At 40.2% G+C, this 243,793-nt stretch overlaps 4 protein-coding genes across 24 annotated transcripts in view; 2 read left to right on the plus strand and 2 right to left on the minus strand.

The window, feature by feature from the left end:
- Nucleotides 1-942, minus strand: part of ERC2 (ELKS/RAB6-interacting/CAST family member 2) — a 1,130,613-nt gene extending 1,129,671 nt beyond the window's left edge. For all 7 annotated transcript variants that reach the window (XR_007514402.1, XM_049862256.1, XM_049862252.1 and 4 more), the window contains exon 1: nucleotides 727-942. The gene's annotated coding sequence lies outside the window, so the exon portion shown is untranslated. The remainder of the gene's footprint in view (nucleotides 1-726) is intronic.
- Nucleotides 943-108,856: 107,914 nt separating this feature from the next.
- On the plus strand, nucleotides 108,857-167,825 carry CCDC66 (coiled-coil domain containing 66). 8 transcript variants are annotated; one of them, XM_049862245.1, is made up of 20 exons: nucleotides 108,904-108,945; nucleotides 111,398-111,462; nucleotides 112,230-112,255; nucleotides 119,891-120,035; nucleotides 120,120-120,332; nucleotides 130,797-130,962; nucleotides 131,138-131,241; nucleotides 133,069-133,193; nucleotides 133,461-133,562; nucleotides 149,118-149,249; nucleotides 149,861-150,111; nucleotides 150,296-150,380; nucleotides 151,250-151,411; nucleotides 154,101-154,245; nucleotides 159,217-159,357; nucleotides 162,520-163,010; nucleotides 163,492-163,526; nucleotides 165,103-165,365; nucleotides 165,659-165,786; nucleotides 167,027-167,825. In XM_049862245.1, exons 1-20 carry the CDS (start codon nucleotides 108,935-108,937, stop codon nucleotides 167,111-167,113), a joined length of 2,877 nt encoding a protein of 958 aa, XP_049718202.1. In that variant the 5' UTR covers nucleotides 108,904-108,934; the 3' UTR covers nucleotides 167,114-167,825. The 8 variants fall into 8 exon arrangements, with proteins under 8 accessions (XP_049718200.1, XP_049718203.1, XP_049718202.1 ...); XM_049862243.1 differs by having other exon boundaries at nucleotides 108,857-108,945; nucleotides 119,891-120,332; XM_049862246.1 differs by lacking the exon at nucleotides 108,904-108,945 and adding an exon at nucleotides 108,879-108,895 and having other exon boundaries at nucleotides 119,891-120,332.
- An 89-nt stretch (nucleotides 167,826-167,914) lies between these two features.
- Nucleotides 167,915-243,360, minus strand: TASOR (transcription activation suppressor). 8 transcript variants are annotated; one of them, XM_049862237.1, is made up of 24 exons: nucleotides 242,770-243,360; nucleotides 232,991-233,136; nucleotides 231,449-231,541; nucleotides 230,689-230,761; nucleotides 230,146-230,237; nucleotides 229,162-229,323; nucleotides 227,181-227,305; nucleotides 225,594-225,625; nucleotides 224,759-224,864; nucleotides 204,049-204,152; nucleotides 203,867-203,970; nucleotides 190,441-190,513; nucleotides 190,288-190,359; nucleotides 188,335-189,036; nucleotides 183,089-183,510; nucleotides 181,763-181,907; nucleotides 180,493-180,552; nucleotides 176,132-176,940; nucleotides 173,306-173,428; nucleotides 172,347-172,506; nucleotides 171,784-171,892; nucleotides 170,171-170,349; nucleotides 169,807-169,971; nucleotides 167,915-168,929 (listed from the first exon to the last, which is right to left on the minus strand). In XM_049862237.1, exons 1-24 carry the CDS (start codon nucleotides 243,095-243,097, stop codon nucleotides 168,442-168,444), a joined length of 4,872 nt encoding a protein of 1,623 aa, XP_049718194.1. In that variant the 5' UTR covers nucleotides 243,098-243,360; the 3' UTR covers nucleotides 167,915-168,441. The 8 variants fall into 8 exon arrangements, with proteins under 8 accessions (XP_049718194.1, XP_049718192.1, XP_049718196.1 ...); XM_049862235.1 differs by having other exon boundaries at nucleotides 176,132-177,063; XM_049862241.1 differs by having other exon boundaries at nucleotides 168,838-169,207.
- On the plus strand, nucleotides 222,979-224,058 carry LOC126063836 (glyceraldehyde-3-phosphate dehydrogenase-like). The gene has a single exon (XM_049862267.1). It carries the CDS (start codon nucleotides 223,045-223,047, stop codon nucleotides 224,044-224,046), a length of 1,002 nt encoding a protein of 333 aa, XP_049718224.1. The 5' UTR covers nucleotides 222,979-223,044; the 3' UTR covers nucleotides 224,047-224,058.
- Nucleotides 243,361-243,793: the final 433 nt, after the last annotated feature.

Raw genomic sequence — 243,793 nt, forward strand, 5'->3', positions numbered from 1 at the left:
AGAATAAATGAAACAGGCACAACCCTCCTAAGTACCCTTTCCCTGTATACTTCGGAGATGGGAAGCGAATGGGAAAGAATGTCGCGCAGTTTAATATCACATCGTATTCGTTTTCATACACGACCGTCCCTGACCCTTCCCCAAGAAATTCAGCTGCATTTTCCCTGACATGGATTTTTTTTTTTTCACACGCTCCCCTCAGAGCCCAGCAGCCCCTCAGAGCCCACCCGAGCTGCCAGGCACCCCACCCCCTGGGCTTGGGCTCCACCTTTCTCTACTTTGTTGGGCTCGGGGCTCCCCGCGACCCCCGCCCCCGCGGACACCCCACTCCTCGAGGAAAGAGGGGGACGCCAGGCGAAAGAGGGAGCGCTGGAGAGAAGAAAGGCGATGGCAAGGCGGGTGGCTGCCGGAGAAGGACTGCGGGAGGTGGCCGGGCCCCGGGGCGAGCGAGGAGCGAGCCAGCGGCGCCCGCGCGCCGGGGGAAGCCGTGCACTTGTTCCAATCCGGGGGTTTATAAAAAAATCTCGGCAAATCCGCCTTTAGGCCTCCCTGTCCCTTCCCTCGCCCGAGAAAGTCCCTGTGGAGGCGGGAGGTCCACCCTCTGCTCCCCCCCGATAACGCATTGCAGCTCCCCACGAGCGAGCGGACCGGCACGCGGGATGCCCGGCACAGGCGCCCCGAGGGAGCCGGGCGCCCCGCGGCCCCGGCCCGGCGTCGGCGTCTCACCTTTCCGCTGCTCGCCCCCGGGCCGTCCCACATGGATTTTTACACCCTCACGTCGCCTTGGCCCCGGGCGGCCGGAGGAGCCGGAGCCGGCGCCGGAGCCCGAGCGAGCCGGAGCCCGAGCGAGCCGGAGCGGGCGGAGGAGCAGCGGGCCAAGGAGGCGGCGAGCAGGCAGAGGCAGGGAGGGCCGCTCCGATGGCCGGCCGGGCGCGGGCCGGGCGGGGCCGGCGGCCGAGGGGGCGGCGCCCGCCGCAGTCCCGAGACGCGCGCTCGCGCCCTGCTGCCAGGCGCTGCGCTCCGCCGCCCCCCGCCCGGCCGCCCGCCCGCGCGCCCTCCGCGGCCCTGACTCACATTCCCAGCATTCCCGAGGAGCTGCTGGGGGGACTGGGGCCCGGGCCGGGCGCCTCCGCGGGGGGCAGCAGAGAGCGCCGGCCCGGGCGGGGTGGGGGCGCCGGGGGTTTCCGTAGCGCCTCCTCCCTGAAGGCCGCACCGCGGTGCACCTCACCCCCAACCCTTCTCCCAGATGCCCCTTCCCAGGTACCCCTCCCTCAAAAGCTGTCAGGTAACACTGGGGACTTGTCAGTTGGCTTCGGTGACAGGGGCTGGGATGGCACCTAGCAGAAGTGGGGGCAACTATCTTTCAAGTCAAGCCTTAGAGTGGGGATGGTATTTCCATACATGGCATCCCCCCCGTTAGCTTAACCTTCCTTAGGACTGTAAAGGGATTTCAAGACTGCATAGGGCTTTTACTTTCTTGCTCCTCAAAGGAAGGGGGAGAATGGAAGATGAAGGGAGTGAGAAAATGATCATATTGCTGCCGTCATTCATTGAATGCCTTTTCTGTGCCTTGCAACGTGAGCACACTGTCCCATTTAAGGTACGAAGATGGTGACTGAATCCATTGATCTCCCACGCAGTCACACACACACAGTCACACACCGCTCAAGGTAACTGCAAAAGGATTTGGGCAAGTTTTTCCTTGGAAAAAGCTTGCAACTTAACAAGTTTTCTTTTTCTTTTTTAAGCCCCAACCGCTGCCATTTACATGAGGGGGGTTAGGGAGGGGGCGGCTGGGAAATGTCATGGGTGTCTCTAGACTTGGCCTCTCTCACTCTGAACAGGCAATCTACAGAACAGAGTAGTGATTTTCTTCCTGGCCTGATGAGTCTGTTTCCAGCAATCTCAGTGGCCAGATTTAAATGTCTCCTGCTGAACAAGGGAAGCAAATGAGTCCATGGGCTGTATGGGTGAGCTGTTGTTGTTCTGTTAGGTGCAGCCAAGTTGGCTCTGACCCGTAGCAACCCTATGTACAACAGAACAAAACACCACCAGGTCCTGTGCCATTCTCACAATCCTTATACTTCAGCCCATTGTTGCAGCCACTATGTCAGTCCATCTCATTGAGGGTCTTCCTCTTTTTCACTGACCCTCTACTTTACCAACATGATGTCCTTCTCCAGGGACTGGATCCTCTTGATAACATGTCCAAAGTACGTTAGATGAAGTCTCACCATCCCCACTTCTAAGAGGCATTCTGACTACTTCTTCCAGGGCAGATTTGTTCATTCTTCTGGCAGTCCACGGTATGTTCAATATTCTTCAACAACATCATAATTCAAAGGCATCAGTTCTTCTTTGGTCTTCCTTATTTGTGTCCAGCTTCCACATGCATATGAGGTGACTGAAAAATACCATAGCTTGGGTCAGCTGCACCTTAATCTTTGTTTTTTAACACCTTAAAGGCCTTTTGCAACAGATTTGCCCAATGCAATATGTCGATTGTTTCATTTCTTGACTGCTGCTTCCATGGCCGTTGATTGTGGACCCAAGTAAAATGAAATCCTGATTGTTGTTAGTTGCCATCAAGTCTATCCTGACTCATGGCAACCCCAGGTGTGCAGGGTAGAACTGCTCCATGGGTTCTCAAGGCTGGGACCTTTTGGAAGCAGACTGCCAGGCCTATCTTCCAAGGTGCCTCTGGGGGGGGTTGAACCACCAACCTTTCAGCTAGTAGCCAAGCACTTCACCACTTGCACCACTCATAGTCTCCTTTATAGGTGAGCAAAGGTATGGATTAGCAGTGACTAGCAGATGGCTCTTCTTTCCTTTCCTGGTGAGAATTTAAAGATTAAAAGATCCCTACTCAGGGAAGTCAACTCTAAAAGACTGCGATGCCTTCCTGTTCCAGACCAGATACCCAGTTCTTTATGCCTTCCTGTTAAACATCTGTTATTTAAGCTTTTTCACAAACTCATGACCCCTGAGGCCTCTTGCCCTTATCCTCTCCTTTCACTCAGTCACCAAGAAATCAGCTCTCCTTCTCCTGACCAAGGTCCCTGGGCGGCTCAAGAGGTTTACCATCGACTGGTAATTGAAAGGTCAGCAATTCGAACTCACTCAGTGGTACCATGGAAGAAAGGACTGCCAATCTACTACCATAAGAGTGCAGCCCAAAAAGCCCCTGTGGAGCACAGTTTTATTTTGTAACATACGGTGTCACCATGAGTCAGAATGGACTTGACGGCAACGGGTTTGGTTTTTTATTTGCTCCTGACCAGAATGCCCCAGGAGCAAGCCAAGCTCCATCTCTTATATTTAATTTCTCCTGTGCATCCTTGACAACCTCAGCTGAGAAGGCTTGTTGAGGGTCCTTTGAGAATTGCTAAAATCCCATATCTTTTGAAATATGACCACCAATTATTGAGCAACACCTATGTGCAAACGCTTATATTTTCTCAACTAATTCTCACAAAAACTCTGTAAGACGCTTACCCACCTTTCAGAAAAGTCAGGTAGCATATCCATGGTGACCTAGCTAAGAATCTTTTTAAATCTATGGTCAGTGTTCACTATTCTCGGCTATTTCTTCTCCTCTCCTTTGATCTATGGGCTTTAAACAGGAATCCTTGGACTTCAGGGTGACAGTTTCTCCTATATATGCCCATGTATATTTTTCCCCAGTCAAGAGGATCCATGCTTTTCAACAGGTTTCTTTCAAATTGGACCAGAAAAGTTTAAGGATGATCACCTTTAATAGAAAGTGACTTTATATGCTACAGCAAGGACTGGAAGACTGGAAGTTTAGGGATCTTAAGCAAGTTATTTTTACCCTCTCTGGGACTTAGTTTTCTCATCTGAGAAATTAAAAAGCTGAACTAAAGGGTCTTAAGATCCCTTCCAAAACCAACATTCTCTAATTTAATGTTATACCAATTGCCGTCAAGTCGATTTGACTCATAGCAGCTCCATGTGTTGGAGTAAAACTGTGCTCCATAGGGTTTTCCAGGCTGTGACCTTTTGGAAGCAGATCGCCAGGCCTGTCTTCTAAGGCACATCTGAATGGGTTTGAACCACCAACCTTTCAGATAGTAGCCAAGTGCTGAACTGTTTATGCCACCCAGGGGCTCCTAACTTAATGTTACAACATATGTAATAGATACACGGACACACTGCTCAAAATGCTAAGAAGTAGCCATTGCAGAATCTCACCCCTCAAGACAGAGACTTGTAAAATGTGACATGGATTGATGCCATTATCAACTCAAAGGACTCCCCGAGTTTTTGGTTTTTTTAACAAATAATTTTAATATTAGAGGGAAGAAAGGCTATCTATCCTACCAGGTATGCAGCTCCACATTTTGTTGTGTTTTGTCACATCTTTTTTCATCATTGCCATCCCTTCCCAACAAGCCAGAGAGAGCACACTTTCATGGCAGTTACTTTTTCTTACACATTCATTCATTCTTTGTTTCAATAGATATTTATTGAGCATCTACTCTGTTGTAGGCTCTATGGGTTCAAAGCCCCTGCCCTCAAGGACTGTACAGGGCAGTGAGGGAGACAGACTTGATGACAGGTCATTACCATACCTCCTTTGAAGGGACAAAGTGCTGGGAACTGTAAGAACATGTGGAAAGGACAAACTTTTCCCTGGGATTCAGCCAAGGCTTCCCAGGGAAGCGTCATCAAAGCTAAGACCTGGAGCACAATGGAATACTGCACAACAATAAAGCACTATGGACCACAGTGGATGGAATATTAAGCAACAGTCAAGAATAATGATGAATTCGCAAAACATCTCATGACGTGGGTGAATCTGGAGGGCATTATGCTGAATGAAGTAAGTCAATCACAAAAAGATATTGTATGAGACCACTTTTATAAAGTAACAACAAAAGGTTTACACAAAGAAAAGAAGAAAAAAAAAGACTCTTTGATGGTTACCAGATGGGAGGTGGGGGGAGGGAAAATTATCAAAGAGATAGTAGACATGAGTTAAAATTCGTGAAAAGAAAGGCAATACACAATATAAGAGAAGTCAGCACAACATGGCCAAGGCAAGAGAGGACACTGAGAGGAGTGCAGGAATCAAGGACAACTGTGGTAACTACTGGAAACCCTGGTGGCATAGTGGTTAAGAGCTACAGCTGCTAACCAAAAGATCAGCAGTTCAAATCCACCGGGCACTCCTTGCAAACTCTATGGGGCAGTTCTATAATGTCCTATAGCATCGCTATGAGTTGGAATTGACTCAGTGGCAATGGGTTTGTTTGTTTGTTTGTTTTTAATGCTAACTACTATAGCATTGACAGAAACCCTGGTGGCACAGTGGTTAACAGCTACAGCTGCTAACCAAAAGTTCAGCAATACAAATCCACGAGGCTCTCCTTGGAGACTCTGTGGGGCAGTTCTGCTCTGTCCTACAGGGTCACTATGAATTGGAACCCACTCAGCATCAATGGGTTTTGGTTTGGTATAGCATAGACAATCCTGCAACAATAGAATCAACAAACAATAATCTACCAATTGATACATAGGTAGACAGATATGCCAAGACAAGAAGGAGGAGGTAAAGAAACACACCCACCAGCAGATACAGGTTCGGAGGTAGAAATTTCTAAATACATGACCGTAGGTATTCCTCATATATTAATACAGGCAATAGAGCACACAAGTGGCACAGTCGAGGAAACTTCTTAAACATAACTAAACACCTCACAAGATGAAGTTCCCAGGCTCGAAGGCAAAGGACCATAGACTCAGGGGCCATTTACATCAACTGGCATGACATAGTTCTTAAAGTCTGTGATGAGTAGTGTCTGGGGTCTTAAAAGCTTGCAAGCAGCCATCTAAGGTATAACTATCGCTCTCTTCTAGTCTGGAGCAAAGGAGAGGGAAAAATGCTAAAGACTCAAGGGAGCAACTAGTCCAAAGAACTAACGGACCACATGAACCACAGTCGACACACCCTAGAGACCAGAAAAACTAGATGGTGCCTGGCCACCACTACAGACCACTCTGACTAGGATTACAATAGACAGTCCCGGACAGTGAGTGAGAAAAATGTAGAACAAATGAGCAAATTCACAAAAAAAGACCAGGCTTATTGGTCTAACAGAGACTGGAGGAACCCTAAGACTATGGCTCCTGATACCCTTCTAACTTAGACTTGAAGCCACTCCCAAAGTTCACCTTTCAGCCAAAGATTAGGCAGGCCTATAAGACAAACAATAGCTCATATGAAGAGTGTGCTTCTTAGATCAATCAAGTATAAGAGATCAAATGAGCAACATCTGCCCAGGAACAAAGATGAAAAGGCAGAAGGGGATAGGAAAACTGTGAAACGATTTGTGTATACATTTTTCAATGAGAAACTAACTTGCTCTATAAACTTTCACCTAAATCACAATTGAAGAAAAAAAAAAAGCTAATACCTGGAGGACGAGCAGGAATTGGCCAGGCAACGAGGGTTATAGCCGACTTAGGAGTAGATTTGTCTGCCATGGTCAACTTTCCTGGCCTGCCCTGTGCTAGGCCAGGAGTTACAGCCCACATGCTCCATGAACCCAGCCATAGCAGATCAGACCAGTGGTAGCAACCTGAACCTGTGTGGGCCACCAAGCTGTCTCCCTAGTGTTTGAAACTGAGCTGCAAGGATGAGTCAGTCAGGTTGTATTGAATGGTGAGCATGGGGGCCCAGATCAGAACCATGGTACCAAAGTCATCAGGAAATGCGATTGCAGACCCTTACCAAGGAAGCTGGTCTGCAGAGGTAATGGTAGTGCAGATGTGTATACAGATGTGGCGAATCCTAAAGGCCTGAAAGACTTAGATGCCTCCTCAACATCACCAATGTGGGCATCCAGTCGGCACCTCAAACTACTTTGTTGGTCCTAAACAGGTCTCTGGATTTTTATGCCCTAAACCTGCATCTCTCCCAAGGTCACTCATCAGGTTACTGCCATCACCATTCATCCAGTTGCTCAGGCCCAAACCTACGAACATTGCTGAGGCCTCCTTTTGCTTGTACCAAGCATCCACACCATCAGTATGCACTGTCAGCTGTAACTAGTGCTGAGTTGAGCTATATCGGAGCCTGGGGCAAAAAGAAAATGTGCACCCCATATACATTTTTCAAGTCAAGTAAAAAAAAAAAATTAATCTCTATAATTAAAGACACCACTATATATAAAGCCTTATGTTGCCTGATCAGTTTGCCCACCAGTGTCAATCCTCATAAGCCTTCCCAGTGCGGGGACATGATGGCCAAGTTGCCCTAGAATGGAGGGCTCATTGGAAACACTGTTTATCATTGCATAATAATGCGAGGTTGTACAACAAAAAGCAACGACAACCTGTCTTTATATATCTATATGTCTTCATATAGATAGATAGTTTGTTCTTTATGGATATTTTTGCATTAATTTTGATTTTTTAAATATTGTTATAATAGCCAAAAGGTGAAAACAACTCAAGTTCCCATCAATAAATGAATGGATAAACAAAATGTGGTACATACACACAATGGAGTATTATTCCACCATAAAGAGAAATGAAGTTCTGATATATGCTACCATATGGACGACCCTTGAAAACATACTGTCTTAGTCATCTAGTGCTGCTGTAACAGAAACACTACAAGTGGATGGCTTTAACAAAGAGAAGTTTATTTTCTCACAGTTGTTGTTGTTGTTGTTAGGTGCCATCGAGTTGGTTCTGACTCATAGCGACACTATGAGCAACAGAAAAAACACTGCCCAGTCCTGCGTCATCCTTACAATCGTTGTTGTGCTTGAGCTCATTGTTGCGGCCACTGTCAATCCACCTCATTGAGGGTCTTCCTCTTTTCTGCTGACCCTGTACTTTGCCAAGCATGATGTCCTTCTCCAGGGACTGATCCCTCCTGACAACATGTCCAAAGTATGTCAGATGCAGTTTCGCCATCCTTGCTTTTAAGGAGCATTCTGGTTGTACTTATTCCAAGACAGATTTGCTCGTTCTTTTGGCAGCCGATGTTATATTCAATATTCTTTGCCAACACCACAATTCAAGGGTGTCAATTCTTCTTCGGTCTTCCTTATTCATTACCCAGCTTTCACACACATACGATGCGATTGAAAATACCATGGCTTGGGTCAGGTGCACCTTAGTCTTCAAGGTGACATCTCTGCTTTTTGACACTTTAAAAGAGGTCTTTCACAGCAGATTTGCCCAACGCAATGTGTCATTTGATTTCTTGACTGCTGCTTCCATGGCTGTTGATTACATATCCAAGTAAAATGAAATCCTTGACAACTTCAATCTTTTCTCTGTTTATCATGATGTTGCTCATTGGTCCAGTTGTGAGGATTTTTGTTTTCTTGTTGAGGTGTAATCCATACTGAAGGCTATGGTCTTTGATCTTCATTAGTAAGTGCTTCAAGTCCTCTTCACTTTCAGCAAGCAAGGTTGTGTCATCTGTGTAACACAGGTTGTTAATGAGTCTTCCTCCAATTCTGATGCCCCATTCGTCTTCATACAGTCCAGCTTCTATTTGTTCAGCATACAGATTAAATAGGTATGGTGAAAGGATACAACCCTGGTGCTCGCCTTTCCTGACTTTAAACCAACCAGTATCCCCTTGTTCTGTCTGAACGACTGCCTCTTGATCTATGTAAACGTTCCTTATGAGCACAATTAAGTGTTCTGGTATCCCAATTCTTTTCAATGTTATCCATAATTTGTTATGATCCACACAGCTGAATGCCTTTGCATAGTCAATAAAACACAGGTAAACATCCTTCTGGTATTCTCTGCTTTCAGCCAGGATCCATCTGACATCAGCAATGATATCCCTGGTTACACATCCTCTTCTGAAACTGGTCTGAATTTCTGGCAGTTCCCTGTCGATATACTGCTGCAGCCACTTTTGAACGATCTTCAGCAAAATTTTGTTTGCGTGTGATGTTAGTGATATTGTTGTATAATTTCCACATTCGGTTGGATCACCTTTCTTGGGAATAGGCATAAATATGGATCTCTTCCAGTTTTTTTTTTTTTTTTCCCCAGTCAGTTGGCCAGGAAGCTTTCTTCCATATTTTTTAGCATAGACGATTGAGCACCTCCAGGGCTGCATCCACTTGTTAAAACATCTCAGTTGATATTCCGTCAATTCCTGGAGCCTTGATTTTCTGCCAATGCCTTCAGAGCAGCTTGGACTTCTTCCTTCAGTATCATCGGTTCCTGATCATACGCTACCTCTTGAAATGGTTGAACATCAACTAATTCTTTTGGGTATAATGACTCTATATTCCTTCCATCTTCTTTTGATGCTTCCTGTGTCGTTCAATATTTTCCCCATAGAATTCTTCACTATTGCAACTCGAGACTTAAATTTCTTCATCAGTTCTTTCAGCTTGAGAAATGCCGAGCACGTTCTTCCCTTTTGGTTTTCTATCTCCAGCTCTTTGCACATGTCATTATAATACTTTACTTTGTCTTCTTGAGCTGCCCTTTGAAATCTTCTATTCAGTTCTTTTACTTCATCATTTCTTCCTTTTGCTTTAGCTGCTCAATGTTCATGGGCAAGTGTCAGAATCTCCTCTGACATCCATCTTGGTCTTTTCTTTGTTTCCTGTCCTCTTCACCTCTTGCTTTCTTCATGTATGATGTCCTTGATGTCATTCCACAACTCGTCTGGTCTTCAGTCACTAGTGTTCAATGCATCAAATCTATTCTTGAAATGGTCTCTAAATTCAGGTGGGATATACTCAATGTTGTATTTTGCCTCTCGTGGACTTGCTCTGATTTTCTTCAGTTTCAGCTTGAACTTGCATATGAGCAATTGATGATCTGTTCCACTGTCGGCCCCTGGCCTTGTTCTGACTAATGATATTGAGCTTTTCCATCATCTCTTTCCACAGATGTAGTCAATTTGATTCTTGTGTGTTCCATCTGGTGAGGTCCATGTGTATCGTCACCATTTATGTTGTTGAAAAAAGGCATTTGCAATGAAGAAGTCGTTGGTCTTGCAAAATTCTATCATCCGATCTCCGGCATTGTTTCCATCACCAAGGCCGTATTTTCCAACTACCGATCCTTCTTCTTTGTTTCCAACTTTCGCATTCCAATCTCCAGTAACTATCAATGCATCCTGATTGCACATTCGATCAATTTCAGACTGAAGCAGCTGATAAAAATCTTCAATATCTTCAACTTTGGCCTTAGTGGTTGGTGTGTAAATTTGAGTAATAGTTGTATTAACTAGTCTTCCTTGTAGGCGTATGGATATTATCCTATCACTGACAGCGTTGTACTTCAGGACAGATCTCGAAATGTTCTTTTTGACGATGAATGCAACACCATTCCTCTTCAAACAACCGTTAATAATCGAAACCTGAAATGTATGAAGTATGAATCTAGGAAAATTGTCGAAAATGAAATGGAACACATGAACATCGATATCCTAGGCATTCGTGAGCTGAAATAGACTGGTACTGGCCATTTTGAATCAGACAATCATATAGTCTACTATGCTGGGAATGACAACTTTCTCACAGTAAAGTAGGCTAAAAGTCCAAATTCAGGATGTCAGCTCCAGAGGAAGGCTTTCTCTGTCAGCCTTCTCATCAGTCTTCCCCCAGAGACTAGGAGCTTCTCTGCATGAGGACGCCGGGTCCAAAGAACGCGCTCTTCTCCTGGCACAGCTTTCTTGGTGGTATGAAGTTCACCGTCTCTTTGCTTACTTCTGTCTTTTATATCTGAAGAGATTGTCTCAAGACACAATCCAATTTTTTAGATTGACTCCTGCCTCACTAACACAACTGCCACCCAACCTCCCTCATTAACATCATGAGGCAGGGTTAGGAAAATCACACAATACCACGAATTATGACCCAGCCAAACCGATACACACATTTTTGGGGGGAACATAATTCAACCCATGACACATAGTAAGTGAAGTAAGTTTGACATAAAAGGACAAATGCTGTATGATTCCACATGTATGAAATATCTAGAATAGGCAAATGCATAGAAAGGAAAGTTTATTGGTGGTTACAAGGGCTGGAGGGGAGCAGGGAGTCATTGCTTGAGAGGGGCTGATTTTCAGTTTGGGGTGATGAAGAACTTTCAGAAATGTATGGCGATGATGGTTGCACAACACGGTGAATGTAATTAAGTGTCACTGAATTGTACACTTAAAAATAGTTACAGTGGAAATTTTTCTGTTATATATATATTACTACATTACTTCCTAATTGCACTAAATGTTATTTGTCTTAAATGCTGACTTTTTGTTGCTGCTGTGCAATGGGTTTCTCTCTCTATATGGCCTTTCTGGCCCTGGGTTTGAAGTTCTGCAAGATGATTTGCTAGGCTGCAATCTTGCAAAGGGATTGAACAGTTTACTATACAAACAAGGTACCTGTGGTCTACCAATTGATCAGTTTGCAGATGGTGGGAGGATAGGCTTATAAAAGGGCCAATCCCCCAGAGGTTGAGAGGGACCTTAGTACCATCAAGATGAAGAGCTGAGAGCAAAGCACGTCTTTGGACCTGGGGTCTCTGCACTGAGAGCCTCCTAAACCCCGGAGAGAGAGAGAGCTGCAACACTGGAGACGGCAGGAGACGGAACAAGATGGCACAAGATGGTGCAAGTGGCGAGAACCAGGAGACCAGCGCCAGACAGCTGCAGTAAGCTTCCTGGCCCACAGAGCAAGGCAGCTGTGGTGGGCTCGCCGACTCACAGAGTGAAAGAGCTGAGCCCCTTCTGGCAGGAGGCTTGCTGGTGGAGTGGGTACCTCCAGACACTTAACGGCAGGGCCAAAAAAAGCTGTAACGCTTGCCCAAGCAAGGTCCACTGGCAGAGTCCCTGCCTAAGCTGCTGTCAGTGGCAGAGGCTCCAGTACAGTCTGTCTTGGTTGGAAGCTGTCCTAATTGATGAACTGTATCCTGTCTCCCGAGTTGCTCCTGTTACTTTCAAGTTGATCCTGAGTTGTAACCTATTACTTCCCCAATAAACCACTTAACTGTAAGTACAGTTTGGGAGCTCTGTGAGACGTTGCAGCAAATTATGGAAACCAAAGAGCGGAGGGAGAGTGCTGAGGGGAAGGGGAGTAGTCAGTGTTAGAGATGATGGAGTGGTACAGCAGTTTGGAGAAGTCGGACATTTGGGACCTCTTTAACCTCCGCCTGGCAGAAACCACCTTTACGCTGAGTCTTATTAAAGAAACCATTTGTTTAGGTGCCCTCTTAAATTCTGTGCCTGAAACAAGTGCCTCTTACCTTATCCTGATCCCAACCCTGGCTCTACCTTCAGGATATACTCCAACTCCAACTGCTTCTCACCATCTCTGCTGCTACTACTAGCCAAGGCCCTGCCACATCTCCCCTCAGCCACCTCAGCTGACTTCTCATTCTTTTCCCAGTCTCCACCCTCACCACCTACTTTTTCCTCTCCACACTCACAAAAGAAGGGATCTTTTTGGAAAGAAAATCCGATCATGGCACCCCCAGGTTCAGAACCCTTGTTGGCTTATCATCACATCTGGAAAAAATCCAAAGACTACTAGGACTTTCAAAGCCCTGCAAAGCCCAGTTCCTGGCTCCTCTCTGCCCTTCTTTCCTGTTCCTCCAGCTTCACGCAGCTCCAGCCACACTGACCTCCTAACAATCTCTCAAGCATCCCAAGCACACACCTGCCTCAAGGCCTTTGCACATGCTGTTCCCTCTACCTGGAACATTCTTCCTCCAGATATGCATGTGTCTCACTCCCTCAGGGCTCACATATCACATCTTCAGAATGGCCTTCCCTGGTCAGCAGTAAAAAATAGCAGCCTCCCTCACTCTCTAGCCCAATACCTTGCTTCATTTTCCATCATAACACTCATCTTTTCTGACATTATATCTTTTTTTTTTTTTTTCTGTCTCTCCTACTAGGAGGTAGGCCTCATAAGGGCAAGGTCTTTGTTTTGCCTACTACTATATTGCCAGCACCTAGAACAGTGCCTGGTACAATAGAGTAGGCATGCAGTAAATAATTGTTGAATGAAATAACAGATAATCCTCTTTTTGTTTGATCATCTTTGAAAGCAAGTTGCTGTCTCTTGAAAACAAAGAATCAAGAATAAAGTTTGCGAGGTATTGCACTCCAGGCTAAGACACCAGCCAGGACAAAGGTAAAGACAAGGCAGAGACATGTGCTGGGACCAGCAAGCAATTAATTCAGATTGGGGCACTGAACAAGGTGGGTGGGGAGTGAGAGACAAGGCTGGAAAGCTAATCAGAAGCCAAATCTCAGCCAAAGTAAGGAGTTTGGCCTTGATCCCTAGTGCAAAAGGGAGCCACACAAGGGTTGTATGCAGAAACATGATATGAGAATTAACTTTTAGCAAATTCCCTTTGGCTATAGCCTAAAGAATGGTTTGGGGAGACAATAGAGGGACAGGGGTTGGTCAGGAAACTGGTGCAGTAGTTCAAGCCAAATATGGCAGTTGCTTGGAGCAGGATAGGGACAGTGAGACTGGAGCGGAGCTGAGAGTTTCAATAATACAGTAATAGCAAAGAAAACCAAATACTGTATAGCTCATACTATGTGCCAAGCCCTGTTCTAAGCAATGTGTGTGCATTAACTCGTTCCTTACAACCATCCTCTTATGGATTGAATCGTGTCCCTCCAAAATGTGTGTCAGCTTGGCTAGGCCATGACTCCCAGTACTGTGTGATTGTCCGCCATTTTGTCATCTGATGTGATTTTCCCATGTTATAAATCCTGCCTCTATGATGTTAATGAGGCAGGATTAGAGGCAGTTATGTTAATGAGGCAGAACTCTATCTACAAAATCAAGTTATGTCTTAAGGCATTTTCTTTTGAGATACAAAAGAGAAAAGCAAGCGGAGAATGATGGGGACCTCTTACCACCAAGAAGCACTGGGAGCATAGCTTGCCCTTTGGATCTGGGTCCTGCACTGAGAAGCTCCTTGTCCAGGGGAAGATTGATGAAAAGGACCTTCCCCCAGAATCGACAAGAGAAAGCCTTCCCTTGGAGCTGGCACCCTGAATTCGAACTTCTAGCCTCCTAGACTATGAGAGAATAAATTTCTGTTTGCTAAAGCCATCTACTTGTGGTATTTCTGTTACAGCAGCACTAGATAACTAAGATACACTGTAAAATATCATTATGATGCCTATTTTACAGATGAAGACACTGAGGCACAGATAAGGTAACTTACTAAAGCCACACATAGCTAGGAAATAGTAGAACTGAGATTCAAACCCAGGCAGTCTGGCTCCAGAATCCGTATTCAAGAGATATGAACAAGGTAACATCAAATGGCCTTGGTGATTGATTGGATGTGGTACAAGAGTGGGGAGCCAGGGATGCTCCCAGGAGTCTGGTTTGGTGTGACTAGCAGGTCATTTACTAAGACTGGAAGTAAAGGTGAGAGTGGGCGGAGGAGGTGAAGGTTTATGGAAAATTCAATGAGTTCAGTTTGCGCTTTTTTAATTAGAGGTGTCGGGGATTTCAAGATGGAGATTCCCAGAAGGTGGTTGTCTCAATGTGTTTTGAGATCAGATGAGAGATAGAGGGTGAAGACAGTACATGGGAGTCATCAGTTTTGGTAATTAGAGTCACGGGCAGGCTGAGTAACTCAGAAGAGCCATTCCAGTGTCCATAGGAAGAATCTAATTAAATTAGAAATAATATCTCTAAACAACTCATAATTATTCGTCCTTCTTAGCTCAGGAGAAACAGCATTGGGCTGCGGTAAAGGAAAAAGGCTCAGTTAAATGACCCACCACCACCATTGATTGGATCAGAAATAATGTGAGGACCTAGGAAGCCAATTTATTGGCTCAGCTAAGCCAATCAGATTCTCTTCCCCAGGAATGTTTTAAAATTTCTCTAGGCCCTACACTGGGCCCCTGGGTGTTCCACATGGTTAATGAGCTTGGCTGCTAATGAAAAGGTAGAGGTTTGAGTCCACTGAGAGGTTCCTGGGTAGAAAGCCCTGACCTGACCTAGTTCCCAAAAATCAGCCCTTGAAAACCCTGTGGAGCACAGTTCTGCTCTGACACACATGGGGTCTCCATGAGTCAGAGTCAGCTCCACAGCAGCTGGTTGTCAGTAGGCTCGAAACATCACAGCAAACATCAAAACACAGCGTGATTGAAATGTAGTCTTTTTTTTTTTTCTTGTGAAGACTTTTGAAAGTTTTTTTCTTGAACTTTTCTCAAATTACCTAAGAATAATTCATTTTATTCACGCTGGGCTGTGATTTGTCCACAGTCATTGCAGATGGAAATTTTCAAACATGGAGGCACTCATCTCAGGTCCGGAATGGCAGAATCAACATGAATTCCCAAGAAGCAAAAAGATCCGGATATAAACGATTTGTTCCCAGGAAGACTGTAAAACAGAACAGGCTGGCGCCACTCACCTAGGGGTAAAACTCACTCCCTGCCCCTAGCCAAACAGCTGTCCTTTACATTTCAAAGCTGAAGCTGAAGCTGAATCAATCATTAACCCCCATCTTTCCTTTGTTCTCTGTGTATAAAAACCTCTAACTCAATAGAGACACCGGAGTGCTTTGTATTTTTACTTAGTGCTGCCCAGCTTGAGCTGTATTATTCCTCAATAAAACTTCTTTTCTTTCACTCTTAACAGAGTAAAAGATTTTATTCTTTGACATCATTCAGGACACTCAATAATCATCCCAAAGTGAAAAGAAAATATAATCTAGAATTGTTTTCAAAAGGAAGGAAACGTTTGTAAATATAAAAAAAGGTTGGCCATAAACTCATGCTGTGTAGACATTAAAACTATACATTTATTAATTTCCAGCGTAAGGTGTTCTTTTTAATCTAGGTCATTCAAGTCTTGCAGGGGCCTGAAAAAATGCTGAATAAATGTCTGCATCATGTAAAATTACATCAGTTTTTTTGGTTTCTTTGTTTCCAGTAACTTTCCATTTCCTAGTTCTGGCCACCTGAGAAGTCTGGCTTCCCCTGCTGTCCTTGGGTTCTGTGGGAGGCCCCTGTGTCTTTCCAGCATATACATGTTTGTTTTTTTCATGAATGGCTTGAGTGATTTTCCTTTCCTTGCCGTCACAAGTGCTCCCCAAATTGGAAAGCCTGCTTCCTTACATTTAAACAACACCCCTTCGCTCCAGTTCACTGGAACCCAGGGGCTGAATCTGGTCCACTACCCACGCTCCCTAAAGAAAACAAACTTGAGGGGAACCTTATAAATAGATGTTGTCATGATGTTGTTGTTGTTATGTGCCATCGAGTCAATTCTGACTCATAGCAACCCTAGATGACAGAATAAAACTGCCCCCATAGGATTTCCTAGGCTGTAATCTTTACCGAGGAAACCCTGGTGGCATAGTGGTTAAGTGCTACAGCTATTAACCAAGAGGTTGGCAGTTTGAATCCGCCAGCTGCTCCTTGGAAACTCTACAGGGCAGTTCTACTCTGTCCTATAGGGTCACTGTGAGTCGGGATCAACTCAACGGCAGTGGGTTTGGTTTTGGTTTGGTTAATCTTTACCGAAGCATATCGCCAGGTCTTTTCTCCTGAGAAGCTGCTAGGTGGGTTTAAACTGCCAACATTTCGGCTAGCAGCTGAGCGCTTAACCATTGTACCATCAGGGCTACTCAGCTGCTATTATAGTCATTGAGGATTCCTCACTCGGCTCCTGGAAAGATGAGGACCGATGGCCTGCTAGCCCTGAGCCTGGGCTGTGTCTATTCCTACATGGTATTTCGCATGAGCTGCTTGCCCTTCTCTTAGGCCTCTTCCTCCTTCCTCATTCCCTAGCATGGCTATTTAAAGGTAGTTCATTGACATGTTTTAAATTATGGTAAAAGCTGTAAAATTAGGTGGGCTTTTTAACATATCCGTTTTTCCAAGAACAACTTCAAAGTGGAAAAGGCCCTTTGGAGGCCCCAAGGGGAAGAAGAACCACAGAAAAAAAAATGCAGGCTTTAAAACCTCCCAAATGCTGTAGGCTCACGTGTTCTTATTAGCCTCACTCAAAGCCTGGCTCCTTTAGATCCGGACTTTCTGCTGCCAAAGCAGTTCTTTTCAAACACCACCATGTTTTCCTCCTAAAAAGCTTAAGGCTTTATGGAGAGGGAAGCTATTCTAGAAGCTCATGAAGTATCCTTGAATTCTGTCTGCATTTGCACCCACCCATGTGCATGCTGAAAGGGCCCAGCAAAATGTTTACACAAGCTAACAATGGGATTCGGTACCTGAGAGAAAAATAACAAAATTGGGTTTTTTTGAAATGTGAAAGATGTTTGAGATACATAAGATATATCCGTGCTATTTAATATCGGCACTGCAAATACCAATCTTTTTTGTTTTCCTTCCTAGTGGCAAAGGTTCTGCATTTAATAGTTGCGTGTCCTTGGGCAAGTTACTTACTTTAAACTTCAGTTTCTTTATCTATAAAAAATGGGAGTAACTCACAGGTCCTTTCCAACACGCTTGTGTTGCAGATAAGATAGATCCACCTAGGAAAAGTGCTTGGACCGAGGCCTGGCACATGGCATGGTGCCTTCTGTGCCCATAATGATGATCTTGTTAAAGAAAAGGGTAAAATTTACACGTGAGCAGTCTAGGGAGTTTTTAAAATAGCCTGTGAATTCCACGCTAAATGGCCAGAACCAGGGTCAGGCAAATGAGAAACTTAACCTTGGGCACAAAATTTAAAAAGGCACCAAAACGTCAGTAATCAGGATATTGTTGGGTTAAATGCCAACAAGTAGGCTCCAACTCACAATGACCTTATATATAAGACAACGTAATGTTGCCTGATCCTGTACCATCTTCATAATCACTGGTATAATTTTTTTTTTTTTTTTTGTGGCTATTGTATCAATCCATCTCACTCAGGGTGCCCCTCATTTTTGTTGATCCTCTACTTTACCAAACCTGATATCTTATTCTAAGGATTGGTCTTTCTAGATTACATGTCCAAAGTAAGTGAGCTGAAATCTCACCAGCCTCATTTCTAAGGAACATTCTGGTCGTATTTCTTCTAAGACTAATTTCTTCGTTCTACTGCCAGTCCACAGTATATTCAAGATAAATATTTTAATATAGTATTTCTTTTAAAAATCAGCCAATGGGCTGGCAACTGGTTTTTGCAAATAGTTTTATTAGCACTCCTGAGGAGAAAAGAAGAAAGTCAAGACAAAAAGGGATCTGGAGCTTCAATTAAATGAATTTCTGACCAAAAAAATCCTTAAATACTGGACTTTTAAGTAGCAGCAAACTTCCTGACCCTGGTATTCCTGTGCTGTTGAGAATGCCTGTGTTCATCTACTGTCTTCACAGCCTGGTGCCACTCAAGGCAGGAGAAAAACACCTGCCCAAAGAGTGGGTTCTCAGTGTGAGACAAAAGGTCGCAGGCCCTTTAGGTGAAGGGAAAGACAACACTCAATACATGGAAGGTCAGCTCAATTGGACTGGACCAAAAGCAGAGAAGTTTCCGGGATAAAATGAATGATTCAAAGGTCAGCGGAGCAAGGCGGGGGTCTGGGGAACTTGGTTTGAGGGGACTTCTAAGTCAATTGGCAAAATAATTCTATTATGAAATCATTCTGCATCCCACTTTGAAATGTGGCATCTGGGGTCTTAAATGCTACAAGCGGCCATCTAAGATGCATCAATTGGTCTCAACCCACCTGGAGCAAAGGAAAATGAAGAACACCAAGGCCACACGACAACTAAGAGCCCAAGAGACAGAAAGGGCCACATGAACCAGAGACCTACATCATCCTGAGACCAGAAGAACTAGTTGGTGCCCGGCCACAATCGATGACTGCCCTGACAGGGAGCACAGCAGTGGACCCCTGAGGGAGCAGGAGATCAGTGGGATACAGACCCCAAATTCTCATAAAAAGACCAAACTTAATGGTCTGACTGAGACTAGAGGAATCCCGGCGGCCATGGTCCCCAGACCTTCTGTTGGCACAGGACAGGAACCATCCCCGAAGACAACTCATCAGACATGAAAGGGACTGGTCAGCGGGTGGGAGAGAGACGCTGATGAAGAGTGAGCTAATTATATCAGGTGGACACTTGAGATTGTGTTGGCAACTCTTGTCTGGAGGGGGGATGGGAGGATAGAGAGAGAGAGAAGCCGGCAAAATTGTCACGAAAGGAGAGACTGAAAGGGCTGACTCAAGAAGGGGAGAGCAAGTGGGAGTAGGGAGTGAGATGTATGCAAACTTATATGTGACAGACTGATTGCATTTGTAAACGTTCACTTGAAGCTTAATAAAAGTTAATAAAAAAAAAAAAAAAAGGTCGCAGGCCACCCAGAAATGTTTCTTGTTTCCCACATTTAACCAAGGACCCAAGGTCTACAAAACACCTGCTTTAGTCTACATATTTGAAGAGTAAATGAGATAAATGTTTAAATAAACACTCTGAGCACTAGACAAATAGGAGCCATTTTTTAGTAATAGGAGAATGGTTAATGCTATTTGAAGAGTGGAACCTGCAGTTGTACTGTAAAGATAGAAGCGATGGGCCCATTAATCAGCCTGCTTCAGGACAGGGCCAAAGTTAGATAAAGGAAGAACAAGGCATGGACCCAGAAAACAGGGAGAGGGTGTTGGTTTTCCTTCCAAGCCTTAGGTACATATCCTCCCACCTACAAGACTGGCTCAGATTGCTGAATGTTTCAGCACTGGGCAATTCTTACAGCCAATACAAAGCTTCAGGACTTGTCCTGCCAAAAATTCATCCATTTCTCCAAACAGGCTTTGGATCAGCTCTGAGAAAGGGTTCTTCTCTAAACAAAAGCCTTCACTGCACAATTAAATGAAAGGGAAACTCATTTGCTTGGAGGAGAAAAATGAAAGAAAACAAGTTATTTGAAATGATAAAAATACATACCAAATCGGCAACAGCTTTAGAAAGATTGCTCCCGGGTTTGATTAATGAGATACATTATCAGCTGAACAAACAAAGAGCTTAAAGGTTTAGGACATTTCTTACTTAACCTTTAATGAAAATCTTAATTTTTTCCTCCCAGCCTATAGAAATAATTTTAGGAGCAGAAAAAGTGAAAATCTGCCCTCAGAGATAAATGACTACTTTTAACGGCTTGGTGTACATTCCCTTGGGTTTTACAATGCACAGTTTAACAATAACTGGATCCAACTATATATACCATTAGAAGTCCCTGGGTGGTGCAAATAGTTAAAGCACTGGGCTTTGAAACAAGGGGTTGGAGGTTCAAGTCCACCCAGAGGAACCTTGGAAGAAAGACCTGGTGATCTACTTTCAAAAAATCAGCCACTGGTAACGCCCTATGGAGCAGTTCTACTCTGACACACGTGGGGTCACCATAACTCAGAGTAGACTCAATGGCAAGTGGCTTTTTATATATTCTATAGGGTCTCTACGAGTAGGAATCGACCCTATGGCAGTGGATTTGGTTTTTGGTTTTTTTGTGTGGGTGGCTATAAGGAGCCCTGGTAATACAATGGTTAAGCACTTAGCTGCTAACCTGACAGGTTGATGGTTTGATCTTCTTCCAAGGAAATCCTATGGGGCAGTTCTAGTCTGTCACATGGGGGCATTATGAGTTAGAATCACCTAGAAGACACCTAACAACCACAACATTGTGGCTATGGTTTTTTTCTTCCTACGTCCCTTACCTACTCTTCCTAGCTTTAGACTTTGCCCTTCTGGCTTCAGAAGTTACCGAATCACCTTTTCTCCTTGACCACAGTGATTGGCCCAAGAGGTAGACACATGATCATAGCTAGACCAATCAGATTCCTTTCCTGGGGTTTTCAACTAGAGCTCCGTTCTCCTCCACTCAAGGAGCTGTAAGAATGTAATAACAGAGTTGGTGCATCCACGGTTTCAATATCATGGAAAAGCTCCAAATAGTGAGAAGGACAGACAAGGGGTAGAGAAATCATCTTGGCCATGTCAACACTCAGGTCCCTGGTTCCATCACTGAGGACCCTGAAGTTCCTGGCGTTCCCAAAGCTCTTCTATACATCTTTTTCTTCCATTCTCTGTGCTATCCCAGCATCCTTCCAGTTCTTATGATGGTGCTAGACCCAGAGTTAAGTTCCACTTCTCACTGAAGCCATTGCCCTCGGTTATCTGCCGCTTGCAACCAAGAGAGTCTTAATATGCATACTCTTCCGCAATTTGATTATTTTCCATTTAAACTGTGTATTTTATGTACAGTTTCCATGTCAATGCACACCTCTTCTGTCCTTTTCAATGACTGAATAACAGTCCATAGTACAGATGAATGTTTGTGACCTTTTTCTAAGGCCAGGGACACAAGAAGGTAAAAGTGATAAACACAGAAAATTATATTCATCTTTGAAAAGCGTTGGCCACATCCAGAGTGATGATGATTCTTATGTAAATGAGAGGCCAGCACTGATGAAGCTTAAGTGACACTCATTCCCCAGCAACCCGTACAGTACTCATCACGCCTACCTTTTAAAGAGCAATTTGTGGCAGTGGACATCACCTCTGCTAGATGACTGAAGGCTATGCCTTACGCATCCCAGTTTCCCTCCCACACCTAGCATGGCAACCTTTAACTCACGCACTCATTCAAGCAATCTTTAAACCTCCGTTACAACAGTGAGTGAAGCTGAGAAAAGCCTCTGTTTGCTCTAGTTGAAGGCCTAAAATCTTAAGTTCCGTTAACAGCACATTTGAATCCATCTAAAAATCTGATCCCCAGTGTTTCCAGCAGGTAGTTCCCAAAACACAGAGCAAATGTAATAAAGGGTTAGACTTAGGCTCCTTAGTCTCACAGTAATGGGGTCAGAGCCAATCCCTGCACTTACAAGTTGTGTGGTCTTGAGCAATTTACTTAACCCCTTTGAGCCTGTTCTCATCAGAAAAAAGTGAGGGAGGAGAGGAATTAGTAGTACTTGCTTCTTAGACACCTTGTGAGATTAAATAAGAAAGTTCCAGGCCTGTAACAAATGCTCGGTAAATGGAGGCTAGCATCATTTTCAGGATAGCCGGTCAATTCAGTTGTCAGGCTTGAGGCTCTTTTCACTTCCAAAGTTTCTCAACTGCCAGTGTGACTTTCAAAAACTGTTCTTTCTAAAGTTTCAGGCACACACATTAAAAGCTGGGTGCTAGCCAGAAAACATTTGGAAGCAAAGCAGTCCTAAAAATAAGACAGGGATGCATGACTTTTTAAATGTGGAGTTTCTCTTTAAGAGCTAAATTATGCCATGAGTAAAGATCAGATTTCCTTCTTTCCATGACCTTGTTCCAAAGTGAAGCTTATTGGAGCATGATGCATGTCAGATGTTGTTTGGAATGGCACATGCCCTTCTCAGGACATGTCGAACATACGGTGCACGTCAAGGTTCTTCTCTAGCAGGTGTTACAGGGCCAAAGATGGAAATTGGGCCCTATGTTTGCTTACAACATCCACAGCCCTCAGACCCACCCTGGATTGTGTTGTGCAAAGTACAAACTGGTACAAAAAGGACAGTTTCCTAGAACCTTAAGGCAAATCATTTTTGCAGTTGAATCCAGAAGACTTTCTCCCTGGTGGTTTTGAGGCCTTGGGAACTCAAGCAAATTATTCATAGAAAATTCACAAAAGGAAATTATACAACCTGGATTGGGATCCAGCTTGACACCTGCTGAGAAATGGGGTCCTTCTTGCCATTTCCACTTCTTAATAGCCTCTCCTCCCACCACTTTACCCAGTGAACTTCCATTTATCCTTCAGCCTCTATTCAGATGCCTTTTCCTCCAGAAGCCCTCCCTGAGCCCTCTGTTGGGTGACTGTGCTGTTAATCTCATTGCCCACTGCACTTCATGGCTCTTATCACAACTACCGTGAAATAATTGTGCGATTCATGGACTCAGTGCTGCCATACCCACTAACCTCTACGCTCCACCTCCAGCAGGACTGGAGTGGCTTCTATTATATCGATGCCAATGTCAGTACCATTGTAGTGATATAATTAAAATCTGTTGAAAATTTGATTTAAAAAATCTATTTTATTTAATGTAGTTCTACTATCAGCTTTGGAAACTCAAAAAGTAGCTAATTTTCTAAGGAACTTTCCTTAATGAATGTCAGAAGAATGCCTTTATCCTGTGTAACAACAACAACAAAAAGAAAAACTATACCTATTTGATGTCACATCATCTACTTTTTATGAAATTAATTGGTTATCAGTTTGAGGAGAGAAAGTGATAATTATAATAATTAGCACTAATTGAATGTGTAACTGACTAGATCCAAAAAGGAGTTGAAAAAAGACATACCTTTTCTCCTGCACAGTTACAGATGAAAGCAAGTTTCCTGACAAAAGCCAGGGCTTGGGGGTCGTTGCGGTTGCTGTTCCCCTTCTCTGAGCACCTGCAACATTAGGCTTCAGTTTCAGCACACGTTGAGCTGGTAGAAATTCCTAAGACAGCTAGCCTCTGTATGGCTCCTTCCCTCAGTGGAGGACTCACCTACACACAGGGCAGTCCATTCCATTACTGAATGGTTGGGACAGTTAGGAAGTTTCTTTCTATATCCATACCAAAACTTGTCTGACTCTATTTCCAACCATCTAAATCATCCCACTCCTTGACAGATTCACCAAGGTTAACAATTTGAGTTCTGGGGTCAGACAGACTCACACTTGAGCCTTACTGGCTGTGTGATTTGAGGAAAATTGCTTCACCCATCTCAGCCTCAGTTTCCTAACCTGGACCTTTGATCTTAACCTGTGGCCAAGATTAAAAGACATAATGCATGTCAAGCACTTAGCCCACTGCCTGGCTCATGAAAAGAGGCAGATGTGACTTTTCCTTATTCTTCCTTCTGTATGGCAAGCACTCAAATTTCAGAAGACAATGACCCATTTAGCCTTTTCTAGGCTAAGGCTCCCTAGTCTCTACAGCCAGTTTCTTCTACAAGACCCCTTGTGACCTCTAGCTGGTCTCTGGCACCACGGGATTCCCAAAAGTGAATCAATTTTTGCAGGAGGCAATAATTCCAACTTATAGAGCTCCTGTGAGGGTGAAATAAGGTAACACAGGAAAAGCACGTAGGTCCACGTGGGCACATAGGACACATGCCTCTGTGATGGTGATGTCTACTCTCAGCAATTACATTTCTGCAAGCAACAACTTTCAACAGCATTAGAGGCCCCATCATACTAGTGAAAATCTTTCAAAATTACATTTTATTATTCTTATTTTCTAGTGATAAAAACAGCATATGTCTAATATAGGAAATTTTCAAAGTCTGGAAAAGCAGAAAGAAGAAAAATCTTTCATAATCCTACTACCCAGAGATAAGCTCACCATTAGCATTTAGTGCATCTCCTTTTATTTTTAATTTACAGTTAAGTCAACCTCACAACTTCCATTTCCAGCTTTTTGGTCATAACAATGTCACATGACTGTCCATAACTTCAACGGAGGCTGGGAAAAGTAGTTTCTTTTATCTGGGTACTTTGTTGTCCTGAATAAAATTCATGTTTTATTAATAAGGACTACAGATATTGAGTGGGCAATTGACTGTGTCCGCTCCACTCCTATTGGATATTTGATTTGTTAACAATTTTTCTCTGTTATAAACAACCTTTTGATAAAAATCTTACAGGAAAATCTTTGTACCGATCCATGATTATTTCTTTAACACATCTTCCTAAAAAAAAAATAAAGAAAATTTCAGGGCTTAAGGATATATGTATTTTAAAGCTATTGCTATATATTATGCAATTGATTTTTTAACCAAGTTCAGGATGCTACATTCATTGTTCCTAAATTTTACCTACTAGGCTTTAGTAGCCTAGTGCTCTGGCATTTCAGTGTGAATTCTGGTCCCCCTCTCAGATTTATTCTATTTAAGTTATTAACAAAAGGACTTGGCAAAGGGTTCTGTGACATTTCATAATTGGTCTTCTTCCAGTTTAACCCCGAACCATCAAACTACCCTTCCTGGGTATCATTGTTTAAAGAACCATGATTTCATTTCTTATTCATTCAACAAATATTTTCAGAGTGCTTATCATAGACTAAGTTCTGAGCTCCACAACATGTAGACAAAATAGGTAAGACCCCACTCCTGCCCTCAAGGGAAAGAGGACTAAAACTGCTCCCATTCAGCTCACGTTTTGCAACCTTGCACCTACAGATGCCAACAAGATTGTCAAATGCTTTATCCCCATCAGGATACATTCTGTCTACAATATTCCTTTGACCTTCTGGTCTACCAATCTAATCAAAAAGGGAAATAAGGTCAGTTTGGTTTCATTTGGCCATACCATCACACATAGAAACTTAATAGTATATGCCTTGCCTTGCCACTTAGATTGTAGACAGCCACATACGGCATTTTATACTTCCCCCTTCACCCCTAGCTAAGCACTATGCTGAATAAATACTTGTTGAATCAATGAATGTGTGAATAAATTAATATTTACTAATTTTGAAACCAAATTGAGGCTTGTCACCACATTTTAAAATTAATACACCTCTAATTTTCTTCACTCTGTGTGTGTGTGTATGTATGTGTGTATCCAAAACCAAACCCGTTGCCATCGAGTCAATTCCAACTCATAGCAACTCTATAGGGCAGAGTAGAACTGCCCCATAGAGTTTCCAAGGAGCGCCTGGTGGATTCGAACTGCTGACTTTTGGTAAGCAGTGGTAGCACTTAACCACTACGCCACCAGGGTTTCCATATGTGTGTACATGTTTGTGTAAATATAAAAATATTTTGCCATCTCAAAATAAGTAATAGACACTTTCATGACAAAAACACTCAGCAGACCAGGACTAGAAGGGAAATGCCTCCACGTGATACAGCGTATTCATGAAAAACCTAAACCTAACATCATATTCAATTGTGAAAGAGTGAAAGCTGTCCCCTAAGATCAGGAATAAGACAAGGATTCCCACTTCACCAATGATATTCAACATTATACTGGAAGTTCTAGCCAGAGAAATTAGGCAAGAAAAAGAAATAAAAGGCATCCAAATTAGAAAAGAAAAAGTAAAACTATCTCTCTTCACAGATGACACGATCCTACGCATAAAAAGTACTGTAAGAACCCACAAGAAAACTGCTAGAGCTAATAAATTCTGCAAAGTTACACAGTACAAGATCAATACATAAAAATCGGCTGTGTTATACACCAGCAATGAACGATCTGAAAAGGAAATTAAGAAAACAATTTCATTTAGAATAGCATCTAAAATAATACAATACTTAGCAATAAATTTAACCAGGAAGATGAGAGACGTGTACAATGAAAACTATAAAATATTGCTGAAAGAAAGTAAAGAAGACCTAAATAAATGGAAAGATATCCCATGTTTATGGATTGGAATACTTTATCTCATTAAGATGTCAATACTACCCAAAGCAGTCTACAGATTCAAGGCCATCCCTATCAAAATTCCAACAGCCTTTTTTCAGAAATGGAAAAGCCAATCCTCAAATTCATATGGAATTTCAAGGGGCCCAAAAACCCAAAACAATTTTGAAAAAGAACAAAGTAGGAGAACTCAAACTTTCGTATTTAAAAATACACTATAAAGCTATAGTAATCAAAACACCTTTCTAATATAAGGATAAACATATAGATCAATGGAATAGAATTTAGAGTCCAGAAACAAACCCATACATCTATGGCCAATTGATTTTCAAGAAGGGCACCATGTACTTTCAGTGGGGAAAGATTAGTCTCTTCAACAGATGCAAAAGATTGAACTTGGACCAATACCTCACACCAAATATGAAAATCAGCTCAAAATGGATCAATGACTTAAATATAAGGACTAAAATCATAAAAATCTTAGAAGAAACCACAGAGGTAAAGCTTCGAGATCCTGTTTTGGACAGCAGATTCTTAGGCACGACACCAAAAGTACAAGCAACAAAAGAAAAAATATATAAATTGGACTTCATCAAAATTTAAAACTATTGTTCATCAAAGCACTTTATCAAGAAAGTAAAAAGACAACCTACAAAATGGGAGAAAATATTTGGGAACCATATACCTGACAAGAGCTTAATATTCAGCATATACAAGGAACTCCTACAATTCAATAACAAAAAGATAAACAACTCAACTGAAAAACCAGCAACGATCTAAGATGCATCAATTGGTCTCAACCCACCTGGAGCAAAGGGGAATGAAGAACACCAAAGACACAAGGTAATTACGAGCCCAAGAGACAAAAAGGGCCACATAAACCACAGACTATATCAGTCTGAGATGGGAAGAACTAGTTGGTGCCCAGCTACCACTGATGACTGCCCTGATAGGGAACAAAAACAAAGAATCCCTGATGGAGCAGAACAGTGGGACACAGACTTCAAATTCTCATAAAAAGACCAGACTTAATGGTCTGACTGAGACTAGAAGGAGCCCAGAAGTCATGGTCCCTGAATCTTCTGTTAGCCCAAGACTGGAACCATTCCCAAAGCCAATTCTCCAGACAGGGATTGGACTGGACTATAAGACAGAAAATGATACTGGTGAGGAGTGAGTTTCTTGAGACTGTGGGCAGCTCCTGTCTGGAGGGGAGATGAGAAGGCAGAGGGGGTCAGAAGCTGGCTGAATGGACATGGGGAATACAGGGTGGAGAGGACGAGGGTGCTGTCTCATTAGGGGGAGAGCAATTAGGAGTATATAGCAATTGGGTTTTTTTAGCAAGGTGTATATAAGTTTTTGTATGAGAGACTGACTTGATGTGTAAACTTGAACTTAAACCACAATAAAAAAAAAATACATAATAATGGTGAACTCAAAAAAGAAGAAGAAGAAGAAGAAAAACAGGCAATGGACTTGAACAGACATTTCTCCAAAGATGTTATACAAATGGTCAATGTTGTTGTTGTTAGATGCTGTCAAGTTGGTTCTGGCTCATAGTGACCCTAGGTACAATAGAATGAAACACTGCCTGGTCCTGTGCCATCCTCACAATCTTTGAAAAGATGCCCAACGTCATTTGTCATTAGGGAAATGTAAATCAAAGCCACAATGAGATACCACTTCTCACCCACTAGGATGGCTATTATCAGAAAATAACAAATGTTGGCCAGGACGTGGAGAAATTAGAATGTTCATCCATTGCTGATGAGAATATAAAATAGTGCAGCTGCTTTGGAAAACAGTTTGGAAGTTCCTCAAAAAGTTAAACAGAGAACTACCATACGGCCCAGCAATTCTACTCTTAGGTATATACTCAGAAGACTTGACAGCAGAGATTCAAACAGATACTTGAACACCAATATTCACTGCAGCATTGGTCACCATGGTCAGAAAGTAGAAGCCAAACATCTATCAACAGATAGACAAACAAAATGTGTTATATGTGTACCATGGAATATTACTTTGCCATAAAGAGAAATGAAGTTCTGATACAAGCTATGACATAGATGAACCTTGAAAACGTTATGCTGAGTGGAATCCCAGACATAAAAGTACAAATATTGTATGACCCCACTTATATGAGATATCAAAAAGAGGCAAATGCATAGAGACATAAATTTATTAGCGGATACCAGGGCCTGGTGGAGGAGGTATGGGCAGTTATTTTTTAAGGGGTTCTCAGTTTCTGTTTGAGGTGATGGAAAACTTTCAGAAATGTATAGTGGTGAGTGATGGTTGTGCAACGTGGGGAGTGTAATTAATGTCACTGAACTGTACATTTAAAAATGATTGTTCTTGTTGTTATTAGGTGCCATTGAGTGGATTTCGACGTCTAGAGACCCCATGAGACAGAGTAGAACTGCCCCATATCGTTTTCCAGGCTGTAATCTTTCGGAAGCAGATTGCCTGGTCTTTTTCCCACAGAGTCACTAGTTGGGTTCAAACTGCCAACTTTTTCAGTCAGTGGGAGTGTGCTTAACCATTTTGCCACCAGGGCTCCTTTAAAAATAATTAAAATGGCTAATTTTTTGGTTATGTATATTTATCCACCAGGAGCTCCTCAGAAACTCTATGAGGCAGTTCTACTTTGTCCTACAGGGTCGCTATGAGTCGGAATCAACTGAACGGCATTGGTTTTTTCTGGGTATATTTAATCACAATAATTTTTTTTTAATAGTAGCAGGTTTATAAGAGTCTGGAGGGTTACTCCACTGTAGTTATTTTTTGTAACTCTCCTGTTAATTCTCAAAGCCATTACAAATCAAAATATTTAAATAAAGTAAATTTAATTCTAAACTAAGCCTATAGATGCACTTCATTTTTAATACAAGAGATGGCAAAGAGTCAAATGTTCTGTTTTGCCACAGTCCAAAACCTTTCTTCTTTGGGTAAGGAAATACTTACACCATAAGGAGTAATTCATTAATTGCTTCTAATTAGAATAAACGCCCAATTCGCCCTGGGTCTCTGGGAACATAACTAACACTTGCCTCACCTTGCAATGTCTGCAGATGAAGCGTGGGTGAAGGTGTAAAAGCGGTGGGTATCGCCTCAGCACCATCTCCTGCTCTAACCTCACAGATGAAATCAGGCATCCACAAATATGGGTGGCCCAGAGCTCTTTCCAATAGCAAAGTGTGTGAGAGCATTTGGGAGGCTCAGATATTGAGTCATTCTTGAAACAGATTTGAGGGCGGAGGGTTGCTTAATGATTACAACACCATGGCTTTGAAGATCAAGATACTCCGAGTTCCACCTAGGCTTCACCTCTTCCTCAGCTGGGTAACCTGACAGCACATTTAACCACCCTGTAGAACTGGAGCAATTCTGTCTTTGGTGTGGTTGTTATGAGGAGCCCATGATCTAATGCATGGAAGGCTCTTAACAGTGCCTGACACAAAGCAAATACTCCAAGAGAATGTTCATGACACAGATATCTAAGGCCACCCTCACAGACAGTGGGGTACCTACATGTTCTAGAAGCACCCCCACCAGATGAATCTAACATGCAGCCAGAGAACACCTGGCTCAGTTTTGATCCAAACACTGCTGAAAGATAAGAAAACAACACCTGCTACCCTTGATTGAATTCTTGTGGCACATCAATTACATGTTGCAGAAGAAAGAGGAACAAATTTTACCAAAGGAAATTTCAGCAGGGATTTTGGAGGGGTTGCTGGGAAGGAGAGGAACAAGACTCCACTAGTCTTGGGCAAAGACTGAAATGGATGCGGGCAGCTTGGAGTCTGTTTCAGATACTGGTGATGGTTCCCCAATCAATACCCCATGAAGTCATGTCTGAGTCCTGTGCAGAGAGAGCCTGTTGGCAGGAAGTGATGGAGCTGCCTCCATTGGGTAAAGGTTCATGAGACAAGGGGGCAGAAGCAGGGCTGATTCAGGGTTCTGATGGCAAGGGACAACACTAGCAATAACAGTAACAGCAGCCACCTTTAATATACACACTTGTGCCAAGCATTTTACACGCATCAACAATAACAAATAACTGATTTTCAGTGAGTGTTTACGATCTATCAGACACTAATTTAAGTGCTTTATAGGCTTAATCTCATTTAACCTTCACAGTCAGTCTCTGAAAAGTCTACCACTATAGCCATATTATAAGAGAAAATGGGAAGAAAATTGTAGAACAAAACTCAAAATCTTAAAAAAAAAAAAAAAAGGCCAGACTTATTGGGCAGAGAGAGACCTGGGGAACCCCTGAGACTATTGCCCTGAGATACACTTTAAACTGAAACTACTCCCAGAGGTCACCTTCAACCAAAAAACAGGTTGGCTCATAAAATAAACAACATCACCTGTGAGTACTGTGCTCCTTTTACTAAGGGAAAAAAAAGTAATCATCTATTTGAGACCAAATGGTCAACATTTACCCTAAAGCAAAGATGAGAAGGCCAGGGTGGGCAGAGAAACAAGAATAATGGAAATGGAGCAACCAGAATGGAAATAATAAGAATGTTTGACAAAATGTGGAAAATGCAGCCAATGTCACAGAACACTTACATGTAGAAATAGTTAAATGGGAACCTAAATTTCTGCATGACTTTCACCAAAAACTCAATAAAATATTTTTAAAAAGAGAGAAAAGGCGGAGACTTGCCCGACCTCACACAGCTACTACAGTAAGGTTCTAGTTGGGCCACTTGCCTCCCAACTCCAAGCTCTTGACCAACTGCTAGACAACTGAGGCTCTCACAATCTGACACATTTGAGAAGCTCCAGAATCCCCATGGTAGCCTTTGAAAAAGCAACTGCCACTTCAGAAGGTGCTGCCCACACAGCCACAGGATATAAATTTATATCATCCTCCTCGGAGTAAGCCGTGCGGTTGGGTGTTCCAATTTTAATCCTCAACAGCGGTGCCCAAGTAGTTCTGGCCATTCAATACACTTTCTCTAAGGGAGCTGGCAGTCTGTCAGAGCAAATGCTGCAAAACACACAAAGGCAGGAGTTACAGAGCAGATGTAGTCTCTGGAGGTAACAAAGGTTAAAGAACGTATTTCTTCCATTAGGCCAGGTTTCAAAACACAAAATGACAAATGAACCTCAACTCCTGGGTATTGGAAACTTTTCCCAGATTGTCAATAATTGATATACATTTAATATGTTTTTGAGTATCTACGTGATTCTTCCTTGCCTTAATCCGTTGATTTGAGAAAGTGCATCAATTAAAAGTAGCCTACTCACAGCACTTTTGCTCCAAAGGGCTGAGGCACTTCCAAGTCATGAGGAATTCAGACAGGACAATGAGATTTTTGGCTTGTTTCTATCTTCAAGACTTGCCTCTTGACCTTAGGTAAGCAAACGTACTACATGGAGTTCATTAAAGGAAATAGAAAACAGGATGGCCGACCCTCTCACGTTGGCCATCCAATCCACAAGGGGAGACCCAAAGGCACACAGATAAGGGCTGTGTAACGGTCTGAGGCTGTGACCTGTTGCAGACCTGTGCCAATTGCCACATTTCCAAGCCCACTAGGAGCAGACATTAATGACTGCTGGAGGTGGGTATTTAGCTTTACATTCGTTTGATTGATTTCATTCTCCCAACAACCCTTCAAGGAACAGAGTGCTGATATTAACCTTATTTGACACATAAGGAAACTAAGTCACAGAGCTTGCCTAGTATACATGAATGGGTCTAGATTTGTAATGTCCAGGCTCTCCAACAAATTCATGGCCAGTCATGCTTGTACAAAGATTGATGGAAGGTTTCTGTCTTGAGCACTCTCTGGAAGTAGGTGTGATGTAAGCCTTAAGTAAACGAAAGTACATATGAAAACTATGGAGCCTGGGATGGGAAGATTAAACACGGCAGGGCTCTCCAGCTGAACTTAAAGGACTGCTGTAATAACCATAGAACCAGCCACCACTCACCGAACACTTGCTGTGTGCCAGGCACTGGGCCAAGGGTTTTGCATACATTTCCTCGTTTAGTAGTTTCCAGAATCCTGGTAGGAAGTTCTTCCAACTTGTAAGATGAGGGACCACATCCCACAGTTTAACTCATCTCAAATCCAGGCATTTCTCATATAAAAGCCATTACTGCTCACTGGAACACCACGAAGCTTCCTGTAATTAATGGGTTGGAAGAAGAAAGGGCATTTCTTAAAAGTAATTCAGTGGTCTGAACATTAAAAGTACATTATCTTTCCACATGCAGAAAAATGAAACAGGACCTATGCCTCATACCATACATAAAAACAAATTCAAAATGGATTAAGGACCTAAATGTGCAAACTAAAACCATAAAATTCTTAGAAGAAAAAGCAGGGTCCGCACTGTCAGGCCTAGCTTTTAACAATGGATTATCTAACATAATAAGAAAAGCACAAACAGCAAAAGACAAAATAAATAAATCTGACATCATAAAAATTAAAAACTTCTGTTCATCAAAAGACTTTACCAAAAAAATGAAAAGACAAGCTACCAACTGCGAGAATATAGTCAGAAACCATATATCCAACAAGAATCTAACAACCAAAATATATTTAAAACTTTGACAACTTAACAACAAAAAGACAAATAACTCAATCACAAAACAGGCGAAGGACTTGAATAGACGTTTCAACAAAAAGGACATTCGAATGGCCACCAAACACATGAAAAGATGCTCACTGTCATTAGCCATCAGGGAGATGGAAATCAAAACTCCAGTGACATACCACTTCACTCCCACTAGGATAGCTAAGATTAAAAAAAAAAAAACTGAAAATAATATGTGTTGGTGAGGATATGGGGATATTGGATCCCTATCCATTGCTGATGGGAACACAAAATGGCACAGCTATTGTGGAAAACAGTGTGGTGGTGCCTCAAAAACTAAAAACAGAACTACCATAGAACCCAGCAACTCCATTCCTAGGTATATACTCAAAAGATTTGAAAGCAGAAAATGAAACAGAGACTTGTACGCCAATGTTCACTGCAGCACTATTCAGAATAGCCAAAAGGTGGGAACAACCATCAACAGAAGAATGGATAAACAAAATATGGTGCATACATACAATGGAATACTACTCAGCCAGGAGGAGAAATGAAGTTTTGATACATCTACAATATGGATGGAGCTGGAAGACATCATGCTGAGTGAAATAAAGGATGAATATTGTATGACCTCACTTATATAAAAAGACAAGAAGAGGCAAATGTACAGGGAACAAAGTTGATTAGTGGTTACCAGGGGCAGGAGGGAGGGAAAGAAGGGGAGGGGGTTAATGGTGATGGAAATATCACGTTGTTTAAGGGTAAGGTTGCACATCCAATTATCGTAATTGGTGGCAATAAGTTGTATGGCTGTAAAAAGTTGAATTGGCAAAAGTTGTGGGATAAATACATTTACAACAACAATAATGAAGGAGTAGCTGCTGAGGCTGCTTATGTACAACCAAAATTCTCATGGAATTCCGTTCCTTGGTTTGAAGGTTTAGGGTCATGGTTTCACGGGACATCCCTGTTAAGTGGCATAATAACAGGTTTAGTGCTTCTGTTCTACCTGCTAGTTCATTGTGTAGTACCTGGGGCCTTAAGGTTACAAGCAGCCATCCAAGGCAGAACAATTAGTCTCTACTCGCCTGGAGCAACAGAAGAAGAAGGAGAGTCAGGAACAGGCTAATTGCCTCTGTGAACAACTACCTTCTTTGCCGTGAGACCAGAAGAATTGGATGGTGCCCGGCTACCATTAGTGAACATTTTAATCAAAGATTCCATAGAAGAATCCTGATCAAAAGGGAGGAAATGTAGAACAGAATTTCAAATTCTCATGGACTCCAGACTTTCTGAAGCTATGGAGGGTGGACGAACCCTCAAACTATTGCCCTGAGATAATCTTTAAACCTTAAACCAAAAATATCCTGAAGTCTTCTTAAAATCAAACAATAGTTTAGCTTAGGTAGTAGAAAATATCTGCCCTGAACATTATGCTCTTTTAAGAGCTATCTGTATAGGATCAAAATGATGATAGCAACTTGAAAGAATAGATAGAAACCTTAGGGGGCAGTTAATTTATGTTAATGGGGAAGAAACAACTCAGAAAAGGAGGGTGAGAATGGTTGCACAACTCAAAGAAAGCAATCAATGTCAAAGAACGATACATGTAGACATTGTTGAATTGGTATATGTTTTGCTGTGTATGTTCTCAACAACAACAAAATAAGTAAGATATTATTAAAGTGTATTAAGATTTCACATGTCACAAAGAAAAATCAGGCAAGTGTTTTCAAGGGACACTTAAATTATTTCTACGTAGCACAGTAGGGTACTTGAACGGGCTGGCTAGCCTTAGAACTTTTCCAAGCCTCAATTTCTTCATCAGCGAATTGGGGATAGTATTATACCACCTCATAGTGTTGTTGTGAGAATTCAGCCATGTAACATATAAAGGATTTAGCACAGCTCTTGTTACATGGTTTGGTTTTCTTGTTACATAGTAGGTGCTCAGCAAAGAAAGCTGGTAGCATATCATATTAACATAATGATATTGCTAATAATAAATTGGAGGAATGTAGTGGTAATAAGCAAAAAGTTTTGAACTCAGATTGTAATTTTTTATTCTCTTCTGTGCTAATAACAATTTCCCATTGATGGGTGTTAAAGTGTTGGGTTTTTTTCGTTGTTTTGTTTTTTGTTTTCCTAGAAACTTGGATTTGTGACTTTGGTGGGGAGGGTTCTGCAGTATTTTATACAGGGATGGTTGTTTCTGCTTAACCATCAGAAAGCCAAAACTGCACCAACAGTGAGGTGTGGAAAGCTGTGATTTGTTAGCTCTTCTATAGCAAAGGCAGCCCACGGAGTGCAGATCCACCAGATGAGAACCACGCAGGAGCTGCCAGTTTTCTTCATTTAAGAAAATGATGAGATTGGATCATCTACCAAATGGCATCCAAATGTGCACAAGGGCTGCCCTTTCTTGGCGAAGTTGAGGAACAGAGTAACGGGCTATCCAGGGAGCATCCCAACCTTCCCTGTCCCCCGATAATGAATGAGGACACAGCAGGGCCCCTGTTCCAGCTGGCTGGCTCCTTTTGGGGCTACATGGCATTGGAAATGATCTGGCAGTGATCTACTGATACCCTTCAAAAAGCCTGAGAGGAAAGCCCTGCACACCTACGTCTCCCACACACCAATGTCTCCTCAACGTTAACTTGTCCTGAGCCAGACAGCTTGTATGAGCTTGAGATTCCATTTTCACATCCATTATCTCAGTGACTTCAGGCAAATCTTTGCCCTCTCTGAGTCTCAGTTTTCTCATCTGAAAATTGGGGGTAATAACAGAAACCCAAAAGTCTGTTTAGAAATAAGACAACTTTGAAAATAACACTGTGGTAATTTTCTGCTAAGAAACTAACTGATATAATGCTGTCACCTAAAAAGTTCTTCTGGGCCCTAATCACCTACAAAATTCTTTTTTCTCCCTCCTTGGGCTGGACATTTAGGTTATTTGTTTTTAATAGACTTTATTTCTTAGAATAGTTTTAGGTTTACAGAAAAATTGTACAGAAAAGACAGAGTTTTCATATACCCCCTCTTCACCCTGAATATTGTTTCCCTATCATTAATACCTTGTATTTGTATGGTACATTTATTACAACTGATTAACAAAAATGAATACACTAACTACAGTCAGTAGTTTATATTAGAGTTCACTCCTGGTGTTGCACAGTCCTATGGATTGTGACAAATACATAACATCATGTGTTCCCCATTACAGCATGATACAGGATAGTTTCACTGCCCTAAAAATGTCCTGTGCTCTGCCTACTTACCCTTCCTTCCCCGCTTCTGGCCCCATTGAGCTTTTTACTGTCTCTATGGTTTTGCCTTTTTCAGAATGTCATATAGTTGAAGTCATATGGTACATAGGTTTTTGTGACTGGCTTCTTTCATTGAGCAATAAGAATTTATGGTTCCTCCATGTCTTTTTTTCCACGTCTTTTCTTACGTTGGTAGCTCATCTCTTTTATTACTGAATAATTCGCAATTGTATATCTGTACCACAGCTTGTTTACCCACTTACCTATTGAACGACATCTAGGCTGAACCAGTTTGGGGCAATTATAGAGCTGCTGTAAACATTCGTGTACAGGTTTTTATGCAGACGTACATTTTTCAATTCTTTTGGGTAAATACCTAGGAGTGAGATTGCTGGATTATATGGTAAGCCTGTGTTTGGCTTTATAAGAAAGAAAATTCTTGTTCAATAGCTTATTCTCTAATTTGTAATGTTTTGTGGGGGGTTGCCAGCTCTTACACTGCTTTTAATTTAGAGCAGTGTTTTCACCCAAGAGTCCAAGTACATTCTATGAAACCTCAGTCCCATGAGATGCTCCTGGGAGAGGGACTGGACACCATAAACCTCTCTCAGAGATTCCCAGTGCTCACCAGCTAATTAAAGGTTCTGAGCAAATGAAGTACCACAGTAGAGAAACCCATCTGTATTTAACTCAGAGTTTCCCACTTATTGGCCCATGCAAACTTTAAGTGCTTTAACACCCATTTAAAACCCATGAAGCTAGTGTTTCAGGTAACATCCTTTGGGACAACTGTTCTCAGATTTTTGTTTATCAGAATCATCTGGAGAACTTGATAAGACACAAATTTCTGAGCCTCGCTGCCCAAGTTTCTGATCCAGTAAAATCCCAAGAATTTGCCAATTTCTTAGGTGATACAGATGCTGCTGGTCTGAGGACCACACTCTGAGGACCGCTACTTTGAGATATGTAAGATTAGGCCATCTCTGCTGGTCTTCTTTTTTTTTTTTTTTTTTTTACTAACTTCCAGACCTTTTTGGTATTAACTCCAGGCTATCAATATTTATAGGACTCATAGGATGTTAGATCTGAGAGGGAACTTGTATTCATTTATCTATCCGTGTATTCAACCAATATTTATTGGGCACCAACTATTCGTGTGGCACTGGTCTAGGCAGTTGGGATAATTAGCATGGTATCTATCCTCTCAGAGCTCACAATATAACCCACTGCCATCAAGTCAATTCCAACTCATAGCAACCCTATACGACCGAGTAGAACTGCACCATAGGGTTTCCAAGGAGTGGCTGGTGGATTTGAACTGCTGACTTTTTGATAAGCAGCTGAGCTCTTAACCACTGTACCACCAGGGCTCTACTTACAATATAAAAAAAAATAGAGGGGAACAAATTAAACACAAGTAACAAGATTACAGCCCACCCTCAGAACCATGAGAAACAATACATACTTGTTGATTCAAGCCACTAAGATTCAGGGTGCTTTGATATGCAGTGGTACAAACAATTAAGGATCATGCAAGAGCTTTATGAGAAAGGTCATTCAGGCTGAAGAATGAGTAGGAGTTGGGAAGGCAAAGAGCAGGTTGGGGAGAATATTTCAGGCCAAGAATGGCAGAGTCCTGGCTCAGGGTGGGCAGCTATCAGCTTGTCTGATAGGAGAAGGGAGGCCCCTGTGGGCGGAACAGAAACAGCAAGGCACTAAGCATCATGCAGGGAGAGGTGGGTAGAACCTGATGATGTGGGTTTGCCTGGGTTTTATCCCAAGCTCAGTGGGCACCACTGAAGGGTTTTAAGCTGAAGAGTAATAGGATCAGATTTATATTAAAAAAAAAAAAAAATGACTGCAGCTACCACTGAGAAAATAGAATGTAGAGGTGTAGTGGATCCTGTGATGAGCCATCCAGATACTCCCCTTAGAGACTGAAGCACTCAGTCTCCCAGCCTCTCCTAGCATTGGTGGCTGACAGCTCTCAGCTGATCCCTTCTGGGAACTGGCTTGGCCAAAGACAACTGCCTAGTCTGAGGTCATGGGCACTCCCTGGGGGACAGCTTGCATCCAATGAGACGTTTATGCATACACGTGGAGGAGGTAGGCAGATGCTGGTATAAATGTCCAGCCCTTGCTGCAGCAATTCAAGGCAACTCCAGAGCTTCCCATGGGATCTGCTGAGGCCTCTGTTGCAACTACATCACAGGTCAACATCCCCTTCTGACCTATCCTGCTTTCCTCACTCCCTTCAGGGGTGACACCCCACATGCCCTGCCTGCAAAACTCCGTCTCAGAGATTACATCCTGGAAACCCAGAGCAGGGGAGGAAAGGACAGCTGGAGAGACTATTTCAGTTGCACAAGGGAAAGGAGATAGATTGGACTAGAATGGAGACTTTGGGGATGGAGCTAAGCAGACAAATTTGAGATTAGGAGGCAGAGTTTGGAGAATATGTGGTTATTTGAAAGATGAGGAAACTGAAAGCAACAGTCACCCATAGTGCTACACTGAGCCAGACGAGAGCCTGAGCAAAAGGGAAAAATCAGTCATGCAAATCTTACCTTCATTTAACATTTTGTATTGTGTTCCATGTGGATTTTTGTTGGCTTTAATTTTGATTTCTGAAAATGTTGCATTAAAATGTCGTTTATCTTGGTTGCTGAGTATTTTGGCACTCCCTTAAATTTTGCAGCTGAGGTCACTGCCTCACATGCCTCATGCTAGTTTCAGCCCTGAAAATGTTTATTGTTTTACAGCACTACGTTTTTGGATAATTAGTTGCACAGCAATTGTTGTTGCTTTGTGCCATTGAGTCAATTCCGACTCATAGCAACCTCATGGGCTGGAGTAGAACTGCCCCATAGAGTGTCCAAGGGGTGGCTGGAGGGTGTGAACTGGCAACCTTTTGGTTAGCAGCCAAGCTCTTAACCACTACACCACGAGGGCTCCTCGCACAGCAATAGATAACTAATTTACTAGCTGCGTGTCCTTGGGAAATTAATCTCTCTAAATCTGTTTCCTAGTCTGTAAAATAGAGATAATACCATATTTCACAGGATTATGTTGATTAAATGAAATATCCCATACAAAGCCCTTAGCACAGTGACTATCATGTTGTGTTTCAATAAGTGTCCACAGTTATCATCATAGAATCATAAAAGTTAGATGCCAATTTTAAGATCCCAAACTAATACTGATCATCTTTGCCGAATACTGGTGGAGACTTCCTGTTCTGGTTCTTAAACATGTTTTCTAATTTCCTCCCCATGTTCCTCTCTACATTTTTTTGTGATCTCTATGCACATAACTCTAAAAGTAAATATGAAGAGTAACACCTAGTTGCCTAAGAGCAACTGGTGATGAAATGTGCTTTCTGACCTTAATGTACACAAGGCACCTTGAATTACTACCTTAGTCATCACTAACATTTATGGACCGCTCATGAAGTTTTAGGATGCTGGAATAAGCACGTTTCTTGCATTGTATCATCTCATCTTTTAGGCCTGCTACCAAGCAAGCAATGTTATTCCCATTTTACAGACACGGAAACTGAGGGAGGTATAGAGATGGTAAGCACTTTGCCCAAGGACACAGCTGGAAGGTGTTGGCCTCCAGCACCGGTGATCTCCAGGGCTCCACAGCTTGTGTCTAGTTTGGAATGGAAGCATTTCTCTCCATTCTAGCTGTAGCCTTGATTAGGCAAACCACCTGGCCGTGGCCCAGAGCAAAAATTACATCTGGGTGTGCTCACCCAAACATAATATGGGTGTTTCGTCCCTTAGGAGTTAATCCTTTTAAGAATTTTTCTGTTAATAATATGAATTGTAGGCTGGAAACGATGCTGATTCAGCACCTTGAATCTTACTGGTATCCCCGCTTCTGCGTGAATAAGAGCATGTGCTGAAAAAGAAGTCTGGAGTTGCTTCAATTCCCTCCCTGTGGCTTTCGCCTCAAGAATTGGCTTACTCTGCTGCTGTGGCCTGATACACCAGCACAACATAGCAGCCTTCTTGGGTTGCAGGACTCTAATTTTTTCAGTACCTTATGGTTTCTTTTGCCCTTGAACAACAGATATCGACTTCTTGCTTTAATGCACATTATCTCGGGAAATTCAAGGCCAAAGGAAAACATAAGGCCTGCCACTGTAGGAACTGGCATTGAGTAGGAAACAGAAGAGATTGTACGGGGGCGTATTTGTCCCATAAATCCAGGCTCCCTGAGCCTTGCTGACCGGCTCACCTGTGCCGCTGGATGGTTATCTCTGGGAGATTCAAGATGCTTGGAAACATCTGGACGTTTCTACTCTTTAAAAAGAATCTGACATTTGGCATCCAGAAAGCATAGTACACATTTTTATATTTAATTTAATACAAAACCTTTGGGGTAAAGGGGTCATTGTTTGTCTTAGTGCAGGTTATTAGGTATTTGCTAAGCATATGCTAGGTTAATAAGCACCTATCATTTGTCTCGTGTTCCAAAGTTTCAAGAAGTTTAAACTCAGATCCAACTGAAAATGGATGCCCCTCTAAAGAAGGTATAAATATCCTAATCCAAGAAAGCAAAACCTTTGACCTTCTGCGTTTTAGAAATCCTAGAAGGTCTTTGACGCTTACATATTACACTATCAGCATCAAAGGGATAAAAGGGATTCCTTATTTATACACGTTGACGATCAATTTAGCATCATCAGTTCATTCCACATCGTCAAGAGTGTTTATCAAGGGCTCTGCCCGACAAGGTCTCTGCCAGCTGGAGAACTCTCTGACTTGTAATTCACAGAATCTTATATTTGATGGGCTTTTTGAGGTCATCTCATCAAACGCCTTTCCAGTGCACAGTTTCTCCCTGGCATCCCTGACAGATGGTCTGCAGATGCAGCCACTACCCCAGCACCATCTCGCCTACCAAGCTTCCCCGGAGTCTGGTCAGAACTCACTGCTACCCCCACCGCATCTCTGTAAGACTTTATATATCACAAATGCAGTTATTTTAAAAGTTAAATCAATTATAACTTACTGACCACCTACTATGTGCCAAGTAGTGCTTTACCTAATAATATGTAATACTAATGATGACTCATTATTATTAGTAGTATTACATGATATGAGATAATGTGGTGCTTGGTACATAGTAGGTAGTAGGTATAATCGTCCTCATTTTCCAGATAGGAAATGGGATAAGCTTGATCTCAAGTAACTTGTCCAAGGTCACAAAGCTAGGAAGTGGTAGAGACAGGTATCAGGGTGGCAAGTATCAGGACTCTTCAGCCTGTGTTTCCTTTCCCTCTTCATGCCACCTCTGCCTCTTTCTACAATAGCTAACACATCAGGTTGCAGTTCCTGTTCACACATCTGTTTCCTCCTTTTCCAGGGTCAGCTTCTTGAAGACCAAATGGTGTCATTTGTCTTCCAATCTTCAGTCCCTACCACTGTGCCCAGCACATAGTTAGCTCTCGGTAAGCATTATTTGTTGGATGGACCACTTCCCAGTAGCTCTGCTCCCCTAAAGCCTCGAACCTTGCTTCTTCCTTTGTCTCTCTTGAATAACACTGATAGGGATGAATAATCAGGAAGCGAATATATTCATGTAGATACAATGTAGGTAAGGTAGACAGATCAAGTGTTGCTGACAGGAACTCAGGCCTGTAAGAGGTCCAGCATGCAGAAAGCTATGATTATATATATAAGATGTTTACAACTGTTTTGTGTTTTATGTTTGTTAGTGGAAATAGAATATATTAAGTCCATAAAATTGGATGAATATGAGAAGAATTCAGCCCAGCCAAGAAAGAGGTATGATGAAGAGGAAGACATGTTTTGATGACCCTGAGACCCCAGGGGAGAGGGAGGCACTGATAAGGAGTTTGGGAGCAATCTGAAAAGCAGAACTGAGGCTATATGGAAAAGGTTTTGAGTTGACAATTAAAGGGGACAAAATGAGATCAACAGCTCAAGAACTTTGAGGCATGTCTCACATATCTTTGATCTTAGCATCTCTGCATAAAGGTCCCTGGATGGTGAAGCAACAGAGCGTCCTTTCCTGGTGGTGCTAATTACTGAGGCAACCTGTTACCTTGATGGCTGTCTTGTCCCTTGCCTCCCCCAAAAGTGTCTAGTCCACTCAAGGTTTGTGGGATGGGGGTTAGTATCCACTCAAAGGGAAGCTATTGCTATTTCAGCATGGAAAAACTCTTCCTGGCTTCTACTCTCTGGCTCCTAGGGAAAGTAGGGTATTCCCTTCCTTTCACTGCACTTCAGTCTATCTCTCAATCAAAATCAATCTCTCCCTCTCTGTCTTACCTCTACTGGCTATTACTTGTTCCAGCACCCATTTCTTAAATGCCTTCCTCATTATCCTCTCTGCTTATCCATACCTCCTTGATCTTTCATAGCCCTCCTGTGCTATGAAAACTTTACTGACCACACCAATCTACGCTGACCTCCTTCTAGAGTTTCCTGGCCTTCAACTCAGCCTGCCTCTTCTGTAGTTTATACTGTCCTGTTCTCAGGCTTCATTTCACATTTAAGTCTATTGTCTTTAACCCTCTCTTGTTCACACATTGCTTGATCAATGTGTGTCTTATCTCCCAAAGTACATCATTAACTCCTATGAAGGAACAATCCAGTTATACAAGTCTTTTTTATTCTATAAGGCCTAAAAGGAAAGTGTGCAGACTCTGGGCCTTAGCTTAATCTAAATTGCTTAAATAAGGAGTAATTAAGCTACTGCTGCCAGTTATCAGTTGTACAACCTTGGATAAATTAATCCTCAGTTTTCTCATCTGTAAAGGGGGGATAATCATAGAATTTCTCTGATGAAGTTGTAGTGAGGATTAAATGAGATAAATCTGCCTGGTGTATGTAAGCACTCCATTAAAAAGTAAACCATCATCGTTATTTTTCATTCTGAAGCCACATCTTGGACAAGGCAAATCATATCACCCAGAAGGCACGAAACTGGCGCAGATTCAGTTCTCTGATGGATGGAGAGGTGCATTTCTCTTGCCTTTCCCTTTTTTGTGTTTCGAGATGAGCCAGACAAAATTTTACGGTTAGAAGAGATAAATCATGGAGCCCAGGCTCTCTCCCTCTCCAGTTGCACTCCGGAATGGAATGCTTTTTGCCTCAGTAGCATTTTCTAGTCCCATGAGTTGTTTCAGTTTAAATAGCAATTTGATGTGGCCTAAGCATCAGCTACAAGTATACTCTATTTACTGAACACATTAAATATAAGAATGAAGAAATGTCTAAAAGATGGACTTACCAATTCCAGGATGTGAAGGCCCTGGTTTTTCCTTTGCTTTAGCTTGGAAAAACAAAAACAAACCAAAAAACAGTATCCAAAACACAATTCTGAACAGATTGTACAGAGAGACAGCTTAACTGTATTAATATCTGTCTTAATTACCTAGATCTGCTCTAACAGAACTACCACAAGTGGGTGGCTTTAATAAACAGAAATTTATTCTCTCACAGTCTGGGAGACTAGAAGTCTGAACTCAGGTCGCCAGCTCCAGAGGAAGGCTTTCTCTTTCCGTTGGCTCTGGTGGAAGGTCCTTGTCCCTTCAGGTACTGCTTCCTGGCTCCTTAGAGATTTCCATGTGTCTTGGCATCTACCTTACCCATCTCTGCTCTGCTCACATATTTAATCTCTTTTATATCTCAGAAGAAATTACCTCAAGATATACCTTACACTAATCCTGCCTCATTAACATAACAAAGACAATTGATTCCCAAATGGGATTATAACCACAGGCACAGAGGTTAGAATTTACAACACATATTTGGGGCGGGGGGGGAGGTACATAATTCAATCCATAACAACATCGTATTAGAAAACACCTAATCACCCACAGGTAGATGGGGGTGTAATCTGTCATAAGATTTCAGATTTCATGGTGATTCACCCGGCATCTCCCTGGACTGACACAAGTCAGAGAAATTATATGATGATTGTACAATCTGCAAGCATTGATAAATCTGGTGCCTTAGGTCATTTTTATGAAGAATCTGGTTCAACACTCACCATTTAATTTAGAATCTTTACAAAGGATTTCTTGTGTGGCTGGTTCAGAAATCCTTCCAATACTAAACAGACTTCCCACTCCCCAAAACCTCACTGCCACTTCCAAAGTCAAGAGTTTAATCAATACAAATTGAACTCGGCATAAGGCAATTGAAAGATGACTCTTATAAACTGGTCTGAACCCAAGCCATGTTTTTTCATATCCTTGGAGTCAGTAGAGCAGCACCCAAAACCTCACAGCCCGGAAGCCTTGGTGAGTGACTCATACATCCCTAACCGTCTGTTACCATAACTCTTGCAGAATGGACATGTTAGCTCATCTATTGAGCTGCCAAGGGACTTTGGTGATTGTGTTCTTGGGGAGGAATTTCTAGGGTAATACCCATCTCACTTTTAAAAAAGCTTCTGATGAATTCCCTTGCTAGAGACCAAAAGGAAAATGAACTAAAGAAAATCAAATTTCCTAGTGGCATTTAAAAAAAAACTGAAAAAATAAAATAAAAATTTTAAAAGGATACAGACACAGGGAGCAGTAATATATCCTACCTCCATATTTTGGTTTACACAATTCATTTTTACCTTTTTAAAAGTCTAAATGGTAACTGCTCAGTGTATGTATGAATAATACAATGCGCATCAAGTGATCATCAAGTAGAAAGTGAAAAGTCCCTCACCTTCCCTCCAGCAATCCCAGTTTCTAAATAAAAGCTACTGCTAACACTCTGATGCATGGTCTTCTAGATTTGTCTATGCATACATATGCAAATACCTTTATCTTAGTAGATTATACTACACATACCGTATGTACCCTGTTTTTTTTTTAATGTAACAAAATATTATGTATATTTTTCTTGTCTATTTATATAAATAAACCTTCTAAATGACGGCATAGTAAACCTGTCTTCTACCAATAACATGTAGGCTCACTCCAATTTTTCCCCATAATAGCATAATGTCTGCATGACTGCAATGCAAAGATACCACACGCTTATTAAAATTTTTCTAGGTTAAGTTCCTAAAGCGGATTTGCTGGGTCACAAAGAATACTTACTGATATTTGGATAGGTTCTGCCAAATTCCTCTCTAAAGGGTCAGAACACTTTAACTTGTAGGAACAGTGTGCATCTGTGGGCGTTTCCCCAGTCCTTCACCAACTCTGAGCACTGTAGGCAGTTTTCATTTTTACAAATTTTTTAATTTTACATTTACACTTATAATCTCTTATAAAACAGTGTACAAACTGTTGTTTACAAATCACTGGTAAGTGACAAAGAGTTCAAATTTTGGATTCTATAAGGGAATTTAAAGCAGTAAATCTTTTTTTTCATAATTTTTTTTTACTTTATTATGTTTTCCTAGACCATATCTTCTCCCAAGTTATTGAGAACTGCTAGTTTCAGTTGCCAGCTGAAGCTTCCACTCAGTTTCTGGGATGCTAATATCTCAACAGAATTCCTGATGGCAAAGTGTCATCTCTTTTCTTCAGTGAGGAGCATATCAAAATACTCTCACTGTCCTATTCTTCTCTAACATGCTAGAGCTGATTCACACTGGAGTGACAGAGAGGACTAAAAAATTCAGGAAAACCCCATCCTCCAGCCTAACACCAACCAACTGGTCCCCAGCTACAGAGCTCGGCAGTGACAGCTCCAAGAGGCTTTCTGTATTTCCCAGTGTCACTCCAGTGAGCTACCTCTACTACCCACCACCCATCTGGCAGTCTGTCCTACTGTGGTGGCTTGCAGGTTGCTATGATGCTAGTGGAAGCTATAAAAGCAGTATTCCAAACACCTGCAGGGTCACCCATGGTGGACAGGTTTCAGTAGAGCTTCCAGACTAAGACTAGGAAGAAAGGCCTGGTGATTTACTTCCAGAAATTAACCAATGAAAATCTTATAGGTCACAACAGAATATTATCCGATACACTGTTAGAAGATGAGCCCCCTAGGTTGAAAGGCACTCAGAATATACAGTGGTCCTAACAACGGACTTGAGCATACCAAAATTGTGAAGATGGTGTAAGACTGGGCAACGCTTTGTTCTGTTGTCCATGGGAACACCAGGAGTCATAGCCTACTTGCTGGCGATGAACAAAGGCAAGCCCTACTACATACTTCAGCACCTGGACAGCTCCCTCGGCATGGCCTCTAGAGGGCAACTTGTCGAGCCCTCTAGTGGTCGCTTTACGAGTTGCACAATGTTTTTTAATTGGGTAATACATGAAAACATTACTGTTATAAAAGATCCAGGCACCTTAGGACGATAGAGAGTAAAGTATGCAAGTCCCCACGGCCCTCTGTGCTCCCCTCACCTCCACAGAGGTAAGCACTGATACTACACAACACATACATGTTGACTTACCAACATGTTTTGTTTTGTGAATGGATTCATTCTAAACCCACTTGGGAGATTATCTCAGCACACGTAGCTCTTACATATTCCCGGAAGACGGTATAGAGAAGTGGTTGGAAGTATGAGCAAGAGCATCATACTGATCCTGAATCCTAACTCTGCCACTTCATCCTTGTCTGGCCTTGGCCAATTCACTTAACCACTGTGAAGTAGGGATAATTAAAGTGCCTACCTCCAGGAAGTGTTAGGGGAAATACACGATCAAATACAGGTAAGCATTGAATAACTCTTAGCTATTATTATTATTATTACTAGCACATAGCATTCCATAATACAAATATATCATTAATTATTTAATGTCTCCCTTATTGATAGACTCTTTGGTTGCATTCTAGTCTTTCTCTACTACAAACAAGGCTATAATGAACACCCTAGTACAGAAGTCTTTGTGCCCAAGTGTAAGTAATTTTTTAAAATCTATTCCCAGAAGAAGAGTGAAAACCTTTACAGTTAACTTCCAAAGTCTCCTAGAGTCCACATCAGTGGTTGATTTGCACAGAGATGCTGAGAGAGACACACTGAGAGGTTTTCTCCCAAAAGATGCATGTTAGTGTAGGCATAAATGTCCTAAAGAAAAACAAAGCAGTGTACAAGGACAGAAGGTGCTGAGGGATGAATGTGGGGCACCCTACTTAAGATAGGGCAACTGACAAAGGCTTCTCAGTGAGGATGATATTAGCGAAGGGACCTGAACGAAGTAAGAGATTAACCACAGTAAACAGTCTACAAATATGGGAGACCAGGAATTAGTCCTGATTTTCTAGTCCTTTCTTCCCCTTCTCCAATGAAAGCAAATCCTGTAACCACCCCTCTTCTTTTTCCTCAATATTTATCCATATGTGGTCTCTATTTTTCTTGCCCACTCCTCATCGGCCTTACCTTACCTTAAACATAATCTTTTTGCAAGCAGGGATTAACTCCTTATGCTTAATAGTCCCCCAGCTTCCTATCAGAACAGAGTCCTGGGTTGTGCATTCTATGGGCACTCAAATGTTAACTAGCTGCCATGTGCCTGCTGCTCCATTAAAAAATCCCTAGGGGTACTATGGAAACTCCGATGGCTTAACGGTTAAGTGCTATAGCTGCTAACCAAAAGGTTGGCAATTCAAATGCATCAGGGGGTCCTGGAAACTCTACGGGGCAATTCTGCTCTGTCCTATAGGGTCACTACGAGTTGGAATCGACTCAACGGCACGATGCACTATGGCCCTTCACTACTTGTACTCACTAGACTCAGTGGCATCGGAACATCAGGATGTATATTCTATGGATGTTGATATTCTGAACAAAATGAGTCCTTCACTAGCATCTCGAGGTTTAGCTACAAGAAGGCTATTTTATGCTGGAGCAGTTTATTAGATGTGGGAATTCGTGATTTTTGTTACAGGGCTAAAGGTACCCAGTGCCATCTAGAATCTATTTTTCTCTAATGTCTTTTGTTCTGGGTTTCAATTATAACCAATTAGGATGCTTTTGGTTGCAAGTAAGAGAAAAAACAAACTTAAACCAGCTTAAAAGTAAAGAAACTGCATTATCTCATTAAACAATCTGGAAGTGGTTGGCTCCCGGATGATTTATTTGGTGTTTAAAGGCATTATCAAGGATCCATATTTTTTTCTTTTTGTTCTTCCATCCTCAGCAAGGCAGGGTGGCCCCTAGAGCTAGCTTCTCTCATGGATCCACGATGGCTCCCACAGTTTTAGGCATCATATGCAGGTATGACTTTTTTTGTTGCTGTTAGGTGCCATCGAGTTGATATTCTACTCCCAGTGAGCTCAAGGAACAGAGTAAAACCACCCCCACAGGGTTTTCTAAGCTGTAATCTTTACAGGAGCAGATCGCCAGGTCTTTCTCCCATGGAGCTGCTGGGTGGGTTCGAACTGCCAACCTTGCGGTTACCAGCCAAGGGTTTAACTGTTGTACCACCAGGGCTTGTTGTTGTTGTTGTGTGCCATCGAGTCAATTCTAACTCATAGCAACCCTAAAGGACAGGGTGAAATTGTCTCATAGGGTTTCCTAGGCTATAATCTTTACAGGAGCAGATCACCAGGTCTTTCTCCCGTGGAGCCGATGCGTCGGTTTGAGCCACCAACTTTTTAAGTCATAGCCAAGTGCTTAACCATTGCGTGACCAGGGCTCCCAGGTATGACTATATCCAGCAAAATATTAACTACAAACCAAACAGGTGAGCGTGAGTCTCATCATCTAAGGAAACTCAGAAACTCTCCAGGATTTTCACTTATACTTGGCCAGAGGTAACTCATGTCAAAACCGATAACTGACAAGGGAATGGACCTGCCACCAATGGCTTGGATGATGGGGACTGGGCCCATTTTTCACAGAGGAGCATTGATACCAAAACCAAGTTCTGTTAGAGAGGAGGAAGGGGGTGAAGACTGCCAACAGTGACTGTCACTAGCTATTTGTAGACAACACATAAACCCAAAAAAAGAACAGAAAATCAAAATTACTCATAATCTCACCACCCACAGGGATCTGCTCTTCCAGTCATTTATTATGTGTATACATATTTTCTTTTTATCAAAATGGGTTCTTGCTTGCAGAAAAGGCATTTGAAAAAGTTCAACACCCACTCGTGATAAAAACTCTCAGCAAAATAGGAATAGAAGGAAAATTCCTCAACATAATAAAGGGCATTTATACAAAGCCAATAGCCAATATCATCCTAAATGGAGAGAGCCTGAAAGCATTCCCCTTGAGACCAGGAAACAGACAAGGATGCCCTTTATCACCACTCTTATTCAACATTGTGCTGGAAGTCCTAGCCGGAGAAATTAGGCTTGATAAAGAAATAAAGAGCATCCAGACTGGTAAGGAAAAAGTAAAAGTATCTCTATTTGCAGATGACATGATCTTATACATAGAAAACCCTAAAGAATCCTCAGGAAAACTACTGAAACTAATAGAAGAGTTCAGCAGAGTATCAGGATACAAGATAAACATACAAAAATCAATTGGATTCCTCTACACCAACAAAAAGAATATTGAAGAGGAAATCACCAAATCAATACCACTTACAGTAGCCCCCAAGAAGATAAAATACTTAGGAATAAATCTTACCAGAGACATAAAAGACGTATACAAAGAAAACTACAAGACACTACTGCAAGAAACCAAAAGAGACCTACATAAGTGGAAAAACATACCTTGCTCATGGATAGGAAGACTTAACATTGTAAAAATGTCTATTCTACCAAAAGCCATCTATAGATACAATGCAATTCCGATCCAAATCCCAACGACATTTTTAATGAGATGGAGAGACAAATTATCGACTTCATATGGAAGGGAAAGAGACCCTGGATAAGTAAAGCATTACTGAAAAAGAAGAACAAAGTGGGAAACCTCACTCTACCTGATTTTAGAACCTATTATACTGCCACAGTAGTCAAAACAGCCTGGTACTAGTACAACAACAGATACATAGACCAATGGAACAGAATTGAGAATCCAGACATAATCCATCCACTTATGAGCAGCTCATTTTTGACAAAGGCCCAAAGTCAGTTAAATGGGGAAAAGACAGTCTTTTTAACAAATGGTCTGGCATAACTGGATATCCATCTGCAAAAAAAATGAAACAAGACCCATACCTCACACCATGCACAAAAACTAACTCAAAATGGATCAAAAGCGTAAACATAAAATCAAAAACGATAAAGATCATGGAAGAAAAAATAGGGATATTAGGAGCCCTAATACATGGCATAAACAGTATACAAAACATTACCAAAAATGCAGAAGAGAAACTAGATAACTGGGAGGTCCTGAAAATCAAACAGCTATGCTCATCCAAAGACTTCACCAAAAGACTGAAAAGACTACCTACAGACTGGGAAAAAGTTTTTAGCTATGACATTTCCAATCAGCGCCTGATCTCTAAAATCTATGTGATTCTGCTAAAACTCAACTACAAAAAGACAAATAGCCCAATTAAAAAATGGGCAAAGATATGAACAGGCACTTGACTAAAGAAGATATTCAGGCTGCTAACAGATACATGAGGAAATGTCCATGATCATCAGCCATTACACAAAATGCACATCAAAACTACAAGGAGATTCCACCTTACTCCAACAAGGCTGGCATTAATCCAAAAAACACATAGTTATAAATGTATAAATCCATCCAAGTGAGGAGATTGGAATACTTATACACTGCTGGTGGGAATATAAAATGGTACAACCACTTTGAAAATTGACTTGGCACTTCCTTAAAAAACTAGAAATAGAACTACCATACGATCCAGCAATGCCACTCCTTGGAATATATCCTAGAGAAATAAGAGCCTTTACACAAACAGATATATGCATACCCATGTTCACTGCAGCACTGTTTACAATAGCAAAAAGTTGGAAGCAACCAAGGTGCCCATCAACAGATGACTGGATAAATAAATTATGGTATAGTCATACAATGGAATACTATGCATCGATTAAAAACAATGATGAATCCATGAAACATTTCATAACATGGAGAAATCTGGAAGACATCATGCTGAGTGAAATTAGTCAGTTGCAAGAGGACAAATATTGTATAAGACCACTATTATAAGAACTGGAGAAATAATTTAAACAGTGAAGAAAATATTCTTTGATGGTCACGAAAGGAGGGAGGGAGGAAGGGAGGGATAGGGGTATTCACTAATTAGACACCAGATAAGTTTCATTTTAGGTGAAGGTAAAGACAATACATAATACAGGAGAAGTCAACACAGCTGGACTAAACCAAAAGCAAAGAAGTTTCCTGAATAAACAGAATGCTTCAAAGGCCAGCATAGCAGGGGCGTGGGTTTGAGGGGACATCTAAGTCAATTGGCATAATAAAATCTTTAAGAAAACATTTTGCATCCCACTTTGAAGATTGGCATCTGGGGTCTTAAATACTAGCAAGTGGCCATCTAAGATGCATCAATTGGTCTCAACCCACCTGGAACAAAGGAGGATGAAGAACACTAAAGACACAAGGTAATTATGAGCCCAAGAGACAGAAAGGGCCACATAAACCAGAGACTACATCAGCCTGAGACCAGAAGAACTAGATGGTGCCCAGCTACAAGTGATGACAGCCCTGACAGGGAACACAACAGAGAACCCCTGAAGGAGCAGGAGAGCAGTGGGATGCAGACCTCAAACTCTCATAAAAAGACCAGACTTAATGGTCTGACTGGGACTAGAAGAATGCCGGAGGTCATGGTCCCCAGACCTTCTGTTAACCCAAGACAGGAACCATTCCCAAAGCCAACTCTTCAGACAGGGGTTGGACTGGACTATGGGGTAGAAAATGATACTAGTGAAGAGTGAGTTCCTTGGATCAAGTAGACGCATGAGACTACGTGGGCAGCTCCTGTGTGGAGAAGACATGAGGGGGCAGAGGGGATCAGAAGCTGGCTGAATGGACACGAAAATAGAGAGTGGAGGGAAGGAATGTGCTGTCTCATTAGGGGGAGAGTAACTAGGAGTATATAGCAAGGTATATATAAGTTTTTGTATGAGAGACTGACTTAGTTTGTAAACTTGCACTTAAAGGACAATAAAAAATTTTTTTAAAAAAGGGTTCTTACTGTGTCTGTTGTTTTATAGACTGCCTTTTTGTCTTGCCATATCTTAAGCATCTTTTCACATCTATCCTTTTTTTTTTTAAGCAGCTGCAAAGTATTATAGTATACCAAATACATTTACCACTGTTTACTTACCTAATTACCTGCTGTTCGGTATTTAAGGAGTTTCTACATTTTATGATAAACAATGTTGCAATGAGTTTCTTTATAGCTGGATCGTCATTTCTTTAAGGTCACTTCCTATAAGTCAAATTTCTCAGTCTTTCCTAAAATATTGAGTCAGGAAGCCCCTGGGCTTACAGTTGGCACGTTACTACAAGTCACCTTCACTTTGGTGTAGACAGACAGCGTAGGGAAAACCGTAGGGAGTAGCGTTCCTGCTCCATAAAAAAAATTCCCAGAGAGTGAGTGATCTTTATCTCATTCATTCTTTCAGTCCATGTTTTGCTTTATACTCAATTCAAAGAAACAGGTACAAAGAGGCATTTTTTAGGGGCCAGGAACCTAAGGGCTTCAAATTCATGCAACTTGGAGAGTCATTAAATCTTCCCAACAGTTTTGAGTGGTAAGAGCCAATGTGTCCAAAATCTCCATCTACCACCCTGAAGTGGAACTGCAAGCTGCAGAGAAAGCAGGCTACTTTATTACAGAGCTTCAGCATCATGACTTTGTAAATCAGTTTCTAACTCTAAAAAGAAACTGAAATACACACGTATCCGCAGGGAAGGTTCCGCACACCTCAGATGTAAGGGGAACAGCAGAGTGGAGTGGAAAGCACAAAGGGCAGAGAGCGAGATGATTCATGTCCTGGCTCTGGCTCTGTACGCAGGGCTTCTCCTATGTCACTGCTAATCCCACCAACTGTATGCGTTGACACAACAGTGACAATGGCACTTGACGTGACAGTCTTTCTGCAAAATAAGTCTCTGCATCCATGTCAGGTTTATTTGCAAGCATTGAAAATGACTGTTATGGACTGAATTGTGTCCCCCCAAAATATGTGTTGGAGTCCTGACCTGTAAACCTGTGGATGAAATCCTAGTTAGGCATAGGGTTTCCTTTGTTGTGTTAATGAGGCCCTCACAGCATAAAGAGTGACCAAAACCTAATCAGTTCTGAGCCATGTGAGGAGAAGCACAGACACAGAAGGAAGCAAGCACAACTAGGGGAGAGAGAAGCCATGGGGAGATTGCCGAGGAACCTTCTCCGACCCCAGGAATATTGGGGTCGGAGAAGCTGAGGCAAGGGCCTTCCCCCAGAGCCAACAGAAAGAGAAACTTCCCCTAGAGCCAGTGCCCTAAATGCAGACTTCAAGCCTCCTAACCTGTGAGAAAATAAATTTCTGATTGTTAAAGCCACCCACTTGTGGTATTTCTGTTAGAACAGCACTAAGAAGCTGAGACAATGACCACTGAATGACATTGGTAATTTTTTTCAAACCTCTTCTTAGTAATTCTTGTTATTTGAATTTTTTGGCTGGCTCTTAGAGTAATTTTTCTAAAAGAACTTTAATCTCCACATAGTTAAACGTGCCCTCCCTCTAAAACTATATACGAAGACACAAAATACCAAAAGCTAGCCTGTAAGATCCGTGAGGGCAGAGCCATGTCTGTTTTGTTCACTGTCTGGAGCGTAGTTGATCCCTGATGAATATCTGTCGAGAGGAAAATAAATAAAAGATTGAGTCACGAACATCTACAGAGCATGCGCCAAGAGGTGTGTGTGTGTGTGTGTGTGTGTGTGTGTGTGTGTGTGTGTGTGTGTGTTTGAAATCTTATAGCAATCCCATAAGGAAGGTACTATTACTTTTAACTGAGGCTTAGAGTTTCTAAAAATTGCCCAAAGTCAAACCCGTAGTAGCAGCAGAGCTGGGATTAGAATCATGATCTGACTTGTAAACTTGTGCTCTTAACTACGACACTATAGAGAAGAAATTCAGAATATTACTAACATTTAGCGCCTTAACTGACGATGATACCAGAGAGAGGCCACAGAACTGAATCTTGTTCGTATCATGATTTTTACCTGTACTTCCAGGAGCGCCATTAAATCAGGGCTTCAAACCGGTTCATTACGGTTTGAACCCCTGCCGAGAATTTGCCTTTCCACCCCAGATACACTGAATCAGACTCTATAGTTTAATAAGACCCCCAGGTGATTCTTACATATAATAAATTTCGAGAACGACTGCTCTACTAGTGGTTCCCAAAACTGGTCCCTAACCAGCAGCATTAGCATTGCCGGGAAACTTTTTAGAGATGCAAATTCTCAGCAGGGTCAGAAACAAAACGAACCCGTTCTAACCCTTGTATTAAATACACCACGCCCACTGATACCTGGAGGACTCCATCATCTGGGCCCTTTCGACAGATCAGCAGCCTGTTGGCAATGTACATTTTTTTTAAGCAATCAAGGGAATAAGCCTAATGCTTCTGAAATTTATTTAGAAGGAATGGAAGGTCAAGTACAGCGTGTTATGTGGGCAAGGCCTTAAGTAACTACGGAAACCAGTTGCCGGTGAGTCGGCTTCGACTCACGGCAACTACATGCGTGTCAGAGCAGAACTGTGCTCCATGGAGTTTTGAATGGCTGACTTATGGGAAGGAGATCACCAGGCCTTTCTTCTGAGGCACCTCTGGGTGGACTGAAACCTCTAACCTTTTGGTTAACAGCCAAGTTCACAACCATTTGCACCACAAAGGGACTCCAAGTAACAACAGCAACGTTGTAGTCATTAGCAGGTGTGTACAACACCATCTCTTCTGATGCAGTCAATGGTATTTATTAGCCATCTACAAGGATCTGTCACTAGAAGGCCAGAGGAGAAGTTTAACACATAATTCCCTTCCTCAAAGAACACAATTCTGTTTGGACAGTTAAGACAACCACCCTACAAGCTAGGGACTGTTGTCCTCGTTTTATTATTGAGGATACAAACCACAGACAGGTTAAACTGACTGCCCGAGTCGCACAGCTCGTCTGTGGGAGCTTTGGGGTGGAACTCGCATTTGTCAGACCCTCAGGCCCATTCACTGAACCACCCGACATCACTGCTTCCAAATAAGAGGATACGGCTAGAGGCCAACGTCATCAGGAAATGTTACATGGGGACGTGCGATTTGAACCTGACCTTAAAGGGCAAGGAGCCCTGGTGGCACAGTGGTTAAAGCAATCAACTGCTAAATGAAAGGTCAGCGGTTTGAAACTACCAATGGCTCCACAGAAGAAACGTGGCAGTCTGCTGCGGCAGAGATTTACAGCTTTGGAAACCCTATGGGGTGGCTATGAGTCAGAATCAACTCTAGAGCAGTGGGTTTGGTTTGGGGATTAAAGGGCAAACAGAGTTTACAGGCAGAAAGTAACAAGTAAGACCTGCTAAGATGTGGGGAAGCCAAGTGCAAAAGCCCAGAGGTGGGAATTAGCATAGTACAAGAGGGTCCAGGGGCAGGGGGGTGAATCACAGTCTGACTTCCAAACTTGTGCTCTCAACTGCAATACCTGCTGTTGCTGTAGTGTGCCATCGAGTCGATTCCCACTCAGAAGCAGTACTGCTCCAGAGGGTTTCAGCAGATTGCCAGGTCTTTCCTCCTGAGGAGCCCCTGCTGAGTTCAAACTGCCAGTCTTTCAGTTAGCAGCCAAGCACTTTAACCACCATGCCACCAGGGCTCCTTACTTGGAGAAGAAATTCAAAGCACTACAACCATCCAACACCTTAACTCAGGATGATTCCCAACTGACTGATGGGAAGGAGTGAGACACTAGTTGGTAGTAGGGCAGATAATGACAGGCCTTGAAGTTGAGGAGTGGAGAGAGGGTGCAGGGAGACGCTGACTATGGTATGAGGGACAACACAGAGCCACGGGAGGCTAGCAAGCAGGGAAGTGATAGCGACAAGTCATAGTTTAGTGCTCACTGGTGGTGCAGTGATTAAGCGCTCTGGCTGCTAACCAAAAGGTCGGTAATTTGAAGTCACCAGCTGCTCCTCAGGAGAAAGATGTGGCAGCCTGCTTTCATAAAGATTTATAGCCTTGGAAACTCTACGGGGCGGTTCTAGTCCATCCTATAGGGTTGCTGTGAGTCAGAATCAACTCGACAGCAATGGGTTTGGTTTTTAAGGACATCTTATTTTGTGATCTAAAAACTTGTAAAGGATACACAAGTTCCAGAAAATTGCTACCTCAAGGGTATGGGGCACGTATCTTTAACTATATCAGTAACATTTTCCTTCTTTTTTAAAGCAAGATTTGAAGCGAATTTGGCAAAATGTTAACATCTGTTACATTTGGATGGTGGGTAAATGGGAGTCGGCTGTATTACTTCTATACCTTATGTATACTTGCAAAGTTTCACCATTAACAAAAAAAGGTGGGGGAAGAAAGAAAAAGAACATCTCGGAGAGAGGTAGTTGATAGCTTTCATTAGGATACTTACTAGTGTTTATGAACGTCATTTTTTTAATGACAGACATTGTATGTGAATATGTGCCCATTGTAAAAACTGTCCAACAGAAAAATAGAATAAAAGGTTAGAAGTTTCCCTTTTATTCTCTTTCAATCCTCATCATTTCCTTAGGTAACCACTGCTGTCAGTGTACATTCTTCTAGATGTTTTTTCTGTGCTTTGGGGGGAAGGAAGGAAGAGAAGGTAGGGAGAGAAAGAGAGGGGGAAAGAAAGAAAGGAGGCAGAGGGGGGAGAAAGAAAGAAAAGAAGAAGACATGGAGGGGGAGAGGAGATACCTGTAGATGTATACCTATTGATTATCTATCTTAAATGGGGGTCACGTCACGTAAAAAATTTTTTCTCCTCATGGAAGAATCTTAATCAAATGGGAAAAAATACAGAATTTCAAATTCTCAATTCCAGGCTTTCTAGAGCCCAGGGGCTAGATGAACCCCTGAAACTACTGCCCTGAGATAATCTTTAAAATTTAAATAAAAAATATCCCCTGAAGTCTTCTTTAAACCAAACGGTAGTTTAGCTTAACTAGTAAAAAAATGTCTGCCTTGAGCATTGTGCTCAAGGCACACCTATATGGGATCAAACTGATAATGGCAACTCAAAGGATCAGGTGGGAACCTTAGGGGGCAGTGAGTTCATGTCAATGAAGGAAGAACAACTCAGAAAAGGAGGGTGAGAAGGATTGCACAGCGGGAAGAGCGTAATCAATGTCACTGGCTGTGCACGGAGAAACTGTTGGATTCGTGCATCATTTGCTGTGTAGATTCTCAACAACAACAAAATACATAAAATTTTTACAAGTGTTCTCATTTGCAGTCTTAGAGGACTGCCCTTCTGTGTCAAGTGATAAAAACCTACGTCTTTCCTTTTATCTCTCCATTGTATTTTCATGCCATGATTTGTTTATGAAGGTTGCTATATACTTAAAGTGCTTCCAATGCTTTGCTGTCCAAAGTACGCTGGAGTATATAACTTCATGTTCATATGTAAATATTTCTATTGGAGAAATTCATACAAATAAAACCTGAGGGGAAAAGGATGTGCATACTTGTTATTTTGATATACAGCAAGACTGCTTTCCAAAAACAGTGTATGAGCTACCCATTTCCCTAAATCCTCACCATACTGGATATGATCAACTTTTAAAAGTTTTGCCAGGTTGATCAAAATAACATCTAGGAATTTACTCATACACATGAATGTACAGTGCAGCGCTAATAGAAAAAACACTGAAAATGTATTCCCACCAATAGGGAAATATTTAAATAGACTGTGGTACATCTGGAATGAAGTCCCTGGGTGGTGAAAACAGTTAATGTGCTCGACTGCTAACCAAAAAGTTGGAGGTTCAAGTCCACCCAGAGGTGCCTTGGAAGAAAGGCCTGGCAACCTCCTTCCAAAAAATCAGCCATTGAAAACCCTACGAAGCACAGTAGGCATGAGTCAGATCCAACTTGATGGCAACTGGTTAACATCTGGGATGGAATACTATATAACTGTAAAATATGTATTGGTGGGGACTCTCAGTGTACCCACAGAGAACGATCTTGAATGCGGAGGAACAAGCATATGCAGAGCTGTTTACACAGTGCCTGACAGTTTGTTCATAAAGTGGGGGTGGTAAGTATACATATCAACCTGTATGTACATTACATACCTCCAGAAAAGTGCTCAAAATACTGGTAACATTGGTCGCGTTGGGGAAAAAAAACTAGAAATCGAGGAGAAAAAAAAATAAAGTTTCCCTATATATTCTTATACCCCTTTCCATTTTCACCTTTAGAATCCTTTAAATGTGCTACCTACTCAAATAATAGATGCAATTTTAATTAAAACATTCAAAATATGCCAACCAATAGATGAAAAGGGCTCTCATTGTTTCAGACCACAGTTCTCTGATTGATGGTAAAATGGTACATTTTTTATGTTTATTGACTAGTCACACTTGTTTTTCTACGTATTTTCTATTTATATCTCTTGCCCATTTTGCTAGTGAGTTGTTGATTGTTTAAACTGTTTCCTAGAAGGTATTTATATATCAAGGGTTTTTTTGTTGTCGTTACAGTTTTATTGAGATATATTTTAAATACCATAAATGGTCAGGCACTCGGCTGCTAACGGAAAGGTTGGCAGTTGGCTCCGCAGTAGACAGACCTGGTGATCTGCTCCTGTAAAGATTACAGCCTAGGAAACCAAGGGAGCAGTCAGCTCAGTCACAAGGGGTCGCTGTGAGTTGAAACAGACTTGAAGGCATCGAACAACAACAACAAAATCCACCTATTCTAAGTGACTTTCAGCAAATTTATAGAGTTGGGAATCATCACCACATAGCAAGGATATTAAGCCATTGTTCCCAAATTCCATGGGGCCTCCTGATCACACAACCCTTGGCAACTTAGGTGGAGAAAATGTTTTCTCCCACTCTGATGCTTGTCTTTTAGTTTAGATTCTGATATGGACAGTTTTCAGTTAATCTATCTAATTAAATCTGAACACAGAAAGACAGAGTGTCAAAAGCAAAGGACAAATACCAGTCTTCCACTGGGTCTCAAAAAGGAGAAAAAAAAAAAAGACTTCACTATCCAAGCAAACCATATGAAACATTATTTGATTTTGTCATTAGTTTCCATTTATAAAAAATAAATATTAAATATGGGTGTCCGAGAATATGTATCGTTATCAAATCAATTTATGTGTTAAAATGGAGCACATGCTTTACCAACAAAGTGAAAAGACAATCTACAGATAGGGAGAAAATTTTCGGGAACCACGTATCAGATAAGAGCCTAATATCCAAAATATATATAAAACTTCTACCACTTAACAATAAAAAGACAAAAAACTCAAACAAAAAATGGGCTAAGGTAATGGACCACAAATACCACAGCCGCCACCAGACTGAGTCCAGTACAACGAGATGGTGCCTGGCTACCACCACTGACTGCTCTGACAGGCATCACAATAGAGGGTCCTGAACAGAGCTGGAGAAAAATGTAGAACAAAATTCTAACTCACAAAAAAAAGACCAGACATACTGGCCTGACAGAGACTGAAGAAACCCTGAGAGTATGGCCCCTGATAATCTTTAGCTCAGTAATAAAATCACTCCTGAGGTTCACCCTTCAGCTAAAGTTTAGACAGGCCCATAAAACAAAACGAGACCAAAGGGGCACACCAGCCCAGGGGCAAGGACGAGAAGGAAAATGGTTTGACAGTTTCTCAAAAAGTTGACCGTAGAATTACCATGTGATCCACAATCCCAATCCAAGGTATATTCCCAGAAGAAGTTAAGGCAGGAGCGAAACAGAAACCTGTACACCACTGTTCATTACAACACTTTCGCAAGGGCCAAAAGGTGGAAACAACCAAAATGCCCATCAACAGATCAATGACTAAACAAAATGTGGTATAAAAGTACAATGGAGTATCATGCAGCCATAAGGAGAAGTGAAGTTCTCACGCGTGCCACAAATGGATGAACCTTGAAAACATTATGCTGAGCTAAATAAATCAGTTGCAAAAGGACAAATATGGTATGACCTCACTTAGGTGAAATAGCCAAATACATAGAAACCAAGATTATTAATGGTTACCAGGGGTGAGAAGGAGGGGGAAAGGGGAATTTTTGTTTGGGGGGCATTGAGTTTATGTTAATAGTGATGAAAACTTGTGGAAAAGGATAGGGATAATGGTGGCACAACATGAAAAATGCAACGAATGTCACCGAGTTGTAAATGTGGAAGTTACGCTGGTGAATATTACGATGTGTATATTTTTACCACAATAAAAAAAAAATACAGTACATAAAAAAAGAGCTACTTTCAAAAGTTATAAAATGTATCATACATACATACAAGGGTATATATAATTTTTACACTTTAAGAATAATAAAACAAACCCATATACCAATTAACAGTACCTTGAAGCCACCACCACGACCACCTCCAGTGCAGGAAAGGGTTGGTCCTTCTGCTTAGCCACAGCTCTGGGTCTCCTCTCAATTGCACTAGCTTCTGAATTTGAAAAATGAACAAAGCTAGCATTACTGACCACATTTTCTGTACCAAGCCCCGTACTGAGCACTTCACAAACAGTGCCTCACTTAATTCTCACGGCAAACGGTTAGGTGACTAGCAGTGTAATCAGTGACTTACAGTGTCTTAGTCATCTCGTGCTGCTGTAACAGAAAGACCACAAGTGGAAAGCTTGAACAAGCAGAAGTTTATTCTCTCACAGCCTAGTTGGCTAGTAGTCTAAATTCAGGGCTTCAGCTCCAGGGGAAGGCTTTCTCTGTCGGCTCTGGAGGAAGGTCCATGTCGTCAATCTTCTGGACTAGGAGCTTCTCAGGCACAGGAATCCTGGGTCCAAAGGAGGCGCTGTGTTCTCAGCGTTGCTTTCTTGGTGATATGAGGTCCCCACATCTCTCTGTTTGCTTCTCTCTTTTATATCTCAAAAGAGATTGGCTTAAATTGTAGATTAATTTTGTAGATTGAGTCTACATAACTGCTGCTAACCCCATCTGTACAGTCAGTATAAGTCGGAACTGACTCAATGGCACCTAACAACAATCCCATCTCAGTAACATCATAGACATAGGATTTACAACACTCAGGAAAATCACATCAGATGACAAAATGGTGGACAATCACACAATACTGGGAATCATGGCCTAGCCAAGTTAATACAAATTTTGGGGGGGCACAATTCAATCCATGACAAATGGTGAGACTGAGAAACAGAGAGCAAAGTGCCTTCTCCAAGGTCACACAGCTGCGAGATGTCTAGGATTAGCACCCAGGTCTCTTTGCCTACGGAGTCCAACTCTACTGCCTCCCAAGTCCGCAAGTGCCAAAAAATTATTCTGAAATTTATTAATCTCACATTTCTGGGTACCTTTCTTTTCCCAAATGTACATGTACTTATTTCTCATAGCAATTAACAGAGTGAGTGTGTATGTGTGTGTGCGTGAATGTATGTGTGTGTGTTTTCTTTTTTTACTTTCTCCGTAATAAATCTTTTCAGGTTGTTTAAATACCTTAAAACGCAACTGTTGCATTCTGTCTTTTTGATCTTCCTGTACCCAAATGGATTTAAAAAACAACAGCTTTTGTTTTTTTAATTGTGCTTCAAGTGAAAGTTTACAAATCAAGTCAGTCTGTCATACAAAAATTTGTATACACCTTGCTATGTACTTCTAGTTGCTCTCCCCCTAGTGAGACAACACACTCCTCTCCACCCTGTATTTCCTGTGTCCATTCAGCCAGCTCCTGTCCCCCTCTGCCTTCTCATCTTCCCTCCAGGCAGGAGCTGCCCACATAGCCTCATGTGTCTACTTAAGCCAAGGAGCTCATTGCTCACCTGTATCGTTGTCTATCTTGTAGTCCAGTTCAATCCCTGTCTCTTTTGGATATGGACATTTTTTCTATTTTAAAATCATAGGCAAATGTTAAAGTTTCACCCAATGCCCAAGTTTCTTTCCCATGTGGAGTCAGAGGCTGATATTCGGACTGCTTTCCTGCCACCAAGCAAACAGAGGTAAAATCTCTTAGCAGGCTTACCATTTTGATTTATGATCATTTCCTACCTGAATTTTCATCTTTAAAATTCTAAAGGGAGCTAGAGAACAATTCCATTCAATAAACAATGTTTGCATAGTTCTCTTGGCAAGATCCTCTGGTTAAGTCTAAGCATAAATTGGATTAAAAAAGCAACTTCCACTTAAAAAGATCTGTTTCTACGAGTAGTCAAAAATACAAAAGTCACGCGAAAGCGTGCCGCAACACCATCTTTCTCCAGCACAGACCTTGTCTGTCTTCGGAGTTATACTTCTGATCTGAATAATTTTCTCTGCACCGTGGGCTCTACCGCTGAGGCCGTTAAAGGGGTTGTAAAGTTGATTTTAACTGGGCAGTGCAAGCATCAGTGGACGGCTCGCATCAAAGCCACAGGCTAAATAGTAGGTTCAGAATGTACAAATGTCCTGGTAATTCATCATAACTCCAGATTACTCTCTTTCATAGGGTTGTCAGATAAAATGCACGCCAAATATTACATGGGACATACCTGTACTAAAAAAGCATTTGTTGTTTATCTGCAATTCAAATTTAACTGGGCAGCTTGTATTTATATTTGCTAAATCTGGCAACCTTACCCTTAGGTTAAGTTGTTTTTGCGGGGAGGGGGCTATATTGCTTTATTTAAACTTTCATAAAGTCAGCAATAGCTGACACACTTATCAATCTTATAGAACAGAAACTTTCTTAAAAGTATTCTTGGAGAAAAAAAGACATATTAAGAAACTAACTTAAAGGAAATGTTCAAAGAAATCCAGCAATTTATACTTCTGGGGCAACAATGGTTATATTTGCGTTGTTGCTTTGCGCCAGGCCTTTTTTATGTATACCTATTATTAACTGTGAGTCCCTGGGTGGTGCAAATGGGTAGTGTGCTCAACTGCTAACTGAAAGGTTAGAGGTTCGAGTCCGTACCGAGATATCTCGGAAGAAAGGCCTGGTGATCTACTTCTGCAAGATCAACCATTGAAAACCCTACGGAGCACAGATCTACTCTGACACATGTGGATGGGGTTGTCATGAGTTGGAGTCAACTCGATGGCAACTGTTTTGTGTTTGTATTGTTTTTTATCAACTATAGAACAGGTTATTATTGCTCTTATTTTAGAGATGGGGAAACTGAGTCCCAGAGAGGCACGAGTTACTAACTGCTGAACCGTGGCCATTTGGCACCAAATCCAGCACTCTGTTTACGCCACCAGGGTAATTAACCTTCTTTCCAGGTTCAGCAGACTCATCAGTAACTTCTTAAACTTTACAACTGTGTGTTTATTTAGGTCTTAATATTCCTAGCAAGGAATCAGACCCCCTCAACATTTTCATTCACGCAATGTGCCATCCAGCTAACAAATGACTCTCCATGACAGGACAATGTTGGTGTGTCTGCCAATCACTCCCCTGGTTTGCGGATCTTGACTGTAGTCACAGTCATAAACTGTAATGCAGAGGCACTTCTGACCTTGCATTACAGTTTATGAAGCAGGGATGGTAATTATACAGGACATGTGCTATCCTCCCACCTTTATCAGCCGAGGAAGACATTGCTAGACTATCGCCTATGGTAGCCTTCCCTGCAGGGTTCAGGCTTGGCCTCAGAACCCTTCTCAATTAGGCACTCCAGGCAAACCGATCAATCAGATTTCGTAAGTGAGATGAAATCCATTTGTCATTTCTGATATAAGAAAACCTTTTAGCGTACTAGATGCAGAAACCTTTCTTAGTTAGTAAAAAGTCTGAAATACAGAAAACCATCCGAAAGTAATAATTCCCAAGTATATACAGCTGGAATACAAATTTTCTTAAGCAAGTCAGATTTAAACTATTATTCAAGAAGAAACTGGAATTAAATCAGGGCGCTGACCAAACAGGCATTGATGTTTATTTTAAATGTAATCACAGAAGTACCCAGTGCCACTTCCCGAAAATTAAGGTATCTGAACACCCAAATTCCTTTGCTGCTTTTTTTTGTTGGGCCTTCGGCCAAATGTAACTTGATTCTTCTAAATGACTCAGACTAACGGTTATGGTACATCACTGAGCTGTGGTGAAGTGGGGGTGTGGGGCATTGGGTCAAGTCAGGACTTAGTCCCATGGGTTAGTATGAATGCCTCCAGAGGCAAGCCATGGAAAACCTAACCTACAGTGTTTGAGCCACAAGGGCGGCTACTGTTTGCTTCACAGGAAGCCCAGAGAAGGCTGCATAACTCCAAGCAAAATATCTTCACACTACACCATCCAGACCCCTCATTCCTTCAGAGGAGGAATGCTAAGGAATCTGACCCCTGATTAGCTAACTTTCAGGTGTGTATTTACTTTACTCTTGAGCTTAGAAGGTATTCAATGTGGAGTGGTTTGCAACAAAAAATTTTAGTCTTTACCCTATTGGATTCTGAAATAGTGAAGTGAAAATTAATGGAAAAAATAATTATATATATATGTGTGTGTGTTCATCTATGTGTACACACTATACATGTATGTAACTGTGACTATACATGTAGCTGTCACCTACAGGATACAGTCATGACCCCTTTGTGCAGCACAAACAGGTACTCAGTAAATCTTTGTCAAATGAAGGAATGATGGTTCCCAGCCTTTTTTGTGTTTGGACTTTTTGGCAGCCTGGGGAAGTTATGGGCTTTGTAGCAGTTAGCTTTTGCTGTTGCAATAAATCACCCTAAAACTTAGTGCCTTAAAGCAGGTCAACAATTTTGGTTGGGCTTTGTTGGACAGGTCTTCCGGTCTGAGCCAACTGATTCATGAGTTTATTGTCAGTTGGTGAGTCGCGGTTGGGACTGGCTGACTGCTGGGACAGCTGTCGACTAGGGTCTTTCTCGACATGGTCTCTCATCCTCTGACAGGAACCAGGCAACCCAGATTCACCAAACACAAACCAAGCTTGTTGTCATTGAATCAATTCCGACTCATACCAACCTTACAGGACAGAGTAGAATTGCCCCATATGGTTTCCAAGGCTGTAATTTTTACGGAAGCAGACTGCCACATCTTTTTCCCGTGGAGTTGCTGGTCGGTTTGAACTGTCAGTGTTTCAGTTAGCAACTGAGCCCTTAACCACTGCACCATCAGGGCTCTGCCCAGATTCAAGGGACAGAGAAATGGGTTCCACCTCTGGATGGGAGGAGTTGTAAAATACTGTGGCCATTTTTATAATCTACCACAGGCTCCTTCTCAGAATGTCTTTAAATAAATAAAATAAAATCTGTAGGATTAAAGACGAAATCAAGTATACGGAAACAGAGTTCCGATGGACTGATTCAGAATCAACCTGTCGATCAAAGGAGCAGTAAAAGTCTTCTGACGAGAAATCCAAGGGAATAACATTTTCGCTCCTTTTGTTCAAAGGACTGTTCTTGTTTTTATTTATTCAGGTAACAAGTACTGAGTGCCAGCTCTCTGCTGGCCACAGAGCTCAGTGCTGGGGATGCAACAGTGGCACGGCAGATGTCCTCTGTCCCCACAGAAGGTCCAGTCCAGTGTTGTGTTGACTCACGTGTGCTCCCTGGGCAGCAGCCCCCTGCTGGGCAGTTCAGCCAGGAGGGAGGAGAATGGAGAAGGAGGTCTAGAATCTCAATGTTGCTTGGAGATGCTGTTCCAAGTAGCTCTAAAAACTCCTTGCTAAGACCATTTGAACCATACGAGCATTAAGCAGCCAATCTGATACATCACAAGAAAAAAACAAATCTTAAGCATAAGTATTATCCTTTAAGTGTTGGTGGAATTTGCCTTGTTTCGTGGAGAGCAACACTGTAATTCGTTGAAAGCAGTATTCACTACAAATTGCAGGTAGCAGACCACATCCAAATGTTTGGGAAGTCTCCCCTTACCCCTAACTTGGAAGAAAAAAAAGAAGAAAGAACGGGTATTAGGGGAAAGGGGCATGAGTGTTAAAAGGTGGGAAGAAGTTAGAGAAGTAAAATACTGCATAGTCATTCCAAATGTGAATTTTTCTTTTGGGTTCCCTAGTGGCCTTTGGCATAGTTTTGTGGCTGGGCTGTTGAAATATTTGAATATTCAACCTGTCAGTTTTATTCTAAACGGACTTAACAGCAAAATGTGCTCTTGACTAGAGTGTAAACTCTCGTGGCCAGGGAGGCGTCCATCCCCAGGACCCAGCACAGCTCCTGGCAAGAGTAGGCACTTGATTCATATTTAAAGAGTGAATAAGTGGATATGCAAACAACTGATCAGGAGACCGTGAAATAGTAAGTATTAGCTTCTGTGTTCTATATTTATCATTGCCTTTCTATCTTTGCATCTGATTTAAAATCACATAGCTTTCTCTAACATTGTGTGCACAACGGTTTCTCTGGGAATTATTGAGTTTAGGTGATAGCCGTCTTCATATATTCCGGTGTTTCCATCTTGAAATACCTTGTCTGTACCTTTAAAGGATGTTATAAACCTGAAAACAAATTTTAAAATATTGGTTTTACATTTCAAGCCTACAGTAAAAAGACTGAGTTTACAAAATGTAGTCTAATCAGGAACGGCTTACCCAATAAGCAGGGTAGGCACAGGCTTACTTGTGATTACTTACTAACCTGTAGTGCCCAATTTCAACTGTTTTTCAACACATCTGTGATAAGTAAGCAAAGTGCTTACTGATTAATCCACCCGTTACCACTGAGTCAATTCCAACTCATAGCAACCCTATAAGACAGAGTAGAACTGCCCCATAGGGTTTCCAAGGAGTCGCTGGTAAATTCAAACTGCCGACCTTTTGGTTAGCAGCCCTAGCTTTTAACCACTGTACCACCAGGGCTCGCTCTCTATGTATAAGTATACACACACACACACACACACACACACACATAACTCCTTGTCAATTGCAAGGCACAGCCCCTCCCAGCAGAGGGCCACAAACTGACCAATCCCCTCTCAGGAGGCCACTGACACTTCATTTGCATAGTAGGCCACAAATCATTTCCATAGTCTATTGACCAATCCCTGTTCGTTTAAGAAATTTAACTCACTTGTGGTATTTCTCTTATAGCAGCACTAAGAGACTGAGACACTGCCTCATCCACCCATCCTTCCTGGTGGTGGACTTGGGCCCAAGGTAACTGGCGGTCTGAGAGATTCTAGAAGGCTATAACCCTGGGGCCCCACCAGTCCAGCAAGGAGCACCGCACCTAAGTGTAACTCAGAGGAATGTATCTCCTCCCTTGAGGAGACACTGAGGTCTGGATTAGGGTCTGCAGCAGCAGCATCTACAACAAAAGCCACTAGGGCAGGCAGCTCAGCCCAAGCTACACCTCTTCCAACTGCAGATGGTCATTTAAAGTGCTGATTTTGGCAGTGGGGGCACTGAGTAAGGGTGTCAGAAAGAGTAGGCATATATAGCCACTTGGGAATATCTTTTGGATAGCATAGGTTTCATCTGATGATGCCAAGCCATTGCCTCTGACAGGAGCAGCAAATTCTGGAGCAAGCAGCACTCCTGCGCAGTGGCCTGGGAATCCTTGAGCATCTGTAAGGCACATCTGAATTCCACAGACGAGGTGAGAGCCCTCAGAACCAACGCTGGAGGTCTTGGAGCTATGTGAAGAAGAAAGAAACCGTAGACAGAGGGAAAGGAAGAGCAGAAGGTTGTGAAGGAAAGATGATCAGTGTGTTTGGGGACCTGCTGAGTTTGCCATGTCTGCAGGATGTAGTGACAGAAATACCTACTTGGCAGTTGTTGCACAGGTTGGATTTCAAGAGGGAAGTCAGAGCTGAAGCCATGGGTACAGGTATCAGTCAAAGCCATGGAAGTGGATGTTGTTCCCCAGAGAAAACGCATCTGGGGAGGAAAGCAAAAGGCTAAGAAGGTAAACTTGGGAATTCCAAAGTTTAAGAGAAGATGAGAGGAATAGGAACTCATGAAATGGACAGAAAAGGAACAGTCAAGGACCAGTGCTTCCCAACCTTGGCACAACTGACATTGGACATTTAGGGCCAAATAGTGTGGAGGCTGTCTTCTACATCTTAGGATATTTAGCAGCATGCTTGGGCGCTACCATTAGGCTCCAGCAACACCACCCCCGCTCCTGAAACTTAAAATGTCTCCAGACATTGCCAAATGTCCCCGTGGGGCAAAATTACCCCTGACTGAAAATCACTTATCAAAGTGTAAGAGAAAAACTGGAAGCAAAGTACGTCACAGAAGTTAAGGAATTGAAAAGTCACTAACAATGTCAAATTCTAAAAAGACATGGAGTAAACTGAGGATCAAGGGGACCAGTGTTTGGCCATTAGAAAGTCACAGGTGAACTAAACGAGAGAAGTTTCTTTGGAATTATTGAGGGTGGATACCAAACATGACTGAAAATCTCCCCGACAATAAACAGCAAAGGAAAGAAGGATATTTGACTGAGTTGGGCGACCCTTTTAAGGTATCTTCCAACTCTGGAATTGTGTGATTTCAGATGACCTCCAAGGAAGGTCTTTCAGGATGCCTGAAGCCCTGGTCTGCTGGTGGCTGCTCACTCTATTGACATGTAAAACCAGCCATGTCCCTGCTTGCCCTACTCATGTCACATAAAATAAAAATCCAAAGAACTATCAATTGCTATGTGGTCTGGACCCAAGGCATGATAAAAACCAGAATATGGTTTTCTCTATGTCATCACATAACCAAGAGTTGAGCAATAAAACTTTACCAGACTTTAAAGGCAACTGTGGTTTAGAGAGAGGCTAAGTTCATAACTAAATCTGAAGGCATCAAGTATAAGGTTGGTCTGGGCAGAAAGGGATGGTGTTGAAGTCAACCAAAGGTCTGCTGGAAGCATGCGTGCATTACCCAATGACTCCAGACTTCACCCCCAGGTAGGCTCAGGGAGGAGACACCCATCTGAAGATAAAACCAGTGGGGCTGACGTTCATCAAGAGCACCATGGAGATGCCCACATGTACGCGATGGTCAGCACTCTTCTATGGTTTTTGGGCTATCAAGCTAATAAAGAAATAGAAATCAAAGATCAGTTTTCCAACCAAGTCAGAACGGATTTTTTTAATGCTGAATTGAGAAATAAGAAATGTAAGTTTTCATCCTGGCTTAGTTACTAAGAGTGAGTCACCTCACTTCTCTACAGTCAGCTTCTACATCTATAAAATAGGGGATTTGAACTAGATGGGAACCAGGATGCCTTCTTCTTCTCTAGCAGAGACGTGCTCCGGGTATGGATTTTCCACTGTCAAGGTTCTTTTTTTTTTTTTTTACAAGATCAACATACAAAAATCAGAGCATATGGGAACTGGAGTTAAAAGCACAATACCATTTATGCTCACTCCAAATAAAATGAAATATTTAGGTATATACTTAACAAAACATGTATAGTATCTGTATGCTAAAAATTACAGAATACTACTAAAAGAAGACCTAAGTAAATGAAGAAATGTACGTGTTCACGGATTGAAAGGGTCAACACAGTCAAGATGCCCATACTCCCCAAATGTCAAGATTTTTGCTATACTTTGTAGCACGTCTTGTTTAATCGACTGTCCTCCCCGCCAGATTCAGTTCTTAGAGGGCAGGCAACAAGCCCCTCTTGTCCATCCCTGAATTCCCCAGTGCCCTGCAGTGCTTGATAAATACCTATTCAAGGAATGAATACTTCTACCTCTAAAAGGCAGCTCTAGGAAAAGATGACTGAGTATAAATCTAAATAAAGTAGTCTGGGATCAGAGCCTACCTCCTGTTTCACTTTGCTTCTTTAAGCTCTTATAAGAGCTCAGCTAGGGTTTATAATAAATGAGAACATCCTAAAACACTTCCCACACCTCTGACCTGGGTGCCACTGCCATCCTGTCTTGTGACTTCCAGCTAAACCAAAATTGGAACCTGCATACCAAGTCAGCTTTCTTGGGAGAAAAAAGCAATCCAACACTATTAATTTGTTATGTTTCTCTCCTGCCCCACGAGGCTAGCTTGCCTTGGGACATCAGAAAATGAGGCACTGAAGTGAGAGGATGAGCACGGAGACCATGTGTGCTCATAAGAATTAGAATAATATACCTTGAGTTACAATGTTCTGTTTCTGAATTTCCCTGTAGGTCAGAATACTAGGGAGTAGGAACCTCCACTAAGTAACTCTGGTGGCACCATGGTTAAGCACTAGCCTGCTAAATGAAAGGTAGATGGTTTGAACCCACCAGCACCTCTGCAGGATTAGGACCTGGCAATCTGCTCCTGTAAAGATGACAGCCTGGGAAACCCTATGGTGCAGTTCTACACTGACACATGGGGGTCGCTATGAGTAGGGATCGACTTGACTGCACACAACCACAACAAGAAAAACCTCTACTTGATCCCAGAGTTACCCCAAAGATTGCTGCTCAGTCTCCCTCAAAGAAATTGCCCTGGTCTGATGTAGCTGGAAGAACAATCTACCAGAAGTTGGAGAAAAGAAGACAGGACAGGAACAGAGAAAAATCAGACATCAAGGATTATTGAGAGGCTAAAGTAGTAAGTAGATGCTGTATCCCGGAAGGCACCCCATTCTCTCAAGTCTGGCCCTGCCCTCATCCTGAAAACCAGGATGACAGGAATAAGACTGGTGAGAAATACTAAAGAGAGAGATGTGAGGACTGATGAGTCACAGCTGCAAGGAGGGAGTCACAGGCTTTGTCATCAGACAGACTTGGATTTAAATCCTATATTTGCCACTGCCTGGCTCTGGGTGAGTTTCTCAACCTCCCTGAAGCTCAGTTTACTCACCTATGGAATTTCAGTTTACCATGGAGTCCAACCCAACTCAGGGCGACCCCGTGTTGTCAGAGCAGAACTGTGCTCCACAGGGTTTTCAGTGGCTGATTTTTTGGAAGTAGATCACCAGGCCCTTCTTCTGAGGTGCCTCTGGGTAGACTCAAACCTCCAAACTTTTGGTTAACAGCTGAGCACATTAACTGCACCAACTCGGGGACTCTGCCTAAGGAATATGGATTGTAATAGTGCCCTTGTGATAGCATTATTATGAGGATTGAATAAGGTAAGGTATGTAAGTCACCCAGCCCAGGGCCTGGTGCAGAGCAATAAATGTTACCTGGTGGCACAGTGGTCAGGCGTTCAGCTGCTAACGAAAGGTTCAGTGATTCAAATCCACCAGCCATTCTGTGGGAGAAAGATGTGACAGTCTGCTTCCGTAAAAATCACAGTCTTGGAAATCCTATGGGGCAGTTCTACTCTGTCCTATAAAGTCACTATGAATCAGAATCCGCTTGACATCAGCGGGTCTGGTTGGGTTTCATCCTTGTGAAATCACTGTTATGATTCCGATATCAGATTAGGTGACTGGGCGACAGCACTGACAGACTCAGAGAAGAAGGAAGAGAGCCATGGGAGTGGGTAAGAAAATGGCCCCAACATAGTAGAGATTCAGATTTTGACGTCAGTTACATGCCTTGGTTTAGAGGTTAATTAACTAACAATATTTTTCTCATGAAATTATTGTGTTGGAAAAAAAAAGTCACTTTATTAAACATTCATTTTAATACAAAAATCAATCCCAAATTAAAGAATTCCTCCTGGAAAGGCCCAGAAAAAAGAATACAGAGCAGTTTACGCCCATTGTTAACTTGCGAAGGCTGCTGAGTCCTAGCCATGCTTCTGCACAACGTGCTTCACTCAAGTCTTGGGTAACAAGCAGTTCATCCAGAGCCATTTTTCCAAAATAGAGGATGCTATTCATGAAATGATTCTTTGGGTATTTATAGTTAAATGCCAATCTTTGCTTTTTAGTTGCAAGGAAGATTCCTTTTTGAAAACTCCCAATTGTGATTTGGAAGCTGAAGAAGTCCGACGTTGCCTCTCATTGCTGACCCATCCTCCCTCCCGCTCAGAGCCAGTGCTTCTAGGGCAGTGTCTAAACTAACCCAACATATGACAAAAGTTTCAAATGATAATGTAAGATGGCAAAGACAGGAATTTTTTTTTAATAATTTTTACTGTACTTTAAGTGAAAGTTTACAAATCAAGTCAGTCTCTCACTTATAAACTTACATATACCTTACTACATACTCCCAATTACTCTCCCCCTAATAAGACAGCCCACTCCCTCCTTCTAGCCTGTCTTTTCAAGACCATTTTGCCAGCTTCTAACTCCCTCTACCCTCCCATCTCCCCTCCAGACGGGAGATGCCGACATAGTCTCAAGTGTCCACCTGATGCAACTAGCTCACTCCTCATCAGCATCTCTCCCGAACCCATTATCCAGTCTAATCCACGAAAGACAGGAATTTTACGATGATTTTCTCATTTTGCTTTTGTGGCCAAGAGGAAAAAAGATTTTAAATAGTATAAAGAAGTTTCTGCTTCCCAAGCCTCCAATTTTTTTCTTTTCCTCGGAAAGACCTAGTTATCAGTGAGGAATTCTAATATAGTTCTCAATAATTTTAATACCTTTTCTAAGTACATTGTTGGACCGATAAGCAATATCATGATAAAAAGAGAAAATATTGAAACTGTCATGGGTTTCCTTTTACTTGGATTCATTATTAATGCCCATGGAAGCAGCAGTCAAGAAATCAAATGATGCATCGCATTGGACAAATCTGCTGCCAAAGACCTTCTTAAAGTGTTAAAAAGCAAAGACATCACTTGACTCAAGCTATGTTGTTTTCAATTGCCTCGTATGCATGTGAAAGCTGGGCAATGAATAAGGAAGACCGAAGAAGAATTGATACCTTTGAATTATGGGGTCGTCAAAGAATATTGAATGTACAATAGATTGCCAGAAGAACAAAGAAATCTGTCCTCAAAGAAGTACAGCCAGAATGCTCCTTAGAAGCAAGGATGGAGAAACTTCACCTCACATACCTTGGGCATGTTATCAGGAGGGATCAGTCTCTAGAGAAGGACATCATGCTTGATGCAGTGTGATGAATTACTTAGTATGACCTTTCTCGCCATGGTCTTATACCTCCCACCCAGGTGATTGGGCAGGGCTGTGCAGATAAGATAACTGTGTCCCACCACGGGGAATGGTCAGTTTTACCTTAAAAAAGAGCCAATACTAGAACACAGAGGAAAGAACTCACCACCACCAAAGAAGGAGAGACCTGCAAGAGACAGCTCAGTGGGCTTCTGGGCCCACGGAGCTAGAAAGCTGAGTACCTTTGGACAGAGACTGAGGGCCAGGGAGAAACCTATTCCTGACCCACGAATTTGGGACTTTCCAGCCTCCACAACTCCATTTCCTTTAAACAGTTCCTGAGTTCTGTGAGATGTTGCAGTGAATTAGGGAACCCAAAGATGGATGGGAAACAACTGAGGGGAGAGGGAGTAGTTGATGTTAGAGATGATGGAGTGGTACAGCAGCTTGAAAAAGTTAGACATTTGGGACATCTTTACATAGGGTCTCTATGAGTTGGAAGTGACTCAACGGTACCTAGCAACAGGTATGTTGTGCATCCACGATTTAGCTAGAGGACATTAGAAGACTTGGAGACTTATCGCCAGTGGGAAATACATGCCTACTCTGAGCCTGATTCTCCATTTGTAAAATGAGAGTGATATTCATTGTCTATGTCATCGGATAGCATTCGAAAGACACAGGAATAATATTTAATAACAGCACCCATAAAACCCATTGCTGTCGAATCGATTCTGACATATAGCAACCCTGTAGGACAGAGTAGAATTGCTCAATACAGTTTCCAAGGCTGTAACCTTTGTGGAAGCAGACTGCCACATCTTTCTCCCAGCTGGTGCGTTTCAACTACCGACTTTTGGTTACCAGCCCAGCACTTAACCACTATGCCACCAGGGCTTCTTTAATAACAGCTATTCTAATCAATGAAATGCAACACTAATGCAAGGCGAAATTATAAATAATGCTATCCAGTACAACAAAGGGAAAGGATGCAGCTATGGAAGAAATAAATTTGTCACAGAAAACGTCCCAATTTTTAAGCAGCCCTTACTTTTCCAGCTTAGTTTTATTTCACGCATTATGAATGGGTTTAGAAAGAATGGAGAGATGTACACATAGGCCATTAGTCAAGTTACTCTTTTCATTAACTAAGAAAAGAAACTGGAGGTGGGGATTTAAGAAGGGAAGAAACTCAGTTTCTAATTTTGTTTTCCCTTCTACATATACAGTTTTCCACATGAATTTAGTTTGAACTCGATCAGCACTCCTTTTGTGAAGGAAGCATCTGAAATGAAGGGGATTTGCAAATCAGGCCAGTGTCTATGGCAACACAACATTCTAAGAAACCACAGTGCACATCAAGTGGCGCTACCTGATGGCAAAAGAGAGGAGCTAGATGCATTCCTGGAGAAAGGTGGCAATCAGCTTCAATTTGTCTTCTGTAAATAGGATCCTCTTCCCTTCAATGGAAATTCAAAGCTTTTCATTTTTGTCTTTCCTGTCTGCATAAATGTTCACCAAGGAAGCATTAGGCTTCAGAGAAGATTCTCACAATTCGTAATTGCTTTCTCTTTTCTCTCGTTAGTTACATGTTGTGAATACTGCAGGAAGGCTGAGTTGTTAACACTGCTTATTCCTATCCTGACTTGTTATTCAGCTTTGTAAATGTCAGTACCCATATGTCTCTGCTTCTACACCTAACTTTGTAGGTTATAGGTAAGGTAAAGACACATGTATTAAAATTTCCAATGAACAAATAATTCCAACCTTATACAAACTTTTCTGGAGAATATATAAAGGAGGAATGAGTTTCAAGTCATTCTATAAGCTTAATACAGCCTCGATATCAAAACAAGATAAAAAAATATGAGAAGAGAAAAGCCCAGGCCAATTATACTCAACCACAACAAAACAAGAATTCTAAACAAAATATTGGTAAACTAAATTAAGTTATGTATAGATATACACTATATATCATGGCCAAGGTGGGTTTATCCAAGAAACGTAAGATTGGTTTAACATTAGAAAACTGTGTTAGCACACTTAATGACATCGTAGATCAAGGAAAAAAAATCGTATGGTCAACCCAGTAAATTCAAAAAAGTAATAAGATTTAGCATGTACAACAAAAACTCTCATGAACCTTGGAATGATGGTAAACTTCCTTAACCCACAAAAGGATAACTACAAAATATATACAGCAAACACCCTTCATAATGGTGAAATACTAGAACACTGCTGTTAAACACAAGAACAAGTCTGCCCACTCTCTTCAATCCTACTCAGCATTATCCCTGAGATCCTAGCCAGCAGTGTAAAATATAAAAAAGTAATAAAAGTTATTGACATTGGATGGGAAAAAAACCAGATTGTGTCTATCTGAAAATGATTTAATAGTTTACACAGAAAAGCCAAAAGAATCTGGAAATTACTGAAATTAATAGAGCCATAAGATACGTTGTTGTTGTTATTAGAAGCAATTGAGTCAAATTCGATTCACGCCAACCCCGTGTGACAGAGTGGAATTGCCCCATAGGGTTTCCTAGGCTGTAATCTTTATAAGAGCAGATTGCCACATCTTTCTCCTACAGAGCTACTGGGTGAATTCGAACCACCAACCTTTTGGTTAGCAGCTGAGCACGTAACAACTGTGGCGGCACCTTCCATAAGATGTATCATAAGAGTAATAAACAGGTATATAAAGAAACCCTGGTGGCGTACTGGTTAAGAGGTACAGCTGCTAACCAAAAAGGCTGACAGTTCGAAACCACCAGCTCCTCCTTGGAAAACCTATGGGGCAGTTCTACTCTGTCCTATAGAGTTGCTATGAGTCGGAATCAACTTGATGGCATGGGTTTGGTTTTTTTTTTTTGGATGAGTAATAAACATCTGACATTATTTTTTTAATACTATTTACAAAAATAAAAGCAACTATAAAGATAGTATTTGCAAAGCCAGCAAAAATTTTGAGGTACTTAGAAATAAATGTAGCAGAAGATGTTCAAGACTTCTTTGAAGAAAATTATAAAACTTCCTGAAAAACATTTTTTAAAAAGACTCAAATAAATGAAGAGATACACCCTGTTTGTGGATAGGAAGCCTATATCATAAAGATTTTACTTCTTCCTAAACCCCCCTACAGATTCAACACAATTACAATCAAGGAACTTGACAAGCTAATATCAAAATTTATGTGGAAGAGAGAAAATATTTCCAGAAGAAAATCAAAGTGGAGAGACTTGCCATACTAGAAACCAGGACTTATTTAAAAGCTTTAGCCATTAAGACAATGAGGTATTTGACAAAGAGATAAGCAAATATACTGATGGAAAAAAAGCCCCCAAACAGGCCCATACACATATGGAACCTTGAATTGTGACAGAAGTGGCACCATAGACCAGTGGAAGAAAGATTCCAAACTCATCCCACACATGCAAAAAAAATCAATTTCAGGTGGATTAGAGACTTTAATGTGAAAAATACAACTTGGAAACTTCCTGGTGCAGAGAAAGAGTACTTAAATCAGAGACAATGCAAGCAAACAATAAAGAAAAATACATATTTTACTACATTAAAATTAAGAACTGTTAAATGCATCATAAAGAAAGTAAAAGGATGAGTTACAAACTGGAAGCAGATAGGTGCAATGCATGTAAACAAACTACAAAGGATTAGTATTCAGAATATGTATAAGAATTATGTCAAGAAGAAAAAGACAGTCCAATATAAAAAGAGAACACACGACACAACATAAAAAGAGGCTAAATATAAGTGTTTTTCACAGAGGAAGATACACAAATGACAAACATATGAAAAGATGATTTATCTCATTAATAATTAGGAAAATACCAATTAAAACCAATGAGGTAGCGTTATACATCCTCCACACTGGCAGAAGATAATACATCTGAAATACCAAACGTTGGTGAGAACTTGAACAACGGGAATGCTTATGCAATCCTGGTGGGAGTGTAATTGGAAACAATTTAAAAAACATATTGGCCCTATCTGGTGAAGTTGAGGGTGTATATAGGCTTTGATCCCATCATGCATTTGTCTGTTTGTCATACTGTGGGGCCTTGGGTGTTGCTGTGATACTGGAAGCTTTGCCACCACTATTTCAAATACCAGCATGGTCACCCTTGGTAGACAAGTTTCAGCAGAACTTCCAGACTAAGACAGATTAGGAAGGTGGACCTGGTGGTCTACTTCTGAAAAAACTGGACAGTGGCAACCTTATGAATAACAGCAGAACATTGTCTAATATAGTGCTGGAAGATGAGCCCGTTAGGTTGGAAAACACTGAAGATACGACTGAAGAAGAGCTGTCTCCTCAAAGTAGAGCCAATCTTAATGACCTCGATGGAGTTAAGCTTTCGGAACCTTTATTTGCTGATGTGACATGACTCAAAATGAGAACAAACAGCTCCAAACAGCCATTAATAATCAGAACGTGGAATGTACGAAGTACGAATCTATTAAAATAGAGAGTCATTGAAATGAAATGAAATAGAATGCATAAACATCGATATCCTAGGCATTAGTGAGCTGAAATGGACTGCTATCTGCCATTTTGAATTGGACAATCATATGGGCTACTATGCAGGGAATGTCAAATTGAAGAAGAAGGGCATCGCATTCATTGTCAAAGAGAACATTTCAAGATCTATCCTAAAATACAAAGCCGAAAAGGAAGACCAGTTAATACAACTATTATTCAAATTATGCACCAACCATGAAGGCCAAAGATGAAGAAATTGAAGATTTTTACCAACTTCTGCAGTCTGAAATTGATCAAACATGCAATCAAGATGCACTGATAATTACTGGTGATTGGAACACAAAAGTTGGAAATAAAGAAGGATCAGTAGTTGGAAAATATGGCATTGGTGATAGAAACAACACCGGAGATCGCAACAATGACTTCTTCATTGCAAATACATTTATTGAACAACATAAACGGTGACTATACATGTGGACCTTGCCAGATGGAGTATAGGAATACACAGGAATCAAAGTGACTACATTTGGGCAAAGAGACGATGGACAAGCTCAATATCATCAGTCAGAACAAGGCTAGGAACCAAGTGCAGACCAGATCATCAACTGCTCACATGCAACTTCAAGTTGAAGCTGAAGAAAACTAGGACAAGTCCACAAGGGTCAAAATACGACTTTAAGTATAAAAAAAAAACTGAATTTAGGGACCATGTCAGGAACAGATTTGATGCATTGAACACTGCTGACTGAAGACCAGGCAAGTTTTGGAATGACATCAAGGACATCACACATGAAGAAAGCAAGAGGTCATTAAGACAACAGGAAAGAAAGAAAAGACCAAAATAGGTGTCAGAAGAGACTCTTGCTTTTGAACATAGAGTAGCTAAAGCAAAAGGAAGAAATGATCACATAAAAGAGCTGAACAGAAGATTTCAAAGGGCAGATGGAGAAGACAAAGTATTATAATGACACGTGCAAAGACCTGGAGTTAGAAAACCAAAAGGGGAGAACACGCTCGACATTTCTCAAACAGAAAGAACTGAAGAAAAAATTCAAGCCTCAAGTTACAACATTGAAGGATTCTATGGGGAAAAGAATAATGTAAGAAGCACCGAAAGAAGATGGAAGGAAGTCACTGTACCAAAAAGAATTGGTCCACTTTCAACCATTTAAGGAGGTAAGGTATAATCAAGAACCAACGGTACTGAAGGAAGAAGTCCAAGCTGCACTGAAGGCATTGGTGAAAAACAGGGCTCCAGGAATCGATGGAATACCGACTGAGACGTTTCAACAAACCGACGCAGTGCCGGAGGTGCTTGCTCATTTATGTCAAGAAATGTGGAGGACAGCTACCTGGCCAACTGACTGGAAGAGATCCATATTTGTGCCTGTGCTACGGAAGGTGATCCAAGAGAATGCAGAAATTATTGAACGATATCATTAATTTCACACACAAGTAAAATTATGCTGAAAATCATCTAAAAGTGGTTGCAGCAGTACACCAAGAGGCAACTGCCAGAAATTCAAGCCAGATTCAGAAGAGGACTGGAATGAGGGATATCATTGCTGATGTCAGGTAGATCTTGGCTAAAAGCAGAGAATACCAGAAAGATATTTACCTGTGTTTTATTCACCTTGCAAAGGGATTCAACTGTGTGAATCATAATAAATTATGGATAGCATTGCAAAGAATGGGAATCCCACAACACTTAATTGTGCTCATGCAGAGCTTGTACATAGATCATGAGGCAGTCTTTAGAACAGAACAAGGTGATACTGCATTGTTTAAAGTCAGGAAAGGTATGTATCAAGGTTGAACCCTTTCACCATATTTATTCAATCTGTATGCTGAACAAATAATTCCAGAACCTGGACTATATGAAGAAGAATGTGGCTTCAGGATTGGAGGAAGATTCATTAACAACCTACAATATGCAGATGACACAACTTTTCTTGCTGAAAGTGAAGAAAGACTTGAACCACTTACTGATGGAGATCAAAGACTATAGCCTTCAGTATGGAATGGACCTCAACATAAAGACAAAAAAAATCCTCATGACTGGACCAAGAAGCAACATCTTGATAAATGGAGAAAATACTGAAGTTGTCTAGGGCTTCATTTTGCTTTGATCCACAATCAACACCCATGGAAGCAACAGTCAAGAAATCAAAAGGCAGATTGCAGTGGGCAAATCGGCTGCAAAAGACCTCTTTAAAGTGTTGAAAAGGAAGGATGTCACCTTGAGGACTAAAGTACACCTGACCCAAGCCATGGTGTTTTCAATGGCCTCATATGCATGTGAAAGCTGGACAATTAATAATGAAGACCGAAGAAGAATTGACGCCTTTGAATTGTGGTGTTGGCAAAGAATATTGAATATACCATGGGTTGCCAAAAGAACAAACAAATCTGTCTTGGAGGAAGCACAACCAGAATGCTCCTTAGAAGCAAGGATGGCAAGACAGCATCTTACATACTTTGGACATGTTGTCAGGAGGGATCAGTCCCTGGAGAAGGACATCGTGCTTGGTAAAGTACAGGGTCAGCGAAAAGAGGAAGACCCTCAACGAGGATTGACACAGTGGCTGCAACAATGGGCTCAAGAATAACAATGGTTATAAGGATAGCGCCAAACAGGGCAGTGTTTCATTCTGTGGTACACAGGGTCGTTATGAGTTGGAACTGACTCAATGGCACCCAACAACAACAGTAGAATTTAACTAGGCCAAGAACTTCTCTAGAGAGACAGAAAGCTATCAGTGGTTGCCTGGGGCTGGGGGTGGGAACATGGATTGGATGTCATTTATTTTTGAGACTGAGTTTTTTTAATTAATTGGATTGCCAACTGAACAGTAAAAATTTTATAGTCTAGTCATTTACACACAATTACTTTTTTTCAGGTTATGGTTTTTTTTAAAGGAAAAGACACATGTAAATTTTAGAGGGAATTTTTTGGAGTGGCGGAAGTATTCTAAAACTGGATGACAGCAATGAATAACTTTTCAAAGGACTGTCCCTAAATCCTATGAATTTAAAAACAAGGCCCAACATGGTATTTAAGCCTTGTACTAATATTAAAAATGCTTATGTATATCAACTTTTACGTAAAATAGGTATTTATACATGAGAAATGCTTCTAAAGAATAATTAAAATTTTTGTCTATATTTTCAGAGCTGTTATATCTTACATTTAATAACATATTGCTAGAACTTTTAAAGCTGAAATGAAATAATTATGTCTATGAAAAACATTTAATTATATTTAGTAGATAAGTTTTAAGGTGTCATATTTAATTAATGATTATATGCACAGATATGAAAACATCTATCTTGGCTCTTGTACTTTATGCAAATTCTATATAATTATTCCCCACAGAGAATAGTCCATTTAAAAGCAAATTCTTAAACTTGCTTTGAATTATGATTTTCCTTATTGTGAGTCATATAAAATGATCCTTATTATCAAGCTAAGACTTGATAAAATTTTACTTTACTGCAAAATTTATAATTAAACCTCTAGGTCTGTTTTTATCAGCTGATATACAGAAAGTGTAATTATTTGTATCCTCGGGAAAGTAGATGACTTCATTAACTCACATTTTAATTTTTCTTTTATTAATTGAAGTGTACAGATATCACAAATAAGAACCGGTGTAGTCATCCATAAACCTGTGGTTACGCCAAACTTGCCAGGTACTAAGAGAGAGGGGGGGATGTTCCATTTTCAGGGTGACCTTTGTAAAACTGCCATTAGGATACAATCAAGGAGGCTTCCTCCAACCAGAGACCCTTTGCACACGCTGTTTATGCTGTTTGCCGAGCTCTTCTCTCATGCCTCAGATTTCAAACTCAAGTCTTCCCCAGCCCTCCAGGTCAGGCCAGGCTCCTTTGTTGTTCACTCTTCTGGAAGCATTCCTTTCCTTCAGGACGTTTCTTTGCTTTGTAATTACGTGGTCATAATGTTAAATGTTGGATTAATATCAATCTCCCACAGTCTTACACTTTAGGGAAGCAAGGTCTGCGTCTGGTTTCACTCTCTATTGACTGTATCTCTCTCCTAACAGGCTGCAGGGCACATAACAGACACAAACTATTTGAAGAAGAAAAGAGGCAGAAAAAAAAAAACAATTATTTTCCTGGAGCCATCCCTCTCCAACTTTGACTCATAGCTACCCTATAGAACAGACTAGAACTGCCCCATATGGTTTCCAAGGCTGTAATCTTTACAGAAGCAGATTGACACATCTTTTTCTCGCAGAGCAGCTGGTGGATTCAAACTGCCGACCTTTCAGTTAGCAGCTGAGTGCTTAACAACTGCGCCACCAGGGCTCCTTCCAGCCAATTTTAAAATAAAAACCAAACCCATTGCCATTGAGTCAATTCTGACTCATAGTGACCCTATAGGACAGAGTACTGCTCCACAGGGTTTCTAAGGAATGGCTGGTGGATTCGAACTGCCAACCTTTTGGTTAACAGCTGTAACTCTTAGCCATTGCGCCACCAGGGCTCCTGGAAGCTCTGCTGGCATAGTGGTTAAGAGCTACAGCTGCTAACCAAGAGGTCTGCAGTTCAAATCCACCAGGCGCTCCTTGGAAACTCTATGGGGCTGTTCTACTCTCTTATAGGGTCGCTATGAGTCGGAATCAGAATCAACTCGACAGCAACAGGTTTGGGGTTACCAGGGCTCCCAGCCAACTTTACTGGGGAGCAAGTACTGGTGACCAAAGTCACACATTCAGAAAGAAATCTGATTGTGACCTCACTCCTCGAGACAGACCAGCCAGAGACAGACGAGCCAGACGTGTTTTCTGATTCAAGAATTTGGACGTTAAGGGGATCATACAGGAGGACAAACAGGTGAGGCCGTCATCCCATAGCTTTTGTTCCACCGGGCTTTGCAAGAGCTCTGGGCTGTTTTCCCCGAGACTTTTTGTTCTTTGACTTTCCTTTAAATGCAGCAAGTCACTCTAAAAATTTTGATTTCTTTGCTTAATTAAATTAGCCAGAGTTTACTTCTTTTGCCCATAGCTAAAGAATCCCAACTGTTAAATTTTCTGACCTAATCACATTTGTATTTTACTTTTCCTTGAACTTCGTGTGTACCAAAGCCACCCTGTGAAAGCATTGGCCAAAGCCAAATTCTCCTCCTTTGTGAAGAATGGGGAGGACATTCCTGCGGATTTACCTCCAGTACTAAATGCACTCTCTTCAGTTCTACTCCATGTCACTTATTAAACATAAAGGCTTCTGTATTGCAGTACTCAAGGTGAGTACTCAAGGTGAGGAATTAATGATATAAATCTCAGAATTATAGCTAAAGGAATATGCCACATTTAACCAACACAAATGCTCAGGGTCAGTGATTGCCCAGCCCTTTTCCAGCTGCCTTTCTTGTACATCTTTAGCATGACTTCTCTGAACCTTCCTTCATTTTCCATCTCCCAGCTGTGAGGTGTGTTCCCTTTTGCTGCCAAAGAATCTTTTTCAAAAAGCAAACAGCTCTTTAAGGCTAGCAACCTAGAGTGTAAAACTCCAGGCCACAAGAAGTGACCTTCCTTGTTTCCCTCTAGCTTACTCAGAGAAGAGGATTAACTTGTCTAAGGTCAATAAACCAATCTGACCTGGACGATTTGACTCCAGAGCTTGTGCTCTTAAACACTATGTCTTTCTGCCGCGATATTGTTCACACTTCTAAAGCAATGTTGAAAAAGAAGGGCAAACTAAGAGGATTCATACTTCCTGATTTTAAAACATACTATACAGCTACAGTAATCCAAACAGCCTGGTACTGGTATAACAATAGACACACAGACCAATGGAATGGAATTGAAAGTCCAGAAATAAACCCACACATCTATCATCAACTGATTTTTGACGAGAGTGCTAAGTCCATTTGATGGGGAAAGAAGAGTCTCTTCAATAAATGGTGCTCAGAAAACTGGATTTTCACAGGCAATAAAATAAAACAGGATCTATGCCTCATACCACACACAAAAACAAATTCGAAATGGATTAAGGACCTAAATGTGCAAACTAAAACCATAAATTTCTTGGAAGAAAATGCAGGGGCAATGCTGTTGCACCTAGGTTTTAACAATGGATTATCTAGTATAACAACAAAAGCACAAATAATAAAAGACTAAATAAATAAATGGGACCTCATAAAAATTAAAAACTTTTGTTCATCAAAAGACTTTACCAAAAAAGTGAAAAGACAAGCTATTCACTGGGAGAATATCTTCAGAAACCATATATCCAACAAGAATCTAATAACAGAAATACATATAAAACTTCAACAGCTTAACAACAAGAAAGACAAATAACTCAATTGTAAAATAGGCAAAGGACTTGAATAGACATTTCACCAAAGAGGACATTAAAATGGCCACCAAAACAAATGAAAAGTTGCTCAGCATCATGAGTGATCAGGGCAATGCAAATCAAAACCACAATAAGATACCATTTCACTACCACTAGGATGGCTAAGATTGAAAAAAACAGAAAATAACAAATGTTGGTGAAGATACGGAGTAATGGGAACCTTTATCCATTGCTGGTAGGAATGCAAAAAGGTACACCCATTGTTGAAGCATGTGGCAGTGCTGCAAAAATCTAAAAATAGAACTACCATATGATCCAGCAATTCCATTCCTAAGTATATACCCAAAAGACTTGAAAGCAGAGATCTGAACACCAGTGTTCATTGCAGAACTCTTTACAATACCCAAAAGGTGGAAACAACCTAAATGCCCATCAAAAACATGAATGGATAAACAAAATGTGGTACAGCCAATAGATGAAATGAAATCTTGATGCATGCTACAATATGAAGGGAGCTTGAAGACATTATATGAAGTAAAATAAGTCAATCACAATAGGACAAATACTGCATAACCTCACTTATATAAAAAGACAAGAAAAGGCAAATATATAGAGACCGAAGTTTATTAGTGGTTACAAGGGGTGGGATGGTGAAGGGGGGTTATTGCTTAAGGAGTAATGAGTTTCAGTTTATGGCGATAGAAAAATCACATTGATTAAGGACAGGGTTGCACAGCCGATTATACTGTCAATAAGTTGTACACCTGTAAAAAGTTATATTAGCAAAGGTTCTGTGATAGACATATTTATAACAAGAACAACAACAACAAAAAGAGTAGCTGATGAGGTCACTTATGTACAACCAAATACCTCATGGGATTTGGTTCCTTGGTTTGGAGATTTAGAGTCCTGGGCTCATGGGCCATCCCAGGTAATTGGCCTAATAACTTATCTGGTGCTTCGTTGCATAGTGCCTGGGGTCTTAAAAGCTTGCAAGCAGCCATTCAAGGCACAACAATCGGTCTCTGTCATGGATTGAACTGCGTCCCCCCCAAAATATCTGTCAATTTAGCTACGTCAAAATTCCCAGTATTATGTGACTGTCCACTGTTCTGTCATCTGATCTGATTTTCCTATGTGTTCTTAATCCTACCCCTATGATGTTAATGAGGCGGACTCAGTCTGCAAGATTAGGTCTTAAATCGATTTCTTTTGAGATAGAAAAGAGAGAAGCAAGCAGAGAGATGGGGGACCTCATGCCACCAAGAAAGTCGTGCCAGGAGTAAAGTGTGTCTTTTGGACCCAGGATCCCTGTGCAGAAAAGCCCCTAGACCACGGGAAGACTGATGACAAGGGCCTTCCTCCAGAGCCGACAGAAAGAGAAAGCCTTCCCCTGGAGCTGGGGCCCTGAATTCAGACTCCTAGCCTACTAGACCGTGAGAGAATAAATTTCTCTTTCTTAAAGCCATGCACTTGTGGTATTTCTGTTGTAGCAGCACTAATTACTAAGATAGTCTCTATTCACCTGGAGCAACAGAGGAAAAAGTACAGTCAGAAATAGGAGGAAGAAAGGGAATGTGTGGCTAACTGCCTCCATGAACAACTGCCTACTTTGCCATGAGACCAGAAGAGCTGAATTGTGCCCTCCTACCATTAATGAGTGTTTTGATCAAAGATTCTATAGAAGAATCCTGATCATAAGAAGGAAAATGTAGAGTAGAATTTCAAATTTTCATGGACTCCAGAATTTCTGGAGCCATGGAGCCATGGAGACTGAATGAACCCCTGAAACTATTGCCCTAAGACAATCTTTAAACCTTAAACCAAAAAATATCCCCTGAAATCATCTTAAAACTGACTAATAGCTTAACTAGTAAAAAAAAAGGACTGCCTTGAGTATTATGCTCTTTTAAGAACTACATGGGATCACATTGACAGCAGCAACTCAAAAGATTAGACAGGAACTTTAGGGGGCAGTGAGTTTACATTAATGTGGGAAGAACAACTTAGAAAAGGAGGGGAGAATGGTTGTACAACTCGAACAATACAATCAATGCCATTAAATTATACAGGTAGAGTCTGTTGATTTGGTGTGTTTCGCTGTGTATATTCTCAACAAGAAAATATATATATATTTTTAATTATTGAAAACAGGGACTTCCCAGCTCATATTAGTTTCACACCTTGATAAGGAATAAAAGTGACTGCAATGTTAGGACAGATGCCAAAACATGGGGTTGATATTTGGAACAGCCCAAAGATCCTCTTGGCAAATGGTGAACCAGCTTGGTTGCTAACTAGGAGGCTGGCAGTTTGAAGGGCCTGGTGATCTACATTCAAAAATCAGCCATTGAAAACCTGGTGGAGCACAGTTTACTGTGACACACATGGTGTTGCCATGAGTCAGAGATGTCACCTGGTTGGTTGGTTGTCACAACCCGAGGGCCAAAGGTTGGTGCAAAATGTTGGGATGTACCCTTTCCCCCACCTCTTTCAAAGAAAACATTTTTGCCTGATCTTTTTAGCTGTACACATGGATTCAGATTAGGGGTTAACCAACCCTAAGGAAAGTTGACAAGGATTTCATTTTACTTGGATCCACAATCAACACCCATGGAAGCAGCAGTCAAGAAATCAAATAACCTGTTGCACTGGAAAATCCACTGCAAAAGACCTCTTTAAAGTGTTTGAAAGCAAAGAAGTTACTTTGAGAACTAAGGTATGGCTGACCTAAGCCGTCTAATGTGCACGGGAAAGCTTGACAATGAATAAGGAAGATAGAAGTAGAAGTGATTTATCTGAATTACGGTGTTGACAAAGAATATTGAATATACCATGGACTGCCAGAAGAAGGAAATTCTGGTGGCATAGTGGTTAAGAGTGATGGCTTCTAATCAAAAGGTTGGCAGTTCGAATCCACCGGACACTCCTTGGAAACTCCGTGGATCAGGATAGAAGCTTCTCCTGATTCACGTAGCTACAGGGGCTGGCAAACCCAAGATTGGCAGGTTGGAGAGCAGGGCTTTTCCTCACAGACTGTGAAGATCAAAGAATCCTGGGCTCAGCAGATAAGCTGTTAGCTCAAGTCCCTAGAACCGGAGGTCAGACAAACAGGAGTCAGCTGCAGGATCCAGAGTGAGCAAAAGCCAAAACGTCTGCTAATATTTGCATGCAGGCCACCCACACAAGGAAATTCCCTTTCAGCTGATTGGCTGTTCATAGCAGATCCCATCATGGAAGTGATCACATATAATCACTGAGAATCATGGTCCAGCCAAGCTGACACACAATCTTAACCATCATATCATCTAAATCAAATATGGGTGTGACTTAGGCATATTCCATCCTGGGGCAAAATTCTTCTTCATCTGAGAACCTGTGAAATCTAGAATATAGGTTATCTGCTTTCAACATACAGGTGGAACAGGCACAAGATATAAATTTCCAGTACGAATGGGAGAAATTGGAGGGAAAGAAGGAATGACGGGCACCATGCAAGTCCAAAATTCAGAACAAATAACATTAGCTCTCAAGTTTTGAAAATAATCATTTGTTCTCTGAGACCATCTGGGCAAAGACCCCACCCTCTAGACTCTGGGTACTGGCCATGTCCTCCGGATTCTAGGTGGAGGTCCCGGGGCCCTGGGCTTCAGCTCTGCCTCCCAGACATCTGGGATGGCAACTCTGCCCTTGGCTTTTGGCAGCCCCATTCTCCTAGTCCGTTTGAGTGACAACCCCACCTCCTCAGCTTTGAAGAGCTGCCACATCCTATTGGCCAAACTGAATGGCAGCCCCACACTCCAGAACTGAGTCAGTGAAGATCTGACTCTTTGAAAACTTGGAGGCTGTGTCTCTATGCTTTGACACTCCAGAGGCTGTGACCCCACCCTTTGGGACCCTGGAGGCCATGATCTCGCCCTTTGAGATTGATTGCTCCTTCCCACAGTTCTGTTGTTCTCCAAGCTACACCAGAGATGGTCCTTCTTTTTTTTTTTTTTTTCCTCGAAAGACAAGAGATGTAGCTCCTTTGGCCTATTTCCTGCCTGTAGAATTCCAAGAGGCAGACAGCATTCTCTCCTTTCATTCTTTCTCTGTCCCCTTCAGTCTAAGCTGATGGGTTTTCTGCTGTGGTAGTTGATTACATCCATCAGTCACAGGCTTATACTCTTAAAAAAAAGATTATGGTGAACATTCTAGGCCATAGGTCCTTAGTTCATACGATAAAGTTTTCCAAATCTTTAAGTTTAGTTTTCATTTTGCACAGTTCATTTTTAAGTCCATCACCTTTCTCTCACATTTTACTACAAGCTGCAAGGAGAAACCACGCGGTCCCTTTAAGATCTTGCTTAGAAATATCCTCAGGTAAATATCTAAGTTCATCACTTACAAGTGCTACCTTCCACCAAACATTTGAACATAATTCAAACAAGTTCTTTGCCACTGCATAAAAAGCATCACCTTTCCCCCATTGTCCGATCACACGTTCAGTATTTCCTTTTAAAGCCTCAGCAGAAGCACTTTTAATGTCCACATTTCTAGCAACATTCTGTTGCTGGCACCATATGTATTCTCTAAGATGCTAGAGACTTTCTCTATAGCCCTCCTCGCTTCCTTCTGAGCCCTCACCAGAACTGCCTTTGACGTCCATAATTCTACCAACAGTCTCTTCAAGGCAATCTTGGCTTTTACTACTACAAACCAAAACAAAACCCGTTGCCGTCGAGTTGATTCCAACTTACAGCCACCCTATAGGACAGGGTAGAACTGCCTCATAGGGTTTCAAGGGGCAGTTGTTAGACTCAAACTGCTGACATTTTGGATAGCAGCTGAGCTCTTAACAACTGTGCCAGCAGCACTCTGCTTTACCCTTCCAGCCTCTATCCATTACCCAATTCCAAAACTGCTTCCATATTTTAGGTATCTGTTAGAACAGTACTCCATTCTTCCAGTACTAAATTCTATCTTAGTTGCCATAACAGAAATACCACAAGCGGGTGGTTTTAACAAACAAAAATGTATTTGCTCATAGTTTAGGAGGCTAGAAGTTGGATTATTCATGGCGTCGGCTATAGGGGAAAGTTTTCTCTGCCAGCTCTGGAGGAAGATCTTTGTCTCTTCTGAGCTTCTGCTTCTTGGCAGTCTTCGTGGCTTGGCATCTCTCTTCTTGCATCTCTGCTTCTTAGCTTGCTTGTTTAATCTCTTTTATATCTCAAAAGAGATTGACTAAGAACACACCCTACATTAATCCTGCCTCATTAACACAACAAAGACAACCCACCCCCAAATGGGATTATAACCACAGGCATAAAGGTTAGGATTTACAACACATACTTGGGGGAGACATAATTCAATCCATAGTAATCGAACAATTTCTAAAATGTCTCTTAATCTTATTTGTTGGTTTTATGAACCTTATTTGCATAGCAGACTAACCAATTTCTTTGCAAGACTGTGACCTAGCCAATCATTTTGGCAGAATTATAAAGCCAAGACCAGAAAGGCTATATATAAGAGAAAACCACTACACTGCAACATGCAATAAACTTAAAAACAAATCCACTGCCATTGAGCGGATTTCAACTCATAGTGACCCTATCCGACAGAGTAGAATTGCCTCATAGGTTTTCAAGGCTGTACACCTTTACGGAAGCAGACTAGCACACCTTTCTTCCATGGAGCAGCTGGTGGGTTTGAACCACCAAACTTTCAGTTAGCAACTGACCGCTTTTATCACTGAACCACCAGGGATCCTTTTAATATGCAATAGTTATAATAAATGTCCTTCTCTGCTAATTCTAACAAGTTGTCAGGCATTATCAATTGATTGCTTATTCCTCTTGTTATTGGTCGTGTTTTCTTCTTTGCATGCCTGGTAATTTTTTATTGGATGCCGGATAGTCTAAATTTTATCTCATTAGATACTGCGTATTTTTGTATTCCTATAAATTACCTTGAGTTTTTTTCTGGAATGCGGTTAATTTACCTGGGAACAGTTTGACACTTTCAGGTCTAGCTTTTATAATTTGTTAGGTGGATCTGGAGCAGTGCTCAGTCTAAGGATAATTATTCCCCAATAATGAGGTAAAATCTTCCTGAGTATCTACCCTACCCAATGCCCATGAATTACAGTGTTTTCCAGACTGGCTGGTAGGAATAGGCACTGTCCTGTCCTGCATGAGTTCTCGCTCCTGTTCCTTCTATTCTTTTGAATGGTTCTTTCCTGAGCCTCACAGACATGTGCTGATCAGTCCTCTGCTCAATACTCAAGGGGAACCCTCTGTAGATCTCCAAGATTCTCTCTCACTCTGTAGTGCTCTTCTCTCAGGTGCTTTGTTCTATGAACTCCAGCTGCCTTGGTGTCCCCACACTCTCAGCTCTACCTCCTGGATCAGGGAGACCAATGGGCTCAACCTGGGTTCGTCTTCTCTGCATTGCATCCTGGAAACTCTCTGGAGGCAGTAAGTTGGGGCAATCAGAGGGCTTACTTTTTTCCCTATTTCTCAGGGATCTCTGGTCTTTGTTGCTTGATGTACAGTGTTTTGAAAGTCAAAATATATAGTTATTTCAGGTGGAAGGATAAATACAGTCCCTAACATTTCATCTCGACCAGAAAAGGAAGTTTTTCAAAAGAATATTAACTGATCATGTCTCAAACTTCTGCAATCCATCTTTCTCACTTCATCAGAGGTTTTTATACAACTTTAAAATATTAATCCCTTGTTGATCAAGAGAGGAAGAAGGAATGTCAGGAAAACAAGGAGGAAATAGAATACATGGCTAATTGCCTCCATGAGCAACTACCTCCTTGGCAATGAGACCAGAAGTGGATGGGGACTGGCTACCATTACTGAACATTTTGAACAAAGATTTTATAGAAGAAACCTGATCGAAAGCTGGGGGGGGGGGGGGGCGGGGAGAAAATGCAGAACAAAATTTCAATTTCTCATGGGATCTGTACTTTATGGAGCCATCGAGGCTGGATGAACCCCCTGAAACAATTGTTCTAACTTTTAAACCTTAAACCAAAACTATCCCCAGAAGTCTTCTTTAAACCAAACAAGTTTAGCATAATTAGTAAAGAATGTCTGCCTTGAGCACTGTTCCCTTTTTAAAGAACTATCTATATGGGATCGAATTGACAACAGGAACCCAAAAGGTTAGATAAGAAGCTTAGGGGGTAGTGAGTCTATGTCAATGGAGGAAGAACAGTTCAGAAAAAGAGGGTGAGAATGGCTGCACGACTTGAAGCATCTAATCAACATCACTGAATTGTACATGCAAGGAATTTTTGAACTGGTATATGTTTTGTTGTGTATGTTTTCAACAACAATAAAATTTTTTCTTTAAAAATTTTTGTTATTCCTTGCTTCAAACTTCTTACAGCACCTCCTTTATTTATAGAACAAATTTTGAGCTGCTTAGCATGGCAAACCACGACCTTCATGTTGAGGGGCCCTGCCCATCCCTCCACTCTGATCACACCATTCTGTACTCGCTCCCCGAACTCTAGCCACGTCAAAATACTTATACTCCCCATTCCACCACCCAAAGCTTTACTGTTTCCTACCTCCCTCCCTTTACACACTCTGTTCTTTCTGTCTGGGATATTCTTTGTCCTCATCCACCTAGCAAATTTGTCTTTAATGAAATACTTTTTAAAGCATATACTCATCTGTAAACGTCTTTCTTACCTTCCCATTCCCAACATGTAGAATGTTCCCCCATCTTTTGCACCACGGCAAACTAAATTTTGCATATATGCCCCTTTTGTAGCATTTATCACACTGACTTATTTGTTTCCACTAGTACATAGTGTGTTCCATAAGGGTAAAGAATGTGCTTTCTTCATCTTATATGTTCAGTGTTGAGTTCATCCAACCAGGACATATTGACTGAGAATGCCAGGTACCGTTCTGTGTACTGAGAATACAGCGTTCAATAAGATGAAGTCCTTTCACTCATGTAGTTTGCACTGGAGTGAAGGAGGTGGTTAATAAACAAATAAAAGGATGGTACATTTATAGGACAGAAGAAAGAGTCCACTTAGTAGGCTGTCACAGACATCCAGGGAAGAGATATTAGTGTGGAACAGAGTGAGGAAGGAGAAAATGGAGAGAATTAGATCCACCTCAGATGCATTTAGGAGGTAACACAGGATTTGTAGGTGGAGTTTTTGGGTGTGGGAAGGAAAGGAGAAATTAAGTATGACTTTTAATATGATAGGTGCTTAATGAACTCTTATATGCATAATTTCCTTAACAACTGAAAACTAGGTTTAAAAAAGATGAACCTTGTGGGTTTATTTGTTTCAGAGTCTAACTAGCAAATTTCACCAGGAATATTTGTCTTGTACTAACTATAGTTCTGAAAGAATGGTAGCATTGAGTTTGGACTCGAGAGTTAGACAAATTCCGTTCACCCTTTCTCACCGTGTGACATTTATTTAATCTCTCTAAAGCCTCGGTTTCATCATCTGTAAAATGGAGATAATGCTAGTGTCTACAATTTTGTTTTTAAGATTAAATTGAACAGATGAATGGATAAACAAAATGTGATACATACACACAATGGAATACTACTCAGCCATAAAGGAAAATGAAGTACTGATACACATCACAACATGGATGAACCTTGAAAACATTATGCTGAGCAAAATACATCAGTCACACAAGAACAAATATTGTATGACCTCACTAACATGAAATAAGTAAATATATAGAAACCAAAGCTTTATTAGTGGTTATCAGGGGTAGGAGGGAGAGAAAAAGGGGAGTTTTTGTTGGGAGGCATTGAGTTCACATTAACAGTGATAGAACAATTAAGAAAAAGATAGGAATAAGGGCTTTGCAACATAAAAGGTGTAATCAATGTCACTGAATTGTGCATGCAGAAAATTTAATTGGCGAATGTTTTGCGGTATATATTTGCACTGCAATAAAAAAAGAGTAAAGTGAAATAACACTTTCAAAGTACTTAATACATAGTAAGTACTCAATAAATGGGAGTTTGTATCAATATACTAATAGTGAAATAACCCATCAATTTGTTGTTTTGTCATTCTGTGTCCAAGAAGAATATCATGCTTAAAATTTTTGTTCCTAACCAATGACCCTCTGTAAAAATGAGCTTAGGTAAATCTTGCTGTGATATATCTTCTGGCCTAGAAAATTTAATGAGGCTTTCAAAAACATATAAGTTCCCTTCAAAGAGTACAAAATGAAACATACTATTAAGCTATCACAAAAATCTCCCCAACAGCATGTAAATTCTTCGATGATTTAATACTTGAAGTATTTTTCTCAAGTGGCCCATTTTCAAATATTTCTAACACTGGGAGAAAAACCCATCTGGTGAATCTTCTAGCTGAAGCAAGTTCTGAGTTCTCCCAGTGAGTTAGGGGAGGTGGGCAGACCCAAGAAGACGACGGCTGTGTCCCCAGCAGGGAAGGAATAAACAAGGTCTGTCACTCGTTTCTTTGGGAATTAGGAGTATATGAAGATGAACATTGGTGAGCAAGATGAAAAGGATATGTGGAGTTTTGAAATGGGAGAGAGAATGGGAAAAAGGAGAGGAAAAAACCAGGGTCGAATGAGGGACAGAATACTGGAGACACTGCTGAGAAGGCTGAGCCGAAAAGATGTAGGGCAATGGGTGTTTTTACACATTCTAGAAGAGCAGTGAGTCCCTGGGTGGTACAAATGGTTAGCACCACTGCTAACCAAAGGGTTGGAGGTTTAAGTCTTCCCAGAGGTTCTCGGAAGAAAGGCAAGGTGAGCTACTACTGAAAAACCAGACATTAAAAAAATATGTAGAGCAGAGCTCTAATCTGACACACAAGTGGTCGCCAAGAGTTGGAAACGACTTGACGACACCTGGTTTTACTTTGTTCCCAGGGAACAAGCTCTATGTTCCAGGCTCTATGCTCAATGCAACTGGTTGATAGAAGGACATAGAAAGAGAACATCAAGGAGATAACAGCGACATCGAGCCCGGCAATCCTCAAGAACAGACATCTGTGGTAATGTTGCAAACGTATTATCACACTTAAGCCTTCCAAACCTATTGTCGTTGAGTCAATTCCGACTCATATCGACCCTATAGGACAGAGTAGAACTGCCCCATAGGGTATCCAAGGAGCAGCTGGTGGATTTGAACTGCTGATCTTTTGGTTAGCAACCAAGCTCTTATCCACTGCGATACCAGGGGTCCTAAGAACTAAGAACTCCTAAATACTACCCCTGTTTTACAGGGCAGGACACTGAAACTCAGGGAGAGCAATCAGATTCCCCTAGGTCACACAAGTAGTCAGAAGCAAAGCAGGAATTCAAATCCAGATCTGTTTAATCAGAGACTCTACTCTTTTCTGTTTTGCTATAGGCCCCTCTACTTCTGAGTAATGTAAGGCTAGGCTGTGGATATTTTTACACACATACTTGTATGTACAGCATGTATACTTCACATATATAATAGAGCACAAAGAGGCACAGTCGTAGAAGCTTCCTAAAAAAAAAAAAAAGCTTCCTAGACACATCCAAATGCCTTGAGGGACTGAGTTACTGGGGCTGAGGGCTGGGGACCATGGTCTTGGAGGATATCTAGGTCAACTGGCATAACATAGTTCATAAAGAAAATGTTCCACATCATACTTTGGTGGGTAGTATCTGGGGTCTCAAAAGCTTGCAAGCGGCCACCTAAAATACATCTATTGGTCCCATCCTGTCCTGAGCAAAGGAGAATGAAGAAAACCAGAGACACAAGGAAAATATTAGTCCAAAGGACTAATGGACCACATGAACTACAGCCTCCATCCATCAGCCTGAGCCCAGAAGAACTGGGCTACTACCACCAATGGCTCTGACAGGAATCACAGTTAGAGGGTCCTGGATAGAGCAGGAGAAACATGTAGAATAAAATCCAAATTCATGAAAAAGACCAGACTTACTGGCCTGACAGAGACTGGAGGAACCCCTGAGACTATGCCCCCTGGACACCCTCATAACTCAGAACTGATGCCAGTCCTGAAGTTGATCTTTTAGCCAAAGATTAGACAGGCTTATAAAACAATACACATGAGGGACTGTGCTTCTTAGTTAAGTATAGGAGGCCTAATGGGCAACACCTGCCCAAAAGCAAAGAGGAGAAGGCAGGAAGGGATGGGAAACCTGGACAAATGGAAACCAGGAAACCGGGGTGGAAAGGGGGAGACTGCTGACACATTACAGGGGCTGCAACCAATATCACAAAACAATTTGTGTATAATTTTTTGAATGAGAAACTAATTTGCGCTGTAAATTTTCACTTAAAGCATGATAAAATAAAAAATAATGCTGTAGAGCAAACAATTCAGAAGGTAGGAAAAATTGGGCTGATGGCTCAAAAAGTAGACCCTGTGACCTAGATGCCAAAGGCCTTTGTAAAAGTATGAATAAAGTTGTTCCATAGAACAAGGAAATATATATATATTTTATAAAATATATAAGTAATTTTATAAAAAAGGGAAAAGTTTTATTTGCAAAAGTCCAATTTGTACAATCACACATACACTCACTCCAACATAGTCTTTGGAGAATAAAGGCTGCTCAGTGTCTCTTTGAAGGAGATGATTGTTTTTTCTGCTTAAAAATTAGCTTTTGCTTTATTACTGAAATAGTTTTCAAAATGAGTCTAATACAATCAGAAAATATGCCTCTAAATCCCCAGGAAGAGAGTCATGACTTTCTCTAATTTGGTATTTTCTCTGTTAACCATTTCAAAGCACAATGTTTCAGCTAAAATAAATTCCATCTGTGAACCTGGCCCTATGGGATTATCATATACAAAGGCGGACCTACACTGCCATCTGCTGTGTCAAGATTAGGTTAAAAATCACCCCCACAAATCTGGCTTGAGGAATGCAAAATCTACATATCAAAAGCCTGTATCACTTTGCTTGCTGGGAAGTGAGTGCAGGGGGAAATATATGCTTGTAGCTATATATTTACAATATTTTTGGAAGCGGGGGAGACATTGTGTGTGTTTTAAAATGACATATTTCAGTTAGACGAAAATTGAATAGAGAACAATCTAACAAAACTTGTGTCCGCCACCAATATTATGAAATGAGTATACCGAGGTCACTGATGCCCTGTTTGTCTCCCTGGTCTCATTCTCCACCACTCCCATCCACACCCCCATGGAATATACCGAGGTCACTGATGCCCTGTTTGTCTCCCTGGTCTCATTCTCCACCACTCCCAACCGCACCCCCATGGAATATACCGAGGTCACTGATGCCCTGTTTGTCTCCCTGGTCTCATTCTCCACCACTCCCAACCGCACCCCCATGGAATATACCGAGGTCACTGATGCCCTGTTCGTCTCCCTGGTCTCATTCTCCACCACTCCCATCCGCACCCCCATGGAATATACCGAGGTCACTGATGCCCTGTTCGTCTCCCTGGTCTCATTCTCCACCACTCCCAACCGCACCCCCATGGAATATACCGAGGTCACTGATGCCCTGTTCGTCTCCCTGGTCTCATTCTCCACCACTCCCATCCGCACCCCCATGGAATATACCGAGGTCACTGATGCCCTGTTCGTCTCCCTGGTCTCATTCTCCACCACTCCCAACCGCACCCCCATGGAATATACCGAGGTCACTGATGCCCTGTTCGTCTCCCTGGTCTCATTCTCCACCACTCCCAACCGCACCCCCATGGAATATACCGAGGTCACTGATGCCCTGTTCGTCTCCCTGGTCTCATTCTCCACCACTCCCAACCGCACCCCCATGGAATATACCGAGGTCACTGATGCCCTGTTCGTCTCCCTGGTCTCATTCTCCACCACTCCCAACCGCACCCCCATGGAATATACCGAGGTCACTGATGCCCTGTTCGTCTCCCTGGTCTCATTCTCCACCACTCCCATCCGCACCCCCATGGAATATACCGAGGTCACTGATGCCCTGTTTGTCTCCCTGGTCTCATTCTCCACCACTCCCATCCGCACCCCCATGGAATATACCGAGGTCGCTGATGCCCTGTTCGTCTCCCTGGTCTCATTCTCCACCACTCCCATCCGCACCCCCTGGAAAACCCTCTCCTGAATCACGGCTTTATCACTCAGTATGCATTTGCAAGGGCTGCTACAACAAGCTACTACCAACTGAGCTGCTTAAAACAGAGATTTATGCTCTCATAGTTCTGGGGGTCAGAAGTACAAAATTAAAGCGTCCGCAGGACCATGTTCTCTCTGAAGTCTGCAGGGAAAAAATTCTTTCTTGCCTCTTCCAGCTTCTTGGTGACTCAGGTAAGCCCTTTGGACTTCATATCGGGGACAATGGGTTTTTAAATTATTGGAAGATTTTCAGCAGCAGAGAGACTTAAGCAGATTCACATTCTACAGATCATCTGGCTACAGTATGGAGACCAGTTTGGGGACTGCTGGAAACGCCCGGCAGAGAGGAGCCTGGCCCTGACCAGGTAGGCAAGGACAGAGACTGAGGATAATTTAGACTCATCCCCTTACAAACTGAAAGGGGCTTAGGAAGTTTGTCTAATCGTTCTTTCACATGAAGAACCTGAGGCTAAAACCAAAAAATCAAACCCAGTGCTGTCGAGTCGATTACGACTCATAGTGACCCTATTGGACAGAGTAGAACTGCCCCATAGAGTTTCCAAGGAGCGCCTGGCAGATTCGAACTGCTGACCCTTTGTTAGCAGCTGTAGCACTAAACCACTATGCCACCAGGGTTTCTAAAATTAAAAAAAAAAAGTTTTTTTTTTGTTGTTTCTAAAGAGGGTTAAATGACTTACTCCCACAGTGGGTTGCTTTCTCTTCCTCCCCTGCTCTTCCTGTATCTTTTAAGACTTTTCTCAGAATTGCCCAATTAAGACCTTCATCCCTTCACACCTGAACAACTTACTTAATTTAATTTTGCTTTTGTCTACTGTATCTGCTTTTGGTTTCTGTCAGCTGCTCCTAGAGGCAAAGAAGACCGCTAATTAACTTGCTCTGTAGAGCAGCTCTCACAAATGAATTATAAACACTGCTTGACAGTGCTGGCTATGGAAGGAGGAAAAGTGAATTTCCTGAATGCCGGTTGTGGGAAAACCATTCCTAGTCAGGGATTTCTGAAAATGTTTTTGAATAGTTTCAAGCAAAGCTGCGGACATCACAAAACAATAAGCCAACAATGTAGGTATCCAAGGTTTGGCGAGGGGCTGGTCCTTTTTGCATAATATCAGAATAAATCTGCAGAAATCCTTGCACAAAACACCGGAAAAGCCAACAGATAGGAATCTTGAGCACTCACTGTGAAAAAGGGCCCTAGGTTACATAATCCTGACAGCAACAGGCCTCAAAGTTAAGGAATTCTGGAGCCTCTGGTTTTCACCATTAATCAAAACAACCCCCAACAGCAGATGCTTGAGAGCCTCATAAGACAGAATTTGTTGCTGGGTGCCACTGAGTCTGTTCCGACTCACAGCGACCCCATGTAACAGAGCAGAGCTGTCCCACTGAGTTTCCTGGGCTATAATCTTTAAGGAGCAGATCACCAGCTCTTTTCTCCCAAGGGGCCACTGGGTGGGTTCCAACCTCCAAACTTCCTGTTCACAGCAGAGTGCTTAACCATTGTGCCCCCAGGGGTCCTTTTTCATAGAAATTTAGCCTGAATGGCGCTCCCCACCCCCACCCTGTCGGTCAGCTATGTTTGTGTGACAAACTGTTGTGGTGGGCCTCCCAGACGTCAGCTCACCTGAGCATCCCGTGACAACGTAAGACATAGAAACATCTTCTCAATAGTGGAAACTCCACCTGCATATTCTGTAAAAGCTGAGTCTTCCAAGGTGCTGGAAATCATTAGTTAATGCTAATTAAACCTGGAGTCTGGGCGCTGCTAACAGGGAAGATTGGAGGTTTGAGTCTACCCAGAGACACCTGAGAAGCAAGGCCTGGCAATCTACTTCTTAAAAATCAACCACTGAAATCCTATGGAGCACAGTTGTACTCTGACACACACAGGGTCACGGTGAGTCAGAATCGCCTTCAGAGCAACTCACTTTGCCTGGCAAACTAACCTATGGTGGGAAATCACAACAGTGGCTGCCTACGGAAGACGATGGGGATTTATAGAGGGGGCACAGAGAACTTTCTGGGCTTATAGAAATAGTCTATTCTTTTTTAAAATCGTGATATATATATATGTAGGTCTAACGTCTGCCATTTCAACCTTTTTGCATGTATAATTCAGTCATATTAATTGCGTTTACCACGTTGCGCAACCATCACCACTACCCATTTCCAGTTTTTTTTCCTCACCCTTCACAGAAACCGGAGCCCTGGTGGTGCAGTGGTTAAGGGCTATGGCTGCTAAGCAAACGGTGGGCAGTTCATATCCACCAGACTCTCCTTGGAAACCCCATGAGGCAGTTCTACTCTGTCCTATAGGGTCGCTATGAGCAGGAATCGACTCGACGGCAAAGGTTTTTTTTTTTTTGTTAACAGAAACTCAGTGCCCCTTAAGCAATAATTCGCCCTCCCCCCTGCCCACCTGCCCCTGGTAACCGCTAATAAGCTTTTGTCTCTGTGTATTTGCTTATTTGAAACGCTCTGGCGATCTGCTCCTGTAAAGATTACAGCCTAGAAAACTCGAAGGGAAGGTTTTACTCTGTCACGTTGAAGATGGCAGTCATGAAAGGGTTACTAAAGGTTATTAATCATCCCATAATAGATGTTTTTCAGAAAAGTCTACTCTTGCTACATTTTTGTTACAATTTTTATAGCACTTCGCTATGATTGGTCAAATCTCCAGGTTTCTTTTCTTCTGGCAGGAGGCCCAGGCGCAGGCCCCTGACTCCAAATCTACCCCCTATATGACCTTCCTGGGGTGGTGGTATCAAGATGTCGCCATTTTTTTCAGGCTGTGTGCAGTATTTTTAAAGCCATGTGCAAAAACCCATTCGCTAAAATTATGAGGACTGCGCACACATCGGAAGACTGAAGAACCTCCCCTCACTGGTCATACATGCAAATCTACCCTGATTCAGGGATCTGGCAGCCTTAGGTCACCGGACTCTGCCTGTCTCCCACTTTGCAAACTGTGAATAAACCTTTCTGTTCTTTTTTTTTTTTTAGTTCTTCCAACCCTGTGTCTGGCTGACTTCAATTCGCTAGTCTGCTTGACAAGAAACTATGAAGTTGACGGCTTCAACGTTAGGTCACTTTGAGCCCAAATCGACTCAAGGGCACCTAACAACAATTCTTGACTGAAGTGGTGGTATTTACCAAAACTCTTTGAATTGTACATTTAAGATCTGTGTACTGTATGTATTTTTTACCTTTTTTTTTTATGGGAAAAAATGAGTGAGCTAAAACCCTTAGAGTTATTGGACTCAAACATAACTTCTTTGGTAATGATATAAATTATTGCTGACATTTACGTGGCAATTACATGCTGGCATTATACTAAGCACTTTGGGTTCATTAAACTCATTTACATAATGCTCCCAACAACTCTGTAAGGTGGAGTACTATAATTCATTCTCATTGCATGGAAGAGGAAACCGGAGCACAGAAAACGAAGTACAGCTAGTAAGCAACAGAGCTGAGATCTGAACACAGGCAGTGTGGCTCCAAAGCCAGTGCTCTTAAAAACTATACTTATCCTGAAGCAGAATAGAACACAAGGAATATGCCCTCCTCCTTCCCCACAGGTGACATTCAGCTTGACCACCTTAAGGACTCCAGTGCCACATTGGTGGGACATGGAAGTGCTTTGGAGGTGCTTTGCATGGGCCAAGGTCCTACAGAATCAACTGGAGCAAGACTAATTACTGTCAAGGTGACACTCTTTGTACCCACTGGCTAAAAATGAGACCTGAGGAAACTACGCTGCATAGAATGAAGGGTGTACTTGTAGTATCTCAGACTCATGCCTCACATACCCTTGAGCAACCAAGATTCACAGCATTTTGTCAAACCCTTATGTTCTGGAGGAAATGGACCTCAGACACACCAGAATGAAACACAGGCTGTTAAAAGATGCTGCATCTAGAACTTGGCATTCTGTTTTCTGTTTCACAGTACAATCAGGAAGGTGGGGTGGTTTTGGACCAGTTTCTTGAGCTCTCCTGGTGAACAGATAGAGAAGGATGCGCAGGAGATGACTTATCAAAAAATACAAAAAACAAAGATCACACCTCACTATTAGGTGAAAGGTTCTTAGAGAACAGGATATTTGCCCAGTGCCGCAGTGTTTGGAAACCCTGGTGGAGTAGGGGTTAAGTCATACGGCTGCTAGCCAAAATGTTGGCAGTCTTAATCCACCAGGCACTCCTTGGAAACTCTATGGGGTGGTTCTACTCTGTCCTATGGGGTCGCTATGAGTTGGAATTGACTCAACAGCAATGGGTTTTTTTTTTGGGGGGGGGGTTACAGCATTACTCCTGGTGTCCCTTGATTAATTACTAATTGCAAAGGAAAAGATAGACGTTGGCAATAAAGACATTGGGCAATCACCATCTTAAGTCTTTAAATTTGACCACCCTCATAATAGACAACTTGATATGATGCACTGTGAACCACGCAATATCACCTTGAAGTATTATTATTTTTTTAATTTTCATTGTGCTTTAAGTGAAAGTTTACAAATCAAGTCAGTCTCTCAAACAAAAATTTATGTACACCTTGGTTTATACTCCTATTTGCTCTCCCGCTAAAGAGACAGCCCTCTCCTTCCCTCCACTCTCTCTTTTTGTGTCCATTCTGCCAGCTTCTGACCCCCTCTGCCCTCTCATCTCCCCTCCAGATAGGAGATGCCAACATAGTCTCAAGTGTCTACTTGATCCAAGAAGCTCATTCTCCACCAACATCTTTTTCTATCTCATTGTCCAGTCCAATCCATGTCTGAAGAGTTGGTTTTGGGAATAGTTCCTGTCTTGGGCTAACAGAGGTCTGGGGGCCAGGACCACCAGGGTCCTTCTAGTCTCAGTCAGACCATTAAGCCTGGTCTTTTTATGAGAATTTGGGGTCTGCATCCCACTGCTCTCCTGCTCCCTCAGGGCTTCTCTGTTGTGTTCCCTGTCAGGGCAGTCATCAGTTGTAGCTAGGTACCATCTAGTTCTTCTGGTCTCAGGCTGATGTAGTCTCTGGTTTATGTGGCCTTTTCTGTCTCTTGGGCTCACAGTTACCTTGTGTCCTTGATTCTTCTTTGCTCCAGGTGGGTTGAGACCCATTGATGCATCTTAGATGGCCACTTGCTAGCATTTAAGACCCCAGGCACCACTCTCCAAAGTGGGATGCAGAATGTTTTCTTAATAGATTTTATTAGGCCAGTTGACTTAGATGTCCCCTGAAACCATAGTCCCCAAACCCCACCCCGGCTACACTGGCCTTCAAAGCATTCAGTTTATTCAGGAAACTTCTTTGCTTTTGGTTTAGTCTGGTTGTGCCTACCTCCCCTGTATTGTGTGTTGTCTTTCCCTTCACCTAAAGAAGTTCTTACTTACTATCTAATTAATGAATATATCCCTCTCCCTCTCTCCCACCCTCCCCCCTCTCGTAACCATCAAAGAATATATTCTTTTCTGTTTAAAGTATTTCTCAAGTTCTTATAATAGTGGTCTTATACAATATTCGTTCTTTTGCAACTGACTAATTTCACTCAGCAGAATGCCTTCCAGATGCCTCCATGTTATGAAATGTTTCACAGATTCCTCACTGTTCTTTATCGATCCGTAGTATTCCATTGTGTGAATATATCATAATTTATTTATCCATTCATCCACTGATAGGCACCTTGGTTGCTTCCACCTTTTTGTTACGGTAAACAGTGCTGCAATGAACATGGGTGTACATACATCTGTTCGTGTAAAGGCTCTTATTTCTCTAGGATATATTCCAAGGAGTAGAATTGCTGGATCATATGGTAATTCTATTTCTAGCTTTTCAAAGAAGTGCACATCAATTTCCAAAGTGGTTGTACCATTTTCCATTCCCACCAGCAGTGTATAAGTGTTCCAGTCTCCTCACAACCTCTCCAACATTTATATCTTTTTTGGACTAATGCCAGCCTTGTTGAAGTGAGATAGAATCTCATTGTAGTTTTGATCTGCATTTCTCTAATGGCTAATGATCATGAGCATCTCCTCATGTATCTGTTAGCCGCCTGAATGTCTTCTTTAGTGAAGTGTCTATTCATATCTTTTCCCCATTTTTTAATTGGGTTCTTTGTCTTTTTGTAGTTGAGTTTTTGCAGTATCATGCAGATTTTAGAGATCAGGCGCTGATCAGAAATGTCATAGCTAAACACTTTCTCCCAGTCTGTAGGTAACCTTTTTACTCTTCCGGTGAAGCCTTTGGATGAACATAGCTGTTTGATTTTTAGGAGCTCCCGGTTATCTAGTTTTTCTTCTACATTGTTAGTAATGTTCTGTATACTGTTTATGCCATGTATTAGGGCTCCTAGCATTGTCCCTATTTTTTCTCCCATGATCTTTATTGTTTTAGATTTTATGTTTAGGTCTTTAATCCATTTTGAGTTTGTTTTTGTACATGGTGTGAGGTATGGATCTTGTTTCTTTTTTTTGCAGATGGATATCCAGTTATGCCAGACCATTTGTTAAAAAGACTGTCTTGTCCCCATTTAACTGACTTTGGGCCTTTGTCAAAAATCAGCTGCTCATATGTGGATGGATTATGTCTGGATTCTCAATTCTGTTCCATTGGTCTATGTATCTGATGTACCAGTACTAGGCTGTTTTGGCTACTGTGGTGGTATAATAGGTTCTAAAATCAGGTAGAGTGAGGTCTCCAACTTTGTTCTTCTTTTTCCCTAATGCTTTCCTTATCCCAGTCCTCTTTCTCTTCTATATGAAGTTGGTGATTTGTTTCTCCATCTCCTTAAAAAATGTCATTGGAATTTGGATGGGAATTGCATTGTATCTATACATCGCTTTTGGTAGAATAGACATTTTTACAATGTTGAGTCTTCCTATCCATGAGCGAAGTATGTTTTTCCACTTATGTAGGTCTCTTTTGGTTTCTTGCAGTAGTGTCTTGTAGTTTTCTTTGTATAGGTCTTTTACATCTCTGGTAAGATTTATTCCTAAGTATTTTATCTTCTTGGGGGCTACTGCAAATGGTATTGATTTGGTGATTTCCTCTTCGATGTTCTTTTTGTTGGTGTAGAGGAATCCAACAGATTTTTGTATGTTTATCTTGTATCCTGATACTCTGCTGAACTCTTCTATTAGTTTCAGTAGTTTTCCTGAGGATTCTTTAGGGTTTTCTGTGTATAAGATCATGTCATCTGCAAATAGAGATACTTTCACTTCTTCCTTATCAATCTTTTTCTTTATCTAGCCTAATTGCTCTGGCTAGAACCTCCAGCACCATGTTGAGTAAGAGTGGTGATAAAGGGCATCCTTGTCTAGTTCCCTATCTCAAGGGGAATGCTTTTGGATGATATTGGCTATTGGCTTTGTATAAATGCCCTTTATTATGTTGAGGAATTTTCTTTCTATTCCTATTTTGCTCAGAGTTTTTATCATGCTTTTTGTGCATCAATTGATAAAATCATGTGATTCTTGTCTTTTGTTTTATTTATATGATGGATTACATTAACTGTTTTTCTAATGTTGAACCATACCTCCATACCTAGTATGAAACCCACTTGGTCATGGTGAATTATTTTTTTGATATGTTGTTGAATTCTATTGGCTAGAATTTTGTTGAGGATTTTTGCATTTAAGTTCATGAGGGATATAGATCTGTAATTTTCTTTTTTTGTGGTGCCTTTACCTGCTTTTGGTATCAGGGATATGCTGGCTTCACTGAATGAGTTTGGGAGTATTCCGTCCTTTTCTGTGCTCTGAAATACCTTTAGTAGTAGTGGTGTTAACTCTTCTCTGGAAGTTTGGTAGAACTCTGCAGTGAAGCCATCCGTGCTAGGGCTTTTTTGGGGGGGAGGAGTTTTTTTATTACCTTACCTTGAACTATTCTTAATAAAAATGTTTAACTTGAATAATATAGGACATAAAGAGGATAGATGAGCACCATAAGGCAACAATCAGACAAATACAGAATGTGGGCCATTCTACAGTAAAAGTGGCCTTGAGTTTTCAAAAAGTCAATGCAACAACAACAAAAAAAATGAGGGTGACTGTTGTATATGAAAAGAGAATAAAGAAGCATAATAACCAGACGCAATGTGTCATCCTTGATTGGATCCTGGTTTGGTAATAACAAGCTATAGAGATATTCTTAGGACAAGGGGGAAAAATTAACTAGGAACTGGATATTAGATGTCATAAAACTGTTAATTTTCTTAGGTGTGATAATGCTGCTGTGGTTATATAGAATATCTTATTCTTTGGAGGTGCATATTGTTATGTGCCAATGAGCAGGTTTTCGACTCATAGTGACCCAGTGTGGCAGGGTAGAACTGCACCATAGGGTTTTCTAGGCTGTAATCTTTGCAGAGGAGCCCTGTTGGTATAGCGGTTAAAAGTTTGTCTGCTAACTGCAAGGTTAGTGGTTTGAACCCACCAGCCACTCTGCAAGAGAAAGTTGTGGCAGCCTGTTTCTGTAAAGATTGCAGCCTTGGAAACCAATCCCGGGGGACAGTTCTATTCTGTCCTGTAGAGTCTGACTGTGAGTCAGAATCAACTGAACAGTAGTGTCTTTTTTTTTTTTTTATCTTGATGGGAGATTGCCAGGTCTTTCTTCTGTGGTGCTACTAGGTGGGCTCAAAGCACTAACGTTGCAATTAGCAGCCGTGCGCTTAACCAGGGCTCCTTTTGGAGGTGCAGACTGTATTGTTTAAAGATAAGGTATTATGTTTGTAACTTACTTACAAATCGTTAAGCAAAAAGAAAAAGAAAAAGGTAGGGTGTGTGTGTGTGTGTTACAGAAGGAGCAAATATAGTAGAACATTAACAACTGTTGAATCTAGGTGGAGGGTATATGGATGTTCATTGTACTATTCTGTCAATTTTTATGTCTATTTAAACATTTTCATAAAGATAAAAAGTTAGAAACAGAAATAAAAATTTAAAAATCACACCATTCTACCTGTCAAATATACCTGTAACATGTAATATAAGATGTTAGTGCATATCCTTTCAGACTTTTTTCTCTGCGTAAATATTTCTTTAGATGAGGAAACACTGGATCAAATGTAGGTTGGTGCCTGTTTATTTATTGAGTCAAATTAGTCAACAAATGTTTATCTAAGTACATCCTATGCAGGACACATACAAAAATGAGTATTAACAAAGCCCTTTGAAATCTCACTGAACATAGTGTGAAAGTTCAATGTACCTTATTTATTAGCAACTGTAATTTTTAAAAATTATATACAGAACAGATAACCAAAAAAAAAAAACCAAACCCAGTGCCGTCGAGTCAATTCCGACTCATAGCAACCCTATAGGACAGGGTAGAACTGCCCCATAGAGTTTCCAAGGAGCGCCTGGTGGATTCGAACTGCTGACCCTTCGGTTAGCAGCTGTAGCACTTAACCACTACACCACTAGGGTTTCCACAGAGCAGACAGATGAAAAAATTGCAAATTTGTATTAACTGCATTATAACCTGTGGGTAACATGAAATATGAATCACTCAAATAAAATTTCATTCAATTTTAATAAGATTGCTATTGACATTTTTTATTTTTACTGTTCATTCATTTATCAAATATATACTGTCCGCACTGAGCAATGCCAGATACTGTGGCTAGAGGTGAGTAAGACACCTACTGTCCACCCCCATGAAGCTCACTGTTGTGAACTGAATTGTGTTCTTCCCCCAAAAATGTGTTGTAAATCCTAACCTCTATGCCTGTGGCTATAACCCCATTTGGGGATGGGTTGCCTTTGTTATGTTAATGAGGCAGGATTAGTGTAGACAGTGTTTTGAGCCAATGTCTTTTAAGATACAAAAGAGATTAAACAAGCACGCTAGCTGGCAGAGATGGGGAAAGAAAGATGCCAAGCCACGTGGTATTTCTGTTACAGCAGCACTAGATAACCAAGACACCCACTCTGCATCATTCATTACATTTCCTGATCTACAAAAAGGTCAGAGATTGAGGACCCCAGAGGATGGGTTCCTAATCCACCCACCAGTGGATTCCAGGAGGAATCATATCGACACCACGTGACAGAGTACGGCTGCCCCATAATCCTATGGGAGTAGATCAGCAGGTCATTCTCCTGCATAGCCACTGGATGGGATCCAAAAGCCAACACTTCAGTTAGTAGCCAAATGCTTAACTGTTGTGCCACCAGGGCTCCCAGCCTCATATACTACTGCTAAGAACATGGTCTCTGCTGTCAAATTGCTTGGTAGTCATGAACATTTAACCTCTCTGTGCCTCAGCTGCCTCATCTATAAAGTGGGGACAATGGTGTAACGCTTAAATAATAGAAGGTGATTACAGTAGATCTATGACTGGCTCATAGCACTACATTTATTGAGCACTTGTGACTGTTGATGTGACTTAATAAGATGCAGGTGTTACCGGAACAAGGTTCTTGCCTCTCACTGGTCAAGAATGAACAGGTAAGGCATGCAGAATTTTCCACGAGCAAAGCTTTATTCAAGAGGCTGGAAAGCGGAGATGAGTAGGGTCTAAAGCAATGCTTACCCCCGTCTCACAAAACAAGAGACCCACCAGGGTTTTTAAAAGTTCTTGGGCGGGAAAAGATTCATGTTTATTCACTGGCATAGGCAGGTCAAGTAGGCCACTTTGGGGAGGGACAGGTTAACTAACGTGCATGCTCAGCAGCTTTCTAAGGTGGCTCCTGTCCTGGAGGCCTCTGGGACTCATACCCACTAGCAGGAGTTATTACAGGGTGTCACACCTGTGCAGTTTCTCACTCCCCAAGTTCGATTCCTGGCTGTTGCTGCTGCCCCTCACTGCCCCTGGTGGAAGGTCACACAGCAGTCACAGGTGGATGTTCTGTGCTTGTCCCAGGGGCTGGTTTTATCCAGCTACTTCTGTAAGACAACTTTAAAGAAGTTTGCGGGCTATTTTCTGCTACCTTGCCCCATTGTTCTGGGGAATGGCTTTGTTTCTGCGCCTTCGCCCATTTCTTGTTACGTTGTAGATTTGAGGGGCCCTCTGTTCCCTGTCTTACAGATTGATGCAGGGTCTCAGCAACAAACTTGGCATGCCCAGTACCTGCCCTGAGAGTACCCACCTGCCAACTTTTTTTGTACTGAAATAAGCCTCTCTTCCAACTATAAAATATGTTGTTGTTAGTTGCCATTCCATTGGCTCAGAATCACAGCGACTTTATGGATAACAGAACTAAACCTTGCCCGTTGCTACGCCGTCTTCACAATCAGTGTGCTTGAGTCCATTACTGGGGCTGTTGTGTCCATCCATCTCCTTGAGCTTCTCCCTATTTTTTGCCGACCCTCTATCAAACATGATGCTGACCTTTTCCAGCGAGTGGTCCCTCCTGATAAAATGTCCAAAGTAAGTGAGATGAAGTCTCAACATCCTTGCTTCTAAGGAGCATTCCGACTATACTTACTCCAACACAAATTTGCTCATTCTTCTAGCAGTCCATGATACATTCTATATTCTTTGCCTCCAACACCACGATTCGATTAATTTCCTAAAAAGATGTATGCTCTTGTTCCTCCGTTTTTTTACCAACCTCACCTAAGCTGAGGCATTTTTCCCCACGGCCGTGATCTTAGGATGGTACGATTCCAAAGACTTCTGCCACTCGACTCCCGGAACCCCAAGCCTGTGCCTGCTCAGACCTGACCCGCGAACTAAGCCCAGCCTGGGGCGGAGTCAAACCAGAGCTGAGCCTAATCGGAGAGCCGTCCGTTGTCCCCGGAGCCCCGCCCCCGGCTGAGCGCCCTCGCCAGCACGCCCAATTCTGATTGGTCGATCCTCTCAGTTCGCCGGCATCCCCGTATCCAATCGGCGTAGCGCTTATTGAACGGCAGCGGCAACCGAAGTACACAAGGTGCTTGAGCGACTTGAGGGGAAAGCTGGGGGTCAGGCGATGAATTTGGGGTAAGATCGGGCGAGGAAGTGGGTCGGAAGGGGAGAGGAGGGTGAGGCTGGGGAGAACTTTCTGGGCTGTGCGGCCTCGAGCGGCAGTGCCGGTCTCCCTGAGGTTCAGAGGGGCGAGGGAGCCGGCTTGGCCTTTACCGCCCGGTAGCGCTCGCTTTTACCCCTTCACACTCGCCCTTCCCTTCCTTGGGCACCCTCGTTTCCCTCAGGAAGAGAGGCAGGCAAGGCGTGGCAGAGAGGCGGAGCGGGGATAAACGACCGAGGCAGACGGGGAGAGAAAACTTAGCGGAATCCCGGGGAGAAATTCTGACCCTAGCCCCCGGTTCTGCGTGACCCTGTCTTGGCAGCTTTGCTGACTGTCAGAGTGCTAAGGTTGGGAGGAACCAAGGCTCCTCAAGGAATCAGTGTATTATCAGTGCCTGGTACCTAATTGTGGTTCGGTGCCGTGGAGTCGGTTCCGACTCACAGCGACCCTGCGTACAGTAGAACTAAACACTGTCCTGGCGGGCGCCATCCGCTCAATCGTTGCTATTTTTGAGCCCATTCTTGCAGCTACTGTGACAGTCCATCTCATTGAGGGTCTTCCTCTTCTTCTCGCCCCTCTACCAAGCATGATGTCCTTCTCCAGGGACTAGTTGGGCCCTCCTGATAACATGTGCAAAGTACGTGAAACAAGTCTCGCCAGATTCGCTTCTAAAGGGCGTTCTGTCTGTACTTCTTCCGAGACAAATGTGTTCATTCTCCTGAAGTCCACGGTATTTTCGGTATTCCTCGCGAACACCGTAATTCAAAGGCACCTGATAGGCCCTCATTAACTGTTCGTGGCTGTCCGGTTGATTGACTCATGGTGACCCTCATTACGTAGTAGTTGAATAAAAAGGGCTCATGTATGGTTTTCATCACTTGGAGGTTTAATACTTTGAGAAAATGAAAAGACACCAAACCAAGACTTCACTGCACATCATTGAGCAAATGAATTCTATGTTCTAGAATCTGGAAACGTAGAACACCGTCTGCTTAGAAAGTTGTACAGTGCAGTGCGGAACAGAGATTTTGCAATTGCATTATGTTTCCTTTTTGGTAAAGTTTCACTGACATGAATATGAACAGTTCATAACCCTACAACAGGGAAACCCTAAAACCTGTCCCTGTCAGTGTTGTTTTACCTTCAGTAAATAAATTGAGGTAATTTAATTGCCTTACTTGAGCAACACCACAAATTTCAATTCCTAATCAGACCTTTGCCAACCATTTCTCATCCTTGACTGGCTGTCAGGATTTAATTTTGTTTCTTGGACTTCACCTTTGTCCACTTAATGTGTAATGTGACATCTTTAAAATAGTGTATTACTCCCTAGACTGCCATTGTTTTCAGTGGTTTTTTTAATTTAGACCCTTAACAGGTATAGAAGTTGTGTTGGCAGATGTCTGCTGTTATTTTATGCTGCTTGCTTTTTACATGCACACGTAGAGTATAATAAACCCACCCAGCGCTGTCGAGTCCATTCCGACTCATAGCGACCCTATATGACAGAGTAGAGCTGCCCCATAGAGTTGCCAAGGAGCGCCTGGCGGATTCCAACTGCTGACCCTTTGGTTAGCAGCCGTTGTACTTAACCACTATGCCACCAGGGTTTCCAGCATTTATTACAGATTTGTTATCGTTAGTAACAGAAGTGTCACTAAGTATCAATATGTGTTCTTTGAAATATTCAGAATAAAGGGAAACTCTATGCTCAAGCAGTTGGTAACTCTGGTGGCAGTGTGATAGCTCACTTTCACGTAATGCGCCTGCACTCTGTAGAATGAATTTTTAGTTGTGAGGTCATCATGGAACTGATCCCTGGTAGATACGCCCTGCTACTTTAACTTTGGTGAGTTTGAGTACGAGCATTGTATTTCTCCATTCTAGCATTATAAGAGTTAAATGATGGTATAGTAACTGAATTAATTTACTGGTTACCAATAACAAAATGAGGTTTCAGCTTAAAGATAACGAGTTCTTGTATTACTGAGAAGTTTCAGGAAGAATTTTCTCATTGATTTTTCAGTTTTATCTTCAATCAGAAGCGTTTTTAATTAAGACTCACTAGATGATTTTTTTAGATGATATTAATTAAAAACACTTCTGATTGAAGATAAAACTGAAAAATCAATGAGAAAATTCTTCCTGAAACTTCTCAGTAATACAAGAACTCGTTATCTTTAAGCTGAAACCTCATTTTGTTATTGGTAACCAGTAAATTAATTCAGTTACTATACCATCATTTAACTCTTATAATGCTAGAATGGAGAAATACAATGCTTGTACTGTATTTTATGATTTGATAATATTACAAGATTCCTTATAAATTCAAAGTAACAATTTTACTTTAGAGGTCAAATAAGCATTTCTGGCTACTTAAGATGATGCTTTTTCTTAAAAGTGACACAGCTTTCTTATATCTTGCAGAGATGGTTTAAAGCTTGAAACTGAATTATTGGATGGAAAAACCAAGCTAATATTGTCTCCATATGGTACGCTGTGTTTCAGGAAATTTACAATGTTAAGTTTTAATATAAAATATTTTATATTTTTCTATAAGTGTATATATTTTTGTATAAAATTTATACTTGTTTCAGAGACTTTTTTGCTTTTAATAGACCGAAACTATATAGACTGAAACATAGTTAAATGATACTTTGAAAATGGTTGTATTTCCCCCAACTTGTTCAAATTTACTTTTAAAAACCAAAATAGCCAAGTTAAATTGCATTGCAACTTCCTACTGTCAGTATTTAGATTCACAAAATTTAATCTTCCAGTATATTTCATGTGTGATATAGCCAGTTTATTTATAATCTCTTTACAAATAGCAGATATCCTTATGCCTGATGAATTGTATAGGTGAAATTTACATAATTATGTTCTTTGCATATAGACAGTATATTGCTTGAGAAAATTAAATTCATAGTAAGACCTCAATTGTTGAAGTCATTTTTAGTATTAAGTTAAAATGAACCTTGAACTCTGTATATTTTGATAGTCTTCTCATTCATGTTGTTTTCTTTTTCCCTGATCTCTTCATAGTTTTACCTTGGAAAGATAACCAAAATAACAAAAAAAGAAATAGAAATGTTTGAACCACACTGTAAAAGTTAGAACACTCAGGCAGTACTGAACGTTAATGTTTTGTGGAGAATATTTCTGTCTTCATTTAATTAATGCTAATTAAATTTTTCTTTTGTGACTGCCTTTTTAAATTTTTGGTTGATAGTTTAGTAATTTTTTTTTTCTTTCGTAGAACATAAATCGAAAATTTCTGTGAAGGTAAGCCAAATGACTTTGACCTGACCTGTTTTCAAATGTAAAATGCTTTTCTTTACAGTGCTTTGAAAATAATTCCTGGGAATGTAAAAACGTTATAGGAGTTTGGAATGATGATAAGTTACCGTTCTGTTGCTTCCAGGCTGGTCCTTTCACAGAAATGGAGCCTTACACTAATTTTCAGTTTACAAAAGCCCTTTAGAGTCTTTTTCTCTAGATCAGTGCTCTCTGATAGAACTTTCTGCAGTGATAGAAATGTTCTAGAATCTGTGCTGTCCAGTATGGTAGTCACTAGCCATGTGTGGTTACTGAGTGCTTGGAATGTGGCTAGTGTGATTAATATTATTGAATTTGAGTTAATTTAAATTTAATGGTTACAGATCTTTAAACATAAAACCCAGTGTGGTCTAGTCGATTCGGTATTCAGATTTTAAAACAAAAATGTATTTTCTTTTCATATTCAAATTCCATGTCCCCACACAAAAAGGGTGTATTTGATTCACAAATTCTTACATGCATTTAGCTTTGTCCTTTAAGATACCACACCTGATGTTAATGGTGATCTGCCTTTGTCAGGAACGCATTGTGCCTTTTTTTTTTTTTTTTTTTTTTACTATAAACATTGTTGCTGGTGTGCCCTCGAATGGATTCTGACTGGATTCTGACTCTAGTGACCCTATATGACAGGGCAGTACTGCCCCATAGGATTTTCTAGGCTGAAATCTTTACAGGAGCAGATTACCAGGACTTTTCTTCCTCGGAGCAGCTGGTGGGCTTGGACTACTGACCTTTTGAGCATCAGTGAGCCCTTTAACCATTGTGCCTAAGGGCTACTTACAACATACATTACCACTTTAAGATTTTTTAGATACCACTGCTCTTGTTCTTTATTTCTTTTCCACTTCAAGAGGTATCTCCCTTTTCCTCCCATTTTTGCAGTCTTCCATTGTGTCTGTGGTTAGAGCCCACTTTGGATGATGTAACGCTTTTCCCTTCAACCCCGAGCCCTTCATGGCTTTATTGTTTCTTCCAGGTTTAATCAAGGTGAAGGAGTTGTTTGAGTATCCAGGATATCAAGCACTTGATAAATGTGTGATGACCATTAAAGTAATTCCACAGCTACCTATAAAAATTATTTCTTTGGTTATATGCTTTGTGTGTTCCCTGAATTGTAGAATATCTGTTGTATATTATTTCCTGGCCCTTCCCTATTAAACTATTGCAATTAACTGCTTTTATGTGAGTCACATTAACAGATACAGTGCCCTTTTTCAAGCTCCTAGATAAAAAGCTCATAAATGGTCGATTTCTATCTTCCCCTTTATTCTTTCACATTTTCACTCTTCCCATTGATGTTCCTGTGGATTTGCTACAGATGTCACGTTGGAGAAGACATTTCATTGTTTAACCATCTCAGAACCTCTGGAGAGACCCTTTATTGTCTATAATAAACAAAGTTATTAGTCATGGACTTTTATAGAACCATCATAAAATTTTATCAGCAGTCTAGGGATATTTTATCCTAGGATTTTTCCAGAGTAAATCATGTGTTCTCAGCTATTGTTGCTATGAGTCGGAATCGACTCGACAGCACTGGGTTCAGCTGTTGTTGATCTTAGTTACTGCCTTAAGACAAGTCATTTGGGTTAATCTGTGTTGATTTGGGACTCCAGAATACTGATGCAACTTAAGTCTCCTTTCTATATTGATATTTTTCAAGGCTGTTTTCCTTATCTGCAGAGGTTGCAGCCATCCTTCTCATTCCTTTCTGTGCTCTTCACAGAAGACAAAACAGCAAAATGAAAAACAGTAGTACTTGTCAGCTTTTTTTAATCTGCTAAGTCTCACAGGTCTACAGCTGTATGTTGAATTCTCTTTTCTGTAAGTTATTTATGATTTCTCTCCACACGTGCTTTTCTCTCTTTGTATTGAGGTAAGCTCCTGAGTGGCTACAAAACCTAGAGCTCTCTACTTTCCCGCTTCCTCACAGGCTGAATTATGTTCTCTTGATAGGGTGCTTTTTAAACTGTATCTTGTCATCGAGTTGAACACATCTTGTGGTCAGAGCGCTTTCTTAATTCAGTCAAGAATTAAGTTTTTCTTTAATCTGCACTAATGAATATGAAGTACAGGTAATTACCAGACTAATTCCTTGAGCTTCTTAAGGAGGGAGAAATGAAAGATGCAAATGATTCAGTCTTGTGAGTAATTCATAAAGATAGTGGATTTTTAAATCCTTATACTTTAAGTAGTCTCACGAATTACTTGACATATAAAACATTAAAAAAAGTTTTCAAAGATATTTGTACCTGTGAAAATCAGAATAGTCACGTGCCAAAGAATTTATACGGTATTAGTGCTAGGAGGCACATTTTATATTTAAATATGTTACTTTTATTCTTTCTGGCACTGGGATTCTGGCCCATATAAGTTGCAGTCAGCCAATATTAAACAAATGTGTTGAACACTGTCTTTTACTGTGCTGAAAAATGTTGGTAGAATTAAAAATAGATGAAAGCAGTATACTATATAAAAGTGTTTATGACATGAGGCCTTATTCCATCTATTAAAATTCATCTAATTCAGTAAACATTTGGGAGATAATTTCGGCTAGGTTCCTTTTTTTTTTTAATTAGCTAGACTGAACATAATTGAATCTTTATTTGGTAGTTCATAGTTTTCTGTTGCTTCTGTTCGTTGTTCCTCTAGTGTATAAATCTACAAAAATTATTCAGAATTGAGCTGAGTGTATATTGACTTCATGCCAGTTAAATGTTTGTAGAAGACTTTCTGTGTATTTTTTCCTTCTGATAAAAATGGAATGTGACAAAATATTCTGGTGAAGTTAGAGCTCCAGTTAGTAGAGTTTTGAGTAGCAAGGTTTTACCGTAGCTATGAAATTTCATCATGGGTTTAGGGGTCTTGCCGTTCTTGAGTTTATTTAGAGACTAAAAGGAAAAAAAGAAGAAAGCCCAGCCACTGTTTTCTAGAAATGCAGGTAACAGAAGGTAAATATTATGCAATAAAGTAGTAGAATGAAATGAGTGCTGCAGTAGGGTTATAAAAAGGAGAAAAAAGTGGAAAGAGCAGCTTGTTCTGGTAGGGAGAGGCCAGGGAATGCTTCATAAATGAGGTGACATTTTAATTAGGACCTAAAAGATGAGGGCGATATTTATAATCAAAGAAGTAGGGAAAAGTATTCCAAGCTCAGAGAAAATAGTGGGCAAAATACTGTGATACAAAAGTGTAAGTTGAATTCGGGGGAGTAGTAAGTATATCAGGTAGAAGTATAGAGCATAAAAGTAAGTGGGATTTACAATCATGAAGAGTTGGAATGTGCACTCAGAGTTTGAACATGCTTATTTTGTGTGTAGAGAGCCATTGAAGGGTTGTCGCAAAGGGGACTGAACATGATCTGATTTGTGTTCTAGGAAAGGCCCTCTCGTGGCTCTGTGAAGGATGGGTTATCATAGCAGGAACTAAAGAGCCCTTGTAAGTAGTCCAGGGAGAGTCTTAATGAGGCCTTGAACTTGTATGGTGGCTAGAGGAATGAAAAGAAGGGGGTAGAAATGAGAGCTTTCAAGATATGTTAAGGGAATGCACTGCAGTCTTAGCAGTTTGGGTGAGATAAGTTGATTAGAGAACGGAAATGCTTGACTTTTGCTGACACAAAAAAAGGGGCCACTATGAATCAAAGAAGGGTGATGAGACCAGTAGGAGCTGTGGTAGCTGGAGACTAACTGATGTCATAGGGCTCAGCTGCGCAAGACACGTGCAGTCTGCTGATTATTCGGTTGATGTACACAGTGGTTTTCAAAAACTAGAATGAATTTTGAGCATTTAAAAATTGGAAATTTTAATATAAAATTTGGTGTCCTTGCTTATCTTGAAAAATTGGATGATTTGGCAAGTAGGCTTAGATTTCAATTGGGCAGTATAGGCTGGTTCTGAGTGGTGGCTGCCTCCTTTAGATGGAAAAAGTACTCAACCCTGATTTGACCCCGCCTGATCCACAGTGGGTATTTGAATTTGCCTTCCCTCATTTAGAGACATATTAAAATAGCCATAGGGATGGGAGGGTAAAAAGGCATTTTGTTTAGAGATACTGGTATTGCTTGAAGTTAGGGGAGAGGTCTATCCTGGAGACACAAGGTTGGGAGTTACCAACTTAACGGATAGTATTTAGAGCCGCAAGACTAGTAATCCAGTTGCCATTGAATAGACTGAATCATGGCAAGCCCGTTTGTGTCGTAGAACTGTATTCCATAGTATTTTCTTTCCCTTTTTTTAAATTTTTCTTTATTTTATTGTGAAAGTATACATAACAAAACAGGCTAGCTCAACAATTTCCACATGTACAATTCAGTGACATTAATTACACTCTAAGTTGTGCAACCATTCTCGCTATCCTTTTGCAAATCATTTCACCACCATTGATATAAACTGAGTGACCCCTAAGCACAAACCCCTTCCCTCTCCTTCCACCCCTGATAACGGCTAATCTTCGGTTTCTATATACTTATTTCATATAAGTAAGATGATGCAGTATTTGTCCTTTTGCAGCGTATTTTGCTCAGCATGATGTTTTCAAGGTTCATGTAGTGGCATACATTAGGACTTTATGACTGAGTAGTATTCCATTATGTGTGCATACCACATTTTGTATATCCATACACCTGTTGGTGGACATTCCGGTAGTTTCCACCTTTTGGCTATTGTGAAAAGTGCTGTAGTGTGCATTGGTGTACAGGTTTCTGTTTGCGTTACTTTCTTCACTTCTTGGTATATGCCTGGGATTGGGATTGCTGGGCCATGTGTTAGTTCTTTGTTCAACTTTTTGGGGAGCGCCAAACTGTTTTCCACAGTGGCTTAACCATTTTATACTCCCATCAGCAAAGGATGAGGGTTCCAGTTTCTCCACAGTCTCACCACACCTGTTGTTTTCCAATTTTTTGATCTTTGCCATTCTAATAGGGTGAAGCATTTCATTGTAGTTTGGATTGCATCTCTAACAGCTATTGAAGGAGCACTGATGGTACAACGGTTAAGCGCCAGGCTGCTAAACAAAAGGTTGGCGGTTCAGACCCACCCAGCGGCTCTGTGGGAGAAAGACGTGGCAATCTGCTTCTGTAAAGATGACAGCCAAGAAAGCCCTCTGGGACAGTCCTACTCTGTCCCATGGGGATTGCTGTGAGTTGGAGTCAGCTGGATGGCACCCAACAGGAACCATGGTTAATGACTCTGAGCATGTTTTCATGTGCTTGTGGGCCATTTGAATACCCTCTTTGGTGAAATGTCTGTTCAAGGCCTTTGCCCATGTTTTGATTGGGTTGTCTTTTTGTTAAGTTGTATCCACAGGATTTTCAATGGCTGATTTTTTGGAAGTAGATTGCCAGGCCTTTCTTCTGAGGTTCCCCTGGGTAGACTTGAAACTTTAACCTTTAGGTTAACTTAGTTTACTGTTTGCACCACCCAAGGACTCCTGAGCAAAAGAGTAAATGAAATTACCAAGTGAATGAAAGAATTTAGAGAAGAGATCCTGAGACTGAGCCCTGGGCACTCTAAGAAGTCTGTATGCAGCCACCACCCATCTGTAAGTGGAGGCTTGCCTGGTGCTGTGCTGAACAGATTTCAGCGGAGCTTCCCAACTAAGATGGACTAGGAAGAAAGGCCTGGCAACCTACTTCTGAAAATCACCCAAAGAAAACCCTAGGGATCACAACAATTTGAGCCCATTGTACATGGGGTCACCATGAGTTGGGGGCCAACTTGATGGCAGCTAAAAACAACAGGTCCTGCCAACCCAACTGTCTTCCCAGCAGTCATCTTAAAAAGAGATCATCGGTCACATGCAGCTAGTATGTTAAGTAGGATGAGAATTCAAGAACTGATTAATGGATTTAGCAATGTAGAAGTTAGTTTTGGTGTGGTGGTGTGGATGAAAACTTTGTTGGAATAGGCTTATGGGAGATGGGAGGAGAAAGTGGGATTAAGAATTTAAGATGGTAAAATAATAACGTGTTTGTATGCAAAAAGTGTAGCAGAGAGGGAAATAGTGATGATTAAGGGGAAAGCAAAGAATCGCTAGAGAGAGATCCATGAGAAGGAAAGAGGGTTATAGGAATGTGTACAAGTTTGTATTGGTACAGATGCTGGTGGGTAGATACGATGGTGGTGAAAACTAGTTGATATTTTTTCTGAATACGTCTCTGAATTTTTGAGTGAAATGTTGAAGTGTTCGGCTGAGAATTAGTATGGGAGAGAAACTGTCGCTAAAAGAGTGAGAGTGTAAGTGTATTTGGGAAATGTAATATGACTGCCGGGGAGCCCTAAGGGCCTGTTTGACGTTCTTGGTCATGAATTTAAGGTGAAACCAGTTCGGATAACTGTGTGTTGTTCTCCATGGGTGCAGGCACAAAGTAGGCAAAGACTTGGATTTTAGTAGGGTTGTAACTTTACCAGGGAGCACTGATAGAGCAGTGGTTAAGTGCTTGACTGCTAACTGAAAGGTCAGCAGTTAGAACCTGCCAGAGGCTCTGTGGGAGAAAAGTGTGGCATTCTGCTTCCATAAAGATTTACAGCCTTTGAAACCCTGTGTGGGCAGTTTTCCTCTGTCCTTTAGGGTCCTTATGAGTTAGAATCGACTTGACGGCAGTGGGTTTGGGTTTGGTTTAGGTTTTGTTTTTTTTTACTTTACCAAGCGTGCATGACATAGAGTAGAACAAATGACAATGGAAGAGAGCAATTATTTTGGTTGATTAGGGAATTTAAGCTGGGTAAGGAGGGAAGTGGGCAAGAGGGAGATGATAGGATCAGCACATTATAGATCCCAGCAGAGTGAAAGAATTGTTGAAATTGGGATTAGAAGAAATGAACTGGAAAAAATAGGAGATGGTGGTCATTGTGGGGTGCTTGAAATTATGAGTAGTTGACAAGATTAAGTATATCACCATGGGTATGAGTAGCTGAGGTACCACGGAGGTCAGACTATAGGAGGAGAGCTCAAGGAAATGAGAGGCCAGCATATTAGAAGAACAATTTACGTGGATACGAAAATACCTATAATTAAGACAGAGCCCTGGTGGCGCAGTGGTTAAGAGCTTGGCTGTAACCAAAAGATCAGCAGTTTCAATCCACCAGCTGCTCCTTGGAAACCCTGTGGGGCAGATCTGCTCTGTCCTATGGGGCTGAATCGGAAGTGACTCGATGGCAGTGGGTTAGGTTTTTTATTTTGGTATAATTAAGACATGAGTTATGTTAGAGGGATGGTGACACACTAAGATAATCAAGGACTGAGGGTTGGCAACCTACGGTCTATAGATGCCTGTAACAAAAGAGGTAGTGTGGGGAGTAATCTAATGACATGAGATTGAAAGTTGGGGTGGAACAGAGATATCCAGTAGCAATTAGGATAAAAGTTCTTCAGTATTCTTCGTTATCCTGAAATAAAATAACTTCCGATTGTTGTTGGATCTTTCAAGTGATTTACAAAGGTTAAGCTTGAGTCTCTTATGGGTACATTGTCTAACTAGCAAAAAGAAAAAAATTTAGAAGAATGACTGAACAGAGATTATGTAAATAAAGATAGTTGTTGATTTTTCATGGATTGTTATAAAGAATAAGCTTCTGTTTTAACAGATGGGAAATAAGACCAAGATTGCAAAATGTCCTCTAAGGACAAAACAAACTGGACACATTCTAAAATCAACACAAAATACGTGTGTCAGGAGTGAAAAACTTTTACAGAAGAAGAGAATTGGTTCAGAAACTTCACTGAAAAAAGGTGAAAAAAATAAAATGACTTTTTCACCCACTAAGGATTTATGCAACCAGTACGGAGATAATGACTGTCTTCATATCCAAAAAGGGATTTCACCTTCAACTCCTAATATGCAGAAGATTGGAAACACCATAACTGCATCTGTGGCTAAACAGAAGCCTTGCAGAAACCACCGTGCAGCTGAAAATGTGAAGAGCGGTTTGGTATGTCTAACACAAGACCAACTACAACAGATTTTGATGACTGTAAACCAAGGAAATAGATCTGTTTCTCTGACTGAGAATGGGAAGGAAGAAGCAAGTAAGATTTTTCTAAAGTTTTAATGAATATTAATTTTATCAATATATAAATGTTTTAGAATTTCAGGTTCATGGGATTTTTCATAACTGTACCTCTTAAATGTTAATTTAATAACCTTTTAGATTTATCATTCTTTTAAAGGACATTTTCTGATGTGCACAATTACTTTTATAGTTATGTCGCATTATAAGGTTTATGCTCAGAGTATTGTCCTCATGCACCATAGCTTTAAGAAGCCCAGTTTCTGTGGACTTTAGAAAGGATGTTACTACAAACAGCTGTTGTACTTCTTTTACATTACATTTAAAATAATTATGGAAAATGAAATGCTCTAAAAAAAATTATAGTGTTGCTAGTAAAAATTGAGGAAATCTTAATATGAAGGTTTAACTTGGTTTGCTAAAAGCATTGCTTTTCTGACCCCTGCATTTTGGTTTTCTTGACCCTGAAGCTATGCTAAGGATTGGCAATACTGTCTTTTTACTAATGTAACAGACTTGGAAAGAAGAGTAGAGTATTAATAGGCTTTCTGTTTCATAAGTCAAGGCATTGTGTTATGCTTTTAAAATCCTTCTAATATCAGCTTTGAGCTAAGGGATTATTAATATGAAGATACTAGAAATATCAGAATTTTATTAGGCAGTGATGAAATAATATTAACAGTCCCCATGGAGATGCCTCACAGCTGGTTGGGGGCCAGAAAGCTCCCGTTCATTCCCAGGGTGCTCAAGATGGAATCATTTACTCTCTCTTGGTCTAGATTTTGCTTAGTAAAACAAGGGAGCTGGATTTCATCTTTAAGACTAGAGTTTTAGCTTACCAAAACCAAAAGACCCGTTGCCTCAAGTCGATTCAGACTCACAGTGACCCTATAGGACAGAGTAGAACTGCCCCATGGGGTTTCCAAGAAGCAGGTTGTGGATTTGAACTGCTGACCTTTTAGTTAGCAGGCATAGCTCTTAACCACTACGCCCCCAGGGCTTAGGAGACGAAAAAAACTAAAAACTTGTTTGGCATAAAGAGTAATAGTGTCAACAAAGTTAAAATTTGCCTAACCATATAATGGCCTGCGTATTAGGTACACTTTCTCTTCACTGGAAAAACTAACACTTCGAGGAGTTGTTAGAACAGTTTTTGAGTTAAGCATATGATCTCTCTTTGAAACATTTGGTGTAGATGTTAGAGCTGGGCATGGAGAACAACGGTCCATGATAAAAGTTTTCCATGATTTCACACCTAAACGAGAAAAATAAGGACAAGGCAATGAGTTTTTTATAAAGGTATTTACATTTATTTTCCTTCAGGTTGTTATATATTTGTGTTATAATTCATACTATTTGTGAAAACTATGTTGGCAAGAGGTTTATTTTTTTTTACTGTGTATTAGCTTAAAATTTATAGAGCAAATTATATTCCCGTTTGATAGTTTGTACAGAAGGTGTTTCATGGTCTTGGCTTCCTTCCCCACAATGCGTTAACGCTCTCCCGATTTCTGCCCTGGGTTCCCCGTTTCATTTCGTCCTGATTTTCTGCCCTTTTCTGCCTTCTCATCTTTGCTTTTAGGCAGATATTGCCCTTTTGTTCTCGTGTAATTGATTGTTCTAAGGAGCATGTTCCTCTTGGTGTTACGGTTTATTTTGTGGGCTTGGCTATTGTTTGGCTGGAAGGTGGTATCCTGGAATGGCTTCAGTTCTAGGTCAGAAGGATATCTTTGGGCCATAGTCTTGGGAGTTCCTCCAGTCTGTATCAGACCCCTAAGTCTGGTCTTTTTTGTGAATCTGATTCTTTTGTTCTACATTTTTCTTCCACTGTCTCTGTGACCCTCTGTTGTGATCCCAGAGTGGTTGGTAATGGTACCCAGGTACATCTACTTTTTCTGGATTCAAGGTCATATAGGCTGTGGTCCATTTTTCCTTTGGACTAATTGCTCCCTTGAGTCTTCGTTTTTTTTCACTCTCCTTTGCCCTGGACTGAAAGAGACCAGTAGTTGTATCTTAGATGGACACTTGTAAGCTTTAAAGACTACAGATGCTGCTCAACAAAATAGGATGTAGAACATTGTCTACATAGAACAATGTTGTGCCAGATGATGTACATGTCCCCCAGGTCTATGCTCCTTTGCCTTCATGCCTAGGAACTTCATCCTAGGTGTTTGGTTATGTCTGAGAGGTTTCTCTGCCTGTGCCACTTGTGTGCTGTTGTCTGTATTAATATATGAGTACCACCTGCAGTCATGTGTTTAGAAATATCCACCACCCAAACTGTATCTGCTGGTGGGTGTGCTCCCTTACACCCTACCATGCATCTTGGCATATCTGTGTATCCATTCTAAATTATTGTTTGTTAAAACTGTTGTTACAGAATTGTCTATGCTCTAGTAGTTACTGTAAAAAAAAAAAAAAAAAAAAAACCTGTTATTATCGAATTGAGTCCGACCCAAAGCGACCCTGTAGGACAGAGTAGAACTGCACCATAGAGTTCCAAGGATTGCCTGGTGGATTTGAACTGCCGATCTTTTGGTTAGCAGCCATAGCACTTAACTACCGTGCCACCAGGGCTTCTGTAGTTGCCCTTTATTCCTGCGTTCCACTCGGAGTCCTTTACCTTGGTCATGTTGTGTGTGCTGACTTCTCCCGTATTGTGCATTGCCTTTTCCTTCAGTGTTAACACATGTCTCCTATCTCTTTGGTAATTTTCGCTCCCTCTTCCTTCCATCCCTGGTAACCATGAAGGAATTTTTTTTCCTGTGTGTAAACCTTTTGTTGTCATTTTATAATAGTGATGTTATACAGTATAACCCCTTTTGTGATTGACTTCAGCCAGCATAATGTCCTGATTCATCCATGTCGTGAGATATTTCTGGGAATTGTTATTCTTCACTGTTTCGAATTATTCCATTGTGTGTATATACCACAGTTAATCCAACTGCTGGTGGGCACTTAGGTTATTTCCACCATTTTGTTATTGCGAATAATACGGCAATGAATGTGGGTGTGCATATGTCTATTTGTGTCATGTCTCTTATTACTTTAGGGTATGTACCTAGGAGTGGGTTTGCTGGACATAGGATATTTCTATTTCTAGCTTTTTGAGGAGGCGCCATACTGTTTTCTGTAGCGGTTGTACCATTTTACATTCCCACCAGCTGTATATAAGAATTCAAATCTCCCCACAACCTTGCCAAAATTTGTTTTCTGTTTTTTGATTAGTGCCAGTAATACTGGGGTGAGATGGTTTCTCATTGTAATTTTGATTTGCATCTTTCTGTGGCTAATGATCGCAAGCATTTCTTACTTACGTTTGTTAGCACCCTGAATGTCTTCTTTGGTGAAGTGTCTATTCATATCCTTTGCCTATTTTTGAATTGGGTTGTTTGTCTTTTTGTTGTCGAGGTGTTGACGTTTTCTATAAATTTTAGACATTAGATGCTTGTCGGATGTGTCGTAGCCAAAATTTTTCCCCCAATCTGTAGGTTCTCTTTTAATTCTTTTGGAGAAGTCTTGTATTGAGCATAAGTGTTTAACTTTTAGGAAGTCCCATTTAATTAGTTCATCTTCTGCTGTGTATACATTTTTGGTTATGTTTGATATTCTATTTATGCCATATATTAGAGCCCGTAGCATTGTCCCTATTTTTTCCTCCATGATCTTTATAATTTTAGATGTTATATTTAGGTCTTTCATCCTTTTTGAGTTAGTTTATGTGTGTGATGTGAGGTATGGGTCTTGTTTCATTTTTCTACAGATAGATATCCAGTTTTGCCTGAACCATTTGTTAAAGAGATTGTCTCTCCCCCATTTAATAGATTTTAGCTTTTGTTGAAGATCACCTATCCATAAGTGGACGAAGTTATGTCTGTTCCATTGGTCTGTGTGTCTCTTGTACCAGTACCAGACTGTTTTGACTACCGTGGCTGTATAGTAGGTTCTGAGGTCAGGTAGTGAGAGGTTTCCTACTTTGTTCTTCTTTAATAATGCTTTACTCATTCGGTGCTTCTTTCCCTTCCATATAAAGCTACTGATTAGTTTTTCCATCTCTTTGAAGAGTGCTGTTGGGATTTGGATCAGGATTGCGCTGTATCTATATAGTATTGGTTTGGATGGTATTGACATTTTCAAAATGTTAAGTCCTCCTATCCGAAAGCATGGTATGTTTTTCCATTTATGTAGGTCTCTCTTTGTTTCTTGCAGTAGTGTTTTGTAGTTTTCTTTATGTAAGTCATTTTTGGCCCTGGTTAGATTTATTTCTAAGTATTTTATCTTTTTAGTGGCTATCGTGAATGGTATTGTTTTCCTGATTTCCTTTTCGAAGTTCTCCTTGTTGATGATTAGAAGAAGCCAGTTAATTTTCGTATGTTGATCTTGTATCCTGTCACTTTGCTGAATCCTTCTATTAGTTGCAGTAGCTTTCTTGTGGAACCTTTAGGATTTTCTATGTATAGGAGCATATCATCTGCAAATAGGAATCGTTTTACCTCTTCCTTAGTATTTTTGGATGCCCATTATTTCCTTTTCTTGCCTTATTGCTCTTGCTAGAACTTCCAATATGGTGTTGAATAAGAGTGGTGATAAAGGGCATTCTTGTCTGATTCCTGTTCTGAAGAGGAATGCTTTCAGACTCTTCTCCATTGAGGATAATGTTGGCTGTTCTGTATAAATTTCCTTTATTATGATGAAGAATTCCCCTTCTCTTCCTGTTTTGCTGAGAGTTTTTTTTTCTTTTTTAATCAAGAATGGATGTTGGACTTCAAAATGCCTTTTCTGCATCGATTAAGATGATTGTGATTATTTCCTTTGCTTATTTATGTGATGGATTGTGTTCATTGATTCTCTGATGTTGACCCATGCTTGCATGCCTGGTATGAATCCCACCTGATCATGATGTATTATTGTTTTGATAGGCTGTTGAATTCTATTGGCTAAGATTTTGTTGAGAATTTTTGCATGTGTAGTCACGAGGGATATTGGTCTGTAGTTCTCTTTTTTAGTGATATCTTTGCCTGGCTTTTATATCAGGGTTGTACTGGCTTCATAGAATGAATTCAGGAATACTCCTTCCTTTTCTATGTTCTGGAATAGTTTGAATAGAATTGTTTGTCAGCTGTTCTCTGAATATTTGGTAGAATTCTCCAGTGAAGCTGTCTGGGCCAGGGCTTTTTTTTTTTTTTAATGACCTCTTCAGTTTCTTGTTTTGAGTCTTTTCAGATTTTCTACTTCAGTTTGTGTTAGTTTAGGTAGGTAGTGTGTTTCTAAGAATTTGTCCATTTCCTCTAGGTTTTCAATTTTTTCAGAGTAAATTTTTCATAGTATTCTGTTACGATCCATTTTATTTCAGTATGTTCTGTTATTGTGTCACCCATCTCATTTCTTATTTGGGTTATTTGCTGCTTCTCCTGTTTTCTCGATTTGGCCAGCAGTTTGTTGATTTTATCTATCCTTTCAAAGGATCAGCTTTTTAGTCTTGTTGATTCTTTCTATTGTTTTCCTGTTCTCTGTTTCATTTATCTCTGTTCTAATTTTTATTATTTTGTTTCTTCTGGTGACTGTGGGTTTCTTTTGCTGCTCTCTTCCTTATTGTTCAAGTTGTAGGCTTATTGTTTTTCTTTTTGCCCTTCTTTTTTGATTTATGTATTTATTGCTGTAAATTGATTTCAGTTCTGTTCTTGCTGTGTCCTGAAGGTTTTGGTTTGTAGTGATTTCATTCTTGTTTGATTCTAATAAGGTTTTAATTCTATCTTTGATTTTTTCTGTTACTCAGTAGTTGTTAAGCAGGGTGTTATTTAGTTTCTGTGTTATTAGATTTTTTTTTTCCTTTGCTCTTCCTGTTACGGATTTCTACCTTTAGAGCATTGTGATCAGAGGAGTGTTTCTTGCAGCATATTGGTAGGTCGTGTTTTTTTTAATCCATTCTACCACTCTGTCTCTTCACTGGTGCATTTAGGCCATTAACATTCAGTGTGATTATCGACAGGTTTGAGTTTGTTATACTTTTTTTGTCATGTTGACAATTTCTTTGTTCTGCTTGACTTCCTGTCCTTTTGGGGTTTTTTTGACTCATCTTTTCATTTCCTTCGTTATTGTTGATTTTGTGTGTACTGAGTCTTCAGGACTTTCTTGTTTTATATTTTGATGAGTATGTTTGTTAACTTTCTTTGTGGTTATCCTGAAACTTACTTTATCTTCCTAAGTTTGAAACAGTAATTTACTTCTTGATAATCGCCTTGACTTCCTCTCCATATGGAAGTTCTAAACCTATACGCTTTATTCCCCTTTTATGTTTTAAAGTGGTTGCCAGTTACAGATTGATGTTTCTGGTTCCCTGTTTTTCATCTTTTAGCTTTATTTTGAGAGTTTTTTATCTGAGTTGATATCTGATGTTGTCATATGTTTTAATCTCAGGTTGTTTCTGGTGTTGTTTTCTGTCTGAAGGACTCTCTGTAACATTTCTTGTAGAATTGAACTTTTTAAAAATTTCCTTAGTTTGTGTTTATTTCAGAGTGTCCTAATTTCATCATTATATTTGAGGGATGATTTTGCTGGATATATAATTCTTGATTGGCAGTTTTTTTGTTGTTGTTTTTGTTTTTGTCTTTCGAGGTTTTTTGTATGTTATCCCATTGCCTCTTGCCTGCATGGTTTCTGCTGAGTGATCAGAGCTTAGTCTTATCTATGCCCCTTTCAAGGTGATCTTTTGTTATTCCCAAGCTGCTTTCAGGATTCTTTCTTAGTCTTTCATTTTGGAAAGTTTGATTATGATTTGTCTTGGTGTTCTTTTGGGATCTATCCTGTATGGGGTTTATTATGCTTCCTAGGTGGTTATCATCTCATCTTTCATGATATTAGGGAAATCTTCTGTCAGCAAATCTTCAACAGTTTTCTCTGTGCTTTTTGTTGACTCCTCCCTTTCTGGGATTCCAGTCACACTGTTGTCCCACTTAACTCTTAGGCTGTCTTCATTCTTTTTTATGATTGTTCCAGTAACAGGTTAGTGTCATGGGATTTGTCTTCTATTTTGCTGATCCTGTTTTCCATTGTTTCAGTTCTACTCCTATGACTTTCATTGAGTTACCTATTTCTGAAATTGTATTGCTAAGCTTCTGGATTTCTAGTTGCTGTTTTTGTATGGTTTCCAATTGTCTGTTTATTTTGTCATTTCGTTTTTGTATTGTTTTCCTGAATTCTTCAGGTGTTTTGTCTGTGTTTGTCTGTTTTTCATAGTTTCCTCTGTGTTTCCTTTGATTCCTTTAAAGACCATCTATATAGCTCTTTTGAATTCCTTATTATCTTTTTTTCCTCTGGGAAGTTTTCTGGTTCTTTTTTTAGGTCACTTGCTGGGACCCTCTTGCCCTGTTTGTTTCGTTAGGTGTTTTGCTATTGTCTCTTGTCTCTAGGATATTAAGAGGTTATTGAATTTATTTTTCAATTGTATAATTGTTTGCTGAGTCATGTTTTTTGTTTTGTTTTGCTGATTCCCAGCAGGCATGGCTGGCGTGGTGCTCTGATGGCTGGACTGGTCGTGCTGGAGCTCTCCTTACCTGTCTCTGGGCAGATGGGGTGGCGTGTAGGTGTAGGAACACAGCTCTCTCTTCTCTGGTCTTGAATGGCTGAGGGTGGGTTGGTTGTGCTTTGGCCTCTGTCTGTCTTTGGTTCCGTGGTGCAGGAGCCAGGGAGTGGTACTCTCCGTGCAGGTAGAGTGGCCGGTGTGGTGTTTGTGGTGGGCAGGTGGGGGCACTGTTGTCACCTCTCACTGGTTAGGAGGGGGGAGGTGTGGGTAGTAGAAGGGGGCAGCTTGGCAGACGCACACGCGGTCACCCTACCTCTGCCTTCTAACGTGCAGGGGGATTGAGGAAGGAACAGCAGGCCGACGCTTGCTCAGTTGCTCTACGTTCACCTGTTGTGGGCAAGGAGAGGGGGGAATGTGCAGATGTGCACGTACTGGCTACGCCTCCACCCCTCACTAGGTAGTGGGAGGGAGGAAAGGGCCTGCGGGGCGGGGGGGATGCATGCACAATTGTGGCTCCTCTGCCCCTCGCTGGGCGGGTTAAGGCAGGGAGTTGCACCTGGTGGATGTGCTCACAGTGGCGCCACCTCCACCTCTGCCTGTGGGGGGAGGAAGGATGGGACGGTGGAGGGCTGCTCTCTCTTTTGCTGCCACTGCCCCACACTGGGCCCTTAAGTGTAGGTGGCAGGAGGGCACGTGCACAGGGCATGCCTAGTCTCACTCATCAGATGGGCAAGGGGGCATAGTGGATGGGAATTGGCGGGGGTGGGGAGAAGAGAATAGGCTCACTGTGATCCCTTGGTTAGGCGAGGCAGTCGGGGTATGGAACCTTCTGCCACCTCTGATCAGGAGGATGGGATGAGGGGGAGCGCATCCCTCTGGCTAGGATATGTGTGTGCAAGGGCACTTTGAATCCACTGCAGCCAGCCAGTAGGACTTGTTTCTTCTCAAGTACGAGGTGGGGTTTGCCTGGGGACCGGTTGGGTGGGAGACCTCTCATGATGCTCCGCAGGCCGACCACCTTGTGTGCGCCACTCACCCCTGAGGTGAGGAGCCACCGCTCCTAAGTGTCTCCAGTTCTGGATCCTGGCTCCCTCTCTGTCTCTGCTTCTTTCCATGTGTGCTTTTAGAGTTCCTCTGTCCCTTTTGGGAAAGACATGATGTCGTCTTGCTGCTTTCTTCACCCAGGGTTGCTGCTGGTTTTGTCTTAAGATGGCCGCCTTGAGCCGGGACAGCTGGCTGAGCTCCTCTGTTCCGTGTTACTCTCCTCTTTTGCTGCTTTCATTCACTTTTTCCTTCCAGTTGGTGTTTGGTTCAGTTCTTAGACTTTCTTTTTTGATGTTCAGGGTTCCCAGATTGTTGCCTGCTTCTGTTTCTTTTGGTTTCTTGGGTCTTGGTGCAGGGGGACGTTATGGTGCTTGTGACTAAGCCACTGTCTTGGCTCCGCCTCTCCAGAGGTTTATCTTGTTGCTGTTTTTCTTCCTTATTTGATGTAAGAGGTTGTATGGCAATGAGTGAGTCATTTAACCTCTTGGCCTTAGTTTCCTTTTTTAACTTCTTTTGTGTTACTGTAAAAAAAATATATGACACAGCATTTGCCAAGTCAGTGTTGTTTACACGTACAATTTAGTAACACTGATTACATTAATCCTGTTGTACAACCATCACCGATATCCACTGCCAACTTCTCCATCACTGTAAACAGAAACTCAGTGATTCCTAAACACTGATTCCTCCTTCCCTCCTCCCTGGTCATCATCAGTATACTTTGATCTCTATGCATTTACCTATTCTAGGTATTTCATATAATTGAGATCATACAATATTTCTGCTTTTGTGATTGACTTCACTTAGCATAATGTTTTAAGGGCTCATCCTCATCCATGGTAGAGCAGGTATGAGGACTTCATTTCTCTTTGTGGCTAAGTGATATTTTTTTGTATGTATATATCACATTTTGTTTATTCACTCATCTGTTGATGGACATTTCGGTTGTTTCCACCTTTTGGCAATTGTGAATAGCGCTACAGTGAATATTGGTGTTCATGTGTCCGTATCACTGCCTTCAGGTCTCCTGGGTTTACGTAGAAATAGAATTGCTAGGTCATATGGTAGTTCTATGTTTAACTTTTTGATGAACCGCAAAAGTGTTTTCCACAATGGGTGTACCGTTTTGGATTCCCACTTACAGTGGATAAGGGTCCCAGTTTCTCCACATCCTGACCAACATTTGTTGTTTTTCTTTAGCCATCCTAATGGGGTTGAAGTGATAACTCGTCGTCGTTTTGATTTGCATCTCCCCAGTAGGGTCGCTATGAGTCTGAACTAACTGGATGGCACCTAACAACAACAACAACGATGGCTAATGATGTTGATTGTCTTTTCACATGCTCCTTGGCCATTTGTATATCTTTACTGAAATGGCTTTTCAAATCCTTTACCCATTTTTTGACTGGATTGTTTGTCCTTTTGTTAAGATGTAGGAGTTCTTTTTATATTCTGCATGTTAAGCCCTTATCAGATATATGGTTCCCCCAAATTTTCTCTCAGTGTATAGGTTGTCTTGGTTTCCTTTTTTTGACAAAAAGGAAATCATAATACTCACCTTAAGGATTGTTGTGAGAATTAAATTAGATCGTGTATAAGACAGTGTTTTTTAAACCGTATAGAAGTATGGCAAGATAAGGTATTGTAATTGATATAATTTATTAATTTTAAGGAGCCCTGGTGGTACAGTGGTTAAGTACCTGTCTGGTAACCCAAAGGTCGGTGGTTGGAACCCACCAGCAGCTGTGCGGGAGTAAAGACTTGTTAATCTGCTCCTATACAGATTACAGCCTGGGAAACCCTATAGGGAAGTTCTGCTGTGTCCCACAGGGCTGATATGAGTTGGAATCAACTTAATGGCTACAACAGCTACCACCACAGTATTAATTTTAAAAAATGCATTTTACCACCTCCTAGGTCGGTACAATCTACATTTCAACAATATTCCTAATCAGCCAAAGGATGAAAACATAATGGGACTACTCCAAAAAACTGAGGCTGTTTTGTCTGTCCCGGAAGAAAATAAATTGGTTTTAAATAAAAAGCAGGAGACATCTAAGCCGCTTGAGCAGAAAATTGCTATGTATGTAACTCATCATGTCTTTTATTGTTATCTTGGGGATAATATGACTTTACTTGTACTTGTATGTGAAATGTTTACTCTGAAGACTTAGAGCCATTCAAAAGTTTACTAATTTTATGGAGTTAAGTTGTGCTAAAATTGATAAGGTTTCTTTTTTTTTTAATTGTTGCCTTAGAGAGAACGTATGGAAGCCAGCTGACATATTCAGTACTCTCGGGGAAAGAGAACGTGATAGAAGTTTGTTGGAAGCAAAAAAAGCCCAGTGGAGGAAGGAACTAGGTAGGTAATTTTTATAGCTTACAGTATGGTTTTGTTGGCTTAAGAAGTATATATTGAGGATGAAGCATATCTTTCAGTAATATAAAAAATCTTGTTTCGTAACATTTCACATCTAGAATAGTTCTCAACAAATGCACGCGTAGCTTTGTGGCTGCACATTGCCTTAGGTTGTGTCTTTTTGTTTGGTGCCCTGCAGTGGGCACTGGCAGCCAGAGCTGAGCCTCTAGCCCAAACAAATTAACTTTTCTCACTGTCTGAGAATCCTTCTTCATATTTTTTCCATTACATAAATCCTGTGGGTTTAAAGATGGTTTTATTAACAAATAACTGATTTCATTTTTTAAATTAATCAAGAGTATTGAATCAATATAATGTCACTCAGTATATTCTAGACAAAAACAAACACTGCTTTTTGTTAGCCTGTGGACCTTAACACAGAAAAATGTATAATTTCTGTTAGGGTCTTGAAATATTGATAATAGGAAACTCCCATTACTTCTTGGACTGGACATAGGGTCCAGTAATCAGTTTGGAAAATATGTGAAGCAACTGCTTTACTTCTTAGGAATGCTGAACCAAACCTAACCATTGCCGTCAAGTCAGTTCTGATTCCTAGTGACCCTATAGGACAGAGTAGAAGTGCCCATAGGGTTTCCAGGGAGCAGCTGGTGGATTTAAACCGCCCGCCTTTTGGTTAGCAGCCAAGCTCTTAATCGCTGCACCACCAGGGCTCCCTTCTTAGGAACAGCTGTACTAAAAACGTGGAGATGGGCTTCACCCTCTACTCAACTCGTGAGTTGTAAGAGGCAATCAGTAAGCCTGCTGGGACAGGTAATTTAGAAAAATTAGCAGCAGAAATAGGGAATGAGTTGATGTTGGAAGTGAAGGTACAAGAAGAAGAATAAAGAAATTAAATGTACAGTAGGAATATCAGAAGATTTTTGGGGGTGTGATGTGTACTTACTTATATCACAGTTTCAGCTTTATAAATATTTCTGGACCAAATATTTTTTTTCAACACAAATGCAGCTTATCAAAACACAATTCCAAATTACTTGAAATATTTTATGCTTTAATTATTATTTTAGAAAACAATTTACTTTTTTAAAAAAACTTGATCCTGTTAGAAAAACACATCTCACTTTGTCTAAATCATGCTTTTATTAATTTTCCTGGAGTTAAATTTGTACATGTTAGACTTTTATATTTCCTTTGAAGAACTATTGGGGATCTTGTATTTATTCGTACTGTATCTGTTAGAGGATTTTGTTTTTTTTTACTTTTCAGCAGGTATGAATAATGGTTAAATGTTTATTAAATATTTACTTTATGCCAGGCCCTACACTGAAATAGGTACTGTTATTACCCCCATTTCTTAGAGGAAGAAATTGAGGTTTAGAGAGGTTAACAGCAACTTGCCCATAGTCACATAGCTAAAAGTAGTTGAACTTGGTAGGGTTTTCTGACTCCACAGTTCTAGCTTTTAATTCTCTTCATAATAACTGAATGACCATAACAGGAATGTAGAATAATTAGCATAACATGAAGTAAATTATTCTGACCAAAATTGCTCCTCGTTGATATTTGTGGTAATAAGCAAAACACTTTTACATCCATTTGGATCGTTTCTAAGTTTGGTTCTGATTGTTTTTTTCTACTTCATATCCTTTAAAATTCTTCTGTCTTGTGAGTTAATCTCCTCCCTAAAAAACAAGTTTGATTAGATTTGTGTTAGAATCTGCACTCTTTAAGAAGGTCACAATTTGCTTACATGATTTTTTTTTTACAGTTTTTGTACATTTTTTTAAAAAAGGACATTATTTACAGATGAACAGGTTGCTTTAAAGAAGAAAGAAAAAGAAGCTTCTGAAAAAAGGAATAATAATCCTTGGAAAAAATCTGAAAGTGATAAAATAATATGGGAAAAACCTCATATTCTTGATCAATCTCGGGTAAGTGTATGAAAACCAAACATTTATGGAACATAAGAGATTATGTTTTTTAAAATGCTAAGTGGTGTTCATAGTGTAAAACTTTTTTTATTTTACAGTTATCAATTTAATGGCAGTTGGTTTTTACCTTCTTACAGCCAGTGTTTGTTGGTCAAACATAAGTACCTACCAGATGTCCGTTGGGTTGTGCTTTTGTGATCTTTAAATTTTGTCTGTATTAAATCTTAGACAAAGAGGAAGTGCCTTTGTTTTTCTGTTTGTTTTTAGACATCTGCTAGCTCTTCAAGCATTCTGTCACAGTCCCCCAGCCAAGCAGTGGCCGTCCAGAGTGCTGGACAGTTGGTTGTTAGAGCTAGTCCGCCTCTGGAGGTAAGTCCTAATGTCAGTATTTTGAATATTTAAACCCTGTAGTACTTGATGGTTGTCTAACCTGTTTTTCTTTAGGGTGTAAAGCTAAAAATGCTGTCACTTTTAATTACCAGTTAAGTTTTACTGAGTACATTATGTTCCTTCAATTAAAAAAAATTACTAGCCATTTCTTTTTACATGTAATCCCTGCATCCCAGTGAACATTTGCATTTTAACAAATGTATTCTGGACATAATGGAGTAACTCAAAAGAATGATTCTACTCATCCTTTTACTACTGAAATGCAGTTTTCATGTATTTGTGTGTGAATGTGGTGAGACACTGCAGGGGGGCTATTGAGGGGCAGTGATTAACAGAAGAGCCCTTCTCCCAGTACCTGAGACCAGTTGGTTTCAGAAATTCCAGCCATAGCCACAGCGATGTGTACAATTGAATACTTGGTTAGCCTTTTCTTGTAACTGGGAGGGGGAAAAGTTTGGTTGCAGACAGAATCACAAGGCCTCTTTTGTTAAAACATGAAATAAAGCATGCAATGGCGTTAGAATAGTGACTGACATATAACATATTTAACAAAGATTTGCTCTTTATGTAATTGACAAGACAGGTCTGTCTGGAGCCCTAAGGCCGTTTAGGGTCATTCCTCTCATCGGCTCCCTTTCAGTTCTCTTCTTCATGGTTAGCCTCACCCCTCTCCCCAATTGAATACAAGTCACCTGCCTTGTAGTCTCATCTCTATATCCTTTAGCCTACATATCCTTTTACATTGGGGATTTTAAAACTCCTTCTGTGTTTCTAAGAAATTCCCTTACAGCCTCAGCTTTTTTGGAAATACCTCACTTAATGAAAACTTGGCTTTCTCTAAACTCTACAGACAGCTCCTGAAGACTACCCCTCCCTTCGGAACCTAACTAAACCAAACCAAACCCACTGCCATTATGACTCATAGCAACCGGATAGGACAGAATAGCACCGCCCCGTAGGGTTTCCAAGGCTGTAATCTTTACAGAAGCAGCCTGTCACATCTTTCTCCTGCAGGGCGGCTGGTGAGTTTGAACTGCCAAACTTTCTGTTAGTGGCAGAGCGCTTAATCAGTGAGCCACCAGAGCTTCTTTCACTTAAGTAAAGGGGGGGATTCTAATGTAACATGGGGTAGAAAGTGGGATTGTCATTCAGATAGCTTCTTACTGCTACCACCATACCATAGTTCCGCACTCAGCCAGCAAAAATTACTGCCATTTTTGTTTCTGTCACCTGGTTATCACCCCTGCCCTGCCTTCAACCTTGTCATGCACATGCTTCCCGTTACATTTTCTAAAGACCTTGGCTTACTGTTTGTTTGTTTTTTTTTTTTTAATTTAATTGCTGCTATCTTGATAGGGATGGAAACCCTGGTGGCTAGTGGTTAAGTGCTATCTATATCTGCTAACCAGAGGGTTGAATCCACCAGGCAGTCCTTGGAAACTATAGGGCAGTTCTGCTCTGTTCTATAGGGTGGCTATGAGTTGGAATTGACTTGACGGCACTGGGTTTGGTTTGGTTTGTTTATCTTGATGGGGCGAGGGAGGTGCGGGGACTGGCTGTAGTATTCTTGAGGACGATTTAATACCCTGACTTCACAATTCCTTGTCACCTTGCGCAGCCCGCCCTCCCCCCCACTTTTTTTAATCACCCATCATGACGTACAGGCTATATATCATGCTCGAGAATTAGCATTTTCTAGAACTTCTCCACCTCCGAAACATTTAATTCTCACCCCATTTTATAATTACAACCCATATCTGCCTGTCTTGTTCACTTTTCTTAAACATCTTCTTTGATTTGGGGACGATTCCGCCCTTCTAGCCTATCAGTCCCTTTCCTGTTCTTCCCCCCCCACCACCATCTGTCATTTCAACAACATTGCTTGCTACCATTGCCTTCTTTTCCTTCATCTGAGAAACCTTTTATAACATATACCCTGATACTCAGCAGCCCTTTTTGGTCTACCTCTCTTTATTCTTCTGTCCCTGCTTGTAGACGACTAGAGAAAAGGGTGGAATCCTAAAGACTAGTTTTTATATGAATAGTTTTAGTTCTTAGCTGGATCTAAACATTGCCTTTGTTAATTGCCAAGTAGATGCCAACTTATGGCAGCCCCATGTGTGCAGGGTACAATTGTGCTCTGCAGCGTTCTCAAGGCTGTGACCTTTGGGAAGCAGATCACCAGGCAGGCCTATTTTCTGAGACAACTCTGGGTGGGTTCGAACTGCCAACCTTTCAACTAGTAGTCAGGTGTTTGTTGGGCTCTTTGATCGTTCCATATGGTTGTTGTAATCCCTTAACCTATCTACTGCACTCTTGGCTGACGATTTAATCAGAGAGGTGAGAGAAACTGCATAGCATAAAATGTGTCAATTTTCTTTCTGTTTGTTAATATTCGCAAGTCTAACTTCTGTGCTCTTGTTTCTGTTTCTGTCTGCTCTCTCTACCATGGATTTAAAATTCTCTCTGCCCATTAACTTTTTCTCCTTAGTTTAAAAGATTGTTTAAATCTCACTACATTCTAAAAAATCTTCAACCTTAACTTCTTAAGCGATTACCTCTCCTTAGGCTGCTGCTTCCTTTAGCTACTACTGTTAGACTGTATTTTCTGATGATACATTTTTGTTTTCTCTTCATTCAGAAACTCACTGTAGTCTGGCTTTTGCTTCAGCCATTCTTGAGGAAGGTAACTGGTTACCTAATTTCTAGTCACCATACGTCATGGGTTCCTCTTCAGTCCTCATCCTGTCTCACCACCCTATAATATGATGATGTTGCTTACCCCTTTCTACTTTTTGGAGTTCTTTTCTTGACTTCCTAGATTCCCTCATGCTTATAATATTCACTTCTCTTGTGTATATCTTGAATATTAATATTTTCAAGGTTCATTTCTCCCCCCACCAAGTTTTAGTTCTTGGTTTTTTGTTTTCTGCCTGTTCTCAGATAGTTGCATAGTCCTCCCTCCCCCTGAATTAAAAAAAAAAAAATTAGCAAGAATAATGCAACATTTTCACCACTCAGAATTGGCAGTTGTTAACATTCTCTCATTTCTGCTTCATCTTTTTCCATATTTAAAAATGTAAAGTTACAGCTCCCATCATTCCCTCCCACCCCCAACCTGCCCAGCATCCCATGAGTCTGATATGGACTCTTCTGATGGTCTTTTGTTTTTTTTTTTTTTTAAATGAGTAGATACATAAATCAGGGCTTCAGGGCTTCTAAACTAGTTGGAACTGGTCAGTCATGGCCAATGAAGTGAAATTGGAACAGAAGCAAATTTTTTTAATTTAGGTGAAGTGGAACGATAACCAGAATGGGAAAAATTACAGATTGAAGCCCTAGAATGGGGTACTTGGAAGAGACATAGTAAGCCCTTTCAGGATCCTGGTTCAGGAGATTGGATTATTGCCAGGATTGTGAAGCGTGATACACATTCAAAGCAGCACAGTCAGCTGTCAACTTTTGAGTGAGGCACAGCTGTTTCCAACTCTGCAGGTCAAGAGATTTGGTTGCTATGCAACAAACACACTGACCTTATTTTCTAGGAGAGAGGTTAAGTTTCTAGCAGAGTTTGGCCCATAATTTTTAGTGTTCCAGTTATCATTCCAAGTCACCCGTGTTTTAAAAAATCAGGCTGTTTGGGTTTTGCTTCATCAGCCATGAGTAAATTCTGCAGACCTGGTTCAAAGCTCTAATACAATCATTCATCTGCATTAATGCCAAAGACACATATTCATAATCATATTGGCTCATGTATATGTATCTTTTTTTTACTTTTAAACTTTCTGACTCTTTAAAATGTTATGTAATATTTCTGACATGCAAAAGAATATAAACGAAAATACAAAACTCTACTTTCCGAGTTATGCACAGAGAATAATAGCCCGTTAGAGCATACTCAGAATTCAGTAATTTCTACGGATATATGTCACTAACGACAAGATTTTTTTTTTCCTTTTAAATAGCAGGTCACACACCAGTAGCATTAAAATGACATACCAAGAATGTTTATATTTCTTTTGTTGTCAGGTTACTTTAGACTCCTGGAGTAGTATTGGTAGATTGTTAGTCCCTTCTGGACAGAACCTGGGTTATAAGCTAGTTGTAGCCCAGTCCCAATCCACTGGTGGTCCTGTTTCAGGTGAGAACAAATACTATATCCTGATCAAAATGAGCCAGTCCTGGTCAAAGCTTCCTTTTGGCTCTCCACACTGGGCTGTATTAAGAGAACCCTGTCTCATCCTTCCAAGATTGAATTCCAATCAAAGAGGCCTCTTCCTTATCCAGAGTTGGATAAGTCTCTTTGCCTTGCCAGGAAGATGAACTAGTTAAATAAAATAAGGAAATGGAATTGTTTGAAGGCTTTTTATGCTCCAGGAGCTGTACTGGGCAGTTTCAGAATTAACTATACTACTACCCTGACAATGGAGGAGAGCACTGAGAGCAAGCTGGGCATTCCCTGCATTAGACCTGGCTGAGGCTTGTTTTGTTCGAGGAAGGGTTAAAAAAGAAAAAAAAAAAAAAAAAGACTATGAAAATATTCAGCAATAGAAAGGGGGGATATTCCTGCTAAGTATCCAAGAGGAAAGTCTCTCTTTTTATTTATTTATTTTAATTTTGGTGACAATATACACAGAACATACATTCGTTCAACAATTTCTCCATGTACAATTCAAACTAGTTATAGTTCTTCACCTTGTGTCACCATTCTAGCTATCTGGACCCATATTGTTCTAACACTATTGAATTAGAAACCAAACCAAACCCAAACCAGTTGCCAGTGAGTCCATTCCGACGCATAGTGACAGTATAAGAACAGAGTAGAACTGCCCCAAAGGGTTACCAAGGAGCAGTTGGTGGATTCGAACTGCTGACCTTTTGGTTAGCAGCCATAGAGCTGTTAACCACTGCACCACTAGGGCTCAGACTTAGACACACTACCCTCTAAACTTCTCATCTAGTCTTTGGATTTACTGTTATCAACTTCATCTCATACAGATACTTCTTTAAAAGAGCACAGTACTCAGGGTGAACATTCTTTACTAATTTAACTAAATTGCTGTGTAGTTTAAAGATGACTTCCGGGGATAATTTTGGTTCAGGTTTGAAGATTTTTCTGAAAGCCATGGATTTGAAAGGTTCATCCCATCTCTGGCTATAGTATGTCTGGATTCTGTAAGAATTTGCAATTATATTCCACGTTTTTCCCCTTTTAATCAGGATTCATCTATTGTTTCCTTAATCAAAACATTCTCATGACAAAGGAGGTAGTAGTTCATGGAGACAGACCTGCAGTCCATTTTCTTTTCTGATTCCTGGGTCTCCTGCTGCTGCTCTGGGCAAGTAGAGAGAGACCAATTATTATATCTTGGATAGCCACTAACAAGCTTTTAAGACCCAGGAACTACTCACTGAACTAGGGAGTGGAAAAGTAGCTCTAAAAACAGTATTAGGCCAATTGAGTGGACAGTCTCACAAACCCATGACCCTGTACCCTTGAACCAACAGAACTAATCCCACGAGGTGTTTGGATATACCTAAGTAGTATTACCAACTTCAGTGTCTCCTTTTTTTTTTTTTTAATTTCTATTTTTGGTTGCTGCTGCACTTGTGGAAACCCTGGTGGCATAGTGGTTAGGAGCTACAGCTGCCAACCAAAAGGTCAGCAGTTCAAACCCACCAGGTGCTTCTTGGAAATTGTATGGGCCAGTTCTACCCTGTCCTGTAGGGTCACTAGGAGTTGGAATCGACTCGACAGCAACCGAGGGGTGGAAGAAGGGGGAGGGCTATTGTTGTAAAATGACATCTAACACAGTATTCGTCATTTTGCCCTTTTTTTTTTGGTGAACAGCTTTAGTGATGAGGAAAATTTCTCATAAGAAATATGTCCTATTATGTAGAGCAGGAAAATTTTAAAGAAAACATTGACTAAGTTTTTATGTATTTCTGTCATATTCCACTTGAAGTAGTTCAGGAAACTCATGTACAAGAAAGGCCGAAGGTAAGAGAGTAGAAGAAAACTAAGAATATAGTAGCAGAGAAAAAAGATTTAATAACGCAATAAATTACAATCACTGTGAGGAAGTGGAAGAAATCACTGTGAGAACACTCCCCATATAGAAAAAAAAAAAAGACAGGAAAACCTGAGATAGAAGCTTTTACAAATTGATTATGAAGATACAGCTTTAAATGTTATGCTTTCTAAAGAAGAAATTAGAACAGATAAATGCGGATAATGACAGGTGTCAGAAAAAACTTCTAGACCCAGGGGAAAAAGAAAGAAAAAAGCCAAATGAATAAAAAAATAGACTCCTTCAATCATTTAAACATAAGAAGACAAGGAACCAAAATCAAGTTGACTTTAAATATCTCCTCTGTAGATAATGGAACATTGTATGTAGAGGTTTCATAGATAAAAACTAGGACTGAAATATTTGATGCCTAGGCAACATGTTGATATGTAAAGAGAACATAAGGCATACTCAGACCTGTAAGAATTTACAAAATATTCCTCCCTAGAATCTTCCCCAGCAATTTTTTTTTTTTTTAGGTTCTTAAGGCTATTTTCCGGGCCAGGAAAATGAATGAAAATTGAAACACAATTAAAGAGGAATTTGTGGCAGAAAAGGAATGTGCAGCAGACATGACAATCTCTATGACGTGATGAAATGAAAATAGTTATAGAACCATGTATGTAGTATTATAACAGTACCTGTTTAAAGGAAAAAAAAACTTAAAGGACTTAACGTATATATGTACATAAATGAAGGGAAATCATGTTGTTGGCATTGTCTGCCTCTGGTGAAGAGTAGTGGAAGTGGAAAACTATCCAGTTTCATTCTTTATGCCTTTGTTTTGTTAGAACATTACACATAGTGTTGTTGTGTTACTTGGGTGATGTCTCTATAAAGGCAGAGTTATGTAATTATGATTTTGAAAATCAGATAAAGGTTGAAGAATATAGAAGAGTAAGGTGACCACTGATGTAATCATAAACACAATGTCTCCCAGCATCGCCTGAGTAACAACAACAATAAGTAGTAACAGCAGGAACACAGAAATCTGCTCTTACAGGTCAAAAGTTTTGTGGTTAAAAAGTAGAGGTATGAGAATCCCAAAGACTTGCTGCTTAAAAGAGATGTGAAACAAAATTATACGTTATTAAAAAAAAAGGTATGTAAACTAATCAAAATTTTTGAGAAAGAACAAAAAGCAAGACTGATGATAGAAATGTTGGAAATACTACTTCAGGGGAGAAAGCGGTTGTTGGCACAGTAGTTTATTGTGATAAAAAAGGAGTCAATAAGTTGTAAAAGTGATGATTTTTCTAAATTATTTATGAAATTCGTAAGTCAAAAACAAGTAGAAGAAGCAGACTTTTACCAAAAACATTATTAGAGTATTTGAACAATATAATTAGAGTGTCAGTAATTTTATTTTCAACAAATACACAGTTCAACTTTTGATGTCAATGGAGCAGTTACAAAATTTGCTATTATTAGAAACATAACCAAAAATAAAAGTCAAGTAGAAAATACTGATCACCAATAAGCTTTACAATTCACAGATACTGAGATTCCAGGAGTCCTAACAAGATTTTGAATTCTGTTGCAAACTACTGGAAACCCCCTCCACCACTACCAATATCAACCCCTAAGATACTGGGAAAAAAAAGTGAGGGGAGGGATACTGCTGTGGCCTTCTGGCTTGGTAGGTGGCCTGGGGTAGAAGTGAGCCCAGCATTGCTGCGAGAGGATAAAATGGAATAAGTTTTGGAGTTCTGTTCTTGCTAACCTTCTTCATCCTACTCATGCCATTTCTTAAACAGCGTCTTCTACATTTATTACTACTCGGATCCTTCATCTAGCAGTCCTCCAGAATGAAATTCTGGGCAGTGCTTGCTTGAATCTCATTTCTTTTGAGGAGCTGAGACAATCAGGTGGAGATGGTCCCATTCCTCCCTGTTCCAAACCTAGAGGGCTGGTGAATTATAATTACAGTCTAAGGCAAGTTACCAGAGAGTAAAGCTTTGACCTAAGGAGTTGTTGGGGGGGGGGGGAGGAGTGATTGCAGTGTAACTAATATGTGCAGTTTTCCACCTTATGCCTAGCCTGCTCTTACCATCTTACCATCTACCCCTACCATCTTAGTTTACTGGCTGTTAGTTGCCAGACATTCCAACAGAAGGGAACATGTTAGGACAGATGGACCAGTAATTTAAATTTAGCCTAGTAAACATAGTAAAAGTAAGAGAGAAGGTATTAGCAATGAGAACAAGAAAACAGAACACCAGAAATAGTAGGTGTGAAAAATACAATAGTTAAAATGTACAATAGAAGAGAAATAGCAGAAATGATACAGTTAGGGGAGAATAAATCATTTAGAAAGTTGCTTTAAAAGGAGAAAGGAGGAGAGGACAAATATAAGGAAAAAAGTATTACTGTTTTTTTTTTTGAAAAAGCATTGTGAATGTAAAGAAATGCTGCCATGTAGACTGTAGAGCCCTGGTGGCGTGGTGTTTAAGGGCTGCAGCTGCTAACCCAGAGGTCAGCATCTGGATTCCCCATCCACTCCTTGAAAACCCTGTGGGCAGTTCTGCTGTGTCCTATAAGGGTCGCTATAAGTCTGAATCGACTTAACAGCACCGAACAACAGCGTTTAAATAATAGGCAGCTCAAAAAGAAGGGAAAAACAGCGAAGAGGAAGTATTTGAAAAGGTAGTTGGGATCTATTTCCCATAATTAAAAGACAGACCTCAGATGTAAAGGGCCCATAACCCACTGCTGTCAAGTCAGTTCTGACTCAGTGACTGTCATAGACTAAATTATGTCCCCCCCTAAGAAATAGGTGTATTAATTTGGCTTAGTTGTGATTCTGGATATTGTGTGGTTGTCCTCTATTTTGCGATTGCAATTTTGTGTTAAAGAGGATTAGGGTGGGATTGTAACACCCTTACTAAAGTCACCAAAACCCACACCCACTGCCTAGTTGAGTAGTCACAGCCCTCATTAAATGTAAATGTGAAAGGAAACCTAGCAGAGAGGGGGGACCTCATACCACCAAGAAAGCAGCACTGGGAACAGAGTGCGTCCTTTGGACCCAGGGTCCCTGCTTGAGCAAGGGAAGATTGAGGACAAGGACCTTCCTCCAGAGCCGACAGAGAAAGGGCCTTCCTCTGGACCTGCTGCCCTGAATTTGGGCTTTTAGCCTGCTTTACTGTGAGGAAATAAATTTCTCTTTGTTACAGCTATCTGCTCGTGTTATTTCTTTTGTAGCAGCACTAGATGACTAAGACAGTGAGCTCATAGGACAGAGTTAGAACCATGGGGTTTCCAAGGCTGTAAATCTTTATGAAAGCAGACTGTCACGTCTTTCTCCCACAGAGTAGCTGATGGATTCAGACCATAGACCTTTTGATTAGCAGTTGATCACTTTAACCATTGCACTACCAGCGGTCTTTAAAGGGCCCATAGTGCACCAAAAAGGAAAATAAGGACAGCCCCACTTACACATACTAAACTGAAACTTAAGAATATCTTTAAAAAAAGATTCTAAAAGCCTACAGAAAGCAAGAGCAGAGTATATGTGTAAAAGATCAAGAATTAGATTGAAATCAAGATTTTCAACAACACTGGGTGCAAGATAACTATGGAATCATGTTTTCAAAGTATTGAAGGAAAAGGACTTAAATTTTAGAATTTTATATCCAGTGAAACTATCATTCAGATAAGATGAGAGGATAAAAAATATCCTTGGCCTTATAGAAGGCCTCTGAAGGTGTTTTTTGCCCACTTGAAAACAGTTTTGGGTAAAGTGCTTAAATAAAAGGTGAGGCAAATTGAGAGGATGCTGCGATATATATTTTTTTGATATTTAATTGGGTTTTAGGTGAGAGTTTACACAGCAAATTGAGTTCCCATTTAACAGTTTTTACGCAAATTGTCCTGTGACATTGGTTACAGCTTTCACAATGTGTCAGTGTTCTCATTATTTCCATTCTGTGTTCTGTTTCCATTGATCTAGCTTCCCTTGTCCTCCTGCTTTTTCATCTTTGCTTTTGGGTAAATGTTGACCTTTTGATCTCATATGCTTGATTGTTTAAGAGAACATGTTACTCAAGGGTGATATTGTTTACTTTATAAGCCAGTCTATTATTGGCTGAAAAATGACCTCCAGGAGTAGTTTCCAAGTTCGAAGGGTATCTTAGGGCGATAGTCTTGGGTATTCCCCGAGTCTCCATCAGCCCAATAAATCTGGCCTTTTTTCAGAATTTGAATTTTGGTCTACATTTTCCCTCCATTCTTTTTGGGACCTTCTCTTGTGTTCGTGGTCAGAACAGTCTGTAGTAGTAACTAGGCACCACCTAGCTATTCTGGTCTCAGTTTAGAAGAGGCCGTGGTTCGTGTGGTTTATTAGTCTTGCGGGCCTAGTTTCTTCCTTGAATCTTTGGTTTCCTTCATTCTCTTCTGCTCCAGACGAGTAGAGACCAATGTTTGAATCTTAGATGGCTGCTTGTAAGCTTTTAAGACCTCAGATGTTACAAACCAAACTTGAACATTATATTTATGAACTGTGTCACTCCAGTTGATTGAGTTGTCCCACGAGACTATGGGCCTAAACTGTTTAACCGAGTAAAGCAATCCCGTGAGTTGTTTGGGTATGTCTAAGAAGTCTATGTAACTGTGCCCCCTCTGTGCTCTATTACATATATGGATACATATGCAGCACACACAAACATGTATATGCCTACAGATGCCTATACGTGAGTGAGGGGCTGAATCTCTTCATGGATTTCCTGGAGGTTAGAATGGCTCGAATTCTGCCCCCTCCCCCCCCACCCCGGTGCCTTTAGCTTTACCATCTTCAGGTTGTTACTGATAGTACTTGCAGCCATCCTAGAAAGGAGCCGCTGCATGGGTCTTTTAATCCAGGGGTTCTGGTGGGGATGAGGGTAGTCAAGGAAGTCCTCACTCCTGGCCAACTGAAAATTGGGCCCTCAAGGTGGCCACCTGATGCAGGTAACAGTCGGCCTGGCGATACTGTTCTTGAGTAGCTCCAGGAGTCATCTCTGGAGGTGGGGCAGCCTTGTAGAAGTGAAAGGTTGCCTCTGGGGTTTGCGGAAGGACAGGGGTGGCACTGCCTCAACCGGGAGTTATGTTGTGGACTTCTTGGGCAGCTGAGGTCCAGGGGTCGCTTGGTGGGTAATTGTGAAGGGTCTAGAATTTGAGACAACAGCAACCACAGGAAAAGACCCTGTTACCAGCTGCACGATTAGAAGTGGCACAGTGCCTTTTAGAATTTGGAGTCTGGGGTCAGGGGGGCCATACTTGGGGAAATCACCCCGAATGTCGTGGTCGTACTCTCCAGGCAACACACTTGGACCAAGGGAAGAGGGTGTCTGACCATTCCCAAGCACTGGAATGAAGGGATTCCATAGCATTTGATTGTTGCTTGCTGGCAACAATGGTGACTTTGACAGAAACTGAAAAATCCCCTGATGATGGTAAAAATTAATAATATGCAGGCTAGCAGCCTCCAGACTCAGACAGGGGCATCCCCAAAACTTTGAGAGGTGTCAGTAAACCCCAGCCTCCAAGTTGAAACCGCAGATGCTGGTACGGGAGTCATGCCGACTGCCTTCCCATCCTCGTCGCCAGTTCTATCTTTGAGGGTAGGTTTTTCTGATCACAGGGCTCCCCCTCTCGTGGGTCAGGGATGATGAAAAGTAAGAATATGTGCAAGTGACGCACAGGGGTTCACTGGCCGCTACAGGGTAAAGCATCGGGGAGCGGGACCACGCAGGGCCAGAGCACAGCAGCTGGCGGCACTCCCATCCTGAGGGAGGCTCCTCCTCCAAGAAGACTCAGGGATGGTCTGGAGCCCACTCCTTCTTTACCAAAACGTAGTCTGCGTCATCACCAGGTACATCTTCCATGTCCTCAGCAAAGCAGTTATTGTTGGAGGTGTTTAGCCCTCTGGTGTAGGACACGTGTTTCGTCGGGTGTTTACATGTCTTTAACCACTAAATCTGCAAAGCTAAATTGGGCATGTGACACGTATCCTTTTTTCTGGCCTTGCAAGATGGTTCCTGGTCCGTGGTGTCACATCATCCCAAAGGAGGGCCATTTAGTGTAATATAAGCTCACAGTGGCCTCAAAACTTCTGCTCATTGAAGTTACTATTAAAATTATAAAATAGAGGAAAAAATATTTGCAAATCACCTATTTGATAAAGGACTTATATATATCCAGAATATTAAAAAGGAAACAAACTCAGAATTCAGTAATGAGAAAACAGTCCAATTTTTTAAAATAGGCAAAAGATTTTTAACAGACATGGCCTCAAGAATGATATATGGATATATGGCAAATAAGCATGTGGAGAAAAGAGGAAAAAAGAAAAAGGATTTTTAGCCATATGTACACCTCTGGGAATCAGCATTGGCCTTCCATAGGTCCCTGTGTGGTACAAATGGTTTGCACTCAACTGATGACCTAAAGGTTGGTGTTGCTTAACCCACGTAGCAGCACCACAGAATAAATACCTGGCGATCTGCTTCCGTAAAGATTATAGCCAAGAAAACCCTGGGGAGCAGATCTCCTCCGACACTTGGGGTCACCATGAGTCAAGATCAACTTTATGGCACCAGTTTTGTTTTTTTATGGGCCTTCTGTAGAGTTCCTGGGTGGTGCGAACAGTTAAGTGCTCAGCTAATAATCAAAAGGTTGGCAGTTCACACCAACTGTGGGGTGCCTCAGAAGAAAGACCTGGCGATCTCCTTCCAAAAGGTCACAACCACGAATCCTTACAGAGTGCAGTTCTGCTCTGTAGCACGAGGTCGCCATGAGTCGGAATCAACTTGACAGCAACTGGTTCAGTTTGGTTTTTGGCTTTTTTTTGGTATGGGCCTTTAGTTTACAGAAGATTTTAATTAAGGTGTTTTTCAATTTAAAAGTAATTTCACCTTTGTTTTGTTGATCTTTCTCTTTGAAGATCCTGTTCTTTATAGCCCAGTGTCCTGAGCTGCGCCCCACCACCATCCTCCTCTGCTTAGCAAGCGGACTAGGGTGGTAGGTGTGTGGGGCAGTGAGGAACCTGTCAGTCCATTGCCCTGGAATTGAACTGGCAGGTGGTCCCATTCTGGACCTTGACAAGGTTATCACTGAGCGTTCTCCTTTCCCAGAGTGGCATTTTTGAAGACTCCTTCAAGGAGAGAATGAATGAAATGGAGCCAGCCATCTACAGTGGACGGCTAAGAAAAGCTCTCTGCTTTCTGTTCTGATTTACAGCTGTTGTTCGCACAGCATCTGTATCAGGAGTAGGACTGACATTTCCTAACAGACAGACTAACTTGAAGATGAAGAATGACATTAGCATCCTGGCACTTCAGAACTGTGGGGAACAGTCTAGTGAGTTCTCAGACTGTCACCTGAAAATAGACCTAAAATGAGTATTTAGAAAAGGGGTTTTTGTGTGGGGGAAGGGATGTCTCAGGTAAATAACGTGAGAGAGGTAAAATGAAAAGATTTGAGCGAGCCTGGGAGAAGAGATTCTTTGCATGACTGTCCTGAGGAATTAGTGGAGGGGACGTGCTAGACCACTGTCAGAAGACGGCATTTGTCATATACTGTGTCTGCCGTTACACATACACCTGACTTGCCTCAGTGTCAACTACATAAGCTCAGAAGACCAAGAGGGAGAAAGAACGCCTGTGATTCTGTTTTGTCTGTCACCTCTCTGCACCTTCTAGATCCACTTTTTTATTTGTCTAACTGAGTGCACCTTGGGGGAAACTTGTGGAAAGAACATAAGAGTAATATTAAGGGTTTCCCAGTTAGTGACGAAGTACATTGAATTATTCATATGGCAAGTGAGGTGTAGTAGCTTTGTAGGACACACTTGAGTAAGAAATTTAAGAGTTAATTGAGAAAACTCATTCAGTTGTCCAAAGGGTTAAAAACATAAAACATATATATAAACCACTTTATATATTTTTAGGAATTTTCAAGGGTAATTTTGACTTATTTTACCTCATAGAAACACTGACTTTAATCTCTAAATAATTTGCAACTTCACTAAAATTTGGGACCAGAATTGGTTACATCAGACTCAAAACAGATTTGCAGAAAAGACGATTAAGTGCATGGTTGAGAATTTCTTCTAAGGAGCTCACAGGGTCCGTTTACATCTTTGTTTTTCTTTTCTCATTTTAACCTCCTAAATAACACTTCTGTGGATAGAAGAATTGCGAAGTCATGTACCTGAAGATCACACCTCTTCTGAAGTTGTGCTATGGTGGCTCTTACCTGTTAGAAATCATTGAGAGCACCTGAGACAAGATGTTTCTTTTTAGTATATCCTTTGATCAGAGCTTTTCCATTGTTTCTGGTAAAAACGAGGCCAGAAAGAAACATTGTGAGGTGTATTCCTGGGCTGGTATTCTGCCAAATCATCTGTCTTCATTATGTCATGCAGTTATTTTGTAGAATAAAGTCTTTGTTGTTTGGTCCTGCATTTCAGGACAGTTGGAGTAGACTGTATTTTTTCCTTTTTGTTAGAGCACACTAAGCTCTCATAAATTAAGACAACAAAATTTTATGTTAGCATTTTTATTTTATTCTTGTTTTCTTAGGATTCAGGACATCACTGTAGTCACAGTTGTTTTTTTCCTTATAGAAACGTCGTAGCTCGTTACAGGGCAGTAGCAGCAGCATAAGAAAGGAAGAAGAGTGTATACTAGAGAGACATGATGATTCAACAGGGGAGGCTTCTTGTTCTCTTAGATCCTCCTTCGTGGTCCAAAAACAGCATTTGTGGCAGTCCAAAGCCAAATGTAAAACAGCACTCATCTGTTTTATATTATCAGTAACTTTTTTCAGTTTCTACATGAGACTATATTAGGATTTTAAAATTTTTCTTATACTTGTTTTGGAGAAATCATTTTCTATGTGTTTTTTGTTAGAAATTTCCTTTCTTTACAGTTAAATAACTTATGTTCTGTATTTTATAAATACGATTCTGATATTCAGAATACCTAGATAATTTTGTGTATTAGAATTTTTTGTTTGAAGTTATTGCTCATCTTCAAGATAAATGGGGAGCACTGGTGGTTCACTGGTAGAATTCTCGCCTCCCACGCAGCTGGCTGAATTCCTGGCCAGTGCATCTCATGCGCAGCTACCACCCATCTGTCAGTGGAGGCTTGCAGGTTTCAGTGGCACCTCCAGACTGAGACAGATGACTAGGAAGGAAGGCCTGACAATCTGCTTTCCAAAGTCAGCTGTTGAAAACCCTGTGGATCAAAACGGTTTGATCCCCAACTGATCACGGGATGGCGTGGAACCGGACAGCATTTAGTTCCATTGTGCATGGGGTCACCATGAGTCGGAGTCCAGCTCGACCGCAGCTAACAATAGCAGAGATATATACCTTAGCAGATCAAAGCGTGTTTAATCTATTTAGGCAAAAATCGAAAGTATAAGGTGGTTATAAAAGGAGACCTGAGCTTTATATGGTATTGATGGCCTTGTTTAGGAAGCAGTGCCACTGGAGCGCCCTGTCTGTACTGTGAAACAAGAACAGCAGAGAAAGTGGATCGAAGAGTTGAATAAGCAAATCGAAGAAGACCGGCAGAGAAAACTAGAGGAAAAAATGAATTATTCAAAGGTAACTTAGGAGATTTGTGAAGTAAAAAGAAAAAAAAATTTCCCATATAAAATAATTTCTTAAAGCTTACAAGTATTCTGAAGCTACGTGACCAGACCACTCAGAAGTATTCCACATTTGCTGATCTTCAACCTGCTTTCATTAAATATATTTAGCAAATGTGATTTTGCATAGCTTCCTATAATGTACTTTTTAGTTATTTCCTATTTCTCATATTCTCCAAATTAGTTATATAAATGTACGTGGAATCAAAACAATACAATTTTGTTAATTTTTATGGCATTTGCTGTCTAGAGTTTGGGGATGGTGCAGTTAATGACTCTGCTGCTAACTGACAGGTTGGAGGTTTGAGTCCACCCAGTAGAGCCTCAAAAGAAAGGCCTGGCAGTCTACTTTCAAAAAATCAGCTGTTGAAAACCCTGTGGAACACAGTTCTACTCTGACACACATGGGGTTGCCGTAAGTCAGAATCTACCTGACGGCATCTGGTACTGGTATTCTGCTGTATGGTGACTTTAGGAAACACATTTCTGATTGTCATTTCTGATTTTATATGTGTGTGTGAGAGAGAATTCTGAAAATTCTTAGCAGTTCTTATTTGTTATTATTAGGGCGAGGAACATGACAGATGGGCAATGCACTTTGATTCCTTAAAGAGTTACCCTGGTTCTCAGTCTCAACTGTCCTGTCTATCAACACACAAACAACCAGAGTACTTGTGTGTCTCTCCTGACACTCAGGAGCTAGCTGACATCAGCACTGTTTATACACCTACAGATGGAAGCCAGGTTGGACCTTCAGAGGAAGAACATACAGCCAAACCTGTTAGGGAAGTGGCTATGACAAACCATCAGAAAACAAAGTGAGTTCATTCTTCAGTATTTATTGATGGTTGAGAAAGTCTGCATGCTTTACTAGGGCTGTTATTTTTATGTTAACATCTGATTGGTTTCAGTGCTCAGTAGAAATGACTTAGCAGGTCTGTCCAGGCAAAAATGAGCCCACCTCTTTGGGATTGTAAAGATCTGATGGATCTGTCTTGGCAGCTTTCTCCGTTCTATGACTGCTCTCCTGGACCCAGCTCAGATCGAGGAACGAGACAGACGGCGGCAAAAACAGTTAGAACATCAGGTATTGCCTTTTACATTGTTGTCCTTTGCCATAATAAGTAATGTTCATGGTCAACAGATATGTAAATGGAAATTAAAGTTTTGATAGAAACTTATACACAGGTGCTCCTCAATCCTGTAATGAATTAATCCTTACCCCAACTGGCATTGTAAGAATTATACTCATTCTTAGAAACAGCAGTATCGTAAAATATAGCTATTTTATATATCTTTTGTATTTATATATTTTATGTATTTATTATATATGTGTATATATATATAGCCTTTCAATAGAACAGGTCTATAATATGTAGATTGCGTATATAAATTTGCAGTAGGTCTTTAGTTATTGGATATTTTTCCATCAGTTTAGTTCTGCTGAGTTTGCTGTTCAGAATGAAAATTAGTTCTTTGAAAGTGAAATACATATGAGGTTAAAATAAAATTGTGGTTAAGAAATCTCACAGATAATATAACAAAGGAGGCTAAGATTTAAATGCCTTTTCCCAATTTTAGTCTGATACTAAAGGACTGAAATGTCTGAATAATTCTTTAGAAGTTTTGGTAAAGGGAGAGGTTGTAGTTATGTTGTTAGTCCTGACCACTGAGCAGACACTCAGAACACCTGCTCCTGGCTCCTGCACAGCCTTGAGATGATTTCTCCAGGTGTTTCTCTGTGTGGCCCAACAGTGCTTCTGGGGGTGAAGAAAGGGCATTATAGAGCTTGACTGGACAAGTGGAAGATGGGAGAAATCATGGGGAGTCTGACGTTTGAACTTTACTCATATGTGGAATACTTCCTGTATGCTGATAAATTTATTCTAGAGTCACCAAATAAAAGCTGCGTGGGTTTTTATTTGTGACAGTGATTTCTGTGATATTTATGACTAGAAAGCCATCACTGCTCAGGTAGAAGAGAAGCGCAGGAGGAAGCAGCTAGAAGAAGAACAAAGAAAGAAGGAAGAACAAGAAGAGGAACGTCGCTTAGCACGAGAGCGAGAAGAGATGCAGAAACAGTATGAAGAAGACATACTTAAGCAAAAACAAAAGGAAGTAGGTATTTACATTCTGTCTGTAATATTTTACAATAAAAATGGATGTAGCATTTTGTCTTTACCTGTGTTTTTCAATGAAAAATAGCCAGAAGTGGAACATTTGCATATGTTTTGACAGTTTGAAGCTATATGTGGAAATATTAGAGTTTCGCATAAAGTCTGAAAGTAAGAGAGACGTTTGAGAAGGCTTATTATTTCACATGATGACTTCACAGATGCTATATTGTCTCGGCTTTTACTTTCTGCTAAAAGAAGGTCAAGATGAGTTACCACAGCACAAAGCAAGAATTATCCATGTGCTTGATTTTGAAATATGTTCTTAGTGATAATAATTACATCGGTAATTATTCTAGGTACATTAAGAGGAATGGTAGCCTTTCTGTCCATATCCATTTAGAAAAGCAGCATATACTTGCAGAGTAATTGGCTGGGGTTGATGGTCTACTTGTGACTATTAGAGGTTTTCTCTGTGCTAAGTAGCGGCCTTTATGAAGAGTGGACACCTGGTTGCTAGGAGAGCCCCCGTGGTGCAGACAAGATAGTCCGAGTGATGTCCGGTATTGAGTTTGAACTGACCTGACAAAAAGCAGATTGTACAATGGCATTTGACTGCCAAAGATTCTAGTGGTTTGAAAGAGTAGAGCACAGAGTAGCTCCCCCTGAAGCTGTGCGGGGTGGGGCGAAGAGGTTGAGTTTTCTGGCTTTTTCCCATTTGCAAGCTTCACTCCAAAACTGGCTGATAAAGGGACACATGGTATGGTTCTGATTTCATTGTGTTGAATAGGCTGAGCTGGCCACTCATGCGAAATAGGCGCACAAGAAAGTCAATAAGTTTCGCTTACTCAAACTGTAAGACATGACCACAACCTCTGTTCTACCTTTTAACATCTATTTAACTTTAACTTTTCGTCTTAACAGAAGTTTGACGGAATTGACCATCAGTTTTAGAAACTTTGAAAAGTTTATCAGTGTAAACTTGAAATGAATAGAGTTGTTAAATTTGTGATCTAATACAGCTACAGGAAAAGATGTTAGAACGCCACTAAACAGTTGAATTAGCAAAAGTTGTATGATATATTTACAGCAACAACCAAAAAGAGTAGCTGCTGAGGCTGCTTATGTAAACCCGAACACCTCATGGGATTTGGTTCCTTGGTTTGGAGGTTTAGGGTCATGGTTTCACGGGACATCCCAGTCAGTTGGCCCTTATAATGTATTTAGTGTCCCGGTTCTGCCTCCTAGTTTGTTGCATAGTGCCTAGGGTCTTAAAAGCTTGCAAGTGGCCATCCAGGGCACAACAATTGGTCTCTATTCACCTGGAGCAACAGAGGAAGAAGGAGAGTCAGGAATAGGAGGAGGATATGGGACATGTGGCTAATTGCCTCCACAAACAACTGTGTCCACCTTTGCCATGAGACCAGGACTGGATGGTGCCGGGCTACCTTTACTGAACATTTTGATGAAAGATTTCATAGAAGAATCCTGATCAAAAGGGAGAAAATGTAGAACAGAATTTCAAATTCTCACGAACTCTAAACTTTCTGGAGCTTGGAGGGTGGATGAACTCCTAAAACTATTGCCCTGGGATAATCTTTGAACCTTGAACCAAAAATATCCCCTGAAGTCATCTTAAAACTGAACAGTAATTTAGCTTGGCTTATAAAAAAGGACTGCCTTGAGCATTATGCTCTTTTAAGAACCATGTATATGGGATCAAATTGACAACAGCAACTCGAGATTGGTTGGGAACCTTAGGAGGCAGTGAGTTTTTATGTTAATGAGGAACAACTCAGAAAAGGAGGATGAGAATGGGTGTACAACTCGAAGAATGTAATCAGTGTTGCTAAATTGCACATGTTGGAAACCATTGAACCGATGTATGTTTTGCTGTGTATATCCTCAACAACAACAAAATAAATGAAATTTAAAGAAAAAAAAAAGTTTTCCACAAGATTAGAAAGCACGTTTGGAAAAAAATATTTCACTCATTTATGTAGCACAAATTTTTTTAGTGTCAGCTGTAGGACAGGCACTGGGGACACAGAGATGAGTAGCACACAGTTACTACTGTCAGGGATCATCTGGTGGTATATAATAAAGATTATTCCACTTGGAATTCTTGCACCCAAAAGTCCCTGACCAAGAGCAGGGCCAGACTTCAGCAGAGTTATTATCAAAAGACTGTCAAACTTTTTATTCCAAAATTTTTGTATCTAAACCTTTTTTCTTGCTAAGTGGAATGCTATATGCACTTATGATTTAAAATAATTTTTAATGTTCTAAAGAAAGAAATAATATTTGTTCAGTCATTCAAGAGCTATAGATTGAGTTTTCATTTTTCCAAGGTGGAGCATTGCCTTAAGTTTCTAACAAGCGTGACATTTCTACTTGAAACAGACTTAGAATGTTCAAAAACAAACTTTTGGTTCCCCCACCTAAAATATTATTGTGCACCAGCCTTCTCCATGTCCATAACATTTAGGAAAAAAAATTTTTTTTACATCTTCTAAAAAGTAAAAAATAAGAATAGATGTTAGAATGGAAGGTCCAAAAGGGCAGGACCCTTGCCTTGGTCGCTTATTAATATACCCCCCAGTGTTTGGAACAGTGCCTGGCACACCCTAGGAGCTAAGAAAACGTGTTTGATATTTGTATTTAATGGCTGTGTACACTTGTGCTATTGACAGGAAATCATGACTTTCAAGACGAATGAGCTGCTACAGACAATGCAGAGAGCTCAGGAGCTGGCACAGAGACTCAAACAAGAACAGAGAATCCGAGAATTGGCTGAAAAGGGACACGACACTTCCAGGTTGCTTAAAAATCTTGGTGGTAAGTATTTAACTGGAATTTTCTTTATACAATGTCTTGAAAACAATATTAAATTCCTGCCTATTTTGAGTACCTTTAGTATACTTAACTAAATTTTTTTAAAAGAAATTTTAGGCCTTGAACTAATGTAACTTTTTTTTTTTAAGTAATACTGTGTTTTCGGTCAAAGTTTACACAGTAAATTAGGTTTCCATTTAACAATTACTGTACACATTGTTCTGATTACTAATAATAGTATTAATTAATAATATTAATCCATTAATCGGAACCTGGAATGTACGAAGTATGAATCTGGGAAAATTGGAAATCGTCAAAAATGAAATGTTACACATAAAATAAACATCAATATCCTAGGCATCAGTGAGCTGAAATGGACTGGTATTGGCCATTTTGAATCAGAAAATCATATAGTCTACTATGCCGAGAATGGCAACTTGAAAAGCCACGGTGTTGCAGTCATCATCAAAAAGAACATTTCAAGATCTATCCTGTAGTACAGTATTGTCAGTGATAGGATAATATCCATACCCCTACAAGGAAGACCAGATAATACAACTATTACTCAAATTTACTCATTAACCACTGCGCCCAAAGATGAAGAAATTGAAGATTTTTATCAGCTTCTGGAGTCTGAAAGTGATCAAACATGTAATCAGGATGCATTGATAATTACTGGAGATTGGAATGTGAAAGTTGGAAACAAAGAAGAAAGATTGATAGGTGAAAAATATGGCCTTGGTGATAGAAACAATGTCGGTGATCAAATGATAGAATTTTGCAAGACTGACGACATCTTCATTACAAACACCTTCTTTCACCAATAAACAGCGGCCGTATACATGAACCTTGCCAGATGGAATACACAGGAATCAAATCAACTATATTGGTGGAAAGAGACAATGGAAAAGCTAAATATCATCAGTCAGAAAAAAGCCAGGGGCCGACTGTGGAACAGACCATCAGTTGCTCGTATGCAAGTTCAAGTTGAAACTGAAGAAAATCACCTCAAGTCCATGAGAGCCAAAATACAACCTTGAGTATATCCCACCTGAATTTAGAGACCATCTCAAGAATAGATTTGATGCGTTGAACACTAATGACCGAAGACCAGACGAGTTGTGGAATGACATCAAGGACATTGTACATGAAGAAAGCAAGAGGTCATTGAAAAGACAGGAAGGAAAGAAAAGATCAAAATGGATGTCAGAGGAGACTCTGAAACTTATTCTCGAACGTCAAGCAGGTAAAGCAAAAGGAAGAAATGATGAAGTGAAAGAACTAAAGATTTCAAAGGGTGGCTCAAGAAGACAAAGCAGAGTATTTTAATGATGTGTGCAAAGAGCTGGAGATAGACAATCAAAAGGGAAGAACACGCTTGTTATTTCTCAGGCTGAAAGAACTGAAGAAAAAATTCAAGCCTCGAGTAGCAATGGTGAAGGATTCTATGGGGAAAATATTAAAGGACTCAGGAAGCATCAAAAGAAGTTGGAAGAAATACACAGAGTCATTATGCCCAAAAGAAATAGTCAACGTTCAGCCATTTCAGGATATGATCAGGAACCAATGGTACTGAAGGAAGAAGTCCAAGCTGCTCTGAAGGCACTGGCAAAAAACAAGGCTCCAGGAATTGACGGAATATCGAGTGAGATGTTTCAGCAAACAGATGCAGTACTGGAAGTGCTCACTTTTCTATGCCATAAAATTGGGAAGACAGCTACCTGGCCAACTGAGATCCATATTAATACCTATTCCCAAGAAAGGTGACCCAACCGAATGTGGAAATTGTAGAACAATATCATTAATAGTCACACACAAGCAAAATTTTGCTGAAGGTCATTCAAAAGCGGCTATAGCGGTATATCAACAGGGAACTGCCAGAAATTCAGGCCGGTTTCAGAAGAGGACGTGGAACCAGGGATATCATTGCTGATGTCAGATGGATCCTGGCTGAAAGCAGAGAATACCAGAAGGATGTTTACCTGTGTTTTATTGACTGTGCAAAGGCATTCTACTGTGTGGATCATAACAAATTATAGATAACGTTGCGAAGAATGGGAATTCCAGAACACTTAATTGTGCTCATGAGGAACCTTTACATAGATCAAGAGGCAGTTGTTCGGACAGAACAAGGGAATACTGAGTGGTTTAAAGTCAGGAAAGGTGTGCATCAGGGTTGTATCCTCTCACCATACCTATTCAGTCTGTATGCTGAGCAAATAATATGAGAACGGGGCATCAGGATTGGAGGAAGACTCATTAACAACCTGCGTTATGCAGATGTCACAACCTTCCTTGCTGAAAGTGAAGAGGACTTGAAGCACTTACTAATGAAGATCAGAGACCACAGCCTTCAGTATGGATTATACCTCAACATGAAGGAAACAAAAATCCTCACAACTGGACCAATGAGCAACATCATGATAAACGGAGAAAAGATTGAAGTTGTCAAGCATTTCATTTTACTTGGATTCACAATCAACAGCCATGGAAGCAGCAGTCAAGAAATCAAAAGACGCGTTACATTGGGCAAATCTGCTGCAAAGGACCTCTTCAAAGTGTTGAAGAGCAAAGATGTCACCCTGAAGACTAAGGTGCGCCTGACCCAAGCCATGGTATTTTCAATCGCATCATATGCATGTGAAAGCTGGACAATGAATAAGGAAGATGGAAGAAGATTGACGCCTTTGAATTGTGGTGTTGGCGAAGAATATTGAATATACCATGGACTGCCAAAAGAACGACCAAATCTGTCTTAGAAGAAGTACCGCCAGGATGCGTCTTAGAGGCAAGGATGGCGAGACCGTGTCTTACATACTTTGGACATGTTGTCAGGGGGGATCAGTCCCTGGAGAAGGACATCATGCTTGGCAGAGTACAGGGTCAGCGGAAAAGAGGAAGACCCTCAACGAGGTGGATTGACACAGTGGCTGCAACAATGAGTTCAAGCATAGCAGTTTGTGAGGATGGCTCAGGACCGGGCAGTATTTCGTTCTGTTATGCATAGGGTTGCTATGAGTCGGAACTGACTCGACGGCACCCAACAACAACAACAAACAGGCACCATGTGGGTCGTCTGGTCTCAGGGTAGATGAGGCTGTGGTTTGTGTAGACTGTTAGTCTGTAGATTAGTTTTTTCTCTGAGTCTTTGGTTTCCTTCTTTCTCTTTTGCTATGGAAGAGACTGATAATTGTATCTTAGATGGCCGCTCACAAGCTATTAAGACCCCAGACACTATGCACCAAGCTAGGGAGTGGAACATCAACTTTATGAAGTATATTATGTCAGTTGACCAAGTTGTCTCACAAGACTGTGGTCCTAAGGTTTTAAACTCAGAAAGCCAGTCTTGTGAGTTATGTCTAGGAAGGATCCATAACTGTGCCCCATATGTGCTTTATTATATGAATATACATGTATGCACATATGCACAGACATGTATATCTATACACATTTATGCATGCATGCATGCATACGTACATAGCCACACAAAGTTTTTGATTGGTGGTGGTGGGGGTGTAGAATTATGTATGCCCTAACATTTACCAAAATTGTCCTTTTTTGTGTGTGTATACTTTTCAGTGACATCATTTACCTTGGTCAACCTCTGTGCACTTCACTCACCTTTAGTGTTAACTTTCCCATCACAAATAACAACAAATGTCTACCATCTAAAGAGTGGTTCCCCTCTCCCCTCTTCACCCGTCCCTAGTAACCACCAATGAACGTTGGTTTCTGCATGTATATCTGTTTTTGTCTTTTTATAAATGTGAGATCATACACTAATCATTTTGAGATTGACTTATTTCACTCAGTATAATGTCTTCCAGATTAATCCTCGTCATGTTTCAAGGACTCATCATTACTCTTTATGGTTGCAGAGTATCACATTGTATGTATATACCACATTTTGTTTATCCATTCATCCACTGATGGGCACTTAGGTTGTTTGTTTTTTGCTATTGTGAATAGAGCTGCAATGAACATAGGTGTGTATATGTCTTTTTATGTCACTTCTGTTAGTTCTCTAGGGTATACACCTAGGAGTGAGATTACTGGATCAAAAGGTAGTTCTATTTCTAGTATTTTGAGAAAGTACCATACCGTTTTCCATAGTGGTTGTACCATTTTACAGCCCCACCAGCAGTGGATAACGCTTCCAGTCTTGTCACTTTCTAGCCAGCATTTGTCTTCTGTTTTTTGGTCATTGCCATTTTAGCAGGGGTGAGGTGGTATCTTGCTGCTGTTTTCATTTGCATCTTTCTGATGGGTAATGTTGGCGAACATGTTTTCATGTGTTTTGTTGGTTGCTTGAATGTCCTCTTTGGTGAAGTGTCTGTTTATGTCTTTTGCCCATTTTTTAATTGGGTGGTTGTCATTGAAGTTTTAACTAATGTAACTTTATAAACCAAGATGCTTATTTTATTTGGAAAATTTTACTGAAATACAATTAAATAATGTTACACTTTTCAGTATCTTTTTATTTAATTTTTATTACGTGCTGCTAACAGTAATCCTGTGAGGTAGGTAAAATGTATACTTTTGTACCCATTTTTTATGAAGAAAAATATTATCTTCCTCAATTCAGTAAGGGATAAAATATAAGTAACTTTTTATAGGAGCCCTGGTGGTGCAGTGGTTAAGCACTCAGCTGCTAACTGAAAGGTTGATGGTTCAAACCCACCAGCTGCTCTGCAGGAGACAGATGTGGCGGTCTGCTTCTGTAAAGATTACAGCCTCGGAAAGCCAGTGGGGCCACTCCGCTGTGTTCCGTAGGCTCGCTATGAAAGGGAATTGAGTCGATGGCAACGGGTTAATCTTTTCTCAGAAAATTGAAGCTAGCCCTTCTAAATTTTCATTGTAGTGATCATAGTGATTGGTTTAACTAAGCCTTACTGATTGTTTAGTTGCTGCTATGCATAATTTGTTAATATTCCTGAATTGTTATTTTATCAGAGAATTTATTTCTCTTGCCAGTTGATACAATACAAATGGAATGTAATGGATCCACTAACAACATTTCCAATATAAGACAAAGCTCTGAGGAAGTCGATGGTGAGATGAATATGTGTATCAATTACACGACCTCTCCCAAGAAGGATACTGGTGTGCAAACAGGTATTTGTTTAGAACTTATTTTATTTAAAATTTACTTAAAGTCACGATTAAAACAATTAGAATTAACTTCAATTAATTTAAAGTTTAAAAAGTAATTTGGGATTTTTAAGCACGAGTGAATTAGATACTAAAGGGATCTGATGTCATAGCTTTTTTTTTTTTAAAACAACTTGGTTCAGATATAATTCACGTACCATAAAGTTCTTCTTTTGAAAGTGTACAGCTCTGTGGTTTGAGTTGTGCAACCATTATCACAATCTATTTTAGAGCTTTTTAATCACCCCATTTCCCTCGGCACCCCCAGACCTGGGCAACCACTCATCTCCTTTCTGTCTCGGTGAACTGGTCTAGAGTGAACATTTCATGTAATTGCAGTCATACCAGATTGGGTCCTTTGTGACTGGCTACTTTCACTGAGCGTAATGTTCTAAGGTTTGTCCATGTTACAGCATGTATCCATATCCCATTTTTTATTGCCAAACAATATTCCATTGTATGAATATACCATATTTTGTTTATTCATCAGTGTATGAACAGCAGGTTAGTCCCACTTTTTGGCTGTTACGAATAAAGTTGCTCTGGACATTCATGTCCAGGTTTTTTTGTGGATACATATTTTCAGTTTTCTTGACCTGGGAGTAAAATTGCTGCATCATGTGGTAATTCTGTTTAAAGTTTTGAGGAACTGCTGTGAACTTGGTGCCCTGGAGCAGTTGAGCGCATGAAACAGAAGGAGTGAGAAAGTTTATTAAGGAGATGCATACATCACCGGGAACACAGCAGCAACGCAGGCTGCCTCTATGGAGTCCCAAAGAGCAATTTGACATTAGAGCTTACATAGAATCTTACAAGGGTTACAAGTGTCTTTGTAGTCCACAGATGGCCTGGCCAGAGGAATGAATCATTACAAGATAGTGAGAAAAGACTCTTTATCGGACTAAAGATACACATATCAGATACCTGGGCTCTGATTTTCCTTTGGGGGTTGTAAGTCACAGGTGATCCAATGGAACAAAAAGTTATTTGCATCAGTTTAAAACAGAGAACAAAGTCATTAACATTAGGTCAAAACAAAGTCTTTAACATACCTCTGTTAAAGACTTTGTTTTGACCTAATGTTAATGACCCACCCAGAGGTACCCCGGAATGAAACCCTGGTGGTCTACTTCTGAAAGATCGCTTTGAAAACCCTATATAATGCAGTTCTACTCTGCATCACATCGGATCACCGTTATTAAAATTGACTGGATGGCAACTAGTTTAGTTTTTTTGGTCAGTGTGTATAAAATGGTATCTCATTGTGATTTTCAGTGCATTTTTCTCATGACTAATGATGTTGAGCATCTTTTCATGAGCTGATTCTAGTTTTTAAAATTCGTAGTCAGTTAGTATCCCTGTCGAGTATCATTATCCTAGGTCTCCATGCTCATTATGAATGTCTTCAGCCCTCCATTTGGGAAATCTTTTTATCTTTCTGTGTTTAAAACTAGTTACCAGTGGATCCTCCTTCAGTATTCATGGTCCTTGCGTAACTTAAAAACCAGAATGGCTGGCCATAAGTTAACAGGTAGTATTGCCCTCGGGATACTACAGAGCCGCTCCAGAGTTTGGCAGTTCTTTTTTAAAGAAATCCTTACCCTAACACAACAGTGTTTTCTGCCAGTTTTTGACTATATTTTAATACAGTACCAACTGACTACGTCACGTGACAGGAAAGTGGAATGGAACTATGAAGAGAGAAGTGGAGAAAGGCAGTTGACCAGTATAACCTGCTTCCTTGACTGAAGCAGTAGTTCTGCTGATGATGCACTCTTGGTATTTTTTGATGGTTTGCGCTTAAGCATAGAAGAATCTGGTTCAGTCCTCCCCTTATGTCCAGATAAATATCTAAGTTATTTAAATCCTACATCAATTAAGAAAAAGTGAGACCAAGGCTTAAGATGATAATATTGTGGGTGGCCCTATTAAATAAGGGAGTTTAATCAGTCAGGGTCCAAAAATAGGATAATTCAAGATGGATTATGTAGAAAGGGACTGTTCCCGAAGGAGTAGGTGTAAGGGCATCACGAGTGTATTGACTCTGGTGCTGGTAGCAACTGAGCTGTTAGCAGAGCCCAGAGGGCAAGGGTTGTGTAGAAGTCAACCTGAGAGAAGCAGTGACCCTTCGTTAAGGAGCAGTCGGCCTGAGGTCGGCTCACAGGGAAAAGAGCCAGTGGAGAAAGCACCCTGACCTCACTCTTCTCTCCTTGTAATCTGCCTCGGAACTCTCTGGACAGAACCAAAACCTAGAGGACTTAGAAACCCATTGATGTGGTCTGGTCTGTCAAGGCAGAGAGTGGGGCAGAGAGGGGTGGAAAGTGGATCTAGACTGGCAACAGGAAAATGCCCAGTAGGGTGGTGATGCAGGTGGAGCAGTCCTACAGCAGCCCAGCCCGAAGAACAGGGCTGGTAGAGCTTATTCCTCTGAGTGCCTCAGGGAAGTTAGGACCTCTGTCCTTCAGTAGCTAATTGTGTATTTGAAATTTTAATCATACGTGAAAGCCTTTGCAGTGTTGTTATTCACCTCGTTAAACAGCAGTGATGCTGAGCATATCATTGGACCTTATATTAGTAGTAAGGACATTTCAGGTGTCTTTTTTGAGTGGTGAATTTTCCTGTTTTCACAATGGAAGAAAGTGAAGGTTATGATCAAGAAATGGTCTGCAGGCAAGATCTGGGTCTTAGCTTCAAGTACGTAGATAAGGACTTAAAAATCATGGAACTTAAAATGTCATTAGCAGCAGTCACCTAAGAAGTAACTGCTCTAAGAGGGAGAATTTGAGAAACATGTATCCAGTGCCTCTGAGGTGAAAACAAAGACCTGTCTATGTTTATGTTCTTCATTAATTTCAAGCCAGGAAAATAAGAAAACTTCAAATGTCTCTTTTAAAGGAGTTCCAAAGTGCTTTTTACGAAAAAATGTTGTGAGGTACTAGATAGAAAAATTGTAGATTAGACTTTTCTCAGAGAGAAACAAACTTTAGATAATCCAAGGTGACACTAGATACGCCATTTTGTATATTCTAGGCGAAAGCCCAAACGATCCTATGCAAACTCTGCTTCAAGAAATGATGTGTATGTTATGTGGTGCTAAGAACAAACATCTGAAACTTCTTTCTTTAGATGACCTAAGTACAGGAGTGTTCAATGCAGAGTCACACTGTGGGTCAGCACTTGAGAGAGAGGTTATAGACTGTTCATCTCCTGAGATTCCTGCAGAATTTTATGGGCAATTTAACACCAAGAAAAACAAGCAAGAATTAAGTCAGGATAAAGGAGTCAGCTTAGAAAAAGAAAACACCTGGCATACTGACTGCTGTAATCAGCTCACAAGAACCGAGAAACAAGTAAGACACATGAAGAAGTGTCTTAAAAGGCCTGACTGGAACATAAATAAGCCACTCAGAAGGTATATTCCAGCATCAGGAAAGTATCCTAAACAGCTTCAAAAGCAGAGAGAAGAAAAAAACGTAAGGCGGCAAATGGAACTGCTTCACTTGGTGGAAAGCAAGCACCCCGGACGCCTATCTCAGAACAGAGGCACTTCCCCAGCAGCTCTTCCCACATCTTATCAGGAAACGGAGTCAAAGTTCAGGTGGCACCTAGTCAAAAAGGTGAAGCTCTTCTCTCTCCATGTTTTATTTTCTAGCAAAACAGTTTCCTGTGTGCATGTTTTGACAAGACTCTTCTGTTTCTCAACAAGAGTTCTAGAAATTTGCTTTAGCTTATACCAGGGGTTAGCAGACTACAGCCCATGGGTCAATCCAGTCTGCTACCTGATTTCGTAAATAAAGCTTTTTGGGAAAACAGTAAAGGGAAAAATAGTTACTATCTGGTCTTCCACAGAAGTTTACACTTAGCGAATGCTGTTCTCTAGTCATGCTTTTGTTTGTAGTCCCTGTAGACAGTGGACAATTTGTAAGGTAAGGAATTACTGCATTGCTTCTGACTCTAGAAAAATACAAAATCTTTCTATTCCATGGTCCAGTATCTTTTATTCAAATAATATCCTCAGATTATTTCAACAAATAAAAAACTTATAGGGATATGAAAAGCTATATACTCCTTACCTGCATTTATTTATCCGTTTTTTAGGAAGAGCCTCTAAAAAATTCTTTCAGCAAGGAAAGGTATGTTATGGATGAAATGGATTCCATAGTCAGTTCATGTTTTCTGTGTGGGACAAAAGCATCAAACGTCTGCTCAGAGTCTAGGTGAGAGGAGGCATCTGTGTATAGGGTGTGACTTCCAGGTAAGCAGTAGAGTTAAAGGTGAGGGCGGCATTCTGGCTGGAGTTTGAAGAGCTGACTAGACGGGAGCTGGTGGGAAGCCCCAACTGGGTAAGTCTGGGCCTGGGCACCTCAGGCAGGAATGTGACTTATTATCTGCAGGCTCAGCGAAGCGGGTTTGTTTTTCTAGGTATGTAAACAGTGGAATAGGCATTCTGCTTTGATTATGGGGGCACTGAAAAAATGATTAAGGACAATGAGAAATGTAATCAATAGATTTAAAACAGCATATGCAGAATTGTTAGAATTTTTACTCTGCCTTTGTGCTTAACCAGCTAGTTGAGAGTTGTGTCAGAAGGGGGCCGTAATAGAAAACTTAGTTCAGATGGCAAGCATGTTATCTTAGGTGAATTCGTCTAAGAAGCATTAGGCTCAGATGAACTCAGCCAACATCGATCCCCAGGACCTCAGGCCATTGGTTCTCAAAGCCTTCGTAATCGCCGTGAGCAAACACTGAACCCACGGCTCCCAGTGGAAATACAAGCCTAGGTTTCTGCCAGCCTCCCTGCACAACTTTGTCATCAGCTGATCAGTGCCTAACTTGGCCTTACATGTTTGTATTTAGACACCTTAATATATATTCTTGGTTCATTATCATTGAACTCACAGCCAGCACCACTAGAATTCACCCCTGAACCAAAGCTTATTTAACATTTTATCCCTAAGGCACATCACAGCTGCCTTGTGCCTAGGAGCTCTAGACAGGCACGCAGGCACTATGGTTGGGGGCCATTTTAAACAGCAAAGTCGCCACCAAAAAGCAAAAAAAATAGTGGTACTGTGTAGACCCTGGGAAGTACATGTGTTTAGAGTGTGAGAGCTGAACCAAGGCAGAGTGTCATCTTGTTTGACCTCAGCTGGGTACATGCGCTTTGGGTAACTCAAATTATTCACTGCTCTGTGGAGCCCTGGTGGCACAGTGGTTAAGAGCTCAGCTGCTAACCAGAAGGTTGGCAGTTCAAACCCACCAGCCACTCCTTGGAAGCCCTATGGGGCAGTTCTGCTCTGCCCTATAGGGTCGCTGTGAGTTGGAATCAACTGAATGGCAGTGGGTTTGGTTTCATTTCATTTGAAGTGCTGCACATTTTGATTTTGCGGTTACAGATGAATTATAGTGAGTAGGCAGATGTGGAATCTGTGAATGAAAGTCAACAGTAACTTTCCCCTGTACTAGGGAACATATATTCTGAGCTATAGTACTAGTAAAAAACGAATTAATTCCATTCTGTCATGCTTTTTATGAGAAGGTTATCATAGAACTGAAGCTCCTTTACCATAATTTAGCATTCTTGAAAGTGTTACAGGTACACTTAAAATGAACTGAAATGTGATGAAAAGAGTAGATATGCTTAATTGAACACGTGCAATTTTGTATTAAAGTTTCTTGGTCCTTAATTTGGCTTTTTTTTTTTTTAAGTAGGCCTCAGTCACCACCAATTCCAGTGGTGAAAAACAGAACTCTGCAAACTCAGACTCATCTCTTACACTTACCACTACAGAGTGGTAGTTACGAAAGAGAGAATCCAACCTCAGGAGCCACTCAGACAGAATCATCATTTGCGACTTCTGAACCATCCCATTTCATTCCCTACATCCGAACCAATGAGATCTATTACCTGGATCCAGATGCACCACTGTCTAGGCCTTCAGCCCAGGACCCCCAGTACCAGAGCTCACGTGGTAAGTAAACCCAAGCCATCTTATTGTAGAAACTGAACCCTCCTAACTCTAAATACAAGATCCCAATTACTGTTTTAACCCTTAGTGCTATTACTGTGGTCTCAAAAAACGTGCCCTGGGAGAGGTGGCAAGAATTTTTTCTCTGGAGTCCATTGCTAATTTTTATTATTTCTAAGTTTTGCTTGGTGTTTTCCTAGATACCAGTTTATTAATGATTTTTTAGAATAACTAGGTGGTCTGGGGCTATGTTATTAGAAATGTATTTGACTCCTGTCAGTTTCATCTGGCTTTAGACTGTGACCAAGAACAGCACCAACTATTTGAATCTGACGGTGGCAGGGACCCACTTCTTAATCCTAACCTGGTGAAAAACAGGGATCGACAGCAAGCAATCCTAAAGGGACTGTCAGAACTGAGACAGGTATGAGCTTTGCCACCAGGTGTCTGTGACTGACTTCAGTATATCAGGGTGAGCAGACAGTAGTATGGCTAGATCTGGAAGTGCCTAGTTGGTTCCATGATTTGTGTGACTTTTACTCTAGCACCTGTATATTAATCTTGAATGGGAATACAGGGAAACTACATTCATTCCTTGGATTCAGCTTTCACATCGACATCTACAGAAATACTTCTTTCCAGCATGACATCACAAGACAGTTCAAATATTAACACAATTTTATTGAATGAAAAATATATACATTTGAATGGTAAAACATTAGTAAGACCCTAAAAACACCCCAACCCACCCCATTAAATTCTTTGCAATGAAGCCCACATTTTTTTTTTTTTTATTTAAATGTGTTGTCAGTGTTGAGAACGGAGCTCCAAGTCCAAAAACATGTAATTTGGTATCAAATTATACCTATAATCTTACTGACCAAGCTGGTTATTTTCTCTTAAACCAATCATTTCTACTTCTTGTTACCGTGTTCTTGTTAACCTTAAATATCGGAGGTGTTGCCTGTTTGTTTATAACCTATCCTTGAGCTAAAAAAAAAAAAAAAGGGTTTGCCAAACTGGTTGTACAGCTAGTTTTGGTACACTTTTTTTAATTTGGGATATGTAAGCTGTGGCTGGTTTAGGGGGTACCCTTTTCCAACCCTCCTTGCATCTCAAACTGTTGGTTCATGTGTTACTTACCCAGGTCTTTCAAGAGGTAGAATCTCACCCCCAGTTCAGCCCATTTATTCATTTGAGGATCAATTAGTAACACAGAAAGAAAGTGTTCCTTCAAAGATTTCTTAAATCTTACAGTGGAAGAGTCTATTTACTTCCTGGCTTACTGGGGATAAACGTGAGGTCAAGAGGAGGTGCCCGAGTCCTGCTTCAGCAGGGCCCTGATTTAGCCAGTAAGGTTAATGCAGTCAAGAAAAGCCCTTGGATCTTATGGGAGCCTCACCATTTTAAAAGAGAAAGGGCATCTCATTCTGACTCCATAATTGGGATACTTGGTTTGTTATGCTAAAGGAAGGAACTTTAGAGAGTTAGTGAAAGAAGTTTGTGCAGTTAAAATCCAGCAAGAGAAAGATAAAGGCTTTTAAACTATGGCCAAGTTAACATAATTCTTGTTCTATGCTTAATGTTTTCAAAGTCAGTATACCTCAGAAATTGCTTATAGCATATCTGCTGCACACCTTACTAACATATCAATGTGATTTCAGGGCCTTCTCCAGAAGCAAAAGGAATTGGAAACTAATCTCATGCCTTCAGCTGCAAATCAAGAAGAGAATTTTAGTTGTTTGTTTTAAGTGTAGAAAACCAAACCCTTCACATTTATCTTCCAAATTATAAAATGTGCTCTTTCCTCAGTTGTACTTTTCTCATAGCTTATTTTTTAAATGCTCATTAAAAACGTATACATCATGTAGCAGTAAAATGCTGTACATCTTTTTTATATAATGAAACAGACACTTTTGTAAAAGTTAAAAAAAATTCTTTTTTTTTTGCTCTTTCATAGCCTGGGTATTTAAGTTCAATAGAAACTTTCTACTTACCGTGATAGAGTCTGACCTGTGAACACAATGCCATGCCTGTATTCTGCCCTCTAAGCAACATTAAAAAGAGTGGCAGTCTTCCACAGTCCTTTTGAGGCACCGAAGTTCTGATTTAACACATCCAGATGCTTTTACCAAAATAACCCAAAGTCCATGTAATCTGTGGAAAGTTTTCTAAATTCTATTTTTTCGAAACACATAAGTTAGCATTGGTAACGGAGAGGAAGTTATAAGCGACGGGTGTGACTCTGACATCTGTATCCGCCATACACTTCAGCACCTATGTGCTGAGTAAAATGGTAACTAATATTACTAAAGTGTAACATCAAAAATATACTTCCATTTTTCTAAGACTACGAACCAGTTTAAAAATTTGTAGCTTTTTCCAAATTGTTTAATGCCTTTAAATAACAGAAGCCTATTTTTTTAAAAGATAAACTGAATTTGGTTAAATCAAGGACCACACGAGCACTGAAAATCGTAATTATCAAATACTCTCAAAAAAGCTGACTGAAATTTTAACAATACACAATTTCTACATGGCTGAGTCTAAAGATAAAAAATAGTGCTGCGTGGGATTCGTTCAGTCCTATTTACATAGTCAATTATCTAAATGAAACTGCATTCTTACATAAATCTTGTGGTCTTGAGCCGAAATTGTGTAAAAACACTATACAGAAGCGTCAATCAAAATAGTTGATAATTCATTTCAGCAAGTTTGTATCATCTGACCTGACATTAGTGGAATAAAAAGTAAAGCCGCTATTGTTTCCATCCTTTCTGTGAATACCTGGTTTGACATATAAAACAGGCTTCAATTTGAAGCCAAAGTATATGAAATAAAATTGAAAACTTAAAAGTGCCATCAGGAGATAATTCAAGTAGCATGTATGTTAAAAATATATATGTATTTATTTCAATTTTCAGATGCTTCAACTGTTACAGGCCATCATGATTTAAATAAGAGAAAAAAATTGAGAAAGGACAAGAAACCTTTTTAGAGAAGGAAATATAAATTGTTAATTCACTTTTACGAAACAGAAAAAGTCCACAACAAACTGTTAAAAAAAAAAAAAAAATTACTATTTTTTCCCCCAACTTAATGGAGATGGGGATTTCTCTCTAGCCAAGCTTTGAGTATAAGCAGATAAAAAGTAATTTCCACTTTGTTGAGACTGACTTGATGAAAGGGTATATGGTGTCCCCAAAAACGTCTGATGAGTAAGAACATTGAAATGACTAAACTGATGGGACATATTTAATTGAAAGTTGCTATACAAATCTTGTTCTGCTGAATTGCTGTTTTCTTCTTCTGAGCAGGCTCTATCAATAGAAGCTCTCTCTTCAGAATCAATATGATAAGTCTTATCTTCTAGTAAACTTTTTTGCATGTCAAGAGACGACTGCAACTCAATATGAATATTCTTATTTTGATCTGTTCCACATGATCCTTTGGTCTCTCTCGCCAATATTTCTGAATGAAAATTGCTGCATACTTCTATTTTTGAGATTTCATCCCCTGAATCCAGAGACATATCCTCTTCATCCTTTTCATCGCTTTCTAAAAGAGCTACATTTAAAAAACAAAAAGTCCTCCTCTATTGAAATACACAATTTGTTTAAGTTTTAAAATTATACACTACTCACACAATATAACGCGTCAGGGGTCTGCAAGTCCACAATCCCTTAAAGCTTGGTCTTCTGCCACAAGTTCACTTAGTCACAACACTCACACTAGGTGTGAATGTCCAGATAATCCGATGCTAAAAGCTTCTGCGAAATGTGTTCACGTTTAATGTTGGGAAATCCCAACTCCCAGCTCCAAAGGGGTTAATGTCAAAACAGCATCTAAAGTTATACGGTAATTCAGTATTTGGCAAAACAAATATAAAATAAAAATTTTTGACATCTAGCTTCACTGGACTGATTACTAAGCTGGTTAGCTCTATCACCTCTGCTGTTCATCAGAAACAAAAGCAAATACATCTTTCATTTTCTACAAAACCTGGAGCCAAAGCAGAGGCCATCTCCACAAAAGACTGAAGCTATGGGCACCCCAACTATCTCATAATGAAACTATCTTACACATCCCAGGAGATTCATTTTAGTAGCCCAATGCTAAAAGCCCCAGTATCTGCTTTCCTACTTTTTTCTTAATACAACCCATCTGCTGACAACAGTAGCCAGTTAGGCTTTTATACTCTCAGGGAGAGAATACGCATAGTCTGTAGCATAGACAGAAACACGTAGTCTAGTAACTAACAACTTGTGTTGGCTACAGTATGATAAACGAGCAGGTTTGTTAGAAAAAAATTCAATGCTAAGTGCCTTGAAACACTGCCCTTGAGGTGGTTTACAAAACAGGCATTTCCTTCTCTGTTAACAGGGCAAAACCGGTCCTCTTTTTCTGTCTGACTTAAAGAAAATGAAAACTACTAAAAAGTTACCTGACTGTGACTCAAGATTCTCATTAGCACCAAGCAGCGGAAGGGTTTCCTCCGTGTCAGAGTTATGATAGCCCACAAGGCTCTTAAAGTTCTGCATGAAATCTTCCGTGGTTGCCACCACTATTCCATTATCTGTGTAACTGGAAAGCATCTTGATGTTCTTCTCTAAACAAACAAAAAATGGTTCAAGTGTAAAAGACTTGGAAATATGCATGGCCAAATGGTGCCTGCCCTCCATTCCTCACAAAATTAACGTGTTCAGCATCAGAGCTTAACAGTCACACCCCACCAAAGCCCCACAAAGCCCTCTCCTCCACATTTCCAGAGCCAGAAGAGAGAAGAAGGTTAAGAGCACTCTCTTTACCTGTTAGAAAGACTATGTGTCGTTGCTGGATGTTCTGAGCCTGAAGTCTGATAAGGCAATCCAGTTCTGGGGCATTTCGAGTTTGTGAATCACAGTTGTGGTATGATAAAATTTCAACCAGATGTTTCTTCTGATAGACATTCAGAAGCGTCAGCAGACTTAGGGCTTTAGCGTTCAATCTGTAAAATCAAGCAGTTCAGTATCTGCATCTGCATTTCTAAAACTTAGTATGGAAGCTTTTGCTTCAGATTAAAACCATCATTTCTCAATGCAGGTGACTAATGACAACTGCATTACTGAGCTCACTGCCTGGTGCTGGGCTGCTGCTTGGGATGCAGTCAGGGAGCAGTTGTCATCCAGGGACTTCCTCCAGGCCCAAGGGCCTGTTACTCAGTTTAGGCTAAAATCACCAGTCATTCTTACTTACTAAGTAATAAGTTATCTTTAGCTTTGATAATTTAGAGTTTTTTAATGAAGCACAAAAAAAGTATAAATCTCAGAAGGTACCACAATACATGGCTTTAAGCTATTTCTATACTCCACACCTTAACACGGAAACCTGGTGGCACAGTGGTTAGGAGCTTGGCTGCTAATCAAAAGGTCAGCAGCTCGGATCCACCAGCCACTCCTTGGAAACCCTCTGGGGCAGTTCTACTCTGTCCTGTAGGGTCACTATGAGTTGGAATTGACTCAACAGCAACAGGGTTTTTGTTTTTTTTTTTTTTAACATACACCTTAAGACACAAAGCAGCAGGTAGTAGAAACCACTGGCTATTGTCAGGAAGATGAGGGTATTAAATAACTGGACAAGTTACACCTTTGGAACTACATCATATGATGTGAAGATGAACAAGTTTTTAAAGATGCAAATTGCCACAAAAGTTAAACACCTGAGAATTCTTTGAGCCTGAATTTCCCAAAGCATCTACCATGAAATGTTAACAGGTATTACAAGAAATAAATGTTTTGTGGTCTAAATTTAGGAAATGCGGCTGACCCAACACTCGACAAAATTCTTAACCTGAGTTTCTCAGATCCTTTAATGTGTGAATGTATCATATTGACTCTCTAGTAGTTGGATATGGTATTTCGAACTCATCTGATGATAATCTTTTCTGGAGCCTCTCAAGTGACTAGTGGTCCAAGGGTTGAAGGTTGACAGTGATTTCCGGACATGTCAGAAATCACCTGTTTATATAAATGAATATCCTAATCACAAGCCCCTCTGTCAGGCAAAGATTAATCCTTGTCCACATGTGTTAACTTTATTACTTTAGTAGCTGCCTAAGGCAGTCCTTCAATGGCAGAAGTAGGCACATATGGCTCAGTAAAAAATGAGGAGTGCCAATTATTCCATTTTGATTATTATTCTAAACCCCCAAGCAGGAAAGACTAACCTGGTATTTCCCATACACACAACTACAGCATCACCAAACTTCTACCTAACAAAGCTACTAAAAACGATTTCCTCCTAAAAAGGCCAGAATAATTCCATAGCCACACTTCAGTGGCTGGCTAGGGACAGCTGTGAAAAAGTGAGCTACAACCACAGAAAAACTGTGAACACATTGTTAACGTCAACAACCATTATACGGTTCTTTTCCAAATCTTACCTTCCCAGTTCCTTCAGTTTTTTCTGAAATTTACAGTGGACTTTCCATTGCCATTTTCCTTCTGGAGTACTAAGTTCTTCAAGGAATGTCAAAAATTTTTTAAGATTTTCTGTTAGAGACAAAGAAGTTCACGGATTAATTCGACAAATAACAGTCATTCCACAGCTGAATGACAGAAACACCTCCTTTCTATGTTCTATCTCCTTTCCATCCTTTCTCTTTTTCCCTCTAAGGGAGACAGAGACCTCCATATCCCCCAAAGCACTAAGAACACAGCATCTACACATAAAAACACCGCAGTGACAAGTCAGGAGTGCCCCACGTGCAGGAGATCCATAGAACCTCGCCTTCTACCAGATTCTGAGGCAATGACTTGAAAAGACTAAGGACAGGAAAAAGTTGAGGTCGTGAAAGCTCAAAAAAGAAATGATAGGAATGCACTAGTTATCTGTGAGTGGCAGAATAACGGACACTACATTGAAAACTATAAGTGATTTTGCATCATTAATGAGAAAAACCTAGAAAAAAGAAGTTACACCGCTCAAAAGAATGTATAATCTTACCAACTGTGATAACTTCTGGATTTAGAATTGATTCATCAGACACGATAAACCCTCCAGATACGAATAACTCATTGTATGTATGATTTTTAACATCATCCAGGCTATCAACACCAGCAAAACTAACACAGGGAAGCTTCTTTAAAGTTACCAAGCCAGGTACCTGTTTAAATAAAATACCAAATGAAAACAGAAATGAGGATGGGTAAGGAAATGAACTGAGGGACTCAAGAGTAAAGTAACGTCTAACAAAATTCACTATGGCTTACCCAGATTAGTGAGTTGCCTGTGGAAAGCCAAGTACAGAAATAATATTTCCAACATTATTTCTCAATATATAAACCAGCATTCATGTACTGGGCACCTACCATGAAGAGAACACTCTAAGGACAAGAAGCTTATCATAGTCCCGCAAACACAGAATCAACAAATGCTAGCCTGCCTGGACTTAGGAGTAGTCAGCATTCAGATGAGGGCAAGAGCCTGTGTACTGAACAGTCAGGAAAGGCTTCAAAGAGAGCAGTGGGATTTGAGCTGGGCTCACAAGACTGGATGGGGTTCCTCCAAATCCAAGAAAAAAGGGAAACGGGGTGGCAAAGAAGAGGGGTCACAAATAGGCTTTGCCTGGGACATACCAATGAAGATGTGAACAATAAAGGATAATCAGCAGACCCATGGCATTCAAGGATTCGCTATTCTCAGTCTTGCCTACTGGAATGATAGGGAAGACCTGTGATCTGCAGCAATTTAACATTTGGCAGAGGTACAGAAGTGAACCTCACAAGCTGATTGACTCAAGACTTCGTTAGGTCTCAAGCCCTAAACTTCCCAAAGTTCCACCTCCTTTAAAGCTTACGATAATATTTTTTAAACAAACAGCTTTAGTCGCATAGACAGTAAGATTTAAAAATAAGGAAGTTCTTATAACCAAAGTAAGTAGTGAATTTGACTTAATAGTCTACCTTGTGAATGAAACCTGCAATGTCTTCATTTTGAATAATAATCAATAGTTTATCTAATTTTGATCTTCTTTCCAAAAACTGTTCTGGATGACATTCTGTATTGCCTAATTTGATAAGATATTCCTGTTAAAGAAAAACAACTAAATCAACATTAAAAAGCTTTTTTGCAAACATCCATTTAACACCAGAAATGCAAGACAAACTGATAAGCTTAACTACTATTAGAACCACAAGTTTATACTCTAGGAGACTCTTCAGAGATCATCAAACCCACTCTTCGTCATTTTACAGAAAAGCAACCTAAAGCACACAAGACCACAGGGTTAGGAAGTGGCTCTTTGTACCATGTTACAATGCTGTGCAATCGAAGCCAAGGAAATGCCAGTGTGGGCTAACAGAAAGAACACAGTGGATTAACCCAGCTCCACTGCTAAGAAATGAGCAACCCAGAGCCCAGTCAGTGACCACTCCCTCAGCCCCACATCCCTCTCCTTTCTAGGCAGGCCTTTGGTTTTTTGCCACAACATTACTGATCCATTCCTTCACAGTTACACAGGACTTCTACAACCACTGTCATTCATTTAATTCAAAATGGCCCCAGAAGCATTCATACAGAGCTTCAGTATGTACCAATCATAATCACATATAAATTAGCTATGTCTGTCAAGTTTAGATCTTCAAGCAAAATAATACTCTTCCACCTAAGACCTCCCTCCATTCTGGGGACACGGCACTACGTTTCAAAGGACACAAGGCAGTAGCCCATGCAGAGGTGGAATCCTGAACGCTAAAACAAACTGCAGGATCCTGGAGGTAACCCTCCTCATTCCACTGACACGGGAGCAGACCAACCTTCTCAACTCGCCTCATAACCAGTCTAGACTGCTCTTTCAAGAGCCGCATACATGTGTCACACCCAATGAGGAAATTTTCATTTAGCCCTAACTAAAAGTAGCATCTTACCCGTTGTCTGACTTTGCTTTAAGCTCTGAAGCTTCTGGGCAGATGTCAGACCAGCTTTCCGTCAGTTAAAGAAAAGGTAAATTACTGTCTGTCGGTCTAATGTGACTTTAAACAGCTTTACATGTTGAAGTCATTCTTACTAAGTCTAGATTAGACAGTTTAACTCCTACAATAACAAAATCAGTTTGACTCCAGAAATACTTAGGAAGCTTAAGTACTTATTCATAAAGTCTTTCACTCTACTGTAATATTTTTGGTGGGAATTTTCCAATGGATATTAACTAAAAGAATGAAAGGACTAATCTGTGGTTTCCCATCAGATTTGTAAAACATGGAACAGTCTTTTCTTCTATATACAGTAAATAACAAAAACATGCCAGAATGAATTAAAATCACCATTCACAAGTAGATGCACTTCCTATCCCCTCAATCTAGTTGTCACATAGGTCTGTTGCCACCAGTTAAGAAAAGAGGAGTGGAGTTATGCCAAGCACACGGGGGGGACTGTGCCCAACCTATTCTCTCACTGAGCCCACCCACACCAACATGCAGCTATGCCCCCTAAGAGCACTGTGCCTGGGAACATGTTGCAAGAAGCGGGGGAAAAAAATCTGAGAAGCCCTAGATCCAATTACACAGGGCAAAATATAACCGAGGAGTTCCCAGTAAGTCTGGTTTCATCTTCCCAAGGAACTGGAAGGATCAGCGAGGAAGGCAGCACAGAGCGCTCTGCTCTCGTGCATGTCCACGCTCTCCATGTCCTCACTGGGTCCACACCAAGCACGCTGACATCACAGAGACCTTCAAACAGACAAGTCAGCAACATTGAGCTTCTAGGCCCCTCTGGGGTATAATAAGCCACTTATTTATAGCTCCTTCTGCTTCTTCTAACAGAACAAGCAGAAACTACCTTTCTACTCATGGTAAATAAGCTCCATAAATGGGAGCAGGCATTAATTTAAAAACCCTAGGCATTTCCTTATGGCATTAAAATCTGACAGTGAGTACTAACTGAAACTATTAAACCACTGATAAAATTGTCCCAGCGTGTTACACATTCTACATACCTATGCCTATACCCAGGAGTCCCTGAGTGGCACAAGTGGTTAAGCACAAGACTACTAACTGAAAGGTTGGCGGTTCTAACCCAGAGATTCCTGGGCAGTAAGGACTGGCCATCTGCCTTCCAGAAGCCAAAGCCTTAAAAGCCCCACAGAGTACATTTCTACTCTGTACGCTTAGGGCTGCTGTGAGTTGGAATTTGCTTGACAGCAACTAGCATGTCTACACACACGTGTGTGTGTATGTGTATGTATATATATTTTTAAATCAAATACCTGAAATGCTAGTCTAGTCTACAGCTTCAGTAGAAAGAAAAATACCTTACAGTGAGGAATCTTTCATGATTGGGGAGTTTTTCAGGAGCATCAGGTTTTGTTTTGTTTTGTTTTGTTTTTTTAAATCAACAAGGGCTGAAGGGAACCCTGATGTGAGCAGGAAGTATCAGTCGACTGTCCCTGGACATTTCTGTTTTTCTGTTTGACTGATAAAACCCCATGTGTGTTGTTTTTTAAATAGTGACTTATGTTACCTCTGTATCTTTCTTCCCCACTAAAAAAAAAAAAATTAAACATTAAAACCTTTGAATCATCAGTTTACAGGTACAGATGCAGTATGTGTATACAAACAGTCTTTCGAATGGCACTAAAAACGAGAATCTAAATTCCAAGATTTTAAATCATAGGTTCTGAACTTAGTCTTTCATTCTCCTGTGCCCTATTCAATTATGAAAATATATGGTCAACATTTAAAGACAAAAAAAGTCACATTTATACAGCATTACTACCACCCTCATGTAGTTACCTTGATTTCTTTACAGAGCATATTTTCTTCTTCTTCGTGAATGTAAAATTTCACAGTATTTTTCTGGACATCTTTCATGATTTTAACCAAACTGTTAAATACTTCAGGTTCTAACTGGCTTATAAAATTTGAAAGAGCAGGCTGGGCAGACATGTTTACATCCCCAGGCGATTTTGTTTCCTTTTCTCCTGGTTCCCGACCAGTCTCACCAGGTACAGCACGGTCAGCAGTCACCGTGAGTTCTGTGGCATGGTGGGGCCGGCTCATCTCTCCTCTGGTTAAACCCAAAGCTGAAGAGGAGTGCTGCTCGTGGGAGTTGGTGTCTTTCAAAGCATCACTACAAAGGGATTCGGGGAGGCATTTACTGCTGAAATCATCTGAGGACACTGGCATGACATGCCTTCCCAGAGCAGTCGATGCCATCTTGGCACCAGAATCATTAGGACTGACTGGCTGCAAATTCCCACCCTTGGCTGATGCTTTGATAATAATAGTATTTAGTTTCTCATGCAAGCCGTCGACAAACTCCTGCACACCAGCTTTGGAAGTCTTAGAATATATGAATTCAGAAAGCCGTCTCATCTTCTCTTGTGTTGAAAAGACAGGCATGGATATTCTACTGACATATGACACGTTCTTCTGCTTCAGAATCTCTTCTATCTTCCTAGAAAAGAGACTGTACTCTCCTAACACTGTCCTCTCTGTGGTTTCACTCAGTGCAGGCGGCTCTGCTGCTGGCACACACTGCTCCTCCACTGCCACCACCTGACCTGTCAACACGTCATCCTCAGTGGTGCCCTTTAGTGTGTCTGTAAATGGAGAGGACGGAAACTGGTAATCAGAACTTCTGTGTCTACTTATTACCCGGGGGTCCTGAGGGAAGGCCTCCTGCGGCGGCAGACACACCAGTTGTTCTTCTGGTGATTTCATACCTATACAGGAAGAGTTCATTATTTTAAGGGCAATCCAAAAAGGTAACATTTCAAAACACAAACTCTTAAATCAGAAAAAAGCTAGCCAACACAAGTATATATTTAGAACTAATTAAGCACTCAAAGTTTGAGTTTCACTGAAACCAAAAAAAAAAAAAAAAAGAATAAAACCCTCAAATACTGGTGTGACCACTATTTCCTGTAGCTCTACTTGTGACTGGTCTCTGGATTTTAGTAACTTGAATAACAACTTTGGATGTCATTTTCTTTGCTTTCTTTTCAAACAAGCACCAACTTGGCATCAATACAGATCAAGTCCTTTGTTTATTTCTGCTTCCTTACCATTCTGTAATAGACGTGTTTTCACCAGGATGGCAATTCACAACAGCTTGCTAAATGCCCATATTCTTTGCCAAGTAGTGCCTACTGTAGTTTATGCCCCACTCCCCCGCTTAATATAGGACGAGAATCTTAAGCGCTGAGCACTGGAGAGAATACCAAACAGAAATGCTGTGCGAGCAGTGCCAACTTAAGAGCGGCCTTCAGAATTGAGGAGAATTAATTCTGTATGCCTTCTGATTCACTCTCACATATGGTGTTACACAGAGAGTTTCCTGCAATGTTAGGGACTTCATTTATCAGGAAAAAAGACTCAAAAAGGCAGGAAAAAATTATAAATATTTCATAGCTGCATTAACAGTAACACCTTTCACAGTGCTTTCATAAGTATTTTTGTTTTGTTCTAGAAATAACTCTAAGAAAAATCACGATGAATATTATCACCCGAGATAAAGAGGGTGTTCAGATAGCCGCAGCTGCTGAGACTACAACCTCTGATGCTTTTTTTTTTTTAAACATATCCTAAGTTCAAACACAATGTATTTTTGAAACTACATTTCAAAATAGGTACCCTAAAAATCTCTTACCCTAAATCCCTAACAACGGGAAAATATAGTTAATAGCAATTCATAATACTATATTATATATTTTATATATTATATATTACAAGGTTGCTGTGAGTCAGAAACAACTTGACGGCACTGGGTGGCTTTATATTTCAGGAAGTGAAAAAATTCATGATCTTTGCCTAGAAAACTGTATCGCACAAACTTTAAAGGGTAAATCTCAGCCAACATTCCCGAACAAATCACTCCTGTGGTATATGAAATGGTGCCTCCAAATCAGAAAGTCCAGGTACAAGTTTTCTATAGCGCAGTACTTTAAAGATACGGTTAATTCCTTATTCAAGTTTGCACCTATGTATATATAGCACAATGCCCTCACTATGCAAATAATGTTTTGATTCTCCCCACATTCATACTTTTCTAAAATTTTAAAATTAAAAACAGCCTCAACAGCAGTCAGCTGGTGACATTCTCCACCACTCCAGTCAGTGATCACCATGAACCACTGCTCTCATTTACGACAAAATCACGTCAGAAGAGGAAGAAGACCACAGCAGATCTCTGGGTGAAACTAAGAAGGGGGGATGTGCCAAAATGAGAATTACAACTACATGAACCTGATAAAACAGAAAACTCAAGTTCCACAGTATAACTCAGAATACTGAAACTTTTAATTCTGCAACATTAAAATGTAGTTTAGTATGCACTTAAAAGGTCTGGAAGGATACATAAGGAATTGGTAACAGTGGTTGATTCAGGGAGGGAAACTAAGTCGCTCTGGGCAGAGGTGGAAGACTTACTTTTTGAAGTATTTTTGTACTTCTTGAATTACATACCATTCAAATGTCTGACTTACTCAAACAAAAAATTTTTTTAATTGTATCTTGTAAAACAAACGAGTTGGGGAGCACCACCTGTAATTTAAAAACTTCTGAATTATTTTTTTTTAATGAAATATTTGCTCCAAAAATTTATAGTTATACTTTGCATTACCAATGAGCTTATTTCTGAAGGGCTATGGATACATGGAATTTTTATAAGCTGAAATATAACAAATCCACATGGGGGAATTTTCCATATTAAAAAGGGGGAAAAAAAAACAACTCTAAATTCCTTTTAAAAAGGCAAATCATCACCGCCTAGTTTGTTTTTCAAAATCAAATTTCCCTATATGATTTAAGACTGAGAAGTTTCTTATTTAAAAAAAAAACTTCATCAATAAATGATTTAAAAGAAACACACGTCAGTGCCCGTAATAATGCACGTTCTTTACTGACTGACATTCAAACATTACAGAACTTTGACCTTTAAGTGAAAGAGGAGTTCTCTAAAGGTAGCAGCATTCAGACACCTCCACCCTCAGTCACAAACTATGAAGACAGTATCCCAAATAAGAGGGAAGCGAATGCTGATACATCATTATGAAGCAGAAACAAGATACCTGCTGTTCCCAATGAGAAAGAATTCCTGATGGACTCAAAACATGGATGAAACCCAGACATACATGGAGTGAAAGAGCCAAACATAAAAGAGGACATGTGTAGGTTCTATTTATCTTAACTTCAAGAACAGGCAAAATTAATCCGTGGTGAAGAAGTTAGAAGAGTGGTTACTCTTTGGGGACAGTGAAAGTGCTGACTGTAAGGAGGCAGAAGAAAAACTTCTGGAGTACTGCAAACGATCTACATCCTGATCTGGGTGGCAGTCACTTAAGTGTACATATCCATAAAAACCCAGCAAGCCATACACTGGAGAGCTGTGCATTTTCCTATGCTATGCCCGATGGTCCTGTTTCTATCATCTTTTCCTAAGAGGAGACAAAGATTTTCTTGAAAAAAAACTTATAACTGAAAGTTTGTTTTTAAATTTCCAAAAGAGAAGGAATCACTAAAGATCTACTAACATCAAAAACAAACAAAAAACCTCAGATTTCCAGAGTGAGAAACAATGAAAAAAGACCCACCAACAAACTCTAAGCAAGAGAATAATCAACAACCGCCTGAGAGGAAGTTCCCCTGAGCTCTAATGGAGACTGTCTCCTAAGCACCTACTGCAACTCATTAACCGATAACATTCATAAATATTTCTGGAATCCAAAGGTGTCTCAGTCTCCTATCTGCAGAAATAAGCTTAACAATTAGAAGAACTGGGACAAAAAATTAAAGATCAGGAAAATAATGTACCTAAAAGACAGGTGGCCTCCTTGTGTTTGTTACACTTAGAAGAGACTTGAAGACTGCTTCTCACAGAATATTCTGCAAAAATGGATTCAGAAAATATTCTTGTCTTCCCAAGTCATCGTATCAAATAGAACTTACGTTAGGTGAAGAAAATTTAATCTGTATTGATACACCGTTTATAAAGAGTATCTGATAAAATGCGACTGATGATTTAAAGACAAAAATCTCAAACTTTCCGTAATTAACAGAACTTAAATCAATGCTCTATTGATGGAGGACTAGGAAGGCAAGCACCAATTCTAAGAATCGCACACTGGGAAGAAAAGCAAAGGGAGCCTTCTCACCTGGTGTGTGTTTCTCACCATGTTTCCCCTGCTGGTCTTCTGGGCTTCTTGCATTCCCTCCTGAGGGAAAGCATCCATTAGCATTTGTAGACTCTCTTTAGATATGTGAGATACCAATTAAGCACCTTTCAGACAACCCCAAATGCTAACAAATGCAAGTATTCCCTCTTTTGTCAAAAGTAATTCTGAAGGGTCATTCAAAACTGGAAAGCTGTTTCCTTTCCATTCAGGTGATGATACAGTATCAACACCTAGATGTTATGCCTTCAAATGGCTCTCAGTGCCAAGCATGAAGATGTCTAAACGAGGAACATGGACTACTTTCCAATTCAGTTTCTCCCATTCAAGAGGAAGCCTCTAGATCATAAATGACTACCAGTTTCCTCTCCATCATCACTTACAGGCCTCCTGGCCTCTCAGGTAAGACACTAAACAGAGAATGGTCTAAAGCCTACGTGCGGAAGCTGTAGAAATTATTTTCAGAGTCCTTGGGTCTCAGTAGGTTCTCAGTCATACCAGTCTCTTTTTAGTAAAAAGTTACTTGTTTCTTCTTTTAAAAGGCTAAATAAAGGTCTAGGAATGGAAAAGATGTGATCTAGAAATATTTCCAAAAATGCTTAGCCAACAAGAATGAATAAGAACTTAGAATATTAACAGTGTGTGTACGTATGTGTTTGCACAGATTTTTCAACATTTGCTAAATTATCCTTGCCCCACATTTCAATGAGCTTTCTTAGGATATTTGCATTTGATCATTTCAGGCCATTCTCTAAGAGGATCCAATTTCTTTAAAGAAATCCAATATTAGGACAGCAAATTTCATTCAAATAGATGAACCTTAACATGATGACTTACTAGATGATAGCTTGTTATAGTGAAGTTTAATAAGTTGAGAAGTTATCATTTAACTGGCTGCCCAAAGACCATCACTTCACCTATGTTACTACCCCATCTGATTAGAAACTCAGTTTCTGCCAGCAACTTTCATTTGGAAACTTGCACGCTAAGCTCCATGGGGAGGGTATGTCTTAAATCCCTCTGTTTTTAACAGGCCCTTTTGCAGACACTTGTTGATGCTGACCAAGAACACCAACACTCGGTGATGAACATGATTACACTACTCAAAATAAGACACTGGAGATCTCAGAGCCAAGTAAGATGAAGACCTAGTCACCCAAGAGGGGAGCCTAGAAAAGATGAAACCCTTCAGGAAATTGATCACTAAGTAAAAGGAAGCAAATTTGAGTCTCAATATACTTGTTCTTTTTACCTGTAATTGGAATCAGTTTCCAATGTATTTCAGTCTCTTCAACATCGTTTGACTTAGACTGTTGTCTACGGAATCCATGTTCAATGGGAACAGCAGGACACAAACTGCAATCTTCAAAATTATCCATGCTAATTACACTTGGATCCTAAAAACCAAAGTATACATTCAATAGCTTTTTTTCAACTGATTTTAACGTCAAGTATGACTATTTTTTTTTACAGCAAATTTACAAGCTTCAAACAACCCAGACATTACAAATGAGTAAAGTCAACTTGATAAAGCTGTAGATCTCTAGTCTCAAAATTAAAACATCAACATTTTTCCCTCAAACATAATTAGATGTTGATTTAAAGCAGGGGTTCACAAACTCTTTCTGTAAAGAACTAGGAGTAAATAGCTTAGATTTGAAGGCCAGGTACTCACCTCTGCCACTGCAGTGCTCAAGCAACCAAGGACAATAGCTAAGTGGGCGTGGCTATGTTCTAACAAAAGGTTAGTTACAGAAATAGGCAGGGGGCTGGGTTCGGCCCATGCCCCGGTCAAACCAATTTAGAGCGTTAAATACATCAGGAACTAGCAGCAATACAGGTAAGTTTCTCAGTCTCCATCATACGCGCCTCCCCAAGTCAGCCTCCTGCCATCATCCTCCCCTTAAAAACACATGTCCCAGAACTACGTGGAGAAAGGTCAGGACATACACATGACATTTATTCAAAGGCAGTAAAGAGAAATGAAGGAAAAAAATGAATTAGAAATAAGCCCTTAGGAACACTGTGCATCTTGATACCGTTGTCCAGTAATACAATCACTTCTTGGGGGAGAAAAGGCTCAACTGAGACCAATACCCTGAGCACATATCATAAATACACCGGATGCCCTGACAAGCGAGTCTGAAAGGCATGTCAAAGACAATCCTAAAGGTCACTCATTTTCCATTCCTATGGGTAGACTTAATCTTACAACACTGCCGCACTGACCTCAGTTGTCTTTCCTCACCTACCCCATCTTTGGGCTGTTAGTGCCAACAGCCAGCCAGTGCTTTGAGGATTTTATTAAGAAGCAATGAGTCATTTCTGAGAAACAGAATGTCCATACCTAACTTCTATCACAATAGGTGAATCCTACCATGAGGAAAGAAAACAGCTATTTCTGCATTTATCATTTTGTAACAAGGAATAAACTAGAAGGAACACCCTGAACTTTTACTCAGAAGTATTTTATTTCTTTTTGAAAAGAAAAACCAACCAATGGAGCACACCCACATCTTCTTCCACACACACACACTCAACAAAAGCAAACAAAGGTAACCAATAGACATATGCTTACTTCTTTCAAATGCAGTTTATGATCAGCGCCGCCTCCTTCACTGGTAGAAGCACTAACAGGATACTTTAAAGATGATGTATCAACTTCTGGCAATGGGCTCTGAGTATCCTTAAAATTTACATTTTCAATTTTTGCACAAGTGGGTTGCTCATACTCTTTCTTATCCTGTGTAGAATTCAACTCATACGCATGCTTTGGCCTCAGCTCTTCGTAGGCATCATCTGTGCTCAATCCCAAAGCTTTGTTGACTGTGTCTGTCAGGGACGCATCAGAATGGCGAGCATTTGCTAGTGTTTCTGACAGCCAGTTAAACAGACTGTGGATGTCAGCAACACCAGGGTGAGAGGTATCCTGCTGCTGCCGTCTCAAGTCAGCATCGTGCCCCAGACCACTGATGAGTGAGCCAACAGGCTGCGGAGACTCTGAGGAAAGAAAGGAAAGACAAGCCATGTCTTAAAGTTTGAAAGGCCAACATAAAAATAAAAACAATCAAATATACCTTAAAAATTATAAGGCATACACGGGGCTAAGTCAGGAAGTATTGCTACTAGAGTTCTGGTTCGTACATGCCCAGGTTTACTCCAAATAAAACATGTCTCTTCGATCAGTGGGTGGCCGCAGACAAGTTCTCTCAGTAATACACTTAGTCTCATTACAGTGCCTTCAAAAAAAAAAGGGTGCGTTTTGTACCATGGGAAAAAAAATGATTTTGAAGTCAGGGCTAATACTCAATTTTTAACAAAACTCAAGTAGACATCTTCCCAAATCACTGAAGCTTTGCAACAAGTTTATGGGAATGCTGCCCCACATAAAACAACAGTTTTTAGATGAATCAAGCATTTTAAGTTGGGAAGACCTCAAAAATGAGCCAAGAGCGGTTAAGACTGCTCAGAAGGTTATGGCAACTGCTTTCTGAGGTTCCAAAGAGATGATCTTGATAGATTTTCTTGAAAGACACAGGATGATCATATGAGCTTATTATGAAGAAGTTTTAGGAAAACTGAAAACTGTATTGGTGAGAAAAAGGAATTTTTTCCCGTCACGACAATGCACCTACTCATTCTTCAAGGGCAGCAAAGGCTGTTGTTCCACGAGAATTCCATTAGGAAACCTTACCCCATCCAGACCACAATCCTCATCTTGCCCCTTCTGGTTTCTTTTTGTTCCCAAAACTCAGAGAACGTTTAAATAGAACACAATTTGAGTCCCTCAAGGATGTGAAAACGGGCATTTTGACGTGGTATAAATCAAAGAGGAAACCCTGGTGGAGTAGTGGTTAAGTGCTATGGCTGCTAACCAAAGGGCCGGCAGTTCAAATCCACCAGGCGCTCCTTGGAATCTATGGGGCAGTTCTACTCTGTCCTATAGGGTTGCTATGAGTCGGAATCGATTCGATGACACTGGGTTTGGGTTTTTTTTTTTTTGTAAATCAAAGAGCACAGAATTCTTCAGAGAAGGCACAGAGAGATGGAAACACAGCCTTCAGATGTGGACAGACCTAGATGGAGAGTATGTCAAGAAACAACAGCTTCACATTTTAATATTTTTGTTTAATAAAGATTGCTGTGATTTTGTAGCAACACCTTCTGAATTACCCTCATATGGGCAGGAATGCAATCAAGCCTCTGGCTTAGATTTCACAAAAACACCCATCTTTACTTCACAAATATAACTGGTTGTAAAAGATTGCACATGGGTCAAAAACCCTATTGAACGAGTTAATTTCCATCATAATTTTAAAATTCTATTAATGAAAAAATGGACTCAAGCATCAAGTGTGTAATATGGATAATATACATTAATAACCATACTGTGGGTAAAAAAAAAAATTTTTTTTTTTGTGGGTTAAAAAAAAAAAAAAATACTGTAGTTACCTCAAACTCTAACACCAAAATTCCAAAGTCAACCTGGTATCTGGCAACCGATGAAACGTGCTTGGTATTTTGCCAATTGTTACAAGGATGTACAAATTACACTTAAAAACTCACTCAAAAATAAACATGACTTAATTTGATTTCTACCTCCTCCATACCTGTCATATTTTGTCCTTAATTAAGGCAGTTGGTCAACATTCTTAAAATCTAAGCCTTATCTTAAATGACTACATTACTTCAATTCATTTCGAAGCTAGGATACCAGAGATGCAAAATCATCCTGAAGAAATCTATGCCAAACTTGCACCAAGAACAAAAAGCACTATGAAAGAACGTGGTAAGACACAGCTCCAAGTAGGTATAAATTTAGGTAATTTGTACAACATATATATATATATACACACACACACACACACATGCACACACATACATACACATATATATATACTTGTATGTAAAAATTTGTAAAAGGCATAGATGTCAGAAAGTAATGTGCTTTAACGCTGGGAAGGTTGGGGGGTGGGGGGTGAAGCCTGGGCAGATGCCAGGATTTCCTATTTAGAGAAGATACAATGCATTACGGCAAAAAAGAGTTAGAAACAACAGAGTACATGCTATACAATTCTAATTATGTAAAAAACTCATCTACAGACAGAAAGCACATCTGCTGGTGGGCTGAGGTCACAATAACCATAAAGGAGCATGAGGCAACTTGTGGGGACAACGGAAATATTGTACATCTTGAGGTCACAGCTACCAAAAATCATCAAACTCTGCACTTAGAATAGGTGCCAAAAGAAACCCGTTGGCGTCAAGCCAATTCCGACTCATAGCGACCCTAGAGAACAGAGTAGAACTGCCCCATAAGGTTTCCAAACAGCACCTGGTGGATTCCAATTGCCAACCTTTTTTTTTGGTTAGCAGCCATAGATATTAACCACTACGCCACCAGGGTTTCTATTGTATATAAATTGTTGTTGCTGTTGTCAAGTCAATTCCAACTCAGGGCGAATCCATGGGTTCAGAGCAGAATTGGTTGATAGGGTTTTCAAGGCTGTGACCTTTCAGAATCAGATCACCAGGACTGTCTTCTGAGGTACCTCTAATGGGTTTAAACTGCCAACCTTTTGGCTAGCAGTCTAGCGCTTAACTGTTTGTGCCACTAAGGGGCCTGAAAAAAGTTAATGTTTAAGTTAACACAGGAGGAAAGGTTAGGAAGAGGTTACTTCTTACAAAATGTATGAGTTTACCACCAAATCAAGATCAGAATATTTTGAAAGTTAGAATCGAACCTTTAAATTTCCACTTTCAGACATAAAGTGCACAAAATGACTAAAGAAGCACCATTGCAAAACACGTAGAAATCTAAGTCTGGCAGTCACTGGTTCTGGTTTAACCTATCCACTTCTCCTGGCCCACCTCATTTCTCCTTTGGTCTAGCATAATTAGCATAGCTTTCCCACCATTATAATTATTGATGAAGCCTGATTTTTCACCTACACAAAATTACACAATTATCAGCTAACACAGTTACCAAAAATTGACTATCTTATTTACTGAGTGCCTACAATGTGCTCAGTGCTAGGGAACAGTACACAGTTTAGGAACAATGCTTTGGAGACCATCTTGACTGCGCTCCAGTGTGGATGCAGCCATTAAACTATGTAACTTTAGAGGTATTTAATACCTCTGAAACTGTTTGCTCATCTATAAGAACAATAATGCCTACCACTCAAGGCTATCATAAGAACTAAATGTGTCCATAATATGTAAAGCACTTACCACATAGTAAGTACTTAATAAAATGCTCAAGATGAAGGTCACAGTGTAAGACAGGAACAGATTCAGCACAGATCAGAAACGCGGCATAAGTTAAAGGAAATGGAGACTGTCAAGGAAAAGAACAGCCAGAAAGTTGAGGAGGGATCTGAACTGCAAAGATGTAAGCCTTGAGAGAACAAGAAGATGCTGTAAGAAAAAAAAAGTAGAGGCTTGACCATGACACATTCTGGGGAGAGAGAGATGAGCTTTACTATCAGAGAGCATGTGAAAGAAGAGTAGGAACATGGCCACCCAAGCTGAACCTGGCCAGTTTATAACAAAGCCTTGAAAAGTAAGTACAGAAGATGAGATTGGTAGCAAATTAGTAAGAAAGCGACACTAAGAACATGATACCAAAATGAATGACAAAAAGAGAGTAGTAAGTCAGGAGGGCCACCCATGAGCTAAGAACCTGGACAAGGATAACAACATTGGAAAGAAAAAGACCCAACAGGTTAAATGAAGGAAAAAAATCTCTGAACATTACTGAAGAGACCAGCACTGTCAAAAAGAACTTTCTGCAATGATGGAAACATTCTCCAATACAGTGGTGTGCTACTGCAATGCAGGAAATGGAATTTTTTATTTCATTTTACTTAATTTAAATAACCACATGTGGCTAGTGGCTACCACACTGGACAGTGAAGGAAGTGAAGTAAAAGAGAATGAGTAAGTGAAAAGTGAGGATTCAGGCTGTCAGGAAACAAAAGTATAATAAGCACATTGATCTAACCCAGCCAGATAGACACTGACTTTGCTAAGTAACAAATGGAGGAATACAGAGATCTCCCATAATGGACAAAAACAGCAGCAGAAAATGTGGACTGTGCAAAAGAACAGAGTTCATGCTTACGGACTAGCAATGTGAAGACCTTAAATGGTTAGATGTGAAAAATGTTTAAATCAGAAGCAATACTGAAACACACACACTTAAATTTAAAACTAGATTTTCCCAATTTTTACTTTCTCAAACTGTCAACTAAAACAAAGTATGTGTTTTAAAAAAAGGAAAAAGCCAAAGATATTCCTGTAGTTGAACAGAACGTGTACGCAGCTAAGAAATTTTCTTTTAAAGCCAAGAAGTTCCTTTCATTAGGAAATATCCTAAAAGAACTCAATATTCTATGTTGTACCTTTCCAACTATAAAAATAAACGAGTATAAGGGGCAGGTGCTCTGGCTAGTAGTATAGCTAAGTATACCTGATGTTTTCCTTCTAGCCTTATCCAAACAATTCAGAAATCTGATGTACTAGGGCAGGGGATAGCAAACGCTTTCTGTGAAGGTCCAAACAGTAAACATTTTAAGCTTTGTAGGCCATACAGTCTCTTTTCCAATTCTGCCATTGTAACGTGGAAGCAGCTATATACATAGAAATGAATGGGCATGGCTGTGTCCCAATAGAACTTTATTTACAAAAGCAGGTGACAGCTGAATTTGACACTCAGACTGTAGTCTGCAGATCCCTGTACTAGGGGAAAGGACTGAAAATACTTTACTATTTTTTTTATTGTTATCATTATACTGAATAAGAAGCACTCTGATATTTTACCTTCATACAGGTGGCAATTTTCAGATAAATCACTGGTTTTGGCAAGCTTTCTCACATTCTCAGGTAGATCCTCAAGCTTCCTCTTCAAGACAGTTTTGCTTCTCATATCTTCTGTGTCTGAGTCCCCACTTACATTTTTTTTCCTACACTGAATTAAATTTATCAATTCTTTGACTCTATCCTTATCATAATCCAAAGAATGAGATGACTTCTGCTTTCCAGATGTGATAATTTCGCTCCTTGAGTTATTTCGTTTTCTATATTTCATTTTTGTCCCATTCATTTCTTCTTCTTGGCCTTCATAATCTGAAAGTGGACTGAACTGTTGAAGTTTCTTATTTTCTTCAAAAAGTTCTTTTAATTTACAAATAGGTAACTGATACATTTCAGGCCGAAAAATATAGGTATGCAAACAATCATCAATATGGGATTTATTTTTTGGAGCTGAGTATAAGAATTTTTTATCGTCTAATCGTGAATCGTAAGGAAACATGATAAACTCCCGTTTACCTGAACCAAATCCTCGCTTAAAAAATTCACTTACATACTTTTCAACAACAGAATGAAAATTTATAGTATTTATATTTTTGAATTCCTTTCGACACTGAATTAAAGAAAATTGTAAAAACTGAGTTATTTTTAAGACATCTGGTATACTCTCATGCCTTTCCTGTGGTGCTGCAGTGGTCGAACCTTTTTGTGCTGGGGGGAAAAAAAAGAAGCAAACCATGTTAGCAATCAAGGAACTCATCAAACACAGATCTACATGTTATCAAAGAAGTATAAAAGTATAACAACATTCATACATTAACGGTGAACCAAACTAATGAGTACTCTAACATACATATCTAATATAGTCAATACATTACCAGCAAACTCTTATGTTCAGGAACCTAAAACAGGCCAACATGAAACTAAAATGAAAGAGCAGATCATATATTTCACAAGCGAAAGTATGGACTCATTGAAGACCTTTTTCATTCTCTATCATCCCTAAACCAAAAAAAAAAACCAAAGCCAGTGCCATCGAGTCGATTCCGACTCATAGTGACCCGATACATCACTATCATCCCTAGGCAAGTCAAATGTAAGAAGAAATAAACAGGCAGGGCAAGTTCTGAGGCTTCTTGCAAGCCAGTCCCGCAAATGATGGCAATGTTACTCCTCCCTGTTACGGCACAGCAACTTTAACTTCACGTGAATGCTCTTCCCAGTAAGCAGATATGCAGGCATTGACTAACCACAACTGAAAATCTCATCCTTAGTCTATCAGTGAAATTCATCAGTGGGAACCTAACTTTAATGTTATTAAAGTTAGTTCTTAAAAAAAGGGGAAGAGAAAGTGTTCTCTAAAATCAGTGTCAAAAATTCTTATTAATTTTGAACGTCTTAATATTCGACCAAGGAGCCCTGGTGGCACAGTGGTTAAGTACTTGGCTGTTAACCAAAAGGTCAGCGGTTCGAACCTACCAGCTGCTCCACTGGAAAAGGATGTGGCAGTCTGTTTCTGTAAAGATTTATACCCTTGAGAACTCTATAGGGCAGTTCTACTCTGTCCTACAGGGTTACCATGAGTTGGAATCAACTCTATGGCATTGGGTTTAATACTTAACCTGGCACATGATGCTTTATAATCACTGAAATTTGAATGCAAAAATGAACTAAGCTAAAAAAAAAAATAGCCAGATAAAACCCTAAAAAACTGGTTCAGGTAAGTTATAGCATTGTAGTTAATTACAATCAGAGTTAGTAAAAGTGTTGATGAAATCCAAACACATTTCTTGGCTAAGAAAAAAAAAAAAAAAAGTCATATGATCTGTGTTTTCTATTGCTAATACCTCTTAATACTGCCACTATTTCCCAAACCATGGTGTCATAAAGATAAAATGCTGGGAGTTTTAAATAAATGTTGGTATCTATAAGTAACTGAACTCCGACAGTTTAAGGACTTACAAGGAACTACGCCTCTAGGTTCTTGAAAAAGAAACAAAGCATGTAGGACTCGCGACTTGGCAGGCTGATGTTCTAAAAACAGAAGCAAATTGGTTAGCCATGTGTTTTAGCTAAAAAGTCAAAAAAGAACTGCAATACAGAGAGATCACCTACCATACGGAGAAATCATCTGACAAGGAGAAAGAAGAAAAAGGAATCCTCGGTCTCCCAAAGGTTTAACAAGGACCTGCATTTTTGGAAGAGGAAAGAAGTTGTACTTGCTGTATTATTACTCATCATAAAGCAGACATACAGCAATTTCTACTAATTACAAAGAAAACAAAGTTCTCAATCATCTTTTTAAGAAAAATATTGCTGCTGAATTAGTTAAAAATCCTTTCCACCAACTCTCTGCTGATTAACAGGATTCCAATCAAATATAAATTCCTTATTTTTTTACAACTTAATGAGAAAAAATACTACTGAAAGAATTCTCCTTATTTATTGTGAAACCAATTTGTTAATTTTTTCCTGAAGCTAAAATACAAGGACCAAACTAAGGACTTCAAATATTTTCCTCCTCAATTCAACAGAGATGTTATTAATTACCAAGGCAGCATGATGCTAGATGCTGGAGATCTAAAACAAGTATGACCTAATCACTGCCTTTTAAGAGTGCAGGCTACTGTCAAATGGAATGTGTTGCCACAGTCTACTTCCACACTGACTTAGTACCTGTCACGTGTATGGCAATTTGCTCTGCCAGACACAACTTCAAAGACACAAGAAGTTTATAATTGGGTAGGGGGAATAACACAAGGAATAGCTATAATTACATGTGACAGAGAAGTTCCCTATGATATTTACAAAAGCAACAGGAAGTGGGGAAAATACTCACGTTTTGTTTATAGCTGTGAAAGATGGTCAAGAAAGGTTTACTGAGAATGTAATAGAGGTGGATTCTGAAGAATGGGCAGATTACTGAGCATCTGAGACTGCAGGAGGGACATTTCAGGAGAGGCAGAAGTCATGAGCAAAGGCAGAGTTCTAACATGATGGACAGTTTGTAGGCATCAATGTACTTATGACTGGCAAAAAGGTGAGGACAGACTAGGATAAATGTATAAGACAAGTCTAGAAAGAAAGAGTATGGCCAGATTATAAAAAGATGAGAATGCCAAATTAGCCAGGAGTGTCCTAGATGGGGCACTGAAAGTATATACTTTTGAGCTGGTGTTTCCTAAAACAAAACAAAACACCTTGACAGTACTGTGTAGGAGAAGAAAGAAAAAATGTAACGTGATGAACTCAGTTCAGAGATTACTACTGTAGTTCACGAAATATTTTCTGGATTAAAGAAAGGGTAAGTAAACAAGGAAAAGAACATGGCAGTTAAACACACAGAATACTTGGCCTCTGAAAGAAAACCTGTGCTATTTAAATTCCTGTTCAATGACTGCCGTAAACAAAGTATGTAATAAACAAAGTTTGCATAAGAACTTAAAGGACCAAGGTAATTGTGCTACTACTTTACATTTAGTAAAAACATTATTTGTAATACAAAAGTAAGGCAGACAATGTACCTGCCCAACTTCTTGTTTGAGACAAATACTTTTATCCAAACTGTTTTATAGGTCATACCCCTTTTAACATTTTGCCCAGTTCCTGGTTGTCAGAACAAAAGTCGGGAAGCACAAATTTTCCTGTTTTGTGGCCACTGAGGGAAACCAATTAGATGTCTTTAACCTCTTATCTGCTCCAAATAGCAGACTTTTTAAATTCCATTGCTTAGTGACATAAAGACCCTTAAACTTTAAGGGGCCCTACATTCCCAGAGACCCATGGAGCACAGGGAGCATATGTCCAGAATTAATACTCAGGGAGACAGAGGCAGCTATACCTGTGGCTTCAGCCCAAAGACGTATAGTCATACAATGGGATATTCAACCATAAAGAGAAATGAAGCTCTGATCCATGCTATGACATGGATGAACCTGGAAAACATTATGCTGAGTGAAATAAGCTAGGCACAAAAGGGCACTTACACAAAATATTCAGACTAGGCACATGCAGAGAGAGAGAAATAGATTAATGGTTACCATGGGTTGCAGGTGGGAGGATGGGGAGTTAAGGTTTAATGGGTAGAGCTTCTGTCTGGAGTGATGAAAAAGATGAAAGTGAAAGAAGCCAGTCACAAAAGGCCACGTAACATGACTGTACTTATACGAAAGGTCCAGAAATCTATATAGACAGAAAGAAGATTAGTGGTTTGTCAGGGATTGGGGGGAAGGGAGGAATGGAGAGTGACTGTTTAATGAGTATGAATGTTCTTTCTGGGGTGCTCAGAATGTTCTGGAATGAGGCAGTAGTGATGGTTACATAACATTGTGAAAATATCACAAAGCACAGAACTGTAAACTTTAAAACTGTTAAAATGATGAATTTTGATATATAAAATTTTATTTCAATTACAAAGAATACCAGAATATAACCTCTACCTCCAAGAAGAGTTTCTGGTACATAACAGGAACTCAGTAAATATTTATGAAAGAGTAAACAAGAACCAATTTTTAAAAAAAATGACCTGGCAGACCTCAAAATGAACCAAATACAGCTTTTAGAAATAAAAGTGGAATTAGAATCTGAACAAATGGATTAAAAGAAAATTAGACATAGCTAAAGATGGAATTTGTAAGCTAGAAGACAGATCTGGTGAAATTACCCAGAATGCAGCAGAGAAAAAAGGAGATAACACAAAAGGGAAATTAACATACAAAACAGAACAAAAAGGTACAACATAAGCCTCTTCAGAGTCCTAGAAAGACAGAGTACAAAGAAAGGAGAGGTATAATCAAAGAGATAATCGCTAACAATTTTTGAGAACTGAACACCTAAATGCACAGACAGCAAACAGAATAACATAGAGGTCTACACCTCTATGGAGTCCTGGTAGTGCAGTGATACAGTTAAGAGCCCAGGCTGCTAACCAAGGAGAAAAGAGTTATCAACCCACAACTGTCAACCGTGCCCAACAATTCAAGAATACACATTTTTCTCAAACACACAAAGGGAATGTATACAAAGTCACCAAATAGTAGGTCTTAAGTCAAACAAATTTCAAATACCACCTGTCCTGATTACAATGTAATTAAATTTGAAATAAAAAAAAGACAAAAGTATTTCGACACATCTGAAAATTAAAACTTATCACTAAACTGGAAATCCTGGTGGCATAGTGGTTAAGTGCTACAGCTGCTAATCAAAGGGTCGGCAGTTCGAATTCACCAGGCGCTCCTTGGAAACTCTATGGGGCAGTTCTACTCTGTCCTATAGGGTCGCTATGAGTTGGAATTGACTCGACAGCACTGGGTTTGGTTTTGGGTGATCACTAAATTACGTGTCAAACAGAAATCATAACGGAACTTTTAAAAATACTTAGAACTGAATAATGAAAAGACTACATATTAAAATATATGGAATGCAACTAAAGCAGTACTTGGCCCTGAAAACTGGTTGACCATTTTTCCAACTTAAGGAGTCAGAAATAAACTCAAAGGAAGAATCCCTTGAAATTATCCACAAACAAGAGACTCATATATCCGCTCCTTGCTAACAACAGAAAAAGAGAGCACACTACCTAAGTCATTCTGGGGAGGTTCTATAAAACCTTGATTAAAAAAAAACTAAACAAGGATAGTATGAGAAAGAAAAACCGCAGGCCAATCTCACTCACTGTCACATACAAAATTCCTGAACAGAACTCACAGACAAAACCAAAAATTAAAAAAAGAAAAGGTACGTTCTAAATCAGGAGTGCAGAGGCTGTTTTAACACTGGGAAAACTATAAATACAGTTCACCTTATTAAGTATACAGAACAAAATACCACGTAATCATCTTGATAATTGCAAAAAAAATTGATAAAATTAAAAACCCATTCACAGTTAATAAAAATTCTAAAGAAGGAAAAATTTAAAACTGATAGAGGTTATCTACGAAAAACGTCCTGCAGACTTCCTAGTTTAATGGTGAAATGTTAATGTTTCTTTGAAAACCAAGACAAGAATGCCTACAATCACCACTTCTTTTCAACATAGTGCTAGAGATCCTAGACTGTACAGTAATAATACACAAAAAGAAATGAATCTATAAAGACTAGAAAAGAAAAAACAAAACCATTTGTTATGGATTTAATTGTGCCCCCCCCACCAAAATATGTGTTGTAAATCCTAACCTCTACACTTGTGAATGTAATCCCACTTAAAAATAGAATTTTGTTTGTTATATTAATGAGGCCATATTCAGTGTAGGGTGTGTCTTAAACCAATCACTTTTGAGATATAAAACGAACAGACTACGCCAGAATCAAGAAAGTACAAATGGAGAAAGATTGATGTAACTTGGAGATCACCAAGGGATCAAGGAAGAGAAGCTGAAAGAGACAAGGATCTTCCCCCAGTGGACATAGGTAGGCTTCCCTAGAGCTGGCGTCCTGAATTCAGGTTTCTTGTCTCTTAAAACTTCAAAAAAAACAAATTTCTGTTCATTAAAGCCACCCACCTGTGGTATTTGTTATAGCAGTACTAAGAAACTAAGACGGCATTGTTACTCCAAGATAATGAAATCTCTACTGAAACCCCAAAGAATGTATAGAAATGAACAAATAAGATCGATACATAAATATCAATTAAACAGAAAATATACTGAGATAAAGAATATCACTTCCAACACCAACAAAAATTTAAGATCCTGGGAATAAATCAGACAAAAATGAGCAAAACTGTGTTATGCACTGAATTGTGTTCCCCCAAAAGATATAATGAAATCCCTGGTCCCTGTGAATATGAACTTCTTTGGAAATAGGGTCTTTGAAGATGTGATTAGTTAAATTAACATACGGATATACTGGTGTGTAGTGGGCCCTAATATAAAGAAGAGACACAGACACAGAGGGAAGGTAGCCATGTGAAGACAAAGGCAAGCGCTGGAGTGATACATCTACAAGCCAAGGAATGTCAAATTCTATTTCACACCCACAGGTTAGCAAATTTGTGCCTAAGTCGACAAGAACGTTCACAGCAGGGACAATATTCAAATTTAGGGATTGAGATCTCTTTTTTATACAGGCAGTCCCTGGGTTATGAATGACATCCGTTCGTAAGTGTGCCTTTATGTCAAATCTGTAGGTAAGACGGAACAGGTGCATAAGGTTCCTATATGGTCCAAGAAAAGGCTCGAAACCTTCACGATTATTTAAGAGCCGCACGTGCAGCAAGCAAAGGACTGTGGTGAAGAGTGTGCTGCAAGCAGGGGTTAGTTTAACCAAGCAGGGGTTGGTTCAGTCATTTCAAAGTAAGGGCAAATGTACACACCATTAAAGGGTAAGTACAAGCTGTCCCTAAGTCAGACATTCGTTACCCAAGGACTTATTGCATATTAAATTCAGCTTCAAGAATTGACTTAAATAACCCACTCTCATGAAGTCAATTCCAACTCATAGGGGCCCTATAGAACAGAGTAGAACTGCTCCATAGGTTTCCAGGGAGTGGCTGGTGGATTTGAACTGCCGACCTTTTGGTTAGCAGCTGAATGCTTAACCGCTACACCACCAGTACTCCAGAACTGACTTACCACCAGCCAAAACAGATAACAAATGTAATTTTACTTATTTATAAATCTTCCTGGGGGGTAATAAAATTTCTCTGGTGTTTTACTGGCTGAGATGGTTTTTCTGATCTGAGGACTTCCTGTCTTTAAATTTGAAGATAGCAAAGAGTAGGAAGAACAGTCCACATGATTATGAGATGCTCAGCAATTTAACAGCACTTATGGGGTAGCTGGAAACCCTGGTGGAATAGTGGTTAAGTGCTATGGCTGCTAACCAAAATGTCAGCAGTTTGAATCTACCAGCTGCTCCCTGGAAACTATGGGGGCAGTTCTACTCCCTCCTATAGGGTCACTATGACTCAGAATCGACTCAACAGCAACGGGTTTGGTTTTGGTTGGAAAAGGGCAGCTAGGCAAGGGTGGGGAGAAGAGACCACAGGTGGGTACACGGGCAGTCAGGCAGCATTCCAGTTGTCTGCGCGGATGCTCCTAAGAGAGAGCATCCTCAAGGGACAGTCAGTGACCACTGCTTCTCATACCAGACTCTGCTCTGAGCTCTCACCAGGTGCACCTTTCAGTTCCTTGGCAAAGTGAATATTTTTGGGAGGTGTTTACCCCTAGGTGAAGGAGCATGTGCTTCAGACAGCACTTACATTTCCTAACCACCACACCAACAAAGCTTGTTTTTGGACTATCAGTATACTCGTGAGATGTTTCTCAGACCTCAGCATCACATCATGTCCATTAAAGGGACATACCTGGGTTTCTCACTGCTGCAAAAAAACCCTCTACTCCTGAAATGTAGATATGTGTATGATACTGATGGGAAATGTTTGCTTTCACTTCCCCCAGAAATACATTCAGTCCTCACTTATTGACTTGTTCAGGTTCCAAAAACCAGGTCGTTATGCAAAAATCAACGTTGTGCAAAAATGGAGGATGATCACATCAGATCACAGAAATGCAGGATGACTACATCCTTACTTAACTACCAAATTACATCATTACATAACTGCCGTATCACTGAAATTCATGGCCTAGCCAAGTTAACACATAACTTTGACCATCATAGCCAGTGTTGCTCACACACTCACCTCCACATCAGTAAGGCTGACAGATGTACATCATTAAGGCACAAAATAGTTGATTTTTTACTATTGTAAATACTCAACAAGTGAGGAGGAGGTGTTTTTTACTCTTCACATATGCTAAGAATTCAATCTGTAATCATTTCTCTAGTTAATTGCTCTGATCCAATGGATAATAAAACTTCTCTTATTTGAGAGGGCCAAGTGAGTGCAGCATGAGGACAAGTGGTCAGGACACAGACTATGCCTCAGGGTTAAACCCCATGGTGCCAGAAGACTGGAGTGCTACCTCCCTAAGCATTTACATCTCAAGGAGGAATGAGTCCTAGGAATTTGGAAACCTCCAGGCCTGTTGTTGCTGTTGGTCTACCTAGGGTTATTTGGCTCCCGGAGAGACTTTATTTGCATAGCAAAGGGTTAGAGTTAGTATTTCGGGCCCACTACATTTTTAAGAGACTCTTTCTGGAGTACATGGAGACAGCTGTCTCCTTCCCCTTTACAAGAAAAGAAAAATAATTTTTCTTCATCCCTCAAGATGTTCTGCATTGCCCTAGGGTAAGGACTAGGGCAAGGGGGGATCAACACACTTATTAGTTACTGTGAGGTATTTAACAAGGAATCTGACTCTGATCCAGAATATCTTGTGTGTATTTCAGGACAAAATTAATAAAAATTAATATTAAAAACCCAATACTCTCCAGCAAAAATGACTGCACAACTTGAAGAATGTAATCAATGTCACCAAAGTGTGTGTGTGTAGAAACTGATAAAATGTCTTTCATGGTATTATATGTATTTTACAATATAAGTAAAAAAAGGTAAAAGAGGGAAAAAATACCCCCCAATGCACTTCCATTATCATGAGAACTATGAAGAAAACAGCTACAGCTAGGATAATTCCCAATGAGGCTTTCAAGTAAAGGGGTAGCTATACAAATAGCTAGGTTCATTAGATTTGATAGTGTATCCTTGTGGAATCCCAGTGCCCTGTAAGATCTGGGATTTTGCTACACTTCTTGATTTTGGGAAGAATCAGTGTCCTCGAACCTAATATAAACACTTGTTCAGGTGGAGAACAAAATGCCAGTATCCTCCCTATCCCAAGTCTCACTATTAGGAACTGAACGATATTTAATTTTTTTATAAACTCACCATCTTAACTCTCAATACTCAGTCTGTGAAGCTTAAGACACAAATATGTTTAGTTAATTCAGAATATATCCTCTTCCATATCTAAAACTAGTATCTGAACTTTCACTTTCTAAACTCAGGAACTAGATTTCGACAATGAGGAGTATTTACATCAGACAGGCTTTCTGAAGAAAACAAGAAATACTATGTATCTTGGATAAGAAAGCAACACATGATAAATACTTGCTGAGTATCACATTTATAATCAGCAAAGTACAATAAAGATACTTCACAGGGAAAAATTGGTCAGTAGAAGTTCTAGTGTCATGGCCAAAAAGAAATGTACCAGACACCATAGTAAAACACTATTAAGTCAATGGTAGCAGCAAAAAAAACTGGTGGTACTTTGAAAGACAAAAATAAAACCAACTGAGAACACTAAGAGACAGCCTCAAGCAGAGAAAGAGGTGTACCGAGAGGAAGGAAAAAAGTGCAGAACTTTCTGACTCTATGAAATTAGGGCTTGAAAGTTGACCTGTGGGTGATGAGCTCCGGCAACAACGGGCTGTTGACAGCACCACTGAGGGCAGGACCTGCAGTTACGTGGCATAGATGAGGTTGGAGCTGGTCTCAAACCTGAGGAGCCACGCTGTGGGCAAAGCTCTTGGCAGAGCAGCCTGGACAAAGAACTACTTTTTGTGTATGAAATCAAAAGAACAAATCAAAAGAGGAAAGTTTTGTAAAACTGATGGTATAAAAACATTTAAAAGGTCTATCAAACCTGGGAAAATTTGAAGGTAACCACAAAGAAAGTTAACAACCTACTCGTAAAAATAAAGAGGAATAACACAAATGCTCAGTAAACAAAAAATCTGTAATAATAAAGAAATTTCACATACAAAAGGAACTCAGCACAGCAGAGAAAGAGGCACAAAGAAAATATCAGCACCACAAACACAGAAAAAACTACAAAATGACAGCAATAAACTCACACCTACTGATAATCACTCTGAATTTAAATGGCTTATATGCACCCATAAAGAGAAAGACAGTGGCAGAATAGATTAAAAAAATAATAATCCATCAATATGCTGTTTACAAGAGACACACCTTTAGACACGAAGACATAAATGTATTGAAAATCAAAGGATGGAAAAAATGTATCAAGCAAATAACCAAAAAAGAACAAGAGTGGCAATACTAATCTCAGATAAAATAGACTTTAAGGTAAAATCCACCATAAAAGACAAGGACAGACATTACATAATGCTCAAAGCGACAATATACCATGATGACATAACTATAATAAATATCTATGCACCTACTGACAGGGCTCTAAAATACATAACACAAACTCTAGCAGCACTGAAAAGAGAAAATGACATTTCCACAGTAATAGTAGGAGACTTCAGCACACCACTCTTGGTAAAGGACAGAACATCTAGAAAGAAACTCAACAAAGATACAGAAGATCTAAAGGCCACAATCAATCATCTTGACCTCAAAGACATGTATCGAACACTCCATTCAACAGCAGCAAAGTATACATTCTTTTCCAACACACATGCAACATTCTCGAGAATAGACCATGTATTAGGCCACAAAGCAACCCTCAACAAGATTCAACACACTGAGCTAATACAAAGCCATCTTCTCTGATCACAATGTCATAAAAGGAGAAATAAATAACAGGAAGAGCAAGGAAAAAAATTAAAAAAACATGGAAACCAAATAATACCTTGAATAAAAACCACTGGGTAATAGAAGAAATCAAAAACAGAATTAAAATATTTGTAAAATCAAATGAGACTGAAAAACAACATACCAGAACACTTGGGACAAAACAAAGGCAGTGTTCAGAGGTCAATTTATAGCAAGAGACGTACACATCAAAAATGAAGGGACAAAAATAAAAATGTCAGCTCTACAACTCGAACAAACAGAAAGAGAAGAGCAAAAGAATTCCACGGTCACCAGAAGAAAGGAAATAATAAATGAAACAGAGAACAGAAAAACAATAGAAAGAATCAACAAAACCAAGTTATTCTTTCAAAGGATCAAAATCGACAAACCACTGACCAAATTGACAAAACAAAAAAAAAAGAGAGGAAACAAACAACCCAAATAAGAAATGAAATGAGGGATATTACAACAGACCCAACTGAAATAAAATCGTAACAGAGTAGTATGAAAAACTGTACTTTGAAAATTTTAAAGCCTAGAAAAAATGGACAAATTTCTAGAAACACACTGCCTACCTAAACTAACACAAACTAAGGTAGAATATCTAAACAGACTCATAACAAGAGAAGAGATGGAAAAGGTAATTTAAAAAACTGCCAACAAAAAAAAGTCCTGGCCCAGATGGCTTCACCAAAGAATTCTAGAAAATATTCTACCAAATATTCAGAAAAGAGCTTACACCAGTACTACTCAAACTATTTCACAACAGAAAAGGAAGGAATATTTCCAAGTTCATTCTATGAAGCCAGTAGAACCCTGATACCAAAATCAGGCAAAAATACCACAAAAAGAGAAAATTACAGACCAATATTTCTCATGCATATAGATGCAAAAATCCTCAAAAAAAAATCTAGCCAAAAGAATTTATCTTTAAAAAAAAAAACCCCACAACCAAGTGGGATTCATACCAGGTGTGCAAGGATGGTTCAACATTAGAAAATCAATCAACATAATCTACCACATAAATAAAATGAAAAGAATCACGCGATTAACTCAATCAAGGAGGAAAGGCTTTTGCTAAAGTTCATAAAAATACTCAATAAAACTGGGATAGCGGGAAAATGCCTCAATATAATAAAGGGCATCTATACAAAACCAAGGAAACCCTGGTTGCATAGTGGTTAAGAGTTCGGCTGCTAACCAAAAAGTTGGCAGTTGGAATCCACCATGCGCTCCTTGGAAACCTTATGGAGTAGTTTCTCCTATGTCCAACAGGGTCGCTATGAGTCAGAATCAACTCGACAGCAACAAATATTTTTGGTATACAAAGCCAACAGCAAACATCGTTATCAACAGAGAGAGGCTAAAAACATACCCCTAGAAAAGAGGAACAAAGCAAGGACGTCCTTCATCACTACTTCTATTTAATATTGCACTGGAAGTTCTAGCTAGAGCAATAAGGGGAGAAAAAGAAATAAAGCGCATTCAAATTGGTAAGGAAAAAGTAAAACTATTCCCATTCACAGATGATATGATACTATACATAGAGAACCTTAAAGACTACACAAGAAAACTACTGAAACTGATCTACTAAGCAAAGCAGCAGGATACAACATACCAAAATCAGCTGGATTCCTATACACCAATAAAGAGAATTAAGAAAAGGAAATCAGGAAAGCAATACTATTTATAACATCCCTTAAAAAAATAAAGTGTTGTTGTCGTTACTAGGTGCCATCAAGTAGGTTTCAACTGATTATGACCCTGTGTACAACAGAATGAAACACTCCCAGTCCTGCACCATCCTCATCATCATTATGCTTGAGCCCATTGTTGCAGCCACTGTGTCAATCCATCTCACTGAGGGTCTTCCTCTTTTGTGCTGACCCTCTACTCCACAAAGCATGATGAAGGTACCTCCAGGGACAGGTACCTTTTGGTAACATGTCCAAAGCATGTAAGACAAAGTCTCACCACCCTTGCTTCTAAGGAGCATTCTGGCTGTACTTCTTCCAAGACAGATTTGTGTGCTCTTCTGGCAGTCTATGGTATATTCAACATTTTTCACCGACACCGTAATCCAAAGACATCTACTCTTCAGTCTTCCTTTTTCATGGTCTGGCTTTCTGATGCATAAGCGGCGACTGACAACACCATGGCTTGGGTCAGATGCACCTTAGTTCTTAAAGTGACATCTTTGTTTTTCAACACTTCAAAGAAGTCTCTTGCAGCAGATTTGCCCAATGCAATATTTTGTTTGATTTCCTGACTGCTGCTTTCATGGGCATTGATTGTGGATCTGAGTAAAATGAAATCCTTGACAACTTCTACCTTTTCTCCGTTTATCATGATGTTGCTTACTGGTCCAGCTGTGAGGATTTTTGTTTTCTTTATGTTGAGGTAAATTCATACTGAAGGGTGTAGCCTTTGAACCAGAAAGACTAAGTATAAAATACTTAGGAATAAATCTAACCAAGGATATAAAAGACCTATACGAAAAGAACTACAAAACGCTACTACAAGAAACCAAACGAGAGCTACGTAAATATAAAAACATATCATGCTTATGGATAGGTAGACTCAACACTGTGAAAATGTCAGTTCTACCCAAAGCAACCTACAGATACAATTCAATCTCAACCCAAATACCAACTGTATTCTTTAATGAGATGGCAAAACTAAACCATTAACTTTACATGAAAAGGATAAAGGCCCCAAATAAGTAAAGCATTACTGAAGAACAACAAACAAGGAGGCCTCACGTTACCTGACTTCAGAATCTACTGAACCTACTATACAGATACAGTACTCAAAGCAGCCTCATACTGGTACAGTGATAGACACAATGACCAGTGAAACAGAACTGATCTTTGACAAAGGCCCAAGTCCATTAAATGGGGAAAAGACAGTCTCTTTAACAAAGGTGCTTGCAAAACTGGATGTCCATCTGTAAAAAAAGAAACAAGACCCATAACCTCACACCATACACAAAAACTAATTCAAAATGGATCAAAGACCTAAAGATACAACCAAAAACTATAAATATCACGGAAGAAAAAACTAGGGTCAAGGCTAGGAGCCCTAATATATGGCAAAAATAGAATGCAAACCATAATAATATACAAACGCCAGAAGATAAGCTAGATATCTGTGATCTTCTAAAAAATTTAAAACTTATGTTCATCAGAAGCCTTCACCGAAAGAGTGAGAAGAGAACTACACATTGGGAAAAAATTTCTGGCAATGGTATATCCCACAAAGAACTAATTTCTAAAATCTACAGGAAAATCCAATGCCCCTACAACAAAAAGACAACCCGATTAAAAAATGGGCAAAGGACATGAAAAGGCACTTTAAAAAGAAGACATTCAGGAAGCGAACAGACACATGAGGAAATGCTCGCAGTCACTAGCCATGAGAGAAAAGCAAATCAAAACTACAATGAGCTACCATCTTACCTCAACATTATTGACACTGATAAAAAAAAAAACAAATGTTGGACAGGCTGTGGGGAGACTGCTGGTGGGAATGCAAAATGGTACAACACTACAAAATATAATAAGGTGCTTCCTTAAAAAGTTGGAAATAGAAATACGATACAATCCAGCAATCCCACTCCTACGGATATACACTAGAGAAGTAAGAGCCATCACATGAATAGATACATGCACACCCATGTTCGCTGAAGTATTACTCACAATAGCAAAAAGATGGAAACAACCTAAATGCCCAACAGACGAACAGATAAACAAACTATGGTAAACACACAATGGGATGCTATGCAACAATAAAGAATAATGATAAATCTGCAAAACACCTCACAACATAGATGAATCTGGAAGGCATTATGCTGACTGAAATAAGTCAATCACAAAAGGAGAAATAATGTATGAGACCAGTATAATAAAAACTCAAGAAAAGGTTTACGCACAGAAAGAAACAATCTTTCATAGTTACAAGGGAGGGAAAAACTCTAACCAGATGGTAGGATCAAAAAAAGAACAAAAATAAAATGAATTGAAATATAGGTATGATGACAAATATGTATATTTCGAAGGGAGAATAAAGAACGTTTTAAAGCTTTTCACTTACAAGTTTTTCTTTCTCTAGTTTTTGCAGTAAACTCTCCATGTTACTTCCAACTCTTGTCTTTTCTACAACTTCATAGAGACTGCAGTACATTCCATTCTTCAAAACTGACAAAAGAAAAGATACATAGTAAATATTCAAATTGAGATTGTCATTATAAATTTAGTGAAATTAAATTACTTTACCTTCATTTGGACATAAATATGTTTCCTTATAAAACAGTGCTGGAGGGATTTTCTGTTTCAGATGATCAATACTCATAACTGTTTCAACATCTAACTTCTCTGGACTGGAAAAAAAATGAAAGCACATGTTTGCCTTAGCTGTAATTAACTCTAGAAATGTTATTTAAAAAAAAAAAAAGTATACCTGATGGAAAACAGAAGAGCTATTTATTATCCCATCTTATTCTAAACAGATTTTATATGGGAAGTCTAGATATATACAGATAGATAGGTAGACTGACAATATTACCAACCTTCTGTCTTTAAGCCTGAAGGTATCTCTCTATGCCAATTTTACTTACCAAAAAGGTTGTTTTCTAACAACAAAGGCTGTCATTTTATTAAAGATAAATTCAATTATAAACTGCTAAAATAATCTTCAAACACTTACTATGGCTCCTGATGTGGAAACAAAAGAGAATTTTAACCCTCCTACTCCAATACAGGAAACTCTAGTGGCATAGTGGTTAAGTGCTATGGCTGCTAACCAAAGGGTCAGCAGTTCGAATCCGCTAGGCGCTCCTTAGAAACTCTACGGGGCAGCTCTACTTGCCCTATAGGGTCGCTATGAGTCAGAATCGACTCAGCGGCACTGGATTTGATTTTTTGGCTTTTATTGCAGTACAGAGGAGCCCTGGTGGAGCAGTGGTTCAGTTCTTAGCTGCTAACAGAAAGGTTCGAGATTTGAACTCGCCAATCACTCCATGGGAGAAAGATGTGGCAGTCTGCTTCCATAAAGACTTACAGCCTTGGCAGCCCTGGCGGGCAGTTCTACTCTGCCCTATAGGGTCCCTCTGAATGGGAATCAACTCGACAGCAACCAGATTTTTATTGTAACATACGTTGCAGAGGGCTGCAAATAGCCTATATATTTTAAACAATGCACTACATCAAAGTTCTTTCCAACAAAGAACTGGTAACCTTTAAGTCTATTATTTTCAAATTGCTAAACAAGAAAAAAAAAAATTCCACTAGGATAAGACTTTATTCTGAAAAATGACAGCTTAGTCAGACACCATGTCACGGCTCTCCAGCAAAGTCCCAAAAAACCAAGTGAAACAGATACAGAGGCCAATTCTGGAACCCTGAACATCAAATGAAAGCAGAGGTAACTACATCAAACACTAACTGAAGGCAGAAACTGACTGAAAACACCAAACAAGAAGAGATGGAGCAGGGGGGCCCAGCCAGCTGGTCCGGCACGGCATGGCCATCTTGAGACACAGACAGCAGCAACCATGGAAGACCACAGAAGGCAACTTCACAGAATTTCCAACACGACACAGAGTAAACGCGTAGACCTACCTGAGTGAAATAAGGTCCCGAATGCTGGCTACAGCCAATGAGAAGAGCCCAGGTACCCTCGTTCAGTTACCAGAGGCGCATGCTCCCCCTCCTCCAACCTTCCTGGTGATTAGCAGCACAAACCTTCCCCCTACCCTGACATCCTTGCAGCAGTAACTGACCAGGACCAAGACACAGGCACCTCCTTTCCCCTCCATCCAGCCCCAACTCCCATACCATCCCCCGCATCTGCTGACCCCACCAAGCGGAGACAGGCTGCTGGCATGGTCCCAGCCACCTGCCCTGCCCCTCCTGCCAAATCAGCCAAGTTATCTCCCCCTGGCGCCCGCTGAGAGTTGATGGCATTGTGACAACACTTGTACCTGCCTGCCGCTTACCACCCTCCCCCCATCCGGCTAGCAGTAACTACGCACATGCACGTGCGCCTACCCACACCCCACCTGGCTTCTATATATAGGGCTGTCCAAAATATCAAAAAAGAGATGAAAGAAAACACAGACAAAACTCTAGAAGAATTCAGGAAAGCAATACAAACACAAAATGCAAAAAAAAAAAATCAGATACCATACAAAAACAGCAACTACAAATTCAGAAGATTAACACTAGAATTTCAGATATAGTTAACACGCTGGAGAGACAAAAGAGTAGAATTGAAGCAATGGAAGACAGAATCAGCGAGAGACGACAACAAATCCCTTGATAACAATCTGTTACAGGAACAATCAGAAAAAAGAACAAAGAAAAATGAGGAGAGCCTAAAACTTACATGGGATACTATCAAAAGGAATAATTTACAGGTCATTGGAATTCCAAAACAGGGTGAAACAAAATAAAAAACAAACAAAAAACTGCGATGTAATGGACTGCTTTTGTGTGGCCTTTCTCACCATGGTCTTGTAATTCCCACCCAGGTGACTAGATGGGAATGTGCAAATAGGTAATTATGTCCCACCAAGTAGATTGGTCAATTTATGCCATCCCACTGGGCTTGAAATGAGCCATCCCAGAAGCAGGAGGGAGAGGATCTCAATGCCACCAGGTAACAACAGCCAGGAGCCAGCATATCCTTTGAACCTAGGATCCCTGCACTGAGAAACTCCTGAAACCAGGAGACAGAGAGAGAGAGAGAGCTGTAACCCTGAAGACGGTGAGAAGTGGTGGCAGCAGAGACCCATCAGCAGGAGATGGCACAGTGGGCTTCCTGGCCCACAGAGAGAAAGGAAAGCTGTGTACCTTTGGGCAGAGACGTAGGGCCAGGGAGAGGCGTGCCTGCAAGCTCAGCTGCAAAGAGGCAGTCCTGATGGAAGAATTGTAATCTTGAGTGTTCCTGAGCCTGAATGGTAATCTTTTACTTCCCTAATAAACCCCATAATAGCGAGTATGGTCTGTGAGTTCTGTGTGGCCATTGCAATGAATTATCAAACCCAAGAGAGAAGTAGAGTGCCATAGGAGGAACGGTTGGTGTAAGAGTCAGTAAAGATGGTGGAAAGAGGGGGCATGTCTGACTTACACCTCACAGGAATCAGCCTTGGGCTGCTAATATTGATTGTCCTTCCCCCTTGTGAAGTTAGAGGAGGTAAGATGCTACCCCCATGCCGTTTTTATAAACACAAAGAAAATTTGTGAAGATTTACAGGCAGAAAGCTTTCCTAGTATTATGAAAGGTATTTCTCCAAGAAGCTCAAGGAAACCCAAATAGGACAGACCACCAAAAAAAAAAAAATCACCGAGACATACTATAACCAAATTTTCCAAAGCCCGGAACAAAGAATCCTGAGAGCAGGTCAGGAAAAAACGAAACATTACTTACAAAGATAAACCATTAAGACTAAGCTCTGATTTCTCAGTAGAAACCACGCACGTAAGAAGGCAATGGGATGACATATATAAGACCCTGAAAGAAAAAAATTACCAACCAAAAATTATATATTCAGCAAAACTGTCCCACCGATATGATCACGAAATTAGGATATTTCCACATAATAAGAAATTAAGGGAATTTGTAAAGACCAGACCAAGGGAAGTCCTCTGGAGAGAGAACCAACAACATCAGACAACAACTTTAGATTAAGACACGTGACAACATCACCTGAAAAACAACCCAAATAATTATCAAAAATAAAGCTAAAAGACTGAAAATAGGGCACCAGAGGTGTCAATCTGCAAAAGACAACAACTTTCAAAGTAAAAGAAAACAGATGGCGTAGTTATAGAATGCCTGTATGGAGAGGAAGTCAAGGTGATATCAAGATAAAACGGCCTGTTTAAAACTCAGAAAGATAAAAGTAATTTCAGGGTAATCACCAAGAAAATTAATAAATCTTCCAATCCTAATAAAAGATCGTCATGGATTGAACTGTATCCCCTCAAAATGGCTGTCAACTTGGCGAGGTCATGATTCCCCTGTATAACTGTGTGACCACCTACCATCTGACCTTCTGATGTGATTTCCCTATATGTTAGAAATCCTATCAGTATGCTGTAATGAGATGCATTAGCGGCAGTTATATTGATGAGGTCTACGGATTAGGTAGTGTCTTAAGCCAATCTCTTGAAATGTGAAAGAGAGAAGCGGGCAGAGACATGGGAGAGAAGCGAGCAGAGACATGGGGACCTCAAACCACCAAGAAAGCAGTGCTGGGAGCAGAGTGTGCCCTCTGGACCTAAAGTTTCTGTGCAGAGATGCTCCCAGACCAAGGGTAAACTGAGCATCACAAGGTCCTTTCTCCAGAGCCAACAGAGAGAGAAAGCCTTCCCCTGGAGCTGATGCCCTGGTTTCAGACTTCTAGTCTAGTAGACTGTGAGAGAATAAACTTCTGTTTGTTAAAGCCATTCACTTGTGGTATATCTGTTATAGCATCACTAGATAACTAAGACAAAGACCTATACAAAAAAAACTACAAAATACTACTGCAGGAAACCAAAAGAGACTACATAAATGGAAAAACATACCATGCTCATGGATAAAGACTTAACACTGTGGAAATGTCAATTCTACCCAAAGCCATCTAGAGGTATGATGCAATCCCGATCAAAATACCAACAGCATTCTTTAGCAAGATGGAAAAACTATCACAAACTTTATTAAAAAAAGAGGCCCCAGATAAGCAAAGCATTATTGAAGAAGAAGAACAAAGTAGGAAGCCTCATACTACCTGACCTCAGAACCTACCATACAGCCACGATAGTCAAAAATAGCCTGGTACTGGTACAACGACAGACACACAGACCCATGGAACGGAATCAAGAACCCAGAAGTAAATCCATCCACTTATGGTCAGCTGATCTTTGACAAAGGCCCAAAGTCCATTAAATGGGGAAAAGACAGTCTTCTTAACAAACAGTGCTAGCAAAACTGGATGTCCACCTGTAAAAAAAAAAAAAAAATGAAACAGGACTCATACCTCACACAATACACAAAAACTAACCCGAAATGGATAAAGACATAAATATAAAACCTAAAAATATAAAATTATAAACATAAAACCTAAAATGGTAAAGATCATGGGGAAAAAATAGGAACCACGCTAGGGGCCCTAACACCTGGCATAAACAGAATACAAACCGTAGGTAATAATACACAAACACCAGAAGATAAACTAGGTAACTGGGATCTTCTAAAGATTAAACACTTATGCTCATCAAAAGACTTCACCAAAAGAGTAAAAATAGAACTTATGGACTGGGGAAAAAAAAATTGACTAGGACATATCCGACAAGGGTCTAATCTCTAAAATCTATAGTATACTTTAACAACTCAACAACAACAAAAAAAATCCAATTAAAAAAAGGGCAAAGGATATTAAGACACTTCACAAAAGATATTCAGGAGGCTAACAGACACATGAGGAAATGCTCACAGTCATCAGCCATCAGAGAAATGCAAATCAAAACTACAATGAGACACCATCTCACCTCAACGAGGCTGGCATTAATCCAAAACGCACAAAATAATAAATGTTGGAAAGGCAGTGGAGATACTCGAACACTTATACACTGCTAGTGGGAATGTAAAATGATACAACCACTTTGGAAATTGATTTGGCAACTTCCTTAAAAGCTGGAAATAGAAGTACCATATGATCCAGGGATCCCATTCCTTGGAAAACACACCCTAGAGAAATAAGAGCCCTCACACGGACAGATAGATGCCCACCCGTGTTCACTGTAGCACTCTTCACAATAGCAAAAAGATAGAAACACCCTAGGTGCCCATCAACAGACAAACAAATTATAGTATATAAACACAATGGAATACGATGCAAAGATAAACAACAACGATGAATCTGTGAAAAATATCACAACATGGATAACTCTGCAGGGCATTATGCTCAGTGAAATAAAGTCAATCACAAAAGCATACTGTACAAGACCACTATTATAAAAACTCAAGAAAAGGTTTATACAGAGAAGAAAACAACCTTTGATGGTTATGACGGATGAGCAGACCGGGGAGGGGAAATCACTAATTAGATGGTACGTGAGTGTTAACTTTGGTGAAGGGAAAGACAGTACACAATATAGGGGAAGTCAGCACAGCTTGACCAAGGCGAAACCATGGACGCGTCCTAGACACATTCAAACAACTTGAAGGACCAAGTTACTGAGACTGAGAATCATAATCTCTGGGGACATTTAGGTCAACTGGCATAACAAAGCTCATAAAGAAAATGTTCTACATCCTACTTTGGTGAGTAGTGTCTGGGGTCTTAAAAGCCTGCAAGCAACCATCTAAGACACATCTATTGGTCCCATCCCATCCGGGGCAAAAGAGAACAAAGAAAACCAAAGATACAAGAAAAATATTAGTCCAAAGGACTAATGAGCCACGTGAACCACAGCCTCCACCAGCCTGAGCCCAGAACTAGATGGTGCCCAGCTACTACCGCCAACTGCTTGGACAGGAAACACAACAGAGGGTCCCGGAGAGAGTGGGACACAAATGTAGAACAAAATTCAAATTCACAAAAAAGATCAGGCTTACTGGTCTGATAGAGACTGGAAGAACCCCAAAACTATGGTCCCAGACACCCTGCTAACTCAGAACTGAAGTCACTCCTGAAGTCCACCTTTGAGCCAAAGATTAGACAGATGTATAAAACAAACACATGTGAGGAACATGCTTCTTAGTTCAATCAAGTATATGAGACCAAAGGGGTAAAACCTGCCCAAAAGAAAAGAAGACAGGAAGGGACAGGAGAAGTGGACAAATGGATACAGGGAACCCAGGGTGGAAAGGGGGAGAGTGCTGAGACATTGCAGAGATTGCAACCAATATCACAAATCAATTTGCATATACATTTTTGAATGAGAAACTAATTTGCAATGTAAACTTTCACCATATGTTAGTCTACAAAGCAAGCCTCAATAAATTCAAGAACAATGAAATAATACAAAGCATCTTCTCATGTCACAATGCTTTAAAATCAGAAATCAGTAACAGGAAGAACAAGAAAAAAAAAATCTAATACATGGAAACTGAATAATACCTTGCTTAAAAACCACTGGATAACAGAAGAAATAAAAAATGAAATAAAAAGATTTCTAGAATGAAACAAGAATGAAAACACAACATATCAAACCTTTGGGACACAGCAAGAGCAGTGCTCGGTCAACTTATAGCAATAAACGCACACACCAAAAAGAGCCAAAATCAATACCCTAATCCTGTAACTCCAACAAACAGGAAATGAGCAGCAAAAAAGCCCACAGTCACCAGAAGAAAGGAGTAATAAAGATTATAGCAAAAAGTAACAAAGAATCAATAAGACTACAAAAGTTGATTCTTTGAAAGGATTAATAAAATCGACAAACCACTGGCCAAACTGACAAAAAAAGATGCAAATAACACAAATAAGAAATGAGATGGGTGGCATTACAACAGAACCAACTGAAATAAAAAGAATCATAATAGAAAACTATGAAGAAGTGTACTCCAACAAATTTTACACTACTTACCTAAACTAACACAAACAGAGGGAGAAGATTTGAACAGACTCATAACAAAAGAAAAAATTGAAGAGGTCATAGCCACCCCCTACCAAAAAAAAAAAAAAAAACCCTGGCCCAGACAGCTTCAATGGAAAATTCTGCCAAACATTCAGAGAAGAGCTGACACTAATTCTACTTAAACTATTCCAGAAAACAGGAAAGGATAGAATACTCCTGAATTCATTCTAAGAAGTAAGCATAACCTTGATACCAAAGCCAGGCAAAGACACCACACTAAAGAAAATTGTAGACTAATATCCTTCATGAATATACCCAGTACTCAGTGCCATCGAGTCATGAATATGGACACAAAAAATCTCAATAAAATACCAGCCAACGGACTCTAACACCATATCAAAAAAATAATATATCATGACCAAGTGGGATTCACAACAGGTATGCAAGGATGGTTCAACATTAGATAATCAGTGTAATCCACCACACAAATAAGGGAACAAGAATCACACGATCATCTCAATGGATGCAGAAAAGCCACTTGATAAAATCCAACACCCATTCCTGATAAAAACTTTAAGCAAAATAGAAACAGAAGTTAGATTCCTCAACATAATTAAAGGGCATACATACAAAATCAACAGCCAACATTACTCTCAAAAGAGAGAGACTGAAAGCATTCTCCTTGAATTAGAAAAGACAAGGAGGCCCTTTATCACCACTTTTATTAAATATTGTACTGAAAGTCCTACCCAGAGCAATAAGAAAGGGAAATAAAAGGCATCCAAATTGCTAAAGAGGAAACAAAATTATCTTTGCAGAGGATATGATCATATACATAAAAAACCTAGAGACTCTACAAGAAAGCTATGAGAACTAATAGAAGGATTCAGGAAAATGGCAGGTACAAGGTCAACACACAAAAATCAGTTGGATTCCTCTACACCAACAAAGAGAACTCCGAAAAAGAAACAGGGAAAACAATACCATTTTCTATGCTGTTGTTGCTAGATGCCACCTAGTCAGTTCCAACTCATAGCAACCCTAAGTACAAGAGAATGAAACACTGCCTGGTCCTGCGCCATCCTCACAATCGTTGTTATGCATGAGCCCATTGTTGCAGCCACTGTGTCAATCCATCTTACTAAGAGTCTTCCTCTTTTTCACTGATCCTCTACTTTACCAAGCATGATGCCCCTCCCCAGGGAACAGTCCCCCAAAAGATAAAATACTTAGAAATAAATCTAACCAGGGATGTAAAGACTTATACAAAGAACACTAGAAAACACTACTGCAAGAAACCAAAAGAGACCTACATAAACAGAAGAACATACTATGCTCACTTATAGGAAAACTTAACGTTGTGAAAACGTCAATACTAACCAAAGCAATCTATATATATATAATTGCACTCCTGATCCAGATTCCATCAACATTCAACAAAGAGAAGGAAAAACCGCTCAACAACTTTATACGGAAGGAGAAAGACCCTGCATAAGCAAAATGCTAGTGAATCAGGACCTACTATACAGCCACGGTAGTTAAAACAGCCTGCTCCTGAACAACAACAGAAACTAAGACCAATGGAACAGAACTGAGAACCCAGACCTAAGTGCATCTACTTATGGACAGCTGATCTTTGACAAAGGATCGAAATCCATTAAATGGGGGAAGGGCAAGTCTCTTTAACAAATGGTGCTGGCAAAACTGGGTATCTCCCTGCAGGAAAACTGAATAGGATCCATACCTCACCCCATATACCAAAACTACCTCCAGATGGATCTAAGACCTAAATATAAAACCATAAGGATCATGGAAGAAAAAATAGGGGCAAACCTAGGGGCCCTAATTTATGGCATAAACAGGCTGTCAAACATAACTAAAAATGCACAAACACAGAAGATGAACTAGATGACTGGAAGTTCCTAAAAAATTAAACACTTAGGTACCTCAAAAGACTTCACCACAGGAGTATAAAAAGAAAATCTGGGGCGGAGCCAAGATGGCGGACTAGGCAGACGTTACCTCGGATCCCTCTTACAACAAAGACACGGAAAAACAAGTGAATCGATCACATACATAACAATCTACGAACCCTGAACAACAAACACAGATTTAGAGACGGAGAACGAACTAATACGGGGAAGCAGTGATTGTTTCCAGAGCCTGGAGCCAGCGTACCAGTCAGGTACGGCACAAGCACAGAGACCTGCTCCACCCCCCTGAACTAACCCCGGGAGGGGGACCAGCCGGTTCCACGGGCGGCGTGGGACGCAGCCGGTAGGAGAAGTCCCCGGGAGGCAGTGACTGATCTTGGAGCAGAAAGAGCAGCATCCGAGCCGGGGAACCGTCCCGCAGGGATTTGGACTGCACGCAGGTACGCCATAAACACGGAGAGTTGCTCCACCCCCTGAACTAACCCCGGGAAGGGGACCAGCCGGGTCGCGCGGGCGGCGTGGGACGCAGCCGGTAGGAGAAGTCCCCGGGAGGCAGCGACTGGTATTGGAGTGGGGAGAACAGCGTTCCAGCCAGGACACTCGGTCGCGGCACAAGCACAGGGAGCTACTCCACCCATCTGAACTAACCCCGGGAGGGGGCCCACCTAGTTCACGGGGGCGGCACGGCCACGCGGCTGGAGAGACAAGAAGTCCCCGGGAGGCAGCGACTGATTTTGGAGTTGAGAGTGCACCGTCCCAGTAGGGGAGCCTTGACGCTGGGTGTGGGGCTGGAAGCGGAGGATCTGACCGTGACTCCAGCGGGCCAGACCCCCTGGGGGCAATCTCCACACAGCCAGCACACATAGGCGACGCGCCCGCGGGAATCTCAGATATAACAGTCATTCCAAGCAAGACAAGCAACTCTGGCTATATTCTGAGGTGCTACTCTCCTATCTCTCTGTTCCCTCCCCCACCCTTCCCAGGCGGCTTCATTAACATCTGAATAGCCTGAGCCAAAGGGAGACTCTGATAGGGATCTGACTGCAGTTTTTTTTTAGCGGATTTTCTGGAAAAACTAGTTTCCCAGTGATGGCTCGGAGACAACAATCCATATCAAACCACTTAAAGAAGCAGACCGGGACAGCTTCTCCAACCCCCCAGACAAAAGAATCAAAATCTTTCCCAAATGAAGATACAATTTTGGAATTATCAGATACAGAATATAAAAAACTAATTTACAGAATGCTTAATGATATCACAAATGAAATTAGGATATCTGCAGAAAAAGCCAAGGAACACACTGATAAAACTGTTGAAGAACTCAAAAAGATTATTCAAGAACATACTGGAAAAATTAGTAAGTTGCAAGAATCCATAGAGAGACAACATGTAGAAATCCAAAAGATTAACAATAAAATAACAGAATTAGACAACACACTAGGAAGTCAGAGGAGCAGACTCGAGCAATTAGAATGCAGACTGGGACATCTGGAGGACCAGGGAATCAACACCAACATAGCTGAAAAAAAATCAGATAAAAGAATTAAAAAAAATGAAGAAACCCTAAGAATTATGTGGGACTCTATCAAGAAGGATAACCTGCGGGTGATTGGAGTCCCAGAACAGGGAGGGGGGACAGAAAACACAGAGAAAATAGTTGAAGAACTTCTGACAGAAAACTTCCCTGACATCATGAAAGACGAAAGGATATCTATCCAAGATGCTCATCGAACCCCATTTAAGATTGATCCAAAAAGAAAAACACCAAGACATATTATCATCAAACTCACCAAAACCAAAGATAAACAGAAAATTTTAAAAGCAGCCAGGGAGAAAAGAAAGGTTTCCTTCAAGGGAGAATCAATAAGAATATGTTCTGACTACTCAGCAGAAACCATGCAGGCAAGAAGGGAATGGGACGACATATACAGAACACTGAAGGAGAAAAACTGCCAGCCAAGGATCATATATCCAGCAAAACTCTCTCTGAAATATGAAGGCGAAATTAAGATATTTACAGACAAACACAAGTTTAGAGAATTTGCAAAAACCAAACCAAAGCTACAAGAAATACTAAAGGATATTGTTTGGTCAGAGAACCAATAATATCAGATATCAGCACAACACAAGGTCACAAAACAGAACGTCCTGATATCAACTCAAACAGGGAAATCACAAAAACAAACAAATTAAGGTTAATTAAAAAAAAAAAAAAAATACACATAACAGGGAATCATGGAAGTCAATAGGTAAAAGATCACAATAATCAAAAAGAGGGACTAAATACAGGAGGCATTGAACTGCCATATGGAGAGTGATACAAGGCGATATAGAACAATACAAGTTAGGTTTTTACTTAGAAAAATAGGGGTATATAATGAGGTAACCACAAAAAGGTATAACAACTCTATAACTCAAGACAAAAACCAAGAAAAACGTAACGACTCAACTAACATAAAGTCAAACACTATGAAAATGAGGATCTCACAATTTACTAAGAAAAACGCCTCAGCACAAAAAAGTATGTGGAAAAATGAAATTGTCAACAACACACATAAAAAGGCATCAAAATGACAGCACTAAAAACTTATTTATCTATAATTACCCTGAATGTAAATGGACTAAATGCACCAATAAAGAGACAGAGAGTCACAGACTGGATAAAGAAACACGATCCATCTATATGCTGCCTACAAGAGACACACCTTAGACTTAGAGACTCAAACAAACTAAAACTCAAAGGATGGAAAAAAGTATATCAAGCAAACAATAAGCAAAAAAGAAGAGGAGTAGCAATATTAATTTCTGACAAAATAGACTTTAGACTTAAATCCACCACAAAGGATAAAGAAGGACACTATATAATGATAAAAGGGACAATTGATCAGGAAGACATAACCATATTAAATATTTACGCACCCAATGACAGGGCTGCAAGATACATAAATCAAATTTTAACAGAACTGAAAAGCGAGATAGATACCTCCACAATTATAGTAGGAGACTTCAACACACCACTTTCGGAGAAGGACAGGACATCCAGTAAGAAGCTCAACAGAGACACGGAAGATCTAATTACAACAATCAACCAACTTGACCTCATTGACTTATACAGAACTCTCCACCCAACTGCTGCAAAATATACTTTTTTTTCCAGCGCACATGGAACATTCTCTAGAATAGACCACATATTAGGTCATAAAACAAACCTTTGCAGAGTCCAAAACATCGAAATATTACAAAGCATCTTCTCAGATCACAAGGCAATAAAACTAGAGATCAATAACAGAAAAACGAGGGAAAAGAAATCAAATACTTGGAAAATGAACAATACCCTCCTGAAAAAAGACTGGGTTATAGAAGACATCAAGGAGGGAATAAGGAAATTCATAGAAAGCAACGAGAATGAAAATACTTCCTATCAAAACCTCTGGGACACAGCAAAAGCAGTGCTCAGAGGCCAATTTATATCAATAAATGCACACATACAAAAAGAAGAAAGAGCCAAAATCAGAGAACTGTCCCTACAACTTGAACAAATAGAAAGTGAGCAACAAAAGAATCCATCAGGCACCAGAAGAAAACAAATAATAAAAATTAGAGCTGAACTAAATGAATTAGAGAACAGAAAAACAATTGAAAGAATTAACAAAGCCAAAAGCTGGTTCTTTGAAAAAATTAACAAAATTGATAAACCATTGGCTAGACTGACTAAAGAAATACAGGAAAGGAAACAAATAACCCGAATAAGAAATGAGAAGGACCACATCACAACAGAACCAAATGAAATTAAAAGAATCATTTCAGATTATTATGAAAAATTGTACTCTAACAAATTTGAAAACCTAGAAGAAATGGATGAATTCCTGGAAAAACACTACCTACCTAAACTAACACATTCAGAAGTAGAACAACTAAATAGACCCATAACAAAAAAAGAGATTGAAACGGTAATCAAAAAACTCCCAACAAAAAAAAGTCCTGGCCCGGACGGCTTCACTGCAGAGTTCTACCAAATTTTCAGAGAAGAGTTAACACCACTACTACTAAAGGTATTCCAAAGCATAGAAAATGACGGAATACTACCCAACTCATTCTATGAAGCCACCATCTCCCTGATACCAAAACCAGGTAAAGACATTACAAAAAAAGAAAATTATAGACCTATATCCCTCATGAACATTGATGCAAAAATCCTCAACAAAATTCTAGCCAATAGAATCCAACAACACATCAAAAAAATAATTCACCCTGATCAAGTGGGATTTATACCAGGTATGCAAGGCTGGTTTAATATCAGAAAAACCATTAATGTAATCCATCACATAAATAAAACAAAAGACAAAAACCACATGATCTTATCAATTGATGCAGAAAAGGCATTTGACAAAGTCCAACACCCATTTATGATAAAAACTCTTACCAAAATAGGAATTGAAGGAAAATTCCTCAACATAATAAAGGGCATCTATGCAAAGCCAACAGCCAATGTCACTCTAAATGGAGAGAACCTGAAAGCATTTCCCTTGAGAACGGGAACCAGACAAGGATGCCCTTTATCACCGCTCTTATTCAACATCGTGTTGGAAGTCTTAGCCAGGGCAATCAGGCTAGACAAAGAAATAAAAGGTATCCGGATTGGCAAGGAAGAAGTAAAGTTATCACTATCTGCAGATGACATGATTATATACACAGAAAACCCTAAGGAATCCTCCAGAAAACTACTGAAACTAATAGAAGAGTTTGGCAGAGTCTCAGGTTATAAAATAAACATACAAAAATCACTTGGATTCCTCTACATCAACAAAAAGAACACCGAAGAGGAAATAACCAAATCAATACCATTCACAATAGCCCCCAAGAAGATAAGATACTTAGGAATAAATCTTACCAAGGATGTAAAAGACCTATACAAAGAAAACTACAAAGCTCTACTACAAGAAATTCAAAAGGACATACTTAAGTGGAAAAACATACCTTGCTCATGGATAGGAAGACTTAACATAGTAAAAATGTCTATTCTACCAAAAGCCATCTATACATTTAACGCACTTCCGATCCAAATTCCAATGTCATATTTTAAGGGGATAGAGAAACAAATCACCAATTTCATATGGAACGGAAAGCCCCGGATAAGCAAAGCACTACTGAAAAAGAAGAAGAAAGTGGGAGGCCTCACCTTTCCTGACTTCAGAAACTATTATACAGCCACAGTAGTCAAAACAGCCTGGTATTGGTACAACAACAGACAAATAGACCAATGGAACAGAATTGAGAACCCAGACATAGATCCATCCACGTATGAGCAGCTGATATTTGACAAAGGACCAGTGTCAATTAACTGGGGAAAAGATAGCCTTTTTAACAAATGGTGCTGGCATAACTGGATATCCATTTGCAAAAAAATGAAACAGGACCCATACCTCACACCATGCACAAAAACTAACTCCAAGTGGATCAAAGACCTAAACATAAAGACTAAAACGATAAAGATCATGGAAGAAAAAATTGGGACAACCCTAGGAGCCCTAATACAAGGTATAAACAGAATACAAAACATTACCAAAAATGATGAAGAGAAACCCGATAACTGGGAGCTCCTAAAAATCAAACACCTATGCTCATCTAAAGACTTCACCAAAAGAGTAAAAAGACCACCTACAGATTGGGAAAGAATTTTCAGCTATGACATCTCCGACCAGCGCCTGATCTCTAAAATCTACATGATTCTGTCAAAACTCAACCACAAAAAGACAAACAACCCAATCAAGAAGTGGGCAAAGGATATGAACACACATTTCTCTAAAGAAGATATTCAGGCAGCCAACAGATACATGAGAAAATGCTCTCGATCATTAGCCATTAGAGAAATGCAAATTAAAACTACGATGAGATTCCATCTCACACCAGCAAGGCTGGCATTAATCCAAAAAACACAAAATAATAAATGTTGGAGAGGCTGCGGAGAGATTGGAACTCTCATACACTGCTGGTGGGAATGTAAAATGGTACAACCACTTTGGAAATCTATCTGGCGTTATCTTAAACAGTTAGAAATAGAACTACCATACAACCCAGAAATCCCACTCCTAGGAATATACCCTAGAGATACAAGAGCCTTCATACAAACAGATATATGCACACCCATGTTTATTGCAGCTCTGTTTACAATAGCAAAAAGTTGGAAGCAACCAAGGTGTCCATCAACGGATGAATGGGTAAATAAATTGTGGTATATTCACACAATGGAATACTACGCATCGATAAAGAACAGTGACGAATCTCTGAAACATTTCATAACATGGAGGAACCTGGAAGGCATTATGCTGAGCGAAATTAGTCAGAGGCAAAAGGACAAATATTGTATAAGACCACTATTATAAGATCTTGAGAAATAGTAAACCTGAGAAGAACACATACTTTTGTGGTTACGAGGGGGGGAGGGAGGGAGGGTGGGAGAGGGTTTTTTATTGATCAATCAGTAGATAAGAACTGCTTTAGGTGAAGGGAAAGACAACACTCAATACATGGAAGGTCAGCTCAATTGGACTGGACCAAAAGCAAAGAAGTTTCCGGGATAAAATGAATGCTTCAAAGGTCAGCGGAGCAAGCGCGGGGGTCTGGGGAGCATGGTTTGCGGGGACTTCTAAGTCAATTGGCAAAATAATTCTATTATGAAATCATTCTGCATCCCACTTTGAAATGTGGCGTCTGGGGTCTTAAATGCTAACAAGCAGCCATCTAAGATGCAGCAATTGGTCTCAACCCACCTGGAGCAAAGGAAAATGAAGAACACCAAGCCCACATGACAACTAAGAGCCCAAGAGACAGAAAGGGCCACATGAACCAGAGACCTACATCATCCTGAGACCAGAAGAACTAGTTGGTGCCCGGCCACAATCGATGACTGCCCTGACAGGGAGCTCAGCAGAGGACCCCTGAGGGAGCAGGAGATCAGTGGGATGCAGACCCCAAATTCTCATAACAAGACCAAACTTAATGGTCTGACTGAGACTGGAGGAATCCCGGCGGCCATGCTCCCCAGACCTTCAGTTGACACAGGACAGGAACCATCCCCGAAGACAACTCATCAGAAATGAAAGGGACTGGTCAGCGGGTGGGAGAGAGATGCTGATGAAGAGTGAGCTAATTATATCAGGTGGACACTTGAGATTGTGTTGGCAACTCTTGCCTGGAGGGGGGATGGGAGGATAGAGAGAGAGGGAAGCCGGCAAAATGGTCAAGAAAGGAGAGACTGAAAGGGCTGACTCAAGACGGGGAGAGTAAGTGGGAGTAGGGAGTGAGATGTATGTAAACTTATATGTGACAGACTGATTGGATTTGTAAACGTTCACTTGAAGCTTAATAAAAGTTATTATAAAAAAAAAAAAAAAGCATCTATCATGGCCCAGAAAGCAGCAGGAGGCTGATGATAAACATACCATTTTGAGCACTCACTAACAATGGGACAGGCTTTCCTTTATTTTTATGTATCTTTACACTAAATATGCTTCTTTCTTCAGAGAGAAGTATGTGTTTGTGTATATGCATTTTAATGCATTTATATATCTAACATGCATTATGTTTATGAATTTAAATAAATACAGATAAAAATATTAGTAAAAAAAAAAAAAAAAAGAAAAAGAAAATCTACAGACTGGGAAAAATTTCTGGCAGTGACGTATCTGACAAGAAACTAAACTCCAAAATTTATAGACAGCTTCAACACCCCAACAACAACAAAAAATCCAACTTAGAAATGGGCAAAGGACATGAACAGACACTTCACCAAAGACAACATTGAGGCAGCTAACAAATAACGAAGAGATGCTCCTGATTGTTAGCATCAGAAATGCAAATCAAAACAATGGCATAATCTCATCCCGGTAATAACGATGATCAAAAAACAGAAAAAAACAAATGCTGATGAGGGTCTGGGGAGAACGGGACTCTCGTACACTGCTGGTGGGATTATAAAATGATACAACCACTGTGGAAAACAGTATGGCACGTTCTTAAAAAGTTAGAAATACAGATACCATATGATCCAGTAATCCCCACTAGTAGGTGTATATCCTCAAGAAACAGAGCCATAGCATTGAGTAAACATGCATACCCATTTTCATCGCACATTATTCATAATAGCAAAAAGGTGGAAACAACCTAAGTGCCCATCAATGGATGAAATGATAACCAAATTATGGTACATACAGAGAGTGGAATACTACACAACAATAAAGAACAATGATGAATTCACAAAACATCTTACGACATGGATAAATCTGGAGGACGTTATGCTGACTGAAGTCAGTCACAAAAGAGCAAATATTATATGCGACTACTATTATAAAAAGTCAAGAAAAGGTTTACACAGAAGGAAACATTCTTTGATGGTTTAACAGGGATGGGAGGGGGGAGAGGGAACATCTCTAACTAGATAGTAAACAAACAAACAAACAAAAAAACCAAACCCTTTACTGTCAAGTCGATTTCAATTCATGGTGACCCTATAGACAGTAGACATGTATTAACTTGGGTGAAGGGAAAGACAATGCACAATAAGTGGGATGTTAGCACAACATGACCAAGGCAAAGAAGGACAATGGGAGGTACCCAAGAGTAAAAGGCAACAGTGATAAATACTATTACATATGCAATCCTGCAATAACAAGCAATAACTTATGAGTGAATACACAGGTAGATGTGTAAAGTGAACAGGTGTGGGATGGCATATGGAAGTATACCCACAAACGTATACAGGTTTGTATGTGCTCCAAGATACCGAAGATATCCAAGATACCCAAGATATCCAAGATACCCAAGATATCCACGTATGTAGTAGAGCACACAGAGGGCAAAGTTATGAAAACTCCTTAGCCATCACCAAAAATCTTGAGGGACTGAGTCACTGGGCTTGAGGGCTTAGGACCATAATCTCAAGGGACATCTAGGTCAACCAGCATAACATAGTCTATAAAGACAACGTTCTACGTCCTACTTTTCTGAGTAGCAAATGGGGTCTTAAAAGTTTGCAAGTGGTCATCCTAAGATACAACTATTGGTCTCTTCCTGTCCAGAGGGAAGAGGAGTGAAGAAAATCAAACACTCAAGGAAATACTTAGTCCAAAGGACTAATGGATCACACAAACCACAGCCTCCACTAGCCTGAGACCATAAGAACTAGATGGTGCCGACTACCACCACCAACTGCTTTGATCAGGTTCCCAACAGAAGGTCCTGGACAGAGTGGGAGAAAAATGTAGAACAAAATTCAAATTGATAAAAAAGACCAGACTTACATCTCACAGAGACTAGCAGAACCTCTGAGACTATGAACCCTAGACACCCCTCAAACCAGAACCCGCTCCCAGAGATCACCTTTCAGCCAAACAAAAGACAGGCATACAAAGTGAACAATAACACCTGTTGAGGACCACGCTCCTCAGAACATCAACCATGGGAGACCAAAAGGGCAGCATTTTCCCAAAAACAAAGTTCAGAAGGCATTAAGGGGCAGGAAAGACAGATGAATAGCCATAGGGAACCCTGAAAGGAAGTGGGTAGAATGCTATCACATTGAAGGGATTGCAACTAATGTCACAAAACAGAATGTGTATAAAATGCTTAATGGAAACTAATTTGCCTTATAAACTTTTACCCAAACCACAACAAAATATTTTTTAAAAAATTATTTTAGGCTCTCTGCTCCTGCCGGTTTAGTAGACAGCCGCTACTTTTCATGCAGTGCCAGCCGCATCCCTAAGACACGATGGTGAAGGTCGGAGTAAACGGATTTGGCCGTATTGGACGCCTGGTCACCAGGGCTGCTTTTAACACTGGCAAAGTGGACACTGTTGCCATCAATGACCCCTTCATTGACCTCCACTACATGGTCTACATGTTCCAGTATGATTCCACCCACGGCAAACTCCATGGCACCGTCAAGGCTGAGAAAGGAAAGCTTGTCATCAATGGGAAACCCATCTCTATCTTCCAGGAGCAAGATCCCGCCAACATCAAGTGGGGTGATGCTGGTGCTGAGTATGTTGTAGAGTCCACTGGTGTCTTTACAACTCTGGAGAAGGCTGGGGCTCACTTGAAGGGTGGCGCCAAAAGGGTAATCATCTCTGCCCCTTCTGCTGATGCCCCCATGTTTGTGACGGCCGTGAACCACGAGAAGTATGACAACTCTCTCAAGATTGTCAGCAATGCTTCCTGCACCACCAACTGCTTGGCTCCCCTGGCCAAGGTTATCCACGACAACTTTGGCATTGTGGACGGACTCCTGACCACAGTCCATGCCATCGCTGCCACCCAGAAGACTGTGGATGGCCCCTCTGGGAAACAGTGGGGTGACGGCCGTGGGGCTGCCCAGAACATCATCCCTGCATCTACTGGTGCTGCCAAGGCTGTGGGCAAGGTCATCCCTAAGCTGAATGGGAGGCTCACTGGCATGGCCTTCCGTGTCCCCACCCCCAACGTGTCAGTTGTGGATCTGACCTGCCGTCTGGAGAAAGCTGCCAAATATGATGACATCAAGAAGGTGGTGAAGCAGGCATCGGAGGGTCCCCTAAAGGGCATCCTGGGCTACACTGAATACCAGGTGGTCTCCTGCGACTTTAACAGTGACAGCCACTCTTCCACCTTTGATGCTGGGGCTGGCATTGCCCTCAATGACCACTTTGTCAAGCTCATTTCCTGGTACGACAATGAATTTGGCTACAGTAATAGGGTGGTGGACCTTATGGTCCACATGGCCTCCAAGGAATAAGACCCCTTTGGACCACCAGACCCAGCAAATAGAAGAGAGGTTCTCTCAGCTGCTGGGGAGTCCTTGCCCCAACTTGATCCAACACACTGAGAATCTCCCATCCTCTACAGTTTCCATCCATACCCCCTGAAGAAAGGGGAGAGGGGCTTAGAGAGCCCAACCTTGTCATGTACCATCAATAAAGTATACTAAAAAAAAAAAAAAAATTATTTTAAAGATTTAACATCACTAAGAAAAATTTTTATACCATGAAAGTGTATGACTACCTCACCCTACAGAAAAATAGGAGGAGTCCTGGTGGCTCAGTGGTTAAAGTGCTCGGCTATTAGCTGAAAGGTTGACAGTTCCAACTCACCAGCCACTCTGCAGAAGATGTGGTAGTCTGCTTCTGTAATGATTTACAGTCTCAGAAACCCTGTGGGGCAGTACTATTTTCTATAGGATCACTGTGAGTGGAAATCGACTTGATGACAACAGGTTAGGGTTGTTGTTATTGTCACAGAGAAACAGAGAGTTCATTTTGCCAATAAAGTTTCTACAATTATCAAATCAACGTTTTTCTAAAACAAACCAACGTTTATATTTAAGTTCTTATATTGTAGGCAAAATAAAATTTACATGTAAAAAAGAAATTAGAAAAAAGTAAAGAAGAAATTGATAAAATTGGCAACCACTAATTGCTATTTTCTTATCATGTAACTAACATACTTACAGCTTGATAGGCAAAAAAGCACGCGTGGCTGACCTCAGAGAAATACAGCACAGAAGCTTTCCTTTATTTAAAAGCTGTCCTTTCCACAAGGTATAGTTAAATTTATCTAAATAAAAAGATAATGACCCAATTCAGTTTCATGGCAACCCAAAGAACTAAATACAAGTTTAACAAAAATAAGCGGAAAAACATCAAGAAACAAAAGCAGAGAAAAACAGAAAACTTGGCATTTATATTCACAGAAGAGTTCAAATATTAGTATTTCTGTTACAGGTACCTTTTCCCCCATATAAAATAATTCCAGCTTCAAAGAACAAATTTATCTGTCTAAATGTCTTCCTATCAGAAAGCTGAGGAGCAAAAGCAATATAATCCCTGCCCTCTTATTTCCTTCCAAAAAAGGACTATATTAAATCTGGTTAACTACATGCCCACAAGTCTTTTATCTTCTAATAGCTCTCTTTTCATTGTAGAGAAACTTGAAGATAGTAAATGTCAATATTGCTTTTAATCTTCTCTATCTCATTTAAATCCTAAACCTCTTTGATGAATTTAATTTTTAAAAGGCTGAACTGTGAAGCTTGTTTTATTTTTTACCTTTTCAATTAAAGTGCTAAAACTCTAGTTCATTCACAGCAGCAGCAGCCTCTCAAAGGAAACTGTAGGTTTGAACCACCAAACGATGGTGGCCTCATAAACATGGCCTCAAGAGCTTTTTCTTCAAATTCTCATTCATTATAAAAATAAACAAAGCACTTAATTTATTGATGTTTTACTATATGTACTTATTCTTCCAATTTGCAAAATTAAAAGAAAAAAAACATAAAAATCTTACCTGAGTTTCTATCTGCATTAAAGCTATTCACTCTACAAATAAATTTTTAAAAAAGAAAAACATTACAACATGAAAGTGAACATTCAGGACCTTGATATAAGTGCTATTTTTAACACTACCCAAATGTGAAGATGTTTTTTCCCAAAAATATCAAAAAAAAAAAGAGTCCTTTAATAATGTTTCTGTCAATTACTTTAATTTTGGTGATACAGTTCAAAAAACAGCCTTATTCAGTCATTTAATAAGTATTCACTAAGCTCCTATTATTTACTAGGCTAAGTTCTAGGTAACAAGATTACAGGGATGAACAGAACAAAGTTCTTGCCTTCATGGAGCTTAAGATCGAACGAAGAGGACACAACAATCAAGAAGTTAATATATAGTTTATCAGATGATGATGGCTTTAAGCGCTATGGAGAAAAATAAAGAGACATAGAAGGACAGGGGGGTTTTAAAAACAGATCAGGGGAGTCATCATCAATAGGGTGAGCTTTAAGCAGAGTTCTGAAGAAGTGTGGGAGTTAACAATGCAGAAAACTGGGGAAGGCAAGGGAACAGCAAATGCAGAGGCCCTGAGGCAGGTGCATTCTCGGCACATTCAAGGTACACCAAGGACATACAGTCAAGGCTTGTTTTAAATAGCATGAAGTCAGCAGATGGAATCAAAGAGGAGTCAAAGAAAATATACCCTCAAAGAAATTCCTAATTTTAAGTGCCAGATACCTTTTAAAGATCACTTTCAAAAGGCACTATACTAAATGCACATATCATGGGAATCATAGTCATGAAAAACACAACTGCCTTGCTATTATGTGAAGTGGTACTTGTAGCTGTGGATGGTTCACTGACATGAAAAAAGTGCTGTATTTCAAACTTTAACAGACAAAACAATGATGTAATCTAAAAACGGATAAAGAAGTTGATCTCAAAAATGTATAAAACGTGAAACATGGATTTTTAAAACAGTAGTATTTCTAAATTAATAGATATCACATGTGACTTCAAATATGTCTAGGTAAAAAATTAAAAATAAATAATCATTTCACCTACATCTATCTCAATTTACATATCCAATTTGGTCAAACATTTTCTGGAATCGCCACATGGGGAAAAAGAAAGAGAACTGCTTTGTATTTTATCGCCTTATATTTACAGCTTATAATCTAACAATGGTACTCAATGCTGGCTGAAAATCAGAATCACCTGGAAGCTTTTAAAAGCTACTAATGCCTAGGCTCCTCCCCTAAATATTTTTTTTTTGAGGTGGAGTCTGGACATCCTTTACAGAAGCTCCCCATTTTCAGCAAACCTAATACACAAAATTTCACTTTGAAAAACTTTACTACACAAACCTTCAATACCAAGGAAAAGAGTTAACCAGATAAGGTTTAAGTAAAGTTTTTTAGTTTGTAAAACAGCTAACCTTCACGCTGACTTTTTAAAAGTCATTATGAATACTCAAGTACCTAATTAATCAAAACAAATTTAAAAAAAGGGAAGAAAAAAAAAAATGTTCCTAACTCAGCAGAGCAAGCTATATACCACAATACCATTCTGGAATACGTCTAAAACGTATACAAGTCTTACCGTGATGAAGGCATAAACTTCGGAGTTTGCGTATCATCTTTGTAATTAAAAGACACAACTGCATATGGACACACATGTCTTGGTCTTCGCCTTAACTCATCAAAGCCATACTCATAAAAATAATACTAAAAATAAGAAAATGTAAAATTAACCTCTTTAAGAAGGTAAAAAGTACAAAGTGGGAACATTAAATTTATCTGCCTGATTTCTGAGAAATATGACAGCATTTAACTGACTGACAGGAAACATCTTTAAGCAGAACTTGTCAATTTAACTAAAATAATTTGCAATGTATATTCATTTTGGAATGGAAACATTCTGCTTCTACATATACATCAGATCCCAAGATACTAACGCCCCATTGCCATCAAGTCAATTCCACGCACAGCAACCCTATAGTCAGAGTAGAACTGCTCCATAGGGTTTCCAAGGTTGTAATCCTTTATGGTAGCAGATTGTCACATCTTTCTCCCACAGAGCAACCGGTAGGTTCGAACCGATGACCTTTCCGTTAATAGCCGAGCGCTTAACCACTGCGCCACCAGGGCTCCTATAAGGTACTAACAGATATTTCAAAAGTTTACTTTTGAGTTGGCCACGTTGGCCACCAAATTTCCTCATAAAACTGTTGCAAATGGAGCCCAAGTTCCGAGGTCAGTCCACAGAAGCCGACTTTATACAAAACGTTCTCTCTCAAATAAAATACTAAGGACACAATCTCAATCAAACCTAACTATCATTTAGCTCATTATTTCAAAAGAAAAACACATTCTGGGCTCCAAGTGTAAACAAAGCAGCAATGGTAAGGTAAAGTAGAAACACAGGTAACAAGGTTACCAGCTTTTTTCTCACTACCCATTTGCGTTTTCATTCATTCGCCACATTCATTAGGTTAGGGTGTTGGGACTCAGACTATAGCAAGTGACTTGAGCTTGAACTACAAAGGAACTAGTCATTTTCATTTAAAGACAGCACCTAAGTTTATAAACAAAGCAGCATTGTCCTCCAAAGTGCATTCCCATGGAAAACTACTCATTTCAATAATGTGTAGTTGCTCTAAAAACACCTGGAAATTTTGGGGGAAACAACAAACCAGTTTACAAGTCCTGCTAGAAAAACCAACAATTTCTTTATAGTTAGACCTCATATCTACCGATACTACTACTACCAGAAGATAATCAAATGACTCAGCTCCAAATGACCTTGGTGAATATGTAGTTTTTGCTAAAAGTTCCCAACAATAAATCTCCTACCACTGAGACTGTTCAAAAAGGAGCAAATTTTATTTTTTGTAAAGTAAAGAACATTTCCAGGAAGGTTAGCACCCCTGAAGTACACAGCCCCTACTTTTTCCAAGCAATCCGTTTGGATAATATACATATTTTATGTTTGTTAAAAAGAATAGCATTACCTGACAGTCAAACCTCATACAAAAACATAACTAAAACTCATCAAATGTTACGTACGTGTAGTTTACACCAGTCACAACAGAGCAGTTTTAAAAAATTAATTCTAAGCTAAGTTTATATCTAAGAAAACATTAAGAAAAATAAAATCTATTAAATCAACAGTAAAAAAAATAAGAATTAAGATATTCCAAGGGGCTTCCACTTTACCTTCAAGGATGAGTAAGACACTGTTACAGGCCGGAAGCCGAAGCTTCAAACAAAATAAGGTGTGGTGACAGCAGTGGTCACACAAAATCCAGGCTGTGGCTCAGTCAACAGGCAGGGAGAGCCAAGCTAAGGAGTCTGAATAATATTCCACAGGCCTGAAGAGCTACTGTATGCTTGTGAGCTGTCTTGGAAACACTGAACAAACAGGGAGAGGCAAAGGAGTCTAGATGGCCCCTAGCAGTGACGTGTAGCAACCAGAGTTTAGGCTGCTATGGTGGCAGAAGAAACTACAGTAGGGATATTCTAAAGAATTTGGTGACAAACAGGTATGAGACTATAGCGTTAAAATGGATCCAGGCACCTACCTGAGTAAGCTCATAGGCCCTGTAAGCCAAAAGAGACGTAACTCTATTGGCATTCTTTGATACGTGACATTCATGCTTTGGTGTTGGGTCCAAAGCTCTTTTGTTTAATGTAGATTCCAAACTTTTTACACCCATGGGGTCATATATACTCTTTATTTTACCCTAAAACAGAGAAAACCTATTAAGTTTCCACTCAAACCTAGTTATTGACTAAGTAACATTGCCATTATAGAATACTTCTTTGAATATAAGTCATCTATACCAATAATTTTTCTCCCTCTAAAACCTGGGTAATAAAACCCAACACTTTTTACCAACATCAAAGCAGTAAGAAGTCAACCCGTACCAAACCAAACACATTGCCATCAAGTCGATTCCGACTCACTGGGACCTTACAGGACAGAGTAGAACTGCCCCATAGAGTTTCCAAGCAGCAGCTAGTGGATTCCAACTGCCGATCTTTTTGTTAGCAGCTGTGCTCTTAACCACTGCACCACCAGGGTGCCAAGGTGAAGTTAAACATTGAAAAAAAATTTTTTGTTTGAATTTGTTTAATAATAAGAAAGTAAAAATTGTATTCACAACACTTTTCGTTGAACTAAATTACACTATCATTTTCTTCAGAAAGAAAAGCCAACTTGTAAGATCTTTAAGTAAAAGACCAAACCCACTGCCGTTGAGTCGATTCCGACTCATACTGACCCTACAGGACAGAGGAGAACTGCCCCACAGAGCTTCCAAGGAGTGCCTGGTGGATTGCAACTGCCGACCTTTTGATCAGCAGCCGTAGCACTTAACCACTATGCCACCAGGGTTTTCCCTTAGACCACAGATGAGAAATAAACCACTCTCAAAGGTATCTTTATATGCCAACCACCAGCAAGTATGTATTTTTAATTTACTCAAATCCCTAAAAACTTAGGGCCATCTAAAATCCAAATCAAATGTTGTCTTTGATATATGAAACATAAGAGCTGAAGTTACCTTCATTATTTTAAAAATAACAACATCACCCGTTGCCCCAGCTTCCAAAGGATTAGCCTGTAATAAATCAGCATACCTAGAAAGATAGATGCCTAGTAAACAGAAAAAAAAAAAAAAAAGACATTTAATTTTAAGTAGGACACGAACACAAAATAACCCAAATATTTAAGCTAATAATAAAAAGTGTGACATCTTTCTCAGGAAATTTAAGGATAGTAAAAATAGCTGATATAACCAGAACAAAAATAAAACCAGAAAAAGAGTCCATGAAACTAAGGAAATTTTTCAAAATCACCAGGACTAGACCAAGACATTTTAAAATAAAAATCTTCAATCAATTTGAAGTACACAAAATCAGAAACAGAAGATAAAAATGATTTTATACTTTAGAACCTGAAACTAGCATCCTTTTCTGGAAATATGACAAATGATACCTAAATTTAATTATAAAGATTGCAGCAAAATTACATTAGATAACACATTTTTAAATGGCAACTTAATAGCAGATAAATAGAAATGAAAAGAGAACACAAAAATGATTACCCATGGAAGGACTGCCAAGTATTGTTATTTTCGATTGGCCCACCTGTAATCCTTTTTCACATATGGTTTGAACCTAAAATAAACAAAGCACTCATCTTACTATCATAGTTACATTAAAACCTTGTAAAGGTAATCTATACACTTGTTTTAAGTAAAATCTAAGCTACATACATTCTATACTATAGAAACTTTATATATATCCCAGTTAATGTGAGAACGACCAAACTAAAATCTCGGTTTTGGTAAGTATTAATGGTGGCATTAATTCATTAAAAACAAAGAAAAATGTCAATGTGAAATTGATTTATGCTTCCCAATGAAACCATAGTCAGCTTCTATTTTTGTTTATGCTAGCCTGTGATTCCCGGCACTTACATAAACATCTTTTAGAAAAAATAAGAACTAGTACAACATTTGAAGAGAAAGTAACTCCACATAAACATCTTCAATTAAAGGCAGAGGAAAGGGAGGAAAGGGTTTCAAGCAATATAAAACATAATTTTTTTTTAACAAACGGAAAATCATTAATTATCAAGCACATCCTAGGAAAAGAAAAAAGGGTTGGTCAGAGAGAAAAAATGAGCACATTTGAAAACTAAATTACAAAACAATGAAATACTTTGCCCCACTAAAACATTTCTTCCACTTACACATCTAGGAAATGATTGTTCATAATTATCAAGTATATTACCAAACAACTGGAAAATCAATAAATTACAATGGAAACATCTTCACATTGTTTTTTATAGGGCTCACTCACCTGGTGTCGATCAACCATGAGAAATGCATATGACTCTGAAAGTTCCTTATCTAAGCGACCATCAAACTTCAGTTCTCTTCGCTTTTCTGTAAACTAAATGAAATTATATCTATAACAACTACTTAGCATGTGACTACATTTGCAAGCTAAGAGTTTCAGAAATTTTATTTTTTATTTCCAAGAACTTCTAAAAGCCCACTGAAGTAGAAACTGAATTCTCCTCCCTGTAATTTCAGCTCTTCAAATTTTCTTTTTCCATTGTAACTGGCTCTTCACCCATATAATCAAACAAGCACCTAGTTATGATCAATTTTAACTAAATTTCTATTAAAATTGTACCACATGCAAGTTTTAGTTTTCTTTGTATCTCCCATTTTCCTGAGGATGGTGTATTGCATACATTAGGTGGTTTAATAAATCTCTGCTGAATGACCAAGTGCCAGATTATAAACTCAACTAGGACAAGGGAAGATCTTTATCACTCTATTCTCAATGCCAGGCACACAGATGTGCTCCATAAATATTTCTAGGATAAAAGAGTAACTTAGCCTAAGTACATCTGAACTCTAAGTCACCCTAATCTGCTGGGTTTCACGTTCAGATACAAGCAAATGGATATATATTCTAAAGGTGGAGTCCGTATCTAACAACTTCATATGCAGTATTCAGAATAATACTAATCTTCAATAATATAATTAATGAATCTTTAGACTAAATTTTCGTATAGAAAGTAACAAATAATCCCTATCGTACCATGCAACCCCACCAAACTACCAAGTTACAATTTTCTCTGGGAGCAAGTAGCAGTCTTCCCCTTCAGGGATCTTTTCAAAGTTAGCACCTTGTTAATCAACTTGTAAAAGTACAAAATTAAGAGTATTTCATGTCCACTGGAAAGAAATATACATTAAATATTTCTAAACTTCTCATTTACATTACCTCAGAATTACACATACTGGCTTATCCTACATCAAAGAATACTTCTTATTCAAAGAATATTCCGATTTGTCCGTAAAACTTAAATTCACTGTTAACGATTCCCTTTTGTTCCCACTTGTTCATTAAGAGTTTCCACTAATGATACTAAGACAATCCAGCCAGAAAGCAATCATTGGGGAAAAAATTAAGTATACCCTAAGAAAAATACAGGTTTGATTTCATTATCTTCCAATTTAGACATAATATACTATTAGAGATTCAATTAAATTAACAGGTGTACAAAATTAAAGAACCAAAAACCTTGTCATGAGTTTACAATTAAATCATTATATAGTTAACTGTCCCTATGTTTAAGAATCATTTTTAGCAAAAAAAAAAACTTATCTTACATACACATCAGTAAGAGTTTAACATAGCTAACAAATGAAATGCTAGGTCAATAATGCTTAGGAGAAAAAAGTTGTCATTTAAAATTTATTTTCCCTTCCACGATATTGCTTTCCTAAAAACTTTACCATTTTTAGAGTAAAGGAAAGCAAAACAAATTTCAGCCTATTAAACCAGTTCTGAAGAGCTTTACAATAACCACAATTTAAAACATACCTCCTTTTCCAAAAGCTCATTATGTATCAAGCAAGCACGTCTGTAGTTAAAATTTGCTACTGAGGATGGTTCAAGGTAAGATGAATGGAGAATGTTTAAAACATCTTCAAATTCTCGGGAGCCTGGAGTTAATGGCTGGAAAAGGGCTAAAATTAAAAAAAAAAAATTATAAATTTTAAGATCATTCCATCTAAAAGGTAGCTTATATTTTTACGAGTTGGTTAGCTTTTAAATAAAGAGAAAAAAAGGCGTAAAGCCTATCTTATTTTGCGATATGCAAAAGTGAAACCAACTAAAGAAAAATTAAAACCAGTTGCCTCCTTCAACAATGAGGATCTGGCATTACACATGCGGACAAGGTGACAAATTTGCAAACCTCAGGGATGCTACATTAGGCAGCCTAACTGCTTAGACTCTGGTAAGAACCTGTGCACATACTCAACTTGTATCAACTATCCTATGTTACATGGAGGAAGTATTATCTGGGATGGTGTATTTCAACAAATTTAATGCTTACACCGTATATGAAAGCATAAGAACATTTAAGACACCTGTGTGTCTATAAAATAATTCTATTTGGTTTTAGTACTAAAATTTGAAGTAAAAAAATGTTGCATCCTGATGGCTTCTTACACTGCCAATATAAAACAGAAGGACATTTACTGTAACAACTTCCTTACTATGGGAAATTGTAGTCAAACCTGGACACGAACACCAGATCTACAACTTACAGGCTTTGTGGGAGATCTTTTATTCCCTAGGCCCCCACCCCCAGCCACGCTGTTGCTGTGTGCCATCAAGCCGATTCCGACTCATAGCGACTGTAAGAAGAGAGTAGAACTGCCCCACAGGGTTTCCTAGGCTGTAATCTTTATAGGAGCAGATCACCAGGTCTTTTCTCCCATGGAGCCACTGGTGGGTTCCAACTGCTGACCTTTCGGTTAGCAGCCAAGTGCTTAACCGCTGTGCCACCAGGGCTCCTTCTGATCACCTACACCTCATTTTTAAGATTCCTAATTAAAATATCCAGTTTATGGGGATTACTGGTCTTATAACCTCAAATTTCCACTTCATAAGCAAAATATTTTAACTTACTAGTAAATTTCAAACACCAACTCTCTATAAAATTCCCCCAAACCTAAAAGCAATCATTTATTTTTCAATGTAGATAGTTATTCATAAACCAAAAAACCAAACCAGTTGTTGCTGATTTCAACTCAGTACAACCCCATGTGTGTTAAGTAGAACTGTGTTCCATTGGGTTTTTAATGGCTGTGACTTTTCAGAAGTAGACTGCCAGGCCTTTCTTTCAAAGCACCTCTAGGTGGATTTGAACTGCCAACCTTTTGGTTAGCAGCCAAGAGTTAACAGTTCGTACCACCCAAGGACTCCTTAGAACTTTTTACGGAACCTATGTTATACCCTATTACCGTCATTTCTTTAAAAACACTATTTAATAAGAGTCAGTAAATACCAGCTGAAAAATTTTTAGGTTCTACTTGTACATACTCTTAAAGGTACTGGATAGCAACTAAGTAATAAGCTTTTTACTGTATCTTCTGTACATAGCTATAAGGCTTTGAAGGACATGCTCTCAAATATTATATCCATTTACAGGAGTACCTATAAAAAATGTAGCTTTCAATGACAGAATGTGTCTTGAACAAATGGTTACCACTACTTTGAGACTGCACACTAAATAAAGTCAACACAAATAAAGCAATAAAAAGACACTGAGCGAAGTAACAGCAGGGAAAAAAATGCACTCAAATAGAACCAAGACTATTAAACACAAAGGGTCCTATAATCAAATTTGTGACAGATGAATACACTCAATAATCTATTGACCGTAAACTCCATGACAGCAAGATATCTGCTGTGTTCATTTGTCTTTTTTCATATCCCAGCATCTAGAATTGTAAGTGGTGGCCTCAACAGGTTAAATGCTCAAGTAAGTGAGCGAAGAAAATAAGAACTTTGTCATTACATTTTTTCATATTGAAGACCAAATATATTCTGTGACAATCAAAATTGTCATTTTCAAGTCTCATTCACAAATTTAACAATTCTGTAATATATAAAAAATGAAACCTCAGAGAACAGAGGGTAAAAGGAACACATTTTCTCAATTCAAATCTGTTTTATGGAATGCAGTAGATAAAAACGTTTTATCTTTGTGATGACTACTCCCAACGCTAAACTGGAGATTTAAAAAAAAAAAAAAAAAACTTGGTAAGGAAAGCAGCATGTGGGTAAGTCTCAACATTCATTATACAGGCTTTCAAAAACCCAAATGGGCCAAACATGATTTTTCAAAAGTTGGGTTTTATGCAGAATAAGGTCGCTATGAGTCAGAATCGACTCGATGGCAGCGGGTTTTTTATATTTCTAAACTAACAAAGTGACTTTAGGTAGCTAAAAAGTGCCCCAAAATACGACATGGTTTCAAATTTTCATGGAATTTTTAGTCTAGGTAAAAATTATTTTTAGTTAAGCTGCCCCAATGTTATTCCCACTAGCAATCTAATCATAAATGAAAAATTACACAAATCGTGTAAATTTTAATGAAGTTTACATTCAAATTAGTTTCAAAAAAAAAACCCCTAACATTCCCATTTTATTCCAAAGTAATGTCCTGTAGAGTCACTTCGAACGTGCTCAAGTAGATTGCCAACAGAAAAAAAAATTCGTCCGAGTAAAAATAAAGAAGACAGTGCAATTATTTTAGATCTAACATTAAAAAATATTTATATCCTAGGCATTTTATATTTTAAATGCCTGTTGGTTTCACAAGTTAGGCCAGTTGTAATTTGTATGATTTTCTCCCAAGGATCATTTCTACAAAAACAAAGTTATGGTGTAATTTCAAGCCCGTTACTGCCAATGTGCCGATAATGACAGTTTAAAAATTTATCGACTTTATGCTCTAAATGTACATTCCCTGATGGTCTCCTTTATGTCTCTAATCTCTTAACACTGGGAATACCCCAATCGAAATATCATTACTTCTTTGGAGAAAATATATCCATCGTTACTTGACCCATAATGATGTACTATGCACACGTCATCAGGAGGGGCCAGTCCCTGGAGAAGGACATCCTGCTTGGTAGGGCAGACGATCAGTGAAAAAGAGGGAGACCCTCAACAAGATGGACTGACACAGTGGCTGCAACAATGGGCTAAAACATGACAATGATCATGAGGATGGCGCAGGACCAGGCATTGTTTTGTTCCATTGTACACAGCGTCACTATGAGTCAGAACCGACCCAAGGGCACCAAACAACAACAATTTCAATAATAAACACCTATGTGACTATCCAAGTAGGGAATAAAACATATTATATGTTAATCGTTCATTTCACTTAGGGAAGTCAGCGTACATTCTTTGTATGCTGACAATTATTACGTCTAAGTCACTGCTAGTTTTTAAACACTGTACGAAGAGCTTTCTTTACATGCATTATCTCATTTAATCATCAAAACCGCCCTTTAAAACTCAATATGCCCATTTCAAAATGAAAATGAACGACAGTTGACGTAGCCCAATCTCACACAGTTAGTAGGTGAATGGGGTGGCTGAGATTCAAATTCAGGCTGTCTGGCTCCAAATCTTGTATGCTAAACGTAAGTAAAGTAAAAGATGTGTGTATATGCATATATAACTCATGTCATAACTGGAACCTCTACTCATTCCAATAGCTGGAAAAAATATTGTTTCCTCATTTTATATGCTGGGAAACATAAAACACTTAGCTACAAGAAATCAGCTATAAAAGAACAAAGAATTTGATTTCTGGGCCTATGTTCTACTCTTATGTGTCTTCTCTGTAATCTCTTAAATATGTTTTCTCATTTTAACTTTCCTGCAGCATTAACTGGGTCAAAAGTCATGGAAACACCCTCTTTTGGTTTATAAAGGTTAACGGCAGTAGCAATAGTTCCTTAACATATTAAGAAATGAATAATTTTGCTTAAAGGGATTCTATTAAACACAAGTTTGAAAAACAGCTAATAAGTTGATTTCTGATCATACTTTACAAAGTTTTCCTAAAGACAGCACTGACTCCAGATGTACTTTATGGGACTGAAAAACAGATTTTGATGGGCACTTGGAGATTTTTAATTCAGATGAGGAAACAGACAGTATCACAGAGTCAGAACTAGAATTCAGGTCTCCTGACTCCCAGTCTTTACTATCGGTAAATATTTTTCATTACTGGTTACATACAAAGCATACTCAAAATTTTAAGTTTATATTTAAGCAGCTGACAGACTTAAAATTTAGGTCATCGAATAGTAGCTTTGTTTCTTAGTCAAAAGAATATCTTCCCTCAATTAGTTTTACCAATTCATGTAGTGTTAATGCGGACCTGTGTGTGTATTAAAACTATATACACATGTGTATGTAAAAATACATACATACATACGTAAGAACTAAACTTTTAAAATAAAGGAAGCACCACTGCTTCAAAACATACAAATGGAAAATATGAAGCATAAATAATTTTCCAATTTAAAGAAACTAATTCACCGAAGAATAGGAAATAGCAAATGTGGGCTGGGAATCACAAGTAGTCTCTATTTCTTCCCTCTGAATCCAAAGGTGATGTCTAGTGGTATTAATGATTACAATACAATGACTATCCATTTGTTCCTAGCAATAATTTACTTAAGATACTTTAAAAATCACTTTTCTTCATTTTAATAAAAAAATTAGTATAGACATAATACTTTAAGAGTGTTTCATTTCTATATCAACAGTAAGATTAAATAATGCAGAATTAGGAATGAACCCAATGGCAGAGATGAAGAGAGATGAGTATAAATATGTAACTAACAGTTGACTTGTTTTGGACTGGGGATAGGTCAAAGAAAATTTTACCTCCAGTACTTAGAATTTTCATCTATCAAATGTTTTATGTGGATGACTGGGTTCTGCCTAGTTTCCTGCTCAGGTTTACTTCTATATAGGGAGATTTATGGTACTCAGGACTCACTTGTCCATATGCAACTACTAAAACACCACGGAAATTTCCTTAAGAACAAGACTTTGCCCCCAAAGGATCCAAAGACGCAACTGCAAACTCTGTGGGAAAAGATTCTGGCAGAAAAATTAGCCATGTATTCTCCTAAACCAGAAAAGTATGGACCCAGGTGTATAAAACAGTCAATCTGTGAGAGACTCCCTTGTGCCCTACAGCAAATATCAGGTAATAAACATTTTCCAGAAAGTGAATCATCACTACCTCATTTCCCAAGAACGTTGGAGGGAAAAATTGTATCAAATACAATTACTGGTTTTAATTTACCTTAGATGACTTAAGAGAGTAAAAAAAGCCAACAATTAAACATCTACTAACAAAGTACAATTTTACAATTTGGCTCCATGTAAGAGAAGCGCAACTTTACGCCACAGAAAATACCCCAGCCTATAAATAATACAACATAAGTAAAACCTACAAAAGCTGGAACCTGTCAGAGAAGGAAAACGCAAGCAACATAAAAACGGTTAAGCCTGTATCCTGTCAAAGGCGGAAAATTTGCAAGACCTGGAAAAGCACGGCAGTCTTGTCAAGTTCCAGCTGTCACAGGTTTCACTGTACATCAAAGAGGAAAATTTTATATTTTTCCAGTCAACAGTTACGTCATTCCATCTGCCACCAGTATTGATTACATGTATTAATTTTATAGTGAATGTAATTTCTGAATCATAAAATTCCTCAGGGATGAGGAACATAACTGGGAAAAATATTTTTTACAAACATGTCAAACCAGAAACTAACTTAAGTCCTTAGTTTATAAGAAAAAAACCCTAACATCTCATAACATGGATGAATCTGTAGGGTATTACGCTCAGTGAAATAAATCAATCACAAAAGGACAAATATTGTATGAGACCACTATTACAAAAACTAAAGCTTTATACATAGAAAAAAAACAATCTTTGAGGATTACAAAGGAGGGAAAGAGTGGAGAAAGGTAATCATTAACTAAATAGTAAATAAGTGTTAACTTTGTTGACAAGAAAGACAACACACAGTATAGAGGAAGTCAGCACAACTTGACCAAGGTAAAATCACAGAAGCTTTCTAGACAGAGCCAAACACCTTGAGGGACCAAGCTACTGGGAACCATAGTCTTGGGGGACATCTAGGTCAACTGTGGTAACACAGTTCATAAAGAAAATGTTCTATATCCTTCTTTGTTCTATAGTCTACTGGGGTCTTAAAAGTTTGCAAGTGACCATCCAAAATACATCTGCTGGTCCCATCACGTTCAGAGCAAAGGAGAATGAAGAAAATCAAAGACACAAGGAAAATATTAGTCCAAAGGGCTAATGGACCACATGAACCACAGCCTTCACCACCCTGAGCCCAGAAGAACTAGATGGTGCCCAGCTACCACCAAAGACCACTCTGACAAGCATCACAAAAGAGGGTCCCAGACAGAGGGGGCGGGGAGGGGGGGGATGTAGAACAAAATTCAAATTCACAAAAAAAGACCGGACTCACTGGTATGACAGAAACTGGAGGAACCCCTGAGACTATGGCCCCTGGACACCCTGCTAACTCAGAACTGAAGCCATGCCCAAAGTTCACCTTTTAGCCAAAGATTAGACAGGCCTATAAAAAGGAACAGTTTAACACATGTGAGGAACCTGCTTTTTAGTTCAATTAAGTATGGGAGGCCTAATGGGCAACACCTACCCAAAAGCAAAGACAAAAAGGCAGGAAAGGACAGGGAACCTGGGTGAATGGAAACCAGGGTGCAAAGGGGGAGCATGCTGACACATTCATTACAGGGATTGCAACCAACCTCACAAAACAATTCGTGTATAGTTTTGAATGAGAAACTAATTTGTGCTCTAAACTTTCACCTAAAACACAATTAAAAAAGAAAAAAAACCTTGCTAGCCAAACTGTAACAGTGGTAAGAAGTACCCTGGGAGCCCTAGTGGTACAACAGTTAAGCACTCAGTTGCTAATGGAACGACCAGCAGTTGGAACCCACAGCGGCTCCATAGTAAAGACCTGGCTACCTGCTCCTGTAAAGATTACAGCCTAGGAAACCCTACAGGGCAGTTCTACTCTGTCCTATAAGGTCATTATGAGTCAGAATCAGCTAGACGACACAAAAGAGCTACTCTATACTTAAATCCAAATTTCAACTCTACCATTTACTACCTGTGACCTTGCGCAAGTTAGTTTACCTCTCAATACTTGTTTTCTCATCTGCAAAATGGGAATAGTACCTACCACACAGGATTCTTGATAAGATATAGTTAATAAAGTGCTTAGAACGGTGCCTACAACTTACTGGATCACCACTGTTTGCCAACACCATCTCATGCTCGTCAAAACCAAGAAAAGAACTTTGAGCCAACAGGCTATTCACGTAGAATTTACCTTTAAAATGCAATAAATTATCCAAGTCCTAATCTTAAAATTTCACTGGAAAATCAGTCATAAGCAAAGATCGGCCATATTAAAAGACAAATGCAACAGAACCTTTGATACTAAAAACTTCAAGCAGCCCTATCTACTGAAAATTATATTTACTGGTAAGACTCAGACGACCACAGCTAATGCCTCACTAAATTCTATACATAAAGTGATACCTTTCAAGCTTTCCAAGACATGATGTTGGGATGATGTATAAAAATAGCAGTACCTGCAACTGTTTTTGATCTTTTTTTTAAATAATGAAGAGTTGAATTTTTATCTTAAATTCTATCATCAAGCACTAACCTCTCTCAATGTGCAAAGGATAAAGTCATGGTGGTGAAATAGCTGCTTATTTAATTTTTTTTTTTAATCTATTTAAACCATTTTTGCACTACTGGAAGAGCTACTGCTCAGTGTGTAATTATATGGGCAAGTTACACAGTTCGTTTCCACTAAATGTGAAAAAAGTCCACTGTGGTATATATTTCTAACCTAAAAGCTCTGTCTCTAAGTGAAAATAGAAAATATAAATTTTCCCCAAAGAGCATCAGACTCAGGGGAAGGCAACTAGGTTTTATATTTCCTAATCCCTCAATTACTTCCACTTTTAGCGTGTTCAATTGAAGTCTCTTTTACAGCAACCTCTGGATCTGGTTTATATAATTAAAAAAACACATGCACGTATCACCTTCCCACATTTCAAATCAAACTGTAAGGGCTTCCAGGCCAATTTTCTGGTCCCAACAAAGTTAAAAAGTGGTAGATTGCGATTTATGTCCATATTCTTAGGCACTTAAAATTAAAACCTAAAAATAAATTAATTTCGAATTGTTTTTATCAAGTAAAAAAAGTCCAACCTCCTACCTCATAAACAGAGCCCATCGAATGTCCTTGCAACGTATAATTTAGGCTGGGTATCTGACTTTTCTCACATAGGCGGACTGTAACCAAACAGCTTAACCATATGAACTACTAAAAGAACTGACAACCTTAACACGTACAATATCTTTTTGAACCCTAAAGTCTATTACATTAACTCATTTAAAAAATATTTCTAAAAATATTCCTCATGTTAGGGAACAAAGGCTAACTCCATCTTTGTCAATATGGTTTTTCACACCAAGCATTTCCAATGCTTTGACCTCATTTGTATCTTACTGATCAGAGGCTCCAATAATTCCAATTGGGCAAATGGAGCTAGTTATGCACATGGGAAAAAGGAAGCACACTCTTCCCTCAGGATTCTAAGGCAAGTCTTTACTAAGGCTCAAATGACAAAAAACTTCCCACAAATTAAAAAGTTCCTATTATTTCCAAAAGTAAATCATGAAAAACTGAACCACGAAGCAAGGAAAAAGAGGAAGAACTTGGAGTTGACTAAACTCAAAATATCCAAAATCACTGGACAATAAAAACTATCACTATAATAATAAAATGTAATGCTAATCTTGATCTCCATTAGTCACAATATGCCATTAAGATTTTTAAAAAAGTAAACGCAGTTAACATAACTATTCCCGTATTGTTCCAAAAGCTAAAATTGGAGTTTAAAAAAATCTGAACCTCTATCATCTGCAATATCAAGTTGGTGACTCTTGGGCATAAGCTAGCTTCTCGTTTTTCCCCCACAGGGAAATTACTGCACCAAGAACCTACCTTCCCATTCTTCTCAAGTATAAGAAAAACCAGACTAAATTTGAAGTTACAAATAAAGACCTATTTAATCTACAGCTTCAAAAACAAAGGAGGGGGAAAAAACTACATGGAAATGAAGTGTGATGGAAAATAGCAGTGTGCATGGACCACATCTACTAATGGAGATTTCTAAACCAGGGAAGGCGCTGACATCCAGCCCATTTCAAGTAGACACATAAAGCTGCAGAAGAACTTCCATAGCGAGAAGCACTTGTGGTCCTCAAAACGCAACGGCCTCGGAGAAAGCCCCAGAATCCACGGCCACGAGCTATTTCCACAGTGCGACTTCTCCGAAGCATCCTGAGGAGGACACCCGGCTTCTCTGCCTTCAGGGGTGGCAGGGAGGGGCGCCGAGCACCATCTTTCCTCGCGGGGAGCTGCAGCCTTACGGACACGCTTCAAACCTGAGCTACTTCCAACTTCCACGGGGAGAGAGGGAGCAGGGGAGCGTGGTTCCGCCGCCTTCTCTCGCGCCCAGGCGCAGCAGCTGTGGGGCCGTGGCGGTGAGGGAGAGGCGGCTGGCGCTGCATGCGTGTTTACGTGTCTCGGCTGGGTGTGGGAAGAGGAGACAGAGAGGTTCTAACGAAAAGATGGAGGGGAGAGAGGAAGAGAGGTTGGGGAGGAGGGAAGGCACCACCTTTCTTTTCTCTGCTCTTCCTGGGAATCTGAAAACTCCTCCTAACGGGCCTTTCGGGCTCTTCGGGGCCTTTGAGCGGGGCGGCCGCGCCCGCCTCACACGAGTCCTGAGGCTGCTCGTGGCTGAGGCTCGGGGTGGCCTGGGCCACGGCGGTCTCCTCAGGCGCCGCGCTGCCGCCGGGCTCCGCGATGCTGAGGGCGCCGCCGCCATTTTGTGGGGAGGACTCGGGCTCCGGAAGCGCCTGCTTCATCTCGTCGTCCCCGCCGCTGCCGCCTTCCCAGCTCGCGTCCGTCGGTGGAGAAGACTCCATCTCCTCAGCAGTCGCCATTGCGTCGGCTTGACGAGCCAGGAAGCTTCTGCCCAGCGTGCTGACGGGGGTGGGTGGAAGGGGCGGCGGGCCGGCCTGACCGCCGAGCTGCTCTCAGCCCACCCACCCCCCTTCCCCCGGGGCCGCCGGCCGCACTCCCGACCAGCAGCTTCCTGGGGGCCCTAACGCAGGCACCCCAATCTTCACGCCCTCGCCCTGGGCGCCGCTCCTCGCACGGGCAGATCCTCGGCCGCCCCCGCCACTCAGCGTGCTCGCGTCGGGGCCGGGAGGGGGCGGGCCGGGGCGGGCCACTCCACCAATGGGAGCGCGGTGCCCGCCTCCGCTCCTGCGGCTAGACACGCCGGGGGCGGGGCCTGGGAACGCCGGAGCCCGCCAAAAGGGGCGACCGTAACGCCCAGAGAGTGCCTCGACGTCGCCGCCCGCTGCGGGGCTGGTGGGCGTCGGGGCGCTCCGCCGGCTCTGGGGCGGTGCCCGGCCCACACGGCAGTCGAGGGAGGTGCTCTGGGCCTCTGCTTCGGCCTCGGAGCGCAGGCGTCGCCCCGCTTTCGAGAAAACATTACCGCCCCTCCTCCCCACAGAAGAGTTACAAAAAAGGGGTCGGAGCAGAGGATACGGCTTTGTGAAATATTTGCGTGCATATGAAGGCCTGGAGAGGTGATAAGAGAAAGAGCAGCAGTAATAAGAGCAGAAAAGTGC

Source organism: Elephas maximus, chromosome 20 (assembly GCF_024166365.1).
Source record: "Elephas maximus indicus isolate mEleMax1 chromosome 20, mEleMax1 primary haplotype, whole genome shotgun sequence".
Classification (NCBI taxonomy): domain Eukaryota; kingdom Metazoa; phylum Chordata; class Mammalia; order Proboscidea; family Elephantidae; genus Elephas; species Elephas maximus.

Coding starts and splice junctions, on each gene's coding strand:
- CCDC66 (XM_049862243.1), top strand. Junction 150,381..151,249: donor AAAAACAGTTAGAACATCAG/GTATTGCCTTTT, acceptor ATTTATGACTAG/AAAGCCATCACTGCTCAGGT. Junction 159,358..162,519: donor GGATACTGGTGTGCAAACAG/GTATTTGTTTAG, acceptor TTCTTTCTTTAG/ATGACCTAAGTACAGGAGTG.
- LOC126063836 (XM_049862267.1), top strand. CDS start 223,045: ATGGTGAAGGTCGGAGTAAACGGATTTGGCCGTATTGGACGCCTGGTC.
- TASOR (XM_049862235.1), bottom strand. CDS start 243,097: ATGGCGACTGCTGAGGAGATGGAGTCTTCTCCACCGACGGACGCGAGC. Junction 189,037..190,287: donor ACCTAGAGGCGTAGTTCCTT/GTAAGTCCTTAA, acceptor TTTTCCCCCCAG/CACAAAAAGGTTCGACCACT. Junction 169,972..170,170: donor ACACATAGTCTTTCTAACAG/GTAAAGAGAGTG, acceptor TTGTTTGTTTAG/AGAAGAACATCAAGATGCTT.